Source organism: Cyprinodon tularosa, unplaced genomic scaffold (genome assembly GCF_016077235.1).
Source record: "Cyprinodon tularosa strain WSP-4 unplaced genomic scaffold, ASM1607723v1 ctg331, whole genome shotgun sequence".
Taxonomy (NCBI): domain Eukaryota; kingdom Metazoa; phylum Chordata; class Actinopteri; order Cyprinodontiformes; family Cyprinodontidae; genus Cyprinodon; species Cyprinodon tularosa.
Genome location: NW_024039043.1, coordinates 941238 through 1229595, shown reverse-complemented (window position 1 = coordinate 1229595; position 288358 = coordinate 941238). Strand labels below are relative to the sequence as shown.

At 37.6% G+C, this 288358-nt stretch overlaps 10 protein-coding genes across 21 annotated transcripts; 7 read left to right on the top strand and 3 right to left on the bottom strand.

Moving 5' to 3' along the window:
• Positions 1-80561: 80561 nt before the first annotated feature.
• On the bottom strand, positions 80562-156221 carry ccser2a (coiled-coil serine-rich protein 2a). Of its 6 annotated transcripts, XM_038293864.1 has the most exons (13): positions 156001-156221; positions 155669-155737; positions 139000-140440; positions 138701-138909; positions 116094-116187; positions 111965-112073; positions 111697-111877; positions 109293-109358; positions 109038-109160; positions 104940-105083; positions 92310-92394; positions 89251-89290; positions 84768-84974 (listed from the first exon to the last, which is right to left on the bottom strand). In XM_038293864.1, the coding sequence occupies exons 3-13, from the start codon at positions 140396-140398 to the stop codon at positions 84914-84916; spliced, it is 2511 nt and encodes an 836-aa protein (XP_038149792.1). In that variant the 5' UTR covers positions 140399-140440; positions 155669-155737; positions 156001-156221; the 3' UTR covers positions 84768-84913. The 6 variants fall into 6 exon arrangements, with proteins under 6 accessions (XP_038149791.1, XP_038149793.1, XP_038149792.1 ...); XM_038293865.1 differs by lacking the exon at positions 89251-89290 and having other exon boundaries at positions 84747-84974; XM_038293867.1 differs by lacking the exon at positions 92310-92394 and having other exon boundaries at positions 84836-84974.
• LOC119789098 (E3 SUMO-protein ligase ZBED1-like) lies at positions 116642-120639 on the top strand. Its single transcript, XM_038293869.1, has 3 exons — positions 116642-117699; positions 118749-119368; positions 119530-120639. Exons 1-3 carry the CDS (start codon positions 116853-116855, stop codon positions 119926-119928), a joined length of 1866 nt encoding a protein of 621 aa, XP_038149797.1. The 5' UTR covers positions 116642-116852; the 3' UTR covers positions 119929-120639.
• On the top strand, positions 154949-167918 carry LOC119789099 (SPARC). The gene is made up of 10 exons (XM_038293870.1): positions 154949-155089; positions 159211-159338; positions 159735-159805; positions 160215-160287; positions 161621-161732; positions 162808-162926; positions 163011-163165; positions 165257-165369; positions 166265-166359; positions 167533-167918. The coding sequence occupies exons 3-10, from the start codon at positions 159749-159751 to the stop codon at positions 167595-167597; spliced, it is 789 nt and encodes a 262-aa protein (XP_038149798.1). The 5' UTR covers positions 154949-155089; positions 159211-159338; positions 159735-159748; the 3' UTR covers positions 167598-167918.
• A 10818-nt stretch (positions 167919-178736) lies between these two features.
• On the top strand, positions 178737-192293 carry ndnfl (neuron-derived neurotrophic factor, like). Its single transcript, XM_038293910.1, has 4 exons — positions 178737-178943; positions 181207-181458; positions 185519-185643; positions 190161-192293. The coding sequence occupies exons 2-4, from the start codon at positions 181229-181231 to the stop codon at positions 191609-191611; spliced, it is 1806 nt and encodes a 601-aa protein (XP_038149838.1). The 5' UTR covers positions 178737-178943; positions 181207-181228; the 3' UTR covers positions 191612-192293.
• A 1379-nt stretch (positions 192294-193672) lies between these two features.
• Positions 193673-195951, top strand: dnajc9 (DnaJ (Hsp40) homolog, subfamily C, member 9). The gene is made up of 5 exons (XM_038293897.1): positions 193673-194006; positions 194229-194369; positions 194987-195241; positions 195483-195569; positions 195651-195951. The coding sequence occupies exons 1-5, from the start codon at positions 193833-193835 to the stop codon at positions 195759-195761; spliced, it is 768 nt and encodes a 255-aa protein (XP_038149825.1). The 5' UTR covers positions 193673-193832; the 3' UTR covers positions 195762-195951.
• On the bottom strand, positions 195322-207558 carry fam149b1 (family with sequence similarity 149 member B1). Of its 5 annotated transcripts, none has more exons than XM_038293892.1 (16): positions 207103-207557; positions 205709-205825; positions 204073-204217; positions 203373-203521; positions 203149-203292; positions 202526-202681; positions 202263-202444; positions 201925-202055; positions 200375-200443; positions 199857-199969; positions 199486-199710; positions 199053-199176; positions 197860-197985; positions 197663-197744; positions 196926-197063; positions 195322-196797 (listed from the first exon to the last, which is right to left on the bottom strand). In XM_038293892.1, exons 1-16 carry the CDS (start codon positions 207147-207149, stop codon positions 196712-196714), a joined length of 2034 nt encoding a protein of 677 aa, XP_038149820.1. In that variant the 5' UTR covers positions 207150-207557; the 3' UTR covers positions 195322-196711. The 5 variants fall into 5 exon arrangements, with proteins under 5 accessions (XP_038149820.1, XP_038149821.1, XP_038149823.1 ...); XM_038293893.1 differs by having other exon boundaries at positions 195322-196794; XM_038293895.1 differs by having other exon boundaries at positions 202526-202606.
• Positions 207559-208583: 1025 nt separating this feature from the next.
• On the top strand, positions 208584-213561 carry ecd (ecdysoneless homolog (Drosophila)). The gene is made up of 13 exons (XM_038293887.1): positions 208584-209024; positions 209413-209530; positions 209617-209704; positions 210000-210178; positions 210416-210608; positions 210696-210824; positions 210916-211041; positions 211132-211217; positions 211357-211457; positions 212369-212627; positions 212712-212779; positions 212865-213079; positions 213170-213561. Exons 1-13 carry the CDS (start codon positions 208820-208822, stop codon positions 213368-213370), a joined length of 1968 nt encoding a protein of 655 aa, XP_038149815.1. The 5' UTR covers positions 208584-208819; the 3' UTR covers positions 213371-213561.
• Positions 213562-216704: 3143 nt separating this feature from the next.
• si:ch211-248a14.8 lies at positions 216705-224530 on the bottom strand. Its single transcript, XM_038293888.1, has 5 exons — positions 224344-224530; positions 223218-223269; positions 222119-222320; positions 219375-219675; positions 216705-218155 (listed from the first exon to the last, which is right to left on the bottom strand). The coding sequence occupies exons 2-5, from the start codon at positions 223241-223243 to the stop codon at positions 217749-217751; spliced, it is 936 nt and encodes a 311-aa protein (XP_038149816.1). The 5' UTR covers positions 223244-223269; positions 224344-224530; the 3' UTR covers positions 216705-217748.
• Positions 224531-232766: 8236 nt separating this feature from the next.
• On the top strand, positions 232767-249860 carry p4ha1b (prolyl 4-hydroxylase, alpha polypeptide I b). 3 transcript variants are annotated; one of them, XM_038293883.1, is made up of 16 exons: positions 232767-233021; positions 238097-238179; positions 238316-238412; positions 239670-239821; positions 240409-240546; positions 240714-240953; positions 241052-241266; positions 241354-241530; positions 241697-241767; positions 243865-243930; positions 245260-245359; positions 245950-246003; positions 246089-246154; positions 247322-247390; positions 247733-247829; positions 248411-249860. In XM_038293883.1, the coding sequence occupies exons 1-16, from the start codon at positions 233008-233010 to the stop codon at positions 248479-248481; spliced, it is 1710 nt and encodes a 569-aa protein (XP_038149811.1). In that variant the 5' UTR covers positions 232767-233007; the 3' UTR covers positions 248482-249860. The 3 variants fall into 3 exon arrangements, with proteins under 3 accessions (XP_038149811.1, XP_038149810.1, XP_038149809.1); XM_038293882.1 differs by lacking the exon at positions 241697-241767 and having other exon boundaries at positions 232769-233021; positions 243860-243930; XM_038293881.1 differs by lacking the exon at positions 243865-243930 and having other exon boundaries at positions 232772-233021.
• A 2420-nt stretch (positions 249861-252280) lies between these two features.
• Positions 252281-287968, top strand: actn2b (actinin, alpha 2b). The gene is made up of 21 exons (XM_038293884.1): positions 252281-252589; positions 262065-262179; positions 262265-262384; positions 262710-262796; positions 263810-263897; positions 264163-264241; positions 267460-267541; positions 268768-268853; positions 269088-269180; positions 269339-269569; positions 269696-269843; positions 271110-271260; positions 275370-275478; positions 276937-277077; positions 277168-277350; positions 277617-277751; positions 278000-278179; positions 279042-279188; positions 280031-280096; positions 280185-280343; positions 286203-287968. The coding sequence occupies exons 1-21, from the start codon at positions 252464-252466 to the stop codon at positions 286359-286361; spliced, it is 2685 nt and encodes an 894-aa protein (XP_038149812.1). The 5' UTR covers positions 252281-252463; the 3' UTR covers positions 286362-287968.
• Positions 287969-288358: the final 390 nt, after the last annotated feature.

The following is a 288358-nucleotide window of genomic DNA, read 5'->3' as shown; positions in this document are numbered from 1 at the left end:
TCAGAGTTCACAGACAGGCAGTTTGGCTCAGGCTTGCTAACCGTTACTGGCAAACACTCCAGCACTGGAGTGAAGCCCTCCACCTCCTTATGTACGGATCTCCTGATGAGCAGATGAGAGACAGGTGGTGCGGTCGGCTCATGCTCCAGGAGATCTTGTGCGCCCTCTGGTGGAGAAAGTGGACAAACCTCCAGATCCCAACACGGAAAAAGTGTGAAGCAACCCAAACTTATTCTTTAAGTGCTTCCTCACCGTAGTCAGTGTGCCCCTAGGACAGGCATGTCCAAAGTTGGTCCTTGAGGGCCGCTGTCTTGCAGGTTTTTTAGGTATCTGAGCTTTAGCACAGCTGGTTCTGATGATTGCAGTTCAGCAAATGCTTGTTAACCAGCTATCAATGGAAATCAGCTGTGCTGAAGCAGGGAAATCTCAACCCTGCAGGACAACATCCCTCGAGGTCTAACTTTGGGCATGCCTATCAAAGTGGGCATTAACTATCTATTACTATGTCTTATCTGTAAATGTCAATTTTATCAAACATCTTTTTAATGATGATGGATTCCTAGCTTTTAACGACCAACAAGCAGAGAAAAACTTACAAGGGTTGACATGTTTTCTTTTAATCGTAATTGAGATCAGCCTTGGAGGCTTAAAATGTTCCACTGGGTGTACCCACTGCAGTGAGTCTCACAGCGTTTGAGAGGAGGTTGGCACTGAGATGGAACCCATCACATACTTTGTCATGGCAGCATTAGGCCAACTCTCTCCTAGATATTATATTGGAGACATTAGTAGCAAGGATGGGTTAACCTGACAACAGCCAGATGCATGTCTCACTCCGCCTAGCTCCGCTCACATACATCTGGGAACCCGCCATAGGAATTGCCTTTACTGAAGGCTGGGCCTTATCAAAACTCCTTGCATATGATTGGATAAGCCACTTGTCTGTCATCTTTATTGACGTGCTATTTCAACCACTCACACCGAAGCTAACCCTTGACGCTGTGAGAGGAGGAGCCGTTTGGTAGATCAAGCTCTTGCCAAATCCGGTCGGGAGAAGGGCGAAAACATCGTTTCCACCAACAAAAGCCTTCAAAGTCGTTCTCTGATGTTCTTTTAATGAAACAATATAAGATAGATTGGACAACACAGAAGAAATAGCAGCATCAATGCTAACGCTTGCTTCCTCAATGCGAGCCGCCATTGTTGTTGGAATCTCAGAGTCGCTTCTCCACTCCAGGACACACCCACCCTGCGTCCTGATTGGACAGACCATAAATTCGGTTGGGGAAATCACTTTCAATGAGCGGGTTCCCAGATGTATGTGAGTGGAGCTGGGCGGAGCGAGACATGCATCTGGCTGTTGTCAGGTTAAGGATGGGTATGGCCAGCCAGAAGATAATTAGAGCTTGGAATGCATCTTATCTATGATTAAGCAAAAAGGACATCACAATTTTCTATAAAATTTCTATTTTCTATTTCTGTTTACTTTGTAACTGTATGTGCCCGTTTCACCAGTTTAAGTTCATCTGAATTGTAATTTATTTCTGTTTTAAGTTCTAGGGAGGGTGAGCAGTGTTTGGTAAGTTACTGAAAAAGAGTAATCAATTACAGCTAGTTACTTCTTCAACAAAAGTAATTAAGTTAATAACTCAGTTACAGCTCAGTGAATTTAAATTATTACCAGCCAAAGTAACTAAGCAGTTACCTTGTATGTTTGTTGAAGAATTTGGAAAACTTTCTTCTTATTGGAATTTAAATAAAGCTAGACATTGAATTATGGAATATAAGATGTTTGTTATTAATACATGAATTAGGTAATTAATTTAAAGGTCTACATATCTGAAAACAAAGAAAACTAATCTGCACTATTTGAATGTGCATGGTATGACATGTGAGTTGAAATGTTATTTTGTAGAAGTGATTATATTTGTTGTTTATAATTAATATATATAATAATACAAATAAAATATATATTTTCCAATAGAATTACACAGGGGTTACACTATTTCAGTAAAAACCTAGCAGGGCTCTATGATTCCAGCATTTTTGCATGAGAAAAAGTAAACCATGCAAGTAAAATCATTATAGCCCTGATAAAGTAAAAAAAGTCACTTGATTAAAGGCAGCCACTGTTAGTTACTTAGGCAGATTAAAACCTTACAATAAATTGATCTATAAAAAGTAAATCTGAGCTATTTTCCCCTCAAATATTCAATGGACATACTACAGTAGAACATAATAGAAATCTGTCACAAATGACTTTTGGAATTGGTCAATCAGGTCAAAGCTGAGCTACAATTTTAAGAGTGAGTAAGAAAAACATTGCTTGCATATTTTTAAGTAAACATAATTAAAGCCTTTATGGTAGAGAACATTTTGCCACTTATTTTACAGAAGGTTGTCAAAAACATTACATAATCAATCTTCTTCTAGTGACAAGCTGTATAAAGGATCTCCTCATAAATTTACTGTTAAGTGAAGTTGACTCTATCCTCTCCTACAGCCATTTGATAATAACCTCCAAAGTGTTCGACTGAGACGACAAATATGTAAATTTCCCTCCCTTAACTTAACATGCTAAATGTTTAACAAAAAATAAAAGACATAGCATTTGCTATTCAAATTTCATTGCTTCATCACAATTTAAAGAAAATTTTTTGTTTAATTTCCCCAAAAGAGCTGCTAAGGGACTTCATCTAAGCTCAATTTGATGCCAAGCTCCAAATTAAATCTTGTTAGGTTAAGTGACGCTGCAGATGAAGCGGTTGCCTCTACCAATGCGGCAAAAGCAAGGGCTCTCCATCACAATCTCACACTGTTTCACCCTGTCTTGTCCTTTATTTTGTTCCTTTTTCACACATCATTGTGTTTAAATTACTGCTCTGGCTTCCCTGCTTAAAATCATGCTCCTGCTAAAGTCCAGGTGGCCAACAAGAGCCAATTTTGTGGTCCTTATGGGACTGGCAAGCCAGGAGTAAAATGTTTTCCACTTTAATTTTAATACTGCTTCACTAAAGCAATAGGACATTACATCTGGTAAACTATTGCATTTTAAATAATTGTATTATAAAGACGATTGTTATTTTTAAGAAAAGTACCCCAAGCAGGCTACTGTGATTTTATTAAAGATGAAAAAGAACTATAAGAAAGTCAGCAAAACTGCAGCTTCATGTTGTTTGAAGATTCTACATGAGCAATTAATTGTTGCTGATTAACTAATAGACAGTAATAGCTCACCGTGTGGGAGTGTTTCGCATAATTTGTCAAATAGTTATAAGCCATCCTTTTTCAGTAACAATCCATTTATATATATATATATATATATATAAAAATGTTTTCTCACCCCTCGTGGGGTGGTATGTGTCATCCTCAAGCTCGGGTCCTCTACCAGAGGCCTGGGAGTTTGAGGGTTCTGCGCAGTATCTTAGCTGTTCCTAGGACTGCACTCTTCTGGACAAAGACCTCTGATGTTTTACCTGGAATCTGCTGTAGCCACTCTCCCAGTTTGGGGGTCACAGCCCCCAGTGTTCCAATTACCACTGGCACCACTGCTGCTCTTACTTTCCACATCTTTTCTAGCTCCTCTTTCAGCCCTTGGTATTTCTCAAGCTTCTCGTGTTCTTTCTTCTTGATTTTTCTGTCGCTTGGGATTGCCACATCTATCACTACTGCCTTCTTCTGCTGTTTGTCGATCAACACAATGTCTGTTTGGTTAGCCATCACCTGTTTGTCAGTCTGGATCTTGAAGTCCCATAGGATCTTAGCTCGGTCATTCTCAACTACCTTAGGAGGTGTCTTCCATTTTGACCTTGGGACTTCCAGTCCATACTCATGGCAGATGTTTCTGTACACTATGACAGCTACCTGGTTGTGGCGTTCCATGTATGCACTTCCTGCCTGCATTTTACACCCTGCTGTTATGTGCTGTATTATTTCAGAGGCATCTTCGCACAGTCGGCATCAGGGGTCCTGCCTCATGTGGTAGACCCTGGCCTCTATTGATCTTGTACTGAGTGCCTGTTCTTGTGCTGCCATGATTAGTGCCTCTGTGCTGTCCTTCAGTCCAGCCTTTTCCAGCCACTGGTAGGATTTTTTTATATCAGCCACTTCTTCTATTTGTCTGTGGTATACGCCGTGCAGCGGCTTCTCCCTCCATGATGATTCTCCTTCCTCTTTCTTGTCCTCACTTTCGGTTTTCTCCTGCCTGAGGTATTCACCAAGCCATTTGTCTTTGGGGGCCATCTTTCTGATGTACTCCTGGGTCTTAGTTGTTTCATCCTGGACAGTGGTCTTGACACTCACTAGCCCTCGGCCTCCCTTGCTACGCTTGGTGTACAGTCTCAGAGTGCTGGATTTGGGGTGGAACCCTCCATGCATTGTGAGGAGCTTTCTCGTCTTGATGTCAGTAACCTCTATCTCCTCCTTTGGCCAGTTTATTATACCAGCGGGGTATCTGATGACTGGTATGGCATATGTGTTGATGGCTTGGATCTTGTTTTTACCATTCAGCTGACTTTTCAGGACCTGCCTTACTCTTTGTAGGTATTTAGCTGTGGCAGTCTTTCTTGCCATCTCCTCGTGGTTTCCGTTAGCCTGTGGCACCCCAAGGTATTTGTAGCTGTCCTGAACATCTGTAATGTGGCCTTCTGGTATTTCAACCCCCTCGGTTCTGATCATCTTCCCTCTCTTTGAGACCATGCGACCGCACTTGTCCAGTCCGAATGACATCCCAATGTCGTTGCTGTAGATCCTGGTAGTGTGGATCAGTGAGTCAATGTCTCGCTCACTCCTGGCATACAGCTTGATGTCATCCATGTAGAGGAGGTGACTGATGATTGTTCCACTTTGGAATTGGTATCCATAGCCAGTCTTTGTGATGATCTGGCTGAGGGGGTTCAGGCCTATGCAGAACAGCAGCGGGGATAGTGCATCACCCTGGTATATGCCGCACTTGATGGTGACTTGTGCTATTGGCTTTGCATTGGCTTCCAGACTTGTTTTCCACAGCTTCATTGAGTTCTTGATGAAGGCTATTAGAGTCCTGTTGATCTTGTACATTTCCAAGCATTCCAGTATCCATCTATGTGGCATTGAGTCATAGGCTTTCTTATAGTCAATCCAGGCAGTGCACAGATTTGTCTGCCTGGTCTTACAGTCTCGAGTGACTGCTCTATCCACTAGTAGCTGGTGCTTGGCTCCTCTGGTGTTACTGCCTATTCCCTTCTGGGAAGGGTGCATGTATTGAGCCATGTGCCTATTCATCTTAGCCGCTATGATGCCTGACAGGAGCTTCCATGTTGTACACAGGCAAGTTATTGGCCGGTAGTTGGATGGGGTTGTTCCCTTCTGGGGATCCTTCATGATCAGGATTGTCTGTCCTTGGGTTAACCATTCTGGGTGGGTCCCATCCATCAGCAGTTGGTTCATTTGTGCTGCGAGGCGTGCATGAAGTGCGGTTAGTTTTTTCAGCCAGTAGGTGTGGATCATGTCAGGGCCTGGTGCTGTCCAGCTCTTCATACCTGCCGCTCTTTCTTGGACATCTGCCATTGTAATGGTTACTGGTTCTTGTTCTGGGAGATTGCTGTGATCTGTTCTAAGATCTTCTAGCCACTGAGCATGTGGGATGCCTCCTTCTCCTATATGTTTCTCCAGTACTGTTCAGTCTCAGCCCCGGGTGGATCTGATCTTGAATTACCCTGCCACTGTGAGTACACTTTGGATGGGTTGGTGGAGAACATATATATAAATTAAAGGTGGCATATACCAAGGAAATGCACTGTCCCCACAGCTGTTCTGCAAAGGCCTGAACCTCCTCAGCCATATAATCAACAAGACTGGCTATGGATACCAACTCAGGAATGGTGCCACCATTAGTCACCTCGTCTAGAGGGATGACATCTAGCTGTATGAGGGAGAAAAAAAAAAGAATGAGGGAGACATCAACTCACTGATCCATGCTATCTGGATCTACAGCAAAGATATCGGGATGTCATTCGGACTTGAGAAGTGTGGTCAGATGGTGACTAAGAGAGGAAAGGTAATCCACACAGAGGAAGTCTCACTCCCTGAAGGAACAATAGCAGACATTGAGGATAGTTACAAGTACCTCAGTATCCGACAAGCAAATGGCAGCCTTGAAGAGGTGGCAAGCAAAGCAGGTACAGCCAAATACCTCCAATGAGTAAGGCAGTCCTAATAAGCCAGCTCAATGGCAAAAATAAGTCCCAGGCAATAAACAGCTACCAGTAATAACACACCCTGCAATAATAATAAGCTTGCTAAAGGATGAGATACAGGACACAGACGTTAGGACATAGAACCTCCTAACCATGCACAGAGGGTTCTACACCAAATCCAGCACCCTGAGACTATGCTAGCCTTAAGGAAGGAGGCCAAGGACTAGACAGTATGAGAGCAACTATCCAGGATGAAACATCCAAGATTCATAAGTACATCAAGGACAAGGCTCCAAGAGATGTTGTGCTCTGAGAACATCTCAGACCATTATGAACAGAAGATGAAGGGCTGGAGGCTCTGTCATGGGAGGAAAAGCCCCCACTTGGGATGTACCACCGAAACATAACCAAAGTGGCAGATATCAGGAAAGCCTACCAATGGCTAAACAGAGCTGGACTGAAGGACAGCAAAGAGGCATTCATCATGGCTGGACAGGAACAGGTCCTGAGCACCAGAGCAATAGAATCCCAGATCTACCACACCAAACAAGACCCCAGGTCTAGACTGTGCAAAGAGGCCCCTGAGACATTTCAGCGCATTAAAACTGCAGGGTGTAAGATGCTAGCAGGGAAAGCTTACATGGAGCGCCATAACCAAGTGGCTGGCATAGTTTACAGGAACATCTGTGCTGAGTTTGGGCTGGAAAACCCAAGGTCAAAGTGGGAAACACCTCCGAAGGTGGTAGAATATGGCCGAGCCAACATCCTGTGGGACTTTCAGATACTGACGGACAGAAAGGTTAATGTCGAATCAACTGGATATTGTTGTATTGGACAAAGAGCAGAGAAGAGCCACTGTGGTAGAACTACTGTAGCAATATCAAGTGGCCGCATCATCAGGAAAAAGAAACATGAGAAAATAGAAAAATACCAGGGGCTCAGAGAAGAGCTTGAGAAGACCTGGAAGGTCAAGGCATCTGTTGTGCCTGTGGTTGTTGGGGCACTCAGGGCAGTGACCCCCAAACTGCAGTAGTGGATACGCCAGATCCCTGGAAATACATCAGACATCTCAATCCAGAAAAGCACAGTACTAGGAAAAGCAAAGATACTGCACAGAACCCTCAAACTACCAAGACTCTGATAGAGGACTCGAGCTTGGAGGAAAAAGAGAGACCGCCCACGATGCACTGAGGTAATGCCTGTGAATATCCTGGTTGTAAGGCATTGCATGTTAATGATGATCTGTGGTAATAGAAGCAGAGATCAATAGAATGCAGTGATCCCCATAATCACCAATTGGATGACAGATGCAGCATTCACAAGATTAACTTTCCTATAGGCTCATGAAAACTCAAACCTTTCCATGATGAGGCGACCGAATGAGCGTTATCCCTGTTTGCATTCCTTAAACATTAAACAACAGTAAACATGGTTAATTTTTCTGAATAATCCGTAAGCGACTCCACAAAATTTAAAAATGGCTATGATAAATGTTAAGTGTTCGCTAAGGGATACAGACATTTCTACCTCGATTGCACTGACGGAGAGGATAAGCTGATATGCCTCTGTAAAGTGAAGGCTTCAAAACTTAACTTATCATTTAGAGTGACGAGACACCCACATGGAAGCTCACCTTATCTATGTGAGAAAGTGATGTGAAGACTTGGATTGAATGTTACGTGATAAGCAATAGCCAAAGTGAAAGCCTAAATGGCAATTCTTTTTTTTCCTTTTTTTCATCACGGTTGCAGATGTTTACCCAGCTGACGATTTTTCAATAGATCTTTTGTAGCCTGGTGAAATAAAATTAGTTAATGGATTTATTATTTATATTCATGTGAGTCCAATTAAGGAATTTTGGTTCCAGTAACTTGAGTTTTTTATTTTATTTTAAATTACCAGATAAGGAGGTAAAGTGATTAACCAGTATTTGCTTGATTGACTAGGCAAGGACAGTTTTCATGCAGTTTGACCAAAGCATTATTATTCGATTATATCTAAAATATAAGGCTAGAATTAAATAATTAAAGTCAGTGACAGTAGGAAATAACTTACTTTTGCTTTACAGCTATAATAACTTTGGTTTTTAAATTTCAGACTTACCTTAACATTGGAATGGGTTTGACAAAGCATACATTGTAATTGAAATCAAAACGGACTGAAAAACCTAGGTACTATATAAAATCAACGTTGACTCATCCATCAACAAAACAATTTGCATATTAAACCACCATGAGATAGCTTTAACAGGGAAAAAGGTTTATAAAAACCATTTGGGGACCTTTGGATCTGGAGGTGCAGTTCGAAGCTGATTTGTTGGCGTCAGAGGCAAGTGAGCCTCTGATGAATAGTCATGTAATTTAGTTTCTTGAGTTTAACTTCTGCCTAGGCTTCATATAAATCAATGGTGCTAAAATAGAAGAGGAGCCTCCACACTCATTTCAAGGTAATATAGCTGTTTTATTTGAACATATCAGATATCAGCTGAACACTCGGTTGGCGGCATAGCTGACTTAAATCATTCCACTAAGATCCGGCGACTCTGATAACGTAGATATATTTCATTTCAAACATGATATTTTTTACGTTTTCTCCGGCAACACTGTCATGTTTGGCTTAAGGTGCCTAACCCAAATGCAGAACACACTGAGGCTGGAGAAAAGTTCAAAGGTTTATTGAAGAGTTTGTACAATGAATTAACAGATCAGGGGTTTATCAGATCCAGGACTGGTCACGACTGGGTTCACTGCAGAGGGGGACAGAGGAGTTAGTGGAGATCCAGGTAATTTGCAGGATGAGAGTGTGCAGGACTGTACCTGTTCTGGAGTTTGAGCTGAGCGGCAGGGGGGGGGAACCTTGAGGGTCCAGAGGCTGTTGGCAGGCTGAGGGCTTGGCGGAGGCAGATCTTGGTTTGAGTGTTTGCAGATTACTGATTGAGTTTCCCTTCTAGTTTCTTCAGAGAGCGGGCTGGCAGGTCTTTGACAGGAATAATTCTCCAGGGTTCTTCAGAGAACTGACAGGCAGATTACCGACAGAGAAACTCTTCAGGGGTTCTGGTTTCAGGAAGGTTCAATCTAGGAAGCAGAGAGGAGAAAACAGATCAGGTTCAGGTTTTCAGGGAGTCAGAGATTCAGACAGGCTGGTTGGCTCAGGCTTGCTAACCATATCTGGCAAACACTGGCACTGGAGAGACGTCCTCTGCCTCCTTAAATACTGATCTCCTGATGAGCAGACGAGCGACAGGTGGTGCAATCAGCTCCGGCTCCAGGAGATCTAGTACGCCCTCTGGTGGAGAAAGTGGACAGACCTCCAGATCCCAACAAACACAGTCATCAGCAGAAAGCCTCAATATGAATTTTAGCTCTGAAGGTGAATTGATGACAGTATTCTCATATCTATGGGACTTCTAGTGTTAAATGAGCTGTGAAAAAGTTGACATTTCACTAAGATATTTTTTCTTAAAATCTCTGAACATTAGTCTTTCCTTGGTGGTGTGTCAGTCAATGTCCCACTGACTGCAGGCAGGTGGCAGCTGCAGCTGGGGTGCTCATTACACTACCAATGATTTGAAATTTTTATTAACCGTTTTTTGAGAAGGTAATTTTTTAACTTTCATCAGTCAGGTACGGAGAAAGTCTATCAGCAATGGTCTTGACCAGTCTTATTCAAAAACCCAGAGATGGCCCTGTCTAAGATCAAGACAATACGAGTAAAAATCCTGTCGATACCAAGAAGAAACCAAGAACCTAAAGATATGGTCTCAAGACCAAGACCTATCTTGAGTACTACAACACTATCTATTACCAATCTATATGTTAAATTGTTAATGCTGTAAAATTAAAATACTTACGACATACATGCAGAATTACATAAAGAAATCAGTAAGTTTTAATATTTAAAAAAGGCAACAAGAATCTGAAAGTGAAGAACTGCAGGAAGTCAGTTGATGTTTCTGGTTTGTCTGACGGGAGAAAATAGACTGATCACAAAGGAGTTGGTTGATAACAGCTGATGACTGATTGGTTTGCTTAAATTTAGGGTTGAAGGTGAGGTAGCATGAATGTGTAGGGATTTTAATTCAGTGTGCTTTGCACACCCAGAAGTCCAGGAGAATGTGAGGTTACTAGGCAAACACACAGGTAAGACTTTTTCAATGAAGATCGAGACAAACTGCAGTTCACTGGTCGTCTGGCACAATAAGATCAAATTCACAAGAAGACAAATTTCAAGAAGAAGGATATTCCTGGTTTAGGTATTGTTGGAATACCATGAGGGATAAAACTTAATCAGACCAGAAAAAATGGCAAAACCCCAGAGATCTTAACAAGTACATTTCAGCAGTAAGATAATTAAAAGTTAGGTACATAAAAGTAGAAATATAAAAGGAGAATAACTTTATAGCTGCATAAAGGTAATTAAATAATTAATGAACATGAATAATTAAAGAGATTAAAAATGCATACAAATAATAAGATGATTATTGTCAGGACTCTGCTGCCTCTGCCTTCTCCACAGGTGTTCCAGGTTGACTGATTGGTGCTCGCACACCTGCAGGTTGTTTCTGCAGCACCGGGGCGCTCTATAAGAACTGCGTTCAGACAGCGGGAGGACGCCTGAGTGTTACCGTAGTGGTACCCCCTTGTGTTCTGATCCTTCCTCTCGTGTCCAAGTGATCCCTCTCGTGGTGGATTCCTCTGAGTGGTTCCCCCGGTTCCTTCCGAGTCGGTTCCCCTCACTGGTCCCACCACCCTCACGGACCTCCTTCAGGTTTCCCCCGCTGTTCTGGTTCCCTGGATTTTCCCAGTGCTGCTTGGACCCTCTCTGGCTTCAGCTCTCTGGTCACCTGGACAATCGCCTTCTTCACCTCCAGGCAAGCATAGAGTCCAACCCGCCTTCTCCCCGGTTCGGCTTTCCCCGCTCTTAGGTAAGCATTCGTCCAGCTGTACATTCCTCTCTGCTCCGTCCCTGGTTAACCGCCCTTCTCATTCCCTTAGACGTTCCTTGGTTCCGGCTCCCTGTGCTGAGCTTCGGTCTGCTGATGGCAGAATCCCCTTTCGCTCTGTTTTTCAATAAAACCCTTAAAGATCTGCCTGTTTCCGAGTGTAGTCTGCATGTGGGCCAAACACTTCAAGCCAAACATGACAATTATATATAAAATATGTTATTAATAAAAAAAATGAAATAAAAATTGGGTTAACAGTTAATTTGTTTTGGTTTTTTGTTGGGTTTTTTGTTGAGGATACAGTAAGTGTAGCAGCATTCTGGACTAACTGCAGCTGTCTGGTCAACTTTTTAGGTAGGACTGTGAAGACACCATTGAACTAATGACTTCTAACAAAGATTTTGTTCTTCAATGTCCTGCTGAGACATTAAGCAGGACATTCTTGGCTATGCCGAAAGAGGGCTGCCATTAGACCTGGCTGCGGTTAGCTTTGGAGCTCTGCTGGTTGCTGCGGTCCTCTCAAGTTCGGAACATTTTCTTTTAAATTACGCATTAAATCTGTGTATGGGCCATATGGCGATGCTTAAAATTATAATGTTCTCGCCTCAAATGATCTTAAAGCGTAGTTTTATTGAACAACAGCAACAGACAAGGGAACATTTAACTTAATACTCTGCGCTCTGTGAGTTAAGAAGATGGGCCACCAACCAATGTGCATAAGTTGACTCTCTAGGACACACCCCCTCTTCATTTGCATAATGAGGCAGAAATGTATACAGAAATGTAAAAAGGGCAGGTAGAAATGTTAAAAAAAATAAGGTAAATATTACAAAGGCAAATAAATAAAGAAGCTAATTAAAAGAGTTATATACATTTATGTCTTACTGTATAATTTAATTTCTACTTAGATTTATTTGTTGATTGTATTTTTGTTGGCAATTAATTGTATGCTTATATATTTATTGAGCATTTATTTATTTATTTATTTATTTTTAAATATGGCAGAGTTGGTCCTCCATATTCATGTGGGGTCAAAACAGCAGATATTCATTTACACTGACAAGGGGCAGGATTGCTTTGCTAATTTTTCTTCTCTAATTACTGAGAGATTTCAGCTGGTGTCTTGGCTTTCCTTGACTTTTTTGCACCTCCTTTATTCACGTGTTCAATACTTTTTCCCTGTGCCATTTCACATTATTACACATAACTTAATTTCTGGGCATCTACTGTATTTGATTGATTTCTTTGTGTATGTGGATTGCAGGGATTGTTAACATTTGGTAAAATTGTCATGTAAAATCCACCTCTATCTATATATTTACTGAGAAATATGGTGGGGTCTTCAATACTTATTTCATCTGCTGTATGTTTAGTTTTGAAATTTCCTGAAAAAACACATTTTGATGCCAAGTTTATTATTTTGTTTAACCTTTATTTTACCAGGAAGTCCCTTGAGATAAAATCTCTTTTTCGAGGGAGACCTTTGTCTGTCCTATTGGCAGACATGCTGTTAGAGATGACAGAGAGATGCTGTTATTTACAAATCTTTTCCGGACCTCATTGATCAGCACAAATGTGAGGAGGGGCAGGATTTCTTTGGACAAGGAAATTCAGAAATTTCTGAAGAAGTTGAAGCCCCAATCAGCGGACCAAAAGCTGGATAGTTAGTCTCCATATGGTCCCCAGACATAAACCGGGCTGACAAATGCCATAAGCTTATCTTTGTTTATATACTATGAATCATCTTCCAAAACCCTTCATGCTTCTGTGATGGTGCAGTCCCGTATGTGACTCAGCATATCAGTATCCACTAAACAGAGAAAGGCGCTCAGGGAATCCTGGATCAGCCTCGGTGGGTATATTCTGACTTGGACATCTCCATCTGTTTCTCCATTGTTCACCTTTGTCCAAACTTTGTCATCCTTTGTCCTGTCCTCTTGAAAAGGGGAGGAGGTGACTGTGGGCTGAGTGGAATCACCCTCAGCTTATTTTGGAGCTACTACAACATTTATTAGTTGTACTTTTCTTTGTCACTATAACACTTTTTCATATCATAAAGGTGGTATCCAAATCTTGAACAAAATACACTACATTATTAGGAGATCCATAAAAGTTGTCTATAGTCAAACTTAAAACACTCTTGGGCGATTTTAGTGACCCAATTAAATATTGACATTATATGAGAACAGTAAGCCATCATTAACTAGGTGTGGCCGGTGGGTAATGAATTACCTCTGGCTGCTAGGTTGTTTGTCTTGTCTGCTGAAAAAGAGTATGGCACAAGGATGTGGGTAGTGAGCAAGAGTAATGGAGTACTATCCACCCCACCAAACAGATCCTTCAGGGGCTCTAAACTGGGTAGAGCTCATTAGGTTCAGATATCTCAGAAGCCAGGTTGGTTTGAGCTGTAGCCCATAGTGATGTTAAAGAGAGGTTAGGCTCGATTGTGACAAAGGCAGATGAATGACCGACTGTTACTGTCTTTATGTACCTCTTTAGGTTCAGGTCTGAGTCCCTTACTACTGCCAGGATTCTGATAATTGGTTTCTACACTTAGTCTTAGAGATATACACAGAGTGAATTGACTTGAGCTATGTGCTAACTTTAGAACATTCCTTTTTTGTTCCAGTTATCAAAAACAAGAATTGAAAAGTTTGCAAACCAGTAATAAACAAACAAGTACAACACAGTGAAACGTTTGGAATGACTGGTCATTTTGAACTTCTTGACATTTTTTTTTTTTTTTGTAGATTATATGCAAGTTTCCAGACCAACCAAAAGCAATGAATAGCCAGCAGCAACAAGCTTTAGGCTCTTATTTCACATTTCAAATTCAGTAATTTCATAACTAGCAACATCTATTGTGTAACTTGACCAAAGCGCTTAACACAAAATTCAGTGATTCACCCATTCACACACTGATGGAGGCAAGCTACAGAAGCTATCGGAAGCAAGGCTTCCATACACAGGTGCCACCATGCCCTCAAACCACCAGAGATACATGTAGGCAATAGAGGTATAGTGTCTTGCCCAAGGAGACAAGAATATTAAGGCTTGAACTGACAACCCTTCGGTGACAGGGTAAACTCTTGGATCCAACACTACAGTAGCCCCACTGTCTATTTGTGAAGTTAATTCAAATGAAATTGTGTCTAGGTACAGAAATAGTTTCGAACAGTCAGTTTGGTTGACAACCTTAGGAGAAGCTTGATGCTAGCTTTTTCTTCCATATTTGTTTTGAGCTGTGCCATCCTAAAATACCTACATTTCAGAAATGCTGATTGGAGGTGAAGAATAAAAAAAAAATTACAGGTAGTTCTATTAATCAAAATAAAATATATTTGTTGTAAATGTCTTGTGCTGGCAGTTTGAAACCCCAACCTACTTTTGGTACTAAATACTGTAACTGTGGCAAAGTTGCTTAGGCGATTTCATCTAATCATAAAACTAGATTTTGCATGTTTAAGTAGGCAGTTTTTATTTTAATCAAGCTTGAAGCTGTCAATTTTAACCACATACTTCTTCATTGGCCTATGCTAACATTTAAATGGCTTTACTGTGCCAGTGGTGTACTAGCTGTTATATTTGAAAGAGGGCATTATGTTTGGTGGTACCTGGGTTATTCTTCTATATTATAACCAAAATCCATTCATTTGGAGTGACAGTTGGTTCAGGTGGTTGGAACATGGATAAAAGTTAAAGCTCCTATTTCAAAAAATGTTGCTGAACAAGTTGATTTTAGGAGAAATAAAAGAGTCTACCAGTAAATCCATGTCTTCAGATCAACTGAAAGTATATCAGTTAACCTTCAAAGTTTGGTTTCTATCCAGACACAAATTTAAATTCCATCAGTTCTCCAGTCTGTTCTATCATTTGTCACAAATTGTGCCATGCGGTAATCCTCAATGGACAGATGCAGGATCCATTCATGCATCCAGACAGCCCCACATTTCCCATCTTTGTCTAAATCTCCTCTCTGTTGCTCTTTGTGCTAGACGTTCAGTTATTGTTTTCTGTTCTTAGACGGTAATGCTACATGTAATAGGTGTAGTATTTTTCTAGCTTTAGAGATGAGGGTAACAGAGCTAGAGTCCAGGGTCCGGGTCGTTGAACACCCAGGAGCTAAATCAAACCAAGTAGTCAACAGCTTGGAGCCATCAAGACTGGGTTCATGGCCATATAATGTTCCTTTAGTAGTTTCTAAGCAGCAGGTCCCAGTATAATGCAGAACATGCAGAGAATAGACCTACATCCTTAATTGCTATCCTTGAGTTGCTCTGCTCGATTGGTCCTCACCGTTTACACACTGTCTGCACATGCAACATCATATTTTCAGTTATGGTAAATATATACAAAGCTCTTTGTTTCCTAAAAAGATGAGCAAAAAAAGTGTATGATTGGTTGGTATATGTATGGCATTAGCGTAAGACCTTTGTATGCACCAAAGTGAGCTACTGGTATAGAAATTAATTCAGTCACACTACGCAACAACGCCTCTTTAATTCAAATTGCTTTTTAAAAAAAAACTTGTAGAGAAATTATCCCTTCATATTTCCTTTATAGCTGCATGTTTCTTTTAAGAATAACACCCTGTACTAGAGCCTTCTACCCAATGATTCACAGATGGAGAGACAGAAATGCAAACATGGATTCTGATCACAAATAAAATATTGTTTTGTACAAAGCAGGATGTCATAAAAATTTATGAATAATCTGGTGAAAACCACTGCTCCAGGGCACCTGTAAGGCTGAGACTGGCGGTATCCGACCGTAGAATGGGGACATTCTTTTAAATTATAGGTTATATGTAGATCATAGGAACCTATAGAAATTATTTCTATACATAGACCAACTTCAACTTGTTACAGTGGCAAGTGAGACATAGTCTTTTTTAAAAATCCTTAGTTGCAGAGTAATTCATGTCATTTTATTAGACCATTATTACGTTCACAATAATGGTGGCGCCAACACCAATACTCATTCAAACTTAGATTCCACACAGCACCAGAAGACAAAAAAGTTAATTTTGGGGAGAGTTGACCTTGCTGAGTAAAATAAAAGCTGTTGAAATTTGTATTTCTTTAACCCATTTAGCTTAAAAAATATTCAACAATACAAAATGTTGTTTTACCATATTCCTTGACTATTTTAGACAAACTTTCTGTGAGAGGAATGCCAAAAATAAATTGTTGGCAGATCTGGAGATATCTAATCCACATGAGGTAGCTTGCTGCTCTGCAGGGGCAGTGTGAAAGTTAGAAACTTGTTCCCAGACCTGATAAATCTTTCAGTTGAAGAAGTTTGCCTTATCTCTCTGCATCAGTTCACAGACCACTGTTCCTCAAACCCACATGCACACACACTCTCGTTTTAGCACAGACACAAATAGGCAAACAAGTCGTATTAAAAGGCTGCAGTCGACAGGTAACCTTTTACTCCGGCCCACTGCTGTTACACCAGCTGCTGCTGCTTTTGAGCTAGAGTTTGAGTCTGAGCCTGAGGCGAGACTTGATGAAGGGAAACTCAACAAACAATGGATTAATCAACTGTGTAATAAGAGACAATGTGAAAATGGTCACTCAGGAAAGATGTATAAACATTTTTGAAAGAGAACCACCTACTACATCAAAAAGGAGTACAAGAAGTACAAGTAATTAAGAATCTTTATAAAGCAATATATTTCATAGTACTTAAAGTACTATTTTTTTTATACCCTCAATGACAGAGGTGGATTTTTTTTCCAGTTTTGTTTTGGGGGCCAGAGGGAGGCAAGGCTATCTGAGAAGGTACACAGACTATGAAAAATAATCTGTTGCTAAATCATTTGCGACTACCTTTTTCTAAACCTTAAATATATTTAACTTCATGTAATGCACAATGGAGAGAAGATTTTTGTAATAACAAAGCAATAACAAAAACACATATATACAAATTTAATAGAAAAATATGACAAGAAATATAAAGGTGTAAATTTGTGATGAAATATTTAAACATTCCATAAAATATTGACATATAAAATAGAATAAAATAATAAATAATGCTATTTACCTTTTTTTTCTTAAAACATTAAACTGTTAAGTGTACCACTGAATTATGGAACTCAATTACTGAATGTGCCACTAAATATTTTTATATACCTTTCTAATTATAACAATAAATACTTCAATGCAATTTTTATATTTAATTTATTTACACAGTAACTTATTATCTTACAAAAGCATTTAATTGTGGACTAGGGCAACTTCCGTAGAGACCCTGATGTCTATTTGCCTGCTTCTCACTGTAAAAGACAACACATCTTCTTTCTGGGTTCCTTTAAAGATATTGTAGAGGATTTTGGCATTTTATTTAAAAGACCCGCCCTCTCCACTAAAAGAATTGGCCCTTGCACAACCCCGTACCCGCTTCCGAGAGTAAACGCCTATTAACCCTCAGGCATTCTAAGAGGGGTCTCCCAGACCCCATCTCCACCCCACGCCTGAGAGGGGTGGCCAGACCTTGCCGCGTCCCGAGTGGTCGGAGAGGATTCCAGCTCTCACGCATTCTTCGAGGGATCCACCAGACCACGCTGCGTCCCTAGTGGCTATTTTGTTCAAATAGGGAACAAAACAAATGAAAAAGGAAAAGCAAAGCCCAGTGACAACCCCTCGCACAAGGAAACCTATGTCTTCCACACAGGGGCCTTCGCCACCACCTCTCCTCCTCGTCTGTGTCCACCAGACAAGCTTCCTGGACCTTAATTTCCTCTGCCTGAGCTAAACATGAAAGCCTCAGTATTTCTCAATTAAAGACATTTCATCCCAGCGCTGTGTGTCCCAAGCCCGTAACATCATAAATGACCCCTCACACCCCAACATGGACTTTTCTCCCTGATGCCCCCTTGCAAGAGACTTTAAAGCATCTGATGCAGGTCCAGCAGATTCCAGAATATTTTGTTCCCCACTGCCATTAGAATGCTGAATGTTATGTAAAATGAAAAAAATAATGAATATTACATCTGTAATTATACAGCCATATGTTTACATTACTGTTTTTTCATCAAAATGTTTTTTTTTTTATCACTGCTGCTTACCTTATCAAGGCTGCACTTTAAAAAATGAAATAGTCTATAGTGATGTTCTTAACGAAATCTCTTTTTGTTTACACTTGTGTATACAAAATTACAAAATAAAATCTGTCTAAGTCTATTCCATTCAGAAACTATGGGAGCAATACATGTCTTGATGTTGAATGGGCTTCCATTGGAAGGTCCAATTGGATTATGCTTTGACCGCAGTGGTCCAGGTAAAGGACATGTATGAGCACAAATAAATGAATATGTTGCGAGAGTTTACCAGAAGATTATAAATACAATAAATAACTCGGACTGGAAGTTTCAGTTATTTAATAGGTCATTCAAATCAAGGGTAAAACTATTTAGTTATTAATTAGTGTGTCTGTTCATTCGGATGCTATGAGTGAATCCAGCCTTAGTGATAAATCGTTCACTGTGTATACACTGTGTATACAATAGTACATATTAGCTACAATCACATAGTATTATATCTGATAACTATGCAAACACTAAACACTACTGAAAATAAGTACAAATAAAGAAATAAAAGGGGAAGAGGGGTTTAAAGGTCCGTTCAAAGTCTGAGGGATATTCAAAGTTTAAGGCTTAATGCATTGAAAGTGTCCTTTATAAAGCAGCACGAGATAAAATGTGAATAATCCCTGATGCAGGGATGTTAACTGCAGTCAAAACAGTGAAGTTTCATGGTGAATAATGAATAATGACTCAGGAATGCACTAAACAAAAATGAGGCAAAAAGATCCATTAGCTTAGCTGGTTCTAGGGGTTCTGGTTCTGGTCTGGTCGGGTCCAACAGAAACAAAGAAAGGGTTAGCTCCTGATATGGCTTCTATAAGGTGTTCAGCACGAGGTACAATGAGAGCTACAATGCTAGCCAGTCCACTGTAGCAGTTAGTTTCAGAAACACATGACTCATTCAGTCTATGTAGTAAACATTAGCATTCAGTTAAACTGTTAAAACCATCACCAGTTGAATCAGAAAGTTTAATTTAAATAGAACTCAAACACAACTACCTATTCTACCTAGTTCACCCAAGCAGAGCACTTATTAAGCATCAGATGGAAAAAAGGGGAGGGATGATGTTACTGTTTTGGTTCGGTGGAGGGAAGGCCTTCGTCTCGGTCCGGTTTTCTTCAGGCTCCGTCCTCAATCCAGTCCAGTCCGCTCGTCCAACAGCAGCTCAAAGAGATTTGTATAATTTTAATGCATTAATAAGAGGTGATTTTGCAAAGAGTTTGATTTTATAACTCACGGTAGCATGGGACGTCTCCCTTATAGCTACGGTGGTTAGGTTGTAGCCTCAGCCTCCAACAGCACCTCCTCTGTGCTACTCTGTCTCTGTATCACAGGCAATCATGGGTCTGGCAGCTTCTAATGCTGCGTTCACACCGGACGCAGCAGGCGCGACAGAAGCAGCAAGTTTACATGCAAAGTCAATGCTTGACGCGCGTCAAGGCGCAGCAAAATGTCCCGCAGCGCGTTTTGAGCAGCAGGCGCAGCGCGTCTGAGCAGCTGAAGCAGCGCGTCGGGCGCGTTTAGAATCTGACGCGCGTGATGCGCCGCAAACGCGTTGCTGCTCGAGATGGAAAAATTGAATTTTTGCTGCTCGACGCGCCGCGTCAACCAATCAGAAGAGCTGATCTGGGAGCTGGCAGAGAGACACAGCGCTGATGATACAGAGCTATGATCACTCCTCTGAAACAGTTTATTGACGCATAAATTAACTTAAAATGCAGAAATCTGCTGGCAGAATATGTTCGCTTTTATTATCCTGCTGCCTGCAGTTTGGATTATTTAGATGAAAAAACACATACCAGCTGCCGCGGTGACCTGCAAGGCGGCGACCCGGCCAGAGGCTGCTGATGAAGGGATTCCTACTGTCGGCGCACCGCCGGTATGTGGGGGTCTGAGCGGCTCCGACAGAAAAAATATTGGAAGGCAGGATGATAATCTGAACGAACTGACTGCACTGATTACGTTTTCAGGTGTATTTTCTCACTTAAAAACATATTAAAACTACTTTATTCCCACTGATCACAGCAAATATAGCTGCAAGGCAGAGGAAGGATAGTGAAGCTCCGCCCAACGCGCGTCAGACACACTTTTGCACCGCGCAGCCAGAGCAGCAAAGCTGCTTCAGCCGCGCGTCAGAACTAACTGGTACAAGCAGCAAAACTGAAGCAGCAGACGCGATTTTGCTGCTTTTGCTGCGTCCGGTGTGAACGTAGCATAACAGGCTTCTGGAACACTGTGTTCAACTCAGTTTGAATCACAGGAAGAATAAAACACTGCATTCAGCTCCTTCTGAATTGCAGAAAAAGGCAGTATGACTTGGTCCAGCAAGCGCACACTTCTCCAGAGGGATTTGGTCACTACTTAGCATAGCCTTCAGCTGGAGGCAACCGGTAAATTCTATCTGCACAGTCTAGACACTTATTCCAACACTAAGTGTTGGTGGCAGAGTCTGTATGGAGTGCAGCTTAAGAAAAGCCGTATATTAAATCAATCACCTTTAAGAAATATGTCTGTAACTGATTCTAATGTAGCTTGTTAGATGGCACTACATAGCAGGTGGTTTATCTCCTTTAGAATGGCTGAACAGCTCCTGACTTCTCAGTGATAACAACTCTCCAAGAAGAAAAGCCACAATTGGCTGTTCTAATTCTTTCCATATGACACATTCCACATCATCCCTTAATGTGCATATTTAGTTTTTTTTTTTTTTCAGACCATGGGAGAGAGGGCTACCAACATCAGCTAGACACATCTGATTAAAAACACTCTAAATACATTTACAACTAAAGATGAAGATTTAAAAAAAGAAACAACTGAGGTAAAACAAGAGTCTACATCAGTGCAGCCTACACTGATTGAGGACAATATTTTAGGGGGAGGGGCTTGAAAACAGACATGTAGGCTATGCCCGAACACCAGCCCTAACCCCTAATTCGTCAATCATTATGTAAGGTGGGGACTTTATGATAAAAAAGGTTAACTGACCCCTTCCGACAGATAATCACATTTCGCTCCCCATTGATAACGTGACTTCTTTCTCACCCCTAAAACAAATCCAATGATGTTTTGTGAGTAGAACTCTTGCGGAGCATTCTGGCATATCTGTCTGTGTATTGACCATGGATGTACATTACTTTTTAAGGTCCACTGTAGGTCTTTTCAAGTCAAATACTTTCACCCAATATAAAATATATAAAATGACGTAACCACTAAATGTAAATTGGTTGTCTCATTATTTTCCCTCTCTGCATTTCAGAGGCCATAGACTGTGGCTTTAAAAACAGTTAGCAGAGGCACACGGAAGTACAGTATGTATGACTGAAATGCGGGGGAGGGATTAGTAAAACATTGGAAAGAAACATTAAGTTAAATATCATATTTACATCCAGCTTTTCAATTTGTTGGGACTCAGTGGAAGCCTTGCCCATGAGTGGCTCATTTTTAATGGCTAAGCAGAGGGGAGTCACTCTTTTCTCTCTGGCCTCAGGCACAATTTGCTGTATCTGTCTCCTTAAAGCTCTTACCAGAGCTCTCCCAAAAGGCAAGTTTATTTATATAGCACATTTCAGCATCAAGATGAATGGAAGTGCTGTACATTAGAAAAAGAAAGAAAAAGAAACAAACAATGCAATTGCATGAAGGTAGAAGTACCAGATATTTTGAAAGCCTCCTTGAGTAGATATACAGCCTTACTTTCTTGCCCTGCCTGTCTGATCATGTCTTAGTCTGTTTTCAGATTTCCCCATTTTGCCTGTCCCTTACTGGATTATCTTACCTGATCTCCGATATTCTGGACAATGACCATGTTTCTGATTACCGAATACCCACCTCAAGTCTCTGCTTTTTATATTTGTTTGCCTGAATCTGCCTCAATGGTTTGGAAACCACTGCTGTTCTATGACGACCGATTCAAGCCTCATTCCAAGGTCTTTTTGCCTGTCAGTGTAACTAAATCGTCAAACCTATTTTCTGAATCTGTCCAAGGTTCAGTCACCAAAGGGTTCACATCTCCACCAGAATCCTGAGAAGTTTTCTAAAAATATCTTAACTCATCCCAGCCGCTAATCTGTCTCTCCCTACGCAGTGGTTCCTGTTGCTGATGATGAGCTGTTATCCAGAGGATCAATCTTCAAAACGTCCTTCCCTATTATTCAAAGTTCAAATTACATAAAATTTCAGAATATCAATATAGCAAAAAAAGACTTCCTCCAAACATCTAAGGATCTACTTTTTTAACCACAGTTAAATAACTGTTTAATAAATGTCTTCGCCGAACAGCAAAGAACATCCTATCACATTCACATCATCTTATAAAAAAATGGCTGCTTTGTATTAACAAACAGAAATGCCCTTTGGCAACCAGAAGAAATACCAGAAGACTTTGTAGGAGTGATGGAGGTACGATTACAAGAATACTGTCATGATTGGCTTAAGAGACTTAACCCACATGCAGAACACCACTGGAAGCAGAGTAAAAGTTTAACAGAGTTTATTGAAATGTTCACAGAGAAATCATGAACTGGTTCTGGCACAGGTTCGGGACTGGAATCACTGATGTCTGCAGAGATGGATAGTTTGATTAGCCAGGCAGTCGGATGGTTTATCGAGTGAGTTAATTCTGAATGTACCTTGAAGAGGTTCTGACAGATCCTTTGTGAGGGAGGGAACCGGTTGGGTCCAGAGACTGTAGATTCAGCAGAGAGCTCAGCAGCAGCAGCGTCTAGCTTCTGGCTTGTGAGTTTCAGACCTTGACTTGATTTTCTAGCTCTCCCTTGAGAGCAGTTGGTGAAGTCCAGACTGAAATCTTCAGGTTTGGCTTCCTAGGGCAGGCAGGCAGGTTTACAGGCAAAGCTCATCCAGAGCTTCAGACTTCAGTCGGGTTTTCAAACTTGGTCAACACTGCGGCGTTGAAGGAAGGTCTGACTGTTGCTTATGAAGGAGGTCTCCTGATGGGCTGATGATCCTCAGGTGTGCTGAGGGCTCCAGCCCAGGAGACCCACAGCGCTCTCTGCTGGAGACAGGTGGCAGATCTCCAGATCCCAACAGTACCCCCATCAACGAGGAGGTGGACGGGAGGGACTTCTCATAATTGAGGATAAAAGAGCCAGGAACCCAGGTGCGGTCCTCCGGACCGTAGCCTTCCCAGTTGACGAGGTACTGCCAGCCGCGACCTCGCCGACAGGAGTCCACGATCCGGTGAACTGTGAAGGCCGGATGGCCATCAATGTCCAGGGCGGATGGAGGGGAGTCGGAAGGTGGGCACAAAGAGCTGGTAATGACCGGTTTGAACTGTGAGACGTGGAAAGTTGGGTGGATGCGTAGGGACGTTGGCAGGTGCAGGCGGACAGCAGAGGGATTAATGATCTGGGCTATCTTGTACAGACCGATGAATCGTGGCGAGAGTTTTTTTGACATGGCCTTGAGTGGAATGTCACGTGTCGACAACCATACCTCTTGCCCAGGGGTATAGTCAGGAGCGGGGCGTTGTTTGGAGTCGGCGAATCTCTTAGAAGAGGCAGAGGTACGGTTGAGGGTGGTGATGGTGTCGTTCCAAATGCGATGACAGCGGCGGATGTGGTGGTGGACTGACCTAACCATTATCTCTCTCTCGTCTGCGGGGAAAAGTGGAGGTTGATAACCTATGGAGACTTGAAATGGAGATAAACCGGTTGCAGCAGATCTTTGTGAATTGTGTGCGTATTCGATCCATGTCAGAAACTGACTCCAGTCAGTCGGATTATTTGAGGTTAGGCAGCGGAGAGTGGACTCAAGCTGTTGATTCATCCTCTCCGTCTGCCCATTATCTGTGGATGGTGACCAGAGGTGAGGGAGAACTTGCAATTGAGAGCAGAACAAAAGGCTTTCCAGACCTGCGAGATGAACTGGGGACCAGGATCTGAGAGAATCTCTTGGGGTATGCCATGAAGACAGAAGACATGTTTCACAAGGAGTTGGGCGGTCTGGAATGCAGTGGGTAGTTTCCTGAGGGGAATCAAATGACAGGCCTTGGAGAAACAATCAACAATGGTTAGGATAGTGGACATACCTCTGGAAATTGGAAGACCGGTAACAAAATCGAAAGCGATGTGGGACCATGGACGGGTTGGAACAGGTAGAGGACGCAGCAGCCCAGAAGGTGGTTGGTGAGTGGTTTTGTTTCTGGCACAGATGGGACAAGCCAGCACATACTCCTTCACGTCCTTGTGAAGGGACGGCCACCAAAAGCGTCTTGTAATGAGTGCGATTGTTCTGCTCACACCAGGATGGGATGAGAACTTGGCTGCGTGCATCCAATGGATGAGGCGGGATCTAACAGAAGATGGAACATAGGTTTTGTTTGGAGGTCCGTTACCTGGGTCAGGTTCAGAGGCCAGGGCTAAGTTGATGAGATCAGTGATCTCCCAGGAAACGGCTCCAACCGTGCATGAGGCAGGGAGAACAGGCCCAGGTGTCTCAGGTTGATCAGAGGAGTACAGACGAGAGAGAGTCAGGGTTGACGTTTTTGGAACCGGGTCTGTAAGAGATGATGAGATTGAAGCGAGAAAAGAACAGAGACCATCTAGAGTGGCGTGGGTTGGATCTTTTTGCTGATTGAAGATAAGCCAGGTTTTTGTGGTCTGTCCAAACCAATACTGGATGCTCTGCGCCCTAGAGCCAATGTCTACATTCTTCCAAGGCGAGTTTAATGGCAAGAAGTTCTCTGTCTCCGACATCATAATTTTGTTCTGCCAGAGAGAGTCTGCGTGAAAAGAATGCACAGGGGTGAGTTTTCTGGTCGGAGTCTGATTGTTGCGATAATACAGCTCCTACACCGGAGTCAGAAGCGTCCACCTCTAAGATGAACTGCTTAGAGGGGTCGGGCTGGATCAGGATGGGTGCGCTGGAAAACAGAGTCTTAAGATTGTTAAAAGCAGTTTCAGCTTCAGGTGTCCATTGAAATGTCTTCTTCACAGAAGTCAGGACTGTGAGGGGTAGAGCTGTCTGACTATAATTTTTGATGAAGCGTCTGTAGAAATTAGCAAACCCCAGGAACCTTTGAAGCTGCTTACGGTTTTCAGGTGTCAGCCAGTCCAGAACTGCCTTTATCTTGTCTTCGGATGGCTTCACCTGCCCGCCCTCGAGCACAAACCCTAGAAATGTGACAGATGGTTGGTGAAATTCACATTTTTCAGCCTTTACAAAGAGTTTGTTTTCCAGCAGTCTCTGAAGGACCTGGACTGGAATCACTGATGTCTGCAGAGATGGATAGTTTGATTAGCCAGGCAGTCAGATGGTTTATCGAGTGAGTTAATTATGAATGTACCTTGAAGAGGTTCTGACACATCCTTTGTGAGGGAGGGAACCGGTTGGGTCCAGAGACTGTAGATTCAGCAGAGAGCTCAGCAGCAGCAGCGTCTAGCTTCTGGCTTGTGAGTTTCAGACCTTGACTTGAGTTTCTAGCTCTCCCTTGAGAGCAGTCGGGTTTTCAAACTTGATCAACACTGCGGCGTTGAAGGAAGGTCTGACTGCTGCTTATGAAGGAGGTCTCCTGATGGGCTGATGATCCTCAGGTGTGCTGAGGGCTCCAGCCCAGGAGACACACAGCGCTCTTTGCTGGAGACAGGTGGCAGATCTCCAGATCCCAACAAATACAAAAATGAACTGACAAGAGAATCCAATGAATAAGCGGAGAGCTCAGAATTAAATCTGGTTATTAGGCAATTTTCAAGTTGGGACTGGAAAGTTGACAACCAGTCAATTTCAACATCAATGCACAATGTATAGATTTAGTCTGCACAATCTGTCAAGCATTTTTTGGGGTGCAAAGCTCTTTCAACGACATCAGTGCATGACATATTTGTAGAAAATATTTCAAACACTTTATATATTCATGTTCAGCTATTGCCATCAGCTGACCACTAACATGCTGGAAGTATCCTCTCTCTCCCATCTTATTTCTTGTGGCATCTTTCTCTTCTTCATTGGCCTTACTTTTATAAATAAAAACAGTTGAGACAGCTCTTTGCAAAAGTTCAAGCTTCTTTGGTGTTCAACCTCTTGACCACAATTTTAAAGGTTTGTAATTCATCAATTTTATTGTCTTTCGCTGCTGCTTCTTATAGTTTATACAGGTTGGCAAGCAACAGGTGTGCATTAGTGCCACCAAAAACAATGTTTAGTCACTTTTGAAACAACTTGTTAAAAGTGATTTTATATTTTAATACACTTAGGCTCATTCTCAGTGTTGTGTTTAGATGATGCCAATACAAAAGAAAATAGACCTAAAGAGCTATTTAAGCAGCCAGACAGTAAGCAATATAGGACAATGATAAAAGGTTGTGTTACATTTAATCCTTTACAATTAAAAATGCACTTATACATTATATGACTTTAGGAAACACAGATATCCAGTAATAATGATGCAGGGCAGCTTGAAGGTGAAGCAGCTGGCCCTTCAGTGCTTCAGGTGATGTCTAAATAAACCAGGTGAAACTAAAATATTTGCACATGAGGAGTTCTGGATGGAGAATATTGACAGACAAAAACATTGTTTTAATCTTATATATTATATATATTGTATTTTTACAGTTTTGGTATAATTACTGATCTAAGTGGGTTGCTCTGTCGGGGAAAGGCACATTTTACATTCATATTATGTTTTAGAGTCTCTATTCTCCAGTTAATGATGAATCACTTACTAAATTAGTTGACAATTATTGAAATAATCGATTAATACGATTCATTTTTTCAGCCCCAGATAAAATACATGAAATGGGCTACACAGAGTAACTAGAGCCCAGATGTTCAACTTTTATAGTGAAATTAATATTTTAATTAATGTATTATTTTTCTGGAAACAGAGAGAGCATAGTAGGTAAAAAATATAAGAGTGGGGTTTAACTCTGCACAATTCTATATCTTCAAAAGAAAATACTGTATTTACCTTCTCACTTAGTTGTTCAATTGAAACCATTTTCAAAGTGGAAAACAGTCCTAATTCCACATTCATCAGAGCCGGCGATACTTCAAACATTGATAATCAGCATCCAATGAGTGTAGTGCTTATAAAATTTTTATTAATGTAGCAAAATGATGCTTTTCTCTTTTAACAATGAATTCCTCCTATCAGTACGGATGCTCACATCGAGCATAAAAAAGGGCATGCATATTGCATAGCACCAATGACACCCGACCAATAGTGTCCCTACCAAAGTTCAAATCAAACCTACTCCCTTGGCTTAAATCACCCCTTTGAGTGGTCCGAGACAACGTCATTAAAACTCTGCAAGTTAAAAAGTTCCTAAAAAATTTATATTTGCTTCATATTCCATTTTTTACAAGCATACATTTTAAAACTTTTCATTATGAAACCCTATTTTTGAATTTGACGTTAAACATACTTGTTATTTTATCTGCATTATTCATATTATTGTCAATGAAAGGCGTCTGTCAAGTTTTTTTTTGTCTGTGTGCTCCTGATGCTGTGTGATAAAAATGGGTGCTGAACAGATCTTTTGAGAATTTAAGCACCTGTCATATGCTTGCTTCACCACCTGTCCAGCTTTCCTCGAGGGAAATTCTCTAGACCAGCAAATGTTTCTTAGGATGCTGTAGGATACTGTGTAAGGGCAGACCAACCTTGTTATCAGGTTTAAACTTCTGAAACCTGATAACAGGCTTACTATTTTAAAAGTTGCACAATGTTTTCCAGTTTTTCTGTAAAATAAAAAAAAGCTATTATCAAATTTTATGCAAAACTTGAATTTTGTTGTTTATATTGGTTGTTAAATTTTCCCAGTTTTGGTATGTAGTCATTTGGGGTCTGCCTAAACCGAATTTTCATTTTTGTTTTTGCTTATTTGCTTTGGTTTTTTGGCATGTTGTATTGTTTCTGGTGCATACTGTTGCGTAGAATTCCAGACGTAAATTATGTTTTGTGTGCATATTTCAGTATTTTTTTATTTATTTATGGAATTTGAGTTTTACCAAAAATAATATCACTAAAACATTATCTGGTTATCTATGTATGGTTGATTTTAAAAACTGTAAAAAAAAATTGCGAATCCTGACATTTTAAAATTATTATTATTATTTTTCTGAGAGTTTACAAAAACCTTTCTATCAGTAGTTCAGTGTAAACACTATGCATTTCCTTGCAATTTTCTAATGCAGAAGAAACAACTGTGATGTAAGAAGGGCAGATAGATCAATGCAAGCCATTCTAAACTGGGCCTTGGCGGTAATGAAACTCTGCATCCCTGGAGAACACCACATAACATAGTGAGGTGAAGGAGGTCCAAATAACTTTCTCTATGCACCAACAAAGAAACTGAAGAGAACACTTTCATGGTTATAAATGCAATTCTAAAAAATCAAATAGTTCATACATCCTCCCAAAAGACAACATTTTTTTCAGGCATGCAAGATTCACAGGTTTTTTTTTTCATAGCAGAAGCATATTGTATCTTGATATTGTCTATTGTTTCTGGTATCACCTTCCAGGAGTAATAGCAATGAGGCTTAAAGGTATTAGTGCCTTTAAAATAAATGGAAAGGGATGGCATGAAAACAAAGAAAAACACAAATGACATTCCTGTAATATCATTTAAGCTGTAGGAGTCAAAGCTAGAGTATTAGTATTTAAATTATCTTTTGTGCCTTATTGTTTAACCTTCTTTTAATGGATAACTGAAAATATGCTGATTTTGTACCAACAAAACATTGTTTTAATTGAAAATTAACAATCATTACTTCAGGAGACAACAGTGTGATGGATGTACATAGACATGTGGATATATCAATCTAAAGGTATAACCTTTGCTAAAAGTACTATAGTAAAATCAGCTTCACTCCTAATATACACATTGTTAAAAAAATGGAACATGGAAGACATAAACAACACAATATAACTTAAATTAGGTCAAACTTCTGTGAATCAAACTGTCCACTTAGGAGGTAACACTGATTGACAATGAATTCCACATCCTTTTCTATAAATGGACAACAAGTGGAATTTATTGGCAATTAGCAAGACACATTCAATAAAAGAGTGGTTCTGCAAGTGGGGACCACAGATCACTTCTGAGTACCTACACTTTCTGGCTGTTGTTTTGGGTACTTTTGGAAGTTGGTGGTGCTGTCACACTCACTGTAGCTTAAGACAGACTCTACAACCCACACAAAGGGCTCAGGTAGTGCAGCTCATCCATGATGACACGTCAATGCAAGCTGTGGCAAGAAGGCTTGCTGTGTCTGTCAGTGAAGTGTCCAAAGGCTGGAGGCACAACCAGGAGACAGGCCAGTACACTAGGAGGAGGCCGTAGGAGGTCAACGACAGCAACAGAAGGATTGCTACCTCTGCCTTTGTGCAAGGAAGAACAAGAGGAACGCTGCCAGAACACTGCATGATTACCTCAAGCAGGCCACAAATGTGCATGTGGATAGTGTAAGGGACCATTATCCACAGATGGGGGTTGTGCTCATGCATTTTCCAGAGAAGACCAAGATTGGTGAATTTAGTACTGGTACCCTGCACCCTTCACAGAAGAAAGCAGGTTCACACTGAGCACATGTGACAGTCTTGACAGAGTGTGGAGACACAGTGGAGAGCGATCTGCTGCCTTCAGCATGACCAGTTTTGGTCAGTAATGTTGTGGGGTGGCATTCGTTTGGGGCATTGGACATCCCTCCTTGTTCTTGCCAGAGGTAGGATGACTGCCTTTAGGTACTGAGATGATATTCTTAGACCCCTTGTGAGTCCAAATGATGGTCTGGTTGGCCCTGGGTACCTTCTAATGAAGGGCAATGCTAGACCTTAAGTGCTGTAGTTTCAGCAGTCCCTACAAGATGAAGACATTAAAGCTGTGGATTTGCCGCTGTGTCAAGACCTAAATCAATTTAGCGAATCTTGGACATCATGTCTCAATTAATCCACCAATGTCACATCGCAGCACAGGTTGTCCATCAGTTGGCAGATGCTTTAGTCCAGGTTTGGGAGGTGATCCCTCATGAGACAATCAACCTCATCAGGAGCATTCCCGGGCATTTTAGAGAGGACATACAGGCATGTGGGGCCACACGCAATACTGAGGCTCATTTTACCTGTTTTAAGGACATCTCATCAAAGTTGGAACAGCCGGTAGTGTGTTTTCGTCTTTAACTTGGTATGTGACTCAAAAGCAATGACTCCATTGGTTAGTGTGTTTCACTAAAGTGTTTCATTGATGATTTTTGTGTGATTTTTGTTTTTGTTTTCAGCACATTCAACTTTGTACAGTAAAAAGTACTCAATGAGAATATTTCAACATTCAGATCTAGGATGTGTTATTTGATTGTTCCCTTTAGTTTTTGAATAGTGTATCACAAAATTGATTAGTTTTCCTTTGAATATATTCCATAAACTTCATTTTCTAAAATATTATCTTAAACCTTGGGTATATCATCTGTAGATATAATCTTTAGCTAATAGAATTGCTAAACTTTTAAATATACGTAATAGTGGTTTTGAAGTTTGTTTGCAGACCAAACCTTTCTGACCTAATGTGGCTTTCACCAATTCACATGTGTTATGAATTGGCGCAATATAAATAAACTGAATTGAAATTAAATTTTCCAAAGGAGTCTGTTGTGAACTAAATTAATTAGATTTGGTGGCATTGAGCATTAATTTATCTGCAATATACTACAGCATAAAAGTGACATTTATTACCTACCTTTCATTTCCAAAGCAGCAATGCTGTCATCTATTATAATATATATATATATATATATATATATATATATATATATATATATATATATATATATATATATATATATATATATATATATATATATGGGATAATCCAAACAGCAACGTTTGTGAAAGAGCTTATTTATTTTCTGTTGACTGGCTGTTTTCTATTTGTTCCAGAGCAGTTTGACAAAAATCCTCTGTATTAGTTGCACAATGATTGTTTAAAGTTCAACAAAAATTATTAATTCATTGTACTACATTGTACTACTAATACATAGTATTGCTAAAATATTTTTAAAGAAATTTCACACCGCTGACATAAAAACGTTTTTGAAAAAATGACTAAAATGTCATCAAAAAACACTGTATGTTAAGCTGCTTTATGACGGACAAATGAACCCTGTTGCATACCTAACTGCTGCTACAATACAATAGCTGATAACACAGAATTTTTTGATGGTTCTTTAGCTAGTTCATGTCAAAAAAGAACATATATCATCAGAAAGCAGACAACAATGTTTGGCTGCAGCTCCGCATATGTAGGATATGGCTCTAAGGTTGACAAACCAGGTAGTTGTTTCAGGTCTTGAAACATCTGACATGTGTTCTGCCTCTCCTCCTTGTTGCTCTGCTTTACCTGTGCTTCTTTACTGCTGTGTGGAGCTGTCAGCTCTACTGAATTTACTTAAGGTCAGAAGTTCCTATACTGTTTGACAGATGTGACACCAAGCACATCCATGTTAAATGGGTCCATCTAGCAAACATTTGAAGCGTTATATTCAAGATGGATATTTTGGACACTCAGAAGCACTGGCATTTGGCTCAACTCGGACACTAATGGCAACTTCAGATATCTGTAAAGATTCTTAGTCATCCAGGTCTCGGTCCTCAGTGCTCCCTCTCGAGTGCTCCTCAGTGCTCCCCAGCACTAGCTAGAACGGAAGATGAGGCGAAACGTCTTCTAGAAACATTAAGTCTAGTTGCCTAGACTGAACTCTTTCGAGCAAATCTTAAAGGAATAGTACACCCAAAACATGATTAGCCTTCATTTTCTACTCACCCCCATGCTGAACAAAACTCTGGAGTACTTTTTTGATATCTCAAATGCATCTGGAGATCTGGGAGGCTTCTTGCTGTCTGCTGACATTCAAATAATGGAGGTCTATGGCGCCCGAGACAGAAAGGTCCACAAAAGTCCACAAAAACTTGTCAATATTCCTCCATACTGCTTGTCCAATGTAATCCAAGTGTCCTGAGTGGGTAGCATCCAGAATTTACTCGAAACGAAGTCATTTAGAACGTTTTAGAGCCTAAACAGTAGTGTATAGGATTTCTTAATAGCGCCCCCATGCGCGCTCGCGATTCTACGGAAGCCCGCAGACCAAACCAGCGCATTCAGCTCGGCAAAGAACTCATGCTCTTCCTCAACACTGAAGTCCTCAGACATTTTTCTTTCGTTGTTTCTTTCTTTGCACAGGTAAACAGCACATTTCTTCTTCTACGCTTGCATTATCGGCAGACCAGACGCTGAATGCGCACTTTCTTCCGGTTTGGTCTGCCGGCTTCCGTAGAATCGTGAGCGCGCATGGGGGCGCTATTAGGAAATCCTATACACTACTGTTTATGCTCTAAAAACATTCTAAATGACTTCGTTTCGAGTAAATTCTGGATGCTACCCACTCAGGACACTTGGATTACATTGGACGAGCAGTATGGAGGAATATTGACACGTTTTTGTGGACTTTTATGGACCTTTCTGTCTCGGGCGCCATGGACCTCCATTATTTGAATGTCAGCAGACAGCAAGAAGCCTCCCAGATCTCCAGATGCATTTGAGATATCAAAAAAGTACTCCAGAGTGTTGTTCAGCATGGAGGTGAGTAGAAAATGAAGGCTAATCATGTTTTGGGTGTACTATTCCTTTAAACCTCTTTTTTTCAGAATCAAGGACAATAGATGCTTTCATACTGCTAATAAAGTTGTTTTTTTTTTTATCTTGGAAAGGGGCTATAATTTATGTCTATCTCCAGTTTTATATAATACAGTTTTCATTTTGTTTGGAAATGTATCCATTTAAAAAGAGGATACAGATATAACAGGTTTAACATTTGCATCAATAATTGTTATTATTGTAATTAATAAGTGCAACAGAATTTATTTTTACATTTGTCACCAACAGCTCTAATCTCCCCCTCTTCCACTCTTGTTAAAAAAAATACGGAGTTTTTTTTGTCATGGGCGCCTTGTAGCTCAAAGCTTGTTGTGGTCCCACAATCAGGAATCATTTCTGCCTATTTCAGGCTGTCATGAAAAACTTCTTGGTTCTTTTCAACCACTATATACATATTGTTAATAATTATATTGTTGTCCATAAAATCCATCCATCTTCTCCTGCTTATTCAGTCAGGATCACTTTGGGGCTGATGCCAATCTGCTGCAGTCTACGTGCAAAGGGCGGTATACAGCCAGAACAGGTCACCTGTCTGTTGCAGGGCAACACAGAGACAGAAAAAGACATACAACCATGCATGCATACTTACACCTAAGGACAATTTAGAAAAATTAAATTAACAGTCATGTTTTCGGTCTGTGGGACAAAGGTGGGTACCCTGAGAGAACCCACACATGCAGAGGGAGAACATGCAACCTCCATGCAGAAAGACCCCGGGCCTGAAATCAAATCCGAAACCTTATTGCTGCTAGGTAAAATTTCTACAAATTGTTCCACTGTGGATCCCTGCTGAGAGAATATTTTGGATAGTTGATCAATTTTTGCCATTTCTGATAACAATATTTAATATTGTCAGGACTCCTGTCAGTGTGTTTGTGTTTCTGTGTTTGTCTCCCTTCCTCCACCAGGAGGTAACTAACTCTGGACCGCCTCCTCACACACCTGCTGATGGTTTCCTCGTTAACAGAGCGTTCTTAAGCTGCTGACTGCCTCTACCTCAACGCCAGAGTGTTTGTCAGTTTTGGGTAATCTAGCCAAGCTGAGTTTTGCTGAGTCAAACTGAGTTCTAGTCAACCTGAGTTTTAACTTAGTTTTTTGTCGTTGCCTCTCGGCAGGAAGTCATCCTGCAAACTGGATTTTTGGGACCTTCTCTCCCTGGAAGGATCAACTGAGCTACAAACTGAGCTGGGATTCAAACAGGAGCTTTGGATCCACTTTCCCCAAGAGATTGTTTGAGCTTCGCACTGAGAAAGGGATTTATCTCCACTACGACCCATTCAAGTACCGCAGGAAATCTGAGTTGCAATCAGTTTCTCCGTTCACCTATAACAACCGCATTCTGGGTAAACCCTGTTCCGCCCTCCACCGAATCAGACAAACACTGGAACTACAGCATACATACTGGAGTCAAGGATTCAAGAACTTCTCTGGAAATGTGAGTCAGCAACAAAATCCTCTTCTCCAATTCACGAGTCAAATTTCCCACTAAGCCTGTGTCTTCCCCTCACTTTTCATTTCCAGTTGAGCAGTGTTCAGAGCAACACTTCTCTCTGAATTTTCTAATCAATAAAAACAGTTAAACCTTTCCCTTGGTCTCCCTGTTTGGTCTTCTGCATTTGGGTCTGAACCTTAGTAAAATAATGACAAATATATTCCAGATGTTTTTTATATTTATTTTATTCTTTATTGCGTTTTTTTGCTTATCATATTAACTTGTGTTCTCATTCTTTGTACTTTGTTTCTTGTCCTTAGCAGCTTTCCGGTAACAATTGTCATAAACCCCAAACACCAGCAGATGGAGAAAGATATCATAAATAAATTATCTACTTATGGCAATTCTATTTATAAGGTTTGAAAATATATAATTTATTAATGTGGCACTATAGTTTGCATTCATAATGGATCTGGTGATTTTTGAATAAAGGCTCAAACTGTAAACTGTATTTATGAGTTTATAACTTATTTATAGCTTTAGTTACAATATGCTTCTCTGAGTTAAGAAAATCCACATGGTTGGTGCAGATAAAAAAATATCTTCTGATTTAAATTTAGGAATTTTTCAAACTCCACCATAAACATTAACATGTCTGAGCCTTATAGATACAGCCAACAAGAACATTTTATTCTTTTCTACGCAGTTATTATTCAGCAATGCAATTTTATCACTTACTTTATATCTGAGGTTTCTGTCCACATGCACAGCCACTTCTCCACCTTTTTTGTCCACTCTATTCACATGACTAAATTCAGATCCCTCCAGCTCAAAGTCAATACCCTTTTTATGATGGATCCATGTTTCCGCTATTGTAATGAAGCTTAATGGTTATTTCAATAGATCAAGATAAAATTTTATGTTGTAAAAGTTTCCCTACAAGCTTCGAAATTTAAAATGTAAAAGAGGGCATTCATTTCTGTTTTAAATGCTCTGTAATATTGCCCTTGCAAGAATAACGCCAACTACCAATGATATCATTGAAAACCTCTGGTTATTTTAAAATTTTAATGAAAGCCCTGCTTTCCATGTTGCCTAGATTTTCCCTTGCTTTTTCAGGAAACAGGCCTTCCTGGCGGTTTCTGCATTTTTATATACAAGGCCAGTGACAGCCCACCTTAAGTTTGCCAAAAGGCAAATGCAGAATAAGGCCGAACAATTTTGCGAAAAATAAAGTGATTTGATTGCTTCTCTATCAAAGTGTGCTTTGTCTTTGGCATTAATTTTATGTCAATGGGTCACAACACCTGGAAGCTATTTATGTTTGTATGTCAAGAGTTTTTGTTAAGGTATTTATTGAAAGTCTCCCCAAAAATGCTGTGATTGACATAAGCACACTCACTGTAGCCAATGCAACAGTGTCCTGCAACTCAGAATGTTTGTAACTCAGCGGACCAAAAACGCATTGTTCCATACGAAGTCCATAAGATTCAAACTTCTCAAAAAAATAAATTACTTTAGGCACAGAAGGAAGACATTAAAATAAAGTAAAAACAACTAAATGTAAATAGGTACAGTTTCATATCCTTTACAAAGATAGCAAAGCGTAGTTTCCTCTTCATTGTTTTATTTACATTAATCTAAAAATTAGAAAAAGATTAAATTAAATTGATAAAGAAACATTATTTTATACAGCCGCTTTTGCTATGTTGTGTTTAGATGCATACCTGCTCCAACACAGTTTAATTAAATGAATGGCTCTTTACTAGCCTTTGCCAAACTTAATGGCATGCTAAAAAGGTAATTTGAATTACCCATGTTGGACCAGTTATGCATATAAAATCCGCTGGACAATAGATCTTGAAAACAAGCATTGGTGAACCCTTGTGTAAAAAGCCTTTCTTCTCTCTCTTTCCACCTTTCTACTGGTTGTGTAGTGTACCTCACCCAATGTTTTCAAAAAAAAAAACTCCCCTGGATTCTCCTTCGGCACCTCACCCGATCTCTCACCTCTGACAACCTTCTACGTTACCGACATTGGATTTGGCTTTACGCACAGGATTATCCCTCATACATTCGCTGCATGGTTCAGATCTCCTGCCTGTCCTGCAACTACTGATACATCAGCATCTGCTACTCTCTGCGCGGTGACCGTCCGCTGCATTGGCTGCAAGCCAGCTGGAACCATCCTCTATCTTTAGATTGGGACTGAACTATAAGACCAGGTTAGTGATTCACATGGTCGTGATCATTCACTTCCAGACAGTGAGAGTGTGTTGATATTCAAAATACCAAAGTAGTGGGGTTTAGGACAACTCGGAATGTCTTCAAGTAGCAAAATGAATGGCTCTGCATAGACAATTCCCAATTTCCCACCCCAACTGATAGTTTTGGAAAGAGGCAATGTAATAAAAGGAATCTTTCAAAGTCTTTAAAGACACGTATGCAAAGCTTTTTGGTGCCAAATTCATGGAGACTTGTAGTTGCAATTGTTGCTAAAGATGTTTTAAGTGCTTAGACCTGACAAGATGCTTGAGCAAAGCATTGACCAGCGGATAATAATACCTATCTACATGTGAATACTTAGTTTATTCTTATATTGTCAAAAATCTAAATATTGATATTTTTACATACTTACCCTTTGCAGATTTAAAAAGAATTGAATTTCAACCATTTGTAAAAGGCTATAACTCAACAAAATGTAGAATAAAACAATACTTCCAAGAGTATATAACACAGATTTCAGGATCTTACAAAATTAAGATACACATGAGCTGCATTCAGAAAGATTAGATTTAATAAAAATTATTTCAGTTATTTGTAAAGGTTTGTCACTTTCTCCCTGCATAAAGCAGTAGAATCTATTAAGTTTTTATTTTATTACAGACCTTAATATCTAAAAACCTAAGACTTATTCCTGGTAATCTTAGTTTCAGAGCAAACGAGGGTCAAAGCAGAAAACAAAGCACCTACACTCAATCTGAGCAATCTGCACAGCCTCCACAGAGCTTTAAGTATAGATCTTTGCAGAGATCCCGTTTGTTAAAGGGTCTCTTGTGGGCAGCAGATGTGTTTCCAGACCCCACTTAGCCAGCCACTGAGAATTGATCAATGGAAGGGAGGAAAGGCACCACTGGGGTGATGGAGATACCTGCCACTACTGCAGCACTGGCTGATCCGTTACTGACAAATACTCTCCCTAGGACATGAATCTCATCCAGATCCCTCCAACTGAGTCTGAGCAGATGAGGTGAAAAATACAGAACAGAAGATACATGAAAAGCAGAGAATTAAGAAATCCCAATCATGCCATGCTTCATCCAAAGTTTCAAGGTTGCACTTATTTTTTTGCTGGCTTATGAAAAACATAAACCAAAGCCAGAGAACAATAACAAACAGGATTCCCAGAGAGGTTTTTTTTTTTTTTTTTTTTTTTTTTAAAGCTACAGTGTGTAATTTTCAGCGACATCTAACGTCCAGACTGCAGACTGCAGCAACATGAACATCTCCCCCCCACCGCTTCTCCCCCCCAACAGTACGGCGAGCGTTACGGGACAAAATGTCTTCCACGACGTCCGCATCACCTACCTTCTCAAGTGATGAGGTTTGTTTACATAGATAATTTTACAGATAGTATTTCATTAGTCTGTGTAGGGTATAGATTTCATGTAGACTTAAGATAATAAATATACCCGTTATTTTTTCTACATCGTTGTGACGTTTTGGTGAGCTGCTTTGCATGGTGATATAAACAGACGAAGTAATTATAGTCATTAGTTTAACAGCGAGATTGTGTTCGCTGGAAGAATATATATTCCCCGTTTACAGAGTCCAAGTCATTTTGGTGGCACGGGGGTTACAAGGCGAGGAAGAGGGAGAGGGCAGGGAGGCTGTGCAGCTAGGGCCAGGCGAGGGAGGGGTGCCAGCGGGGTGAGAGCAGAGGAGGAAAGGCTTGAAGATCTCCAAAGGAGCCGGAGAGAAGTAACCGAGGTATATATCCAGAAAATTATTTTACAGAAAATTACTGAATCATTACCTATGAAACGTCAGGGACGTTGCTGAATAAGTATACTGGAGAGTAACAGCATCATCACGCAGCATGTTATTGTTTTAGACAGGTCTGAGCATCCTGTACTCCAAAAACTGCAGTGATATTAGACAATTGTGTGTGTAGGATTAATTACCTGTCCAAGAGAAAACTGACAACTTCAGCGTCACTTTGAAAACCTTTTTCCTCCATCAGTGACTTCCATCGTGTAAATGCCGTGCCAATGTTGATCCGTGTTTTTTGTCGTTTCTTGTCACGCTTGCGTTTATTCTCGTCGTGTTTCCGCTTCTTAGATGACGGGGGTTCGGTGTCCGCCGCTTTTCGTTGTGATACAGAGTAGGCAAGATCCTCCATTCGTCTGATGTTTGGCCACACAGTGCCAAACAGTTTGCAAAGTCACTCACGCCTGCCGCCTTGTTCACCTTTCTTGTTACTGATGCGCAGTATACCTGCTTCTTCTTCTTCTTTGGTTTCAGGCAGACTAAACGCTTCTCAGGCATAATACTGCCATCTACTGTTCAGTACCGTCTCAGTTAATCTCTCTCAACTTGCCGTAGTTATTTTCGAGCGTCATGGGAGATCTCGCACTCTAGTTTGTTGCCTCTGCGCTTGCCGTAGCGCAAAGATGTCAGCCTCCATGGCTGCGAGACCCGCTCCTATGTAATTATAAATAACGAATTCTAAGGCAACGCAAATATTATGGTTAAAAGGCTGAGCTCATAGGTGATGATAAACAACATAGTTATGTATAATTATTATATTACATTTCTGACTTTATATGCCTGTAATTATTACACACTGTAGCTTTAAGGGCCATATTGGTGAAAAACATTCAAAGTACAGTATGGCACATTAAAAAATAAATAAATAAATAAACAGAAAAAATAACCTATTCAATCACTGAAAAGATTTTAAATTCTCATCATTTATTCTAAATGTTAAACCAACTCTCATGTTTTGTATCAAGATAAATTAAGGTAAATATTACTGTTAAAAGATATAAACAAAAAAAGGTTGGTATATTTGTAACTTTATCTCATTTTATATTAGTTGAATGAGTGGTGACCATCAGTAACAGCGTGGGTCTAGCTGGGCCATATTCCCTAAAGGAAACATTGTATGTTGTTTTTCAGTCTGATCAACCAGGATTTTTCCATCTGTTTGGCCACTGGCTGAGTTTGTAGGTTCGTATGACTTGTTCCATTGGAAAGGACAGCCTAAATTTAGAACCAAAAAGTAAAAAACAACTCTAGTGGAAACTGCACATTCATTCCTTTTACAGTTGATGGAATAAAAGCACAGACCTCCATGGAAAACCCTCCTATTTTGTTTAGTAATCTTTTCAGCGAAGAAGCCAACTGACAACTGTTAATTACAAGTCTGACTTACAGCATATTAAAGGGAGGTTGGAAAATATATAACAAAACAAATTTTACCCAACATTCAAATATGGTTCTTAAATACACTTGAATAAAAATTCTACAACCTGTCAAAATGTTTTTATATTTGATAACTCATGTAAATGTATGTAAATCCCTTTATTGTCCCACAATGGGGAAATTCAATCTCTGCATTTAACCCATCCCCTTGTGGAGTAGTGGGCTCCCATTGTGTGGCGCCCAGGGAGCAGTGTGGGGTTTAGGGTCTTCCTCAGGGACCCAGAGTGAAGGCTGTGGGGATCAAACCTGATACTTGCAAACTTCTAAGAGCACAAGTGCGCTGCTCTAACTACTAGACCAATGTGTTGGTTTATAAAAAAACAACAACAACTTTGTAGTTTCGTAATGTTCACCTTATTTTTTTATCAAATAGACTATATTTACATCATCACAGTCTCACACAGATGCAGTAACTACCATTTTTTTTTTAAACTATACACCCATGATGCAAATCTTCAGTAAAACCAACATCCTAAAAGTGCTCTGGATTGGTCTAAATCTGGTGAATGTGGAGGCTACTGAAGTACAGTTAAATTACTGTAATATTCAAGAAACCTAAGGCAGACACGGATTTGTGATATGGTGCATTATCGTGATGGAGAGGTTTGGTTTCTTACCTTTCCTTAGCCAGATAATTCAAAACTATTTTGATATGCTGAATATAAAAGTAATGACGAGGATATTTGAAAAGAGATGCTTTTCTTTTGTGGCAAAACTTTGTTTAAACTCATAAATGTTTGACCACCGTCAATTCTTGACCTTAAGCTCACTGGATTTATTAAACATTTTATCCAAATAGGTTATGCTGCCTTTGCAACACCCCGATGACTTTTAAACAGAGGAAGAAAATGATATAAGGAGACACAAAAATTAGGCAAGAAGCGAGTTAATGCTGGTCTTCCTGACAAGAAAAAAAAAAAAAAGTCTAATTATACTTGGGCTGCGTGGTCCAAATATGAGCTGGTTGTGCAAAGCAATTTCTACCTCAGATCACTGCTCAGATACACGCAGTCCCAAAAGCATTGATTTTAATAACTTTAATAAACTTAGAGTTGGGCTAAGCAATAACAGTCTCACAGTTGAATCACAATTAAATTTATGTTGATTTTAGCAAGATGGTTTACATTTTTTTCAGTTTATCCCCAGTTCACTGTGTTTTGGAACACCTAAGACAGGTGTGCTGAAACATTTAAATATGATATGAAAGTTAATAAGAGGCTAAGGTTTTATTAACATTCCTAATGATATAGCATAGGTGTCCGTACTTGTCCACTTAAACTCCTTAGAAATTTTCATGCAGCACTGCCATAGAGATGCAGTCATGAAAATACTCTGAAATATAGGACATAAAAATTGTGATGATACTAATCTATTCCCCTCTCCATTTCAGATGAAACTGCACGCACCCATTAATTATTGCCCAAAGAGGCTACAGTACAAAAAAAAAGAAGAATGTGGTTCAGCTTTGTTAAAAATATTAAGATATTAGTTTTGCATGTTTGTCCAAGAGGTTGAGCTGACTAGATTTCCCATAATAGTACCTTGAGGCTATGTCTTTGTTTATCCTTTCATACTTTGTCACGCCGTGGTTGTGGTTTAGATGACCCAAACGCAGAGGCAGAGAGGCTGAGGTGAATTCTTGTAGTTTTAATGGTAACACAAACAATAGGGGGCAAAATCCAAAAATCCAACTTAAAATGTTACACAGACCAGAACCATGGAGACATCAGGGGAAAACAAGCACAAGGAGCCAGGGAGAGACGAGGGGAGAAGACAACAGCAACGACAGGACCAGCAACAACAAGGAAGCAACAAGGTGTGACTGCAGAGGGAGAGTTTATGTAGCTGACTGAGACAATGGCAGGGCTAACGAGCTGACAAGGAGCAGGAGACAACGAGGGAGCCAAGTGGAAAGGAACACACACAAGAGGGTAACAGAGGAAAACAACAGAAAAACCTGAGAACTAACATAAATCTAGAAACTACAACAAAATAGGAATTAAACCAATAAAACTAGGAAACATGGGGGAAAGTAAAGCACAACATAACCAAAACCATGACATACTTGTAAAAAAGAAATGAGCAGAATAGACTTATAGGTTTTATGTTGCATCATTTAGTGGAAGAGCAATAAAAAAACATCAGGCTTTTTCAGAAGAAACAGTCTTATTAACAGTAGGACTATAATTGTATGCCACTGCATGCAGTAACAGCTCTACAATATTGAAAGCTGCTCTTAAAAATAACTTTATCTTAGTCCAGTTACTTTAACTAGTGTTGAAGTAACTTTTTACATCAGTAACTAGTGTAAAAAGTCACAGCCATTAATAAAAATGTAATTGATATAACAATACAATATAGAATTTATCAGACCAAGACAAGAATTATAAATGTAAATATTTGGTATGATCAGAATTTCAAACATTAATTGGAGTTAATTACCAAGATAAAATTTCATCCACAGCAGTAGTGCAAAGGTCATTACCTCATTCTTCTAGAGTTAGTGCCCTGTAGCTTCCAGCTGTACTTCTGTTCCAACAAACCTGAATGAAAATATGGCTCATTACGAATCATCTATCTAAAATGAAGGTAATTTAGGTTTAACTCTGATCAGATGAAGAAAGAACGCTTCCAAAGGTTTCAAGACAGTAGCTCAAGGACTTGAACTTGTGAATCCTGCCATAAACTAGACAAAAATGTCTAATTTTGACCTGTGTGTGTTTAATAATAATAATTTTGGATACAATAATTTGAAAGATATACTATATGTCTCCAAAGTGTACAAGTCAATAACATTTTTAGCAGTGGTTGAAAAAGTATTCAGAAATGGTACTTACAGGTGCTGGTCATAAAATTAGAATATCATGAAAAAGTAGATTGATTTCAGTAATTCCATTTAAAAAGTGAAACTTGTATATTATATTCATACATTACATACAAACTCATATATTTCAGATGTTTATTTTGTTTAATTTTGATGATTACAAATGACAACAAATGAAAATCTCAAATTCATCATATCAGAAAATTAGAATATTGTGAAAAGGTTCAAAATTGATGGCCCCTGGTGCCACACTCTAATCAGCTAATTAACTCAAACCACCTGCAAAAGCCTTTAAATGGTCTTTCAGTCTAGTTCTATAGGCTACACAATCATGGGGAAGACTGCTGACTTGACAGTTGTCCAAAAGACGACCATCGACACCTTGCACAAGCAGGGCAAGACACAAAAGGTCATCGCTAAAGAGGCTGGCTGTTCACAGAGCTCAGTGTCCAAGCACATTAATAGAGAGGCGAAGGGAAGGAAAAGATGTGGTCGAAAAAAGTGTACAAGCAAGAGAGATAACCGCACCCTGGAGAGGATTGTGAAACAAAACCCATTCAAAAATGTGGGGGAGATTCACAAAGAGTGGACTGCAGCTGGAGTGAGTGCTTCAAGAACCACCACACACAGACGTATGAAAGACATGGGTTTCTGCTGTCGTATTCCTTGTGTCAAGCCACTCTTGAACCACAGACAGCGTCAGAAGCGTCTTGCCTGGGCTAAAGAGAAACAGGACTGGACTGCTGGTGAGTGGTCCAAAGTCATGTTCTCTGATGAAAGTAAATTTTGCATTTCCTTTGGAAATCAAGGTCCCAGAGTCTGGAGGAAAAGAAGAGAGGCACTTCATCCACGTTGCTTGAAGTCCAGTGTAAAGTTTCCACAGTCAGTGATGGTTTGGGGTGCCATGTCATCTGCTGGTGTTGGTCCATTGTGTTTTCTGAGGTCCAGGGTCAACGCAGCCACATACCAGGAAGTTTTAGAGCACTTCATGCTTCCTGCAGCTGACCAACTTTTTGGAGATGCAGATTTCATTTTCCAACAGGACTTGGCACCTGCACACAGTGCCAAAGCTACCAGTACCTGGTTGAAGGACCATGGTATCCCTGTTCTTAATTGGCCAGCAAACTCTCCTGACCTTAACCCCATAGAAAATCTATGGGGTATTGTGAAGAAGAAGATGCAATACACCAGACCCAACAATTCAGAAGAGCTAAAAGCCACTATTAGAGCAACCTGGGCTATCATAACACCTGAGCAGTGCCACAGACTGATCAACTCCATGCCACGCCGCATTGCTGCAGTAATACAGGCCAAAGGAGGCCCAACTAAATACTGAGTGCTGTACATGCTCATACTTTTCATGTTCATACTTTTCAGTTGGCCAACATTTCTATAAATCCTTTGTTTTTATTGGTCTTCAGTAATATTCTAATTTTCTGATATGATGAATTTGAGATTTTCATTTGTTGTCATTTGTAATCATCAAAATTAAACAAAATAAACATCTGAAATATATGAGTTTGTATGTAATGTATGAATATAATATACAAGTTTCACTTTTTAAATGGAATTACTGAAATCAATCTACTTTTTCATGATATTCTAATTTTATGACCAGCACCTGTAAGTACAAGTACAAATGAACAAACAAATAAATACTATAGTAAAAGTAAAAGTATCAGACTGACATTTGTAGTTAAGTAAAAGTAACAAAATACTTGCTTTTAAAAATGCTTTAAGTATTGAAAGTACGTTCTGAATGAACTGCAATGTTTCACAATGATTAAGTCTATCTACTATATGTATATTCTTTTAATACATCAATAATGTTATTTTAATTAACAATGCTGTGGATGATGCATGTTCTGTTTTGACCTTCTGCCAAAGTTCACACTTGGGAATTGTAATTTTGTAATTTCAGGAATGATCTGCTTGAAAATCTTTGAAACATCAAACATCAAACTCACTTTGACTAACAGGCACTGAACTTTTCAACTGTAATTTTTAACTCTAGTTTTATCATGAATTCCATGGTTTAACAATACTGTAAAGACAGCTTTTAATTCAGGGCTGTAAAACTTTTAATGAGGTTAAGTGTCCTGCAACTTTTATACTTGTCTCTATTTCAACCCACCAGAATCATATAATTTATAATCATTAATAGTAGTATAATAATAGATCATATTTGACTCAAAACATGATCTATATGATTTTTTTAGCTAATAGAATATTTAGCTGCTTAGTCGGACATTTTTTTTTTGCTGTTTATAGTAATCAAAGAAGCTGAACAGGGCTATTATCTAGCATCACATAATCAATTCTTGGTGTTAATTGGCAGAGGGGACACGATTTATTTTTTTAAAGGGAGTTGAATGAATTATTATGTTGTGTGGATTAAATGTATATTCAGGATTATAGAAAATTATATAAAAATAACTGAAACTGAAAGAGTTTCTTTTTCCATATGTTCAGGCAGGTTTTGCTGGAGAACGTAACATCTGCACAGCTCCCCCCACTGAAAACAGAATTTTGCTTCTCAAGTAACAAAGGGGGGAAATATGCTAGATTTGTAATTGGGTTTTTTTTTTGTTTGTTTGTTTTCTTTTGTTTTTTTTTTGTTTTTTTTTTGTTTTTTTTACTGAAGAAACTTTATTGGTGTCGACTGTTGCTAAATATAGCAACTTCTCCTATTTGGTACCAATATTGACAAGCATCGAAGCAAACACCCATGGAAAACCCAACCATTATGCATGTTTACTTCTCGCTCGTGGCTCTTTTGCAAAAGCTAGCTAAGCTGTTAAGCCTTTCACATGCAAAAAAGGTATTATTTAGCAACTTACCTCAATAGGTTTTTTTAGATTTGAGGCTGAGTTTTTGAAAGCTAGACGCTTCTGCTTCTAGCTTTCTAGAGTACAATGTTACCTGTTCACTTTGCAGTTGTTCAGTGGACCAATCCCCATCTAGCATTTGATTACTTTCAAACTCTCAAACAAAACTAAACAAACGAAAAACGCAATATGATGTGAATGTAATGTTTAATGAAAAGCATTAGAATTTGTAGTGGAGTTGAAAGTACAAGTAATTGATGTAAATTGTAGTGGAGTAAAAGTAGAAAGTATACATGATTAAATCTACTTGATGATATTTTGGAGGATCTTCACACATTTTTGAAAAGACTTCACTTTAGATTAAAAAAAATAAAAATAAAAAATGCACATGCATGATCCTCTACCCACTCCCGAGAGGGAATGTCTATGAAATGTGTGTGAGAGCATAAACAAGCTCATTTCGCTTCCTGCACACTCTGTTTAAAAGTTGTTGTTTGCATCGCTCATAAAAGCTTACTTTCCAAAAGAAGATTTGCAATATTTACACTATGTCAGACTCACCACTGGTAAGTGAAATTGGAGGCGAGCATGTAGGACGGGCTTACGTAAACATATCACCAAAATGATTGACAATTAGGAAGACCCTTGATGTTGAGGATCCACCCGGAAAAAGAACATCCTCCATTATACCTTTAAGTTAAGTACAGATACATAAAACATTTAAGTACAGTAACCCAGTACTTGTACTTTGTTATGTCCCACCACTGATTTTTAAAACCCCTAAAGAGATTATCTCTACTTGATTCCAACACTTGAGTCCATTATCCAAAAGATTAAAGAGTGGTGGAGACATGGTCCAAAATGAAATCAGAGAAAACAGTGAAAAAAATGTGGGTTAGTAATAATCAATATTTATATATATATATTTATTACATGATTCAGCATTATAAAGCAACTATATACGTTTTCATGATGACATATAGCCTTTTGTTAAAGGGGTCATAGAATGCAAGACTGAGTTTACATTGTCAAAGAATGGTTAGGTAGATGAATAACAATAGTTCAGTGGGTGAAATGGACATACAGAGAAGTTCAAACCCCATCAACACCTCCTTTCTCTGCAAATCTCACAATTCTAAAGTTCCACCATAAAACCGGTGAATCCAAACGAAGCACAGAAACGACGTCAATTCTGCGATGATGCCTTATTTGGTTCTGGCCTGTACTTTCATCACGCCCAATTGACATCAGCCCAATGGTTCATTGGCCCAAAAACATGGGCTGCTGACTGGACCCGACTGGACATTCGAAAGGAGCCATCCGCTCTGGGGGTGGTCCGGGTCAGGAGCCAGCTAGGGATGGAGCAACCGAACACGACCCGCTGACGGTATGCTCCCCCCCGCCTGCCTTAGTGGGCACTGGGCCGCTGCTTTCCCCCGTTCCCAGACCAGCCCCGGATCTGAGAGATTGGTTCTGCTCCACTTTAGTTGACCAAAATCCCGGACGATTTTGAAATTCCCCCCAGAAAATTTTGAGGCATGAAAAGTAGGACATGTCCGGAAAAAAGTGGACGTCTGGTTACTCTATCATATCAACAACTGGATGTTTCAGTGAGTGAGTGCTTGTTGCTATGATGCATCTTTACTCAGCAGCTTTGCTCGTTGTAAACCAACCAAGCAGCGCACAGCTCATCTAAATATTCATGAGCATACCAGAAAAGGGAGAAAACCTGTTGTTTCATTCATAACTATACTTGCGTTAGGGCTCATAGCACAGCAAGTATGCCATTTTTAGCCCAACCAATGTTACACACCCTGTACTGTTCTCTCTATGTGTTTTGCCCTTGCGTGAACACAGATAAACAGCCAGCCAAACTCCTTATTCAAGAGCCAGGAAGTGAGCGGCTTGCTCCTTTATTGTCTTCTTACAAATTTAGTCAGCATTTCTGACTGCAATGAATTCGGTGTAAAACTAGAAAAGAAAGATACAAAAAAATTTCTTAAACAGCCATGTAAATATCAGTATTAACGTATCAAAGTATTAGCTGCTTAATATTAACTCAACAGGTATTCTCACAACAGGCTAGCACAGCAGCAAATTAGCAAGTAAACACAACACACACTGCTGTCACACAAAATATCAATAAAAGATATCAACACTTCTTATCGAATCTATAAACAAGGAGTAACACTTACAACCATTGCTTTCTGAGAGATTAGCTGCATTTTTGCGGTCCTGAGACGATGTATACACGTTTTTTCTCCTGCTAACGTTTTTACTTCCTACTTCCGGTTCGGCAGATTTTTAAAATAAAAGCACCCGAAAATACATAGAAAAATAAAGAACAGTATATTAACATTTCGAAGTTGTTTTTAAGTGTCTTTTAAACATATTAAACATATTCAGGGCAGAACACTCCCCGTCTGGCATTTATTGATGCCACTTAAGATTTAAATGTCCCGATTTGACCTCTGGCTTTCCTTTGCCAGGAGTAAGACCACCTCAGTAACAGGCCTTAAGAATGTCTTTACTTTATCCTGTGATGTTGTCCTAACCTCAACTTTGCGGACTCTCCCATCACCGCTTGGGCTCGTAGATGTGACCAGACCCATTGGCCACTCGTTGCGGGGGGAATCACTCTGTTTAAGTAGCACAATGTCTCCGACTTCCAAGTTGCGACATGCTGTGTGCCACTTACGCCTTGGTTGAAGGGTATGGAGGTATTCAGCTCTCCATCGTCTCCAAAACTCATTAGCAAGTGCCTGCACCTGTCTCCACTGACACTTGAAAAGATCCTTTTCGTCGAAACTGCCGTGTGGAGGAGACACACCTGGTTTTTGGGTCAGCAGCATAGCAGGGGTCAGCAGCATTGGAGAGGAGGGATCGGAGGAGACCGGGACTAATGGTCTGGCGTTGATTATAGCGCACACCTCTGCCATTAAAGTACAGAGCACATCATGAGTCAGGTGAGTATGCTTGGTTCTCAGCAGCATGGAATCGAGTATCCTCCGGGTCACGCCAATCATGCGTTCCCACACCCCTCCCATATGGGATGCATGTGGGGGGTTGAATTCCCATGTGCAACCATTCTCATTTAAGTACTTTGAAATGCTGGTTTGCTTTGGATCGTCCGGTCCCATGCCCCGTTCGGAGCTGGCTCCAATAAAGTTTGTGCCCCGATCTGATCTCAGCTGCTTCGCTGGCCCTCTTAAAGCGAAAAACCTTCGGAGGGCGTTAATGCAGCTGGCTGTATCCATCGACTCTATGACTTCCACATGCACAGCTCTGGTGCTCATGCATGTAAAAAGTATGGCCCAGCGCTTGCTCTGAGCTGCGCCACCTCTGGTGCGTCGGGTGAGGACTTCCCAGGGGCCAAAAACGTCTAATCCTACATAGGTGAATGGCGCTGAAGAGCTCAGACGCTCGGGAGGGAGGTCAGCCATCTTTTGGACCTCAAGTCTTCCCCTCAGCTTGCGGCAGGTGACACAACGATGAAGGACTGAACTTATTAACCTTTTGCCAGCCACAATCCACAGGCCTGCAGCCCTGATTGCACCCTCTGTGAATTGTCGCCCTTGGTGTTCGTGGTGTTTGCCTTGGGAGAATGATTGGATTTCTCACCTCTGGACTGATTGATGCATGTCTCAGACGTCCTCCGATCCGTAAGAGGTCATCGTTCATGAAAGGATCGAGGTTCAGGATTGCGCTTGTTCTTGAAATTGCTCTGTCTTCTTGCAGTGCAGTGTACTCTTCTGGGTAAGCCTCCCTTTGAACAGACTTGAGTATGACCCGCTTCGCTGCTGTCGACTCTTCTGGAGTACGAAGTCTGCTGCATCGATGCCATCCTTTACATGTAGCTGATGAGTCAGATCTGAATGAACGAGTTTGATGGATCAAAAAGGAAACTGCCCTCAGCAAAGACCCCCAAGTGGAGAAACGTTGGAAACGTCCTGAGGTGAGTTCACATTCATTAATGCAGGTAGCAAGGGTGGTCAGTTGAGGTCTTACATCTGGATCTGTTTCGGGATCCACCAACTTAAAGGTCTCTTGTGCTTCAGCCAGGAATGGTTTGTGAAGGAACTCTGGCCCTGTAAACCACATGCTGTTGGTAAGTTGAGATGCTGGAACAGATCTGGTGACCAGATCAGCTGGATTTTGACCTGTAGGCACATAATGCCACTGTTGAGGGGAAGTTGTCTTGCGTATGCGGTGAACACGGTTGTGTACATACACAAAGAATCGCTTTGTTTCATTGCATATATAACCAAGGACAACTTTACTGTCACAATAAAACCTCACTGCATCTGGTTTGTGGTCAAGCTCGTCAAGGATCAGTTCAGCCATCTCGACGGCCAGCACAGCTCCACACAGTTCGAGGCGAGGGATGGTGGGTTCGGGTTGAAGAGCCAGCTTAGCCTTTCCGAGCACAAAGCTAACTCGACACTGCCCATCTGTCATGACAACTCTGAGGTAAACTTATGCCCCTATTGCCCAGTTTGAAGCGTCAGAAAAAAAACATAACTCTGTATATGTGGCACTGGAGAGTGACCGTTGTATGTAGGAGCGAGGTAGATGGAGGTCACTCAGGTCCTTTAACGATTCTTTCCATGTTTCCCATTTGTTTAACTTGTCTGCAGGAAGTTCAGTGTCCCACTCGTGAATGTCAGCAGAAAGTTCTCTGAGCAAAGCTCGTCCTTTGATGGTCACAGGCCCAACCAAGCCTAATGGGTCGAAGACGCTATTAACGGTGGATAGCACTCCACGACGGGTGAACGGCTTGTCGTTGACTGCCACTTTAAATGTGAAGGTGTCAGAGTCTATGTTCCAGCACAAACCGAGACTTCTTTGCACTGGAGAACTTCTTTGTCAAGGCCCAGGTCTCTCAGGCCTGCAGCCAGGTCTTCAGGTTTGAAGGCTTGCATCACTGTGATGCTGTTAGAGGCGATTTTATGCAGTTTCAGATTTGATTCTGCCAGCGAAGCTTGAGTACGCTTGAGCAGATCAATAGCTTCAGTCTCTGACGGGAGGGAGATGAGCCCATCATCCACATAAAAGTGTCTTTCAACGAAGTGGCGCGAGTCAGAGCCATACTTTTGTTCACCTTCTTGGGCAGCTCTCCGGAGGCCGTATATAGCAACTGCCGGCGAAGGGCTGTTCCCGAACACATGTACTCGCATTCTGAGCTCCATCACTTCCTTAGTCAGATCATTATCTTTGTGCCAGAGGAATCTTAAGAAGTCTCTGTGGTCTTCTCTCACCAAGAATCCATAGAACATTTGTTGGATGTCGGCAGTCAGTGCAACAAGCTCCTTTCTGAATCTAAGCAGCACTCCCAGGAGTGAGTTATTTAAGTCAGGGCCTGAAAGCAGGACGTTGTTAAGAGAGATGCCACATTCTTGTGCGCTCGAGTCAAATACAACTCGTATCTGACCCGGCTTCTGGGGGTGGTACACTCCGAAAATGGGTAAGTACCAACACTCTGCATTCTCAGGAATAGGGGGAGCTTCTTCAGCATGTCCGTTTAAAAAAAGCCTCTCCATAAAGGCAACAAACTGTTCTTTCATTTCAGGATTTTTGTTCAGTGTACGTCGCAAGGAGTGGAGACGGGAGAGGGCTTGAGCACGATTATTTGGAAGGCGTGGCCTGGGGAACCTGAAAGGTAGGGGAGCAGTCCAGCTGTTCTTTTCATCTCTGTGGAACTCCTTTTCCATGACCTCCAGAAACTTTTCGTCCTCGAAAGATAAGGCCGGTTTGTCATCATTCTCTGTTCTCACGAACACACAGCATCCAAGCTTGTCCTGAGATGCTATGCCGTTGCCAGAACAGCTGGAGAGATGAGTAGAGGTGCCAGGTCTGTGCTCCCCGCCGTAGCTCACCTTTTCTTTGACGCTGATGTGTTCCTGACAGGGCGTCAGATAGGATGGACGTCCGTTCTGCAGGATGTTGGTCTTATAGACAGCCACAGTGGGTTTGTGAGCACTATCAATGCAGACTTCCCCCACTATCACCCACCCCAAATCCAAACGCTGGGCAAAAGGTGCTTCGTGGGGCCCATTGATTTGCTGTCTCACCTTATGGACACGTATGAGGTCTCTCCCCAGTAAGATCAGGATCTGCGCCTCAGGATCAGGCTCTGGGATGTAAGGCGCAACAGGTCTCAAGTGAGCGTGGGAAAGAGCGACCTCCGGTGAGGGGATTTCTGATCGATTGCTCATGATCTCATTACATTCAATGAGTGATGGTAAGTCCAAACACAATTCACTATTTACTGCTTGTACCTGAAAGCCGACTGCCTTCCTTCCAGTCATTTCAACAGTGCCGGCACAAGTTCTCATCAGGTAGGGTGAAGGGTTGCCTTGGACACCAAAAAGCTGGAAAAACTCAGTTCTAGCCAGCGAACGATTGCTTTGGTCATCAAGGATGGCGTACATCTTGACTGAGCGTTCTTTCTGTCCTTGTGGGAAAACTTGAACCAAGCATATCTTTGCACAAGATCGTGCTGGGAGGCCTTCTCCGCAGACCTCAGTGCACCTTGATGTAATCTCTGAAGGCGTGTGGTTTTGCTGTTCTGTGTCTGGCTCAGCCATAGATGACACTGCTGGTGAGAGGTGTATATCTGGATGCATGGCTGTGCAGTGTCGATCACTTTCACATTCTTAGCATTTCAGCTCCACAGAACAGTCTTTAGCCATGTGAGTAGCAGAGCAGCACCTAAAACATCCTCTGTGATCTCTTAGCAATCCTTTTCGTTCTGTTAGCGGTTTCATTTTAAAGGCTCTGCACTTTTCCAGAGGATGTGTCACCACTGTTTTTCTTCTCCATCTCTGCTCTATACATTGAGTTCAAACCTGCAGCCGCTGACAAGTCTGTCTTATGGACGGCTATAGTCGTTCTCACACCGTCATGCTTTCCTATGGGCCTCTCATTACGGCAATAAGGGAGGCTGTTGTTTGTCAAGACAAAGCTGGGGTCATTTCTAGCTTTTGCTTCACTATTGACAAAGTCAGCAAAGAAGGAAAACGGGGGATAACTTACAGCATACTGTTCTTTGTATCTTGATCCAGTAGACAGCCATTTTTCTTGCAGGTTTATTGGCAGCTTTTCAACAATGGGGTTAATGCCCCGAGGTGTGTCAAGGTAGCTGAGTCCAGGTAAGTATCCATCATCTTTGGCTGAGAGCAGCTCCATGAGCAGGTCGCTAAGTTCTCTTAGTTTGATGTTCTCCCTTGAAGTGAGACGAGGAAAACTGTCCAACCGTTTGAATAGAGCACTCTCTATCACTTCGGGGGTGGCGTAGCACTCTCTGAGCCTTGTCCAAGACATATGAAGAGCAGCTTCAGGGTTAGTGACATGTACTGCTCGAATTCTTTTAATGTGTTCAGATGATTCCTTTCCTAGCCATTTTACCAGGAGATCTAACTCTTCACTAGCTGTTAGGTGTAAGTCTTGAGTGGCGTTAAGGAACGAGGACTGCCACGCTCTGAAGCTCTCAGGCTGATCATCAAACTTGGTAAGACCTGTCGTTACTAACTCTCTGCGTGCCAGATATTTAGCAAAGTCCATCATGTTAGCAGCTGGATTAATAGCAGAAGCCCTTGTGTGTCTTGGTGTGGTGGGAGAACCAACATGGCGGTAGTTGGGGCTTAATTCAGGGACCTCCTGCCTTGTCATTGGCTGTGTCTCTTTTATATGGGGAGGGGACAGTGTGTCTGAGGCAGGTGTGTCAGGACTGAACCTGGTCTGAGCTTGATGGTTCAGATATGCCTCCGTTCGCCGTTGAACTACCTGTGGTGAGACGTCACTCCTGATGACACTGCCTATGTCCTCATATTCTGATCGGGCTGCAGCTTCTAAAATCTCAGCCTCTGCATTAGCAGCAGCAGCATCTTTTTCAAGTTCTAGTGCTTCTAGGTCTGCTTCTAGTGTAGCTTTTTCCAAATCTAATTTGGCTCTCTGTTTTTTCAATTCCAACTCTTTTTGACCATATGTGACCCTGGTGCGTGCAGCTTCAGCTGCGGCTCTGGCCTTAGCAGCAGCGCTAGCCACTGAATGCTTGGAGGAAGACGTGCGCTTTGAGCTGGCTACTGACGCTGCCGTTTCATCCTTTTGCGTTGTCTGGGCTTCCATAACTGCAGCAGGCAAATCCCTCTGATGAAATGGTTTTTTACTGTACTGTTCTCTCTATGTGTTTTGCCCTTGCGTGAACACAGATAAACAGCCAGCCAAACTCCTTATTCAAGAGCCAGGAAGTGAGCGGCTTGCTCCTTTATTGTCTTCTTACAAATTTAGTCAGCATTTCTGACTGCAATGAATTCGGTGTAAAACTAGAAAAGAAAGATACAAAAAAATGTCTTAAACAGCCATGTAAATATCAGTATTAACGTATCAAAGTATTAGCTGCTTAATATTAACTCAACAGGTATTCTCACAACAGGCTAGCACAGCAGCAAATTAGCAAGTAAACACAACACACACTGCTGTCACACAAAATATCAATAAAAGATATCAACACTTCTTATCGAATCTATAAACAAGGAGTAACACTTACAACCATTGCTTTCTGAGAGATTAGCTGCATTTTTGCGGTCCTGAGACGATGTGTACACGTTTTTTCTCCTGCTAACGTTTTTACTTCCTACTTCCGGTTCGGCAGATTTTTAAAATAAAAGCACCCGAAAATACATAGAAAAATAAAGAACAGTATATTAACATTTCAAAGTTGTTTTTAAGTGTCTTTTAAACATATTAAACATATTCAGGGCAGAACACACCATATTCAGAGACCTTAGGGACCAGCACCAAATACCCTATATAATCATTCTGTGACCCCTTTAAAGCTGAAAACTTTGGATATAGTGTGATGCTTCTCTCATCAAGTCCCTGTTTTTATCTAACACTGTTTATATATTTTTTATATTTAGATAGGCACAAATGGAATTTAGCTTAAAAATGTAACCCCATCCAAAACAATAAATAATTGAACACAGAGTGGCTCAGCAGGAAAGAAAATTAGAGTATCCTAAATCATACTTATTCTTTGCAAAATAGCAAAAATTGAGTCAGAATATACATACATCTTCTGGCCCATTGACCTTCACAGCATGCCCCCCTCTTTCCTGCCAGCCTACTTCCAAGTAAGTAAAGGCCAGTGCCAAAATAAAAAAAGGAAACAGGTTGTCTGAATTTGGAAGGAAATTCCAACAAATCATACATTTAAAGCTACAACTGTGCCCTGTGATGTTCTGGCCAAAAAATTTAACTGAAGTTTCTTCTCATGAGTGCTTCTTCTCTATTATATTTGTGATATATCTTTGAAGATTCTCTGTCGCCCGGGTCATGATCATGATTTATATGTTCAGTTTCGACAACTTGATGTTAAGTTTTCTAGAAGACGTCTCTCATCTAAGAGGCTTCTTCAGTTTTAACTAGTGGTGAAGACCACAGAGATTAATATAGTATAGGGGTAAAAAAGAATTAGGAGGGTCAAGTGAAGTGTTTCGGGGAGCAGTATTTTCTGGAGTTAGTGTCAGTGTTTGGAGAAAAAACTGGTTTAACCCAAAGATACAACACCCAGAAACAAGGTCAACAATGTGGTTCCCGCTGTTCAGTGCAGTGAAGACTGCACAGACCTGTACATTAGAGAGACCAAGCAACTACAGTACTACAGAGGCGCATGGCTTAACACAGGAGGGCCAACTCCTCAGGATAGGAATTAGCGGTTCACCTACAACTGAAGACCAAAGGACACTTGTTTGAGGACAACAACGTCAATATTCTTGCCAAAGAAGAAAGATGGTTTGAGCGAGGGGTTAATGAAAGCCATCTTTGTTAACCTGGAAAAACCATCTCTCAACAGAGGAGTTGGTCTTAGATATAACCTTTCACCTACTTACAAAGCACTATTATGAACAACACCCAGAAGATTCAACTCCCACCTGCCCTCACCTGGCTCACACTTTAATGAGGGATATGACCGAAATCAATCTGACAAGGGAGTTAACAACCCATCTGAACCCCCTTACCTATGACCATTGACAGCCCCATGTGACCTTAGCCAATCCAGTAGGAGGGATGAAAGACACCTACAACTACAGTATATAAATCTCGGTGCTCCCCACCACTAGTTAGAACTGAGGACGCCTCCCGCATGAGAGGCGAATCATCTTCAAAAAAACTTCACATCCAATTGCCTAAACTGAACCCTTTAAGCTATTTTTGTAATGTCCCCTTAAAACACAACTCTTGAGAAACACTTGATTTCTTTGTCTGCAAATATATTTGGGTTGTCTATTACTGCATCGCAAAGAAAGCTCTCCTTCCTGAACCTGACAGCTTATGTGGCCAAGCATCACATTTTAAGATGTAGGTAACTCTTTCAATATCCATTTATTTACATTTTCTTTTCTTTTTTGTAACCAACCCACAAAGAAAGATCAGATATGTTTTGCAGTCTTTATAATGCACATCAGTTGGTGTAAATTAGCAATTAATTTTCACCCTTGACCTAACTTAATCATACTAGAGGGACTATATCTCTTGCTAGGCGTTGAACCACCTCAGGTTTCCTCAACCAATTTGGAGGAGGAGTCTGCAGAGAGGGAAGTCTGAGAGTCTCTGCCGAGACTGCTTTCCCAGCGACCCAATCCTGGATAAAGGGGGAGACGACAAATAGCAGCTCCTGGCCTAATAACACTGCTTTCAGATGATTGCCCTGAAGTCTATTTAGTGATTTTGTAATTCTTATAGTTAAGTTGGTAGGCCATTTGTATTTTTTCACTGCTTCATAATTATACACAATTATGCCCTACTTTGCATTGATCTGTCATATGCAATCCATATACATTTCTTGTTACAACGTGACAAAATGCAATAAAGCTCAACAGTTAGAATAGTTCTGCAAGACAGTGTTTTATATGTTCTTTCATTGCTGCCATATAAATAGGGAGCTGTTCAACCCTAGCAACAATGGAAATTCACAGAATAGCTGTTAAACAACAAGCATAATGCTAGTGCCTAACTTTACAAGTTTTCCACCGCCATTTTATCCACAAAACCAAGATGTTTTAGGAACCTTAATCAACTCTTAGGGATTTCAGTTTAGGTATAGAAAAAATATTGTGAAATCGACACATCTGTAATGAACTATAATTTACATATAATTTATAATTTAATTTCTAAGAGCAAATATTTAACTAATACAGGAAGGTTTACTTCTTTCTTTTTTGTAACGCCATAGAAAAAAGGGTGACTTAGGATCAATTAAAGGGGATTTAGGCAATACATTCAAACTAAGTGGCTGAGGTACACATAGCAATTAGCTGCCACAGGGAATTAAAACATTTTAATTTGACTGTTGTCCAGTAGTAGACAAGTCAAACAGCAGTCAGGGGATCCAATTATGCACACATTGCTCTCCCAAACATCCAAATCTTGTAACAACCCCTTGACGTCGCCCATTCACAAACTACCTTCAGACTACATTTAAGTTAAGCCTCGTCGCCTGCAGCATTTGTGAATATTTGAAAGTACTGCCTCAGGAAAAGAGCAAGGTTGTCATTTCTCCTTCAACAGTGTCACAGTCTCTGCTTGGAAACACTGAATAAAAAATATTAAATATAAAGAGGCATGCTGTGTTTCTACCACTGCTTCAATGTTGAGAAACCTCTCACAGGTCCATCTCAAAATATTAGAATTATGTAAAGAAAATGTATATATATATATATATATATATATATATATATATATATATATATATATATATATATATATATATATATATATATATATATATATATATATATATATATATATATATATATATATATATATATATATATAAGGAAATTTATTTTCTGGTTTGAAAGTATTCATTTCTTTGTAATCAACACTTATTTAAGCCCCCTTTTGCCTGAATTACTGCATCAATGCAGCATGGCATAAAGGCGATCAGCTTGTGGTTTTGTAGAGCTGTAACCACAGCCAAAGTTGCTTTGCAGCTTTTAGGTTATCTGCATTGTTGGGTCTGATCTCTCATCTTTCTATTGAGATATGCGTATATCAACTGTGAATGAAAAGAAGTAAAAAACTCTGCTAAGGAAGTTAAGTTGTGGTTAATATTTGTTGTTGTTTTTTTGGTTAGCAGGATTACGTGTAAACTAATTAATTTTAAAGCATGGATTAAATTTCACATTTTACCACATGTTTGCCTCATGACAGGGAAAATCCCCTCAAGTTTGGTGATGATGCAGATCATAATATGAATGCACGAATCTTTGAAAGGATTCTTTAACATTGTGAGATAGGAATATTTCACAGAACAAACAATTCCCCTCTGAATCACAGGGTAGCAGCAGTGACTACTGACGACCTCAGCATCGGACTCAACAACTCTGGAAGTAATATACTGAAGACAAAAACACAAGGACCATTAACATTTTTGTTTTTTTAGCAGAATCACTTGAACAGTTATGAATATATTTTAATAAAATGCATAAAGGTGCATCTCATGTCAAGGAACAATTAATTACAATTTCATAATTATCTAGATCATGGAAGTTTTAGCTATAGGTGTGAGTTGCAATACGGGCAAAATCTGATGCCTGGCAGAGGTTTGGGCTCTGCAAGATCTTTTTGGTTGGCAAGATGTTTTTAGGTTTTGAGGAAATGTTTGCAGATCTGACAACTCTAGACTGGTTTCTGATTCCATTATTTGATTGGGTTGAATGAGATGGATAATTGAGAGAAGGTAGAACATATTGGAACAATAGTTGTTCTTTGAGGTAGACTTCATTGTTTGAATTGTATGGTCAGAGCATCATTGAGTAAGGTTCTTTAATAACAAGGGGGAATAATAGCAATTTTGAAAGTTTGAGCAGTGAATTTATGTATTCAGAAGTAAGCATACTGTTATTGCTGAGGATATTACAGTGATGCTAAATGTGTTTTGGTCTAACACCTTTATGACTGGTTTCACTGTGGTCTCACTGACCTGAGACCAACCGAAAACAATGCATATTATGGGGAAAAAATTACAGCAATAAAAAGCAAAGATGCTGCAAATAACTTTTTGTCTTATATTTTAATGACTTATATACTTTGTTTTTAAACCCCAGAGTGAGGTTTAGGTGGACTCTTAAGGACTTAATTTCATTTACAAAATGTATTTTTCCCCTAATATGAATATTGGGTATGTTAAGGTTTGCTGGTCTTAAATTCATCATTTGGTTTTTGACAGGAAGAATGCAGCAAATAAGATATTTAATCTATCATAATAGAAATATTATTAACAAGAGGATTTATGTCCCTTCCATGATTCTTTATATAAAGCAAAACAATTTGCAACCAACTAACCATCACAATATGCCAACCTTAATTTATGGATTATTTACATAGCTATTTTGAATTTCACTCTGTGTATACAAAATGACAATAAAAATAGTCTGGCTCTAATTTGTCATATTATGAAGAATTGCTGAACTGCAATCATATGAATCAAGTGTATTTAAGAAAAGAACATCTAGAAAAATGCAGGGCGTAATCTACCTGCATATGAAGAAAAGGTGAACAACATGTAAAACTCCTCAACTTAGGCATATCTGAATTATTTTTGGATTTTTTTATTTGTGTATAAAGTGAAGAAAAGCAAAGAGGTCTACACTATCACTCTTTAGGCATTTAGTATTTGAATAACTACTATCTGAAAAAAACAGATACAAGGATAAAAAAATTAAAACCCAAAGTTATATTGCATTGCCTGCTTTGCTTCTTGTCATTCAGTGTTGTTGCTTGTTTGCCATAACAATGAAAAAAGAATAACTAGTAATACTTCATAATGATATGAACGAGGTCATATTAATTCTTTATAAATTAGAGCCACAGAGTGCCAGCTGTCAGCTTCAGCCTTAGTAAAAACATCCTGCTACATGATGGAGTACATTATGGAACAGCTCATTTAGCAGAATCTTCTACATTAACCCTAATACAGCAGTCCAGGGATTAAAATTACATTCAGACCCAAACATCATTAAAAGTTCCCCCTTTAGATTTTATGCAACACTGCAAGATTCTGTACCAAACACCACCCAGTCCTTTGCAAAATAGCAACCTTACATTCAGGTTCACATTCAGGATAAGTCAGATATTCTTTATCATGTTAAATGTAAATAGCATGATTTCTCATATGTGAATGTTAAAGAGAATATACCAAACTTAATCTGTGTGCCGTTTATTACCGATCTCTCCAAGAATTCCATTAGAAAAATGAATCACAACATTTGGAGATTGCCTACTCGGCTTTCCAGCCTGCACCATGAAGGTAAGAAGTTTATCGGGAGATTAGCCTACCTAGTGGACAAGTCTACCTGGTGGATGTAGATATGACACCCCCTCTCAGTAAAGTAAAACCACTGATTTATTAGCAGCTAAACTCAAACTGAATATGGGGCCCAGCATAAGACTGGAAAGATTTAACTAACAAAAATAAAGATAACAAACATTTTGTCAACCACACATGACAGGGACACTTTTAGGCTGCATTCAGTCTAAAACATTCATATCAATATATAAATGCACACACGCCAACACCACAAAAACGTTAGCAAAATAGCTAATGGGGATCAGGAAAATTTCCTCATTTTACAACAACTAGTCCTTTTTTTGACTGAAATTGGAAAAAAAAATGTTTTTCACTCTGATGCCAACACAGAGCACAAGATTTTGTATTACACCCCCACAAATGGTAAAATATTGATATAATTATAAACATTGAGCTCAGACTTGGTCGTGAAAAATTCACTCTTGGCCTTGGGCCTAACCCTAGGGTTGGAAGATTTCTTGAATCCACCACTTCTGCACATGCTTCACATTTTAAGTATGATGATAGGTAAGGTTATATTAATATCTGATAATATTTATGGCGGGAAAAAAATTAATAAATCACAGCCATTTAGTCTCCTAGAATATGGAGAGAGGTTTTGCCTGGTCTCTTGAATAGGTACAAAATAAGCTTGAGTATAAAGCTATAACTGACTCTGTCTAATTGCCGTTCGGCAGTCAATAGATTAACTTGTTAGATAGGAAGATTACTAAAGCGACAATTTCATATTTCCATTTGGAAAAGAAAAACTTATGGATTCATTACATACAGTACTGAGTAAGATATCTTATGTGTTTGTGTCTCTTTATTTTGATGTATACAGTAAGTCTCTATCGCTATTATGGCCCTTGGTCTTATGATTTGGCTAATTGGTTTGTATGCCTACCCCGTTTGCTCCTCCTCTGTCCAGGTAAATTAAACCACCATTGGAGATATAAAGCACCAACTTTCCGGCTCTCAGCTGCTGCTTGCTCTCTCTCTTGCTTTGGCTGGCTCGGAACTCTTCATGCCTCCCTGATGGATGTGCTTCCCTGCTACTGGGCCTCATTTTCTCTTCATTATGCATATTTAAGTTTTTTCTTCTTTTTTGTTTAGCATGAAATCATTTAGCCTTCATTTTTATTTTTCTTTGCTTCATTCTAATTTCACATTTTGTTATAAAACATTTACTTTCGGCATGGTCTCCCATTTTTCTTGTCGCATTGAACTTGTAAGAACACCAAAGAAACCCTTAAAAAAACAGTACTTGAAAAAAATATTTCATCAGTACTATTAAAGATAGGGGGAGGAGCTTGGCCATATGTTAGAGACTTAGGGCCGGATTTATCAAGATCCAATTTTGCGTGCAGTAATTTGCGCTCGCAAACTGGAATTTTGCGCGAGGGGCTGAACCATGGTTTGCGGGTGATTTAACAAGAGTGATTGCGTAACTGATGGCAGGTGCAAAACTGTTGGAGACACCCTATTTAAATGATGGTTTTGCGCGTTTTGTGGTTTGCGGCAAAGTAGTTTGTAGTTTGTACAAACTAGTGCATTAAGAAATTTAAATCTTACAGTCACACCCCCACCCCTTCCAAAAAAAAAAAAAAATATATAGGCTATATATATATATATATATATATATATATATATATATATATATATATATATATATATATATATATATATAAACTTAGGCAACCTTTATTCCCTAAGGTGGTATGTGGCTGAATTTCTACTTCACTGCAGTAAAAAAACAAAAAAACAAACTGGTGTTTTGTATAGGCCTGTAGAAAAATGCACATACCAAATGGCTCACAAGAAGTGACTGTGGATGAGATTACTGCGCGTACGCATCCCCGCAGCATTTGCATGTTGCTCCACAGGCGCAGGGGGGAGGTCGGGGTTCTCCAGTAGGGTGTCAGGGCGACATGGCATTTAGTACGTCGGACAGCACTTCTGAAAAACGAGATTGGGAGATCCCAGCTATCGCTGCAACCGTAGGCTGGAATGACCCAGATGCAAAAAAGTTTAATGTTGCAAGGAGTTTTGTGATATCTGGTATTGCTTGGGTCCTCCTTGTGGCTGGCTCCAAATCCATTCGGAGTTCCCCCAACAGCTCCAAAATGGCAATGCTGGATAAACGATATGTTTTGATGATCGTTTCCTCGTCCATTCCAAAAATATTCACACGGAGTAAAAAAATGCGTTCTCTGCGTCTCCTTGCTTCAATTCAATGTCTCCTTCTTGCAACAATAACCGCTGCCATGTGTGCGCAATTACGCATACAGACCATTTGCACCTTCTTTTGAAACATGTTAAATATAGAGTCAGATACCGTTAGCAAAATTGCTTTCAGGTTTGATAAATCACTTTGCGAGTGCTAAATTAATATATTTACATGTTCTCCTCCCACAAGACGCACTTTTGCATGTAAACGCCCCATATTGCATATTCATTGCAGAAAAAGTACTAAATGGATAAGAGGCGCTATTTAGCACGTTTTAAAGACCAAATCCTTCTGGCACACTGTTGATAGATCAGTTTGTACATTTTTTAGCGTGCACAGTGAAATAGCTCACGTTTTTATACATGCAAACCTTTGATAGATCCGGCCCTTAGAGTAGAGCCGCTTGTCCTCCACATCTAGATAGTCGCTCCAATAGAAGACATGTCATACAATTGTATATGTTTTCTTACCACCTCTGCAAGATGATCCTATAACTATCCATTACACAATAGATCACTGTGCGAATTTTTCCCCTTGAAATAAAGTCCACCCCAAACATAAAAGGAGGAAAATAATCTCTAATTTTTTTAATAAAAGGGACAATGTGTAAAAATATGTCTTGCCTTAAGACTTTATCTTTATTTGCTTTTATTCAGCTTTTATTTTACTTATATTTTATTGTTTAATTCATCTTAAGCACTTTGAATTTCCATGTTCTGAATTGTGCTGCACAAATGAACTTGCCTTGCCTTACCTCCTCTATTAATCTGACACATTTTCATAAGCAAATAATTTAAGGCTTAAGGCTTAATTAAGGCTAGTCACTTGTTTCCAAAATTGCATGAAAGTATTCCATCTTGAAGGTACTGTACAAATGCCAGCAGAGATAGAATAGAGTGAGGAATAACAAAATGTTTTCCCTTAATGGTAGTTCAGTGTAATTAAGAGGCGGGGGTGAAGATCATTTGGGGACTATAGCACAAGGCAGGACCATACATGTGCACCAGCAGCACAAGAAATGGGTTCACAAAGAAAGCTAAAAAAAAAAAGAGAACTTAAAGGACAACCAACCCGGAGAAAAAAAATAAATAAATAAATAAATAAATAAATCAGCCTTCTCCAACTTGGAGGAGCTAATGTAGGAGAATATTTTTAAAAGGGATACTGAATTTGCCAAGTTTCTCCTCAACAACAACAGTAAATGAACTGTACTGCCTAAATTAGTGTAAAAAAGCTAACCTTTTCTGTTCATGTTAACGCATCTGTTTAGGGGGAATTTATGTCAGTCAGGAGAGTTACTATTCTGATGGATCTGATTGTCCACACGGCACAGATGGACAGACAGCCAGCACAGATAGATGTGGCGATAGAAAGAGGGGCTGGTAGAAGAAGTAGTGCAGTTGTTTGCGCCGGAAGAGATAGAAAAGCACAGTTGGTCGAGCTGATGATGACTGACCTGTTGATACTGATGATGAAGATGCCAATGGTGATTTGTTTTATGTAATAGATGATGAGTGTTGAATGACTGATGATACGCAGAATGAGTTTGCTTTGGTACGTGGATATTCAAAGAAATCGAAATGAAGTGCTTAACGACTGAAAGTTCGTAAGCGTGTGAAAGTACACTGGTAGATGGAGGCTAGGCCAGAAGCTGGATGAAAGGGATCTTGACAGATATTTGGCTTCAGAGGAGATACCATCCCTGCATTTATTGGCTGAAGCTAAAGTAAGGAATATCGCACATGGTCTAAGTGAGGCTGATAAAAGTCTTCCAGATTGAATTTTTGCTTAAGCTTCTTTTCACTGCTGTGTCTGAGTTGTTCCATTTTTTTTTTTCTTTTTAAAATCTTTGTATTTTATTATTTTTATTTATTTATTGGGGAGGCTACAGCAGCATTGATTAGCAACAGCATGAAACTCAGAGGTATCTCTGACAGCTGAAGTAGACTAATAAAATACAATAAAAATTGCAATGTTTAAGAAATCACAAACCTCTTCATCTAAGTTAAAACTCCATGAGTTATGGGATGACATGGTTAGATCTGCGTTGTGAAGGCTTTTATCATGCATTAACTGCAATTGCCACAATACACCGCCGTGCCTCTCTATTGTACTATATACTTTAACTTGCACATCACCCTAAAAAACGATGAGAACATATAATCTCCCAGCTCTGTGCAGACAGTAACAGGACAGGAGTAATGAGCTTATGAGCATGTGGTGCAGCAGACAGATTGAGCTCAAGGCTGAGTTGACAAATGCAGCAGCTGTAAACAGTAATCAGCAGTTCCACGCGAGAAATTACAGGATAAAGAACAGCATAGCGAGCTGTAACATTAAACCTGATGATATGAGCAGAACCATTGTTTCTGCAACCCCAGCTATATTTACATTTTCCATAAAACCAAGACCATGAGAAATTGTTATTTTTATCACTTAGTTGTGTCCTCTACAGTTTTCGGTTTGGCTTCCAATGAAGCAACGTTAAAAAGCCTGTCCCAAAACAGAAAAAAATAAATAAATAGGAAACCAAAGGATATGACTCCAAACTACTTTCGAAAGGGATTAGGAAACCAAGATCAACACAAACATTGTACATGGTGAATCCAACTATTTTAAAGCAGAAAAAGCCTTCAAATCATTGCCAAGCATAATACACCTCAGCTGATTCAGAACAGCAGAAGCTCATCTTGATGAGGGAAGCTGTTGTTTCATATTTTGGTCCCAGCTGCGGAGCAGGAAACTCTGCTTCCAGGTCGATGTGCCGTTAGAGGCCTCAGCTGCTTCAATTAGACTCCAACTTAGAGCGGGGCTCTCAAATATCATAATTCCTCTAACCAAGTCCCTGTAGAGCTTCATGTTGGCTTGAAAGTCATGAATATCAGTAGCAAGTGTTTAGGAAAAACTTCATAAATGAAATAAAATAAACTATTGAGAAAGAGCCGTCTTGCCGAGAAGGGAAAGACACACACATTACCGGCCTTCCCAAATGATTTGCTGGACAATTAAATGTTTGTTTTGTGTGCTTCCCAGGTAACAGGCATTTGCAGTAAAACTGGCTTTGTTCCAGAATGAGAGACTGCTGCAATTAATAACATAATTAATGACCCACAAAGGACAGTTGAGCACTACAAGGAGGTCGACTGTCTGCAAAGTCAGTCCACCTGTGTTTCTCTAACCGTTACAGTGATGTTTTTTTGTATTATTCCAAAGATAATTCAGACTTTCTGAAAGGCTATTTTCAATCCAACAATTGCATCTAAGAATCTAGTGCAATTTATTGTCAAAAGTTGATGCAGAATTTCAAGTAGAAAACACAATAACAGCAGTCAGGTATAAAGGTATGTTTACATTTTATTTTTAAGTGATGTTTTCGATAGAAATGAATGGAAAACAATCAAATATCCGACACAGGACCCTTAAGATACATCATCCTCCGTGTGGGTGGTTCCAGCTAATGGCTCTTTGCAAATCCACTCCTTTTTTGCTAAGGTGCTACTTTATTTCTGTGTTTTTAGTTGTAACAGTCACATATTTACCTTGACTGTATTGAAAACTTTTACACCAGGGATAATTTTGCACTGTTTTATTTTATTCATAGTAGCTTTGAAGGTAAAATCCATCTACTGTACTTGCAAAAGGCAATAGTTATATGACTATCCCTTATCCCTAGCTAGAGCTAGTCCCATTTTACCATCTTAACAAACCATCAGATAAAAGCAACACTGTGTAGCTTTTGACAGAGGTAAAAGTTTAATTTAAGATATATTTCATGATTTTTATGGTCAATATAGTGCACTATGCACATATCGATGCGCCTTGGGGGCTGCCCTTCTCCAAAACCACCCATGTAACCTAAAAGGGTGGGATCTGTCACTAAATTAGTCATGTGACCTAAAGTACCACTTTACGCCAGTCGGAGTGCCCCTCACACATGAGAGCTAATCTAAAAGTAATTTTAAGGCAACAAAACAGACATGACACTTAACTGACTAGACATTTTTGGCTCTCTGAGTTGCGATTCCATATAGTGGCATGAACGTGGCCTTTAAATTTAGAATCGTGACTTGTCAATCTGTTGGTACAAAATAGTCTGCTATCAAATTTCAAAACATGGAGGGAGACTGTTTAAATCTGTGACAGTGCTTTATGGGGCTCTAAACCTGAAAGTAACAAGCCAGACCCCTCTGGTAGTTAAAAAGACATAATAAAATTAGATATTGAAAAAGACATAAACATTTTTAGTTCAGAAACTGAAGTGTTGGCCAAAGTTCTGAACACTTTATGTACACATAATCACTGGACTGTACACTACTTGAAGTAATAAAGAGTAAAGCACATTTTGAATGCATCTTAAAAGAGAAAATAATAAAAAGGATTGTCAAAGATAAATCCCTTGGGAGCCTGCAATTAGGATTTTGCCATGACCAATCAAGGATATTGTCCCATGCCATGTAGTTCCAGACCAATATAAATAAACGCCATACATTAATGCAGTAAGTTTACAATCCAATACATTTCTTAGAAATCAGATTGAAAATAAAAATGTGAAAAATTAAATCAAAGGTTTTTAAGGACATCTTGTACATTTACAAAACACAAAAAAGGGGGCATACCACCTTTCACAGTGCTGCAAGCTAAACTGACCTAGAAACTTGCCATGCACAGATATTAAGAGTTCATATACAGATGTCTTTTATATATAAACAATGAAATAAATAATAAAAAGATTTTTCAGTTTTACCTAATTGTATTTTTAAAATCCATGTCCAGGATCTTTTCTAACTACCTTTCTTTGCCATTTAGTTTGCACTTTAAGTTACCTTCACGGTAAATTATGCTCTTTAGTTCTTTGAGGGACAATGGTAGATGTGAACTCAGGATGAAATGTGGTGCAAAAAAGATTGGTCTATCATTTCTGCCATTTTCACCTACTGCAATTGTCTACAGAGAGCTGCTAAGTCTTTCTTTAACAAATGGGAGGTGCAAAAAAAACAGATTATATTTAGTTTTCGGTGCAGTTTTTTTCTCCACGAGATAATAATAAGAAAGTGAGTAAAAGATAATAGACAAAAATATATTTTCTTAACTGTGTCAGCTTAAACCATTTTAAGGGGATTTGTTGCAACCAATAATGCTATAATGGTAATATCATAACATAATAATAGTAAAAATGTTAGAATCTTGATATATTTTAATGTAAAAAAAAAAAAAAAAGCTGCTGTTATACTGATATAATTTATTGATCATATAAGCAATTATTGCACTAGAAAAATTTGAAAATGTAATAATGATAGCAAAAATAGAAAAATACACATCTGGAACTTATTTTAGTTTTTGTGGATATTCTTTCAACAAATTAGAATGTATTTTCTCTCATTAACTATATCAAAACAGTTATTGAAGATTATGGTTTATTTGATTATACAATTATACATTATTGCTATTTTTGTGTACATGTGTAGGTAAAAGGGAAATTTGTACTTTATCCTTGCTGTTTCAAATAACCTTTCAAAGCTCATTTTATTGTTTGTGTTTATTTTCACTTTTGTTTTGGTCTTCAGAGCATCACAAAACACTGTAGAAACTTATTCTTATATTCACAACAAAGTAATAAAGTAATCTATCTTTTAAATTACAGTAAAGATTTCCATATTTTGCCATGAGGACACAATATTCAATTCAATTCGAATCAGTTTATTTATATGCGCCAAATTCACAAGACATGTCATCTCAAGGCACTTTACAGTTCAACCAGATCATACAGTCAAATTGATTCAGTGTTTTATCAAAGGAAAACCAGTTGATTGCATTGACTCATTGACTCAAATACAATCCCTCACATTAAGCATGCTTGTAGCGACAGTGTGAGGGGTTAAAAAACATATCAGATGAGGTTTCCTACAGTATAATGTTATTAAATTTGAATTGTTTTAATAAGTCAACAAGACATGTTTTCTATTTTTTTTTTTTTTTTGTTCTTAAATCAGAGTCTACTGTATAAAGATGGGTATCTGACCACTTTGACCTTTCAAAATATAGGTTCTCCCATTTGCACCATCCTAGTATTCTTTTCCAAAAATTACCCTTCTGAACTGTCACTTTTGAGGCAACCTGCCGCTCAGAAATTACAGCTAAAGAGGTTTTCAACACTTTTGACAGTCCATGAGAAAGACTTCACATCCCCTTTCAAAAGAAACACGTTCCCTCTCAATCTCCTACTTTTTCAGTTAATGACAGTGTCACTCTGCTCCCTGAGCTTGGCAAATTGTTACCCACCCATCATATCTGAGTGAACTTCATTATTAAATGGACTACATGCAAGGTGTAAAGAGCTGCTTGGACTGTGATGAAAAGGGATGAGTCATACTACTTAGTTTAATTTGACCTGTCAACATAAAAGTAACAGTAATAATGTTATATGTGAACCCTTCTGCTTGCCCCAGCTTTATGTTATCTCTAAATGATGGCTCCCTTTTTTTTAAATAGAGGCTACCAATCCTTATCAGACCTGGAAATATCTGTCTGAGCAGCAGGATGAATTCATTTAACCCCTTCACACATAATGGTGACAGGAGTTGAATAAGTGACAGGGGTTAAGAAATCAAGATTGAGTTTTCTTGTTATTATAGTTATACTTAACAGTATATGAATAAAACTAAATATTAAATATTTCATATAATATTAGTTTCCACCTAAAGTGATATTTTATATTAAAAATCTGAATTCACGGGGGGCGCTAGTGAGCCAAGATGGAGTAAAGTCGGGTATTTCAGAGCTCCTGCAGGCATATCAACATTTTCGTTTAAAAAACCACAACTTCTCACTAATTGTGACCTAAATTGGTTTAATAGTGACCCTGGACTATAAAGAATTCCGTTCCGGTGGACGCTACTCGATAAATGGCAGATAAACTTCGCAAATTCAAATACGACGGTAGCACGGCAAAGCTAACTGCTAACACCAGATCCACGAAGCTGCGCACTCTAGAGGACGAAAACCCGCAACCCAAGAGCCCTGGTATGTGTGAAGAGCTGAAAGCCGATATCCTAACCTCCTTACGGGGGGAAATCTCCAAAATCATAAGGGAGGAAATGAGAAGCGCTCTGTCTGAGGAGTTCACCGCTCTCAGAGCTGATCTCAATGCAGTGAGGGCCGAAATTGCTAGTAATTCCACCGCCACCCGTGCAGAAATCACCTCAATTAAATCAGACGTTGAAGATGTGAAAAGTGGACTGTCTACATGGTCTGATGAGGTGAACTCACTGCAGACTATAGTTACCGACCTTCAAAGCGAGCTGGTTAAGATACGAGACAGGTGCGAAGACATGGAGGGGAGGATGAGGCGCGGAAATATTCGTATAGTTGGGGTCGAAGAATATCCCAACTCCGCCAATCCTAAGGAGGTCTCAAAAATCATCAGAGAAGTGCTTCAGATGGACCGGGATGTAAAAGTCGATCGCTCACACCGAACAGCTGCGCTGACGAAACCGGGCGGCGGAGAAAGACCCCGTGTGATCATCGCTAAGCTGCACTATGATGGAGACGCCGCTGACATCCTGAGAAGAGCCAGGGACAAGGCCCCGCTGACTTACCAGGGTAAAAGAATCGCAATCTTCACGGATTACACCACCAGTGTGGCCAAAGCACGCGCAGCCTTCTCTGATGCACGGAAAGTATTACGGGGGCGAAGCGATGTGCGCTTTGGATTACTTTATCCAGCAAGACTCAAAATAACATATAAAGAGGACAGTAAGGAGTTTCGAGATCCTGTGAAGGCCATGGACTACATACGGAAGACCATCCCTGCTGCAATAACTGGATCTGAAACTGCTTAAATACCAACTGTGACTGTGTTTGGTAATGTCACTAAACTGGTATGTTTAAAGGGTGTGTAACACTGTCACTTCTAACTTGGTTAAATACTATAAAGTCATAATTAGTCATAATTTAGTTACATTCATAATACCAGTAGGTTCTACACTGTGGTTAAAGTACATATATTTATTTCCCCTGCGGGAGCCTGGACTTCCACATTTTTGATCTCTCTTGTTTTTGTTGTTTTTGCACACATCCGTCTCTTTCGGTTGTGTTTGTTGCTGCTCTTATAGTGGCTAGGGTCTTAAACCCACTACTTTGCATTATGTTAGTTATGCACTTTTTTAATTGTGTTTTCTGCGTTTTGATCCCTCTGTTCCCCGAGGATCTTATTGCATTTAAAAAAACAGAGCTTCTGAATCTTAGTCTTGACAATTTTGTACAGCAAAGCCTCACTACTTTTATTTTATTGCATCATCTTGGTTTTCAGCGTTCATGTTATTCAAATGCTTGGTCCCACCAGTCAAATGGCCGTCTCTGCCTCCAATACAATACTATCACATATATATTTTAAATTAAATTAATTATGAGTACACTAACTGTAACAAGTTATAACGTGAGGGGTTTGCATAGTCCAATCAAAAGAAAAAAAGTTTTGCTGCAACTCAGACAATCAAAATGTCACGTAGCACTGTTACAAGAAACACACCTATCAGATATGGAGCATATAAAATTAAATAGGTCTTGGGCTGATAAAGTTTACTACTCGTCACATTGCTCTGGTAGAAAAAGGGGTGTTGCTATATTAATACATAGGCAAATAAATTTCACTGAAACGTTGGTACATAAAGACAAAGAGGGTAGATTTATATTGGTAAATGGGATAATTGATGGAACAGCTGTATCCTTTATAAATGTATATGCCCCTAATGAAGATGTACCAGGGTTTATTCAGTCAGTTTTCAATATGATTGCAGAATACAGTTCTGGTCTGCTGATCGTCGGAGGGGATTTTAATTGTGTAATGTCAAATCTAGATAGACAACCACTCTCTCGGACACCCATATCTAAGATGGGTAAAATGCTTAAAAATATGTCTGTGGAAGCCGGATTAGTGGATGTATGGCGATCCAAATTCCCAAAAAATAGAAATTTTACATTTTACTCAAATGGACATGCATCTTACTCACGAATAGATTACTTTTTTACCACCAAGGCCGAACTACACAGAGTTGAGGATATCATAATATCGCCCATCACAATCTCTGACCATGCACCCGTTACCCTCGAGTGGAATATAGGATTGACACCATCATTTAAGCAATGGAGACTTAATGCCTCCCTTCTTAATGACCAAGAATTCATAAATTTTGTTAAATTAGATCTCAAAAATTATTTGGACATAAACAATACCCCTGAAACATCTCCTATTATGTTGTGGGACTGTGCAAAGGCTTATTTAAGAGGTAGTATCATCTCCTATAGAACAGCAAAAAAAAGACAAAAGGCAGCCAAACAGCAATACTTAGAAGATAGAATCCAAGATCTGGATCTTCAACATAAAAAGACTAGAGCATCCGGGATCCTGAATGATTTGAACACTGCACGGAAAGAGCTCCAAGATTTGCTATCGGAAAAGATAGAAGGTAACCTTCGTTTTGCCAAGCAGCAGTATTATGAAAATGGAAATAGAGCGAGCAGACTCTTGGCCTTCCGACTTAAAAAACAACAGTCCTCAAACGTAGTTTTAAAGCTGAAATCGGGCAATAAATCCATCTTAAAACCAAAAGATATTGCTGTAACATTTGCGGAATTTTATAAGGTTTTATACCGAGACACGGACACTTGTGACGATGAGAATAAAATAGCAGACTACTTACAAAATATAAATATTTCAGAATTATCTGATACTGTAGCTAAACAATTAGATCAGCCAATTCAAGAAGAAGAAATAAAAAATGTTGTCTCTTCCCTTAAAAATAACAAAAGTCCTGGTCCTGATGGTTTCATAAATGAATTCTATAAGTGTTTCATAGACATCGTTAGTCCACTATTATTAGAAGCATATCGCTTTTCTTCAGAAACTAAAACAATGGCGCCATCTTGGTCTGATGCCACAATAGTTGTATTACATAAAGAAGGTAAGGACCCTACTGACTGTGGGTCATATAGGCCATTATCAATGCTTAACGTGGACGTACGCATTCTAACTGGTATTCTGGCAAGACGATTAAATGTCATAATAAATAAAATCATACATCCAGATCAAACCGGATTCATTGTCGGGAGGCATTATGGAAATAATTTACGGCGTTTATTAAATATTATCTCTCACCAAAAAGAAAATAAAGCTATGACAGCTGTAGTGTCTTTAGATGCCCAAAAGGCCTTTGACCGCGTATCATGGAGATACCTTATTCAAACATTAAAGAGATTTAAATTTGGGCCGAAATTCATAGATTGGATACATACATTATATTCATCCCCACAAGCGGCTGTAAGAGTTAATGGTTTCAGGTCGGCGAGTTTCAAATTGGAGCGCGGATGCAGGCAGGGGTGTCCTCTGTCACCTCTTTTGTTTGCAATTAGCATTGAACCACTGGCCCAGCTCATTAGAGACACTGATGAAATTAAAGGGATTTTGATTGGCACAGAGGAACATAAAATATCCCTTTACGCAGATGATGTACTTCTATATATGGCTGATCCGACATCCTCAATTCAACGTCTGAAGGAAATGATTTCTGTTTATGGCAATTTTTCTGGTTATAAAATAAATGTTGATAAAACAGAAGCAATAGATATCAATAGAAATATTCCACTGGAGGTCAAACAACAGAGCGGCTTTAGGTGGCCAAAGGAGGGCATTAAATACCTAGGCATCAACATTCCTCTTTCATTAAAAGATTTGTATCATGTCAATTACAGTAAAATATTGACTACAATTAAAAATGACCTGGAGAGGTGGTCAGCACTGCCCTTGTCCCTCCTCGGTCGCATTGAAACCATTCACATGAATTTGTTACCTAGATTACTGTATTTGTTCCAGATGTTACCGGTTAGCATACCTAGGGCCACATTCATTGAATTGGATAAAAGTATATCAAAATTCATTTGGCAAAGCAAGCGCCCTCGCATAAAATATAAAACACTACAAAGAAGTAAGACAGAGGGCGGTCTTAAGCTTCCTGTTTTAAAATATTATTTCTGGGCAGCTCAGTTAAAACCTTTAATTTCATGGATCCAACAGGATTCTCAAACAAGATGGCTGAGCATTGAGCAAGCAAAGTGCTCAGTACCATTAAAAGTTTTGCCATTTTTAGATATTCCAGTAAAGGAGCTGCCATTGTGGACTAAAACCACTTTTGACATTTGGAATAAAGTGCGAATTTCTTTCAAGCTACCAAGAGGCTTATCAACTTTATCAAGCATTGGACATATTCAATCCTTCACACCCAATTTATTGGACAAAACGTTTTCTAAATGGGCTGAACAGGGGCTTACATTTCTTCATTAGTTGATCCACAAGAACAACCTTATGTCATTTGAAGAGCTATGCAGGAATTTTCATCTCCAGAAAAGTGATTTCTTTAGATATTTACAGCTGCGCTCATTTCTAGTTGCACACAGGGACTGGGAAAGAGTGCTTAACTCCTCACCAATTGAAAAACTCCTAATTCATTTTCAGAAAGGGGGAGGAGATAAAAAAATTGATAGCAAAGTTATACAGTGTATTTCTGTCAATGAACCTCAACGATCCCACTAGGACAAAACAAAGATGGGAGGCAGAGACAGCCAGAATAATCTCTGATGAAACATGGGAGGGAGTCTGGACTGAGGCACATCGAGTTACAAACTCCAATATGTGGCGGGAATATAAATGGAAAATCATAAGTAGATATTTTAGGACCCCGGATGTTGTTGCCAAGATGGATCCTAGAGTACCAAGCTTGTGTTGGAGAAACTGTGGCCCAGCGGTCCCCAATCATACACACATTTTCTGGTCATGTCCCAAACTACTAAACTTTTGGGATGAGGTGTACAGGACTATGAACCAGATCTTCACAGAGGTTATACCGAGGGATGCTACTGTTGCGGTACTTGGTATTATACCGGAGGGTTTGCAAGGACGGGCCAAAACTTATCTGTTGAATGTTCTTTTTACAGCAGCCCTGAAATGCATTACAATCAGGTGGATGCAGTTGGAGCCTCTTTCCTATGATTTATGGGTACAAAAAGTAAGAGAGTTGTACACAATGGAAAAGATAACCTACTCATTAAGACTTCAAAAAACCACCTTTAGCCTCCGCTGGGGGCCAGCAGAAGCTATGTTGATGTAAATAAGCTTAACAAGTTTGTTTCTTGCATATGGTGTTGAGCTATTCCATCCAAAGTGTATGCTTATGCTGGGGTCTCAGGATGATGTGCCTACAAATTCGAGGCTGTGATTATAAGGCATCAAGCTAAGATGTTCATTTTTGTTTTTTTTGTGGAAAACTGTATATTTTCAACTTTTGTGTTATGTACCATTGATGCGTGGCTGTACAATTGCTCTGTAAAAAATAATAAAAGTATAAGTTCTAAAAAAAAAAATCTGAATTCACGAGTAGATGTAAAAATCTCAGATAAGTAAGGTGCAATTTTAATTTGACAAGAAACTAAAGCCTGTAAAACATGATTTTACATCCTTAATTTATTTAAATCAATTAAATGTAATTCAACAATACCTTATCAATTCCAAGGCTAAATTAAATGTTACAGTTTTTTTTTTCTTAACCAGTTGTTGTAGGTGTTGATAGCTGCAGGTAGGATGGATCTGTACCGGTCTGTCTTGCACCGTATCTGGAGAAGCCTCTTACCTTGGAACTCTGTTGGTGTTCAACAGTCTTCTAAGGGGGATGTTCACTATTGTCTATAATGTTCTTCACTCGTGAAGAACTCTTTAGAAATTAAGAAATCATTTCCAGGGTTTCTAGAGGAGTTCTTAGAACAGAGTCTGTTTTCTTTTTTTAGCTTGTTGAGCTTTAAGTCATCTGTTACGCTGTTATCTCAGCAAATGATGGTAGGAGAGATCAGACTCTCCATTACAGACTTAAAGAAGATATGTAGCATCTTCCTGGAACCACTGAAGTAACTAGGCTTCTGTATGAGGTACAGTCTGCCCTGTCCATTCTTTAAAGCAATGTCTCCAGTTAGTGTTGTTTTACAGGTGTACACCAAGGTATTGTTTTTTCTTGTTTTTTTCTGAAAGCTACAATCATCCCCCTTTTTTTGTTCACATTTTGGGTCCGATGATTGTATCCTATTCATGCCATAAAGTGGTTCAACAGTAGCCTGACGTAGTCCGACTCAATTCTAGTCAGAATATGAGTCTGATACTGCTCCATAGAGCTGTGATTATGGGGCGTGTTTCGAATGAACCAGGAAAAAAAATGCCTCTGCACTCAATTGGTAGATCTACAACCAATAAGAGCAACGGAGTGCGTGACGTATGTTAAGCGAGGCATAGTTGTTGTCCACAAAAATCAAAGCGTGCAGTTTCACGCCTAGAATAAGAAGATGAGCCTTGATCACGCTTCTCTGTTCCTCTTTTAAAATTAATTTGCTGTCGATATCTTCTAGAACAGACCTAATAGCAGAATCTACTCACCTAAACTCTCCAGCGGCAGCCATTATTGTTGTGACCCAAGCGCGCTTTGGTCACGTGGTTGATTACGTTACTCTTGATCATCTGTCCATCATCGTATAAAGCCCGCCCTGACAATTTGATTGGATCGCCTGACAGTGGGCGATAATACTCGCGCTACTATGGAGCAGAGCCAGATCGAACTTCCCCGAACTCAAACCTTGTGGGCGGGACTAAGTTCGGACTGGCACCCAGGCTAGTTCACCAGCACACTGTTTTAAGCTTCTTGTCCATCTCTGATGCACCCAATAATTGCAGTCATTGGATAATTTCTGCAGACGTGCCTTATATTGGAGGAGGTGCTTGTAGTAAAAAGGAATAGTGAGAGTACAATCCCTTGTGGTGCTATTGTGCTGCTGACTACTTGATTAAACATTTGATCTTCAAGTCTCACAAACGGCACACTTCTTGTCAGGTAATCTTTGAACCAGGCAATTGTTGATGCTTCCACTTGAATCTTCTAAAGTTTCTCACAAAGTAAATCAGGTTGAAGTGTGTCAATTTCACTGGAGAAATCAAAGAAAATCATCCTGTCTGCCTTGTCTAAATGCCAGTAGGTTTGTAAAGCAGATGTATAGAGGTACCTTTAACTTCAGGCCAGTAAGCAAATTGCAAGGGACCCTGATAGTTGCTTGTTTGCTTACTGAGGTGAACCAACAGAAGTCTCTCAGGGACCCTCATGATTTGGAATGTCAGGGCAACACGTCTACAATCATGCAGGAGGTGTTCCAGAACACTGGAACCTTTGTCAGGTTAAGGTTGAAGAGATGCTGTAGAATCCCACAGAGATGCTCTGAACAGGCCTTCAGCCTCTGAGGCTGTCACCATCTGGATCTGGTGACTTAGTGCAATCCAGTCTCTAAGCTTCCTCTTCACTTGACTTCCAGAGGCAGACAGGTGAAAGGCAAAGGCTGCAACACAATCGTCCGATTTGGCTAAGCAGAGGGGTCAATGGCAGAGGAGGATTAACATTTTGAGGTGGGATAAAGAAGCTTCGGGTCAAATGAGAACAGGATATCCATTTGACAGTAGAAACAGATGCTGAGCTAGCTCCTCAACTGAACCTATTGAAGAATTTATTCAATTCACTGTCTCTGCAGTGACTTTGTCGTGTTGGGAGTTTGCTTTCAAGCTTTTTTCCCTATTCTCTTCTTGCTTTCTCTTAACTTTACCTTAGGTTGCCTTTGTATACTACTCAATAATTTCATGTCTCCCTTTCTGAATTTTTTTTTTCCTTGTTGGGCACTTTTTTTACTGGGGAAGGATTTCACTATTCTGGTGGGAGCAGTGTTTTTTACACAGATATGTATGTAGTCAGACAGTCACATGCTGAGTAATTGCATTGATGCTCTCTTCATGTGGCTGACAGTCCATCTCAGTCTGTAGCCTCAAAACAACCTTGCCAGGTGACCTATTCATGAAGGTTTTATCCTACAAAATCAAATGCTATTGGATAGGTTTCAATACATTACTGCAAACAGAAATTGATAAAGAAAACAATTTGAACCATGACTGTTACAAAAAACCTTTATTTTTGCAGAAATACTAGAAGCAGACTGCAAAAAACGACAAAACAAATGTGGCTTCTTGCGATCAGCAGCTTTTATTTTTCTTTAAATTGAATGACTTGTGTGCATTCACCTGTGGTGTCTTGCTGATCCGGCAGCATCGCATTTATTTTTACTCACTTCATAGTGAAAACAGCAGCACAATTTCTCATTAATAAAACATTGATTTTTTTAAGACAAAATTGCATTTTGAAGAAAAATAAGATGACAAGTGGGAAGAGGGAGTAAAAAACTTATTGCTTCTAACTCACACACGCAAAAAAATATTTTGCAATCAAAGAAAACACACTAAAATAAATAAGTAGCTCCATGGAAATCTATATGGTTAATTTGCGCTGTACAACTAGTGCAATTCAAAGTGCTTTAGATAATTTTTAAAAGCTTTTTATGTTTTATTTTTTCTATTTACATAAACCTCTCCTAGAAATCTAGCGTAAGATTCCTCCATCTTCTTTTGAGAATGTATTTCACTATACACTGGAGATTAGAGACTACTTATAATAGCTAAGGGCAGCTGATATATTATATAATGTACAGCAACCTTGTACAGTGTAGGTTAAAATGGAAACTGCTTTACAATGCAGCATTATCTGTTAACACTGCAAAACGTCTAGTTAGTGATTCAGCTCTTTAGAACATGACAAGACAGTCCTTTGAGTAATGAATTTCATGAATTAAAAGTTATAGCAAATTATTCAAAGCCTCCTGCAGCAAGCGAACACAAGCTATGTGTTTGTATATTTCCAGTGCCAAGCTTCAAGTTTATCACTAGTCTTTAGTGTAAAATGTAAAAAGCACACTACCTTTAGATATTTATATATTTTTTTCACTGATTAGATTTTTTTAGATGGTATATATATCTGTTTATTTTATTATTGTTCCCCTTTTGCATATTTTTAAGTAAAGATACTTCTTTAAAGATATTTGCATGTGTTCTGCCAAGATGTTGCAAAATATTACAGAATACTGCATGAATTAAAAGATTGATTTGGCAAAAAACACATGGGAGCATTTTGTGAATAGGGCCAGAGCAGACTCGATAGGCCAGATTTCATTTTCAACTATTTTAAAACCAAATAAGAGAAATTCAAACAGGAATATAAACTGATTAGACGAACATAGCTGTGGTCACATTTGCTTTAATTTTACATTCCATATGAGTATCCATCATAGCTTGGGAGCCAGACACCCTAGTTTAAACAAGTAATGCTGCATCTTTAAAACCTAAAATTAAAAGCTATGCTTCAAATCTCAGATTTAAAAAAAAATATTTTAGACATAATTTGTCTGCTGTTACATTTACAAAAGTCAGCAAATAGCATGATTCTTTTTGCCTATTGTAATGTAAAATATGATAATACACACAAATCTTAATTTGCATCTTGTACTGATACAATTAAACTTTAAAAAATATGACACTATAGATTTATGACCCACTTATATATATATTTTTTTATAATTAGGCACTGCTCCTGTAAGTTTTACAAAATAATCAAGTGTTCTTGACAAGCTATGAAACAGCCTCTTAAAGCCGTAGAAACCATTAAACTGCTTTACTTTTTCTCCTTGCCACAGGTATCAGTTTTTTAGAAATCTTCAGGCTAAAAAAGTGAAATAAAATGCCATTATTTTCCATAGCAAAAACTCTTGTTTTATTCAGACATATTGCAGCATTTGTTTTTTTTTGACTGGTGATATAATTAATACTAATAGGCTGTAAAATCATATCAAAAAGTCAAAAGCTATTACTATCAAATAATATTGTAAAGCTTAAGTAAATGGCTTGAAGTATAAGTGTGACCAATATCTTGACCCATCTTTAACATACTGAAAAGACAATAAAACTTGCCTCTCCTTTATATTCTTTCCATTTTCTCTGCTGGGAGTTCAAAATATCCACTGACTCTCTATTTAGAAATTAAGAAAAGTTTCTCAGTTGGTTTATATTATTGCATGACAAGAAAGCATCTTAAGAGATGGATAAAGGCTCACAATAAAAAAATAAATAGTGCACTCTTTTTTCATTAAGTGCAGTGCTGCAAAACTTTGTTGCTCAGCAGCTTTGTTGGCCCTAGGACCGCATCCCATATTCTAATTAATCAAATTTGGTGCAGCGACTTTCTAGCTGTTGTGCTTTTGTTACAGCTTAGCTAGCGAGACTGATTGGCCTGATCTCTGAATTGAGCAGCATCATTGATTTGAAGATTGGGGAAACAGCACAACGCCATTTTACTTGGCATGGATAAGCCTTGGAAAACACATCTCACTCCCTCTCATGGACACATGCTAATATTGGCAGCCAGAGGTGTCTAGAGATGCATATATGTGCGCATGATCTCCTACTTGGCATCACTGAGTGACCCAGCTGAGGGGATCAGGCTACTCTCTGGATCACAATGTGAATGCTATTTTGAGCATTTTGTTTACTTTCCAAAAACATTTAGCCTATCAAGATCATTATCCCTTTCAGCATTTCATATCGTCTGCTCTTTTCTTCTGCTCCATTTCGTTGTCTCCTAGTGTGCATTTTCTTTTTTTGTGCTCCATGTGTATCTTTCCATCTCTATGATTTAATTGAATTTTTTTCTTTCCTTGGCTTCAAATAGCGCTGTTGACTGCTTGGCTGGTTTGGCACAATATTGAGCCTCCCAACAGGTAAACATGCTTTGTCTGCAATAAAAAAATCCTCACACTAACACACACAAGTCTCTACCCTACCCAGAATAAAATAGAGAAATACCTGTTTAAATCTGCAGCACAACCTGTTTTTGTGTTTATCAGGTAATATCTTGCAAAAGTATTTATATGCCTTGAACCTTTTGGACTTTTCTCAGAAATAGAAACACAATCCACTATAAATGAGAAGCCAAGCAAAGAGAGCATACAATCAGGGAGGAACCCAAGAGCTACAAGGTTAATCTGAGGGAGCTGCAGAGATCCACAGCCAAGGTGATAAGCTCTGTTAACAGGAGAACTATTAATTGTGCCCTTCACAAAACTGATGTTTATCAGAGTAGCATAAAGACAATCTATTAAGAGAAAGGAATACAGAGTGATGTTCGCAAATAGACAGAATAGTATTCTGATCAGATGATATCCAAACTTAATCTCCTGTCCTGAATGCAAAAGAATGTCCGGGAGAAAACTCCTCAAGCACACAAACCTCACCATGGAACATATTGGTTGGGGCATCTCTACCAGGCAGAAAAGGAGGACTTATCAGAGTTGATGTGAATATAGAAATAGATAACCACAAGGTAGGTGGTGGAAGAAAATCTGTTAGAAGGTTGCAAAAAATTAAGGCCAACACAGCCTCCACCACTGACACATGGCTGGAGTTTCAATTGAATGGTTTTCTCACACTATCTTCATATGTTAGACCTATGCAGCAAAGTCCTGAGCTAAATACAAATTAGAAACATCCAGTCTAACTCAGCCTGAGCTTTTTTTTTTTACAAAAAAAAAAAAATGGGGAAAAAATGTATTTTCTCTGGAAGGGCAAAGCTGCTGGAGACATCTCAAAAAGACTAGCTATACAGAGTTACAGGGACTACAAACATGTCACATTGCTCAGATTTCCAATGCTGTGCCACTTTGTGCTAATCCATCACAAAAACTCCCACTAAGGTACATTGAAGTTGGTGCCTGCATCACTGAAATTGTGAAGAAAGTTCCAGGGCTACGGTTACTTTTGTGATGCACTATGTGAAAGCTGTGTGAGATGATGCGTGTGTTTTCTCAGACTTTCATCTGTCCTTCAGTTTAGTACAACTTCCTGTACACGTGAATTTCTTCATCTTGCTAACAGCGCACACCCTTGTTGGATGTGTGTGTATGTGGGTCTCTCTCACTTTGTCTGCACAGGGTGCATTATTGGATGCAGTAGACCGGACACCGCCAGAGGCGTACACTGAGCGGTCACGCGGCGTGACAGAGAAGAGAGCAGAGTCGCTGTCAGAAGACCTTTTTAACACACTGCTGCTCTCCATTCGGGGACATTGCAGGAGCGGTTGACTGCAAAAGGATTCTGCGAAGGGATGATAAACACAGTTCTCCAAAAACACCCGCAGAGAGACCACTGAAGCCCCAGAGGCTCCCTACCTGAAAACACATCGCTAATACCTTTGATCTATCCAAAGAGATGTGCGAAGTGGGGAAAAAAATGGGAAAGAACAGTTTGGATACTCAAGCGGATGCAACGTTAAAGTGAGACAGCAGTAACACATTTTTGATAAATCCCTTTTAAACGGGTGTTAGAGTTGGTAGAATTTAACTTTATTAGGTTTTATTCTTGTTCTTTAACTAGTCTGTGCATGTAGCTAAAACTAAGTTGATCTTATTTTCTTCCATCCAATCATGTTGTCCTGAATGAGAAAATATTTGGTTTTGACCTGTAGTTGTCTTTCTTTTTATTAAGACCACTCACCGTTTTTCAGCATCTGAAATGTTAGTCCAAATGAAATACCTTGAAGAATGCAATTAACTTTCACATCCTTAAAGGTCAGCTTTAAGTTATCAGCTACTCCCAAACACTAGCTGTAAATAAGTAGTGTTAGAAATGTTCTGAGAGTTATCCTAATTTTTTTAAAATAGTTTTCAAAGAATAGATAGATGTTAGGGAAACACACAGTTATGACTTAATTTATGTTAAGTGATTTAGATGTTGTGCCTAAAAGCATTTCATTTAATTTTCTCAATCACAACATTGTCCTCTCCCCTGTTGGTGAGCTTTAGCATATTGGTCATTAAAATCTAAGATAGCTGAGGGCAACTTTATACATAAATTAACTAGCAAAATACTGCATCCAAGCAGCTTCTGCCATTGCAGCTTTTCTCATAAAGTTGCAAAGATAGTTGAAATTAAAAATGTGCAGCTCTCTACATAAGACAAAAAAATATATAGATAAGGAAACTAAATGTTTAATTTTCTTTCATGAGTACTACTCGCTCCTGCAGGGTTTGAAAAGTGAAGGAGAATAGCAGTCAACAAGAGAACATTCATACACAGTTTGTAATTTAGCACAGTAGAAGGCCAATTCATGTAGCTTGGGAAAAAAAAAGCAAACAGAAGAGGAGGAGTGGACAATCTGCATGTAGCGTACCTTTAGAGAACCTTGTTTCAGTAAAAAACACATGGCACGTTTTGCTTGTTTGATGCTGTGATTTTTGTCTCTCTATTAACAGCACCCATGATGCCAGGACGTTAATCTTGTGATGTTACCCTTTTTGCAAAAGAAAATCTGGGGTGATGATTAAAAAAAAAAAAAAAAAATCTGTTTTTACCATTAAAAAAACAAAAACAAATTGGTAAAATGTGGGTTTGCTCCAGGTCAGTTCTCCCCTTCACATTTATATTACCTGCTAGCCCACCATATAATCTTTACTTCCTACTTCCCTTTTGTTCCCATGTACAACCACATACATTAGATCATTCTAAGTTTAGTTAGGCATTTCAGTGAATTATGCTGGAAAATTATAATCAACAGTAATATTTTACTTCTATTTTTAATCCTAATCTTGATTTATCTCTCAGTTTAGAGCCAATAAACAGCAATAAAATATGTCAGTTTTCAACCCCAGCTCAAACTAAAGTTTAACAGATGATTCCAAGTGGACGACATTTATGGTAGTCACATAACCCAACAAGCTTAAAGCAGACTTTGAGTAAAATGTAAAAAAAAATAAAACTTTAAATCATAAGTCTTCATGTACCTCTGGCAGTTACTGATTGATTCGGTCAGTATGAAGACAAATTATTTGGCTGAAAAAGATGATATACGAACTATACTCGCAAAGTGCACAAAGTTACAACATAAACTATTCATGGAGACGATGATAAAGACAAACTGTATTAATTCTATATAAGCGTGTCCTTTGTTATAAAGTCGCTTGAGATTACTCTTGCTTGAAATCCTGTATTTAAACTAAACTGATTTAGAATCTTTGAAAAAGAGGAACAAATTGTTTCGAGGTTATTTGCAAAACTGTGACAAGAAGTTATGACTTTCATTTAATCAATATCTATAGCTGTATATCTAACATCTGTATCAATATTAACAGATGCCACCCTGTTTTCTGCCATGTCTAACAGTTTCTGAGGCTTGGATATTAAAAAATGATTTTTCATGCAGTGATTCGGTTCTAATCAAACTTACTTCTCTCTGCTTTTATTTATTCTAAAATTGCACAAATGAAAGTATTAGACTTGCTGTGTTTTTTTGTGGTATTTAGTACTTTTGCTCGCCCACATGCCTGAAAGCTTTATTATACTGCTCAGTTCTGATATTATCACTATTTTTGCTATCGCTTCACCAACAGTGGAGTATTATGTTCTCTGTCACCTAAACATCCATCATAGACCATTTCAGCGCAGGGTCGATTATCCTTTTTACTAATATTTACAGAGAAGGTTATTTACCCAAAATATTAGCACAGTATGGTGAAATGAGCTTAAATAATGCACACAGCTATGGTGGGGAAAGCAGTTTTTTTCTTTGTTCCTCAAAGCCCTTTTAGCTCAGCGTTTTAACACCCCAACACACACTCTCGTTTACACATGCACATATTTTCTGTCCAGAAGTGACAAGCTTCAGAGCACTTTGACAAATTAGCTTTTCAGTCTGCTGCAATGCTTTTCACTTTTCCTTTCACCCCCTTTTTTTTTATATTCAGTCCCACTGGCTGTTTTTGCTCCCAATTCCCTCTGGGCCTTCTGAAGCACAGCAGAGGTCACAATCACATCTCCTCCGTGGTTAAAAGCCAAATGCACCTGTGTGTCAAAGGGCAGAGCTGTTTGAGAACAACCAGTCCCAGAATTCAAAACTGGATATTAGCTAGAGGGCTGTTACAAAAGAAAATGAAACGTGGTATTTAAGTGCAAAGTGTGAAAAGAGTTTTTCTTCCATTCTTAGTATTCACAAACACCTCGAAAACAAATGAAACTGACTTGTAATATAAAATCATTTTCAAATCTGACATTGGCTACATCCTGATGAAGGATAAAATATGCAATGTTGAACATGTTGGGAATCTAGTATAAAAATTTTACCAATTAGTAGTAAAAAAAACAAAATGACTGTCATTTATTTAACAAGAAAGATAGAAGTAAAAATAAAATAAAATAAAATCCACAACTTGTGTGGCCTGGGGGGAGGAAAGGAGAAATTTCTGTGACAAATCTTTGGGGCTCCTTGGGAAATCTTTGGGTTAGGTTGACATAGGTGCCTTTTCATGACACCTTTTCCACACCCCACTGTAAATCTCAGTGAGGCTGTGAAGTTCTGAGAGGCTGAAGGTGTGAGGATTGACAGGATTTCTGAGCCTGCACCTGGGGTTCAGCGTTAAAGCAGGGAAGGCCTCTCGTCGGAGGAGGCAGCTGCTTTGTCTGGTAAGCCGGAGGCCCTAAAGAACTACCTAATTTCAGAGAGGCAAAGCCACCAGTACCTCCTGAATTGCACGCAGGGAGAGATATTTGCTTGTTGATGCGAGGAGACTGCAGCATGCGAGGGCGAGCCGATCGAGCTGATCTTGGAGCGTCAGAGTTCTGCGCTGTCACAGCAGGAGCTCTCCTCCCAAGCTGTGAAGAGGACTGAGGTGCTGACGCTCGACCGTCTATGCCAGTTATTCCCTGTAGAGCGCCGGAGCGGAGGCTGCGCAGGTTGGTCCTGGGCAGATGACTCAGCTTGTCAGAGCCTGCCGCCCCTGACATATCTACTTTAGTAGCTTCAAGAGGACGGTCATTATCTATGCAAGTGGCTTCCTCTGATCTGTTCCATGTGAGCTTACTGTGGCCCTCGGTGGGGGGAATTTTTATTAGTCTTTCCTGGTCCGGCTGCTCGTTGAGATTGGGGTTGAAAGGCTGAAGCGTTCGAGGCTGCAGAAGAAAAATGAAAAGGATTAAAACAGAATAGTCATTGTTTTCAGAGGTGGTGTGGTTTTGATCCCCATGGTAACCATGCTGCTGTAAATGAATTTTCACATCAAAAAGCATACAAACATTCTGCCTTTTCCCACCTGCTTGTTTACTCTTTAAAACTGAAGGTTTTTTTTCTTTGACAAGCTCTGAACTATTCCCGATGTGTGGATCAAAGAAGCACAGAGGAAGTGTTAAAAAACAAAAATAACTTTTTCATGTGTGGGGTTCTTCTGATTTGCGTCCTGTTGAACCATTTTGTGGATATGGTAACAATCTAACTGAGGGGTATAAAGCCTGCAGACTGTATATAGTATTGGACCACCTGACATTTAAACTAGAAATATGTTGAACAAAAGACATATTGACCTCACAAACAACCATCAGGTGTCCAGCAGTGCAAAAACCCTATATTATGAATTTGTTAGGGAGGTACTAAACAGAGTAAACTGAAAAAAAATCCTCTATTGAAGCATTATTAGTATGAATATGATAATGCAGATAGTTCATACAGTAGGTAGAGCAGAATCTATGCCATGATCTATATTCAGCTCAGTTTAAATGGGGTTGGATTTAGAACAGTATTTGGTTCCAGTTAGTCGCTTTCAGCTGGAAATTGATAACTTTATACTTAGCTTGTTGTGTTATCATTGTACTTCTTCATGCTACTTCCTTCTTTTCTTATTAGATTTATATATTTTTTGTTTGAAATTTCCTTATAAAAAACATCAAACAAATCTGTGAGTTAGGCTTGCTTCCTTTAGATCAAAGAATATTTATTAATGTGTTAGGTGAGGCAAGATCCTCGACTTCACTAGATTTAGTTCAGAGACTTCTAGTTGAAACCTGACTAAGCATCAGCTATTTTGCCATGAATATTGGTTTGAATAAAACACCCTAAATGTGTATTTCTGGTGGAGATGTACACAGGTAGGGTTGTGGAATAGAAATTCAACTTCCATTTTTCTGGTTTTTAATTAGAAAAGTAATGCAAGTTACTCTTAATATTATAATGTTGAAGACATCTGCTGTGATTTCTTCAGAACTTTAGTTATAACCAAGTGGTTGAAAAAGTTAACATCTGGATGCCATCACGTGTAAACCTGTTTCAATATTAAGCAGCTCAGAACATCAATAAAGATCCTTTTTGTTGTTTCTAACATTAGCCATTTGGTTCCATAGATATTTTTGAATTCTATCGATGGTTGTTAGATTCTGCCTCTGGATACCTGAGCAGCTGGTCCTTTGGGATTTTTGTGCCTTGGCAAGACCTCCAATATTCAGCCCACCTGAAACCATACACAGCTACTAATGAGCCTGAATCCTGTTTTAGCACAACTATCCTCATCTGAGTGGGAAGCAAGATGATCTCAAAAGATGTGCACATATCTATATAGCTGCACTGGTCAGGTTTTCTGTCTATACTATTTTTCTACCACCTGACATTTTGTGCTGTGAGTTGAGGCTACACAGCTCCATCTCCTGGTCCCCTATCACACTGCAGCTTAAATGTGGATCAATTCTCCCAAGTACAGTTGTTGTTTTCTTGTCAAAAATGTACAACTCAAAGTGTTTCATGAATAAATATCTGAGGTGCATCTTATATGAGAGCTCATTATTTTGTCTTTCTAGTATGTTATTAGTTTGCTTTTTGTTTTCAGTGCCAGAGAGAAAGAAATCACATTAGCAGATGTCATTATGCCCCCCCTCAAAAAAAAAATAAAAAATGAAAATAAGTATAGTCAACATAAATTATAAGTTTTATACCATTTAATATTTTACTCTTGTCTGCATTCGTGTTGGGGAATTATAAATGCAGACTTTGCCCATGCAAGTATGTCAGGAACCTGGCACCTTTAATTGTAAGGCTTGTCATTAGCCCACATGGTATAGTGTATTTATACCTTCTCCTAGCTGGGAAAGGACAGTGTGTGATGGCAACATGACATGTCTAAAGGCTTGCAGCCAGTAATTATTTGAATTCACATCTGACTGCTTGAGATACTAATAATTTGCAGCAATCATTCTGAGCTCTCTGCTGCGCTGTCGTGCAAGTAAATATCTCAGCTTCTAATGATAGCTATCACATTAACAGAACTTCACCTAAGTGCCAATTTATGGCACCTGGCAGATGTCATGGCAAACTCTGATCCATTTTGTGTACAGCCTCGATCAGCACAAGGGACAGCAGATGACTGGAAGCAGCATGCACACAAAGGAATATGTATATAAGAAAAACGTGTTTGCTGAGGGACATATGATTGTTAAAAAATGGCTGGATGAGATAGTCTGAAGGCTATATTCAAGTTAGAACAGAATTTTTTTCATATTCAACCTCTTCAGAGGAGTACATGTGTGAAATAGAAAGGAAAAAAGAAATGTGATTGCCCTTTATACCTGAAATGGTAATTCTAAAAAAAAAAGCATGCACAAAAGTTTTTACAGACTTACTTTGATTAAAAAAAAATGCAATAACATAAAAAAAAAATACAAAAAAAAAAACAAAACGAGATGTTTGGGGATTTAGAAAAAACACAAAGCGGTGCATAACTCTGAGATGAAAGTAAAAAGGAAAAGGTTTTCAAATTTATGTGTATCTCTACCATATTTTCTAGAATCCCCTTTGGTCCCATACTGCTGGGGGTATTTCTCTATTTCGCTACTAGCCTTCTACATCAACAGACTGAAGTTTCTCCTTATGCTTCTTTGTAACGACGGTATCACTCAGACGAGATAAAGAGAGCATCTGTGTACAACAGCTTTTAAGCCTTGGCATAGATTCCCAGTCAGATTCAAGTCTAGCTTCTAGCCCATTCCAGCACATGGATATGCTTTGATCTAATTTGTTCCAATGAAGCACTGGCTGGAATTTCTGGGTCGCAGTCATCCTGGAGGAACAATCTTAACCCCAGTCTAAAGTCTTTTGTAATCTAATAGATTTCCATGCTGCATTTCCCTGACTTTAACTCCATCCATTCTGCCTTCATAAATAATAACATTCCTTCTACCTACTACAGGAACGCATCCCCACATTATGATGCTGCCACCATTATGGGGAGCACATTCCTCTGTGTTTTTGCTGTTCCCTACATGGCTTGAAACCAAAAACAGGACTTATCTTAGCTTTCTTTGGACAGTTTTCCCACATAATCATAAAGGCCAGATTTGTGGTGTGGTGGGACAATTTAGATTTCCCTTCACTCATATATTTAGTTATGCTATTTATCCAGTGAAAAATGTTTTTACTCTGTTTGTTTCACCTGTAAGGCTGAGAAAATGTCTGAGTGAGGGGTGGTTGTAGACAAAACATACTTATTCCCATGACAAGCCAAATTGTTTCTCAAGGTTTGCTAAAGTGCGTGTCATTTTTTTTTTTTTTTTTTTACTCTGACACAGCCTTCACAGTGTTTTCATCAACATAAGTAAGGGAGGCAAACTGTCTATTCAGAACAGGGCAGACCATTGTGCTGTTGAGACGTTGTGAATGTCTTGTTCTCAATTTACTTTGCAAAGTAAATAAAGTGCTGACTGAGTAAAATCCATAGATCTCTGTTAATTTAACTGAACTGTTTGGTTGAATACTTTTTTCCCCACTACAGTGTAGTGAAGACTAAAAGTTGACAGGTGAACAGAACTAAACACCTGAGTTAAGGATTTCTACACATCTTATTAAAAATGACCATAAGTAACATTCTGGGTGCTCTACAGATAAATACTTTTCATGTTTCTATTGTTCACAGATGCTCTTCCTTTTCTTTTTCTGAGGCTTTTAAAGATCAGGTGACTATATCCTAAGATTTAATTACATATTGATCCGATTTACTATTCAAGTGAATTGTGGCAGCGATTGGTGTACCTGGATCTTATTCAGGGTTGTTAGAAGCTGGACGAAATGCAGCTAAACCTTTTTAAGATTTTTTTTGTAAAAGTTCAAATTAATAATGATTCTCTCATAGCTATGCACTACTTTATGTTGATATATATATATATAAAAAATAAAGGAAATCCATAAATATTTCTGGTTTTTATGTTACAAGATGCCTGAAACGTTCTGCGTGACACCGCAGCACTTCTCACTTGCATTCACTGATCCATGGAGAATTATGCAAAATGAAAACTGAAATTAAAAGCAAATCATGCCAACAGATGTAGGAAGGCATGCTTCTGTCATGCCATGTGAAGCCAGACTCCAGTCTGAGACAGCAACATCTTCACATTAAAGAAAGGGTTACTGTACCACGCTGTGTCAGTGAAGTACTGCACTAGATGCTCCACTTCTAGCCAAAGGCGTTTTGCAGTGAGGAGGCAAAGGCAGAGAAGAAAGAATGAGGGAGGTTCAATCACATTCAGATTTTTTTTTTTTTTTTGAGAGAAGAGAGTAGACTTTAGGATAGAATAGGTTTAGAAGACAGCGTGGATAAAAATAGCTGCAGGTTAAAAGCAACAGACCACAAAAAACACATTTTTATTGGGCTGGATATGTTTTGATCCAGAAGTAAAAGAAAGCTGGTTTCAAAAAAAGGTCACATGTTAGGTGAAAAAACAAACTTACAAAGTTGTGTGTAGTTAAGATTATTGTAATCAATTTTAATGTCTTCTTCTTAAGTATGAAAAAGCTCTTTTGGTGAAATTCCTTTCTAATTTGTTCAGAAAAGGAGATGAAGCCAGTGTTTTCCATTATCCACCTTTCACTGTGCAATATTTGTTTATTTTACCAGCTACACTATAAGGCCTGATTACACTGCAGCTAAATGCATTTACTAAAGACTGAGCTACATCCATATATGAAAAAAATAATCATAGGAGCATCTGACATTGAAAAAACCCAAAATGTACTAAAATAAATGTACCTTGGCTACATTTTTCCCCTCATTCTCTATTATCCAAGGCTGAGTCCTGGTGAGATGTGTAAAAAGAAAGCAGCGTGGGCTCTTTTATTTGTTTCTTTCTTTACTCTGTTTTTCACTCAGATGTGTGAATTTTCAGAGGGCTATTCAGCCATTCTTATTGTTCTTTACCTACCTTGTCTACCCACTAACACATCTGCTCTGCAGACAGAAAAGCTTTGTTCTTATACTACAGAAGTTGAAGTGGTTTTGACAACAATTCCAACGTTTCTTCTGTCTTGTCATTTCTAATAAAGTCAAAGTGTTTCACTTTGAAGATTTTAGATTTATATCCAAAGCAAACTCTATGTTATGTATGTATTACTCTTCAAGTATTCAAAACTGTATACATGGCCTGATGCTAAGATGGTATTTTATTCTTGAATTGAAAGTATCCCTGCTGTAAATACAGGCCTCATGCTGCGTGCAGACCGAACACATTTCAGGTGTCAAAATTGCGTCAAACACCTCGGCTTGGACACTTGCACGCTTTGAAGTCAGATAGGTGTCAAGAGCGTTGTTAAAGCATTTAACCATGTCAAGCAAAGTGTGTACAAAGTTGCCTGATGTGCGCTTGGAGGAGTTGTGCTGTTCCTTTTCTTTGCCAGTTTCTTGTGTACAATGGCAGATGCAATCGAGAGAGGGGCTTGAATGTACTTGCTGTAATGAGTTGGAAAAGGGTATTTTTAATTTTTTTCTTTTTTTGAAGCAAGAGAAAGCAACTCAAAAATCATCCGTGCTGTTAGTTTTTTCTTATGATCCTACTTTAAATATTGTTTTAGTTGTTCTGAGTGGCAGAGCCCCACAAACACAAACCTCCAAACCAGCCAGGCTATCTTGGATTTCCCGCTCTTGTTTGTAGCGGCTGAAAGGAGATCAGCTCTATAGGAGGAGAGTATGCGGCTTGGATGCAGTGACTTTGTTTCGATACAATTGCGCAGTTTGCATGGCCACATACTGTCGTTTGCTAACATCTCTTTGCACAGCACACATTGTTGCAGAGGTTTAAAATTATCAGGGTCGTATTTCCTCCTTTTCTGCTGACTTTTGTTGTAGCATCAGAAAACGAGGCATTTTATTAGGCCTACTTATTCAGAGACGCAAGCACAAACGATTAGCTTTCTGCAGATGTTTACAGAAACAGTTCTTTTTCTTTGTGCCTGCCCCTCCTCTTTGGCGCCCCCCAGGCGCGGCACGCCTCACCTATTGAAAACTTCTGCATTAAACCATACATACACCTCTGACGTTTGATGTAGAGCACCCTCAGTCTGAATGCAGTATTAGAAGCCATCATTTCATGTACATTATTTGTTTTCTTTTTTCTCTGTATTTATTTACCACCTTTTCTAGTCTACATTTTCACATGTTTTAATAGAATATTAGTATTATTATTCCAAAAAAGTAAAAAAAAAAAACAAAACAAAAAAACACACAATCCACTGGTTTTTTTTTCCAAAGTATAAAGAAGTTTCGTTTCTCTTCCAGGAAGCTTATTCATTTCAAAATTTCAGTTTTTTTTTTTTATTGAAAAAGCTATGACTATGACCTGGATGACTGAAAATCTTCACCAGCATATAGTATTATTGTATAAGTATTTTAACAATTTAAGATGATATGCTCTAACTTTCAGGTTTGTGCATAATTTGCCTCCTTCCTCTCTAGGAATTGTGCATTCTGTCATAAGGCAACATGACCAATAATAGTCCAAAATGTTTTTGAATATGAAGGTTATAAAAAAAGTTTAAAATAACCAATTTATATAATTTTTTTTTTTTAAGCTTTTCTATCGTCACTACACTGTCACAAGTAGAGAACAACGAAATGAAACAAACTCTCTGCATTTAACTCATCCCCTTGGGGAGCATTGGTATGCCATTTTGCGGCGCCCGGGGAGCAGTGTGGAGTTAAGGGTCTTGCTCAAGGAGCCAGAATGGCAGTCTGTGGGAGTGGAGCTTGAACTCAGAACCTCTAGATTCCAAGCACAATGCCTTAACCACTAGGCCACGCACCCCTGCATGGCTTTATGCTCGCTTTATTTGTGTAGTAAATTTTTTTTAGCATGTCTACATAGAATTTATGCAGATTTCTTAGTTTTTATTCCACTAATATTTATCTTTGTTTTGACGCCACTGTAGCTCTATTTGCATAACAATGCTTTAAATAATAAAAAAAATAATCCCTAGAAAAGAACAAGAATGAGACAATTACTATAACATTAAAATTTCAAACAATGCTTGACAAAAATGTATCCAACCGTTGACATGAAAATATCCTCTAGGTGTAAAAATGCATGTTTATGCCCAAGATAAAGATGTAATTAAATTGAAATATGGTTATTCTTTTTCAGTAAGCTTAGCCCATTTTTTGCTCCATGTTAGAAAAGAGGCAGCAAGGAATGTTAGTGACTCACTGGGTCTGCGCTGGGGCATGCTGGTACGGATCAAGCCCTGGTGCTGTGCCTGCCAAGGGGACAGCGAGGGGGTGGGCAGCACACCCTATGCAGAGCAAAGACACAAAGGACAAAAGGTATGACACTCCCATGCACATACTTACAGACACACAGAAAGTCCTGCTCACAGAAATACAGGGATTAGGGCATTGTTAGTAAAAAAACAACCAGTTAAATTAGCACACTACACAAAAGCAAATGGGAGTACATGCAAACCTTCGTCCATGCAAACAATGATATGTCATGTTGGTCCACATTAAAACAGTTTAAACTAAACACCCCAATATAAACTTACTTGTTATTTATTTAACACTTCTGTTTTCTTTAGTTATTCTCCTGAAATGGTATTATCTGATATTAAGTCAAAATATACAAGGTCGGCTGCAGAGTGACTGAAGGCTTTTACTGGCAGCGTGGTTACTTTTCTTTAAAGTTTAGGCTTGGCTTAGATCAGAAAATCCTTTTTATGTTGTGAATGACTTTGCTATTGGCATCCAAGCCTGGAGTTTGATAATATTTAATGGAGAAAAAAAATATAATTTTTCAACGGAAGAAATGCCTGTATGGAATTGACATTTCAAAAAGATCTCAGCAAGACTTCACTTCAAGCTACATCTGCATTGTCTTACTTTATGTTGGACAATTGTTCATTTACTCAAAGAAGGGTTTTAAAGACATCAGAGTCAAAAAAAAACAACTTAAATATGAATATAGTTTTATTGCTCTGGTAGTTTTTCAAGCTGAAGTACCACAGTCATTAAAGGAAAACTATGAATTTTAGTCCAATAAAGCATAATTTTATGGCCAGCTTTGGATCCAGCTGTGAATCAATGAAGCATGAACTCTATAGACCCCTGAAAGTGTGCTGTGGTACAATGCACCATTATACTAGTAACATACTGTATTCTTTTAGCCCTGAAAGTTACTAGATGGAACTTCAATGGATCTAAAACGTTTTTAGGGCTTATCCTTGCATTAGTATTGTACAGCTTATTTGCTTTCCTGTTCCATACAAGAAATGCATGAAAACCAATGGATAAATGTCAAACAGTACAAACCTTTAAAGGAGATGACAAATTAGATCAAAGTAACAAGAACCAACATATCTGATGGAACAAAAATAAAGAAACAACAAAAATCAGGGTAATGTTATTAACATCCACTTAACAGGGTGATGTCTCCCCTATTAATGCCGAAATGAGGCTCTTACAGAAAACAAAAGGTATGGTTCTGTCAAAATGCTGTTAGCAGCAGAGAGAAATGACAGGGTATAACCAAAGCAGCAGGGCCGCCATAAAATTGACTGAATTTTCCACCATACAGGTTGCCAAATTGACAGAATAATGACCATCTAGGCGCTATGTGGGTGGCCCCAGCATTAAATGGGTGCTTCCTCACTATTGATGCGTGTTTTTGCAGGTTATTTTAACATATACAATATGTATATATATATATATATATATATATGTATATATATATATATATATGTATATATATATATATATATATATATATATATATATATATATATATATATATATATATATATATATATATATATATATATATATATATCCATGTTGGTGACATCAATGTACAAATACAGAAAGAACAGTTTTCAGCTCTCTAGCAGCTATAGCCGACACCATTTTGGAGCCCTCCCAGTGTGATATGTGAAGGGAAAGTGCTCTCCATGTCCTTTATTGAACACCAACAACAGTTTCAGCAGGAGGTCCCGTTACAAACTTCAAACTTTCCTTTAAGGCTTCATTTTCAGACAACCAGGCAAGTAGAACAAAAAAGTAAGTATGAGGGCTTGTGAACAATTCTGACAGGATCTGGCAGCTTTATTGGAGCTGTGCAGCAGCTCAGACTGACATTTTTTTTTTTCGTTTTTTGTACTTCCTATCATTGTAAATGCTCCCAAGTGAAGAGCTGATAGAGCATCTCGAATGTCTGGTGACAGAAAGTGAAGGTTTGAAGTTATTCTTTTAATATAAAATTTGTAATATCTAATAGAACTTGTGTGTTGTTGGCTGGGCCTCCACACCCAATATGAACCATGGCATTGGCACAATGAAGGTGGGCTAAATAAATGCACCTCCTTCTAAGTCACCTAATAAGTGTTTAATAAGGTCAAGGTCAAATATCTGTGTGAGACACTAAGTTTGTTTTTTTTCTGCAGCCATGAAGTAAATTTTAAAATGCATTGGTTTGGTTATATGAGCTTATGACAATACAGCATACCATTTCCACTGCAAGGCATAGTAGAGGCATCATAATGCTTAGGGGGTTATTTTCTTAAGAAGGCACATGGAAGGTGAGCATTGATAAATGGAGCTAAATATAGTATAACCATGTTAGTAACCCAGAGGGTAACGAAACAACTGCGGGAGGGAAAAAGAAAGTGTTTAAATTCCTCTTTTGGCAGGTTTATGACCCATACAAACAACATAGAAACAACACAAAGCCATTTAAATGAAAATTTTATAACTTAATAAATGCTGTCATTGATAAATGATTAACAAATATTCTATGAAATAAATACATGTCAACATGAAGTATAACAAAAAAAGCTTTGAAGACATTCGATCTTATTTGGTTTTAATTCATTACAAGATGTACTTATTCATTTGATAATAGAGTTAAATCTCTTTTGACACTTATTTTGCAAAGCTGCTTTACCTATTTCAGTGACTTTTATTTTTAACCCTTTTTTTAAGTTGCAGCTCTTTTTATTTCATGTTCTTATGTTTAGATCAGGGAGCAGAGTTTTATCTGAGTGGCGGCTTGTGTTGCCGGCACTGATCTCTATTTATTCACTGGATTGCTGATAGGCCGTTGGTAGTACATGGTGCAGTGAAGTCCCCAGCCACCATATTGGTACTCCCCAGTTGAACTGGTCAGAATGTAAACAAGACGTGTGCTACAGCATCGAACAACAATGATGTTCTCATTTTCAGGGGGGCTTCAGACTTTTAAAACAAAGATAAAATCATCATTTTTGACACACACTTGCCGTTTCATAGCACCAGTAGATTACTGTAACTTAAGGTAAAAAATAGGTACATCACATAGCATACTCAGTATGAGTCTTAAAATCTATAAAACATGTAATATAACACATACTAATCTATTACAACCAAATTATTTATTTAATGGATCATAATAATACTGCAGTCAAATATTAAGAATATTACACACACTCACAAACGCACACACACTATCGGATGATGTGCCAAAAGTGCTAAATTGATGACGTACATGCAATATAAATGTATTGATTTAATTGGCAAGGTAATTACATTTTTATGGCATGTCTCTGTGAGAGTGGGGAGTACCAAGATTGCGGCAGGTGACTTCAGTTTGTTTGTCCTATCGGTGATTAAATAGAGATCAGAGGTTGCAGGTTACAGACAGACCCCTCCTGAAGCGGCTCGGTCAGGCTCAGCAGCAATAGCTGGGAAAATTGTGAGAAACAATATCCCTTTCTAAGTCAGAGAATAAACTTTTAATATTATTTGATTCTTGAGTGTGTGTTAGTTAGATTCAAATGTCTACTCTATTCATGAACATCCCTGCTAATTAAAGAAAGTGGTTTGGGTTCCTCAGCACCAGATCATCTTCCCTCCTACCCCCAGAGAAGGCGCCTGATTGCATTTTTGGCTTATTTAAGACTTATTTGTTGTTTGGTATCTTTTCTGAAATTTAAAATAAAATTGGAATGAGATAAATGTTCGACTTTACAGAATGTGAGATTGGTAGTTACTGTAGCTCATCTTCTCACTTGCAGCCACGGTACAGTTGATGCAGTTCCTCAAATATTAAATACACAAAACCAGAGCAAATAGGATTCAACCAAACCAATTTCTTTTTTTTGAAGAATCTATTTTTTTTCTTCAGCCCTTTGAAAATCATCAAAACACTAAATAATGAAGGCTTGTCCCGTTTTTTAACATCTCCAGTGTCCTGCACAGACATTTTTGGGGGCAGGGAAAACAGCAACTTATACTTCGCATTGAGCCGCCAACAGCCAAGCACTGCCTGATGCTGAAGTTTAACAATCTTCTGCAGTCCATAGGTAGCAATGCAACATTGTCTTATCTAATTTCAAATAAAGTAAATAATATGTAGTATTGTTATTTCGAGGTTAAAAACTCTCATTCCACTGACAGATCATCTTATTTCCCTTTTCAGATTAGGGGTGAATCCAGCTATTTTGAGAAAGATTTACATATTTTTAGGTAATTTTTTGCAGTACAAGATGTCAGTCAATAAACACAGAACTCAAAAATTTAGCTTAATCTAGGCAGCCCAATTTAACTGAATAGAACTTTATTAAAGTTATTTTTACTAATTGGGATAATTTGGCCTTATGTTTGTTTTCTAATGAAATGTTTAATGAACAAAAGGTAACTTGTGTGCTGTTGTCATGAAAACTTCAAATAGATGTCATCAGGAGGTCCCTGACAGGGACCATTACAGCAAATCAATAACTACTCTATAAAATGTGTTGAGTTAAATTTCTTTCTAATTAATTAAGAGTTGCATTGTAAACATTTTATTGCCGCCTGGTAGAGGCCAGTAAAGATGTTCTGCTATGAACTAACCGGTTGGTGAAGGAGGTAAATATGCTTGTTTAGTTACCTGGACGGTTTGCTGGTCCTTCACCAGGCAAAGACTGTATCGTGGTGGTTCTATATGTCATGGGGCAAAATTACAAAAATCTAGACTCTTGGTTTGATAGGCTTTTTAATTCATAAATGGTATTTTGGGCCATAGACTAAGAAAAGTAAAACAAAAAATTATTTTAGCAGGGCTTTTTTTATCAAGGGAAAGGGAACGAGCTCTAGCACCAACTACTGTTTATCTGTGCTTGTGCCTGAACATCACCCATTAAAAAATAATGCAATATAGCATTTATTGCGCTTATTATTTTTCTGTAAGACCAGTCATAACAATGATGTCATATCAATTTGTATTTTATAAGATTTGCGCTTGCCTTGGATAAATAATATGCATATCAGTATAACTTATGTTTAAAAAAAAATCACGATCAGATTTCATAGGTTTGAGCTTCCTGCTGTCACGGTTGCTAGGGAACCGAAGCTACGCTGTGGTGAGAGCCCAAGTCTGCCAATGAAGGCTTAACAGTCCCAATTCACAGCTTCTAAGTTATGGCCTTTGTCGTTTTGAAGGACTTGGACCATGGGTCCTTTGAAGGCTAAAGCTCCTAAATTTGGACACAGCCTGAAAAAAGTTGAATAAATGTAGAAAGATTCTGCAAAAGGCCAAAAAAAAAAAAAAAAAATCAATTATTTTTTTCTTCTTCTGTTCATTGCTTTGCTAGGTCCCGTTTCCTCTACATCACTGACCAGCGCCTCCACAAACACATGAAACCCCGCCCCTCATTTGAATGAACATGAAATAAAAAGAGCTGAAAACGAAAACAAGAGTTGAAAAATAAGTCACTGAAATATGCTAAATAGATTTACAAAATAAGCGCCAAAAGCATAAATCTCTACTATGAAATAAAAAATTAAGAAATATGATAAAAAAATGTCAAAATATCTAATAAGTTTTACTTCAAGATGACATTGATTTATTTAATAAAATATTCATCAATATCTTTTCAATAGCATCCTTCATTTACAGTATTTATCCATGTATTTATTTATACGTTTCTTTACTATTTAATTTTGAACAAAATGCCTCTCGATAATAAACAACGTGGACTGGGAATTCCTGACACATAAATGTTCTCCTAAAAATCTCTGAATTTGAGATGTTGTAAACTTTGAGGTTTTTGACACTGAGGTTAGTTTTGGACACAATGTGAAAAGGTTAATGAATTATCAGCCATTTTAAAATGTATTGTACAATTTCATTTTAATAAATATTTACTCATTAATAATGGTCTGCTAGATGAAATGGTATATGAAATTATCTGAATGTAAAATAGCTTTAATAGACTAAAATCAGTTTGGGAGTCAAATGCAACTTCTGCTTTTAATAGTTAATGCCATCCTATGGTAAGTCTATATAGTAACACAATGGAGAAAAAAAAGAAGTGTGAAAACTTTCCCTACTGTTCAGTTTCTTCTCATACAAGCATTACACAAGAGAAAAGACAAAACCTAAACACACAAAGACTGCCACCTCCGGTGTATAATCTATGCTTCACCAGATTGTTGGCTTAGTGTTCTGGACCTTTTACTCTTCCTCTTAAGATGTGTTAGTCAGCCTCTTATGTTCCTTAAGCGGATAGTGTGAAAGTAGGACAAGATTTTAAAAGCCATGTTAAAGTTCCCATGGATGATCCGCAATATACTTACTTTCTTGACAATATGGTGGCTCTAACAGTCTTATTCTGCTTGTTTGGCTGCTCTAATCCATCCAGCTTTACCGTATCAAGCTATTGTTAATACCCAGGTCTGACCACAGTGACTCACTCCACTGACTTTAGCAATTAAATCCTCACCTATCAAACACCAAGTCTGTATAAAGCTGGGTGCATATGTGTCGGCCTGTCTGCAAACGTGAGAGCAGAAATAACAACAGGATATGGGAGGGGAGAACCTTCCACCTACAGCTAAACACTGATCATTTTCTGCACATTTCTTACTGTCAGTGACAGTAAATTGATCCAATTACAGTAAAAGTGAACATTGGAGAAGTGAGACAATCTCAATCTCAAAAGAAAAAAGAGAGGGACAGACACAGCAAGAACAAAGACCACTGAAGCGCAGGCAAGCCAGAGAGAAGGAGCAGAAGTGATAAAAACAGACACCAAGAGAGCTTTGGGAAAAGAAGTAAAGAGCATGTTTGAGAGGCAAAGAGGGAGTAGGAGGGTGGCTGTAATTATCCTCTCTGTCTGACACTGATGTAACACTGCTTATTCTGCTGCCTTTTGTTTCATTGCGGCTGCTCATCTGCATCTTTGTTTATCTGGGTTATAAGCAAGGTCGGCTCTCCAGTCCTCATTCGGCTGAACTCATTGTTCAGTCACATTCACCGAGCGTGCTCCCCACTCAAGCACAAGAGATACGTGTGGCATTCCCTGCTCTCCCACTTACACACAGGCCACAGAAACACAGACAGAAAAACACAAAGCTGCGCTGCTTTCTATTGTGGTAAATGACTAAAATGATACCACCTAGGTTTTAGTTGCTGCAGAAGAAAGCGACAACGGAAACGGCATTTGTGCTGCCGTGATTCCTCTGGGGAGCTGCTCACAAAGATTATTGCTCTACAAGTGATATTTAAGTGGCTTCTAATGTGATGCATGGTGTGCGACGAGCAGCAGCAAGCCTGACCAATATTGTATGCATTTTCTATATCGACATACAACCTATTCCGCTGTCATAGATTAATTTAGCTTCTCTGAAATGTTGCTGGAAACTAACTTTGGATTGCGTTTAGAGTAAAATGAAATGCTGCATTAAATGTTTCCTAATGTAGTTGTTTAAGATATGCTGTCACATCTCTCATACAGAATCGGAATGCCACATGGAATATTTCCCAACCTTCCTCCTCTTTTCACATTACAGTACGTTAAAATTGACATTTCATTTTGATATCCAGGAGCCAGTGTCTGGAGGAACCCCGGAGAGTCGCAGAATCCAAGCAGCTTAAGGTGCAGAGAGAAGTTTTAATGGTGAGGGGCAATTCCAGCAGCCATGCCAAGCCAAGCCACGTCTCCGTGTGTTTGTAAAAAGCTTTTTGTTGAAAACATCATATATGCACTACCAACATGGCTGTTTTTTAATAGTCCCTTTAAAGCCTTTAGCTTTAAAGGGACTATTAAAGGTTTCCTTTCTCCTATATCGTCTACATTCTTGATCACTGCTACACTTTATAAATGGTAATGTTCATTTCATTTCACTGTTTTAAGTTGCTCATTCACTGTCATATGCTGTATGCATCGAAATTTGATTTTGTATACACTCTGTTTGTTGTTCTTTTTTTAAATACATCTTAATGTCTAAATTGATTAATTGGTATATTAATTGATAACTGACTCACTGCCTTCTAGGCTAAAATTGCTATGAATATGCAGTAGTTTGACATATTTATAGACGTTATTAGAAGCCTAATGTGGACCAGTTTCAGCTGGAACTTTCAAGGATAGGATATAAACAGAATGAGCTGGACTCAAACCCATTTAATTATTACACATGGTGTCTACAGGATGAGCTAAACAACTTCATAATTCATGATGCAAAAATAGCAGCCAAGTACAGGATTTTTTTCTCTTGTTATTGTTGTAAGAGAATTTTAATTATTCTTTTTCAGGTACAAATTAAACTCCTCTCCTCATCTACTTCTGAGATATTCTGTCAGTCCAACATCTTTTCTGCAAGAAACTGTCGCAGTGGTAAAATGTGGCAAAATGTGTAGATGTATGTGTAAAACTGTTATGTTCCTTTTAGTGAAAAAAATGAACTTTGGGGTGATATCAAGAAAGTCCCTTGTCAATGTGCAGCCACCTACAGCTCAGATGATCGAAATAAAAGAAATAAGAATTAGTACCCACTCTAAGAAAACTCCAGTTTACTTTTCAGCTAACCTAAAACCAACACCAGGTAACCTTGTCCTGGATGTCAAAATACAGCCTTCAGCACCTAACATCTTTTTTCATGTATTTACATGGCTGTTACATTGACATTTCCCTATCACCAAATTACTGTTTCCCTGACAGAAGCAAACACCTCTCTAGGGAAGCAGTGGACCCTGTGAAAAATCGTTTAAGAAGAGTCAACAAAGTGTGAGGTGTGAGGCTAGCCTCTAAATTCTCCCGATAACCATTGGGCCTTGATAATATCAACAAAAGGCAAGCACGATTTACAAACACAAGATACAGAGCCCAATAGCTTTACTGGTTCAATTCAGGGTGTGATTCCAGAACTCTCTATGTACATTTTAATCTCTGAAACCCAGATAAGGCTGATACAAACACGCAAAAAATTGCTTTTGGTTATGTATACACATTTAATTAAAAAAATGTAGAAAAAATATAACCTTTAATTTTGGTGCATTTATGTAAAATCTTTGTTGACATGTATTCTCACCAATGCTGTTAATAGCTGGTACAACCTAATTAATCCAAAAATAGACACAATCCTCTCCTTTAACATGTTTACAAGCCTATAGAGAAAGGGATCTTTAACGGTTCTTCGTACAACGTACAAATTTGCATCATTGATCTTCCATCATACTTAATTGTGAGCATGAGGTTATTAGCTACATATTCATGCCTTATTTCTCACCGAACCCAGCTAATGTTTGTTACTAAAAAGGTCGATCTTTTTTCCTAACCAAAGCACACAGCTCTACTGTAGATACTCTGTGCCATTCTATCAAACAGATCAGTGTGTGGATGCAAAACAACTTCCTCCAGTTAAATACAGATAAAACTGAGGGAATTCTCTTTGGATCACAAAAACCTAGAGAACCTATCATTGGTCATCTTAAGAGTCTTTCATTAGAAGTAAAAAATCAAGTTATAAATCTCAGAGTACTCAGACCTGAATTTCAAAAGTTATATTAAGTCCATTACATCAATGGCCTATTACCATCTAAAAAACATTACTAAAATAAAAGTGTCTAAATCAGACTTGGAGAGATTAAGCCATGTACTTGTCTCCTCCAGGTTAGACTATTGAAAAGACCTGTTCACTGGCCTTTCCAAGCAATCTGTTAGACAACTGCAGTTTATCCAAAATTCTACAGCTTAAGTCCTCGCCAGAACCAGGAAATATGACCATATTCTACTTTGTAAAACCGAAGGTCTGGAACAGCCTCAGTGAGGATCTAAAACAAGCCCCAACCCCGACTCTGTCCCCATTTACACTATCACTTCATTTATTTAATTTATATATATATTTACTTTTTTTTTTAGCCGGTGTATTGTTATGTTAATGTGTGTTTGTCTTTATTAAAATGGAAAAATAACCAATAAACATATGTATAAAAAAAAAAAATATAAATATAACAAAAGTGTTTCTAAAATAAATTCACTGAAAAAAAAAAAAAAAAAAAAAAAGCTAGCATGGTTCCTTGCCTCCTATAGGCGGTCCATGACACTACAGCTCTCAAGGCGGGAATTACCCAAACAAAAATGGTGACGCCCTTGACATTCAGCAACTTACAGTATTTGTCTGGGTTGTGTCTTCCACCCAAATTTCAATGAGAGCCTCGGTCTTTGCATCATCCCAGGTTGCACTAGGCTCTTGTGATGCCATGTATTGTTAATAGGCTGGGAACAAGTTGGTGTTGTGAACAGTTGAAGAGATCGGTGAATTACAAAGCCGGACATGCCGTACAACCGGCGAACTGAGTCAGCTGACTGTAAATAGGAGATGACGCGGTCTGCTCATGCGCTCTTCGTCATCAGAGAACTGAGCCACAACTGAACTGTGCCAAGCCCTACTGTTGAAATAGTACTAGATTTAGCACGATTCGGTTGTATCTGGCATTGTCCAGTTCAGTTCCGTTCCATTTACACTCAACAGTTATCTCAATTACTGTGCACAGACCGTTCCAGGCATGGTTTCAAAAGGGTAGTATAAATAGGGCTGCTGTTTAAGTCCTGATTAAAAACATGCCTATTTAGGGTTACCTATGGTGATTGTGTATTTTAACTACTTTTAATCTATAATATATATATTCTTTATATATTTGTATTGATTGAATTTGTTTTATTGTGTTTCTATTGTTGGCGTTGCTGTGAGGCACATTGAGTTGCCTTGTACATGAAATGTGCTGTATAAATAAAGTTGCCTTGCCATGCTTACTTCAAATCACAGCTCCTTTTAACAATCTTCACAAGTTTACACTTGATAAGTACAAACAGAAAATGCTTTCCCTCTGCTCCCTCAAAAACACTTGAAATTAAGTCTGAAGATATATAAATATATTTCTTTACCTCATTTCCAAACCTGCATGTAGTGAAATAACTCAGAAATGTACTTTTGTGTCACACCATATTAACAACTACACGAAACAGGAAGTTACAGATTTTTTAATTCTCTCCTACTATTTATTTTGATCAAATAAAAAATGGTTTAATCAAATTAAAACACTACAGTTTAGTTATAATTACCTTAAAATTGATTGTAATTGTTACAAATAATTTTACCAGAGGTTATTCTATTAAAATCTGTTGTTTTTCAACACCCACTGAATCAATTTACTAACGTCAAGGTTTAGAAGAGTGTGAGATTCTACTAAATCCATTAAAGTTAATTAAATTCTAGGTCTGTCTACTTCTTTGAGTCCCAATGATTTGGTCTGAGTTTTTAAAAAAATTGAAAATGGGATTAAAGATATTAGCAGCTGGTCTTTATCTTGTCTGATTTTTTTAGATTAGCCTTCAAAATTATAAAGGAGCAAAAACAACAAGAGGATATTCAACTTAAAATTTACAGAAGGAACACTGATGCAAAGCTTGCTTGTCATGTTTGTCTAAAACATTGATCTTCAGAGGATAATACATTTCTGCTTTTTTTATAATCAGTTTTCTCTTCTCTTTTTACTTGTCACAATGTAGCAAAGGCTCACAGAGACCCTTTCAAAGCAATAGTAAGCTTAGACAAAGAGAGCGCTGAATACGTTTTGAGTTTTACTGAGTTATTCTCTGCCAGGTACAACAGGTCAAACACAGATGCTCTCACTACAGAGATGAAGCCCATCAAGCATAGACCCTACTTTAATAGTTGCCATGGAAACTAATAAACCATAAACTGCCCCTGCAATCAGGATTACTTTGTAATGTAGATAGTAATCTTGCTTGTGGGTGTGTAAAAACAAAAAACAAAACAAATATTTCCCCACTGTAGATAATAATTATAGCAATACACTGCAATAAAACAGAGAAATTAAGCATTTTTTTATGACTGTCTTTTGTAAACAAAACATAACATGCCTGTGTGTGTTTGTTACCCTTATAGCTGAGAGCAGATCAATTAGTGTACTGTTTGGTAAGCATGCTGCCTGTGGCACTGCTGCTATGAAATCAATAACTGGCTGAAACCCTGCGTGCCACTGAAGCATGATACTGCAAACAGAAAACACACTCAACTCTATTTCTTTGTCCCTTATTCTATTCCTCAGTTTCCCTTTGTCTTCCTTTATCACCCCAACATTAACACTATACTCCAAGTTAAATAGCTCCTGAGTGATTTTCTTAACTAAACCACAATGTGACAGGCCCACAGACAGTCTAATATACTGATTCCTATTGCTAGGTGGTTGCGGGGTAAATATAATGATATACCCCCCCTGCATGGTCTTTCCTGGGGTGGATGAATGACTTGAGAGGCACTCAACTGATTAACTCACTGTATTGTTGTAGTCACTCACCAGTCTGCCCCTGTATAAATTGGAGGGGAGATAGCAAAACCAAGACATGCTTTATTTTACATGTTGACCTTTTAATTTGCTCACTAAATTAAAGCAGACAATCTAAATATATTCTGAAAAGGGGACTTACATGAGTTTTTTTCCACACAGTGTTTTGATTTTATTGTTTAATGCAAATGGAACTCTCCGAAATTATAAAATATTAGAATTAGCAATGTTTGGACTTACAGGATGGCTGGGTGTTCTCCAATATGTCTGGGTAGCCTTATCATAGAGCTGCGTCCGTTTGTCCATCTGTCTTTCTTTCATTTGTAGTGAAGATGAAGCCATCTGCTGTTGGCACTGACATCTAACCTGCCGTCCTTCGTAGGCCTAAAATACAAGTAGGGTAAATAAAAAAACATGGTTTTTAAATAGTGAAAAGAGTGATTCAAGAAGCACAAGACAGGCATATTTGTTGTTATCTACATATTTAATATTATACATCAAGGCTCTAACATACGACTACATAGCAGCTAATACTTGGATAAATACGTTCCATACACACATTTACAGTGAGTAGGATTACTGATTAATGTTCTCTACCCATATCAAATCTCACTTTTTAGAGAAAACAAGTTTGAACCTTTTTCCTAAACGTTGTCATACCTTACAGTAACTTTACTTAAACTAAAAACAAAGTTTGTACCATTCTTTCCCACCATTTATGAAAATGCAGATCATTTTCATTTTTTTGAGCCCATACGATTTTACATTATCTCTGTAATCATACCCTCAGTCTATCTCAGCAAGTTTTTGTATGGTCATGTTGTTTGTATGTTCATGTCTTTCTAGCAGTACATTATACAGTAATTGTAAGGTTTGAAATTCTAAAAGACAATTTAAACAAGTAGGAATTAATGAATAAAGGATTGGTGTAATTTTACTGAATTGTCTGAAATTATAGTAATTTATTTGTTCATTCATATTTACCTTCAGAAAGTAGTTTGTATTTATCAATGAAGTCCTCCAGTCTGCTACTAAAGGTTTTCTTTCGAAAATCTCGAAAAACCGTGAAAGTAATAAAACAGGCCTATAGTGAATTGGTGTCTACCTCCAGTTTAATAAAAATGGTATCATTTTTGCCATTTTCATCTGTTTGGAAATTAACCAATTTGGAAAGAAAGCCTATATAGATATACGTCAGGGTTTTAGAAACTGCACCAATTATACAAGTTTTTTTAATGCTTAACTTGACTTGGTTTATATCCCGTTCCAACTTTAATGTTTAAAGTAAAACAGAAATATTTTTGCATTGTCCACTAGTGGTAATATTTAGTTGTGTGAGCATCAGAGAATATTGTGGGTGTTAAATTAATAACTTTTTATGACTAATCTATAATTAATAAATAAGAGATGTGCTATTATTATTTTTTTTTTTGCAACCTGTCTGGCGTATATTAAAAAACAAACAACAACATTGATTTAGTTTATGTTTTTTATAATGTATCAATATGCATGTGGTGTGATGAGATGATATACCTGACCTCAGATACTGCACCAGTTTAATGTGAAGAAAGCCAGGAGAGCGTACATGATCTAAACTTTGATTAAAATTTGCAAGACATGATTGGAAATTCAAAAAAAGCTATAACCGCTTCAGAGAAACAATATTACATGATAATGTAGACATAATGTCTTAGAGAGTGGCAGAACTACAGGCTAAACCTGAGGCTGCTTTGGTCAAGTAGGACTTTAATAACAATTTTCACTTTCTAATAGCTCTGCTTTTCTCTCAGATTTTTCAATCTCAGCCCTCCACACACATATAGATCAGAGGAAGACATTTTGCAGCAACACACACCTCCATTTGTTTTCTTTCTCCATTATGTTGCATTCACTCAGCTGTTACCGACTTTAGCTTCCAAACAGCTTCTAACACCATAACAATTTCAGGAACAAACACCAAGACTTAAACTTTCTAATTCAAGTCGACCAAGCACTCTCCCTGGGCAAAAAAAAGCTCCTGCTGAAATTGGTTGTTTCTCTCAGCTAACCCAGACATTAAAACCCACCCTACTCCCCCCAGTTACTCCCCAAGTATTTTCCTACATATAAGGAAATCAGAGAATGAAAGCACACCATTTTCTGATTTTCTTTGTTGAATTTCCTCAGATAGCCTCAACACCAAAAAGTAATTTTTCTTTTCTTTTTCTCTTTGTCCTGACAAGTTCACTCTTACAACCTTTACACTCATTATGTTACTCCACAGAACAAAAACCCAGGTTTTTTTTTTTTGATTATTGGGAGTTAAGGTTGTGACAATACTGTGCAGCCTGAAGAGCTGTGGGTGGGTGTTGATTTTAATTGGCCACATAGCATGTCACTGATAAGCTGGTGGATAGGTCCTGCGTTGACATTTTGGTATTTCTCAGTATGGCAGTTATTTGAATAATGTCAGCCACACATATGATTTTTTTTCTGTTTTTAAGCCAACCAGAAAACACTAATAAATGTTAGGGGTGGAAATGAAACCAGTCAAAATCAGAGAAAATAAATATTGCTTGTAGTGTTGCCACACACAATGAGCAGTGTCTCTGCATGTCTACTGCTGCTATTAGGCAGCTGAGCAGCAGTCCTGCCATAATAGGCTCACATAATCATTGTATTCTCATTAATATTCTCCTTCTATACAATAAAACCAGAATTCCAGAAAGACACTGAATTTATGAAAAGTAATATAAAACCACCCATGTAAAGATAATTAAGATTTTTTCTTAAAGGTATAGTGGAATATGATCTTTTCCAGGTGGATCACCAAAATAAGTGGTCTTTCTTATTTTCAATTATTTTGGTGATATGTTTACATAAGGCCATCTTACGTGTTCGTCCCTATTTGCACGTACCGCTGGTGAATCTGACAAAGTTGAAAATTTGCAAATCTTCTTTTGTAAAGTAAGCTTTTATGAGCGATGCAAACAGGGACTTTTAAACAGAGCATGCACGAGGAGAAATGGGCTCGAGCATGCGTCTATTAGGCGTTCCTTCTTGGGAGCGGGTACAGGGTTGTGCATGCGCATTTTATTTTTTAATCGTCCACTATACCTTTAAATTGCATGTTTACATGATCATCATCATAGCATCATGATGACCAAAAAAAACAGCAGACATGTAAGATATAAAGTTGTGGAGAATTTTTAAGCTGTGCTAGAAAATAATAATAATGTTCTAAGTTTTCACAATCTCACAAAGCATTTCTCAATCCACCATTCAAAATTGAACTGAGAATTGGACAGCTGCAAATTTACCAAACCACAGCCATTCACCCAAATTGGCCAGGCAGGTGATAGGAAATTCTGCAGAGGTTCATAACTCAGGTGGATAAGTATCTTTAAAGAACATTAACTATACACTCTCCAAATCTCATCTATATGAAAAGGTAGAAGAAAATAATTTGCTGAACGAATTGCACAACAAGGATTGGGCTGGACTACATCCAGGTCAAAACATTACCACACTGCAGCATGGTGAAGGTGGGATCATATTCAGGAACTAAAATACCATCTTTAAACTGTTAACATAAGCTCCTCTCTGATTCTGTGTCTTTTTTATGTAAAATTGTGTGTTGTGGTGTTGGGCTTCATTTAAAACCTGATGGAAAATGTGGAGTGAAGGGTTTTTGTTTTTTCACTGTAAGCGCAACGGGAAAATCCCACAAGGGCATGCTCTCCTTAAAGTGAAATTTTGTTCCTCCTTCTGTATTGACGTCAATCATGGAAGAATGCCAACATTACTCTGTCTTGCTATCATCACTTACATATCTATTCCACTAAAAGGGCAGCTTCCTTCAACGTGCTAAGACAAAAAAGGGATTCAAATGAACTCTAACTTATTTATTTGATCTTATAATTATTAAAAAGTTATTTGAAGACAATATCAGAAGGATTATATATGTAAAATGCCAGGTTTTGACTCCACTAACAAAAATACAAACTGTAAGGTGAGCTCTGCAGACTGTTTACAACCGAGTCTTGGTAGAAGGTTAAAAATGTGCCCACGAAGGCATGCACAAAACAGTGACTCTTTCCCCATCTCATCTCCAAATAAATAGAGTCATTCAGGCATTAAATTTCTATTAGATTTGATAGCTAACCTGTGTATAATTTTCTCATACACTCTAGCTATTCATTTAATATAATTCTAATCTAAAAAAGGCTTAACTCTAATTTCTTTATTCAAGATATGCAGAACAACAGCGTCTCCCTGCAGTCTACTGAATACATGGCATGAATATTAATCATTTAGTGTGACTTTTTACTTGAATTAGTCCTGTTGATACCAACTCACCATTTGTTCTCGCTGATGATGCTGTTGTAGTTGTTGGCACTGCACAGTGAGCAGAGCTATCGTCTTTTCTCTGCTTCTCAGCTCCTCCCTGAGGACCTGCACTTCCTTAATCAGGGCCTCAATCTGAAAGCATAAACATACAGCATGTTACACTAATAGGAGACAAGATCATACGGGGGAATATCGGGGATATTTGCTCAATGCATACACGGTATTAGGTGTAAATCTTTGCTAAACCCAAGAAAAGTTTCTTACCTGTGAGGCAGCCGTATTGTCTTCCGTCTGGTCACAAACATCTGCTGGAGACCCTGTTTCTTCAAGCTTAAAACAGAAAAAAAAACACACGCACAGAGGGGGGCAAACAAACAGATGCAGGGAACAAAGTGAGCTGAATCAATTGCCTAAGGCATGCCTCAAAAGCAATATTTCATAACCGTGAAAGCATCTCACTCTTCCGTACAGATTCTTCTATGACCCTGAACTGCTAGGCACCAGTGCCGCATACTGGAGGCACAGTATGGGATTGAATATTCTATATATTTTGATTTTCTGAGACCAAAAACTGTCCTCCCCTAAGCAGGCTTATATAAGAACAGCCGATTTTCAGTCTGTTCCTTCTGACAACAAGCCAAGACTTTTTTTTTTGTCTTTGGTTTGACAGTTTTCACTCCAATAGCAATTCTTTTTTTTTTCTTGTCAAAATTAGGAATGGGTTGTCAAAAGTTTTAGAAAAATATCCGTTATTTTCATTCAAAGTCAACATGTACGGTTTAAAAGGGCATACTTTATGTTGCTGGAAGTCACAAATAGGTATTCAGTTTTTCATTTTGACACTTAGCTGAGAAAAACTTTACTCCAACACCCCGTTGAACCTGATGCTCATTAAAGTTACACTGGAATTATGGAGCAAAGTCTTGCAGAAGTGAAAAGAACTCTGAAATTCAGAAAAATGTGCCAGAGATAAATTTAGATTAAGCTAAAGAGGGTTTCTGGCAAACTGCATGCCTGGAGCTTAATGTAGTATAAAAACAAAAACAAATGGGAAGACGTTATGCTGTGGGCTAAGAAAATATTTCCCATCAATTGAATGGTTTGAAAATGAAAATTTAAACCAACGAAAGAGAAATATTCAAAACAAAATGCAAATATCAATGTTTAAGATATTCAGACAAGATCCTGCGAACACTGAAAGCGCTGTATTTTTGGCATAATAAACACTAATTTGATCTGGAAGGTGTAACTAACAAAAGGAAGCTCAAAGTCTACATTTTCGAATATCAACAGGTTTTTTAACAATTATGTAAATGAGGCACAGAGATGCAAAAGGCTATATAGTTGGAATTTTCTGTTGCGATATCGTAAGCCATGCCTGCAGTCAATTAGGGCTGCAAGAGAGCGAGAGACTTAAAGGAAGTAAGAAGGCTGAAAAGATTAAAATATTGTTGCTTTACTTTATCCTTCTGTTTGTCATGCAACATGTTAGGTTTGGAAATATGGCATCCATTGAAGTCACATTGACTTAAGGATAGAAACAAAAATGTACTACTAACCATGCTACTCTTTTCTATGAGATTCTAAAGACAGCTTGAATTGCAAATTCTTTTTTTTTTTGCTTTTAATAATAGTGTTGCACCAATACGAATACCAGTATCGGGCAGGGCCTCGATCAAGCACTAAAACGGGGGTATCGGTGAGTACCGACAAATAGGGCACCGATACCGTTTTGAGAGCCAAATGTTTGTTCAACTATTGTCACCCATTCCAGGTATGCAATAGAAAGTTCTACTGGATTCACTTTGTATTAGTCTATTTCCTGCTTCACAAAGGTAGGCAGCAGCTTGACAAAGCCATGATGGCAATTATTTTACATTTAGTATGCAGTTTGTCATATATACACACACATCAATTTCAAACAGATGGTATCAGTATGGTATCGGCCGATACTGCGAAGCCAGGTGTCGGGGCCAAAAAATTGCATTGGCGCAACACTATTAAATAACAGACAAAAAACTCTTATCTTCACTCTTACAGTCTGCTCCCATAGAGCTATATTTCTCAGAGTTGGGAGTGGAAAGGATAATTTCCTTGCAGACCTGATTTCAGTCCTATAACACAATTGTGGGAGTAGCTGTGGGTGGCCAAGCTAGTGGTCAAAAGCTAACGCTTGCCATTAGTTTTTCATATACCACTGAAGCCCCTGTTTGTTACTTGAATAAATTGTTTCTATAAACTTTAATCATTCAATCAAATGGCACTAAACAAGAGTTAATAGCAGGACAAGGCATTTACAAAGAGGATTTGGCAGGCCTTCCTTGGGTGCAACCCAAACGCATTTCACCTACAAATGTGGGACCAGGCTTTCTGACAATATGATGACTGCCAAACAGCATAATTAGCACATTTTTTTAATTTAGACAAAGATTAAGTCTGTTATCTTTTGGTATTTGGTTATTATGAGAGTTTTATTTATCATGTTTTATCTTGGTTTTAAAGTAATGTCCATCCATCCATCCATCCATCCATCCATCCATCCATCCATCCATCCATCCATCCATCCATCCATCAGCGTTTAAAGAGTGACAGAAAATGTAAACTGAGAACTTTTATCATGCTGAAAATGTAATAATGTTATAAGGAAGGTTGCAAATGTGGGTCCAACCTGCAGTAACGTTTTCAGCATGAGCAGTTGATTCTTCAGCATGCTGCAGTCCTCTGCCATGTGTTGAAGAGCAGGTTCATCCAGCATTGGTCTGTAGACTGGCTGCTTGCATTCAGACCGGACCGGGTGAGAGGGAAGCCTCAGATTCTTCTGACCGTCATAATTATTTAGGAAATGAAGCCTGAAAGAAAAAAAGAAGTAGGAGTTGGTGTAATTTTTCTACTGCTGTCATTTTACTGTTCACTTTGGTTATGGAAGCTTAACCAACCTGCTGTCATGGAAGAAGTGATCTGGACCACTCCAGCGGTGCTGCTTACGTCTCTGCCCCTGCCGGCTACCTCTGTCTGAGCGCTCCATGAGAGACATACTGTCAAAGTCTGTAGGGAAGGAATTTAGAGCAAAGGTAAGAAAGCAGCAATGAGCGTAAAGGTTTCTTAAACTTTATGCAGAGCAGAAAAAATTAGATGCAAAAATTATAGGCGAATCATATTTGGAAAAAAAGCAAAAGTTGGCAGCACATATGTAGCCGTTTCTTAAGCTATGACTTGAACAGAACTGACAACTAAACATGGTTACAAGGACATCAAAATGACTACAGCTTTTTCTAAGAGACACTGAAAAAAGAAAAAAAAAACTGGAAGCAGATAAAGTCTAAACCTTATTCAAATGAATTCAGCAGCCGTGTTTAACATACTTTACCCAGAGCGTCACTAAATAGCACAAGAGCAGACAACCGGTCTGATATGTAGCCGTTACATTCCTGGGAACTAAAGAGCCTCCAATGACTCTTTTCAGCTCAGATAAAGTCCTTTAGAAAGAAATACAAACCGAATAGAAATAGTCCATGAATTTAGATAAAGTCAGCAACAGACTGGAGAGAATCGACGCCCTGCCTAGTTAGATGATTTGTTAAAAGCTGGGGAAAAGCCAGCGCAGGTCCTGGGCTGTCTGACCCTGTCTTTGTTGACAGCCTTGTTTTTCTGGAAACTCCCTAGGAGCTGGAACTGGTGGAGGAGAGGAGAGTGAGGGGTCTGTGGTGGGTTCTGGTGAGAGCAAGGGAGGTGACTGGTTTGTGTCCAAGCAAGGAAGTTGCCAGCTGGGAGAGCAAAGCTGTGGCCTCTCTCCCTTCAAAGGGCCTGACAGCTGGATGAAAACATAAAGCAAACTTCTTTCTCCTATTCTCTCTATTTTTCCTCTTCCTGTTTTGTGTCAGTATTACTCTCTTTCCGTTGCCACATCTCAGGGGCTGCCCTGTGGGCTGGATTCAACTGAACTCCTCAATGTGTGTTACTGTTACTTCGCCTCTTGTGACACAAATTCTAGAAGTGACACACAGAGCTATAAATATGGCTGCTACCCGAATAGGAGTAGGAAGAGATGACGCTCCAAATGACATTCCTGCAGAGTGAACATTCCCTTCCCTCTAACCATCTCCTGTTCTCCCCAAGGAAATTACTGTTTACGTGCACTATATATGTGCTTTCAAGTTGTTTAGATATATTCTAGATGGTTATTTAAGCTATTATAGTTTAATCCAAGTTATACAAATTTTTGGTCAGCATTACGTATCTAACTTTTCTAGTTTAGCTATGGTAAAGAAGTTGAAAGATACTTCTGTTGGAACCAAAAGGAAAAAAATAAGCCTTGTTGTTACATAACAAAGAAAGAACCCTGTAACTTCAAGTCCTACATAATATATTCTAACGATAAATATAAATAAAGTCAGTTTTATGGGATTAAATAGTATCTGATATATGTGCAAGGTTCACAAAGGGTTCAGAACCAGACACTGCAGATTATGCAATGAAATTAATAATTTGTGCATCAATTTTTAACAGTCAAACATCAAAACAGATTACTCTTTTTTATATAAAGTTGATAGTATTTTTTTCTTTTTTTTAATGGTTAAGTTCCTGCAGTTTAATTGTTCAACTGTTAAAAATGTTGACGAGGGAAGGGACTTCCTAGAGAACCAAAGGTGGGCCTGAAGAAGAGTTTGGGAACCACTGCCATAAATTTCAACTTGATTTTCATATAAGCAGGAAAGCTTCTTACACAAGTTTGCTGTGTCTCTTACAATGCTTATGGCAAACTCTACACAGGCCTTATATATTATTTTGAGCAATGTTTTTTTTTCCTCACCTTTCCTGAACAATGATTATATTTTAAAGTGTTTGGGGTTCCATTATTGTCAAATATGTGTCTATGTTTATGTGTATATATTCTTGTGTATGTGTTATGTGCTTATTTCTTAGTAAGGTATATATGTCAGGTAATAATACTAGGTTTATGTTAGCTGCTCATGTTAGGTGCATATTTGATCCGACAAGCTTAGCTTGCCAATCTATAGGTAGTGTCTCATATTTTCTTTGCAGTACATCTCAAGCTCCATCAGGTTGGATGTTAGATGTACGTCTGCCATTTTCAGAGATATGCTTCACACTCCAGTCTGGACTCAGGATTAACCACTCCAGGAGATTTATATATGGGCTCTGATTCACTCCTTTGAGATCTTAGCACATAAAATGTACACCTAGCAGAGAAATAGACATATTTTTGGCACTAATGGAACCCCATAACGGAGTGCACAGATTATAGTTGTCTTGCCAATAGATTTCACCATAGCAGCAGTGCACCTATAATATTCTGAAAGTCCTGCAGAGTAACTGATACAACTTAGGGGTTTGTCTTGGTAGGTTTGCCACTGTGCCCTACTCTGTATTTGTATAGTATGTATATATGAACAGAGATTATGCAGCTTGAGATAATCTATTACCAAACCCTGCTTTAAACTTTATCCATCCACATTATATAATTTCCCAACTGATGTTCTCTAAAAAACCTTGAGAGCTCTTTATGTCTGAAATTAGATTCCCCGTATATATTATTAATATTAATATTAATCACACTAATTATTAATAAGGTTATTACTAAAGCCAGTTCGAATTTACCTTTTGTTATTTAAGAGTATTACACTTAGGGGTCTGAAAGGCAAATGAAAACCACACATTTTAACATCTTAACCAAAAAACAAACAAACATATTTTACATTTTGTGTTGGTCTATCATATAAAATAACACCAAAACAAGTTAAAATGAGTGTTTGTAATGTGAAATGATGTTCAAGTTGAAGGAAACTTAAATGGACATACAGATCACAAAAATAAAGGATCAGTTGTGATTTAGCACATTTTTAAAGCAGCTTTTTATGAAAGCTTGGCATTTCTACATAATAAAACAGGTTTTAAGACATGAAGCACCAACATAAGACCAAGTTATTATTCCCAAAAGTTTTTCTAATAAGCAGCAAATGGTGTCCTGATGCCCCTTTACACATTTATACTGCATGTACACACAACAGTATATATACTCAGTAGATTGAATTTCATACATTTCATGGCCCCTAAAGGAAGCCCTGTTTGTTAAAAAAAAAACCCTGCCAGAGTCATCCACAGTGAACTAGTGCATTAAACCCATTAGCAATGAATCGTCTGGCTTCAAGACTGACAAGAAATAAGTAATTTTCCTAGAATTCATTATATTTCATGACAGGAAAAGGTCAATCCATGACCCTTCTTTTTACTCAACCGACAATATAATGCAACAGAGCCTGAAAGGGGTGTAACGATGTCAGCATTGTTATTATGTAGTAATACTATGACCTGATTGCCTTTAATGCCGACAAAGAAACCATTTATTTAGTCTTAATGAGACTGCTGTCTACATGTTTGTATCCAAAAATTGGAAATAAAAAAAAACGTATGAAACTTTGACAGAGATGATATCAAAGTAGAAGTTTGTGATGTAAGATGTGGCTATCGAGATATTAAAGTAATCACGCCAACATCACACTGCTGTTATTAAGGGAAACATATGTTTGAGCTGCTTCCATACAAATGCACTGTGGTTTTCTTGCAACAGTGATTGTCAATTATGCACATCCATGTGCATCTGTTCATAAAAACAAAAGCCCGACAGCTGGATAAAAACACTGCTCCAAGTTAGCTGATGAACATTCAGTCAAAGTCTGGAGTTGTTGCTTAATAGTTCTTTAAAAAAAAAAGACAAATATTAAAAGAGTGACAGGACACATGACACAACAAGGCATCTATTAAACTACTTTAATGGATGTTGCTATGGCAAATATGCACCCAAGGCAAAGCAGGATTCAATTTATTCAAACCATTATATCCCTCAAAAGAATTCTACTGGAAATGGAAAGCAGAAGCCTTGGCAGTGCATTCATTTACATTTATGATAGGACAGTTTTGCTGGAGGTATCCGCTTATACAAAAATAATGGACAACCTCCAGCAACAGGAACTTAAGTATTCATCATGGCCTTATGCGGAGTAATCACAATAACACCAGCAAATGTATTCGTATGTGTATGCTGACCGTGCAAGCCATCCTCTGGGAGGTCCGCATCCAGCATGAGATCATTATCGTCCAAATCTCCCGTTCCCAGAGGGTCCAGGTTGTTTAGGATGTCCTGCGAATTACAAAATTGTAGGTAACACCTCATTATAACACATCACACAGCACAGTGGAGACACTGTGAATACATTAGAGTCATATTCTGAAAAGGAAACTGAAGGAAAGGTAAAATGACAAATGGCAGAAAAGAAAATAGAAAAAACAACAGGGTTTGGCTGCGTCGAATAAAGGTTTGTCAGCATGTACTGGCTGCATTCTTAAGGGAATTTTGAAACATACTGTAAAAAAAAGCATCACACAGTTGTTAATTTGTCATCTGTCCATCAATGATGCAAATCTCATGTCCAACCACATCCCAGAAGTTATCTGATGAATTAAGTTTTAAAAGTTATAGAGGCCACTAGAATTCACGGTCAATATGGATATACTACAGTAATAATGGGAGGACACTAGGGCTGAACGATCTATCGTTTTCGACCGAAAACCGCGATCTCAAGCAACGCGATTTTAGGAATGTCAAAGCTGCGGTTTTTCTTGGTGCATATTAGCCCAATAATTCCTCAATAATTCCAATGCATGCTCATGTAGAAAGGCTCTGTGTCGGCTATTACCAATCAGAAAAGGCTCTGTGTCGGCCAGAACCAATCAGAAAGCTGAAAGGCTGCGCGTGACCAGATGACGTTTTCAGTGTAGCTCGTAAGCTCGAGATTCAATTTCAAGATGGCTGAAGCGGGAGCAGACGCGGAGCCGACAAAATTAATACCAAAGAAAAACAGCACGTCGGTCATTTGGCAGTATTTTGGATTTGAGGCCACTGATGAGCACCAGAAACAGGTGATTTGCCAAACATGTCGTGGGAAAGTGGCTACATCGGCTGGCAATACCACCAATTTACATCGTCACTTGAGAGTCCACCACCTTAACTTGTATGAGGATTGTATGGCGAAAAAGAGCCTTGAAACATCAAGTAGCAGTGATACTTCAGCAAAACAGCCAACCATAACTTCATCCTTTGCCAGTTTGACGCCTTATGAAAGAACTAGCCGAAGACACAAGGAGATTACCACTGCCGTAACGAATTACATATCGAAGGATATGGTGTCTGTAAACACAGTAACCAAAGACGCTTTTAAAAGTTTGCTACGCACAATGGACAAGAGGTATGTTCTACCCTCCCGCACCTACTTTAACCGAGTCGCCATCCCACAGCTGTACGGAGAATGCAGGGCCAAAGTTCTAAATGAGCTGGAAAACATGGAGTTTTACGCGTCAACTACGGATCTGTGGTCAAGTAGAACGACCGAGCCATACATGAGTTTGACGGTGCATTTCGTGAATGCAAACTTTGAGTTGAGAAGCCGCTGCCTGCAGACAGCATACTTCCCCACTGACCATACGGGGGAGAACATTGCAACTGGGCTTAAAGAGTGCTTGGCAAACTGGGGCCTAAAAGAAGAGGCCCAGACCTGCATCACAACAGACAACGCCACGAACATGGTCAAAGCGATGGAGCTCAATCAGTGGACCAGACTGCAGTGCTTCGGGCACCGGCTGCATCTTGCAATTGGTAAGTGTGTGTGTGTGTGTGTGTGTGTCCAAATTTACTGTGTAAGAATTAGTGTTATCATAGTCTCTCAAACACAGTTAGGGCGGGGGAGGGGGACAAAGCGACCCTATGTTTGTTTTCACGCTTTTGTTAGCTGACCAACTGTTAGCGCAATGCTACCGTTTCTCCTACCTATAAAAATAAACGCTTTCATGAGTAAACTTTGAAACCTCCCAATAAGCTACTGCTTGCTTCTGTTTAGCTACGGAATGCCAAGGAACAGAGAGATACAAATGCCGTTTCCCCTAAGCAGGAGGTCTTCAACAGGGTTGTGCGCGACCCCTAGGGGGTCTACGGAGGTACTGCATGGGGGTCGCGAAAGTTTTGGTTGATTAGACTTTTTTATATATTCCCCCCTGCAACTTTTTTCATTAATTGAGATGTCTTTAAATACACATTAACATGAATTAACACAGATAAATGGAGGCAGAAGATGTCTTTCAGTCATCAATGCTCACATTCAGTGACACAGCTCTTTCAAGACAATATTTCATTCACAGCACCTGTCCCATCAAGCAGGAATCAGAATCAGAAATACTTTAATAATCCCAGGGAGTAATTATTTTGTTAAATCACTCCATCTGTAATAGAGTGACTATAGGAGCAGTTTTATATAACACAATTTCATACAATATATATAATTATGGGGTCCCTGCTCCATCTCGCCATCAGTTTGGGTTCCTTGGCCAGGAAAATGTTGAAGACCCCTGCCCTAAGCTTATTTTTGACACACTTTAGTAAACAAAAAAATAATAAATAAAAAAAAAAAAAAAGCAAATGACGCCAATGGTATTTTGTAGCAGATATGAGGATGGCTGATGCCACTTTATTACAGATTGAAAGGTTTGTTGTGTTTTAGTGGATTGTCGAATAAACATATTGCTGCAAATTAATCACCAGTTACAAATTAATGTATGGCGAATTACTTAATGTGATAGCACCACCTGATGTCTGCTGTTAAAAAAAGTTATGAAGTAGGCTTATCTGACTGTATGTAATGTTTTTCCCAGAAAATGCAGTCAAAGATGACCAACGCATCAAACGGGCCACAGGACTGTGCAAGCAGCTGGTAGCAGTCTTCAGCCACAGCTGGAAGAAAAAGGCGGCGCTAAAACAGGCACAGGAAGACCTGAATCTTCCTCAGCAGTCAATGGTCACCGAATGTCCGACACGATGGGGCTCCCGGCAGAAAATGATTGAGAGGGTGTTGGGACAGAGCAAGGCACTGTGCCAAGTTCTGTCTGAAGACAGGAAGACGCGGCACCTGGTCCCGACTTGGCAAGACACTGATGTGCTTGAATCTGTAAACAATGCTCTCGGTCCTCTTCAGGAGTTCACAGACGCCCTCTCAGGTGAGGACTATGTGAGCGTATCCTACCTAAAGCCAGTGCTCCACCTGCTGAGAACAGCAACACTTGCTGTAACTGACCAAGACACAGATCTCACAAAGGAGATAAAGTCAAAAGCTCTCCACTACATTGAAGAGAAATACAGTGACCCAGCGACCCAGGAACTCCTGGACATTGCATCTTTCCTCGACCCAAGATTTAAGACCAACTACATTAGTGAGGAGAATGTCCAATTCATGAAAGACAGAGTGAAGATGGAAATGGAGCAGTTGGCACTAAAGGTAAGCTGTCCTTTTTCTTCACTCTTTCAAAATAAAACAAAAAGCTGTGTTTTTTCTATATATGTTTTTGAATTATACTGTAAGACCAAGGCAACATTTCAACATCAATGTCAGTAATCACAACTAATTGCAAAACATTATGCCTCTACTGTGTGTTGCAGGAGCAGAGGGCTTGTGTCAAAACCCATCCCATGCCACTCAGTACAGAAGAAGAACCACCATCCACCTCTACAAAGCGAAAGCGGTCACTGGGCAGCTTTTTCAAGGCGGTCCCTGCTTCCTCTACTATGCAGTTGGAGGATACCATTAAAGCAGAACTGGACAACTACCTCATAACTCCTAGCATTGATGGAGAGCAAGATCCACTGGCCTGGTGGAGAGTGCACAATGTCAACTTCCCCTGGCTTAGCAGGTTGGCTCGTAAGTACCTTTGCATACCAGCAACAAGTGCACCATCAGAGAGACTGTTCAGTGCCAGTGGTAATATTGTCACATGTCAGCGTGCAAGTCTGAAGCCAGCAAGGGTTGACATGTTGGTTTTCCTGGCCAAAAATCTCTAAAGAGATGTAGCGATGAAGGGGAACATTGTTTTTTCATCTTATCCTGAAATCCCTTACTTGCACTTACCGGGACATAACTTTGTTCATCTTTTTTACTTATCTTTTGTTTACTGACTATGTAAAATAATTTAACCATTCTGGCATCATTTGTTGTGAGGAAAATATAGGATAATTTAAACTTTAATACTATTATTGTACTGTTATTTTTTACTACCTTTTATGTTTCAATTCCTCTTGCCACTTTATTTGAAGAAGCACAGGTTTCTAAGTACAGGGGTTGTATTTCTGTAACTGCTCTGTTTATGTTCATAAGCTAGCTCCTTTGAGCCATTTTGCACTTCTTTTAAGGTAAGACTTCATTTTTGCTCAACTTTGTTGTTATATGTTATATTTTTTATGAAGCTTATGTTATTTTACAAAGTGCAATTGTTTTGATGCTGCTGAGCCATTAATATTTTTTTAATGAAAAGTGTAAAAGAAGCAAAAGTTTACTTAAGAGGGCTCCCGTCCCTTTGTAATTTTTATGTAGCCTACGTTATTTTACAAAAGTGCAATTATTTTGATGCTGATGAGCCATTGATGCTTGATATTTTTTGTTAATGAATGTAAAAGAAGCAAAAGTTTACAAAGGAGGGTTCTCATTTTATTTGACTTTTTTGGATAATATAATTTGTTTCTTAGGTGCTTGAATAAACAGTCTTGCATTTGAAATATGTTGCCACCAGTTTTCATTCTTGCATTATCTTAATTGAATTCATTGGTTATATAATTATTAAATATATATTAATTTGTACTGAAATTTGATAAAAAAATAAATCGTGGTTGAAATCGAAACCGCAATCTCTGCCAGAAAAATCGCAATTTCAATTTTTTCTTAAAATCGTTCAGCCCTAGAGGACACCATAACAAACTGTCGTTGGCCAGGTCATGAACGTTATGGACACAGGCTCTTACTATTTTTCTGCCTGTTCGACTACCGGTCATGGCTGACACAAGGAAAAAGTTTAAACCTTCTGAGGAGGCTAAAAACAGAGAACGTGAAAGGGATCCTGCGCAAAGGAAAACAGGAGTCGATCTTGAAAAGGATTGTTTTGTTTCTGTTTTTTCAACTTTATTATTAGACTGGTAAGATAACAGCAGGGAAAGGTAGCAGGCTACAAACAATAGCTAACAGAGACCCAGTTGCTGTTGAGCTCTCCAGAGAGCAGCAGTGTTTCTCACAGCCTCTGAGTCGAACCCAGACGCCCAGCTCAATCCCCAATCAAAAGACAAGGGAGGCTGACTGGCTGACTGTTTGTTGACCTCTGCAACAGTGCTCCGGAAGTTGTGGTCACTGAGGCGCTAGATGTGAGAGTTAAAAGTTTAGCACCCCTAGTGGCCTAAAGTTATACAGTGCCCCTTTAAGTTGAGACCAATCAGAATGGGCAATATTTTTCAAATGAGTCATTTTGTATATTTTTTTTTTTGAGGTTGTGTGAAATTTAACCCAAGTTTCCGGTTTGTATTTAACAAAAGTGCTATCCTTTAATGTTTGACATATTGTTTGTTCAGAAATGGTATTCTACATACATGGTTTCAACAAAGGGTTCGCTCTGTAACATCAAACTTTTGCCCAGTGTGCTTCAGCTAGAGCCATCGACAAGCATTTGCACATACTCATCTTCCACTCAAGGTTGGACTTTCCCTGCAAACCAGACTGTGCATGAAAATCACAGATAGCCATCTCTGAAAAAACTCAAAGTTCTACATCTGGCTCCAAAAATATTACGACATGTTCTAAGTGCTCTGTTTCTAATTCTGAAACTCAGTTTAAACATGAGCAGGTTACATATATGCAATTAGTTACTGACTTGCAACTGTCTGACCCATGCTTTGGGTGAACAGGAAACTAAAATAGTGCACCTGATAAGTGGCTGGTAGGTAGGTTAGTGAATTTCACTTTTGAAGGTCTGTAGATCACTATTTCTGTCTTCAAACAAGGATAGCCGTAAATAACTTCACAACTTAAATAATTAGTTATCTGAAAACAACACTAGTCTTTCCTGAATTATTTTTGCTATTTAGAAAAGAAACTGCATTTGGTTTCAAAATTCTGCGTTTCTTCAAATAGTATTCCATTTTTCAAACATCACAATATGAATAAGAAAACAGGCTTTTCAAAATGCTATCACCCAATTATGAAGGATAATGCACTTCACTTGGAAAAGCTAACAAAAACACTCATATCAGCATCAAATTATTCAGAAATCTGACTTGCACAGTAACAAATATTTCAGAGCATCTCAAAAAGTAGAGAGAAAAAAATCAATAGTTCAAAGCTTTATTTTTTTCAGGCATTTTTTTCTGCTCTAAAAAAATAATAGTCAGGGCTTTGACAAGAATACACAAGTGCAAAATGTGTCATTATTGAATAATCTCAGGCATGTCACAATGGCTGACTGCTGCTGAGTCCTAAGACATAATCATGAAAGATCAATTAAGGTAACAGACTAAAAAAAGAAAATGCTTTGCAGCCTCCCAAATAGTGTCAGAGGAGACGTGGGTGGAATCTGTGTTTCTAAACAGTCAGTGTAGAAACCAACCTGTCTCATCATTTTTACTCCCTTCAGAGGTTTTTCCTGTGATTTATGTATTTCCCTTGACTTTAACCCTGTTGCTACTGTTGCCATGTAAATATATAGAGCTTTCATCTCGTGAAGACAGATTTTTGAATAAAGAAAAAAACTAAAATCACAAAAAGGTCACTTGAGAATGCATTTCAAGCATGCAATTCAATTTTCTCACAATAAAACTGCAGAGAAACGGAGATTATGTGCATCTTTCATATATATTTTAGACATTTTTGTTATATTTTGATGATTTTGTTGTCTGACTATAAATACAGCTTGGTATTGGTTTTTAAATGTAGGGTAATACAAATAAACAAATACGGAAGCAAAGGGCTTTTGACATTGTCTTTGCGGGTATTTTTAAGTCCTGGTTAGGAATAAATTACGACACCCCCCATGTATTCCTCTATCAAATTAATAAATATGAAACAGTGTATAATAATATGTGATAATCACAACAACATAATTCCTCAACAATTCGAAGGAGCTTTAGTGCCTTTAAACATAAAGTTGAGTTTGGTACTCAATAAAACCTAATTATATATTATGAGTCTGGTAAAAAATTCTGTTAATCTGTTAAAATTAAATTGAAATCAGTCAATTAACTAGAAAATATATGGTGTCAAAAGACACCATATATTGTCAATTATTTTTTTTTCAATGAATCAATTAATAATCGGATAGCAGGTTCCTAAAAGAAGACTTTTTGTGAAATTAAACCAGGTGAAACTTAAACTTTTCCACTTGAGGAGCTCTGGATAGAACATAATGACAGACAAAAAAGTTTTTATCTTAAATGCAAAATGTTTACTTTTGTTTTTTCACATTCCTGGTATAATTACTGCTCCAAGTGGGTTGCTCAATCAGTTAAAGGCACATTTCACAGCCCCTATACACCATTTAACGATAAATCTATTACTAAATTAGTTGACGATTCTTTCAATAATCAATTAATCACGATTAATCCGATTAATTGTTTCAGCTGTAGTCTAGTTGATGCCTTGATCGTGATCTTACTGATATACCGGGTGAAAAGGTGTAAAGAGACTAAATAAGAAAAAAAAGAGTAATCACTTTAATTATCTCAATTTAAGAGGATAACACTACCTAATGTTATTACCCTATGTAGTAGATAAATAAATGATTAAACATAAAAATGAAATAAGACATATAACATATAAAGATTGGTAAAAAAGAAAAGAACTGAATAATAAAAACTGTGTTCACATTTATTCCCATGACTCTACATAAATAAACATAAGGCAGCATGAGATTCTCATAGTGTGGTAACTTAGTTTAAACTTGGTAATAACTTTATGGTATGACTGGATTTAGACAAAACTTTTTAAACAGAAATGTATATGATGATTTATTTACTCCAAAAAGAGAACTGTTCCAATGCTGATAAAATACAAATCAAATTCTGCAGTTATAAAACTTTGACATTTAGCTTTAAATACAGAAAATTAGGGGAACAGGTCTTTATTTATGACAACCTGTAATTAACAAATTAACAAATGTGCTGTTTTTCTTTTTTGAAATTTTATATCAAGCCTCTTTGATATACATCTTGCTGAGTGGATGTGTGCAATAACAAAAAGAATAGGGAGAAAAGCTGTCTTGCTTTACTCTAACATTTAATCAGTTCTAACAAAAAGATGAATATCAACCATAAGAAAATATTTTTTGTTTATTTACCTATATAAATATTTTCTGAATGTGTTGTTGTTGAATTCTTGAGATGCCAGATAATGGTGCCCTTTTCATTTAAATCTGCTTTAGTAACTAATAAAGCATAAACACTAAAGATTTTAAATATTGAATAATGAACATAAAGGTTTCTGGTCAGGTTAATCGTATGTAGGCTTTAAAAAAATGCACTTGCTTATTTAAATTAATTTTAGTTTTCAGAGCATGCTAGAAGATATCCATGGAAACGAAGGTGGCCGTAATGTCATGTAATTTGGCAACACTGATATGCTGTAGGCTCCTGTTATATATGATAAAAATGGCACACCATATTTTAACTTTGTAATCCTTATAAAATGAAATAAACTGACAAATTGTTTGAAGTTACAAGAAACAAGACCCATTGAAGGAACCAGCTCTGCAACACTAAAAACTCAGTCAAACTGGAAGCTACCTCTGTATGCTACTAATCCTGCTGTTTAGCTCAGGCTTCTGACATTGTGTGAGCACTGCAGAATGCAGCATAATGCATATCCGTTTCAAATATGTCAAATTTCAGTGCATGAGGCACAAAGACGGGTTCCATTTGTGCAGAGAGCTCAGCAGATAAATTCAATGCATAACCAGGTCTTATGTGAAGATTATTCTAAAAATCATCTTACCGCATGTTGTAACAGACACACAGAGGTGCAGCAGTAAAAAAGGGTATGTTTTGTATAAAAGTTAAAGCCTTGGTTTTAACAGGAATTAAAAGGTGAGGTCAAACTAATTTGACACCAACATCACAACTGAAATGCGGTTCTTGATGAAAGTTTTAGACAAGTTTGGAGAATTTCATTTCAAAGGTCTTCAGGGTTGACACTGAACACACAAAAGTCCAAGCACAAAAGCATCCACTGGAGAAATGTATCTGGTAAGATATCCAGGAGAAGATTTTTATCCCAAAAGGGTATGTTAGATTTGAGGAATCCATTAATGTAAACAAAAATACCCCAGTTTTCAACCTAACTAAAGAGCAAAGTTAAACTTAGGTTGTATGTCTACAATCAATATACACAAACAACTCCTGTTTGCTATGGTTTGGGATGAATGATTTATTTTTTTTTCTGTATAACAACCACTGAAGAAATTTCAGTCAGGTCATAAACAGCATATATATACAAAAGATAAGCACTTTTCACAGTGACATTGTTTTGTTGATTGGTGTTTATCTAAATTAAGATCTTAAAAATAGTATATTTAAATCGTTTGACATAGAAACAGACACTGCAGTTGCTGCGATTTTGCATGGAGACAGTGTTAAAAATAAAATATTGATCATGGATCATTTGCGAAGTTTTAGCAGTCTTTTCTTCTCTTCATACTTAGAATTACTGGTGGTCTTGGTGCAGAGCGAGTACTCTGCTTTAGACCTCTTTTCATGTCTCTCTAATCCACTTATCAAGCCAATTATGCAGAACAAAACAACCATTTTATGCATATAAAGACACTGTCGAGCAACAATGATGTAGCCCACTTAAAGTTATCCAAAGTCCAATTCTATGCATAGATAAGCAGAAATGTTTTCTTATCTGCTATGACCTACTGTGCATTGTGAATTTTCAAATTCCCTATATAAGAATTAATATTATTTATCATAAACGATTATCCATAAAACTTATGTTGAGTTTTTTTTTTTTCTTTTCTTAGCTGGTTGTCAGACTCAGACAGCACAAATGCTAATTAGGATTTCCTTTACCATCACACCTATTTTAAGGTCCTGGTAAAATTCTCTGTTAGTGGCTGTGAGCCACCTGCACCCCACAGAGAAATAAACTTTATCTTCAGCCTATTTTTCCCCGCCAGCTAGACAGCCCCATTCCCCTCACATACAGTATATTCTGCTTTTTCTACCTCTTAGGAAGTGATTATGCCCACCATCAATTTAAATGAGGAGGAGAATAAAAGAAGAGAATCAAAACATTTTTTGACAAATGCGAAAGTTAAATATATTTTGAAATTGTTCAGACCACCCACAAAACGGAAGCCCTATACAACACTGCAAAAATTCAAGCATTAATTCAACAAGATGTTTATTATTTCTAAGACCTAAGGATAGCTCAACTATTGTTTCATCAGGTTCAAAGGTATTAATTATTAAAATCAGAGGAAAATGTGAAGCAATTGCCCATTTTATTAGGCTACATCATCATATATTATGCAACTCTGCAATTATTAATCATTTTTATTCGTTGATTACAGAACTGCCTGTCACTACACCTATAGCTGGCATGCTGGTATCAAGTAGCCTGACGTAGTCCGACTCAATTCTAGTCAGAATATGAGTCTGATACTGCTCCATAGAGCTGTGATTATGGGGCGTGTTTCGAACGAACCAGGAAAAAAAATGCCTCTGCACTCAATTGGATAGACCTACAACCAATAAGAGCAACGGAGTGCGTGACGTATGTTAAGCGAGGCATAGTTGTTGTCCACAAAAATCAAAGCGTGCAGTTTCACGCCTAGAATAAGAAGATGAGCCTTGATCGCGTTTCTCTGTTCCTCTTTTAAAATAAATTTGCTGTCGATATCTTCTAGAACAGACCTAATAGCAGAATCTACTCACCCAAACTCTCCAGCAGCAGCCATTGTTGTTGTCACCCATGCGCGCTTTGGTCACGTGGTTGATTACGTTACTCTTGATCATCTGTCCATCATCGTATAAAGCCCGCCCTGACAATTTGATTGGATCGCCTGACAGTGGGCGATAATACTCGCGCTACTATGGAGCAGAGCCAGACCGAACTTCCCCGAACTCAAACCTTGTGGGCGGGACTAAGTTCGGACTGGCACCCAGGCTAGGTATCAAGGGGACACTGCATTAATTTGTTGTATTTTCATTACAAGAAAGAACAGTCTGTGAGCTCTCTGTGGGATCAAGCTTCTATTGAAATATAATTTTGAACAGAAAAAAGTTTAGATAGAGGTACAGCAACATGTTGCTGCTTGAATCTCTTAAGTGTAACTGGATTCATTTCACTTCATACAGTAATGCAATGTCTTGGCTTTGTCATTAAACATAATGTAGAATGCTTGGGTCTTGGTCTGTCTTTTGCTAGACATGTTTTTGACACCATTTTCAGATAAAATGTTTCTTCTTTTTATTATTCATTTTTGTTTTACTTTCTTTTTACTTCTCTAACACTGCAGCCATGTCATTTACAGCTCTTGTATTTTATTTTACTTCTTGGCCCTACTGGTCTTTTAACTCTGCTGCTCAGCCCTCGGTCAGCAGAACCTCGCTCTCTAAACTGGTGAAGTCTTTTCTACGTCTTCAATGCTATTTCTGTGATGGAACACTGTCTCACAAGCGCTGGATATCATAGACTTATATGGAAATATCAGGCCCATAATCATGCAGATGTGCAATTTTCATGAATTCAAACACACTTAAATTATTATTTAGCATTAATTTACTAAAGTTAAGAACATCTGTTGAATCTGATGTGGCATACCCCACATTAGGATAAAAAGAGAAATTCATGACACGAATACAAACATTTTGTTGCATGAGGACCATTATTCAAAAACCTTTACATTCTAAAACTGGAAAATTATCTCAGATTAATACATTATATCTATACTGTACATATAGCCATGAGAGCATAAATAATGAAAAGCAGTCAAATAAAAACAAAGTACTCAAAGAAGGAGAAACAATCTATATTATAGACAAGTAAATCAATTAGTTCATGAAAAATCATTTACACCAGAAATATACTTGTTTTTCATTGATCTAATGGTAACTTTTACTTACCTACTTAAGTCAAATTCTGCAGCATTCACTGATCACTAGCATTGAACAAGAGTTGGACTAAACTGTGAAAGGATTTAATCAAGAAGGCTTGGCAGATAGAAAAAGAAGCTCAGTATCACATAAATGCTTATATGTTTGTCTGTATATCATGCTGGGATATGAATTTTCAAAAACAATAACATTTCGTTTGGTTTAATGTTTTTGTTTGTGCGGTGCAGAGGCAAACATTCAGGGACAGACACAGGCGATGTAGAGGAAGCATACTGAGCCAAACTGTTAAATGAATGATGGCAGCTGCAGCAGGGAATTTATTAGACTTAGAAAACCATTGAGTATGCTGTATGTTTTTCCACAATTTATCCATCTTCCACCTTTTCTTTCATTTTCTTGACAGAATAAAAACATGCTGTTTGGCTACAGAGAAAACAGTGTATGAGCATACTGAACTGTCACATATGTACTTTTTTCTGATAGTAATAAAATGTTCATCACAAATAGACTGACCTTTAGATATATAAAAAAAAAAAATGAAGTGTCCCTGAGCAGGAAGCAGGAGGGAGACACATCACATCATTCAAGTGTCTGAAATTTTTATGTTGCCTTTTATCAATCAAAAAATTTTTTTTGCTTAATTGTCTGGGGCTGTTTTTACAAACATTTTTGCAAGAATGAGTCACTCTCAAAAGCTCAATGAATTCCAGTATGGAACTATGATAGATACCACCTGTGCAACAAATCCATTGGTGAAACTCTTAGCAGTATCACAAGAAAATGGAAGTGCTAAGGAACAACAGCAACTCAGCGAGGAAGAAGTAGGCAATGTGCACTGACCTATGCTACAGCGCATAATGCCGAGGTTGGCAACTCTCTGCAGAGTCAATTGCTGCACACCTGCAAACTTCATGTGGCCTTCAGATTAGCTCAAGAACAGTGAGCAGAGAGCTTAATGAAATGGGTTTCCATGGTCGAGCAGCTGCATCCAAGCCATACGTCACCAAGTGCAATGCATAGTGTCCGATACATTGTTTTAAAGCAGCCGCCACTAGACTCCAGAGCAGTGGAGAGACAAATTGCGCTTCTGTTTCTGGTCTGTGTTTGTCAGCTGCTAGAAGAATGATACTACCGTAGTATGACTGAATTAGTCAAAGAGTAAAGCTTGTTGGAGGAGGGATTATGGTGTGGGGTTGTTTTTAAGGAGCTGGACTCCTTAGTCCCAGTGAAAGAACTCTGATTGCTTCAGCATACCAAGACCCTTTCGACAATTCCATCTTCCCAACTTTTTGGGAACAGTTTGAAGCTGGCCTCCTCCTCTTCCAGCCTAACTTTACACCGGAGCACAAATCAATGTCCATAAAGGCATTAATGGCAGACTCTGGTGTGGATGAACCTGACTGGCCTGCAGAGAGTACTGACCTCAACCCGATAAAACACCTTTGCAATGACTTCAAGCGGAGACTGAGAGGCTATCCTTCTATTTCAACTTTAGTATGTGACCTCATAAATGCACTTCTGGAAGAACTGTCAGAAGTTCCCACAAACACACTCCTAAACATCTCCAAAAAGAGTTGAAGCTGTTCCAGGAAGCTTAGGGTGGATTGACAAATGTTGAACCCCTAAGGATTAAGAATAGGATGTCAATCAAGCTCATATATCAGTCAAGGCAGGTGAGCAAATAGTTTTGGCAATATAATGTATGCACAACATATCGTGCAAAGCTTACTCTTCCGCAGGTTTATTTTGATACATGAATGATAGGAAAATTAGAAGAAAAAAAAAAGAATGGTAAATTGTACCTCCAAATTGAAATTAAATTACACCCATTTTTCATCTAGCAATCATTTTCTAGTTAATCTAAGAGCAATTTTGATGTATGTTCAATATGTTCTATGTCCTGACAAGCCTTCCTAAAATCAGAAATATTGATGAAAGAGGAAAAGTATCCTTGAATAGCAATAGAATAGCACCATGAAATGTAATGAGACTGCTACATTTTGAATAAGACAGAAAAAATACAGCATAATGATGTGCCAAAATGGAAATAATTGCAGTAATAGCTACACTATCTGCAAATGCTTGTATAGGACTGCATTTTTTTCCTCTTCAGTCCCTATTTGCCTCTTTGTTTGAATCAAAACGGTGTATTAAATAACATTTACAGCTGTGAAAAAAATGAAGGAACATCACTTGTAGCTTTACTTTTTTTTTTTTTTTTTTTACACATATTCATATTTTCACATTGCCTCTGACCACATTTCTTTAATTGCTATTCTTTTCTAAAAAAACAAAACAAAAAAGCAATAAATGAAGCTAGCCTACTATTACCTTCTCTAACATAGAGAGCATTTATGGATCATTGCTTCTATGTTTGCTTCGGTCTCTGCCTCCCCATACTCCCAGCCAAATTATGCATAAGGCTACTCACACTGAGCCTGCTTCTGCTGGATGCTTGTTCCTGTTAAACTGGAGTTATCCTTCTCCACCATCTCTATATGCATGCTCGGTATGAATGATTGCTGCAAAATCAATGACATCATGCAAACGACCTTGCTGTCAGGACACGCTCAACCAGGAGGAATGAATTTTGCAAAGTCAATGAAATCAGCTGGGTTTCCTTAAAAAGAACTTTTACTAATAGTTCTTGATAATAAAATAAAAGATAATAAAATGCCTTGGGATAACAGCACTTTAACATTCCCTCCAGAATTTCCAGCCAAGGGTGTCTTTTGCATAGAGTTTGCATGTTCTCCCTGTGCATGCGCGGGTTCAATGTGCTTCCTACACTGGCTTCCTCCCACAGTCCAGAAACATTACTGTTAGGTTAGTTTGTATCTCTAAATTGTCCTTAGGTGTGAATGTGTGTGTGTGGTTGTATGTCTGCCCTGCAACAGACTGGCGGACCTGTCCAGGGTATATCCCGCCTTTCGCCCATAGACTGCTGGGGATTGAGACCACTGTGACCCTTCACATAAGTGGAAGTAGATGGATGTATGAAGTAGAATCAGGTCTTACACGTAATACATCAGAACAGTTAAAAAGTCATTTCAGTTTTGTTATTCAAAGAAGTAAAATTTGAAGATATATTTCCCATACGGAGCTATCATAGAAGTGTTTATGTGATTTTGCATTTTTTCTGAGGTTTATAGTTGGCCTATTCTCTCAGTCAAAATGATTAAAGCTGGTATTTGTAAGGAGAACTTAGAGAAGACAATCAACCTAACAGTCATGTTTTTGGACTGTTGGAGGAAGACGGGATACCTGAAAAAAACCCACACATGCACAGGGAGAACATATAAAAACTCCTGGGCTGGGAATCAAACCCTTAACATTCTTGCTGCAAGGCAGCAGTGCTCGCCACTGCATCACTGAGCAGCCCAGCTTTAAAGTCAGCTTTAAAAAAAAAAAAAAAACGGCACCTCCCTGATCAAGCTAGTCAGCAGAGGAGAGCATAAGATGCTGGAAAATCCCCTGGAAAATAAAAATATTTTGAGCTGGTGCAGCAGAGCACTACCAGAAGATAACATGGTTCCCTAAATGATCAATGCCTGTAGTAACTTCATACTGAACTAAATTAATAGGTGTTTGCCAAACAACTCTTGGATTAGTAATCCCTAATTGCTTATGCATCATTTTGTAGCATATATTTTCATTCCAACAAACTTTCTGTTTATGTGTAGTTTAAACACTGAATGTGTTTTGTAGCTTGATCTCCTCTTGGACAGTTGACACACATGATGGTAGCAAGCAGTCCTCCCCAAGTAGAATCATCATGGTGAGAAGTGATCATGACATTGGTCATATAACATTTCTGTGTTGAAAAATTCTTATTTTTCTCTTAATCTTAGATGATATGGTCATATTCTTAGAAACTGAGTAAAAGTTTTTTATTATGTTTTATCTAAAGGCGATTTAGAGGATCCCCACATTTGGAATTAGTCTATTTGACAAATGATTTTCAAATTCTGAAGTGAATGTCTAAGATCAATGGACATTTTTTAATGCTTATTAATGTGTGTGAGTGAATGCAGTCACTGAACTACTGCTGGAACTGATTTGATTGAGCATGACACTGTAACAAGATGACAGTTATTAACCTCCCCTGTTAGTTCTTCTACATCCCTCTGGTTGGCGTGTGTGCATTCATCATCTATACTAATCATGTCATTTTTCCAAAAACAACGTTTTTAGTAAGATTAAGCTTAAGCAAGCACACTCTGTAGTCATATACTGGAAACTGAAAACCTCATGGTCAGTCAGAGGATGTATTACATTTCTATCCAATAAAAGCTGATTGTAGAATAGAATATAGCAGATACCCTTTATCCTCCCAATGGAAATTCAGGTGTACCAGCAACTAAGTGATAGGCCTTTTGATGCTGTATTTGGAGTCTGCTGGTAGCAGTGTGGAGGACATTGCAGGCTGCTGCAGCATTGGCAGAGGTGACACTGTTAACACACTGATAACATATGTAAACTCTCATGGAGGATAATATGCAATATGGCCTCATACTAACAGCCAGCAGCTCAGTATCTGTGCTGCAGAGTGTTTCTTTGACAGTTAAATATGTAGAGTTACACTACCATTATCATGATAGCAGTAATATCATTTACACAGCCAGACCTCTTTCTCTATTCTTGCTCTCCTTGGTTCCGTCGCCTCGGAGAAAATGAAAATTGTCTGTATTTGTATAAATGTCTGGAGTTTGTGTTGTTAGGACATCTGGGTAAGAATAATAATGCCGCTACTGCTGTCGCCTCTCTGATACAAGGTGAGGACCCACAGTTTGTCCACTTTGTTGGATAGGGATTTCACTTTCCACAAAGTGAAAAAGTGTGAATGGGAGGGCAATTCTATACCTTACCCACTGGCAATACCCAAAGCTGGTGGATGTCCTGGGTCATCTCCTAGCTTGTGGGGAATATCTGGTTGCTCTGTGGGAGGTGGCAAAGCAGAGCTACCTAGAGCTAAAAGCTTTTCTCTGATGTAAAGAATGCAGCATTGACGTTACTGCAGACACTGAACACAAGTCCTTTAAAAAAATTGATTAAAAAGTGATTCAAAAAATGATCAGCTCCATTGTGTTTGCTATTATGATGAAAAAACAGGAAAAGAAACCCAAAGCAAATTAAAAACTAGACTAAAGGATAAATTCACGGTTGAGTGGGAGCTGCTGAAACAGGTTGCCTGCTTGTGCAGAGCCTGAAGCATTTTTTTTTTTTTTTTTATCTAAACTACTTGAATTGGTCAGCGAAAGTAGTTTCATGCTTATCTTGGCAATGTGCTGCTATTTTATGTTCTGCTTCTTTACATTAGCACAAGAAATAGCCACTTAAACGACCATCACAAAGACTGGGCACGATTAAAGCCAAACTTTCTCATAACTAGCTGCACTCGTCATTTAACAAAGCAAACGGAAGCAGTCAAGCCTTAAGCCTCATCATTGTAACAGTGAAGCTGGCACAATGGCAGCTTGTTTGCTGAATGACTAGGAATTCTTCAGAAAAAAACAAAGGTTAGGAAACTTTCTTCTAATGAACAATAATGACTAAACTTGTCTCAACCTTGGGATACAAAAGCCAAACTTTAGGTGAATAAAAAAAGTGTTTGTATAAGATAAAAGGAAGCCAGAATGTTTTCTAATTGCTGTATGTCTTTTGTTTAGTTTTTCCTGTACTTGATCTTTTACCTAGAGTTTACAGTAGCAGAAAAGGGATAAAAGAGGCAGAAACAGAAAATCCTCAGCCAAGCAACAGGCATTTAAAGGCTGCTATGAAAATGATTACTAAAAAAAAAACTTTGTGAATAATAACACTAGCGTAAAAATGTATTACAATGTGATAACAGGTAAAAACATAACATTTAAAACAACAAATAAGTGAGAAGATAGTAAATATTCACTTATCAATCAGCATTTTATTTGATCAGCTATGTAAGGTCATATTTTTCTACAAGAAAACAAATTGTTTTCTTTTAATTTACCATATCCAAGGCACCCACTATTTTCTGTCTTTTTCAAATAACCTGAAAATGGTTATTGGTTGGTGGAACTTATAAAGGTTAGGCATCTTAATAAAATATCTTGCAGCTTCTGTCCATCTGATGCATACCTTGTTTTATGTGTGATTTGTAGCAATATAAATAAAGCAATCCTATTACATTTGAAGCATCTTAAAGCTTAGCTTTATATTCTGTCTGGACCTGCAGATGTTGCTGATAGATTGAGCTAATGGTTGGAAACCACTTAGCAAATGTGAGATGTAGCTTTCCGTTTCAGCTGCCATTTTGCAATGCTGGAATATTGCTCTTCTGCATGCTACGTCATAGGAATCTCATTATAAGCTCCGGGAGCCCACTCCTTAATTTTGCACAGAGCTTTATGAATGCAGATACAACCACAAATCAACACAAAAAAGGATGGCAGACACAAAGCAAATAGTAGAAAATCTTTTGAGCATAACCACATTGTTTATGGTTTATGGATGCACAGTGCCTCCAAGTGGGCTGAACAAGCCACTGCAGACTGTATGGAGGGTGACGTGTGTCAAACCCATTGTCCCTCTCATAAGAAACAAAGTTAGGAACAATTTAGAAATATAGAAGTGTCATTCAGCCAAGCCTTTAACCTGTTCCTATACTTTCCAGCATCATATTCAGACCAAGAAGGATGAAGCAATGATCCACTCTATAATACATTTTATATGCCTTGACCTAAAATTACTTATGAAACCATAACAGTAGGATAAATCTTCAAAAACTTAGTCCAATTTGTGTCGCAAACACCGGTTTGTTACAAATTTATACATGCTGCCTTCTTTAGTTCATTGCAGCCAACTATTTACTCAGTGAACAAGGGAATGATGAGGGGTGAGATTCAAACAGATGGAGAGGAAATGGCAAAAAGGGTGGGGATAAGAGGAGCTCAGTGCATCCAATTACAGTAAGTGGATTCATTTCCTCTAATCAAATAGCTTGGTTAAATATCTCAAAGGCAGATTCCCCATAGAGCCAATCTTCACACATCAGCAATCAGCCACTACATCTGCTCCTTTTCTGCTTTTGCCCTTTTCCTTTTTTCTACTTGTTTTTCACCTCTAAGATTCCTCTCACTCATCAGACCTTCAACAGCCCTACAGCAAGGACCGAATCATTCTACGGCTTTCTTCTTTAAACAGGGAAGAAGGTTATCAAAACCACATGAATGCATTAAGTGAGTTCTCTACTCGTTTTTTTTTTTACATGTTAGATTACATGGCCCACCAAAGGGTTTAAATGAACATTACCCCTGATGAAGGATCAACCTGTTGTCAGTTCAACATTATATTGAACTTCTGATTGTTACAAATACCTTGAAAGTAGATGTTTAAATACAACATGTACTGATACAAAAGTGTATTTTAATCTTGTATTCTGACATCAAACATAATGAAAAAAAATTTTTTTGTGGGGGGGGAGGGGGGGTCAGTTAGGATTATTACAATTATTTATTTTTGCTAGATACAAGAATAATCCAAGGGAATATTTGTACAGATTTTTGCATTCTTCAAAACCAACATTTACATATGCTAATATGGTAGGAGATTGAGAGCTTTAAAAAAACATCATCCCAAATATGAAGTACAGAGGTGGCAGCATTTTATTTATTCATTTTTTCATCGCTCATGCTTTTCATTTTCAGCATTTCAGAAAAATGATTGAAAAATATTGAAATTACTTTGTCCTGACATCATCCATAAAGTTTAGGGCAAATAGGGCAAAGACCTTAAGAATGCAAACAAATTAGTCTGGAATTGGTTTGATGACAACTAAGGCAATGTTTTGATGAGTCAATCACAAAGCCCTGATCTGAGGTCTGTCAAAATTGTGACCAGACCAAACAGGAATTGTGCAAAAATGATTTAGCCAATAGAAATAATTAAACTCTTTTTTTGGTGACCTAAAAGTTAAAAACATTAGAAGATGTGGCAAAAAGAGAATGAGAAAAAAAAATCATTTTCTTTGTTATATAGAATATGTAAATAGTCAGATTCTAATTTATATCTCTTCTATCCAGCACCACACCTTGTTTTTAATTCAAGTTACAAACAAATCTGAACAAAATTGTGATGATACGGGGCTTTTCCAATACTGCAGTCCTGTAATCAGTGTAATGCACTTTTTATTGACTACTTAGAAACCTCTACAAGAGCGCACTACTGCCTTAACAGTGACATTATGTAAACATTTGTGCTAAATTGTTATTCAAAGTGGTTAAATTAGTTTAGAAATACTTCAAGACGGCAGCCACCAGTTGTTTTCTTAGACACTGTCTTCATTATACTTTAAATGTAAACAAGCTCTTTATTTTACCCCAAGCTATAAGCACGCTGAAAACAGAACAAGCACATTAGCCACAAACACACATCTTATGGCATGGTGTGTAATTGCTTAATCGAAAAATGCATGGCAAAGGCACGTGTCTGTTCATTAACAAGAAAAGTGAGGAAATACAGAGAGAGCACAAAAATATACTACAAACATATAAAATCCTCTTATGGCTTTTGTGGTAACTACAGGTATATTGTTTGTCCAATAGCCTAAATGCATAAAAAATGCATAAAAAAATGAAAACATGAAAGTAGTTAACATCCCAAAGCCTATTATATAATTTGAATTCCGGCTCATTTTAAGCTCTTTATTCATTACTGAGGTCAGATACCCCTGGTACAGGGATATAGACAAAGCAGATTAGCATTACCTACCAAGATAGCAAGAGGCCTTGGCATCAAAAATAATGAAAACTTGCAGCAGAGAATTATTCCTTTTTGCTCTACTTCAGTGTTTTTTACATTTTTTTTCCACTGTTACTTTTTACATAATTGATGTAAATTGGGTCTAAATGGATTAATGGATCGCAGCATAGTCAAACTGTGTAATTTAAAAGATTTAAGATGTAACATATAACTGCAAAACATAATTAAGGCATAATCCTGAACTTTCATAATGAGTTGAAAAATGATCCTACAGTGCTTGCAAATCCAAGGCTATTTGGATTCATTTAAATACATGGACGTGAATATTGTGGTAAAATACGTTATCAGATTCATTAAAAAGTATGCTTACCTTCGAGGGATTTTAAATATAAAACTTTCTTCATGTTCTATTTAGTTTCTAAGCATAAAATATCGAATATGTTAAATGTATGAAAGAAAAAACTAGGTGCCTCAAACTTCAAATTTCTTTTAGCTCTTCTCTTTTTTTTTAAAAAAGGGGAAAAAAACAACTTTTTTGGAAATTAAATCAGTTCTCTACTTAAGGCTTTAGGTATTGAACATCAGAGGTAGGTAGTGGTTAGACATTCAATTAGTTATATTTACCTAAGCATCTAATAAAAAAAGAGGTCATTCTGAGAGAAGCTTCAGTGTAATTTTTACATTTGTTTATGTAAATTTTGAAACGCCAATGTATTGATTTGAGTCCTGCCCATTCTACACCTCTGGTTACATCTCTGAAGATAGATGTCTTCACCAAAAATGAAACAATAAAACTCCTAGTTTGTAAACAAGCTTTATTGTTCTGTTTTTTCTATTCACCAAATGTGTTGTACTTGATACATGATATTGGATTTTAACCGTCACTAAATATGCTGATATTTTATAATTAACAGGTCGATAACCTATAACGGTATTTTTTTTATCCTAAGTTCTACAAATATACTCTTTGTAGTTTTATCCCTTCTGTCTTGTGTGTAATTGGCAATAGCAGTATGGCTATTTGTTTCTGAAACTACAAAAAAATATCAATACCATCAACATTGACTGTGACAGACTCATGCAAGAGTTGGGTAAATGTGACACACTGGATCAGGCAAAATCCTCCTGTTTTTCTCACTATAAAAATGCCTGATAAATGAATGAATTATGTTGGTGGAATGGCTGATGTGTAATATTTAGTTTTAAAATGAATATTGACCAGTGAATATATGGTGAACAGCAAATATTTTCAATGAATTTACTTTGTATATTTCTAGTGTGTATAATTTACCTATAAGTATAGGTTTAACATTTTTTGTTTTTGAAAACTGAAATATGCCCAGTTTTATTTTTGCATTGATGTGGGTTGTTTATACTTGTGATATATTTATTCATAGTTTTTTTTATTCGTGTTCATAATTTTATACTGTTGTCAATATAACTACATGCTTTTCACAAATTAAAGCAGAATACACAGTTCTACTCAAGTAAGTACTTGAGATGATTTTTTAATCAGATACATTTGATTCATTTCATGATCAACGGCTGTTAACTTCTACTTGAGTAAAAATATTTTGAAGCAGTATTCCTCTTCCTTGAGTGTACAGTAATTGCAATTTTAGTACACCTTTACTAAAACCACTGCAATACCTATCCTGTACCAGCAGGTGCAGACATGGCGGACATTAATTCAAAATATATTGCAAAAATGATACCAAACACAAAGCACTGCTAGGATTTAGAAAAAAAAATATCTGAGTATTCTTAGAGAATATTTACTATCAATTCAAATATTAATATCTTAAGAGTACATCTGAAGTTTAATTAAATCAGACTCTGGAAAACACGGTGAAAATGCATTCATTTTTAAATAATCATGCTTATGGCATCAGACTATAAATTTCTAAATAATAATAATATTAATCAGTACAACAGAATTTATGGGGCTCACCATGCTGTTGATTTCTGAATCCTCATAACTTTCTAATGGAGACTTGGGCTCCCCAAGAGGCTCAAGACCTTCTTCATCCCACATATAGGTCCCACCAGAGCTATTGGAGGGTGACAGCTCGACTGAAGAACCCTGAGGAGCATCACTCTGCACAGGAGACAGCAACGATTCCTCAATAGATTCCTGCATTGGGGTCTCTTCCTTATTTTCTATGAAAAGAAGACAAACATTGGTTTAAGAAACTTTATAAGTGTTACAAATATAAAGAAAGCAAAAATATTTACTTGTTCTTCTTGTACCTGTCAGATCTGTACGTTCCCAGGTAGTATTTTCATTGGGAAAACTCTGCAAGAGGGTTTGAGTAGTGTCGCCAGGCATGTCTCCATCACTGAAAACATCTCCTGCAGAGTCCAAATCATCAAGAAACTCTTCACTGGTGTCAACTCTTTCCAACGATGAGGCAGAAGATAAAGACATATCCTCCATAGTCTCAGTAGCCATCTGGATAGAGCTTTGGTCATGGCCATTTTCCATTCCATTTCCAGCTCCAGAGCTTCCACCACTCTCACTGGCAGACCCTGCTTTCGCCCTCTCATCAGCTGCTTCAGAACCTTTTGATATCTTCAAAAGTTCACCACAATCTGATGAGACTAATTCTCTAATACCCTCTTTTAGGCCATCTGGGGGAGACTTCTGCTGTTTACCCAGAGTTGTTGCAGCTGATCTGTAGCCTAAAGACCCCACACTGTTGGTCATAGACTTAGTCAGAACGGAACTTGGTAGTAAAGGCTTTCTCAGGCCTCGGGGAGTAGTGGGCACTGCAGGAATAGATGTGACAGGCAGGGAGGGGTCAACTGGAAGGCTTTTACTGTACTGAAACCCTGCAACTCCAAGGTTATTGCTAAGTCCTAAACACAATCTACCATTGCTGACCCTTGGAGGTTTGAGAAGACTACTACGAGAGGGCTGAAGCTGAGTGTTGGCCAGAGGCTTGGCCAACTCCACTGCTCGATTAAAGGAAAAGGACCGTGCCATTGGCTCACAGGAGGGTGAGGGAATCTGTTTAAAGTGAGTGAAACTGTTTGATCGAACCATGTGATCCAACGTTAAGATCCTATGATTCTCATTGGATTGTGCTAGGCTATCCTGAGAAATGCTCCTGGGAGAGCTGGTGCCTAACATTGGCCGTAAAAGTCGTGACTCCGACCCTGCTCGAGCAGGAATCCCTGAAGCACTACAGGCAATTTTAGAAACTCCATTCAGTTGGTTTTGACCAACTTTTGTCACTTTGGGACTTATCTTTGTCAGTTGCTTTGGGACAGATTTGGGGCTGGAGGCAGCCACCATCAAAGAACCAGACCTACGCATCTTAGGGGTTGACGGAGAGCTATTCTTCACCTCTGGCAGTGAGGGCACATGGTTCTGTGCCTTCTCTTCATTTCCCTCCCATGGAATAGTCGCTGCGATATGGTTAGAGGAGCTTATACTTTCATCTTTCTTCCATTTTAGGTATGGTGGAGAAGGCCGGATTAGACCATTTGTGCGTGTTCCAGGTGAATTGGTCTTGCCATCTTGCACAGATGTAGGTGACTGTGTGAAACCATTGCCCAAGGGGCCATTCCCCGCAGCTGAGGGACGTCCTCCAAACTTTGGCAATCTGGAAACCATGGCAGGTCCAGTTAAAGCTTTTTCCTCCATTAGATTATGAAAAAGGCATTTATGGACTTAAAATATGCATATCTGTGAAGAGAATAAAGATAAAAAGAAAAGAATGTTAAAATTGAAACATTTAATTAACAAGATGTTTATCTTATAAAAAAATTCTTTCAAACTAGAAGAAATAACCCCCAGCAAATTCAGTATCGGCATCAGTACATATTAGGGATGCAAAACAAATAATTGACTTATGATTAATTGTCAGTTAATTGTTCATTAGATTAAAAGTTGTTCCATCCGATTATTTGGCAACATTTGCTCAAAATGAATTTCTTCTTTAGGCAGTTAATACACTTCATACGGCTCAATTTTAACATTCCACTGAGAGCAATCAGAACAGCCTGATCTAAAGCACTGCTGGAAGCACAAACTCTTTCCCTGCACTGAATACTGAATTACACAAAGAATAATATCACAGATAGTGTCCACCGCACTGAAACAAAGTGCAAAACAGTCTGACAATATGTCAGAGCGACATACCGTTTTTGTTTAGGGGGGTAAATTGGGAAGAATTTGACTATACAATACATCTCACAACATGTTTTACAATACGATTTAACCCTGATATACACACACAATTAAATTAATTTGATATTTTGTGATTTAACCTCACAAGATCTTGTTGCTCTGGTGTAGCTGATACATAGCAGCTGAATAATAGGACGAATAGCAGTGAGTAGCCAACTAGTGGCTTCGGATTTAAGGGTTTTATAAAAGTAAGACAGTGACATGGATGTTTGCCTATAAATATTTTTTACATTTAAGATCCATTCAGTTTTATTTTTGAATCATTACCAATGTCATCTGTAGATTTGTTTTTAATTTTTCATTCAGTAACCTAATTATAAGATCCTATTGATACAAGTGAAATCTCAATTTTTATGAAAATATTGCTTATAAATTAATCAGGGGTTCAATAAGATCAAGCAACTTTAGATAAATTAATTAATAACTTCCATTTATAATATAGATACTCTAGATACAGTTCGCTTTGATATTCAGAGTCAGAGGCTATAGGCACTGATCCTTTCCAAATCACAGTCTTTTGCTCAGGGTTGCTGAAGTTCACAGTTTGGCTGATTTCATTGTGAGAGATAAGGTTACAGTATAACCACACAATAACAAACTGTATTAATATTTAAATACATACTGGTAAAGGAAAGGATGTTACACATACATTACAGGCATTTATATTTTAATTTCAAATGCAACTTATCATACAAGTGCATAGTTGTAAATGCATTCTCATTTGTAAATCCATTATCTTGAGAGAAAAAAAATTTCAATGAAAAAACATAGCAGCCTAAAACTTTTCATTTTTCAGTTTTCCTTAATAATTAATGCCACCAGAAACCACACTGAATATAATTCTTAACAGTTTTCAAAGCAGACTGAAAAGGAAAGGGCCATTAGGATTATTGGCCATTTTTCAGATCACTTTGTATCAGCTAATGCAGGATCTGAAAAATAATAAATTACATTTCTTTCTGATCATTATTATTTAAGACATGATGAAACCTGTTGTCAGGCCCGATTTTGTGTAGATTTGAAGATAAAAGACCTGGCTTACTAACAAATGAGGGTGAACAGATAGAGAGTCCCTACGAGACAAGAGGATGCTGGGAAGGTGGCCAGGATGCTGTGAACAGCGACTGGAGGATGTGCATTATGTAAAGCCAGTGAAGGGAAAAAACAAGGTTGTTTCCTCCCACTCGTTTGGACTAATTCATTTCCAATCAGCCAAGTGACAAGCGTACATGTGTTTGCAGTGCACCTGCATGTTGCATCCATCTGGCCATTTCTGGAATATCATGAATAAAACAGTTGCTTGTTTCTAGGAAGGTGCTTTGGTTAGCAGAAAGTAAGCCCATGGCATGAGTAAGCAAAGTGTGACTACAAGAGTTTTTTGCCCACACCAGAAAATAACCTATTGTTGGTGCATGTCCTCACAGAAGCTGTTAATCCTTTAAGGGTAAATTTTGTTAAAAAATAGCTCAAAAACAACAAAAAACTCAACTTCTCTAGAGATAAATCTGATTTTCTTCTTTAAAAGATGGAGGATGGGTGATGTGTAGAGCAATGTGATCTCGTATTCTAACAAAAAAAAGAGAAAGAAAAACAACTCCCAGTGCCCTACATCTCCACTCAGAGGCACCGATTCTGCAGTCAAAGAGACTCACCCACTCCACCATCCTAATCTTTTTCATGCACACACTAACGGATATAAACACAAAAACACACGTACGCAAACTAAATCAGGTCAACATGCATTGACTGGGTTACCAAAGCCTCTTTGCCCCTAAGGAGGGGTTAGTGACTGGGTTTGTTTTTTAATGGGAAGATTGGGGGTTTTCACAATTGTTAGTCTCTCTACAACCTTTCAAGATTCATTCATATCCAGAGTAGCAGAGCACTGTTGCATAGCAGCAAACTGATGCTGTGGTAAACAATCATCTATTACTTTAATCACGCCTTCAGCAGACAAAATAAGAAGAAATACAATATTGCTGATTTATTTACTTACAGTTTATTGTTCATATTCTATCTTTTTAAAAATCAAAAGGCAGCTTCTATTCAGGTTATACTGCAGTTTTACATAATTGATCATCTTTGACAACTGAACAACAACTGAAAAGCAGTTATTGAAAGAGTCTAGCCTTTTTACTTTAGATATTTGTCGTAATGGTGGGCAAACAATACCTATATATTTAAGGCCAGTCAATACAACATGAACATACACCAAAGATTTAATAAACTTTATGGTTCCAAATTTGCTGACACTTCCTGTTATGTTGTTGCACATGTTTAATATCCTTTAGAGATATCAGAGAGAGTGGCTAAGGGACAAATCCTCTCCATCGGCTACATGGTATACAATAGACTAAGGTACTGTTACTCCCACCTCATCTGTTACTTCAGGTTTCTGTCCAGGTGGTAGAAAGAGGAAACCTGCATTTCACCCTTTATTTCACAAAGATCCAGTATCAACTACTTATACTTGTTTCACTTAAAAAAATAACAGAATAGACAAGGATCAAATCTCCAACTGTCAATGGACGAGAGGCGGGGTACACCCTCGACAGGTCACCAGTCTATCGTAGGGCAAGAGAGACAAACAGAAAAGAAAAAAAAATTCACACAAATATTACCAACTAAGGAGAATTTAGAGAAGCCAATTAAAATAAAAGTTATGTTTTGGACTTCAGGAGGAAGCCGGAGTACCCAGAGAGAACCCATGCATGCACAGGGAGAACATGCAAACTCCATGCAGAAAGAGTCAGGACCAAGAATCTGAAACAGTGCTATCCACTGCATCATTGTGCAGCCCTTGGCCGATAGCATAATTATTTTTATTTTATACGGTTATTTTATATTTCAGAATGTTAGGAAAGGCTTGATCAATTATTATGAAAACAACTGGCACATGTAAAACTAACCAATGAGTTACAGAAACTAAACAGAGGCAGATTATTTCTATCCGCATTAAAATATGGGAAATTTTAGGTCATTTTAGTTTTTGGCCAATAACGGACTGATATTCATTTCTAATATCCGATAAGGAACTTTTTGCTTAAATTGTTACAAAGTCCGAAAAAAATACAAATACATTTTATAGATCAAGTTGTTATAACTGTAACAATCAGTATGTTTTTTGTCATCAATAGGAAGGATTGTTGTTTTTTCAGCTACAAAAATAAGAGCAAGCACATCATGACAGATATATTCGTCTTTCAAATGCTTGTGAATATAACACCAGGAAACTGCTATTTCCATGTAACATATCAAATAATCTCACTTTAAACACAATATTCTTTAACTTTCCATTTACAAAGTAAATTAACAATAACTAAAAGCTGCATTTTAACCAAGTAAGCTGAACTGTGCCTTAGGTAAAACTCCACCACCTACTGTATATTATTTGTCGTAAAATTTACCAACATGACACAAAGAAGACTGTTAATGTTAACAAATAATACAATAAAAAAGATCCTAAGTGTAAGAAATGTATTCAGGGGTAAAGAGGTAAACACCACAGGCCATCTGTTCTTACAAATGTCATTTGCATTTACAGATACACCCCTCCCCCTAAATAAAAACACGATCCTTGAGATTTACTAAAACTAAATATGCTACCTAATAAAACCCATGTTTACAACACAATGTCATTAATGCTAGGGATAAAAAAAACACCAAAAAAAAAAAAAAAACACTGCCATGATTGTAAGGTTTGTCTGTTTGATGAAAACATTATTACAAGAAGAGCACATTAGGTCAGACTGCTAAAATATTCAGGATGAATTTATTTTACTCTATATTTGCACAGATCGTCAGAACTGATGCAGGGTTAGAAGGAAAAAAAAATCTTGAGGGATATGGATTAATCCTTTCTAAAAAAGCTTAGCACAGAAAAATAAAAATTATATAAAAAAAAAAAAGTGAAAACAATAGTGGGAAATGAACAGCTAAATGATAAGAAGGAATACCTCAAATGGAAAAAGTATGTCAGTGAAAAAGTTACCAGATTAACGGCAACAATGACACACTTCTGACTTAAAGAAACCAAAAGTTGTAACTTTAAGAGGTAATGAAAAGTGGAGGAAAATAGAGGAATGGACAAAAAAAAAGATAAAATAGATGGATGAAGAAAAGCAGATACAAGACTCTGGACAGTCTTTTCCGTCAGAGAAAGGTTTCAACCCCTGAAGCTCAGCATATCACCAGTGAGCACAGTTCATGAAATGAACCATAAAGTGAGATTACATCTTTTTTTACTCAGTGGTATAAAGTACATGGGAATAGAGCTCTATTTTTATCTGACTGAACATGTTTCAGCTCTACCTCATACTAAAGGGGGAGAAAACCTGACTCTCTGACCTATATAAGTATAGTTGTGTGTTTTCCTTTACAAAAAAGCTTCTACAATTGATCTGCAAATGCTCATCAACTATGGGAGCTCAGGAGTGATGCAAATGGGATTCAAAACCCTGAGGGAGATGATTTATTAGGTCACTGGGGCTACGCATGAATGAATGTGCTCCATGAGATCCAGCAAACCCCCATTCATGCTGTTTATCCCCATTACTCAGTTCAGTTCTATATGTGAGCGATCAGAGTTCTCTAAAATATATTCAAAACATGGAGAGTAGCATATTCATTTATTAAAACTGCATTACTCATCAGATATATGCAGATGTTAGGATTTTATTTTCAGTGAAAGAACAAGCCACACAATGCAGACCTTCAAACTATCATAGGAACTAACTAACAAATGCTTATCTCTGCTATTATCAAAACTGTGAGCGTGTGTTCCCTTTAGTATGTGTTAATTGAGACCCATTCCAGATGAAAGACTGTCAGGGAAAATGTTGATTGCATAAGTTAAAATATTTAGGTTAACTAATAATAACAAAACGTACATTAAAACCTTTTTTTAAAAGTTTCAATGACAAAAACCCTGTTTATCATATCGCATAACTTCTCCACAGGTGCTCGCAACCTGGAAGACCACTACAATGAATAAAAATGGAGTGTACGCTATAAACAGGTTTTGAAAATGATGAATAAACATAAAAACTTTACTGTAATGCTATGAAAAGTGTACAGTATGATTCCCCCCCATCACAAATTTTCGTTTAACTTTTTACCAGACAAAGAAAACCAATAAGCCAATTGAAAAGAATCAATGAACCTATTAAGTAGTAATTTTTGTCTCCAAAATTAACAAAATGTTTTGGGGGTTTTTTTCTGTTTCTTTCTTTCTTTCTTTAGGGGCTATACATTTCCAAACACACTTAATTTTTAATGATTTTTGTCTCTTAATGAATAACTACTTAAAAAAAAAATGTATTGTGTATTTGTTAATCAGAATGTCTTTTTCTCAACTAAATATCTAATGTTTTGAGTGACAAGAAAAAAGAAGAGACATCTGTAAGGGGACAAAGAGAAGAGGAGAAAATAATGGACTGTATTTAAAAAAAGATGAAGTAACTAAAGTAAAACCAAAATAGATTCAAGTTAAAGCTATCCTTAATTAAAGTAATGTTAAAATAAACAAATCGCTACAACATTTTGTATGCGTATTTTCTTTTAATAAAATGTTCAATATAGAAAAAAAAAACACCACAATGAGTTAAATTAATACTGAAACTAATTTAAGATCTCTTTTCTTTTTGGATTCTAATGGTTTCCAGAACAAGGGGGTCAGTTGATTGGATAAGCCACAGTAATAATAATTAAAAAAAAATCATACATGAAATATTAACAAATAGCAAAGGACATTTTTAAATCCAAAGAGACTGTTACTGAAAAAAAAAACAATTTAACAATTCAGCAGTTGCGTTTAAAAACAGTGTAATTTGTTTAGCCTTTGGAGAGCTTTACACTGGATATTACCTGTGTAAAGCAATTTTCAACTTGCAGTCAAATTTGCAGGATTTCTTTATAGACACAATAACCAGGTTAGGAAATGAATAACATAAAAACAGAAATGGGCTTAAGCAATTTCCTTCCCTAGAGCACTGTAATGAATAGTTTTGTGGGAATATGAAATACAAACGTACATGCAGAACAACAAAGAAAGAAGTGATGAAACAAATAAAAAAGATTAAAAGCCTCTTGTATTAAGCATCTGTTTCTCAGGTCATTTTAAATTTTCTTTAAGTAATCCTTCTTTCATGCTATAGAATCAATAAACAAGAATTTCTCTTGAATAATCAATCTTTTAGAGACTCCCCAATCATCCAATTTCACAAAGTAAAAAAAGAATTACAATGTATCCACTTGGGGCGTTCCAGGTTGGTTATCAAAGACCAGCAGATACACCTAACCAAGATTAAAAACAGGCAAACTAAATGCTTTTTTAAATTCCAAATTAATTTGAATGCAATATATCCTCAATATAACACAATCTAAATGACTTTATATCAAAAGCCAGTAAAACTGAAATGCAGCCTCATGCTCTGAGGAAGCCAGATGAGGCAGAAAGGTAAAAACTAGGCCAGTCATCTGGGCAGGGTTGTAGTGGGACATCTCCCTCTCCCCGAACAGATAATCAGAGTGCCATTAGAGCTGGCTAATAGAATGAGACAGGGAAGATGCTAGATAAATGTGGCAAGTAAAGCAGTGTTGAATGGAGCTGTCCTGATGCTAAACGATGCAAACCCAATGAGACAGCATAAATGCTTGTGTAATGTTGTATACAGAGAGTGCTGGATCAAATGACAGACGGCCTACGATGGACACAATGAGTAGGCAGAAGGAGAGAAAAGGGTTTGGTAAAGGTGTGGCAACCTGCTCTGCCAGGGATACATTACAGGGTTTACTGTCCTGGAGCTGGGCATTAAAGAAGCTAACATTTTGTGAAAGAGAAAATACAAAAAAAAACTTTACTAAAAGTATTTATATTTTACAAATACTCAAAACATATCCTAAACAATTGTGTATGAAAATGTTACCTTAATAAGTGAAGTTCGGAAGACTTGAAACAGAAAGCTAAATCTGATCAGTCTGCAATTTGTTTCCTCTACCATCCAAACTAGATGTTGCCACCGTGACGGAAGGTAGCGCACAGGAAAAGGAAGAGACCTCAGATGTTGAGCTGTCTGCTTCGAGCCTCACGTGTGTGCAAACATAACTTCAGTTATGTGTAGTTCTCCACAGAGGGGTGAGTGGGTGGAGAGAGAGCAAAGCCTTCAAGAGTGTATGAATATTTGATGAGGGTGTCCTTAAGAAGCAACGAGACGAAAAAATGTCTTGGAGAAAATATTCATCAAAAGAATTTAGAATGAGAAACTGATTATTTGCAGCCTAAAATTTAAGAAAGTCGATAAGATGAAGCTAAATATAGTTTACCAAAAAAGCAGCAACACTGACAGTATTTTTTTTCTCATATAATGAAACCACGAAATGGGACAATGAAAGAAACAGATCTTGCCAAGCCCTTAGCTGAGCATAAAAATACTATTTGTTGTGCTTCTAACAAAGATCCGGAGTAAATTTCATTTCTCCCATCATTATTTCACGGTTGACAGCCTACTGGTTCCACTCTGTCAACTATTTTCTGCTAAGGCAGTGAAGTCGTGTGAGCAGTGCCAGCTATTCAAGGACTCCAGTTATGTCTGAGACATCAGTTACCTCCATGAATCACAGCAAGACGTCTAAAGCAGAACTTGCTCTATCAGCTGCTGAACTTCAGGTTAAAAAAAAGATTTAAAGTGACAGATTAGAGTTGAAGGTTTTATTTAATGATCTCCCAACATGACTCAGTCAAGACTGGTGCTCTATATAAATACAATTGTACAGCAAAGTTAAATCTATAATGATTATTTTTTGTTTTTGGGGGGCGTTGTTATATGTCTATACCCTAAAAATATACTTAAGGTATTAAAGCTATATCCTGTCACAAAAATGAGTCACACTGTAGTTTAGCATCATATGGTTAATAAAGTTTTCATAACCTGCCCTGACTCATCCATTAATAGGCCTCCCCTGAGCCTTTTCTGAGGTGTGGAGTCCTGCAAGTCTTGGCAGAGCTTCTGCAAATCTAATTAGAGACTCAGATGTCAGGTTTCCCCATAACGACCATCATGATAATACTGTTAGTGGTTCGGCTCCCTGAGTAGAAGTGTGAAAATTTGCCATATTTCTTTTACCAACTCAGACCTTCACTAACCAGACATGTTTGATTTCACAATTTCACAGGCCATAAGGACAAACAATGGTGTTCCAGTGCCAAAAAATAATTATGAAATACAAATGGAACAGCTTTATCCAAAAGGTAATTTCGGGGCATTTCATCAAGGCTTTCAAAGTATTCAGAGATTGCTTTGCAATTTAATTATTTTTAAATACAGGGAAAACAATCACTTGGATTCTTCTCTGTAGTGTAATTGTTTTAAGTAAAGATAATAATAATTGATTTGATCAATTAGTCAGATTTAGTTTAGGGCACATCTAGATTTAATATCGGTATCCAGCTTATTTGTTGTTATTTTCAATCATTTTTTCTACTAGTTTCTTTCTCACATTATCATAATTTGGTTAAAGTTATAGTTTAAGAAGGTGCAACATATTACAAGGACCTCTACAATGGATGCAAATATTCTTAAAGCTTTAAGACTTGTTTTGTCTAGTTTCAAGAATATCTCTAAATCAAAATGCCATATGAACTTTTTAAACCTAATAGCCAACTTTAAAACAGATTTTGTTCTTTTTCTCTTTTCATGCTTTCTGTGCTCTTGAATGCTAATAAATAGCATTTAAATCATATATCAAATAATTATATGTTATTATATTTATAAATTGAAATATGAGCTGTCAAACCCCCCCTGCCCCTATTTGTGAGAAAAAATAAATAAATCACTGCCTTCTGGCTTAATAGGCATCAAGTATTTGCTGGTAATAAATCTTTTCCTGTGGAGAAATGTTGGCCCCATAACCTTAACATTTTGTTTGATTTATTTATTCATTTATCTATTTGCCAAACCGTGTGTAAGCATTTATGCCCTGATTTAAGTTCTGCCACTGCATTGAGCCCAGAGTATTAACTATTCAGACTTTTTAGCCTGCTCTCTAACCTTTTTTAGAGGAGTAGAGGAGGATTCACTGGTGACCTTATAACCAAAGCCTGAAGGAGGGATATTCTCCTTCAGAGGCCAAATAAGAAAATTTACAGTTCCAATAATTTAATCGTAGATCTTCACACCACAACTGGCCTGTTTAACTGTAGGGATGATGTCCTTTAAAACACAACTTCAAGTAAATCCCCCTGTGGTCTCACCAGTAAACAGTATTCGACTACTATTATAGTTTTTCGCGATCTTTCTTAATGAGTTGGCATTGCACCTTGATTTTTTTTTTTTTTTTTTTTTTTCATAGGCAGGACCCTCCTGGGAAGTTTAACTGTTCCATGTGTCAGTAACAACTCTGATTGGTTTGCTGGAGCATCGGAACCTTAGAAATGGGTTTGTAGCCATTCCATATATATTCTAATGACTGATTCTTATACTTTATTGCCTTATTGAATTCAAGCTGTAATTTTTTTTTTCTATTTTTGTATACTTTTCTTAAAATTGTCCGACAGGTTCTCTTGAAGTAATACATTGAATATGAAGATCAGGTTGTGATACTGAATTATAATCAAAGACAACTTAACTAACAAGGAGGTAGTTAGATTTCCACCTGTGGCTAGGTTTGTTTGGATATCCCTTTTTTTATTCAACATTTGTTATCATCGTCTGAAAACAGCTTTTTTCTTTTCCCTCTGGTTATCTTAGACATAAAATACATAGTGAGGACATACAGTTTCCAGTTAACACAGATTTAAAAAAATAAAGTAAATTCAATAAAATAAATCACAGCCTGACTAGCACTTTGTACATGGCCCCTGGCTGATATTATATTATTTGTGGGTAAATGCTATACAATTACATCAACTTCCCATTTGGTCCCATTTTCCTGCAGCTCCTTGTTTTCCAATCAATCTTCTTATGGCTTTTAATACCAAGTATGTCTTGCAGCACAAGATCTTTTTCTTAAATGCAAACAGTTCCTTGTGTAGCTAAAGGGTAGCAGGGGGGGCGCCACATGAAATGAAGTCCCTCTGTATCTTTGTTCTTAGCTCTTAGGCTGGAATGGTTAATATCAAAAGTGTAGCCATTTTTATTTGCGTTCAATAATTATGTGACTTATTGTTTTGTAAATCTATTTGCGTTTGAAGAACAATGACAAAAAGGATTAAATAAAATGCATCAGGCACCAATGGCAGTCAAGGTTGCTGTTAATCTGCCATGCAAACACACTATTTGAATATCACAGTGATGCTGGTGTAAGTGAATGAATGCACTTAGGGAAGCATTTGATTTTGCCCTTGACAACAGGAACATTAATTAAAAAGTTGCCACACAATATTTTCTCAAACATCAAATCCATCAGTTGGAAAACTAAGCGTTACAGTGATAACAAATGAGTCAAATTATTGCAACACCTCAGCAGTACGATTTTTATTATACGATATTATTTAAGGCATCAGAGCAATATTTTTACCTGAGAAATAAATTACTGATGTAAACAGATGAAGAAAATAAACTGAAAATAATTTCAAATTAAAGCAGGTCCCACAGTGGGCCCTTTCAATGGCTCATTAGATTTCCAGCAAAGAAGTGCAATCCAAAATACACATATTAGAGCAGAAAGTCTTATGAACTTTTTCAGTGAGTGACCTAATGGACATAAAGACCAGATCACATGACACAAAGTGTTAAAGGATTATACAGTGAGACTTAATGATCTTAACCTGCCCCCACCTCCCAACTACAGAAATAAAAAAGAGCTTATTGTTGTTGATGCTAAGGTGGAAGCAAAATGAAGCAAATAGGGAAATAATATTAAATTGGGCTTATAAATGTGAAATAAAATGATGCAGATGGCATTTATGTGGCTTTGAGTCGCTTTGGGGTAAGTAATCTTGCTCCTCTCCTTATTCAAAGTAAAGTATGGAACTGTAGCTGTTGTAACAACTATTTTCAAATGTACTTAAGGTGTTCTCAAGGAATGAATGTTGAATTCACTAAAGCATCAAAGGAAGGGTTGCACGAATTGGCCAATGACGATGCAAGAAAAAAACCCTAACATTGGTCTACCGATGTATCAGTTAATCTTTCTGCTTAATAAATTTTTTTTTATTTTTGATTGTCTTTGTTTATATAGCACCAATTCATAACACATGTTATCTCAAAAAACTCTACAGAGAATTTAATTAGATCATACAGTCTGGTTGGTAAAAAGTTTTCGATCTAAAGAAAACCATCTGAATGCACGGAGTCATTGACTTGCAGGACATGCCCCTCCAAGATGGAATGAAATTCCACTTCAGTAGATTTCTTAGAATATATATGGGATTAACCATCCTGAAAAAAGGTTGAACACAGCTCTCTGCTTTCCCCAATATGCTTGATTAATGCAATTAGCCACCTCTGCATTTACAGTCTTCTTTAGTTCTTTAGGGAAGATGATTTTCCTGTAAAGTGCTAGACATAAAAAGAACAGGTTCTACCTAACATGCATGCAGGTTGGTGCTCAAAAAATTACAAATCCATGCTTCCAATTCTTGAACTGTGAAATCTTTAAAGTTTTATCCTCTAGTGCAGTGGTTCTCAACCTTTTCAAGTAGCAATCTATGTAAATACATTGCAATCTGTAAGGTCTGATCAGATCGATCAGGGCGTCCTGTGGCTCTGGTGACCAGTGATGCATGGTGAAGGTGGTGAAAGAATGACCTATCAAGTAACTAGTTATACTTTTCTGGCCTGTCTTCATTTGGGGAATACTTATTAAAACTTTCTAGCAGGCTCTGAGGTGAGAGGCAATACTTCATTTCATAGTTTGAATGGTTATGTCATAACTCTCCATAAAGACCTAAAGCTCCAGGAACATTTCAACATTTAACCCTCATCCACTCGCATAGCCCACCACTCAAGCTTTCTCTTAAATGCTGCAACCTTACTGGACAAGTTTGTTGCTGTTGTTTTGGTGAAGCCTAATAATGATTTACAGTAACTGGTTTTGAAAATACCCGTTTGAGACCAACGTCTTCTACTGTCCACTCAGTACCTACATTCATTTTGCACATTTATATTTTGCCAAGATAATTTGCTGACCCCCAGAAATCATCTCACGACCCCAACTGGTTGAGAATGTCTCCTTCCAAGTATTCATAAGCAGCATATTTTTAGACAAAAGAAAACAATAACATTTCTATTATTCTTGTTATGAGTAAATGCAGTGACTGATCTGCTGTATTGAAGACCTGCTGTATGTTCACTTGGAGTATTTACCTCTAGAGAACAAGGAAATGAAAACTTATATGATGGTGGAAAATTATCCATCTTTGTTTTTTTTCTTTGTCTTTTCTTAATCTTTTATTCACAGGTAAATAAATATACAAGTATCAAACAGATAGAAAATTAACAAAGTGTATCTCTGTGTGGATTATTGTGATTCAGTTTGCCAAAAAAACTATAAATAAAAATTATATTCAGCTTAGGCTTTAAAGATTATTCCATTCATGTAAAGGTGAGAGCTTAACCAAACAATTAAGAGTTTGTCCACTCTTAAATCTGCCATTGAAATGGACCCATTGTGGCAGTCCGTGGGAGTGCAATGCGCAATGCCCTAAACCAGAGGTCTTCAACGTTTTCCAGGCCAAGGACCCCCAAACCAATGGCGAGATGGAGCGGGGACCCCCTTATTATGTATATGGTATGAAATTGGGTTATATCAAACTAGTCCTAATGTAACGAAAGTAATTTCTCCCTGGGATTATTAAAATATTTCTGATTGTGATTCCTGGTTGATGGGACAGGTGTTGTGAATGAAACTATGCCCAGCTTGAAAGATCTCCTGTGTGTCGTTGAATGTGTGCATTGATGACTGAAAGACATCTTCTGCCTCCATTTATCTGTTTACTACAGTGTGTTGAATTCGTGTAAATGTGTTTAAAGACATTTTAATTAGTGGAAAAAAATTGCAGGGGGGAATATAAAAAAAAAATTAATTGGAATCAACCAAAACTTTAGCGACCCCCATGCAGTACCTCCGTGGACCCCCTAGGGGTCGCGGACCCCCTCTTGAAGACCTCCGCCCTAAACAATAGGCCGCCACTTCCCAAATCTTACCTCAAGAATCAACTAGGCCACCAAAAATATAAAAGTTAAATCCTTGCTTCACTTTTCCAAACAAGGGTTTTAAAATACTGCCCATCTGTCACATTGATTTTTTTTTTTATTCCAGGGGAATTTCCAAATCTCTGCAGATCACACTTGCTCCAAATGTCTGTCAGTTTCAGACCTCGTGTCTCTGTTTCACACTGTGTGTAGGGAACTATTCCAAGGATTTAAACATCTGTGGTCTTACCAAGGGAAAGACGGTGCTGATAAGCGTGGCTAAGTATAGCTCTAATGATAGGACACATGCAGCGACGGGCAAGGAGGATAAGAGAAAAGTCAAAGTCAAGTAGCTTGAGTCGACAGCATCACAGTGACAGAGGCAAACCTATATGACCAGACATCAATGGAAGGATATCCACTATGCTTTTCATTTGTCTTGTTGTGCATCTCTAAACAATTTCACCAATAACATTAGAGAAACATAGAAGTACATGAAGGAAGTTGGATGTTTGCATGTAGCTAATTGTGTGGGATGCTGTTGAATCTTCACCTTGATCTATGGTGAATGTCAAACAAGTGACTTCACACATCTGCATGCTGTAAATAGCCCCTCTTAGCATGATGAAAGCACATTTTAACTTCCCATCAGCCTCAGGGGAGCCCCTCCTGGGCACCATGCTGTCTTGGAATGACTGCAATGCACAGAGTAATGAGAAGTGTGTGATTTCACACGTGGTCATGTCGCAGAGATACAGACCATTAAGGGCACTGTACAGAAAAATAAACACAGCTTCTGAATGGCTATTTGGGTGGTCTTTTATAGTCGTTGTGGATGTTCAGCTGCTGTTGATGCAATTCGTCTGTAAACACACACTCAGCCAAGGTGGTGCACCATGGCTTTTGCCAACTGGTGCCTGAGGAAAACACATGGATTTGCATGTAGGAGCACGTGAGCATCACCGCCCTAATACCAGACAAACCACAGGTGTCCTTCTCAATTACTGACACTGTGAGTAAATCAGTCCCGCCTTATCCTGGACAACTAGTGCACTGAAGCCATGGTGCTTTACACCGTCTGGGCTGTACATATCACAGCTTTAAATGGAACACACATATGCATGCTTAGACATCATGGTAGAGCCTCGACTGGCCAGCTGCAGTGTAAAAATATTATCATATGGCATCAAGAGCCCTGGTTAAAAGCTAACTTCTGTCAGCTGAAACTTTATGATTGTGTGAGTCATTATCACTTGCCCTTCAATAATGTGACGTACACTGAGCATACAGCTGCTCTACAAAAAACTACCAAAAAGTAGATTATATTTTCACTTTTCTTTTTCTTTTACAAGTATTAATCTGGAAACATGCGTTGGGGATTTGTATTGAGCCAATACTCCTCCAACTCCAATCAGGTAATAGTAACTTTATGTTATTAGTACAGGGGTGATCACACAAGAAAACATAGGACCTTTTTGAACATCCTGGAAGATAACCACTTAAAAAATAATATGGTAAAAAATAAAATAAAATAAAGATAATAATAATAATACAATGTCACATTTTCTGAATGGTTTAGATCAAGGCTTACCTTAACCACGCCACTATAAAATCAAAGAAATAGTGAGCAAGCAGTCCACTTGTTTTCTTTGCAAATAACCTGTAGAGCAAAATAATAAAGATTTAGAGCAATGAAACCTGATGTCTGACTGTTTAAAACATCCAAAGATGCAGTAAAGAAGCTGGACTCGCCTGCAGAATCAAATAAACCCAGATAAGGGCAGTCACAATGAAAGTTTCAAACTGTTACACTAAGCGTGTTTTCATATTTTCAATCTAATCTTTCTCTTGTAATCTTTGTTTAAAAACACGACGTCACTAATGTTTACGATCCGTCAGATATCAGCTGATAGATGGACTTACAACAGAGGTCCTGAGAGCGGAGCAGGAGGGACAGTCCTAAAACAAAGATAGGTAAACTCCAAGAGGAAACAGCACAGCGGTTTGATTATAAACTAGAAAGGCGACAGAGAGCAGCATTGGTCTTTTCCCCCCAGCAGCAGCTCAGTTTCTCATTCCGACATCCGCCCTCCTCTTTCTTTCCCCTGCGAGGCGGAGCTTGGAGCTGCAGCCGTGGTCTGCAGTGACGGGGCGCTTTAATCTGACAGCTTTGGTTCAGAGAGGCTTCTACCCAGGGGCGGAGCAAGATGGGGGGCCAGAGGTGGCCATAGCCAATCATTGGCCACCCCTACCATTTCCCCACGCTCTTTAATACGGTTGGTGGCAGCAGTAATACTCTCAAGGGGAATGTTCAAACTTATTAAACATTTACATTTTTCATTTATTACAAATTACTTGACAACTAAAACACAGTGGTTAATTATACACATCAAAATACTAACATTAAAGTTGATATATATAGAATTTATGCTCTCTTCAGAACTAAATTTTGTGTTATACAAGAGAAAATTATGTGTCTCTTCAAGTCATCTAGGAGTCTTTAGTGAAATCATAGATATTAAAAACTTAATGTAGATATTATTCCATGTAAATATACATTTTATGAATAACAATTATGCATAAAAAGTAATGACAATGGAAAAGATGTTCAACCTAGAAATTTTGTCCATTAAACCTTTTATTTAGACAGAATGGATGTTTAAATATATGCGTCTATTTGTTAGATAAGGTGGTAGGAAAGCATAGTTAGTCATATTTAGAAAATATGGATGTTGTGCTCCTTCCAGTTAAGACTGATCCTGAGGTTCTGGCGCCTATCCGTTTTCGGCCACCCCTCAGTGTACATTGGTTTTTTACTGGCCATCCCTATTAAAATTTTCTGGCTATGTCTCTGCTTCTACCTTGTTATATATAATTTTATTTTATTTTTTAGCTTCTGAGAGCTAGTAAACCTAAATGCTTTTTGTTGGCTTTAAAATTTTCTGGTTTTATATTTTTTTTACTTTAATATAAATAACAATTTAAAAAGTCTAAATCTCACCAAGGAGAACCTGTCGTTTGGTTTATAAAGAATAGTCACTATCACAGTGTTTATTGATAATAATTACTTGCATACAAGAGTGTAACTTTGTGATGAAGGTTGGTGGGGACACAAAGCAAAATCCATCAAGAAATAACTAAATAAATTCTTAAATTAAGTGTATTTACCCTTAATTTGAGTACGTAAATGAGATAGTTTGCCTATGGAATGAGTATTTTTACTCTTAAAATAAGATATTTAGATAATATGCACTTGAAATGAGACAATGCAATTATCTTTTCGTATTTTAAATGTAAATTGTCTTATTCCATTGGCAAAATGGCTATTTTACCTTCTCAATCCAAGAACAAATGCACTTATTTTAAGAAAAATGACTTATCTAGATTTTTATTTTTTCCAGTGCACTCTAACGGTGGTGGCTGATGGACTTACAGTTACTTGACACAAACTTTTTCAATAGGGCTTATGTTTTCCAAAAATGAGCTCAAACATATATTTATTGAATGCTTTCCTATTGTTGAGATCACAGAAGAAAAAAAATACACTGATGTTTATATCTAGTCTATAGTTAGAGATTAATGCATGAAAAAAAGAATGAATAAAAGCCGATTCTGATGCCATCAGCAATATAACATGCCCCCCTAGTATGTACACAAATTTTGTTTCATTCAATCCTCCATCCAGAAAAATGTAGATTGATTGATTGATGGATGTTTTCCCTTTCAGCTTCATCATTGATTATCCTCCTTCTAAAGCAGCAAAATCTAATTTAGAAAATTGTTCCACATATTGTTGAGAGCCAAAGTCTATATACTGAAATTATTGCTGGTGACATGTCCGCACCAGTCCTTCAGAAAGTTACGCCTGTGCTTGAATAATACATTAACTTTACACAAACTGATAGTTTATATTATTTTTCCATCTATTATTTCTAAAGCATACCGGTACCTATTTCAGCCAAAGAATCAGGCATCCTAATTATTTTTTTATTTTTCAATTCTTTTACTGTTGGTGTTAAATATTTTCACATAAAAAAAAAGAAAAAGAAAAGAAAAAAACATATATTTCTCTATATTTTTGTGTATTTCACATGACCGGATTAGCTAATAAATAAAGCACATTAATAAAAATCAAAAGAAAATACATTTTTGAAGGAAACTTAAAATTTTTCCATTCAGCAAAAAATGCACTTTTTGTTCAATTGCTTAATTATTATGTTGATGATATGATAAGTTTTAATTTTTGCTTAGATTTGTTCTGTTTTCAACACTTACCAGAAATGTTTGTGGTAACAGAGATTTTCTCCCAGAGGAACTTTTGTTTCTTAACACAAATGGAAAACAAATCTTTGCTAAACAGCTAAGATTAACACGATGTTGGCGTAGCTGTATTAATACTTGAAAGATTATATAACACAACCGTACACAAAGCCTAAAAATAGGTTACCTTTGTGGAAAAAGTTTAATCTCTAATTTAAAAAATATTATTAATATTAAAATTTTAAGAGATACGTAGTGTTCTGTGTGTGAGTCTGACATACAACCTTAGAGTAACCTCCAAATAAAGAGCCTGAAAAAAAATATATTTTGAAACCAATTGAAAAATACTTTTAACATAGACATGAGCTGTTTAGTGTTTTGTGCTTATGGTCAATTTAAACAATCAGTGCCTTCAGTGCACGGAAAGGCAGTTTTTTTTTTTATTTCATTGAATTCTTAGGAGAAATCTGGATAAAAAAAACAAAGAATAAAGAAAAAAGAACTTACATTTTAGAATGAAAGCAAAATAACAGATTTTTTTCCTTTTCATCGTTTAACTGTTATTTATAAGAATAACCACTAGAGTGCAGCATTGTAACTTTATTTACCATTCATCTAATACTTTTACCATAATATTGCATACTTTAGTGCCGTGTTTTATGCATGGAGAGCATACTAATTGTGTTTGCAAGTTTTCATAGATGCATAAGTCCCAGTGTGGACCAATCCCAACTTTAGTTAATGCCATCTTCATTCTAAAGAAGACTGTCCTCTTTATCTCTCTCTGGAGTTGTATTGGCAAAATGAAGCAGTGAAAAGTTCAGTTGAAGCAAAATGTAATGTGTTCTTTTTGTTCTTTTTTATTCTTTGAAGGATCTAATAGAAAAGAAAGAAAAGTTTAAGCACAGCCTGAAAGGAGGAGGGGAGGCACAAAGAAAAGGGAAGTACCTTGGGGCAAGGTGAAGAAGATCAGCAAAAGAACAGTGGAACAGAAGGTGCCGGTAAGTTTCTCTGTTATCAAAGGAGTATATTGAGAAGGAAATACAAGAAGCTGAGAATGCTCTTAGGATAAGTTGTTGATTTTATTCCTTTTTGATAGAAAATGTACGGTGTGTGGGGGGTGGGTGTGGGAGGTATGGTTTTCTGAAGCCTCTGTGTGCCATATTGTTCCATATTGTTCCATCTTATCAGATTGATGTCATTATCAGTAAATTAATCCATAACAAACATTAGGACAAACCTTAATAGATTCACCTTACCAAACTGTTGTATTTACACATTATTTGATCAGATGCCTTTTCTATCAGGTTTTACAAAAGTTAAAATAGAGGAAACCAAGTCTGGATTTCTCATAATTTTATTGATGTATTTACTTAATCTGTCCCTTTTTATTGCAGTGGAATGCTCCACCATGAAGCTGAACTTCATGCTTGCCTTGATTCTCCTCATTTACCCATTCAGAGCCATCGTAAGTCTTTCTGAAAATGATTATCCAGCATATGATTGAAAATTATGCTACATTTTTGACTTTTCTACAGCTTTGAGTATAAGCTTAAGCTTCTTTTGATCATAATGTTAGTATTTCTTCTACAAAAGGTGTTTGTTCTAGGTTTCAGAATAGAAATCTCAGTTAAAGAAGCCTGGCTCATACACTCAACCACCTGTGATACATATGATCCGAGAAACTTTTGGGATGCAGATGTTGCTCTGGCATAAACTTCAAAGAATCTTGATATTCATATAAAGGAGATAGAATACATATCTTTTCATTCTTTTGGAGGCATACAACTGGTTTCCAACGCCACTTAAATGAAACAAACACTTATGATCCCAATTTTCTCTATAAATAACTTTAAAATACTGCCTTTGTGGTTCAGGGAGGGAGAGCTCAGCGCAGGCAGAGACAGGCTGAGGAGAGGCTAGCTCCATACATTGGCAGAGTGAACCCAGGTAAGACTAATTTACGACTGAAATTCATTTTTGAAAAAACGGTGACAAAGAATTTTGCAAAAAAAATAAACTAAGAAACAAAAAAAACTTGGTCTTTATACTGTAATAAATAAGTAGAACCAGAAAACATTGTATTGAAAGGTATTGTCCCCCATAAAGCTTTGCTGACACAAAATATTCCAAATAATCAGACTTAATTCTGGAACAAACTGAAACATAACAGGAGTTATCCCAAAAACTGCTTTAACTCTCTATTTCAATTATTCAATAGAAAGGCTTTGTAACCTGGCCCTGAGCAATAAGGCACTTTGCGTTCTACTCATTCTACCTAAGTTAGGCCTCTATGGAGAGCAACAACTGCACTGGCAATACAGGTAGGTGGCAATTAATATTGCTTTGGACAAACTTCGTACTACCTTTCCTTAGAAAGTCTTTTAATTAACTTTATTTTAAGGACTTTCAGGAATTATTAGAATGTTAAAATTCACATCACAATCTTTAAACCAGATGTAACCCTTTACAAAGATCTACTTTTGTGTTTTAAGTGGACATTTGGCTTTCCCAGTGGTCTCGGTTATCATAATCTTAATTTCTGCAAAATTTGAAATGATCCTTTGTTTTATTTTTTTCAGCAGAGATTTTTATATTGGTGCTAACTTGACTTTTCTGTGACCTCCAGGAGGAGATATTTATGTGTGCTTGGAATAAAGCTTTTTACTGTTCTATGATTCCCAAAGCCTTAGAACTGCCTTTAATACCTTATTCACTCTGACAGACGGCAGCAACATTGTTTTTTTTATCTGTTTTTTAATTCCCTTATGTCAGGGCATGAACTTTGCGTCTGTGATGTTTTAGCGCTCCTTTAGCTGTCAGACAATACAGCTCTTCCCTTAATAGATCAAATGATTTGTGGAAAACTGCTGTCTGTATTTACTCAATCTTTTTCAGTTTTTGACTGTTGTTCTAATTGATTCAGGTGCAAAAAAGGGAAAATGAATACATATGAGAAAAATACTCTTTCTCAGCACTCATCGTATTCTCCCACTATCTACAGCTGATTGTTATACTTTATACCAATGACTGCTTATATTCGCTGTAGTACATATTAATTCAGGTTATACTAATTCATTGTGAGCATTTACTACTGTCTTCAGTTAAGTGTCAGGAGCATAATTTAATGATAAAACGTTCAATTGACGTTTTTCTTCTTTCATTTACATTACATGATTCCTTTAAAAATCTTGATATATTTTGCTCAAGTCTTCCTTATAGGGAATCAACACCGAAAGCGAATAAATCATGAATAACGATATATATCTTTTTATTGTTTCAGAAAAGCTTTGTGAGCTGCTCAAATGCCACAGTCCTGTGGGATCCTGGTGCCAGGTGGTTCAGGAAAAAGGAATTCTTAAACCGAAGTGTGTTTGTCCACAGTTGTGCCCACGGTAAACTTCATGTGACTTTTTAACAATGAAGTATCACAAATAATAATTTTACTGACCCTCCTTCATAACTGGCAAAAACACTCTTGCAAAAGTATTTATACAACTTGAACTTTTCAGATTTTTCTCTTGGATCTACCAATAAATGTTTGCAAACCAGTAGAAAGTATTAAAAAGTGATGACGTAGAAGACATAGGAAATATATTTTGAAAGTATGTTATTTTAAATCTTTGGTATCGGCTTCATTTGAATCCTGAAGCCAATACTTTTTAGTATAGCCTTTTACTGTAATTTGAGATGCAACTCTTTTGGATTATCCCTTTACAAGTATACACTTCTCGGGCATTTTATCATGCTTTTTATATGACTTGTTTGGTCTATCAATATATTCTCACTGACGTTTGTCTGGACATATATTTTTTTATCCTAACACTTCATATATATTTTGATCTAAACCATTCCTCTGGTTCTTACAACCCCATATTCATCGGATTGTGTCTTTAGGGACAGAGGCCTAGACGAAGGGGAATCTCTGCTCAAGCTTATCTATCTCTTATCTCTATCAATCATCTAATAAACTCTGACCTATTTCCCCTTTCCCACTAAAGAATGGCATTCTCAAAGCAGGATTCTTTCAACACTGCTTTACTGTTGTTATGTCATGTTCAGTGTTTAGTGAACGGTACTATTAAGCTCTCTGCGGACTTCAAAGAATATTTGCTTTTAAACTTAGATAAAATTACACATATAATGACTTTATTTGTTAGCTGACTTCTATTAATAGTTTGAGGGACTGGCTTAAATATAAAGGTCTTGTTTTAAATGGGAGTCATAACTAATAAAACATGCCTTAATTTTCATCTTATTGGAAAATCATATATCTTTTCCTTTCCCTTCTTTGTGCTCGTCTATTACATTAGATTGTTATCATGAACTAAAATGTATAAAAGGATGAATACTTATGCAAGACACTCAAAACAAAGGGTTAGCAATTGTAGGAGAACTTAAAATTTCTTAAACTACGAAGTTTGATCTCCACACTCTGTGATCCACATGGACACTGACTTGTTCAAGCAGGCAGAGGGCACCAGTCTGCAGTGTTCTTGGAAAGACCTACAGGAATGAGTGCTTGCTTCACAAAGAAGCCTGTAGGAAGAGGAAACGCACTGGGGTGGCTCATACAGGACCCTGTCTTGGTAAACACAAACAATCAATATGTCACAGAAATTACACAGTGCTATCCAGCTTTTTTAATCAGCTTTCTTATTCCCCTTTATCAGTCCCCAAAAGCAAATGTACTGAGGAAGAGTTAGGCCAGTTTCCATACCGTCTCCTGGACTGGTTTCTTCTCCTGAGGCGAATGGGGCAGTCCTCTACACCCACAGCTCTGCCACAAACCTGTCTCAGCCATGCCCAGAGGACTCAACTGGCAAAGGTAAAGCTTTGTGTTTGAGGTGACCAAAAGCTGGTAAAGTATGGGGTCTTTGTTAAAAGAATAAACATGATCTATTGTCATAACATCAGCCAATGTGACGACACAATGCAAATCAATGTCCACCACAAATTGGATTGCTCCAAAAGCTTAAACAGGAAGAACAACATGCTACGTGATCGCTTTCCCTCCCAGTGTAACACTAAGCCAAACACAAAGTTGTTTTTTTTACAACACACACCACCACTATATTGGTACCCTTTATGCAGTGTCAGGTGGCTGATTGATGTTAATAACCCAACTCTAAGTGAAAAGCTCTTCTGCTGCTTGTGGCCTGGTTGCCCACAAAGAGATAGGGGAACTCAGAAACACATTGTATAAATAGGGTTTAGTCAATATTCACTGAATTATTCAGTAAGATGATGAAAGAGGGATAACTTAAGAACCTCTCTTTGGCAACCTTGACCTCCAGACTTAAAATGTATGGAACTGATGTGTGATATAAAACAACAGGAGTATTTAAAACTTTATAAAAGCTGCAAATATGTTCATTATAGACTTACATGAAGACATGGTTAGATCTGAGGTGATATCTTCAAATTATTTCAAACTACACAGCCTAATAGTATTCTTACATTTTGGTGTTTTGTGTTGTTGTTTTTTTTAATTTGGCACATTACCTTATATTTATTTTAAGGGGGTGTTATGGACCAACACAAAAGAGTGCATAATTGGAAAGTGAGCGGGAAAAAAAATAAAAGACTTAAAAGTGGTGACTTAAAACTGGGGGAGCTGTTTCCTATTTTTGAGCAGTTGTGCAATGCCTTAAATGTCTATATAACTTTCATAATGTTCTTTCATACATCTAGGACCTTCACCCAACATTTGTACACTTAAATGTGTAATTTAACACACAAGTTGACTCTACAAAGTATGTAAGAATATGCATGTTCTCCCTGTGAGTGCTTAAGTTCTCTCCAGGTATTCTGAGTTCCTCCAACAGTCCAAAGGCACGACTGTAGGGTTATTTTTGATCAAAATTACCCATAGGTATGAGTATGTGTCTATGCAGGATGTCCCCGTCTTACAGCAATACACCGCTGGATATGGGCAGCAGGTCAACATGACTGTGATGGACAAGCAACAGAGGATGGATGGATGGATGGATGGATGGATGGATGGATGGATGGATGGATGGATGGATGGATGGATGGATGGATGGATGGATGGATGGATGGATAGACATTTATTTAAAGAAGGAAGGAAGGAAGGAAGGAAGGAAGGAAGGAAGGAAGGAAGGAAGGAAGGAAGGAAGGAAGGAAGGAAGGAAGGAAGGAAGGAAGGAAGGAAGGAAGGAAGGAAGGAAGGAAGGAAGGAAGGAAGGAAAATCATTTTCAATTCACTTTACTGTTATGCATTACTCTGTGTTGGTCAATCAGATAAAAATACAACGATATACATTTTATTGTGGGGCTGTAAAATGACCACATGTACCATCAGTAATCACAAGAGAACCTTACACAATAATAGCTTGGTGATAGCCCTCTCCAGGCAGCTGTAATAGGAAAATTATTCGGGACAGTGAGTAAAACGGCTAACTATGTGCTTAAGCAGCCTGAGCTGCTGACAGGTGGAAGCAGCACTGTGAGCTTCTTGTTTAGGATCTCTGGTTTTATGGTATTGAAGCCTGAGACAAAGTCTGCAAAACTTCCAAATATAGGCCCACTTCATTTTTATGAAACCAGACACATCAGATGGTAGATTTAAATGAATATATAGAGAAATGTATGGCTGGAGCACTTTGCAAAGTGCCATTGTAAATGCAAACACAGGATGTAAGTTTGAAATCTTTTTAAACATGCATTTTCTTATGATTTCATTCTTAGTTCAAATGATTAGTGAAATTATCAGATGGTTCAACATATTGGGCCATTATTTAATGACCAATCATCTCAGAAGGTAATTGTTTTAGAAATTGCTACCTTCTATATGAACTTACAGTATTTATGTAGCTGCAATGATGAAGCATTAAAATGCAGCCAACAATGACAAGCTTCTAATTTCTACATACCGTATCTTATTTCCCTGTTTTAGGAAAGGTTTACGTTACTGGACAAGAACAAGGATGGAAAATTGAGCTGGAGGGACTTAAAGAAGCTATATTACAAGAAGATGCCTTTGGAACACTGTGCTACACCCTTTTTCATGTCAGTCCCATCTACACCCATTTACAGATATGTTGATACATATTGCTAATAACAATTTAAGTGTATAACTTTTTTTATAGGTTCAGTTATTTTTTTAATCAACCAGCTAAAATCACTGCAAAAAGTATCTAATTTGGATTTATTTTTTATAAAATAGCCCTTAGGTCATCTAATTTTGCTCATATGTTCATGTTGCTTTGGCCTCATGTCACACAGAGGTTCATGTAGAAAACCTTCTGTCTCTTGCAGTATGTTTTTTAGCCTTCCATCCATCCATCCATCCATCCATCCATCCATCCATCCATCCATCCATCCATCCATCCATCCATCCATCCATCCATCCATCCATCCATCCATCCTATCTTTGTTTCCTATCTTGTCATCCCTGCTGATTCCATATAACCACATAATTTCTCCATTAGCTTTCTCTTTCTTTAACATTTCCTCTCCCCATTTCCCCATCTAACCTGTTTCCCTTTTAACTCACACATTTATTCTCTTCCTATGTCAATCTGCCCTTCATTTTATCTTCTGTCATCTTGCCATGCGCTATTTTTCCCTACAATCCACTCGTCTATCCTCCCCCACCCCCAGCTCTCTATGCCAGTCTTCAGTGACAGTTTTTTGTGGCAGTGGGGCTGTCTGAGTCAATGTCAAGCTATTCCCAGCAATGATAATGTTTATTACCCATTGTGTCCCCTGCTGCTCATGGATTAACACAAATTGAAGGAGTACCCTTCAGAGATAACAGCGAAATCTAAGACAATGACAACTGTGTTTCCCACATCTGCAAAATCATGCAAATTTGGGTATCTGTGTTTCAAATACAATTACATTGCTGAAATAAGTCGAAAGTGCAATATTATGAAGTCATCATCATCTTTTGTGCTTGCAGGTCTTGTGATCGCAACAACAACAAGAGGGTAACTGTGAGAGAGTGGACATCTTGTCTGGTGGATCGTTCTGAGACTTGGTTTTATCATTTCATGTGTTAGTAACTCATTTTGGTCAGTTAACTCTTGTCATTTTCTCTCTTAAATTCATCCTTATAAGAATTGCAAGCTGGTCTTTATTGTGAGGGGTGACTGTGGACAGAGACAGTACAGTTTTGGAGATGCCGTCAATGTCTCGACGACATTATTGTAGAATCTAATTCTTGGTCTTATCAATTTATAATTTGTTAAAATACTGAAATGCAGAAATGAATGATCTGATATGCAAAAATAATGTGTAGGCATTTGTTACTGGTATGAAATAAAATTAGGTAATGGAGAAATGGCAATGGATATGATAGGATGGCAGTGGCAATTTTTTACAATGAACAGTATTGGCAGTTACCCGGGCAGAAATAGAAAGGGACTGTATCGGCCTCAATTAAAGAAAAAAAACATTTTCTTATTCTTTACCGAGTAAGAGAACCTGTAAATTATGGTTTCCCGTAAGCTAAGGTGTAAAACCAGTCAATTAACTAACATTTTACAGTCTGTGAACATTTGTATAAATGTCGTAGACACAGAAAAGAAGACTGACCTGTTGCTAGTGGTCAGTCTCTAGTTTAGTGAAGCTTAGGCTGCAGCAGAAACACATCTTACATCATTTAGGGTGTGTGAAAGAGGCTACACAATAACATTAAGTGATTTTTTTAATTTTGTGATACATTAGGTGAGCTTGTCAAGGTTTTGATGATTAATGGTAAATGGCCTGTACTTATATAGCTCTTTTTTTTACACTATATTCAGCTATTCACCCATTCACTCACACACTGATGATGGCAAACTACATTGTAGCGACAGCGGCCCTGGGGCTCACAGACAGCAGCGAGGCTGCCGCACCATCAGTGGGTGAAGTGTCTTGGCCGGGGCTTGAACCATCAACCTTTCCATTTCAGGGCAAACTTCTACATCCGACGCCCCTTTTGTCCATAGATTAAGTAGAACAAAGCCAAAGTTGGGCAGGAGTAAATAGCCAGTTGAAATCCGAGTGGTAATTTTGCAGTAAATTTATTTACTTCCATATCGGACTTTCTTTAAATGCTCTTGAAAACTCTAGCAAAATGTTATTCGTTCCAATAATATCCTCTCTACTCCAGATGTTTGGCTAAAACATAAAATATTTGTTTTTATTATTCACAATGATGATATTTCTTTTATATCTTGTCCACAGCTATGAAAATGGGGTCCCACCTGCTGTGTCCTACAGTCAAACACGAACTCCTGCATCGCTTTTGAACTTGCATCATTACAGCTAGAAACAACGGGATCTCCACAAACAATGCTCACTTATCCCTTTCTCTGCTTGTCATATGGTGATTCATCACAAAAACATTATTTGCTGTCAGCTCATGGCATGTATGGCCTAAATTCCCAAACATGCCTTCTCTGCCAATTACATTTACTGCTAATTGATTTTGCTGACATTTGCACAATTGTGTTGTAAAAGAGAGAAGACAATGGGTACCAATGAAACCAAATGAACACGGCATGCTTTGAATAACCAATTACAAGGAGGGGCGGCTGCACAAAAAGACATGCAAAGCTAGATGGAAGATGAAGATACACTATATTGCCAAAAGTATTTGCTCACCTCCCTTGACTCACATATGAGCTTAAGTGACATCCCGTTCCTAATCCATAGGGTTCAATATGACGTCGGTCCACCCTTTGCAGCTAGAACAGCTTCAACTCTTCTGGGAAGGCTGTCCACAAGGTTTAGGAGTGTGTTTATGGGAATTTTTGACCATTCTTCCAGAAGCGCATTTGTGAGGTCGCACACTGATGTTGGACGAGAAGGCCTGGCTCTCAGTCTCCGCTCTAATTCATCCCAAAGGTGTTCTATCGGGTTGAGGTCAGGACTCTGTGCAGGCCAGTCAAGTTCATCCACACCAGACTCTGTCATCCATGTCTTTATGGACCTTGCTTTGTGCACTGGTGCACAGTCATGTTGGAAGAGGAAGGGGCCAGCTCCAAACTGTTCCCACAAAGTTGGGAGCATGGAATTGTCCAAAATGTCTTGGTATGCTGAAGCATTCAGAGTTCCTTTCACTGGAACTAAGGGGCCAAGCCCAGCTCCTGAAAAACAACCTCACACCATAATCCCCCCTCCACCAAACTTTACACTTGGCACAATGCAGTCAGACAAGTACCGTTCTCCTGGCAACCGCCAAACCCAGACCCGTCCATCAGATTGCCAGATGGAGAAGCGCGATTCGTCACTCCAGAGAACGCGTCTCCACTGCTCTAGAGTCCAGTGGCGGCGTGCTTTACACCACCGCATCCGACGCTTTGCATTGCACTTGGTGATGTATGGCTTGGATGCAGCTGCTCGACCATGGAAACCCATTCCATGAAGCTCTCTGCGCACTGTTCTTGAGCTAATCTGAAGGCCACATGAAGTTTGGAGGTCTGTAGTGATTGACTCTGCAGAAAGTTGGCGACCTCTTCGCACTATGCGCGTCAGCATCCGCTGACCCCGCTCCGTCAGTTTACGTGGCCTACCACTTCGTGGCTGAGTTGCTGTCGTTCCCAAACACTTCCATTTTCTTATAATACAGCTGACAGTTGACTGTGGAATATTTAGGAGCGAGGAAATTTCACGACTGGATTTGTTGCACAGGTGGCATCCTATCACAGTTCCACGCTGGAATTCACTGAGCTCCTGAGAGCGACCCATTCTTTCACAAATGTTTGTAAAAACAGTCTGCATGCCTAGGTGCTTGAATTTATACACCTGTGGCCATGGAAGTGATTGGAACACCTGATTCCAATAATTTGGATGGGTGAGCAAATACTTTTGGCAATATAGTGTATATGTTGGAGAAATCCTTGGTGTGAGGTGATGTGACCGGAGAAAATAAACAGATTTAAAAAGAAGGTTACGCAGAGAAACAATGAAAAGTGTTATAGTACATCAGAGGAAGGTGAGGGAACAATGAGAAGGACAAAAAGAAGAGAGAAAGTGTGTTTGTGAAAGATGGGAGGAGGTAATGCACTGTAAACGGGAGTGAGAGTAATGGAGTAATGCATAAAAAATGGATCAGAAATGAGGAAAACACTGTGAACAGAGAGTGAGAGAGATGGTGGTTGTAAAGAAAGGAAGAAAGGAAGGGGATTAATGCAAGTAAGAGATGGAGATAGGAACATTTTAAGTCTTTTGGAGCCTGATGCAAAGTATCTTAAACTATTAACCCCTATCAAAATAAAATTGTTGTCTTTTACACTTTATTTAAGCTTACTAACCTTTTATATGTGTGTTCACCATTAAAACAGTGCTTTCAAAACTCTCATTGTAACTTCATTACAGCTTGAATTGTATATGTCCTGTGAGGCTGAGATGGTTAAGAAAGTGTGTGGCCTGAAGTGGACTTCTCAATAAGACTAGTTTCTCTGGACTACGGTAATTAGCATTAGAAGGTTCCCTGCCTGTAGGATGAGGGAATGGAAGAGAGACTGTGGGAGGAAAGATTTCAGTAATCAGTTTGAGCTGCAGATTCAGCCCAGACATAAGGCTAATGCTGGCTAAGGATTTCTCTGGAAATGTGTGCCAAACACATTTAGTTGATAATTACGAATGGAGTGATGTAATTTGTATTGGAATACAAAGGCAATAGTAGCTGTGTTTCCGTTACAAATTTGCACCATACTTTGTTCGTACATATTCTGCTGTGTCAAAAAAACTAACATTCTCTATAATAAAGAAATGCTATTCAATTTCCCTTTGGGATTAATAAAGTATTGAGTTGAATTGAATAAGTTTGTTCTTACGATACTGTCACTCATTATCTCCTACTATTTCCTGCTGTAATCCTTGTCTTTCTGCCACTAGTAATTTCTGCTTGTTTTGACTTTTGTGAGGAAGGCAAAAAAAGCTGTTAATATTGCAGTTTTACAAAATTTTCAATACGGTCAGAAAGCCACCTCATCGTAGTGCAAAAAGCTTTCATCAAAACACATACGCTTTCTTCTTTTTTTTTTTTTTTTATTGCCACATTTCCATTAACCACATCATTTTGGGAATTACAATTTGCACAATTTAATGGTCACTGGAAACACAGCTAGTGTTGCAGGAACAAGACAAGAGCAGGATGCAGGTAGGATAATTATGTAAAGAACAGGTGTTATAAACAATGATTTAAGTCTGCAGAGAAAATAATTTCATGTGAGGGGAGTTAAGACCCCATTATGATAGCAATAGATAGGATAGATGAGGGGAACAAAAGGATAAAACATGGAAGAGTAGATCAAATCCAAGAGCTTTAACTTGGAGCAATGGTTAAAAGAGTAAGGAACAGGTGGATGTAATGAAAAAAAATGATGGAACATGAACTGAGGCTCAGAACAAATGGTTGGAAATACCACAAGGGAACTAAGGACAATATAAGCGACCATCATATATATGCTCATGGAAACACAAGGAAAAATGCAACAGATTAAAAAAAAAAAAGAAAAAAAAAATAATCAATACAATTCATTAAAGCCTGAAGTCAGACCAAACTAAACTGAAAGCCTGCATTTTAATATTGCTTAAGTTATAGACTTTTGAATAAAAAATATTGGTCTGGCTGAATTTTGTTAATCTTGCCCTTCACAAATCATGAAACAACACAATGAAAAAGTTGGCTTCTGATTTGGCAGTATGCTAAAGAACCTTAGATCAGCTATTTACAAACTTAAACCTGAGTCACATTCTGTGCGATCCTGGATGGTATCTATCTGAAATCATAGCTATACTCCACAAGAATAGAGCAAAATGTTTCTTATTCCCACAGCATGAACAACAAAACAACATTTTGCTCTTTCAGCCATGTCTTCGGGGTTTTCTCTACTTGTTCTCCGCATGTCGTCTGGGAAGAACTTTTGTTCTTGCAGTGTGTTCACAAACAGGGGTTTGACCTGTATGAATTTGGATTGGCATTGTAAAATAGGACAACTGGAGAGGGATTTTTGGGGTTGGAAATTTTCCACCTTAGGTGCATAGTAACTGTCGGAGGTCAGCTGGACAAGATGAGAAAATATTAACATTTTTATCATATGTCTTCTAAGTAATGTAAAGCATTTTGCTTTCCTCTACATCAGGCATCCCCAAAGTCGGTCCTCGATGGCCACTGTCCTGCAGGTTTTAGAGGTTTCCCTGCTTTAGCACAGCTGATTATGATGACTCAAGTTAAGCAACAGCCTATTAATCAGCTTTCAATTAAAATCAGCTGTGTTGGAGCAGGGAAACCTCTAAAACCTGCAAGACAGCCGCCCTCGAGGACTGACTTTGGGGATGTCTGCTCTACATTATCAATCAGATAAATTCCCCCTTTGCCTTTTTTGTTGTTTTCTTTTGTGGGGGTGATATGTGAGCTACAGGCTACATGGTTTCGCAGAAATACTTGATGATGCTGCTCCATCCTCTAGTTCTGGGTATTGATGTAGACTTGAGCCATAGGGCCTTGGTTATCTAAGAGCAGACAGAGGTTTTAAAAGAGGAGGCCATGGCCCCCTAGGGAGCCACCAGACGGCGCTGTTTGGTGTGATTGTACCATTAGTCTTTTATTTTATTTTTTTTTTCATTGTGCATCCTTCCTTTCAGTATTATTATTATTTATCATTTGATAACTATCTCGAGTCTATTTGAATATCCAGATATACAATAAAATATAATCTGGGATAAGTAGAGGATTTCTCATTCAGACTAAATGTTTAAAAAGATTATAGAACAGTTTGTTGTTTGTATTTAATCACCTCATAACTTCTGCCACATATTTAGCCAGACGTGCATGTGCACGTGCCCAAACACCCCCAGACCTTCCTGGAGCTAGTCCTCCCTCCCTGATTACTTCCACTGGTAAATATCTCTCTGAAATCACTCCCACCTTCTGCAGGAACTCATTTTATTCAGACAGAAATAAATAAGATGAGTTATTGGGGCCACCCCTGGAACTCCATCATCACATTACCCCCTTTATGTGTACTCATAGCCCTTCTCCCTCCTCCATTCTAACAGATTCCCTCTCATCCACCTTCTCCACCCCCTTTCCAACCCCCATCTAAACACAGAGAGGGCAGCTACAGATCGACCCAACTAATCTCAATAAGCCACAGACACACAGCAGCTCACCTTGGATATTAGATGAGCCAGATATCTGTGTGCCACCCACCTCTCTAACCTTGTCCTCTCCCCTGCTCCTCATTTGGGTGCTCATCGCTGATGTGATCTGTGATGGGACTGCATACATCTTTTCCTCTCTCATCCCTCACACACACACACACACACACACACATGCACACATACATCCCTTCATGTTCCCAAGGGACTGTGACAGCACATGAGCAGATGGGCGGCTAGTGATGACATGTTGTTAAAAATAAAGATTCCTGTTAACCCGTTGTCAGCTAGTACACCTTCCCTCCCTCGTGTCCCCTCACCTCATCTCATCTCTGCCTGTCAATCTCTTCTCATCGTCTTCTTACACCACCAGTCCCTTCTTGCTTTTAGTCTGCAACACTACCCGTGTAGGCTGTTATTCAGACACTATGAAATCAACTAACCAAACCACTTAATGCTTGCAGACCCAACCCCCCAACGTCCTCCACAGGATACTTAATACAAGGCTTCTCGGACATATGGAGCCTTGCATTACATTTGCTTGTAAGAATATTATGATAGATATAGAAGCCAGGTTTGCTGTGTTTTTTTTAACTCTTCACATTAACCCAATTATGTTTTTTAAGCTCCCTTTCTTTGGATTTTATTTTCCCCAGTTTTTATTTCTTAATTATTAATATATAACACAGGAGGAGGGGTTTGATCAAAAGAAATATTTAGCCATGTTTTTTGTCAATCTGAACTTGAAATACTCCAGAAAACAAAAACGCAGGTGTGATTCACTAGTACACCTGAAAACAGCAGAAATATTAGGATGTGTAGCTTCAGATAAGTTTATCCATTTCCAATTGTACCCTGACTTTCTATTTATGCTTTACCAGTTTGTTTGCCATTTGATGGAACCCGATAGTATTTTTCATAGAATAGGTACAACAAGTTGTTGAAAACATTCTTAGAGGTTTTATTCCATGTGGACATAATAGAGGAGATCCGTCAGCTCCACCTCAATAAAAGGCTCAGATAATCTGATTGCAGGGATCTCATTATCATCCTTAGCAAACCAGTTTGAGCTGGAAACTCATCCTGCTGGAAGAAGCCAATGATTGAATGCATTAATTTGAATTTTTAACTTCAGGAATTTTGTGTTTTGGTCTTTCCTTAGCCTGTTGTTGGTTTTGTTGTATAAGTTTGTTTTTCCACATTCATACTGGTTTGGGATTTATACATGCTTTCTGGATTGTTTTTAGTCCCTTTTCTCTAAATTGATCTTAATTTCATGTCAGGTTTTATTTGTGAGACTCTTCTGGTAGTTTGTGTCAAGGTCAGTTATGGCTTTGTTTTCTGTGTAAGTGTAAAGAGACTGATCACATTCAGCTGCTGTTCTTCTCTTTTTTTCTTTCATTGCCATTAATCATCCAACACCGTTCACCTATGACCAGATTTGTCCTGTAATTATATTCCTGTCAGTTTTCTTTCATCTTTCACAGGTGGATCCTGGTTCCATAGCTCAATTCTCTGTATTGGTACCATTGTTTTTCTAATTTTTTCAGCCACACCACACTATTCCACACCCCACCCTTTGATGCTCTGCCATAATATGGATGTTAGCTGTCTCTCATAAAAAAATAAAATAAATAAACTATAAGCTCACCTCTTTGCCTCTCAGCATATAGATCCACCCAAGCTCCACAGATTGTAACAAGTGAGATTGCATTGATATGATGCTTCATGATTGGCTGATTCACAATCTGTATAAACAAGCAATTTGTTTTTAGCTGGTTAAATCATAATAGCATAATTACTTTGTTATACAGTATGGTGGTATTTTACTTAAAGAAGTATTGGAAAATACTTTGAATCAAGAGCTGTCAAATCGCACATGGAAAGCAGCCAATGTAAAGAAAAATCTATGAAGAACTGGTTCAAAATCTTCAGTGTAGCACAGATCCTTTTCAATGCCTTCAAATTATGAAACCTCTTTTCCAGACCCTCAAATTATGATACAACTAAAACCATGAAAGTACAAAATGATGAAGGGGGAAAAAGGCCAGCACCCTAGGTAGCTACCTCTCCATCATTCATCAAGGCTAAAAAAACACAAGCCATATCTTGCTCAGCCAGACTGTAAGCTTTTAAAACTTCTTAAACTAAAAAAAGTAGGGCACAAAAAACTGAGCAATACTGTAAAGGACTGGTGGCTTTGTAGCACCAAAAGTTCCTCACCCCCCCAAAAAAGGCAGCTGAAGCGATACATTTATTAATAGTGCTCATGTGCCACATTTTTTATTCTTCTTTGAAGTGGTGGTGCAGGCAGAGAGAGAGAGAGGAGGCCTCGCAGATTCTAGTCTGTGGTCAGACAATATTCCCTCTGGGTGGAGTGGGTCCCATTCAGACCGACCTCAATAGCCCTACACTCAAGTGCAAAGTAAAAGAGTGAGAAAAGGACCCATCACAAAATGCAAAAAGGGGGAGTTAGCTCACAGTTCTTTTCCTGATGGTATTTCTGCTCAGCAGAAAGAGATGGACGCATGAGGCCCACAACTGTGTGAAGATGAAAGGCCTGGGTGGGGCTGGAGAGCCACTGTTAGGTATGTCTCAAGTCCTTCAAGATTTGCACTTGACCTTCTGGGTGGAGGGCTATAGGTCTACTATGTAGTTACTCTGTTCACAGACTTTTAACGTCTCTCCTTGAAGGTTATTTGTTCACTACATTAGATTAAAGTAGTTTATCACTTTGATTTACCTACATGAGTTTCATTATCTTTCTCCAATTCACAGCTAAATAAGAAAAAGATGTATTGGATGAGAACTATATCCATAACAATTTAATTTACCCCAAAGAAGTTATTGGGAAATTTCTTATCAGTCATTTTAACAATGAAATGCGATTGAAATACATATTCATGATGTTAGCATGGTTCTAATATGAGAAGCTTGCTTGGCATTGTACTTTAAGCTTTAGCTTGAAATACTCCACTAACAAAAGTTTGTATTATTTTTGCTCTTTTTTGTTTTGTTTTTTTAAATGGTCAACCTTAATATGTTCTAGCTTTTAATGGCATGACTGAATAAGATTCTATATGCACTGCCAAAAGATAATCCAAAAATAGAAACCAGAACTGTCTAAGTACGGTGGCCACTACATTTTACGGTACTATAACCAGCATTTCTAACTGAACAGGGGAAAAAAAGACAATGAACATGTAAATTGAGGGAAATAATAGGCAACAAAAAATAGAATAATCAGCATAGATATAAAACATGGCAGAAAAAAACCCAAATAACTTTTAGCCAGACCCACTTTTTCTATAATTATTTGAATACATTTGTCTTTTTTAACCCTCACAGTTCTTGTTGTATCTCAGTAAACATCTTGGGGTTTGTGCAAAGAGCAAAATAAGTAGCTGAAACAGGAAGTTCAACAACTAGGGAACTCTTAAGTGCCTTTATTGGGAGTCGGGGGGAGTCTATTTAGGACAGGACAAGTCGAATGACTTTTGCGGATTATATTGTTGGGTTTTTTTTATTTTCTTTAGGAGGCATTTCTGAAAGTAGACTGATTTGCTTAACTTACTGAGACTGCTTAAATTTATGTATAGAAAATTGGGTCCAACAAATACAAATATTGAAATAGTATTTCAGCGTAATCGGAAAGTAATTACACTTTCCAAACAATTGTTGCTTTGAATTTCATTAATCACTGAAGTGTCAAGAAGAATAAAAAAAACAACCTTATGGTGTCTATGAAATGTAACAACAATAATTATCCAATTATAGATCAGACACCACACATAGATAGCGTTTTATTATGTGCATAACCAGTCCTTTCAAGTTTACAGCCCTTTAAAGAGAGAACAAATGTCTCGGTTCCTGTGAGGTATTTAATGCCCTAGGTAATGATTAAGTAGGTGGTGATTTTCCAAGTAACTGTCATCACAGAGAGATTGACTGGTTATTTATACAGAACCTGTCAAATATTGGAAATAGCTTTATTGATTTTACCACTGCTTGGTTGTTATTTTCCAAGGAAAGACTCATTAATGATGGACATCGGTGGCAATCAGTGGTCTACATATACACCCAACTAGTGCAAACATGATCATGATAGTTTAAAAGTTTATAAAATAGTGTATGCATACCCTAAATATTTATCGTATTTATACAAAGCAGGCTCTTTTAAGAGCTTAGAGTTGTGCTTTTCTTTCTTTTTTTTTTGTCCCTCTCGGATGGGCCAAAAAAATTCAATGTCTGAAATCAACTAATCTGGATTAATAGAGGCAAGATAGATTTTGTTATATTTCTCTTATCAAATATTACCTTCTTATAGCCTTTTGTCACCTCCAAATCCAATCATTTGTTTTGTAGTTAAAAAAAATAAAAACATTTCTTATAATCGAAAATGCAATAAGTAATAGTAATATCAAACCTAAATCAAATTCATACATGTAGTTACATTTTCTTCTGTATGAACCAAGACATCCAGAAAAGAGATGCACTTGAAAATAAAATGCTGGAAGCAAAAGGATTAAACACCTCCTTTAAATATAGTTATGGGTTTTAATGACTTGGATGGCATTCAGCTTTGAGTGGGTGCTGCAGTCTATTTAAAGCACAATTTAAAACACAATGGGCCTTTATGCATCATAAAATGTTTGTAAAGAAGACTCAGATGGTATCAAGCTTCAATATTTAAAGCCTAGCTTAGTCCTACCCCCAAGAGATCTGGATTTAAAGTAATATTTTTATTTGAGAAACATGAGGTAACATCTATGTTTTGTTGTTACCTAATTTATATCAAGAGAAATCTCTAAATAGAACTGAAGTTTAGAGTGATAGGAACAAGGCCTTTAAGCATCAAGAAATCCAAGCTAATCTAGTCAAAATACACGTGCAAAATATTGGTCAGCAATTAAATCATTTAAGTAATTCTGATTTTGATTTTAAGGAAAATAGCAATTCTTGAAAGTAGAATAAAACTATCTGTTTTATCTAAAGTTTTTTACCATTGCTTTACTTCACTAGTGTTATTTTTTTATGACAACAACTATAACTTCTTGGGTTGATTGTAAATCAATTTTATTCTAAATCTGTCAGGTTTTTGAAGATCCATGAATACATTTTAGGATAAGCGGATTAACCTAAAATAAATACATAGTTAGACTTTTATTTTTCACCTATGAAATAAATAAATAGATCGTGATTGAGCAGTTGTTAACAGTTGTACTTTTCAGCAGGAAGGACCTCAGTCTTAATTTTATTTTTTATTTATATTTATTAACTCATTTATTTATTTATATGTTCAGTACATTACTGCAGTGCAAGTGCAATAATCCAAGTCAACTACTGTGTGGTCTTTCCTTAGCTTTTTGCTGTGCAAATATTTTTATATCTAAAGGAAAAATATTCCAGGACATTACAACTTTTCTTATCATAATATCTTTTGTACTATATACACTCTTTTTATATTGTCTGTACTCTATATAAACTACTGGAACCAGAATTTCCCTGAAAGAGTGATCGCAAGGGATAAATAAAGTTGAGCCTAAGTCTAATCCCAGTCCTTTCTATGAGGAGTTCACAGCTTCTTCCTGTAAATGTGTGGGATCCTATATATTCTAAAATATATTCTAAATAATAGACGTTATCCCTCTGCCATAAGAGATTTTGGGTTTAATGACTTTTCAAAGTATCCCCTAAGAGTGAGTCTTTGCAGTTTCTCATTTTCACTGTTCAGTTGCATTATTTCAACACGCCTGTCACCTATTTAGTTCCCCAGTCGGACAAAAAAACAAAATATTGAGTCGTCAGAAACTGGCAGGGCAATAAATGTCAACAAAAAGCCACTTAGCGTTCACATCATCACATCATCTTGATGTTTCTTAAGGCTGGATCTGACAATATTTGCTCTCCATTTCTTCTCATCACCGACCCCTAATCACCAATCTCCCCATCAGCCCCAACAAATTCATGCACTTTTTCCCTCGCTCTCAGATTACACATTTTCAGAAGCACAAATACACACATGGTCGCACATAAAGCCCATTTGAATTGCAAGTGAGCCATGTTCACAAACTGGAGGAGGTGGGAACAAGTGGAAAAACAACAGGAGGGAGGGAAGAGGCAGAGAGGATGGAGGCCTTGCCGACCGGGTGACATTCACACAGCGTTTAGCAGGATGAGCCTCCATAAATGAAGGACTAAGAGAAGATGAGGAGAGAGAGAGATAGAAGGGCTTCTGAGATGGCCCTGAAGGGACACCTGAGCTGTGAAAAGACACCTTCTGAACTACAGTGATGAAAAAGAGCCTCACAGGAGAAGGAGTCGGTGGAACTTCCCCGACAGCAACCTGCTGTTGCTCCTCCTCTCCTCGCAACCAGCTCTCATCCCCACCCCTCTCTTCCTCCTCCTCTATCCTCGCTCCGTCTCTCATTTGATCCCATCCCTCACTCCCTGCACCACAGAGGAAGAGCGGGAGCTGAGAGAAGGTAAGGGGGATGAATGCATGCATGTATGTACATTGTTCTCACTGAACGTGTCTCAGCTTCTCATTTCCACTGATTTACACTTAATAAGTTGTTCAGGAACTTGGCTCCCTCAGCCTTTTTTTTGCATTGAATAAGTAGTGTTTTTTTTTTTTTTTTTTTTTTTTTGATGATTGGGAAAAACACTGAACATGATTTAAGGTACTTTTAGTATTTGGCAATGGTCAATGTATGTGCACGATTCCCAGTGTGAGGTAATTTAAAGGTTGTAAAATCTCTAAGCACAATATCAAAAATCTATAAATGCTTTGCAAAGTTTGTAAAAGTAAGACAAGATGTGCAGTTGTAAACTGCGTGGACAATGAGAAACAGGATTAATTCATTCAAACATGCTTGCAGGAAGGTATAAAATCAGCCGTGAAATCCTATCAAGTTCCATAGTAATTGCTTGTTCCCTCGCCATCATTTCTTCAACCCCCACAGTGAATCAGAGGCCAGTCCCTTTGCCCGTTGTAGTTTGTTGAGGTTGTGGTGTTGGGGGGAGAACAACGGATCCTGCAGGGACCACCCCATGCCATTTAATCTGTCCCTGCTCAAAGATAACACAAGGCATATGGTCCCTGTGGAGTCCAGGAAGATAGAAGATCACTAATACATTGTGCAGACAGATAAACCTTTCCCTCTGAAACTGAGCCTGCATCAACTTTCAAAACAAGAAGGATGGAAAAGCAGACAGAGAAGTGCCACTGGTTCTGGGGGCCAAACAGAGCAGAGTGGGAGTTAATTAAAACCCAAACAGTATCCAGAATAAAAGCAGTCATTCGAGAGTCTGGGATAAACATAATGGAGAGAGGGGAACTGAGGAAAAAAAGAAGAGCTGAGCTGTGAGTGAGCAGGACCATCAAAGCACCATCAGGAGCGCCTGCGTTTAAAGTGGAGTGTGTATTTATTTATAGAGGGCGGTAGTTAAGTTCACTAAGCTCCCTCTCTTAAAGCAAATAGACCCAGACTTTTTCCCTTTTTTTTTCAGCCTTATGAAAATTCACTTGGCCATAATTTGCAGAGAAGACGTATGCATATTTCATCAGCAGGCGCGTTTTGAAGAAATGGGCTTTTTCTGCATCTTCATCCGTATCAACATTGAATGAGGGGGAGTGTGTGAGCGGGGCTGCAAGGTTGTGAAGCCATCTGAGGATGTGTTGCACACTGGACATTCAAAATTGGTGTTAAGTAAACACCAGTGGGCTTCATATGACTGCTACACTGTCTTGCTATTACATTGTATGATTCACAGTGTCACTTTCCCCCACTTTGGCCATCTCTGTCTTCTTCCCTCTAATTACTACATCTTCTACTTGTTCTCCATTTCCACATCCCTCCCTCTCTCAGCCTCCACGTCCTCTCAGTCTCTCTTTCCCCCTCTCGGTTAAAGCTTTATGGGTCGTTCACTCCCTTCTTACTGTGAAATAATGAGCAGGCGGTTCTGAGCGACTTTGTAGCTGTGCGACTGTTTTGTGAGTTTGGATGTGGTAGCATCCCGGGGCCCAGAAGCCTCTGATGTACTTTCTGTAGCTGCCTCCGTGATTCCGCAGCGATTGTCTTCTTATCTACGGGGGGCAAAACACTGATATAATCCACCTTGTTAAGTGACGGCAGGGAGGTTGTTTTGTGAAAACTGTGTGACTTTCAACAAATGTGCTTTTCTAGAGAAAAGGGAAATACTCTGAGACCTGCAATTATCTGCCATCACTGAACAACACACTAATATGTCAGAGTACATAGAAAATAAGGCTGATAGACGGATAGAAAGTGAGCAAAAACAAAGAAAACATAAAAAGACAAAGCACCCCCTGGTGGTGTTCGCGTAACCCTTGTAATGCCTATATTGAAAGATGTTTAAAGAGTAGATCTGATTTGAATCCACAAACTAAAAATAGAAGTAGAGCTATAAAGGCATCAACTTCGAGCAATATTAACCACTTCACACTTTGAGAAGTGTTGGAGATATATATATATATATTTTACAGCAAGTGCCAGTCTGTGCAACACACATATCCCAGAGTAATAAAACCCAGCAATTTCTGAACCCCAACATGAATAATTCTGTATGAACAGGATGGGATGTTTTTTTTCATATCAGTGAATCATCAGCCAGTGCAGCTCTTTAGAGTCTGACTAAATGAGTGTAGAAGTTTAACTAATAACATTGCTATGTGTGTTTGTTGGCTATTGAATCTGATTGATAGTCCTGACCTTTCTGTTGCAGACTTTTACAGCCTGGGAGACATATGCACAGCGCAGACGGTGAGAAAATACAAAGGGTCAAAGAGGATAGACAGAAATCAATGATGGCACCCCACCTGTGCCTCTGGGCAACTTTGATGCTGGTTTGGGGTTCTTTGGTGCCCCCGGTTCATTCGGCACTGGCACCAGAGAATGAAGTACCACTTCGCCCAACTACATGGTTACCAGAAGGAAAGATCACCTCAGTAACTCTTCCTAAAGGGAGACTTCGAAGGTAACAAAATAAAATGCAAATCTAAGAGGAAATGCACTTACATTTAAATCAATCCACAGCTATGAGCTCAGTGCCAAAAATGACACAGAGGAGGTGGGGGTTTTGGTATACAGTAGATCAGTAGACCAGCATCTGACACATTGCTGAAAACACTTATTGCAAAATAGCCAATATTTGGCAAGTCACAGAAACACCGGGTAACATCCTGGTAACAACCTGGTTCTATCCTGTATCTGATCTGCTATTATTTTATTTTTCAAGCAGTTGCTTATCTTAGTTATCCTAATCTAAATTTTCATAACTAGCAAAAAAAATCCTTGAGGTGTATTAAAGGTTTGAGGTCCTGTAACATTAGGGGTGATGGTGGCTCAGAAAGTAGGGTCCAAGCCCCCGCTCTCTCTGTCTGTGTTGATGTGTCCTTGGGCAGGGTGCCTCACCTGCCTTGACTGATGCTGGTGGCCAGAGGCAAGGCCTTTGGTGCTAATTGTATACCCCGTATGAGGTGATGGAGGAGTTCCTCCATCTTTTCTGAACTTGCAGGTGTTTTTCTTACTTAAATGAATTTTTGCCTGTATTTTGTGTGTGTTGACATGATTGACATGTTTGCAGCTGGTTTTGTTTCGCAGCAGTTTTATGTACTTGCACTGCGCTCATCTAATATCAACACATGATTGATTAATTTAGATTTCAATTCTGTTACGGTCATTTTAATTGAACATACTTACAAGACAATTAATCTCAAAGCCCTTTACAATGTCAATTCTATCACATCATACAGATAGTTGATTTAAAGTTTTCCATCTAATTAAATCCAGCAGACAGCATTAAGCCACTGACTTTCAGCATTAACTCCAGTTGGATAAGCATGCAGAGACAGTAGACAGTTCATTTTATTGTGTTATCTACTTTGCAGCAATTACTTATAAAAAGAATTCAAGTAGCAACCGGAGGAGGGGGGGACTTTTAACAGGAAGAAACCTGCTGAAATTTAATTACAAAATCAATAGTAATCAATAAACAAACATTAACATTAAAAACTGTTCATCTTTAGTTTGAGGCAAAGGAATGCCAAAGGTTTATATAAGATCCTCCCCAGTTTCCTTAAAAGCCACTACTGTGACCAGTTTCCTTTGTCACTGGTGAAAAGGTGCCTCAACACAAGGTGGAACCAATTATTCAAAAATATGTGTTCATTAAACAGCAAACAAATTGTATTTAATAAGCTTGAAGAACAGAACAAAATTTGCTTAACTTGAGTTGCACGTATGTACCCCCTTCCAAAGTGACCATTGTCCATTCTGGCACATAAAAAAAAAAGGACTCTTCTGTTAGAAAATGTTATATAAAAGTGAGATCAAATCTTTTTTGGTGTTTCAAACCACCATTTTAAAGCCAAAAATATCTTGAATATATGATAAAGTTTTGCAAATTTTGTACAACCTTTGACAAGATTTTCTTAATCCCCTTTAGTTAGATACAAACCAAAAATACTGCTTAAGAATAAAGCTCAAAAAAAAAAAGCAAGACTTTTGCACATGAAAAATATGTTTGAAAATCAAAAGACAAGATGTATAAACTCACAAAAATGTCTGAACCACAACATGTCAATGCAGTGTGGAATCACAAAATTGAACATATAAAATCATTAAGGTCTATAGGTCAGCTACCGCATACAGTATGTTGATAGCAATGTTTGTTGACTTAAACTTTCATGATGCACACGTCACTGTGGCAAATTATACAGATGTGCTGTTATGTCTCAAGGAAAAAAAAAAAGCTATAAAAGTCTGGTAAATACTTTTACTCATTGTTAACATTGCTTTTAAATCCCACTGCAACATTTTCAAACATTTCCTATTTTTTATTTTTTTAACCTTTATTTTACCAGGAAGTCCCTTGAGATAAAATCTCTTTTTCGAGGGAGACCTGGCCAAGAGGCAGCAGTACAGTAAGACATATAAAAACACAGGACAACATAATAAAATCAATCATAAACTAGACTCTTGCATAATGATAAGTGTTCAATCAAATTGAAGCCAGAAACTAGTTGGGGCTTGGGACAATTAATTCAGCAGGTCATCTTTGAAATAACTTTAACATCTATCTGGCTTACTTTTAGTTCAGAGTATTAGGATGCTCTTACAGGAAGTTTCAAATTTTTTATGAAGTCACCTACAGTTAAACACAAAATATGAGTGTGGGACATAACAACATGCTTCTTAAGATGCAAACAAGCACTTCTGGAATAGATTAAACAGATTTATCTATTTTAAAAAGAATGATGTTGAAAATAAGGCTCCTGTAAACCCAAATTTGTATCTATTACTAACAAGCAAATCTCGCTCATTTGGACATCAGTTTTAGTTTTTCTTATAACAAGATAAATAAAGGAAAAAACATTAGTAAAAAAAAAAGAGCAAAAACCAGAAAAAGATAAATGAAATGTTTACAAAACCTAATATAACCTTAGAATCACATTTAATGAATAATTAGACCATGCTTCCATTGAGGTTCAAGTGTTGTTTAAAGTACTTCTTGAATAAAACTATTTTTAAGCTGTTATTAATTTTGGTCAGCCTCACATTTGTATTTAAAAAGATGTGCTGTTTTTTTTTTTTTTTTTGCCTAATGTAATATTCCAATCTTAAATGTTGTCTTAAAATAATCAAAATCAACAGAAATAAAAAGCTTGAAAATGTAATTTTTTGTGATAAAACTATTCCGTTTATTTCACTTATCAAACTAGTTGTCAAAGAAAAGGAACTTTTAAATAATATATTAGTTTTATTGAATGTCTGCTAAAAATCTTTGTAAATTCAGACCTTATTAAGCAATACCTTAACCAAATATGTAAAGAGGGGAAATAGTTTGGGTTCGTAAAATAATTTTTTTCAGAATATTATCTTCAAGCCCATAAACATTTAGTCCATGGTATAAAAGTCAAGCAACTAAGCCATACTGAAGCTCTTCGTTTTTTCTACACATTTTAATTGATCATTTTTATATATGGTTTTAATTCTCTTTTTTAATTTCAGTTTTTTCAAGTTATCAAATGTAACCCTTCCTGCCTAAATGTACCCTTTATTGTGTACACTTTTCACATATGATGTCTTTGAGGTGAATTTTCTTATTCCAAAATAATTCTGTCTGCTTTTTTTTTTTTATAGTATTCTAAAAGCTTTGTACCAAATGGATTTTTCCACATTTTTTTCTGTGTTGTTTTATTTTAGAAAGTACTTTTCAGAAACATGTCGACAACCATCCTCCTTAAAAGAAGAGAAACCACACAGAGGTGTAGCTCATTTGGTCTGAGCAATCCATAAAAGAGCCCCTGCTTTGCGTTCGGAAAGCCATGATCTAAAAATGATGTCTCCTCATGTGCTGCCGTCTGTCCACCCGAGCAGTCATGCTGAACTGCAAGGCAAATAATGGAGAGAAATTCTAATTCGGAAAGTTAATCACTGTTAAATAGGCAACTAAGTGCCCTTGAAAATGACATTGTCTCACATCTGTTTGGAAATAAGCACCATCTGTACAAGATCATAAATAATTGTGCTTCTACTTATGGAGAACAAATATTTATCAAGAATAACTGATGCAGTTATAGATTCTCATTAAGCAAAGCTAACTGCAGGAAAATTGTATAGCACCTTTTTTTTAAGTTCCAGAAGGATAAACAAAAAAAAAAAAATTGGTTTCATTTGCTGTTGAATTCATCAGTGGGAATGGATATTTATGGCTTTATATGATAATCAGTCTACACCCCCCTTTTTGGTATCACTATTGTGCATGAAGGAGAAGGAAAACAATAAAGTAGAACACTTTTGCAAATAAAGTTAAGCTTTCTTTAATTACCAAAGAATTAAAAAAAAACCCTAACCTATCTAAAAAAAAAAAAAAAAAAAAAAACATTCAGGAAAGTAAAGGAATGCTGCACACAGCCTTTACCAGGTAATATCTCGTCTTTGCAGCTGAACTGAAAGAAGATGTTATCTCTTTTGATGCTTTCTGTGAGGAATGAACTCGGGTCTCATGGGTATCTTTTGCTGTCTGATCGCAGGTTATATTTCACACTGAAGAAGAAGACCTCTGTGATGTGGGTGACCGTGAGCCCCTGTCACCTTCCTATTGAATGGAGCCTGGCTGCCCGCACCCTGAAAGACAAACCACTCAAAAACCTGCAATGTGAGTACAAAAACAGCCCCTTCCCATATCCTAAAGAGCATCACTAAACCTGACTAAGCTGAGATGATCAATTTAGATGTTATCATCACCATTTTCGGGTTTATTGAAGGACAACACGGCTAATCCTATATGAAGTTATGTTCATATGGGAAAGGTGACTTTAGGATGGAGAAGATTATTAACGATTAGAAGTATATAATTTACCAACGTTAACATCCTCGGTTTTGTTTACTGCTACTAGTGTATCAAGATATTTTTTTTATGAAGAAGCTAGGGTAGTTCTGACCTCAAATTATTCTCTATGAAGGTTTCTCTTTCCAGTTAGAGTGTTATCAGTACATCCTGGCCATTTGTTCCTGCTGAAAACAGGAGTAATGGTATATATTTTAAACCACTCTTTCACAGAGGGTGGGGGTGTACCATCAATTCTGGGTGTCACTTTGTTGTATTGGGTTTGCAGTTTTAAGGTATCATAAAACATGAAACAGTGAAAACGGCTTACATCTTTTAGATTCCTACACTTCTAGAGCAATGAAATACCACTGGGTTTCACACTGCTGCAAGATTCTGCAAAGCAAACTGGTTAAATAAGCTCAAAGGAAAGTATATAGCAGAATTCCACATCAAATTCGATCTGCAATCAAAGAATTCAAAGTACGGTACACCTAAAATAAATCTTCTTTTGGAACTAACCAGAAAGGTTCTTGGATAAAAAGAGGGACTGCTTCATTGTGTTTTCCAAGTGCTTCTTTCCTGGTTACCTGAACAAGCTTTTCCACATGTAAAAATGGCATTATGAAGTTCTAAAATGACACATAAATCATTCAGACTGTGAGCTTGTGGGTCTCCATCTCTCTATCCTGAATTATTCACTTTGATTCTGTAACATTTAGTCTCAACTGAGGAAGGATATTTCAGCTCCAGGAGACATTAACTGAAAAAAACAAGTGGTGTTTTTAGCTTTTTTCTGTTTGTTTGTCTTTTCATCTATTGCATTGTTTAAATGAAGAGCGTGCATAGACCGAAACAAAAACACTTGTCTGAATGAAAGAGAATCTATTGAAGTGGTATTTGAAATGTCATCTTTCAGTAAATTAATTAGGTGCAGAGGAGCTTTTACCATATCTGGGTTAAAAAGTTGTTGTTGTTTTTTTTTCTGGGAGATTGTGGTTAAGCCTGTGCTCATATATGCACAGCTCTTTTTAGTGTGCAGCTGCTGCTATAACTAGATAATCTTTAAAAACCTAAGTTTGAGTGTATCACCAATGAAATATGCTTTTACAGGCAATGACACAGCAACAAACGAGCATATTGTTTGTCATCATGATATAGAAGTATGCAAAAGCCTGACCTTGCATGATAGGCTGTGAATTATGTCCAATTTTAAGGTAAAGTCTAGGGATGCACGATATAATCGGCCCCCTATCGGTATCGGCCTGTATCGGCCTTAAAACTGACTATCGGATATCGGCCACCCCACCGATATTTAACTCGATATTTGATCAGCTTCTGAGTTTCTAAAGTCTAAAAAAAATAATAATACTACTTCTTCTTCTTCCTCAAAAACTTCTTTTTTACAGACTTAAAAACTTCTAAAGACGAGGGAAAAAATATTGATACATTAAAATATCACAATAACTTCATATGCTGATATATTGCCATTTAAAAACACCATATCAATCTCTTTTACTAATGAAATATTGCTATATGTACCCCGAAAATTCACGAAATTTTGCCATATTTTTATATGTTCATATATTGACGCGGTATCGATCGATTTTACTAACAAAATCTCACAAGAATTTGCAAAATATCACGAGAGTTTGTAACAGAACGATGAAGTTTCACGAGATTTTGAAAGTAAAATAGATCGATATCGCGTTTTTAAAAATCAATTTGATATCAGCATATGAAAATATATTTGACTATATTATTTTTCAAAGTGTCAGAAATGGATAACAAAACTGCTATTTTCAATGACTACTTATTTTTGTCCAGCTTTAACATTGGTATCGATATCGGTTATCGGCTACATGAGTTTTAAAATATCGACATATCAGATATTGGCCAAAATCCCAATATTGTGCATCCCTAGTAAAGTCTTTACCTCAAATTCATACACAAACAACTCTTCTGTTATGTTTTTCTTTTGAGTATTCAGTTTTACTTTGCTTCATGTATTCTAGTTTTAGTGGTTTAATTCTTATTTTGGTGTCTTCTCTGGTTATTTTTCAGTTTTCAGGTTTTTATTTGTTGCCCTCTGCTGCCCTCTTGTGTTCTCCTTGTTCCCTAGCTCCTTTCCAGTCTGCTATGTTCACACCTGCTCCCCGTCTGCTCGTTAGTCCTCTCTTTGTTCATTCTCCCATAAATACACTCCTTGTGCAGTTCCTCAGTGCTGGTTCCCCGTCTAACTTCCTCCAACTCCGTCTCTCTGAGTCTTCCTCATCGTGATTGTTTTTCCCCTGATGTTTCCATGGTTTCTGGTTTGTTTGACTTTTTTTCACGTTTAATTTTTGGATTTTTTGGATTCCTGCCTCAGTTGTCTCTAAACTGTTCATTAAATCATCAAGAAACTCACCTCTGCTTCCCAGCCTCTACATTTGTGTCCACAAACCACAACCAAATCCTGACACATGGAGTAAATTACCTGTTCAAAGTTAATTGAAAATGTTTGTTTAAATATTGAATTGATATAGATGGATGCAATGTGACTTTCTTTATATGATTACTCGATCATCAAGGTTAGAGTTTTTAAATTTCCTTGTATTAAAAGAAAAGCAAAAGTTTGACTTTATTAAAAAAAAAAGGTGAATTATCCGATAGCTATATTATTATGTATAGGAGCTTTAGCTTCCTTACTTTAGATCCAATACACAATTTCAAGGATTGCCGTTTCTTACCTTTACACAAAGATATGAGTTGAGTGATGTCTGCTGGTGCTTTTCATTTAGCCCTTTGCATTTTTGAACTTTTGCAGACATCTAAGAAAATACTAAAACTAGTTTCTAGATCAGTTTCTCAGTGAGATGCATTACATAACAATTTATTTAGTGGTCATTTTGCTCATTCACAACCTTGTATTTCTGCAGTTTAAATTTAAAAAAAAAAATTAAGTTACTAAACAAGCTATCTGACCATGTGTCAAATTCTAGTATCTTTAAGATTATTTTCCAGTTTTATAGAAATAAATTATTTTAGGTATTTCCTTTAATCCAACTTAGAGATGGGAGGTATAAATATAAAAAATCTGTATAATATTTATAAAATAAAAACAATACATATTGAAAGCAATACTTGATGCTCTTAAGGAAAGAAAGACAGTATGTAAATGGTAATTTTGACAATATCCACTACACTTTTCATTTAAGGATTGGCATAGAGTTTATCATTACTATAATAAATCGTAATTCTTGGTATAATGGCAAAAATAGCCAATTCCTAATCTACCTCCAGTATATCCTGTTGTAAAAGAAATTGACAACTTTAAAACAATATTTAATGTTTAGAGCAGAAAAAGAACAAGTATGAAGCGGCTTGTTTTTATGTATGAAATGAAAAGAGATTCAAGGGAAATGGCACCACAGGTTTGCAAGAAATGCATACCAATGGGTATAACTTTGAGGTAGTGGTTAGATAAAGACAAAAGACAAAGCTGGTAAAGCCTAAAATAAGAATGTGCTGCAGGGCTTTCTTGAAGGACATTGTGGATTATGGCAAAAGCAATATATTGTAGTTAAAAAAATGCAGAGATTGTTGCGTTAGAAGTTGTATCGCTATTTGTCTTTGCATTTTTAATTGTATTGCTTTTTTGTACTGTAGCTTTTGTATTTTGTTGAGTCTTCTGGGCCACCGTCTGTGCAATAAGAAATTCTTTTGAGGTTTCTATGAAAGATGTGAACAGTGTAGCTCAATAAAGTGTCAGGAAAAATTACATGTTTCCACATTTTCAAGGAAAAGTTTAAAAAGGATTCCCTGTATTTGTATTCAACTAATTTACCCTCACAGATCTAAAAAAATAAAGAGCAATTAAGCAAGTATGGTTATCTTGGAGGTGCACCTTGACACCCACAGTTCAGGTGGGAGAATGTTTTGATCAGGCAGCTATTAATGTTGCACTGCACAGATCTGGCCTTTACACAGAAAGAAGCAAGAATAAAGCTGTTGTTCAAACAAATCCATTAAAACTCATACCTGCAGTCTTAAACTATGCATGCAACATCAAATATTTAGAATAAGGCGTTCTACTGAGATATGACTATATTTGATGGGTTTTCTTCTACTTGCAAAACACTGCACATTAACCTGAACATACTATCCCCACTGCGATATACTGCTGTGCAACTTAAGCTAATTAATGTCATGTTTTGATTCCATAAAATTCTCACTTGTCTTAATTATTTGTTTTTTACGTGAACTGTTAACACGGTCTGCAAATGGGTTTTAAACAAGCAAAATATATATTTTGACATGAGTTAGACATTAATACAGAACTAAATACTGGTTTTCTTTCCTTTTAGGGAGCACCAAGAAAAGCATGCCTGAAATTTGGTGGCGAGGTCCTGGAACAGAAGTGAAAATCCACAGCTTCAGCGGTGATACAGCAGACACCTACAGTGGCCCTTCCCATCCCCGCGCCTCTGTCTATATACTGAGGCTGCGCTCAAAGCAGCAAACCACTAAAGCTACAGTGTTTCTCCATGAAGGCCCAGGGCCCTTAGGCATCTTTCCTCTACTGCCAGCTGACCCGCGAGTTCACACATTAGGTGTTGGTATGACCAGCGTAACCCTCAGCTGGGCACCGAGTGCCTCCATAAAAAGCCTCCCAAAAGCAAAAAACAGTTTTGAATACTGTGTTCTCACAAACTCTCTGCAAAACTACCCCAGCCTCTGTGCAGTAAATGAGAGGAAGAAAATAGAAGAAAATCCGAATCGAGGCAAGGAAGGGAAAAAGGGACAAGTGACATCATGGCCAGTCTTAAAAGAGCTGTGGTGGGAGGAGAGGGACAGTTATCCTGAATCCCAGACTCTGCCATCCACACTTACAGATGATTTGGATGATCTCCAGTGTGCATGTCAGGGGACAGAAAACGTTTGCACCGTCTCCGAGCTCCTGCCTGACACCTCATATTACTTTGATGTTTTTGTGATAGATAAGGTGAATGGGACCAGTGCAGCATACAAGGGGACATCTGCGCGGACACATGAGGAAGCACGGGCTGCAGTCGTACCACTAAGAGAAGGAGAGCTGAGGTGGGTGACCTTTCAGGACAGAGGCTCAAATTGGCAGCAGTTCTTCAGTTTCCGCCCTCGAGGGTGGCAGCAAAGTGGCCTCCTCACCTTGCAAAGCTGTGGTGGAGGTGAAAAGATAACAGTAACTGTCTCTAGCAAGGGACAGGTGTTGACCTCTCAGAAGGTGGGTGCAGATTTAATCCACATTTGGCTCCAAGGAAGTCCTTCCTATCTTATTCTCTTGCAACAAGACGAAACAACCACTAGCCAGGTAACTAAAGTTACAGACGCCGTTCAATTAGGAGGTTTAAAAGCTTCAGTTAAAATGCAGGTTTCATCTGCCTACCACCGCAGAGGGGTGCCATCTCTGCCCTCCACCTTGCAGATAAAATCTTTCAATCGGCTGCGTGGCTGCAACAGCGTCACCCTGGCCTGGATGGGAACAGAGGAGAGAAGCTTATACTGTGTGTATCGCAGAAAGCTCAGTAACTTTAATGAAGAGGCGGGGGGAGCATCCGCTCTGACTGCTCCTTGTCTGGGCCCAGAGTCTCGCTCTGACACTGAAAGGGTTCTCTGCAAGTATTTCCAAGAGCTGAATCCTCGACGGGCCGTAACCACAGCTGTGATCGGGGGCCTGGAGCCAGGAATGGCCTATGTGTTTGATGTCTATCTAATGAGACGCTGGGGGATCCCTATCAAATATGCCAGCAAGATGGTGAAGACCAGAAAGGAATGTTGAGATGCTGCCCCCTAGAGGTGGCTTACAAGTTGTCCCTATTATGGGAAAGTGCATCAACCCCGGGTATGCTGTAAAGACAGACCAAGAGCTCAAAGCCATTTGACTGTTGTCAAGAGACATTTTTGGGTAAAAAAAAAGAAAATAAAATGTTCTCTTGAAAAAACTGTGGTCAAATTCAAACCCTACTTTATCAGAACGAGTGGACGACAAGGATTTGGGAAGGATGTACACACCAGCAAAAGTGCATAAAATTTTACAAAACAACTTTTGTGCTCTTTTCATTTAGTTCCTCATCGTTGACCATCATAGTGACAAGCCAGCTGTCTGAGTGCTTTTTAATAAAAAAGTATCTGTGTAAACAAGAGGCGGGTTTGTGACGACAGAAGTAATTATTAAAACAACAAAGAAGACTGTGCCAAATTTGCACCTAAACAGATGGGGCAACAAGGAGAGGAGATCAGAGACGGAGGGATTTGCAGCATGTATATTCAGAGCTGCATATTTTACAGGCTAATAAAACAGGTGGAAACGATCTGAAGATGCTAAATTCAAAGTCTGTATTTGTCTTTTTGTTCTGCTTTTGCATGAAGCAGTGTGAAATTTCTAGTGACTTGCCTCATTGTCTTTGATGTATTCTTGTGCTGCTTCAAAGTCATCAATAAATACTAAGGTATCTGTATAATCTGGAGTGATGGATTATTGTGTATATGCCCCATGAACTGGAATCTGTCATTGAGTAGTTTATGTTAGGTTTTAACTTTAACCTACTCCTTTCCGACCTTCAATGATTTTAATTGGTCAGAAGAAATTTGCTGTAAAAGAGACGTAACATCTAAATACTCTGTTTGATGGTACGGTAAGTTTACAGTCCCAGATGTGTTTTTTGTCAGCCCTGATAAATGTTCCAAAAGCCTTCAAATAAATTAATTTTATATTGGTGTTGGATAGTCTCATTTAAATCTACTCTTTAATTTGGGCATATTTTATGGTTTTAGGGAAAATCATATTTTTGAAAAAAAATTGCTGGCAGAACTATTTGTATTTCTGTTACTAATGCTATGAACAGCCCGACTAAATCAACAGGACAATAATTTTTCTATAAAAATTCAGTGTTTCACTAAGATGGGGCACACAGAAAAAGGCATTTTTGATAATTTATATATATATATATATATATATATATATATATTTATATTAATAAAATGTACAATGCAAAATTGGTTTCCAGAAATGTTTTACCATCGCTACACTGCTTCATCTCTTCTAATTAAACGTACTCTGTTTTTCTTATGTATTTACAATCTTGTATTAAAAGGTATTGACAGCTAGACAGTACTTTTAAAATGCATAAAAATCATCAAGATAAAAATATATCTTAGCATTTTCACAAAAGTAAAAGTTTAATTTTCTTACTATTTATTCTTCGAGTAAAACAATAATGTTTTACTGTGTTTACATTTTTCTTTAAAGCTAAATTTTGGTCACAGGAGAATAAGACCAAACATTTATCTAGTTAGGTTTTGTTGGAAGATGCAATTACATATATATACAAAAAAAACAAATGTTCAATCTTATCAGGCCCACTGATTCATAACTGATTCTGATCAAGTTATGCCCAGTATGCCAGGCTAAAATGACATTTATTAGCTGGGCTGAATATTCCAGATGTCTCAAATGCATTTCTTCCTAGTCAGAATTGTAAGATATCTATCTGTACATTTCTTACTAGTAGGAATGTAGTTTTGACAGGGAAGAATCTTATTTTAGAGATCAACGAATGGAACAATAGAGAGGACAACGCTTGTAATAAATGTCAAAATAGCCTGCCATATCATGTGGGCCCGTTTTCTTAAAATGTATCTGTCTTTCTGTCTGTCTGTCTATCGTATATTTTTTTGAATATTTATAATTATGTATCATATTAATGATATTGCTTTATTATTCAGTTAATTTATTTATTAAGTATTGATGTATAGCGGTTTAGTACAAATAAAATAATTTATATAACGAATTATGCTGTCAGAACCAATCAAAGAATGCCTACAGCATTACGTAAGCACGTCTTTTCACGTACGGAAGTACATGACAGGCCAGGGCGCCAAATTGCTGTTTAGAGCTTGAGGTGCTTAGAGAAAAGGGACCGGTTACTTGAAATCGTTAAAATAATCGACTAAAGTCGCCAATAACCGGATCTTACTGACTCTTAAAACAGAAACTCACGATGGGTTTGCTCGAGCGCTGCCAGGAGCTGTTCAACACCTCCAACCTGTACGAGGTACTGGGTGTAAACAAAGAAGCGAGTGAAGCAGACATACGAAAGAGCTACTACAAAGTTTCTCTGAAGGTCCATCCAGACAGGGCACCAGAAGACCCGCGAGCCACTGAAAAGTTTCAGGTTCGCTTTTTTTATTGTCAGCTGTCCAACCGGCGCAAGCTAGGAGCTAATCTAGCTAACTGCTGCTAACCAGTGGTAATAAGGAAAACCTCGTCATAGCGATCACAGTTTTTCAATGCAGCAGTACATGCACGTTTGTTTGGTTTTTACAGAGTATTAATTTGGGCAAATGTAATTCATGTTTAATGGCTAAAATGACACATGATTAAATTTTGACTCCAGGTATTGGGGAAGCTCTATGCGGTGCTGAGTGATAAGGAGCAGAGGGCAATCTATGATGAGCAGGGGGTGGTGGATGAAGAGTCGGATGTTCTCAGTCAGGATCGCTGCTGGGAGGAGTACTGGAGGCTGCTGTTCCCTAAGGTAATAATTCCGTAAAAAAATTCCACTGGACTTGGTTTCCAAGACTTGAAGACGTTTCGCCACCTCTCCAGGAAGCTTTCTCAATTCAAATGTCTGGATCCGCAGTGAGTTTGAGTCTTATATAGACAAGGCCTTGTATCGCTTGGAAACATGCAAATGGTTATCCAAGCGATACAAGGCTTTGTCTATATAACAGACAGGGGTTTTAACCAGCTGTTTCAATAGCTTGCGGTGTGAACGTAGCGTCAAACCAAATCTGTGCATCAAGGGTTGCTGGTTCTCATCTCCTAAAGGATCCATTTAGTTTTTAATCAGTTTTTGTTGTTTCACAAAAAAATATTTAGTTTTACTACTTTGGTTTTGCTATAAATTCTATGGACTTTAAGTATGTTTATCTCTGATTAAAATCGCAGGCTTAACCTCATACAAATCTTTCTGTTACATTTTCTTAACAATTTTCACAATAGTAAAATTAGTTTTTGAGCTTGTCTTAACAACTTTTGCAGCCAAAATCATAAAAGTCATGTAATACTCTGTCCTCTTCCAAGACTGATGCCCTGCATCGATGCAAAATGTGAATACTAGAGACCTTGCTACTGTTTTTATCTCTTTCCTAGATCACGGTGCAGGATATTCTTGAGTTTGAGAAGAAATACAAGGGCTCTGATGAAGAGCGTGAGGATGTCATCCGGCTCTACATGCAACATGAGGGGGACATGGACGCCATCACTGCTTCGGTTCTCTGCAGCTCTCAGGAAGACGAGCCCAGGCTGTGCAGCATCATCCAGGAAGCTATCAAGAGTGGACAAGTGGAGGCCTTCCCTGCTTTCACCAAGGAAAGTAAAGCAAAGAAGAGGGCTCGCAGGAAAAGGGTGAGAACTATACAGAAGTAAAAAATAAAAATATGCAATAAAATGAAAAAGATCCTCAAGCTTAGGTATTGTTTTATTGGTTTTTCCATTGTGATTTTTTTTTTTATGGCCAAAGTTTTCTGGTAAACAATAGAAAAAAAAGTTCTAATACATACCTCTTTCTGGTATCATGCAACGACTGCACATAAACAGGTAAACCTGTGTATCTTTACTAACAGTGTGCTTGGAACTGATCTTTCAGGCTGACCAGGAGCAACAAGAAGCAGAGGAAATGAAGAAAGAGATGGGCCTTAATGATGAGGATGAGAGTCTTGTCATGATGCTAAAGGTATTACCTCCTTACACATAGGGACTAACGCAACGCTTTCTCCTAATTACGTCTTACTTTTATCTCTTCCTTCTTTTGCAGCAAAAGCAGCAGTCCAGAGAGAAGAATTTTAACAGTTTCCTCTCAGATCTGGAAGCAAAGTACTCCAAACAAAGCACCAAACCACAAAAAGGAAAAAAAGCCAAAAAGTAAATGTTAGAAAAAGCTAAATAAATTAAGTATTTTTTTTTTTTTTTGTAGTTCATATAAAATCATAAATGTATTCAGGATAACTAAAACTGTTTCTGCCTCCTAGTTCCCAATGTAACACAAATATGTAAGTGTTGTTAATTCTTGTAACGTGCTGTAAAGTTTCTATAAATAAATGCAATTGTTTAAATCATTTGTATTTAAGTTTGTAAAACACAGGCAATTGTATGTTATTTCTTATTATCCCTTGTAAGAAATAAGTAAAGAAACTACTATTTATGCACTAACCCTGATGTGACTTGTCAGAGTACGACCAGTTGGCTTTGCTCAAATAAAGAGCAAAAGATGACATTAAATACACCATTTTGTACAGACATGAATAATTTCTTATTTACACATATTCTGTATGATTCCTACATTGTAGGATGATTTCAGCAGAAGCACCTAGTTGGTAAAGATCCTCCCTGTTTTTACAACAGATGGTTGGATTTTGTAACCTGACAACAGCCAGATGCATGTCTAGCGCTAGACATGCATCTGGCTGTTGTCAGGTTATGGATTTTGCACCCAACAGGTTTTCTGTTTTTGTTTCGAAGGTAATACAGTACAAAGCTCCCTGACATCAGAGAGGGCGGAAAAGGTGCTTTTTTTTTTTCATCCTATAACTTTTTATTCTGCATAGTCATTCACCCTTAACAGCAACACAGTTGGGCATGTTATACCGCATTTTCACATAAAGAAATACTCATTTTTCTCATGCATAGCCACATATACAACCCATACTAAACAAAAAGTGATAGTTTTTCTGTTTGGCAGGCCCATAAGGTGATTTCTGAAGTACAAAAATAGGCCTTCAAATATAATTCAGTCATATATATATATTAATAAAAAAAAACTTCAAAACAATGCAGGCAAAGATTGATAACGGGTAGGTTGTGGAGATCAGTGGCAAACTATAAGCCAGGCCTGCTGGATCTGGATGAGAGGCCGCCTCTGGTATAGGAGCGGGGTGGAATAGACAAAGGAACAGAAGCAGCTGCTGGAGAGGAGAGATATATAACAATAAAATTAGTTGCTGGCAAACCTTAACCATTATGCTGCTCATAAAATTTACTAGCAACTGTCTGGAATAATTAAACTGAAATCCAGCCAAGTTATTTTACTGACATGTGACAGGGGCCTGAGACTCGGGCTCTTCTTCGTCTTTTATGGGCGACTGCCCCAGCGGGTGGTGAGGAAAGGAATCCAAAAAAGATGAGCTGCTGATTCCAAGACTGATACCAGTCACACCAATTCCCAGAGAGTCTGTTGATAAGAAGGAATAAATAAATACATAAGTCAGTAACTACAAGACGAAAAAAAAATTAATCCAGGATAAATCAAGCTCCAACAAGGGCTGAGGGTTAAAAGCAAAAATAAAAAATATCAACCTCAGGGTAATGCTATTTATAGTTAAAAATGTATGTGTTTTTCATTTTGTATAATTGACCTACAATAAGTGACTTACAGCTAAGCAACCCCCCAAAATTCACTCTCAGAACCTAGAAATATTACATACGACCAAATAAAAGAAATGTTCCAACATCGTGGCGTTTGTTCTGGTCAACACAAGCATGGGAAAGACTGACACTAGTTTTCAGACCGTTGTTAATAATCTAAAGACACTAGCTCTTTATAGAGGGCTGCATCCAAGCATATGGTTACATTTTGATAGGAAGGAAAAAACGTGTGTGAAAAAAGTGCACCAGAAACAGAGACCATTTACTTTAGTAAATGTTCACACAACACGGACTGGCCCTGACTCATTTTGCAGCTCCACATTTGGTTGTTCAGCACAGTGAGGGAAAAGTGCATAGACACCAATAAATTCAAAGTTTTCTTTTCCTCCAGGTGGAGTTTCTGACCTGTGGCTACAGAGGCTCTGCCCGGCCGGCCCTGCCCGATGTTGTCCAGCACAGTGAAGGAACTACGGTAAGGAGTGTCGGACTAAAACACAAAATCACAGCAGACTGATATTAAAACATGCAAACACACAATGAAAGCTATAAATCATATTAAAACAATCCTGTTTCATTCTATGAGGAACGCTAAAAAAACTCACCCTGTATGTGCGAGTTGTGCTGGGTCGAGAGAGGACGTCCTGTATGTGGTGACGATCTCTCGGTATGGAGCTGCGAGCTTCATCGTGAAAAGCACTGTTGGCACGACTAGGAGGGCCTTTATGACGCTGTGAGACAGAAATAAGAAGAAACAGCTTTTTGTGTGACATCAATGCTATAAGCTTTGGTGCATTTCATCACAATTTTTATGTGAAACAATATTTGGTAAATTTCTTTATTTATAAATGATCTTCTGAAACGTATTCAGCCCCCTTTATTCTGGTATCCCTAAATAAAATGATGTGCAAACAGTTTTTTCTGATTACTGAATACAGTCTGTGTTTGATTCTCAGTATGCATATAACTGATGGTAAAGGGCCTCCAAAGTTTGCTTTGAGAACCTTAGCGAACAAAGTGCAGACAGATAAGTAATTACGTAATTTCCCTCTGGGATTATTATGTGACAATACACATTTGTCCTCTTTTTTTATGTGAACAAAAAACATAAAGACAATACAAAATCAAAACCAAACGAAAGTGCATCTGGGATTATTAAAGTATGTCTGATTCTGAGATAAGGGAAAACGCTGTAGAGAAGTTCATAGCTGGGTTAAGTTATAAAATAATATTTAAGGCTTTAAACATATCCCAGACTCTATGTAAACCATTGTCTCAACATAAAGAGTTGGACAGAACTGTTATGTTTGACAGGCTTGGCACGGAGAAGATTGACCACAAATTGAGCTTTTCTGAAACAGTAATGAGAAGAAAGCCAGCATCATGCTGTGGGGGTATTTGTCCACCAGGGACAGAGAGCCTGGTCAAATATACGAAACGCATCAGCATCAGGAAAATGAAGTTAGACAGCCAGCCAGGGCTGCTATTATATAGTTTGGATCAGGACTTGAAATTTGCTGTTAAAAGATGCTCTACATTTGATCCTACTGTCTCTGGGCTGTGAGAAGATTACAGATATAACCCAAAATGATTGCAAATGTTATTGCAGCCCACACAAATCACCATCAAGAAGTTATGCAGAAATGTAAAATGGTCTAAAATCCTGATAAAACAAGTTTTTATCCAGTGAGACGACAAAATGCATAAAAGGGTAGGAATAGTTTTGAAGCAGCATACGGTAAATGACTGTTTTAGGGTAACTGATACCAGCCATACTGGTTCTGGTGGTAATCTATACCTGTGTGAGCTTTGACTGCACTCCTCCATGAGACGACTCAGAATCTCCGGTTCCAATGGGGGGAAGGGGGGTGTTGCGGCTCAAGGGCAGCAGTGGAGATGTCAGTCGGTCACTGACTGTGGTTCTGATGGAGAGAAAGTGGATCGCTTTCAGAAGCAAACAATTTATTCGTTTTTTAATTTGTCACCTTACAGTTTAACTTTTATTTGACTGCATCTAACTTTAAAGTATGAAATGTTTTAACCCCTTCTGATGAAAAGTACTTGGTTCATGGATTATCATTTGGCAAATGGATCCAAGTTAGTTTAAACCAAAGTTTGGGTCAAATTCTCAAAGGTTGAGATGATCTACTGCAATAACTCTAGTTGTCATGTTTACCAAGATATACAAGAAGGAAAAGGCTTTAGTAGGGTTAATGCCATGTCTAACTCACAGACGTGTCCCGCGGATAACCTCATCCAGGTGTCCCCCTGTGCCAGAGTGACTTGAGTTAGGAACAAGGGGCAGTAGGTTTCGGGGAGGAGGGTTTCGGCAGTGAGCTGATTGCAGTGGACGAGACAGCGAGGAGGAGCTCTGCACCAGGGCCCTACGAGGACGAGGTTTACTGGAAGGGACAGCGCTAGAGACGGGCCTGTGAGATGCACGCTCGTTCGGCTCCCTGCATGGAGACAGAGAAAGATGCAGAGCTGCTGATTGGTTCAGCGCCGGGTGTTTTAAGCCACAAACAAAACAGTATCTGATCAAGGCTTTGCATCTTTTCTTTTGCCAAAATCTGATGGTAAGAATGGTAAAATGTTTCCATACTGGCTTCTCTCCAGCACAGCCAAGTTTCTCTGCTGCAGGGGAATGCTGTGAATCACGATGAGGTCGTTCAGGTTGTGCTGCGCTGATGCCACCCCTACAGGCGCTCTACCAGCCTGAAGGTGGAAGAAGAGGAGTGAGAGGAAAAAACATGATAGATGGATCAAACAACATTTTTTGAAACCAGAGTAAAGAACAGCTAGTGAAGAGGAGACAAAAAGAAAGGATTCCCTGGAGGAATGTGGTTAGTTATTTCAAAATACAAAAAAATGAATCAGCAATCATACAGCTAAGGTCCCAATTAGAATAAAACCCTCTGATCTTGTTATAGGTAACTAGAGAGAAACATTATTCAAAATAAAAACTAAATAAAACAAGCTTTGCATCTCTGCAATGTTTTGAAGATGATTAAACACAGTCAAATGGGATGCTTGAGTGTTAATCAACAGGAACGAGCACAGATATTCAGAATAATGAGCCTCTACAGATGGCTTGATGCTTTAAGCAGGAGAGTTACATACAGCGGAAGGCCTTTTCTGCTTTTTGGATTTCCACCTGGAATTGTTCTTTGAGCCGCTTGACTTTGTGTTATTTAGAAAAGGGAGAGGGGATAGCCACGACCAAAGAAAGACAGAGGATAGAGGGAAAGAGGGACGGGAAAGTAGAGAGGACAGAAAAGTAGAGTCATAAAAATTTAAGAAAAGCAAAATATACAAAAACAGCAGGTTCAAAAAAAACATTTCAAATATAAGGTAGAATGAGAAGGGATGGAGACAGTTGGAGGTGAAAAGTTACAGGCAGGAATGAAAAGCCTCAAATACTGAACTATCCACACTAACTGGAAAACTCTGACAAAAATGTTTAAATAAGGTTTTATGATCATAATCTTTAACAGAAAATTTGTCAAAAAACAAGCATTTAATTTAATTTATTAAGTAGGGAATTAAAGATACTCATGGTCAAATATTTTGGTAAAACCAATAAATTTTACTGTGTAAGAATCCACCTTAAAATAAAAAAAAAGGGCACCTGGTATTTTCAATTATCTTTGTCCCTTTGGAAAATCTTTCTGGATCATCCAGGGGCGGCTGCTTCTTTCCTCTCTTCATCTAAATAACTGGTTTATTATCCTGCTTATGGACTCTGTGACGGGTCATATTCTGTTTCCTGGACAGATTTTAACTCGGCGTCTGAGATTTCAAACAGTTAGTAAAAATACCGTTAAAGTCTCACAAAGTGTACAAACTGGGCTGCCATTGTGCGGTGCCCAGGGAGCAGTAATAAGAGACAGCATCTTAGATCCTCCACCAATCAACAGGGGTCAAAAAGTTCTTCACCACAAAGGAACCAATCGGAGTGTTTGTGGCAATAAAACATCATCTTATTCCCACCTGATGGTTAAAGTGAAAAGTTCCAGGAGAGCTTGTTACATGCCTGTTTGCATATAACATCTCCAATGAGTGCTATGATACTTTCATGCAGCCCCTTAAATATCTTACCATTCTTATGCTCATTACATAAACTGGGGCAAATGTTTAAATGTAATGAGCCAGAGAGAAATAGGTCTCTGTGCCCTGTCAAATTTATAACCTCATGAGAAAGGAAGTCATAGATTAATAATCAAAAGCAAAAACTCTGAGTGACCTAAAAAAATATAGAACATCTAAAAAGCGTCAGTGACATACATTTGATGATTTTGAGTAAGCAAAGGTGATTTTAATACATAAAAAAACGTATTTTATGACTAGGATTTTATGTCCCTCCTCAATAAATTCGGTCAAATTATAGAATGGACTAACTAATCTGTGTAATATTATGCCTCTTCGATAAGGGAAAGCTTTAACACATCGTTATCTGGAGTTATAGTCATTTTCTTATATTGTCAATTAGTTTTCATGAGATAGGCTGAGATCAGTCACTAATGAAAAAGGTTTTTATGGGATGTTAAAAGAAAAGAAAGCTCAGAATAAATTATCTGATCTACAAAGACTGATATTTATTCAATGAAATCCCAAATTTCATTTTTTCCCCCATAAGCAGTCTCTTGTCTAGTCCCCCTTAAACCACTGACCTGGAGCTGTGGTCCAGCTGCGAGCGGCGGCACCCGACTTTGACCGAGTTTTGGAAGCATGGGAGGCAGCATAAAAGGATTCTCAATCTCTGGGTGGAAAGGGCTCAGTTTCCCAGAAATCGTCTCTTCACCTGTTAATTAGACAAAAACATTCCAATCTCCTCTCCAATATTAATATATATAATTATTTAAAGTAACTACAGATGTTTTTTCATTCATTCATTCATTCATTCATTAATTCATGAAGGAAGTAAGGAAGGAATTTTTATTTAGGTTTAATGAACCGTTTTCAAAATAGCCTAGCTTAATGTGTGCAAAGCAGATAAATTCTGTATTACTGGAGGTGCAGCACTCCCAGTGACGTTGAACCAACTCTTTCATCCAACCGACCAGCTCCTGCCAGACATCATCGAAAAGCAAGTCAAGAACAGCCTGACGCCGACAGCGGTACGGTGAGACGGGGGGCAGACGGTGATGCCTCTGCACCGACTCCAGACTTTCCTCATAGCTCTCCTCATTCCTTTTAGAGACACAAATCACAACCAGAATTAACATCGGTCCAGCTGGAATCGACAAGTATTTATAAATGTGAGCTACTCACAGGTCTCTGCTATCATAAGCCAGGTACTCCTCCATCTCACCATCTACTTCAATCTCTCTCGTCTGGTCATGGCTGCTGGAGCTGTTGGTAAGAGGGCCATCAAACTCCGAAATTGAGGATTTTATCAGGGCAGCTTTCTTTCCTTGAACATTCAACCTTTTTTTGCCCAAAAAGAAAACACTGTTATTCAGAGATCAATTAGTCCTAAAACAGGTTTTAAAAAGTGCTTTTAGTCAGACAGTATAACTGCCTTGTGTACGTCATCTGGAGACTCAACTATCCAACACGCATTTAACCCAAATACTTAATGAAACAGTATGTAGGTTACAGAACTATAACTCCTTTATAACTGCAGAAATCAGAAAATGCGTCCAAAAACCACTCAGTACAAAACATTCTAGTATTTATCTGACGGAATATGTTGTCAAAAAGACATATATAGAGAGATATCATTCAATCAAACGTATTTAGCCACAAACGACAACTAAACACCATGTGCCATTCTCATGAGGGATTCAATTTTTTAATTTGCTCTACAGAACCGGATGTAACCACCAGTAAAATTACATTTTCACATCAAAGAGTGAGAAGAGTGAGTGGGTTTGTGTTTTTTTACAACCTACTCTGCACCCCCCTTCTCTTTGCCTTGGCACTTCACAGCCGTTTTTCTGCCTGTTGATGGACTGCTGGCAGGGCTGGCACTCCCTGGAGTCGCGTACCACTGGAAGCCCTCATCTGTGGGACACATAAGCTGAGTCCCCACAATCCTGAGAAACACACACATAAAGATAAAAGTTAGTATTACAAAATAAAAGCAGAAGCTTGAGGAAAACAGTGACAAACTTACCGAAGATGTGGAAACCGCGAGGTCCACTGCTGACATTCGTCCTGTAGCCCCTGGAGTATTCCCTCCCCGCTGCCTCTCCCTTCGTACAGCTCTGTGTCGATCTCATCAAACATTTGCTGCACTTGCCGCGATGCCGCCTTATCGAATTCCTGTGGGACAGTAAAAATAAAAACACATTTCAGGAATATTCGTCTGTTCTTACACTGAATCTACAGCTGAAGGTTGCTGCTTTGCATTCAAGTCCTTTTTATAAAAAAGCTACTGTTGGATACTCTAGTTTCCAATCCAACAGAGAAGTTCATTTGAAATAAAAACTGAGGGAAAACAATGAGAGCCATGAGTTTGTTTTTCTTTTAACTAATAGGGGGGAATATAATTTATCAACCAGCTGAGTTAAGAAATACAGTATTCTAGCAAATCCACTGGAATGAGGCTTTTGCATGAAGCAACCTGCATGCAAATTAGCCATCTGGTATTCTACACAGATACTGTCTGTTTCCCACACATTTTCCAAAAGGTGATAAATGTTGGTTAGACTTAATGAGAATGTGGCAGGATGCTGGTGTAGAAGCAGAGCAAACAGTAGAGAATGCTCTGAATGCAAAATATAAATAAATAAATTCTCCTTTAACAACTGACTGGGACAGGTTGGCTTTTTTCACATCATAATAAAATCTCTTTCTGAAGAAAAGCAGCTTACATCGTATCCCCAGGAGAAAACAGAGCTCCTCTCTGTGGAGATACCGGTTCCTGTGGAGCTGGGAATAGCAGACCAGGGCTGGCTGGATGATACTGAGATAACCGTCTCACAGTCCGATTGGTCTGAAGCGACAGATGTCTGAGAACTAAATGGAAAATACAGCGATCTTTGAATACATCTTATATAAATATAAAGATTAAACAGCAAACAGAAAATTCATTTCTATGTCACAAACACAAACCTGGAGGAATCCAAGTAAGATTTTGGGTGATAGGCCAAAAACAAATAAAGCATAATTATGAGAAGAAAAATAATATTTTTAAAATAGTTAACAAATAAAATTAAAAATAGACCCTTTTTGCTTTGTTTATTTGTGTTGTTTCAGCTGTTTTCATAATCAGAAGTCACCAAAGCAAGTCATTATGGCTTTTTTACAGACAGTTTTTAGTCCAGACACCGTTCCTGACCCAAAAGAGTTTTAAACCGCATTGCAGTGCAATACATATAATATCTAATAAACAGTTCATCAGTAAGCATTTTATCCTCAGTACAGATACAGCTGCTCTGTAAGGGCAGCAGCTGGTTTGTTAGAAAACATTTGTCAATATAAAGCAACATGATGCTGAACGAACCCAGAAACCTTCCAAGACATCACTATCTACCTAACCTCAGGGGCCTGAGAAGATGAGATTTAACCAAAGAAGCAGCAAATAGCCTGGTGGATCTCAACGTTTGAGAGTCTAGATTTCACAGAGGGGTGGAAGAAGAAGGATATAAAATGTGGTTTGCCACGAGCCAAGCAGGGATCCAACTGAATATATAGAAGCAGGGGCTCTGTTAAAAACAAAACCGATCTGTTTAGCTCACATGCAGAATGTTATGTATTTTGTGAAGGCTTCATCATCTAGGGGGAATCCTTTTCTTCATGCAGGGGCAGGGAAACGGGAGGAAGACTTGGAAAAAGATTGAGCATCTGCTCCAGCAATAAGCACTGACGTAAGAACAATCTCCTTTTTTTAATGCAACCAAAAGGTATTAATGAAACATTATTAAAAAAAGCAACAAAAAACAGACTAAATCAGAGACAGGAAACCATGGTATCAGAAAGGCCCTTCAAAGTCTAGATCTAAAATAAATAAATATTAAAAATATTTTTTCTCTAAAATCCCTGTAACATGTATTCAGGTTTGAGGCTATAATGTAACATGATCTACAAATTTTCAAGAGGTATGAGCATCACATAGAAAACCATTTCTTTCCTGATTTCACATGAATAACAAAACATGTCCAATATCTATTTAAATGTGGCAGAAATGTATTTTGTAGGATTACAGAAACACAATTAGTGGCGGCTGCTGATAGAATCAGTGGAAACAAGGAGCAAATGTCAACTTGCTAGAATATTCTAACAGGCTGCCTAATTATTCATCCTTTTGACTGCACATCTGAAGAAGGCAATGTGATATTAATTAATCCGCTGCTTCTTGGTGTCACATAACAAGAGCCCTGAGAATCAGCTGTCTGCTTAAGACGGTGTGCAATTACAAAACATGTAGAGTATCTGTGTGTGTGTGTATATTTAGTATAGTCCCTTGTTCTACATCATGGTCCTTCTTGCCTATAGGCCCTCAGCTACCTGTTGTGTGTAGAGACAGCCTCCTGTAGGTCATGGAGGTAACGCGGAGGGGTTTGGGTATCGTCTACTTCCTCTGGGAGAGGGTGGTGATCGAGGCTGCTTCGAGACAAACCACGACTGCATAAAGAGATAATAAGGAATGATTAACAAACTAGCATGATGAAAAATGATATATTGTTTTTCTCTCTTACTGGAACAGCAGTTAATCCTGACACAAAAAGATTTACACACTGTATTTAAAGAGTTTGCAGTAGGCATGGGTCAGCTTATGAATGCTAGAGAATTGCACAAATGTTCTAAGCGTGAAATATACACTGGCTAACTGCTTTTATTTAAATACTGAGGCAAAATTATTTCACCTTTGCTGGTGCCTATCGAAGATTTGGACTTTATTATGATTTTTAGGAGAATTGGCGGGAAAAACAAAGTATACTCTTTTGCATTTGTGGAAGAGGAGCAGCAGCAGAGGAATAGTACTGTCTGCTTGGGATTAAGTAAAATAGAAAATATGTAATAGAAAAATGATATGAAAATAAAAACACAAAACCTATTGGAATAAAAATATTCAGCTTGTTTATATAGTAACAGATAGTAGAAACAGACATGGGGATCACTAGTACGTACTAAGAATAAAGTGCTATGAACTGATTAGTAGTATTAAAGCATCAAACTGTTTTTAAAATATATGGTTTCACAAATGCCAAAATATTTCCACATGCATTCTTGTGGGGTGTTTTTTTTCTTATAATAATATGCAGTTAAAGGCGCCACTCTAGCCAAAGTACTATGGAAAGAGAGGCCATCACTGCCCACTACCCTCCTGTTGCTGCACACTGTCTGTCAGCTGGATAATGGAACATGTCTGATAAATCGTTTTCAAACTAGAGGAGCCTCATCTATCCGTCTTATTTACAAGGTACTACAAGCTTTTCATAAAATCCAGTGAAAAAAAATAATATCCTGCACTTTAAAGGTTCTTATATATTTACATGGTGTCTATCCTACTTATGTGTCAATGTAGGAAAATTGGCAATATTATTGATCCTATTATAATTATAGGTGTTAATGCATTGGCTTATCTTTGGTAGGACAAGTGTTGCCTCTTTTACATCATGTTAAGCATAGTAATGTTAAACATACACTGATACACTGAAATCCTAATATTTTTACTTACCGGTAAGTAAAATCTCACTAGCCATACTTGTAAAATTCAGAATATTTCAGGCCTCTTTCAATTACAAGACAGATCAGATGAGATGTAAATGTGTTTAACAAGTCACTAAAGCATTAAGCTTTTTTTTCCTTTTTTTTTTTACCAGAGGTTTGAGTCGTAAGGAACAGTTTTAAACCTTGTCGCCTGGTTTTACAATGTAGCTGTAACGCTTAGTACTCACATCTCAAGTTTGTGCGATACTTGTTTCCTGTTGTAGCGTGAAATCATCCTCTTTTATCTCCGTTTCAAAGGCTCAAGCCCACGTCTCTCATCCCTGCCTCCTCTCCCTGGATTCTCTGCGAACAGGGAGGGAGCGCCAACATCTCCTCCAGTGCCCCTCTCTCGGTCCCCACCAAGAAAAACCTGAATCTGGAGGACTGCGGATCACTGTAAAGGGGGAGGCTATGCTTGTAAATTAGCTAACTAGCGCTGGATAAACGGTTATATAAAAAAGGTGAAGGTGGCTCCGCATCGCTTCTAAATCATGGTGCATATCGTCGCATCAAACATTGATCGCATACAATCAAGTACTATCCATTCAGCCTTTCTAAATGCTCAAACTCCTCGGACATATGCGATGCTAATGTTAGCATAACCGACGACAACAATAGCATGGCTGTCATGGAGACACGACGTCATAACCGCGCGGATATCTGGGAAATGTATTCCAAAAGCAAAACAAAGGAAAATTAGCAGAAGTGCCTACTAAAACATTTAAAAATAGAACTACTTTGTAAAAAAGTAAAGTAAATTTTTTTGGAGAAAAGTTACTCAAGCAGGCTATTGAGCAACTAATCATAATTTATCTGATTTACTTTTAAACATGACGTAAAAATAGACTAAGATTAAAGCCTAAAGTTGTTTAAAAATGAACGTACATTTAAAAAAAACTAAAATAAAGGCAACACTAAAAATAAATCAAGCAAATTAAAACCCTTTTATAATAAATAAATAAATAATTCATTTTCAACATATAACCTATTAAACCAATCCTTACAATATGTAATGCATAACTGTAAGAACAATTTAAAGTTCCTCCAGTGACGGTGTCTGTCATTCACCGTTTTTTAGGCAAATGTTTACTCAGTATGCCTAATAATAGCAAAACTTCAAAATAATATAATTCTACTAAAAATGCAGCAAAGTAAAACAGCTCCTAAAAGTATTATTATTATTTTTTTTTTTTGTCAAAATGTACTCAGGTTAATGTAACTGACTAAATGTTACTAGTTACCACCAAAATCACAGGTATTATCACGATACAATGTATCAATCTGTTTGGGTTACAATGAAATCTGTGATCATTTTTTGTTTTGTTTTGCATTAATATTGATCGATATATTCTACTGTGATCCCCTATTAGATATCAGTATTAAAAAAAACCAACTAGAATAGTAAATATTTAACCATTCTTTACATTGTGTTCACTAGAAATTCCAGCAAAGATCACTTATGATACAGGCGTGCACTAATGATAAATTATGTTTAATAAAAACAACACGTGTTGTTTCTGATATAATAACGTCCGTGAAAAATACTGGGGAAAAAATCACAAATGCATTTTTATTTATAAATGACTTTTATTTAATTTTAGTAAAGCTCTCCTTTTACCTAGACACAATTTTAAATTAAAGATTTGGTAGGGCGGAACCTTCGAACAAACACTAAGGTGAAGCCGGCTGGAAATTAGGGAAGGACTTAAACATTGACAGTTGGCGTGATCCGCATCCTCTTTAAGTAGGGTTCTGTCTAAACCGACTACATTTTACATTTTCAAAGCGATGCTGTGTGAGTGTATCTTCCTCCGTGGTTAACTGTTTCCAGCTGCTAGCGATGGACTAAACACCTTCGATGGGTTCTGGTTTCCTGTTGTTCCATCAGTCGTAAAGAAAATCCCAATGGACGCCTTGCAGAGGAGGAGGATTCCGGAAGATCTGGTCCAGTATAAACTTTTCTTGGTCCATGCAGAGAGTTCATCTCCCCAGCAGACTGAAGAACGCCTCAAACACCTGACAGAGGAGATTTTGGCTAAAGTAGCCAAACTTCTGGTCCAATACATCTGGCAGGATCAACCATTCAATCTGAAATACCATCCAGAAATAGGTATTGGTGTAGCTTTTTTCTTTCTTTTTACAACTAGATACGCAGACCTGGACGCATTTGGTGGCACCTCTGGTAAAATTGTTTAAAATAGTCCTAAAAATAATGTTTTTTTTTTATTATTTCTGTAGCTTAACTTCCTAGCAATTTAAGTCATATCCAAAGTCTGATTTAAGAGCATTGAGATAACTAATGTTCACTGTAAATCCTAGCACAAGGTTAGTATATTTATTCAGTTTCAGTGCAGTATGCACCTAAACAAAGCTGAACCTAGTTTTTTTTTTTTTACTTACATGTTTCATAGATAGGTTGGCAGCATTTGTTCTCATCTGCCTACTTTAAAAAGCAAAAAACATATCAGATACACCTAAACGTTTCTGTTTGTTGACAGGAGATGTTCCTGCTCACATTGGAGGCAGCACTTGCTTCGGAGACAACATTGAGGATGAGTGGTTTATTGTTTACCTCCTGCAGCAGATCACAGAATTGTTCCCAGAACTTGCAGCCAGGTTATACAACATACTATATAAGTGTATTTCTTTCTTTTTTGACCTTTGCCTGCTTCTTAAACTTTTTAAAAACTGTTTGTGTGCAGAATTGAAGACAATGATGGGGACTTTCTTCTGATCGAAGCAGCTGATTTTCTTCCTAAGTGGCTGAACCCAGACACAAGTGAAAACAGGGTAAGTCGTTTGGATTTTTATGTAGGCTACCTAACTTTTCATTTGAGGATCCCACTCAGTAAGTTGGTCTCTAAAAAATAGGCCGGTTGGATTTTGAATCACTCTATGCTAATATTGAATGAAGAAAAACTGTATTTTCAACACATCCATCAACAGCTAACTAAAACTACCTCCAAAATAACATATTTAAGAAGATTGAATCAGTTGCTGGTGGAAATGAATGAGATCTGAGTTAAAATAATGCCCCAGTCCTCCATTTGATGCTAAAAGTATCTCTGCTTTATTTCCTTTGCAGGTCTTCATCTACAGGGGAGAGCTGCACATCCTTCCTCGCCCATCCAAATCCAGTTCAGTCGGCTTCTCACTCGATGTGGTCCCCAGTTTGGCACAAGCTCTCACACTGCTCTCTGCTCACCCTGAAGCATGTCAGGCGAACCCAAAAATTCTTTCATCTTTAAAGAAAAGACTAGAAGGGTGAGGTTTCATAGAATCAAAGTTGTTGTTTGACTTTTTATAATCATCATATGAGAACGGCAATTGCAACATCTTCTGTGCGTGGCTGCTAAAGTTAGAAATGGAAAAACATTACATTTGTTTTTCTAACCAACGTCATTCTGGCTCCATAAAACGTCAAAATGCAGGAATCCAAATCATATTTTTGAGAGGTGTGTAAATGAAAAACAATTGAAAAACAATGCTGTTAACCTGTAGGTATCCAGAGAAGATTAAGGATAATCTCCACCGGGCTAAGTGCTTCATCCCAGCTGGCATTGCTTCTGTTCTGGCACAGCGTCCAGACTTGGTGGCCCCTGCAGTCTCTGCCTTCTACCTGCGGGATCCTTTGGACTTACGGGCTTGTCGGACCTTCAAGACATTTCCTCCTGATACAAGAGTGCTCACCTTGGTAAAAATCATGCAATTTAACAACACATAATTGTGGTTCTCTTTCAGCTCTCATTAAATAGAACCCTTATTCTGCATATATCTCCAGGTTAAATTCACCCGCTGCCTGTATGCCCAGCTTCAGCAGCAGCAGTTCACTCCAGATCGGAGGAGCGGCTACGACCTGCCTCCTCGCTCTCATCCATTGTACAAAGCTCATGAGCTTGGAATGAAACTGGTGAGCCATCGTTTTAGGTTTTCTTTTGTGTTCATGCAAGTCTGTAACGCTCTCAATGAAAGTTTGTCTAATTTTTTTATCCTATTCTTAGGCCCACGGCTTTGAGATCCTGTGCTCTAGGTGCAGAACGCCGTCATCTGAGCCCGATGCTCCGATAGGCTGCAACCCTCAGTGGAAAAGCTTCATGGAGAGTCTAAAAAAGAATGGCTACTTCAGAGTGAGATACACTTTCTTTCAATGTCATTGCCAGCATTGACAACATTTCTCCTATTAAAGTCCTTTTTAATGTCCATGTTTTTAAACGCAGGACCAGCTGGAAGGTTCGTCTTTGTATAAAGAACTCCTAAGGTCTGCAGAAATATTCTTCAAACAATCAGTTATGTCACAGCCAAGGTGAGGATGCTAACTGTTACTGCCAGGATTCATGCAGGGAGTCTCATCAGTGAATCAACTGTTTGAATTGTCTAGTCTAACACAACTTTCATTTTCTAATTCAGCCTGCTGTGAATGTTATTATTTTTTTTTTTTTCAGCTCCCGCTCTGCAGGAGAGGAGGTTCTCCAGCTGCTTCAGAGCAGTCCTTTCAACTTGGAAGAGTTAAAAAAACTTGAGCCACAACTCCCCCAAGAAGACAGTGAGTGAATATTTTAAGGACAACAAATCACATCACTTTTCTGCTATAAAATATTGTTTCTGGGTTTTGTTTTTGGTTTAAATTTCTAAAAGAAAATTGTCATCTGTATATGCAATTATATATAGAAGCAGGAAACATTACAGACGTCAGCTTCAAGCGGCCATCAGATACTTCTTATTTTGTTTAATATTTAGATTTAAAATGAATTTGTGCTTTTATTTTTTTCTCGTGTCTTACTGTCAGGACAAACGGGTTTTATTGGGAGTTTACTCCTTTATATTCTTAATTATTGTTTTGTAACAATTTTTTAATTAAGTTATGGGCCAGTTTTTTATTTAATTTAAAACAGAATAGCAACACATTGCTGCTGTAGCTGAACTATCACAGCTGTTTTAAGCTGTCAGCTCTATGGAGTTTTTAACAAATTTTGATTCATAGTCTATAGTAAAAATATGAAACAAACAAAATCATACTGTAATTTTTAAGGGCTTTTTGTTTCTTATCTCTTCTCGTTTATGTTTCAGAATAAAAATGACCAATGACCACTTTACTTTCCAAAACTAGCTTGGACCCCATATGTTAAGAAAAAAAAAGAACAATACAACTGTCTGTCTTTTAGCAGCGTTTTTGTTAGTAAAGTGGAGCAAAGACATGCAGCAGCTTTTAACTCAAAAGTACAACTGGGTATTGTAAAATATTAAAATTCAGTAAATGCAGGTGATTAAAAAAAAAAAAAAAAAAAACATTTTTAATTTTTGTTTTACTTGATTGATTTAGGAATACGGTTCCCTTGTTTTTATGAAATGCAAATAAAAGTGCTCATAACATACGTGTGCATGTTGCCCATATCAATCTTTTCCTACATTCCCAGTTGCCTACAAATAATTTTGTTTCTTTTTGCCTATCTCAAGGTGACAGCTGGTTGGATATCACTGCTCAAGATTTAGAGCAATTGCTGCAAGAGAGAAGCGGCAGGATCGCTGATGTAGGCAGAGAAGGCTTCAGCCCTGCCAAACAGAAACTACATGTTAAAGATGCAGCAGAGAGGAGGAATGAGGCTGAGGAGGAGATGAAGGAGGAAGAAGCAGGTTACAGTCTTGTAGCTGTCAGCAAAGGGATGAAGGACTTCCTCAATGCCATGTCGTCCCATGAAGGGGCTGAACTGCCCTGGTGAGGCAGATTACTGCACTTATACCTTTTCTTTTTTTTACTGTAGTTAGATTGTTTTTTCAAGTGTGTTTAATTGTTTTCCAGGAGCGGTCAAACTCAGCCTTTTGATTTTGACCCAAACTCCGTGGCTAATGCTCTTGATAAATTATTAGGTATGTAAAACCAATGGGAGGTTAATTCTAAATAACAATGAAAAAAAAGTCAATATTTTATTTGATAATTTTTTATTTGTTTTAGGAAGCAAAGAGGAAGAGTTGGATTCGGATGATCTGGATGATGATGATGATGATGATGAGGATGATGATGAGGAGGAAGTAGATGAGTCGGAGGAAGGCCAAACTGATCCCATGGAAATGAATGGCACAGCAAGTCTGGATAGCCTTAAAAGATATATGGACCAAATGGATCAGGAGCTGAAAACCACTAATGTAGGACAAAGCTTCTCTCAAATGGTAAATTGTCTTTTTTTTTTTTTTTTAAGATAAGAACTATATTATCAGGAAATACACCCAGGTCCATTATGAAAATGTGATTTTTCACAGGCTCACACGGACAGCAGCTCAGGGGACGGGCATCCATCAGCGGAAGGGGGAGTTGAGGAAATCCAGCCTTTGGACATTGACATTAACTTGGTTGCTAATTTGTTGGAGTCTCTGAGCAGTCAGGAGGGATTAGCTGGACCTGCTTCAAATCTACTGCAGAGCCTGGGAATACAACTACCACCCAACTCTGACCCCTCATAGAGAGGAGGAGGAAAAAAAGGACTGAAATCAGGAACTGTTGAAAGAGAAGCTATGAATGAACAGATGGAAAAAGTCTGGCTTCTTAATGTCAAAGAGTTTTATGGTTGAAATGCTTTGTGTTTGTTAAATCTGCAATAAACCTGACCTAACTAAAAAATAGGTGCAAATAAAGATTTCATGTTTATTTACCACTTCTGTTCGGCCCTCAACCATAAATAAATCCAGATGTTTCTCAATTTTTCAAACAAAAAACAGAAAAGACTGTCACGTTTTCCTGCATTTGATGAAACGATAGTAAAAAGAAGTAAAAGACATGCAGTTGAGACCTTAAAGATGCAATAACTTAACCATCAGCATCACATTTATTTAAAAACACTTAAAAACAAAAGGAACCTGGGATATTGTGGACTTCTACCACATCCTCCTATATTTACTATTGTGATCCATTACAAAAAAAATGGATGGATGATGAGGTGTATCTGTTTTTTTATCTATATGTTACAGCAAAATGTTTTTTAGTAGTTTATTACAGTATTTAATTCTGAGAAGGCTGTAAAACATTTACCGTGCTACGGGGTAAATTCTTCCCTTAAAGGAATAGTACACCCAAAACATGATTAGCCTTCATTTTCTACTCACCCCCATGCTGAACAACACTCTGGAGTACTTTTTTGATATCTCAAATGCATCTGGAGATCTGGGAGGCTTCTTGCTGTCTGCTGACATTCAAATAATGGAGGTCTATGGCGCCCGAGACAGAAAGGTCCATAAAAGTCCACAAAAACGTGTCAATATTCCTCCATACTGCTCGTCCAATGTAATCCAAGTGTCCTGAGTGGGTAGCATCCAGAATTTACTCGAAACGAAGTCATTTAGAACGTTTTAGAGCCTAAACAGTAGTGTATAGGATTTCCTAATAGCGCCCCCATGCGCGCTCACGATTCTACGGAAGCCGGCAGACCAAACCAGCGCATTCAGCTCGGCAAAGAACTCATGCTCTTCCTCAACACTGAAGTCCTCAGACATTTTTCTTTCGTTGTTTCTTTCTTTGCACAGGTAAACAGCACATTTCTTCTTCTACGCTTGCATTATCGGCAGAGCAGACGCTGAATGCGCACTTTCTTCCGGTTTGGTCTGCCGGCTTCCGTAGAATCGTGAGTGCGCATGGGGGCGCTATTAGGAAATCCTATACACTACTGTTTAGGCTCTAAAACGTTCTAAATGACTTCGTTTCGAGTAAATTCTGGATGCTACCCACTCAGGACACTTGGATTACATTGGACGAGCAGTATGGAGGAATATTGACATGTTTTTGTGGACTTTTATGGACCTTTCTGTCTCGGGCACCATAGACCTCCATTATTTAAATGTCAGCAGACAGCAAGAAGCCTCCCAGATCTCCAGATGCATTTGAGATATCAAAAAAGTACTCCAGAGTTTTGTTCAGCATGGGGGTGAGTAGAAAATGAAGGCTAATCATGTTTTGGGTGTACTATTCCTTTAAAACCTTGTGACGAGAGTCCACCTGTGGTAAATTCAGTTGATTGCACATGATAAGGAGAGTAACACATCTCTGTAAAGTTGACAGAGTGCATCAAAGCTGGATCTAAGCACTAAGGTCAAAAGTATTGTATGACCTTGAAATAAAAAAGTAGTTTATCACCTGACTGGTGAAGAAAAAAAAAAAAAAAACTTGGTTATGTGTCAATCTGTGTCTTCCAACATGACAGTGATCCAAAGTACATAGCAAGAGAACAAAACTAGGGATAGATTAATCTAAAACTGTCGACTAATGTCCATTTTTGTCTGAGTGAGCTTCAAACTAAACCAAAAAGAAATTTTGAAGACATTACAGGCATAATAAACACCTAAGGCTGGGATTGCTGCTGAAGGGGCTTCAAAATTTTTTTTAAATTATGGGTATAAATTCCAAAAAATTTAAACAAACCACTGGACTTTGTTTTTTTAATGTTTGACTTTGTATTGAAAACTCCCTTTTCAGAGGCATAGGCCAGTACCGGGTATTGCAGGCCAACAACGAGGGGTGGACCTGTTTTTTACGGTTCAATTTGCCTGTTTTCTAAGCCACAACAAGGCTTTGCTGCGCTGCACAATAAAGCCTGGAACTCGAAGAAAACTTCCTGGATGGGAAGCGAAACATCTTCGAACTTGAAAAACAAAGTCCAATGGTTTGTTTTCTAACTTTTTTGGAATAACTATGACCTGGATGTCTGGCTTTGAATGTTTTTGACACTTTGGATTTAGAAACTTTTTGTAACAAAGAATATGCACATCATTGTTAATGACTTCGTATTTCCATATTGTCATTAATGCAGTGGTTCCCAAAGTGTGGGGCGCGCCCCCTAAGGGGGGCGCAATGCCATTGCAGGGGGGGCGCGGGAAGCGGTGTGGATGAATGAAGAAAAAAAAAAAAAAAAAAAAGCATAATGAGCAGTTGTGACACTGCAACCCAGATTTGAGAAGATCTACAGCAAAAAGCAGGCTCACTACAGCCACTGAAAAGATGGGAGGATTAAAGTACAAAGAAAAAACTCTCTGGGAGCTGTTCAATGTTTTCGCTCCATTTTGCACAGAGACTTTTTTAATGTATAGATTATAGCAAAGTTAAATATTGTTACAAATAAAAAAAAAAGAAATATGTTTAAAATAACACAGACAACAAAGAATCCTCTTCTAATCTACATTATAGAACTATGAAAAAATACAGTTACACAAAAGTGTTCCACTGTAAAGATGGTGTAGTTTGTTTTGTTGCAACCTGAAGTGTGAAATAAACTTCAGTGGAGTTTGAAAACAAAATATGTGTTTAGGTTTATTATATCTGGTTGAACGACGTGTGTGCCCAGTTTCTTCTTCTTTTTTTTTTTTTTTTGGGGGGGGGGTCGGGGTGATGGGGGGGCGTGGAAATTTTATTGTAATCCAAAGGGGGGCCCAGAAGAAAATCTTTGGGAACCACTGCATTAATGTGTGCAGATCTAAGGAAAAAAAGCTCTTAAAAATGTAGAAAGAGCAAATTTGCAGTAACTCATTTCAGCATTCCATACTTCTAATATAATTTATTTTCAGACTTTTGAAATGTCTACCAATTTTTGCCATTCTGCTATGAGCCTTATTAGCTCTTAAGACCTCATCAAAGAGCTCTTCTTATTGCCATTTTCAGCTTTACAGTATTCTGTGCTTATTTGCTTTTGCCTTTAAACATCGGACACAATATTTTAAACTATTATCTTTGCTTGGATTTAAACGTCATTGAATGGCGTATGTAATGCTGCAATCATTTTCTGTGCATCTTCAAATGAAACCGTGGAAGGAATCAACTTTTTAGCGAAGTTAAACTCTCCCCTTTATTGCATTTACACAGTATTAACCCAATTAATGAATTTCTTTCAGTTTTATTAAGCATGCACATTTTACAACAGAAAGGCTTGAACATTGAACAGTTTATTTTAAAACATTCATATGTACATTTAAATAAGCTGCAATGTCTTAAATTATGTCAAAATATATATATTTGTTTTAATGGAGATGATTTTAAGACAACAAAAAGTATCAGTATGATTAATGATAGCAGCTTGCTGGTGCTGTGCCCTTTTATCTGAGCACATTAAAAAACATCTGATTTAAGATTCATTAGCTAAAAGGTTTGAGTTTAAATATTTTTAACACTGATTCCTCTACATTCTGTTTCATCTGAAAGTTTTTCAGAGTCATTCACAGTGAACCTCCTCAGAGGTAAAGTTAAACCTCGTTCAGTGGAGGAAAAAAGTGGGATATTAATCCCTTAAATACTGCACAAATATGTTATTGTTAAACAAGAAAAAAAACACTTTCTAAAGCTATGCGATCAAAAAATAATTAAATAATAATAAAAAAAATTAGTTATATATAGCCTAAAAAAACTCTCTTGCTTTATCTTAATGATGTAAATGATGGAAATATTTATTGACAAACTAAAGCCAATAAAGATCAAAACAATGGTTTAGATTAAAAATCAGCGGTCAGTTTAGATAAATTTAATAATTTAACTTTATGTAATCAAATAATGTGAATGAATCATGTTGCTTTAACAGGTTACAGGTTCTTAGTTTTAGCTCACTTCTACAGGACATCCAATTTTGGGGGGCTTCTAATTTGCGTCCTGTGGTCCTAACAATTTCTTGGTTTTTCTTTCAGTATTAAGTAAAATACCTAAATTTAAATTTGATTTACTTTTTTGACCTGAAGCTAATATTTTGTCATTTTTTCTTCCAATCCCCTTTTCAATCCAATAAAAATATCTAAATACAACTTCAAGACTTGATAGTGGTGATAGCTTATCGACCCTGCAGCATTGGTTTTTCTGTAGTGTTCAGGGAAACTACAGAAACTGAAAAAAAGGTGCTACTATGTACCTCGCCGAGTAAAGCAGCGCAGCGGCAAGTGGGGAGACACAAAGAGCTGAAATTAAGACCAGGAAGTTGAGCACCATTCCTAGCAGGACGATGGCGAGCAGGTAACCGTGGAAGAGCAGATGGCGCCAGGTGCTCAGCCTCAACACTTCCACAGGATTGTCTGGATGCAGAAGCCACAGGAGGCCCAGCACACCAATCTGGTTGACCAGTTGGACATAGTAGATGTCAAAAACAGTGGCTTGGGTGTTGGAAGGCTGGCGGCCCTCTGCCTCAGAAACTTTGGCCAAGCTGATCAGGGAAAGACTCTGAAGAATCAAGGCAAGAGGTGCATACAGGTATTCCAGCGGCTCAACTACAAGATCCCCCTCGGCTGCTGAAGAGAAGAAGAAAAAAAGAGTCTGATAAAAGACAAAGAATTCTCTGTTTTAATTTCACATGACATTTAGTGCTTTGGAAAAGTATTCATAACCCTTGAACATTTTTGCTGTTTGGTCTTTTTGTTCTCCTGTTTTTTTATATGTAATCAGCTTCCTGTGAACTCTAAATAACATTCAGAGGAAGCAGCTGTTTTGAGCAATCACCCAATCAGAGTATGGTAGAACTAAAAGCCTATAAAAACTTGGTCCATCATTGTCCGCTAAGACTAACAGGTCTGTTAAAGTCTTAGATGCAGCTGAGAGGTGCGTGGAGTCTGGAGGAGTTGCAGAAATCCACAGCATAGGTGGAAGAATCGTTTAAAAATGAAGCCATAATCCCACTATTCTAAAAGGGGATTGCTTTTTTTACAGCAATGACAGAGAAGTTCATCAGTAGTGGAATATAAGGTATCCCTATAAGGCACCGTTTTTTTTCCACTTTGGATTATCTTTAAAATTTCTGGAATGTGTATATGTTAGTAAATGTGAATTTCTTTCCTTTTGTGAAGAATATTCTTCTTTAGCTCCATAAAAAAAGGACAAACGGGAAAAACAGGTAGAAGACAAGCAGTGACATAAGCAAAGATGTGCAAGTTCATCACATAACATCTTGCCTCTGCTGAAGAAAAAAGCATCCCCACATTATGATGTCAGCAAACTCCCCTGTTATCATGCTATATTTACAGTAATGTGCAGTTGCCAGATTATATACAGTCTTCCATGTTTTGTAAATAGGTTCATTCTTGTCTCCTCTGAAAAACCAGTGGATCCTAAACTTTTATGAAAGTTTTTACACCTCTGCCAAGGAATCTTTTTGACAGATGTACGAAGAAAAAATAATTGCAGTAAACCATATTGCAATGAAACAATCTCACAAAACTTCCAACCTCAGTGAATTTTAACTGGTTAACTATGTAAAAGATTTCATCACTGGCATCAATATTTATTTTTCCATATTGCTTTTCAGAATTGGTCCTTTATTCAATTTATGTCTAGTATGACCTTCCTAAAATTTCACTAAGCGCCACACTGTGGGAACCACCAGGACAAACCATGTTTATATCTACGTCAATGTGTTTGGCAAACTATAAAATCCTCTTAAACACTATCTGGTTTATGGCTTAGAGCTTCAAGGTGCACGGAATGCTTTGGGAGAAATATGTATAAAAAGTTTACCTTTGCTGACGACAAACATCCCACTCATGATAGAGATCAACACCAATGAGTGGTAAGATGGTGGAGACTTCACCCTCAGGGCAAAACTGAAACCCACGGTGAGCAGAGGCAGCAGAGGTACGGTGAAGAGGAAGAGGCTCGCATACAAGCTGCTGGCTTTGGCCCATGTCACAAGCACAGAGTGAACGCTGCTGCAGATGGAAGGCAGCAGCAGCCTCTCTCCCAGCAATCTGGAGTAAGATTTGAGTGGCACCAAACCGAGGGCATGGAGCAGGTTTATGAAGACAATAGAAACCAAAACCTAAGAAACAGTGTAAACAGAAACAGCACTGTGAGAGGTCAAAGAAAGCAGAAATAGCCTATGTACTACATATGTGACCTACCGGTAATCATTTTAAAGATTTACAGACACCATAAATAATTAACAGCTTACTTCTTAACAGTTATAACAGGCTGTATATCATCTTTGACACAGCGTTTAGTTTTGGCCATGCATTTATACAATAAAGTCACTAAACAAAAAGTAAAATTTCATTCAGTAAACAAATGAGTAAGCAAAAGTTGATGTTATGTTTATGCGCATTTTTTTAGCATACTTTTCTGTTCAAAACACAACAGTGCAACTTGCAAAGATTATAGCTCAAATCATTTACTAAGAAAGTACAGTAAAGCTGTAAAAACAAGCAACAGACCCATCGGTTACCACATGGGTGCTGCTGAGTCAATGTCAATTAATAATTAATTGTAAGGTGAAACATTTTAAATAACAATAGTACATTTTCCAAGAGCTGCCCTAATTAAACAGCCTCTCTCTGAAACTTTGGATGAAATGGTTTCAGAAGGAAAGTGCATTTTAAAAAACACAAGCATGTTTCAATGCATAATAAATGATAGGCTGCTGATGAAAACTGACTCAGTACTTGGAAATGTAATCCTAGACCTCATATAAAGATATAGAAATCTCCCTCTCTTAATGGCGGACTCAGCCGATGATCAACTCCCAGGTGATCAAAGGTCTTAACCCAGACTACGTTAAAGGTTATAAGACACCTATAATATTTGGTGACTAGCCACCAGCAGGATGCCCTGCTGGAGCTCCATTGTGAGGAAAAAATGATGCACAGAAGAAATAACTGGTTGCCAATGAGCATTTGAAAAAAGTAGTGGAAGAGTAAATTTTTTTGAGGACCTCAGAAAGTTTCTCAAACAATTATTTCAAGCAGTACACTTTAAACTATTTAGGGCTCAAGGCACTATTCTACAATGACGCACCAATCAAGTGCATTTTGTAGATAGGAGTACATTAAAATCTTCAAAGGGTTCATGTTCCCTCATTTTAAAGGTGTAAAACAATTAAAATGGGTGATTTATCAAGAAAACAACCTCAGGCACACCCATCATGGTTAGGATCAACAAAATTAATGTTTTACAGTCCTTAGCTCAGTCTCGGGACCTTCAACCAGCAGGGTGAAAAAGAACAATTTATTTCTGCACCTAAATCCAGAGACAGAGATGTACTTTGGAATACAGATAAACCATCCATTGGTAACCTTTCTATGTGCTCAGAAAGGAGGATAACATTGCATCATCATTACTTTATTTGAGTTTTAGTCAGTTCAATACCTAAAATGTCAATCTTAAGGGCTACCTCTGTTATTCCCCGTCGGTCTCATGGTCAACCTTTGAACAGGGTCACATTCTTATGTCAATTCACTACATGGCCATTTGGTTAAACATCTATCAGGTGTTCACCTAAACTTAACACCCCTACCTTAACATTATCTCTGTCCTGTCCTTCAAATCCAACAAACATAGACCAAATGTGGGAAAAGCCCACATACTAGATATTACTCTAGCAATAATAAAGTAGTATGTTAATGATTATTGGTTGAACTATCACAGTTCTTTGCAATAGTAACCAAATGTCTAGAAACTTTCTCCATTTGCTATTACATTTGCAGGCCTTATTGTTTTTGTTAGTTAAGTATGATAAAAAAACATAAAGAACTGCATCATTTTAAAGTGTAAGAAAAATGGATGCATTGTTTCCAGTATTGAGCCAAAATCTGAAAATATTGCACGAGAAACAGATGACAGTTTGAACTATCATCTGAAAGTAGAAAGACTGCAGCACAGCTGAAGTTCTACTAAGACACAGAGGACTCATGGTAACTCTGAGCCTCACAGTGGAGAGTAATATTTTTTTTCTTTTGTCATTAAGGTCTGACAAGTCGTTCAGAGTTTATGGGAAAGTGGGGCAGCTAAATACAGGACAAATATGGAAATAACTGGGTTAAAAGCTGCCAAAGACTTGAGACTTTCGACAGGTCAACAAACAAAGACAGTCAGCCAGGTATGCAAATTAATGATTCAGCTGGATGCATATCTATGTGTTAGCATGGTCCAAAGTTTATACCTGTTCTATACCAAGCTAAAGCTGTTCTATTAAGTCGCAAGTCGTCATTTTCAGTATTTGAAAAATCCTTAAAAGATACATTAAAATTTGGTCTTATAAAAAATACATTGTGCAAGGGATTGTATTTAGGCCAAGTGATGAATATATATATAAAAAAAATGCAAATACCATAAATGTTACTATAGCATAAGCAAATTGTCAGGAAACAAATGACTCTCAAATCAACCAGTATGCAAAATCTTGCATGTTGTGCTCCCCTTATCTGTCACAATGTTCTTCAATTTATAAAAGCACAATCCATGGTTAAAGCCGAGGTGTATTTACCAACCTGGGTAAAGCAGAGGGCAACAGGGAAAGGGTAGCGGTACTGTGGGATGAAAACACCAGCCACGAAGTTCCTCAGTTTGTCAGCTTGGCCATATAAGATGACCACCAAAAGGCAGAAGGTGGGAATGAGGGGCTTCAGAGCATGATTTGATGACAGATTCTTCAGTGCTGTGACATGCCATCCTGTCCTCCATCTGGCTAAGCTGCAAATATTTATATGCAGTGTATATTTTGGTTAGCAACATTAGTAAAAATTAAAAATAAACTTCTTGTACATTCAGGGGTTTGCTTAGATTTTGATAAAACTACCTTTAAACTGTATGACTTTTGGAGTGTGTTTTGGATATTCGTACTCAGGCTCTGTTAAGTTTTAAATTCCTGTGCTGTGCCTTTGTTCAAGGCAGAGCTGATGTACTTTAATTCTACTAAGGTTTGTTGGCCACTTTGTTTATGCAAACCTTTTCATGATCCATTCATTTTCTCAGAAAATGCCTTTATTATAGCCTCTCAAAAACATTTATGTTGTTGTATTTAAGCCAGTTAATAGCTAATTTGAGGGTATCATTAGGTCGATTTGGAAGACCTTTCTTTTTGATAGAGACTATAAAACGTGCCATTTGCTGAAAGAACAACCAACCAAGAGCTAAATTTTAGCCAAAACTATAAAAAAATATAAAAACAAGCATTACAGATGAGAAACCTTTTGTGATTTAAAATATGCTTTTTCTTTAACTCCTCAAGTGGTGCTTCTTAGCACTGGATTTATTTATTTATGTTTTGGCCGGCTTTAGTTCTTTAAAATGCATAAAAATGTGCACTTTTTATTTAGGTACAATCATTTCCTGAGAGCCTGTATTTTTAAAATGAACTAATTATAAAAAAAATTTAAAAAGTGATATCACACAAATAAGTGTTTAATGTGTTGCCTGAACGTACAGCCAGTAACTTGCCTGTATTTGATTTTATATATATATATATATATATATACACACACACATATATATACCTAATTGCTTATAAATTAGCCTATATGTCTTTTTTATATGGTGGATGTACACGTAGTGAAAGTATATGGTGGTGAAAGAAAAGATGATCTTTACCTTTTACGTAAAAGACATACTACCATTCTGTGCCGAGGTTGCTTTCAGATATCTATAGGGAAAAGGCAGAGTGGATCAATGAGGAATGTGCACCATATAATAATCGGAAAGCAATACCGTCACAATGCAGAGGTGGAGCCAGATGGGGGCCAGGGGTGCCCATGGCTCCCATTAGCCAATCATTGGCCATTTTTTCCCTTCTAGTACAGATGTCAAAACATTCATACATTAACAATTACTTGACAACAAAAACACTGTTGTTAATTATGCACATCAATGTGCTAATATTAAAGACAATAAGTACAGAATTCATGCTCTTTTCAGAACTAGATTTTGTGTTATCTGGGGTAAAGAGAAAATGATGCGTCTCTGCAAATGATCTAGGAGTCTTCAGTGAAATCATAGATAACTATTATAGTAAAAACATATTAAATAATAATTTTATGTAGATATTAGTACTTGTAAATGTCAATTTTATACATATTGATTATTGATCAAGGTAGGTAAGTAATGACAATGGAAAAGATGTTCATCCCAGAAATCTAACCTGAAAGAATTGTTTCCACTATACCTTTAATCTAGAAAGCACGGGTGTTGAAATATATTCATCTATTTGTTAGAAAAAGGCTGTAGGAAAGTGTAGTTAGTCTTTATATAGCGAATATGGACATTGTGCTTGTTTTTTTTCCTGTAGGAACAGAGTAGATTGACCCTGAAGTTCTAGCGCCTAAACACTTTCAGGCACCCCTCAGTGTACATTGGTTAAGGCCTGGCCACCCTTATAAAAAATGTTCTAGCTACGCCTCTGTCACAAAGGAACAGCCAAGAAAAACCACCAACTAACAGTTAGATAATTAGAATCAGCTGCTCAGTCTGTTTCTATAGGAACATACTGTCGTTGGCCTGAAGGGCAACATGATAGCTCCAACCATATTGATCATGCAGAGGTGCATTGGTAGAAATAAAAAAGAATAGATAACTCTACAATACAGGAATACTGATATATATCTAAACGTGTTTCTTTCTATGATGTTTAGCGACGTCATGTACAGCCACGTCAATAGAAAATGAAGTAATAAACTATTTAAAAACATAACAAACTGCAAGCGACGCATATTTTACTCACCATCTATATCTCCATCGATAAATTAATAATTCCGTGATTTGGATGCGCCGGTAGATACTATTGATAATAAGGTGATGAAAGTAGAAGCTTTTATCTCCGCTACTGTTTCCGCATCTTGGCACCGGTGAGTCCCTGTGGAGAGCGCCAACCTGCTGCGCTCTAGGCTGCAGGCATTCATCCCAACCCTTTTATCAACAGTCCAGTTGAACTTTGCACCTGCTCTGTTTGTCTGAGCGTAATTAAAGGGGCCATCAGTTGGACCTAATTCAAAAGTCCCCTTCCATAAAAACAGATTAGATGTTTGAGGGGGAAAAAAGAGGAACTGATAATGAGAATATGTTGAGATATTTGCTGACACAAATTTTTACACCGAAAAAAAGTGTCACTGAAAAAAATGCAACTGCTTTTGGCATTTACTTTATTATATTTAGTTACTTTAACACAAATGTTTTATGTCCTACCCTGCTAACATGAAACAGTTGTGTTAAAGTAATTATATATGATTAAGTAAATGCTAAAAACGGTTGAAGTGAATCAATAAAGTTAAATTTTGACATTTTTATCAACAATAATTGATTAAATGAAAAATACAATGTAAATCTTTCATTTGACACCAGTTTGAATCTGTTTGGATCGCTCGTCCTATGATTAGGTTAACACAGATACATGAGGACGACCTGACTGTGTAACATAAAGCTATGGCAAACACATCAGTAACATTAGGGGCCCCCATATTGCAGCAAAGTGCTATAGCAACCAGCTGCAAAGAAATATCAGTTATCTCTGTAGGGGATAAGGGATGTTGGTTGTGGCCACTTCGCTCTGAGTTGACATGAGAAATGTAATAAAGTATTTTTGTTTTGTTTGCTGCAGACTGTCAAAATAAAACTCACTGGAATAGCAGGGGCTTTAATACCTGATTGTATACTATTTATAGGGTACTGTAACGGCATATTGACAGTGAGAATGCATATAAATTAATAATAAGTATCATTCCATACACCTTACTATTTAAGATTCAGCTACTTCACATACATAAGGAAATAAGGAAAATTAAATATGTTTTGTATAATATTCATAACTACACAGATGGTTACAATAGGTACCTATACCAAAAAAATTAACATTAAAGTTTGCTCCACCTTGACATTGACAAAGGAATAAATCGATAACCTCATCTTTAAAAGGCTGCCTTATTCATGAAATAGCTTGTAACTCTCTTAATATGGAAACAGGGATTCAATCTAGATATGCCAAGCCAATAAGCTATGTTTAAAATATTTCTAGTTTCTCCTTTCTTTCTGTTTTTAGCCTGAATGTAGTAAATACTTGCTTTATATGTTATAAGTCACTTTTATTGCATTTTAGTTTGACACATGCAACAGTCAATTGGAAGCCTTCAAAAGAAGGTACAAATAAGCGCTGAAAATTTTAATTAAGTAAACTAGAAAGAAACTTTACAATTACAAAAGGTTTTAAATGGAAAAAGGAAGAAATTATTATGTATCAATAAATAGATTAGCAAAAGCAAACCTTATAAATATGTTACAGAAATTACAAGAAAAAGACCACATTTTTTGTATTTAATAACTTTATATCCTCTATCAATCCTTATTCATACAGTGCTTTGTATACAGAAAATGTGTAACACATTTGCTGTGGTGAAAAAATAACTTGACATAATTTATATAACATAAGGACAAACACACTTAGCAAGCAAACACAAAATTAGGAAGACTAATTGCGCAGAATACGGAACACCAAAAAACATATCCTTTAACAATAGAAACACAAGAATAATAAATATAGATATATTTGTGGTAAGAACAAAAAATATATATATATTCCAAATACATTATAATCAAACAGAGAAGAATGTATTGTATTTGGGATATTTCTTTGTTCTTACAGAGAAGAATATATTATATTCACTAAAATTGTTAATGGATAAAACCGGCTGTTTACGTTGCTCAGTAATTGAGCAGGTTGTCCTGGATGCAGCTGCCCTAGCTTTAATTTCCAACCTTGGAAACTTTCCTGCATGTCTTACTCTTTCATTACCTTCCTTTCTTTAAATTTAAGTACTGTATAAATAAAAGCAACTAGCACAATAAAATCTTTATAAAATTACCAACTATACATATAATTGACTTTAATACATTCATAGGTTTTTTATGTATATATATTTACAGTTATTCTATGTATTCACTATGATGTATTTTGCATCACAATCAAGTCTTTTTCTCACAATTAAATAATTAATGCAATATTTTCCTACATTTCTTTTATTTGTCAACCTTTATGGTATCTGTTTTGTGATATAAAACAAACTCCTTCTCACTACTGGATTAATAAACTAATTTGGCTGTTTACACAAATAACGGCTGATTTATGTCATTTTATCTCTACAACCTTTATTGTTCAATATCAAGGCAAACAGTGGCTGCAGAGAGGGCTACTGTAGCCTCCAAAGTTAAATTAGGTAATAAAAGTTAAAGGGAAATAATTTAAAAAACACATTAGCTATTCAAACAATATACCATGTAAAGGCCCTGTGAGCACAATATAACAAGTTTACTGAACAGTATGTCTGTCAAAGGACAATGGCAGGCAAAGAAAAATGACCAACCAGGATGAGTTTAATTATATTGATTTAGCTGGAATATGGTCATGTAATGGTAAAACATACAGACCCACTGGAAACTAGATTAAGAGATGTTAATGATGTTCAGGCTACAAACCAAAAAATTAGATTTTTGTTTTTGTTAATCACACCCTAACATCGAGGAGCATCTGTAATAGACCCAATGCAGACTATTAATAATTCTTCATCAGAACTATTAGGATAATTTTGTGAGAAACAAAGAAATCTGTCTACTATACAGTCTATTTTCTAAAAGAGCAGAAAAAGAAGATATTTGACTTAGATGCCCAAAGGGCTGCCTGTGTAATTATGTTTTTAATCCTTAGAAAAAAAATATTTATGCTGTAGCTAGTCCCTTTACTATTTCTCCTCTGCCTTATTGTGGGAATACACATTTTAATAAAATGACCTGACATCCTGCTTGGGTGACTATAAAGTAAATGTACTTAAAAATGGGTGGTACATCTTTATTGTTATATCTATTAGACATTGTAAAAGGAGCTCTATAAAATGCAATGCAAGTATATTATATATAGCACAAATCTAGAACAAGATAATTAAATAAGCCTTACAAAAAAAAAGCACCAGGGCTTTGTGCCAAAGCTTTTGAAATAGACAATCATTGCCCTACTCATCAAATATGTGATCGGTGCACTACTAACCCTTGATGCCTATTCTAAAGGATGTGGCTTATATCAACACCAGATCCTGGAAAGCAGGGGGTAGATCCTCCTTTCAGATATCCACCAAGTCTCAACGATGGCATCTAGTGGTGGCTGAATGAAAAGAGTGAAAGCAGTTTTAAAAAAAATAAAATCAAGATAATTGCTAAATATCTTTTTTTTTTTATAATGAAATGTGCAAAACCAACTCAACAGTAAATACAACTTTAATGGTTTAAAAAGAGACTGTAAAAAGAACTAAATGAATCTTCATCTGGCTCCATTCATCAGAGCAATAATGGCTTTCAGTTTACATTTTTAGAACAGTTTTGCTGGTGATCGGTGATAAAACATGAGATTGAGTACGATGATGATAATCTGCAGCTTGGAGGCTGTGTCAGTATTTTATCTGTGATCCTTTGTACCAGCTCTCTGCTAACACAAAAGATTTCAGACAGCTTGTCCCTGTGGCTGCCTTCTCTCGTTGTTGATTACACAGGAAACAGACTTTGACTTTGAACCCAAGTTGTAGGATTTGCAAGCAAATATGAGACTTATACTAAATTCTTCCCTGTGCTGTGCGGAATAAGAGGATGATTTCAAGCTGGAGGAGCTATGTTGGGGTCTTCATGACATCACAGGGAGAACTGAACCATGAAGCAGGATTACTGACTTAGCAAGACAACTTCAGGTTTAATCCTGACTTTCCAGCACCACAAAGCTGGATTCATTGTTAGAAAGGCTATTGAACTTAAAAACAAAATGTGTTCTTTACAAATTAAATAGTTTTCAAAAATATATATATTTTTTCTTTTTGACAAACCAACTTTTTACCAATTTTTTCTTATATAATGTCTTTATACACCCCTGGCATTCACTTGTTTCTTGTATAAATTATATATAAGCTAAAAAATAAAAAGATCAGAGAGGAAATTGTGAGAAGATCCTTTGGATCATGGTGACAAATACTTATATGAGTGATAAAGGTTTTCATGGGCTTCTGGACTCCAGAACCTGGAGCTGTGTGTGACCTGCAGGAGTGTGGCCCTCACTGTATCACAGACTCTATGTATGGCTATGGGATATTACCAAACCCAGCTTGGGTATTCAGTATCTCTCGAGGCCACTTGCACCATATAAGAGAGGGATTTCTATGCTATTGCAGGCAAGTCAATACCTGGATTTCTGTGAAATTTCATATTCACCGCATTATGAAAATGAGGCTGTTAGATATACAATTTGGCCAGTATTCTATTCTTTTGTTGTTTGAATATGATGAGAAGGGTAGATGTTACACTGAAACTGCCTCGATGGGGGATTAATGGAAAAATAGAGGGTAGGAAATAATAAAACAATGCTGTAACCCTACAAAAAAAAAAATAAGGATGATTTCACACAGATAAACCACTTCTAGTAATATGATGCAATTGTGACATCAGCTTCCAGCTTTATTGAAGTCCATACATTCTCTGACTTGGGAGCTGGTTCGGAGCTCGTCTGCCTGGTTGTGTGTTTCCTGGATGGGGTCCTCTGTGGAGCTTGTTGACAGTTACCTTTTGTATCTTTGCTCCCTTCTGTATCCCTGCTTCTGTCTCTTTGAACCCCAGTCGCCCTCAGCAGATGCCTGCTCACACAGAGCCTGGTTCTGCTGGAGGGTTCTTCCTGTTAAACGTGAGTTTTTCCTCTCCACTGTCGCTGCAAGCATGCTTGGTGTCAGGGATTGCATTTGAGTCAATGAGTTGATGCAATCAACTGGTTTTCCTAGATAGAAACCTTTGAATTAATCGGAATTTATGATCTGGTCGAGTTGTCTCTGTAAAGTGCCTTGAGATGACATGTGTTGTGAATTGAAATAAAGTCCAACAAACCTGATGGAATGATTTTTTTTATTTTTTTTTCCTGCTCCGGTGTCCTCTTCACTTTTGGTGAGGGCTACATCTGGGGGATCAGATTCAGTTAATATGCAGCACAGTGATTGGGAGACATTGCTGTGTCCTTAAACATTGACACAGTCAGCAATCCTGTGCTACACTATTTGTCACCTTTTTGCATCTTATTTCTCTAAGATGCGTTTTTGTTCCTCACAGGAGAAAAAAATAGTACTCTTCCTTCTACGCTCATTATTGTGACTGGTCTATTACCTTTAACCCGCCCCTTCATATGTGAGCATTCACAGATTTGTTATCAGTTATAGCTAATTTGAGTTGGCGAGTTAAGCTCCCAGAGATCCTCCAGTTGCACATACTGTCTGCAAACACAGGGTTTTTTCAGTCTGTGGTGCTGTGCATCATTCATATTTCATATTCCATTCCATGTTTGTATTTATCTCATGGCACACCATCCTTCTACTCTAATAGCAACATGCTACAATATAACAGTGTAACCAAAGTGTGAAATGTTATTAGATTACTGATTTTTTTAAATAAGCGAATTATTACTATTACTTGTTTTATTCAACCAGGTTAGTAAGTGACACATTTGGCATTCTACTTTTAATGGTATCTACCTCCACCCACATTTCAGCAGTGTTTGGTTTATCCTCTTTTCAGACCTGTATGATAACCTGTTGTCTTTGCCGTTCTCACTACCTTGCCACCAATGACCAACTTCCTTCCCCCTGCAGATGCACAAAGACCAGTTTACTGAACTATGCAGGATTTTATTTCCCAATGGTATACAGGTTTGGAATGGGCAAGGAGCTGGTTGTGTGTGAGAATAGGTGGAACAAGGGATAAGCAATCCAAACAAACAGGATAGTCCCTAAACCAACAGCAAGCCCCAGGGAAAAATTCCCTCACAAGTCAGTCTAATGAGTAGAATATCTTGTGCAAGTAAGATCTTGATGGTAATTATGCAGAAAAACTAATTGATTATCAACATGTTGCATGCACATCATTGTATTTAGACAGTAAAAACTTTTTTGGTAATATAAGTACATTATTAATCAAACTGTGGTGCCTTGTGTTAATTGGAGGATACCTATGAATCTAGTGCTGTTTTGGTTCTCTGAACAACCTTGGTAATTTCTCCATGTGGAGCATAATAGGGAGGGTGCTGACTCAGTAACCATGAGAGCTCCGGTGTTAGGGGAAAGCAGGAAACTGTGAATTATGAATATATAATCTTTGCTATGAGAGAGAAAATATAGAAAGCTCCTGCAAACACCTTTACAAGAGCCCTTTAAAAAGGCAGTTACCTAGAAATACATTGGAATTAAAAGAAAGAAATACAAACTTCAAAAAAACTTAGGTAGCCGGTGGAGAAAGCAAAGCTCTTCCAGTTAAACCGCAAAAAATTGAAATCTAAATTAGCCAGTTTTTCCTAAATTAAGGGATTTTTTTTTTCTTGAATTGAGGAGGTAAGTGAGATGCTTTACAAATGGAACAAGAAAATGTACATTTAAAATAAGAAAAAACAATTGCATTGTCTTATTTGAAAAGCATACAAAACATGCTATCTTATTGTCTTATTTTTAAGAATAAATATACTCACTCAGTTGGAAAATCATCTTATTTATCTACTGAATTTAAGGGAAAATACACTTAATTTAAGATTTTGTTATTATTTCTAGATCGTTTTTGCAGTGTACGAGCATGTGCTTCTAAACATGGTTTCAAAGTTTCTTTTAAGGGCCTTTTATATAGTTTGTATAATTTTATTTATTTATTTATCTGTTTGCTTTAAAAGTAATACCTAAAGAAAGAAACAGTACCTCTTGCTTTTTTAAAATAAAAAATAACAAAAAAGCAAACAGTTACCCGGAAAAGCTGAATCAGGATCTGAATCAGAAAACTTTATTAATCCCTTTTCTTTTGTTGCAGTGCAACTGTTTACAAAAGAGAAATGGAACCTAGGTGGAAGTTCAACTGAAGAAACTCATTGCTTTCCTAAATCCACCTGCGACACAGCCAATCAGCTTTGAGCCATACCTCCACGAAAGCCAATCGGCATCCAAAGTTCATCTTTAAAGGCCTCTGATACGCACCTGTCTGCTCCTGTGCGCAGGCGGCGGATGCGCTGTGCGATTTCATTCAGATGACACCATTTCAACCCACCTCCAGCCCCTCCTCCACCATTGTAGCTAAAGCTTAATCAGAGTGTCATTCCTCCCGGACTCTTACTGCGTTCCCTGTCTCATCTTAACCGGTCCGGCAGAAGATCCCCATGTTGAGCCTGGTTCTGCCAGAGGTTTCTTCCCAACGGGGAGTTTTTCCTCTCCACTGTCGCTTCATGCTTGCTCTTCATGGACAGGTTCTCTCAACCTGTTATCCAAATGGACTTCCATCTTCCAGTTCCCTGAGTGAAGCTCTAGTATCAGCTCACGCAGTCCACTGGATCTCCCCATAAAGCTCAGCATACCGTCTCGCTAATCAGCAGTCTACAGACTGACCAACTTCATCTATCTCCACTCTACTACCAGTTTAAGGCCTGGGGGAGAAACAGAGCCCCTGTTCATGCATATCTATCAAAATTCAGCGCTATGTTTCCTGCCGAGGTCTGAGCGCCAATGACAAAGTAAATGTATCAATAAATTCCTCCTAATTGTCTTTTCTCTTCATGTGAGTTTTTCAGATTTAAATAGTTCTCAGGGAGAACCTGGAAAACAGACATTGGCAAGAAATCAAACATCCACTCTTCCTTAGCCATGAAAATTCTCTTTAGGGAGGACCTTGCTCTAGACACCTCCCCTGCAAAATGTTTATAGGCTGCATTTCTTCTAGTCTAAAAGAAGTAAAACACTGCACTAAGAAACTGCAGTAAACAGTCCAGCTGCTCTTGGCTCCTCCCTGCTGAATCTAAGCAGCATTCCAGAAACCCTTTGAAACTGGAACGAATGTCCTGCTATGAATGAGGGAAGCAGAGATTGCAGGTGAAATATGGGGGGATTTGTTCAAGTCACTTGAAACCTTACAGCCTGTATACAAAACAACAACAAAAACACATTGTGTCCTGCTGATTAGGTTATAAGGGTGTCTAATCCTTATTTTGTCATCATTCATGATTTCCCTGATTGTAGGGAAGGTCTTAATACGTGGCAGAAGCGTGGCGTTACTTTGTTTCGGGGGATCTATTCAACAAAACGGTTGCTGCGTAGCTACGCACAAAAAAAAATCCCCCATCGATTTACAGGACAGCACCCCCTTCAGATCCGCACCAAACTGAAGGCATGTGCGCCTGCACGTAGCATTCAGACAGAGAAAATCCAGCCCAGACCTCCGCATAGCCAACAGTTCACCGAAACATCACAGGAGAGGAGGAGGATCCTCTGCCCGTTTATTCAAGTCTTCACCGAGGAAGTCAGACTTTTACATTAGAGGACACATCGGCTGAGGACGCGGGGATTCTGCTTCCCACAGGATGCTTTGGAAAAGGTAAATACAGCCTCATGGATCAGATGAGACATAAATCAGGACTGAATACTCATCTGATTGTTTTCCTCCCAATTAACTGTTAAGGGCTTTGCTGTTTAGCGTAAGAACTGAGAATCATGGGTTTATATTAGTGACCGGAAGGAAGGATGACGTAGGTTAAAAAGTAGCAAAATGCAAAAACAACAGGAGACAAAAGAAAAATGTGGTTCTGCCCACGTTGTTGGCGGAGTTATGGCATTCCTATGCAAAGTAGGAGTGTAGGATGAAACTGCTTTAAAGTTGCACCTATTTATAAAACAGCAACAAAAACAATACTCAAATACACATAGAAATATAAATACAGTGTAAAAAAACCCTTCTGCACTTTTCTAAGGGGTTTTATTTAATAGAAAATACTACAAGAGATGAATCTTGCCTTGCAAATAATGTCTACAGCAAAGATTGAGCGTAAATAGAACATATCTAGTTTAGAGGAGCTGAAGGATCCCTAAATCTGGTTAGTTTTAAATTTAACTTTAAGGGATGTCAGCCTCATGAGTTTCCATGGAGGGGAGGGGCGAAGACGTGGCAGTCTTATCCATTTCCTCTGCGTTTCATTGCATGGCTATGCTTACACTAAAAGTTAAGTTAGACGCTTCTGTGCCAGGAGGCTTTACAAAAGTGTATAAAAACAAATAAAATAAAAATAAGATTAGTATTGTGTGTTAATATGGTTAATGGATAAGGCTTATCAATTATTAGCTATTTAAAAGTATGCTTTTTTTGTGTAGTGTTAAATACACAAAATAGAAATACACCTATTATGGCCTTTTGTTGTAGAACATTAAGTAATATTGTAAACCAAATGCCCAAATTAATAGCAGCTTTTTTATTCAGTCTGCAAAATGTTTTATTAAATGCTTTTTGTTGATCAACCTTTTTTACTGATGAGATTAAAAAATAATTGATTGATCCTTTATGTTGATATTGTAGCTAAGAACAAACACCGTAGGAGCCGTTTTTCCACAATAGGCTGTGTTTTCAGGCAAAAAGAGGAGGATCTGTTGGAAAGCATAAAAAAGATGCCCCCTGGTTTGTGGCTTATCAAAGTTGAAATGGCAATGGCCTTGGCTGTTACAATTGATGCAGAGCAACAATGAGGCTGGCTCTTGGGTTTGGTATAAAACATGTAAAAAGTTTTTTCTTGTATAATGAGCAGTTTTAATCCGGGCGTTACACTTGGATTTATACAACACAGTATCTGGGAGGCTGTAGTCGTTACCCTGTTATTACATTGATTACAGTAATTAAATTCCTTTATGTTTTAGCTTTTTTTCTGGTGTTTCGTGATGAAGAGCTTTCAGTGATCATTTGTTATGCATACTGTCAGTTTAGGTTGATTTTGATTGAATGGTAGGTGTTCAAATATATTTGAACTTGTTGTGGCAGCATGCTGATGACCTACATTAAAAACCAGAGGGCGAAGTCAGAGCTTGTCTAAACCTGTAGTCTGATGATAGTTTGATGCACTCGGGAGAGCTGCTGCACAAAAACATATTTTTTTTGGATGAATTTCTTTTAACCTGTGGGTAAGGCTGTTGAGTTGGCTACCATTGTTTTAACCATTTATCCTCCCATTTTAACCAGTTTTGCATATATTTTTTTCTGGGATCTCTTAGCTGGCTCAGTGGTTGTTTGAGCCATTGCCTCTAAACAAATTTCCAATGCAAATCTCCACTGTGAGTTCTCATTTGCTCATTTCCCCTCACAAAATGTGCCTATTTACTTTGTTTAAATAGACCATAAGTGTAAGTGTACATTGTGTGTGTTTGTCTTTGCTCTGGCAATAGACTGCTCTACTCATCTTACTCGACTGAAGCATCTAAAGACGTTTGTTGGGTTTAAATTTTGATCCACCATGGGCTCAGTTACTGATCTTATTTCAAGATTCTCATGTAACTTTGATTTTCTGCCCCATACTGCCCAGAAATACTGACATGCCTTTCAGGATTTAAGGCTTATTGAAAAATTAGAGCTGAACCATGCATGTTGACATCAAACACAGACTTAGTTTTTTGTTTCTGACATGGTTGCGTGGCTGGATGAACTCCCCGTGGCTTTTACTTACACACATTCTTCCTTTTCTTTCATTGTGTGTATTGTATTCTTTTATATTATCTGTATAATATCCATTGTATGTATATATATATATATATATATATATATATATATATATATATATATATATATATATATATATATATATATATATATATATATATATATATATATAGGGTGACCATATTTTCATTTTGAAAAACCAGGACACCTTGGAGCGGGGGGGCGGCGGCGGGGGATCTCTGTTCCCATGCATAGGCCTAGGTAATCCTACAATAACATGATATTAACAGTTGATTTATTAAAAATGCTTTTCAGTAAAAATCAACAGCAATAACTCCAATAACAAATGATAATTTTATTCAAAATGTATTTATTAAAAATGTTTACCAATTCCTGTAATGAATGAATAGCACAATGAAAGGACGTGAAATACGAACATGTCCTGGGAAATATCAAACGTCCGTATTTCCCAGGACATGTTCGTATTTCACGTCCGGTCCTGGGCGTCCCGGGTTTTTTTTAGAAAGTGAGGAAATGTCCTGTTTTTTTAAATTACCTTCATTGGACCATTAAATTTATATATATATATAATTTATATATATATATATATATATATATATATATATATATATATATATATATATATATATATATATATATATATTTCCAGGCAAAAAAAAAAAACTGGAATGCCTGGAAATGTACAAGATCATCAGGACTCTAATAGCCTTCATCAAGAACTCAATGAAGCTGTGGAAAACAAGTCTGGAAGCCAATGCAAAGCCAATAGCACAAGTCACCATCAAGTGCGGCATATACCAAGGCGATGCACTATCCCCGCTGCTGTTCTGCATAGGCCTGAACCCCCTCAGCCAGATCATCACAAAGGCTGGCTACGGATACCAATTCCGAAGCGGAACAATCATCAGTCACCTCCTCTACATGGATGACATCAAGCTGTATGCCAGGAGTGAACGAGACATCGACTCACTGATCCACACTACCAGGATCCACAGCAACGACATTGGGATGTCATTCGGACCGGACAAGTGCGGTCGCATGGTCTCAAAGAGAGGGAAGATGATCAGAACCGAGGGGGTTGAACTACCAGAAGGCCACATTACAGATGTTCAGGACAGCTACAAATACCTTGGGGTGCCACAGGCTAACGGAAACCACGAGGAGATGGCAAGAAAGACTGCCACAGCTAAATACCTACAAAGAGTAAGGCAGGTCCTGAAAAGTCAGCTGAATGGGAAAAACAAGATCCAAGCCATCAACACATATGCCCTACCAGTCATCAGATACCCCGCTGGTATAATAAACTGGCCAAAGGAGGAGATAGAGGCTACTGACATCAAGACGAGAAAGCTCCTCACAATGCATGGAGGGTTCCACCCCAAATCCAGCACTCTGAGACTGTACACCAAGCGTAGCGAGGGAGGCCGAGGGCTAGTGAGTGTCAAGACCACTGTCCAGGATGAAACAACTAAGATCCAGGAGTACATCAGAAAGATGGCCCCCAAAGACAAATGGCTTGGTGAGTACCTCAGGCAGGAGAAAACCGAAAGTGAGGACAAGAAAGAGGAAGGAGAACCATCATGGAGGGACAAGCCGCTGCACGGCGTATACCACAGACAAATAGAAGAAGTGGCTGATATCAAAAAATCCTACCAGTGGCTGGAAAAGGCTGGACTGAAGGACAGCACAGAGGCACTAATCATGGCAGCACAAGAACAGGCACTCAGTACAAGATCAATAGAGGCCAGGTTCTACCACACCAGGCAGGACCCCCGATGCAGACTGTGCAAAGATGCCTCTGAAACAATACAGCACATAACAGCAGGGTGTAAAATGCAGGCAGGAAGTGCATACATGGAACGCCACAACCAGGTAGCTGTCATAGTGTACAGGAACATCTGCCATGAGTATGGGCTGGAAGTCCCAAGGTCAAAATGGAAGACACCTCCTAAGGTAGTTGAGAATGACCGAGCTAAGATCCTATGGGACTTCAAGATCCAGACTGACAAACAGGTGATGGCTAACCAACCAGACATCGTGTTGATCGACAAACAGCAGAAGAAGGCAGTAGTGATAGATGTGGCAATCCCAAGCGACAGCAACATCAAGAAGAAAGAACACGAGAAGCTTGAGAAATACCAAGGACTAAAGGAGGAGCTAGAGCAGCAGTGGTGCCAGTGGTAATTGGAGCACTGGGGGCTGTGACCCCCAAACTGGGAGAGTGGCTACAGCAGATTCCAGGTAAAACATCAGAGGTCTCTGTCCAGAAGAGCGCAGTCCTAGGAACAGCTAAGATACTGCGCAGAACCCTCAAACTCCCAGGCCTCTGGTAGAGGACCCGAGCTTGAGGATGACACATACCACCCCACGAGGGGTGAGAAAACAGTTTGTTTTTTTTTTATATATATTCCAACTTGTTGAAATAAATAGGTGAAATAAATAGGTGAAACTTTATCAACATCAAAAAGAAGAAATAACAAAAACAACTGATACTGAAAAACCATGCAAAGGTGCAAATGCATGAATCTGTACCCATGCAAGTAGGCTCATGTTTTTTCCTCTGTGAATAAGAGATGTTAGTTTGCCTTTTAAGGAATAGGATCCTGTTACAAAATCTATTAGATATAGCCTTCATAGAAAGGTTGTTTATACAGCCTAAGAGACAGCCCTCCTATTGCAACCTATCAGAGGAGAGGGAAAGGAAAGAGAATACTTGGGCCAAAAACTGTAAGTAAATCAGTCTTGATAATAATCTGAAACGAAACAAGTTCAGTTTTTGGTGCCTTATTATAACGAGAATGCTGATTCTGCACATTAGGAGTCTAAAACCTGATAAATAATCCCTCTATTATTAGGTTTTGAGGAAGTGAAAAAAGTTGCGCATTGCATTATGGGAGAAAAACTGGAGCTGATTCTAATGAATTTACAGAAGGATTTCACTTAATCTCTTTCAGAATGGAGCTTCCATGTTGCTTTTTAGTGCTTCTGAGCTGCCTGCAGTCGCTCTCAGCCCACAATGATTTCTTCACCTCCATAGGTAATATTCACATTGTAAAACCAACCCTTCTGACTGTTCATTTGACTACAGCAAACACCTGCAAATCATAAAAAATGATTAGATTGTTAATGCATTATTCAATTCATGCATCTGTGTTTGGTTTGTTACTCCGCAGGCCAGATGACAGATCTGCTGTACACTGAAAAAGACCTCGTCACATCTCTGAAGGATTACATCAGAGCAGAGGAAAACAAACTGGAGCGGGTCAAACGGTAAGTCTATGCAAAGAAGCTAGCACACATGAAGAATAGCTTAGCTTTTTGTCAGTCACTTTCATCATCATACAGTCAGCTTCCAATTACTATTCTTAACTATTAAAAGGAATAAATGTTTTGAGTTGCAGAGACAAAGACTCCATCTTTGGACATTGAAGTTTAATCTGAAATGTGTCTTTTGTAATACTCATATGAGTCACATTTTATGTCAAAACAGTGTTATTAAAAAAAACATTGGCTCCTCACACACGTCGACTTCCGCTATATCTGGACCGGGTTGCAGGGGAGGAAGTCTATGAAAAAGATGTCGGAGCCACCTCAGCTGACTCCTCTCGGCGTGGAGCAGAAGCGGCTCTATTGCTGTGGCTCTCCAGAATAACCAATTTTCTCACCCTATCTCTAAGGCCCCTGTAACCCTCAGGAGCGAGCTAATTTCACCCGCTTGTATCGGGGATCTCGTTCTTTCGGTCATGATCCAGATTTCATGACCATAGATGAGGCTAGGAACGTAGACTGACCGGTTAATCGAGAGCTTTGCCTCTCCCCCAGCTCTATATTCACCTCAACAGACTGGAGCAGTGTCTGCATTATAGCAGCAGCCACACAGATCTGTTTATATCGGTCTCCCACTCCTTTCTACCCTCACTCGTGAACAAGACCCCAAGATTCTTAAACTCCTCCACTTGAAACAGGAACTTTCCTCCAACCTGAAAGGGACAAGGCACCTTTTTCTGGTTGAGAGCCATGGCCTCTGACTAGGAGGAGTGGATTCTCATCCCGGGCAACTTCACTGCATGCGCATGCTGTAGGTCTTGGCAGGAGGAAGTCAGCAGAATCTTGTCATTTGCAAAAAGCAGGGATCCAGACATTGGCTGCACCTAGTGGAGTCTAGTGACTTCTTGGTAAAAAAAAAAAAAACAGATTAAATTGAACACACATAGGCTTCGTATGAAAAAAGACAAGAGGATACCAGACATAAAATATGTTTTTAGCGCATGAGGAGATTCCAGTGAATCATAAAAAAAGAAAAACGTACCCCAAGAGGGTAGCATTTATATCATTCTGAGGATTTTTAGCTCTGTTATGAGTTACACTGTGATGTTATTGCCGGTACTACAGAGTTCAGACACAAGTGAGCATTTTTAGATTACAGCTGTAGTGCTGAAGTCAATCATCATTGGGTATCAGTCACGTTTGGCCAACATGTTTGCATTATAATGCTAATCAACACACTTGTAACCATTTTCCTGACAGGTGGGCGGACAAGTTGGATTCCCTGACAGCAACAGCCACGCAGGACCCTGAAGGGTTTTTAGGCCACCCTGTCAATGCTTTCAAACTGATGAAGAGGCTGAACACAGAGTGGGGGGACCTGGAGAGTCTGGTACTTAGTGACACCACTGATGGTATGGATGACTGAGGATGTCTTAAATAATTTAAACCAGTTCTGTCAAATAGCTAATAATACCTATTAGTACAACAATTAAAGTAGTAATAAAGTCATAGCAGCATTATCATTTTGAACTGTATAATCACTTGAACTTTGTCAATCAAGATTTTGGAGGGTTTAAGTTTTTCTTCTCAGTGTGACAATGTGAAGGGTGATAAAGAAGCTAAATAAACTCAAATGCTTCCATAACAAGTATTTATCTTAGGGATTTTTACTCATCTTTAGTTCAGATAATAGTTTATATTTCTCCAAGTTAAGAAATGGTAAATATATCTTTATTACTGTATCTATTTCTGCTAGGAAATATCAATGTTTTGTGATTCACTTTTTTTTAGAACAAGCTCCTTTTTAAAGCTGATTCTAGTTTAACACTGTTTTAATTGTGTGTGTGTATCCGTTGTTTTATTTTATTTGCTTTTTACATCAAAATTTTTCCCTTTTAAATATATAAAGTCATTAGATTGATTGCTCTTCAAACTGTGTTTATATCCTTACAGGGAAATGTGTTTCCTTATCTTTTTTTGTCATGTTCTTTTCTACCAGGATTTATCTCCAACCTAACCATCCAAAGACAGTACTTTCCCACTGAGGAGGACCAAACTGGGGCTGCTAAAGCTTTGCTTCGGTTACAGGACACCTATAAACTTGATGCCAACACCATTTCAACAGGAAACCTTCCTGGTAAAACCTAACAAAGCCATTGTCATTTTAAAATAGTGTACAAAAATGACTATTTTTCCTGGTTGTCATGTTTTTAAGCTTTTGTGTAAAAAGCAGCCACCTGTGGTGTGATGGATTTTTATCTTTTTAATAATGTTTGACCTTCCTGTTTGCTTTCTGCTCACCAGGAGTAAAGCACAAGAGCCAGATGACAGTGGAGGACTGTTACGAGCTGGGGAAAATATCCTACTCAGATGCTGATTACTACCACACAGAGCTGTGGATGGCCCAGGCCCTGAAACAGCTCGACGAGGGAGAGGAGTCCACCATAGACAAGGTGACGGTGCTGGACTACCTCAGTTACTCCATCTACCAGCAGGGGGAGATTAAGCGAGCGCTAGAGTACACCTTGAAGCTGCTTCAACTCGGTAACCTTCCTTTAACTATTTCAGAGAATTGAATGCTTTGATTTCCTCCTTATGGTGACATCATCAGCATTACTAGTATTTGTTTTCCACCTTTTCAGACCCAGAGCATCAGCGTGCCAAAGGCAATGTGAAGTACTTTGAGTATCAGCTGGAGAAGCAGAAAAAAGAGGCAGAGGAAAAGGCCCAGAAACCAGAGGAGGGAGAAAAAGAGGAGACACCCAAAAAAAAGAAACAGTCCTCAAAGAAATCCTTCTCTCTGATCCCAGAGAGGAAGAAGTACGAAATGCTTTGTCGAGGGGAGGGGCTTAGGATGGTAAGGAAGAAAAGAGGACTATAATGTCTGAGTTAACCCTACTTCTATCTACAACACAGTTTTTTTATTTTGCTATCTCACCATCAGACCCCCCGCAGAGAGAGCAGGCTGTTTTGTCGATACTATGACAACAACCGCCACCCCAGGTATGTGCTGGCACCTATCAAACAGCAAGATGAGTGGGACCGCCCCTACATCGTTCGTTACCTTGACATTATCTCTGATGAAGAAATCGAGAAAATCAAGCAACTGGCGAAACCACGAGTAAGTAATTAGGAGCAGTAGGATTGTGTGCAGTGGCTTGGATGTGATTCAACATGTTGAGTTGTGGTAGGTGGAAGCCTTGAGGCTGGTTTGGTGGGTTAGACAATCACACAGACATGCACCTGTGCCTCAGTGTGGGGGTTAAATCATGTTCCTGGCTTCACAGCTGCGCAGGGCAACCATCTCCAACCCTGTCACTGGAGTACTGGAAACAGCTTCTTACAGGATCAGCAAAAGGTAAGATAGAGGTTATGGGGGAGATTTTGGAGGGCATTATCCTCCACCCCTTAAAAACACTTCTAGTTCCCTCTTTGGACTCCCGTCAGTCCAAAACTCCACTTTGCTGCCCCTCCAAAGCTTCAAGGCTCCTGAGCGAAATACAGATTAAGAAAACATTTATAAGGCATATTTAGTTCCTTAAAGCCAAATTTCTCCATGTATTAAATTGGGTTTCTATGTGATAGACCAGCAAATAATGGTAAATTGGAACAAAAATGACACAAGCCTCTTAGTAGTTTTAACCAATAAAAGCCTTTTGGGGACGTGACTCGACCAGCTCTGCTCATCTACAAGGTTTTTTATTTCATTTGTAAAGTAGGATACATTTATTCAAGTTGAATAGGGAGACTCTTTCAATTTATAAATTTTCTATTGAGTTTAGATCTGGCTGGAACATTTTAACACATGAATATACCGAACCTCAAAGTACAGAATATAATTACAGCTCTAGCTCCATTTTTAAGTCTAGTCTTAATTCCTTTAAAGCCTCTGACATGTTGTTTTCCAGGAGGGATCTGTAATATCAGTAACTCTGGCTAGCTTATGTTAGTGCTGAAGTTGGTTTTCCCCACAGTATAATGCTGCCACCACTATGGGGATGGTTTGTTTCTGTGATGGAAGGTGTTTTCCTGTATTTACACTGGTTACTTCCCCAGTCCGCTCAACTCGGTACTTTTCTTCCAGTCGTTTCATTTCCATTTTCAAACTACATGCTCTGCTCCGCTGTGAAGCCCGGATGTGCTCAGAGAATTATGAGTTTACTCATTAACAGTCAGATCAAAAAAAGACATAAAACAACAGATTTTTTTCAGCATTTTCCTCCAGAAAAGCTATATTTGTGCTTTCTTTTTATTCTTTTTATTCATCAGGTGTGCATTTAATTTCTGTACCATGCATAGCCATAAATGGTAAATTTAGATATGTATAAATGCATGTATTTATTTAGTAAGCAAGACAATCTAGTCTTTCTTATCTGAATTATTTAAATATGGTTGTTGTGCTTGTTTGTTTGGTCTGGTAGATAGACTCAGAATTGGTTCCAGCATCAGTCAGAAACAGAATGTAAATGCTCTGATTGATTATATTGGTTGTGTATTTACTGCAGAGTTCACACCAAAGTACTGATGCAAGCAGATTTCGGGTGCTAGTTTGTTGCATATAAAGATTTTTGTCCCACCTGACCATAGCACCCTATTTTATGCGTTTGCCTTGTACCTATAGCTTTATGCAATGATATATCTGTTTTAAGTTTTACTAAAAATGACTATTTTTTATAGCTGTGAGTATTTGTTATAGCTGTGTTTTACAGAACAGCTGTATTATATGACATTATATACAAGTCAACCTGAGAAAAGATTGCAAAATGTTTACACAATTTTATTTAGGGATTCAGAGTAAAGGGGGCTGAATACTACACTCATATTTCATTGTTTTCCTTTTTTTAAAGCTGGAAAACAACGTATCATATTTGTCTGACACACAGGCTCTATTTTGTGTTGGTTTATCACATAAAATTCCAAATATTTACCTAGAAGTTTTTCTTTTTAATGTGGGAAAGTACAAGAGGTGTTGATACTAGTTTAAAGTTATATTAGACTCATCAATAGATTATCATTAAAGGAAATAGAGATATACTAGGCTGTATAAACTCTATTATTTTACAACTTACTTTGGTATGGGTAAAAAAGTAGCATATTTTAAATTATCGAGACGATCTGCTGCTCAGGAGTCTGTTACACAAAGGTAACAACAAGCTGAAGGGGGACATTTTTGACTTTTTTCTGCTAGTTAATAATAACAGTTTCTTCGTCTCCCGTTTAGTGTATCAGAGGCAGCTGATGCATTAATAACGAAAGCTAATATTCTGAAACATGTAGAGGTCCAGTATTGCTTCATACAGCGCTCTGCTTTTTCTTATTAATAACGCCACCAACCACTGACCTCATCTTCTCTCTCCCTCTTTCCATCTCCTATTCCGTCTGTCCTCTTCTTGTTTTTCTTCCTATTCTTTTCTCTCCTTATTTCCTGTATCTTCTAAAAACTACCATAGCTAAGACGGGCCACGGTGCATGACCCTCAAACTGGGAAACTTACCACAGCCCAGTACAGAGTCTCCAAGAGGTAAGGGGTCACAGGTCAACAGGTCTTAATCCAGCTTCATCTCTGTCAGCCTCCTGGCTTTGTTTGACCTTGCACAGAGAAAAAAAAAATTAAATGTAAAACTAACAATTTATGGGGTTTAATTATTATTGATGCAAACAGTTTGTTTAAACCAAGATAATTAAACCCCTAATTCCTTCTACTGGATGATCTATAGAACATTTTATTAAACTCATTCATTTTCTTTCAGCCATTTTCCCTACAGGAATGAATATCTCCATAAGGACTGCTGTGTGCAATTCCATATATTTAGATCTTTTTCCTATTGTATTACGGTAATAGCAGCAGATTTATATTTTTTTATATCATTACATTAATTGTAGTATTAAATACTCAGAATTTAACTGCAAACATAAATGCTAGTTATCTATTTTAAAGCATCCATCTGAACACCATCATAAAAATAGCACGCTAACTCAAACCCCCACATCTTTCTGGTTTTACTGCTCCTGGTCATTAATGTCAGTGTGCAAGGATGTTAGGGTGTGGTGTCCTTTTGGTGTGTTTTTTTTTCCCAGTTTGTATGTGTGAGTCAGGATGTTGTTTTAGATTTAGTGAGCATAAGTATATGATGAGCTGGAGAAACAGTTCTTTGAACTGGCTTTAAGATACTTGCTCTGCTGGCTCATGTTTGACCTGAAAATATAACTCGGCGTTGCATAAAAATACAATTAATATCAAATCTAGTTACCTCTTATATTTACCTATCTACCTCAAAGTGAGGGTTCATACATTTAAACCCTTAGGCAGTTGAGCTGTTTTTTTAACTTGCTGTTTCATTTCTAAAAAGATCTTTTTAAAGTTTTGGAATTTATTATGATCCTTAAAATGGAAACAGTTTTTAGTGGTATGACTGGTTTGATGTGGATATTGTGGGTTTTTACTGCTTCTTCCATAACAAGGACAATTTAAATAGTGTATTTTAGACCCTGAAAGGAACAAAAGCACACATTTTTCTAGAATAGTGAAAGCTAAGATTTTTTTTTTCTATTTGTTGCTCAATCAGACTATAAAAGTGCACAAACCTGTACCCTAAGCTGCTTTGGAGATCACTGGGCTCTTTCCGGTTTTCTAATTTCTTCACACTTTTTCTTAATTTTTTAAAGATTTCCAAAAAAAAAAAAAAAATTAACAATATATTTTCTTAATCCTTTTCAGCATGTTCTGAGCATGGCATGGCTTTGTTCTCTTCACCAAAGAGCTATATACTGCCATCTAGTGAACAGATTGGTATTTTAAGAAAAATGAATGAATATCTTAGCCTCTGTGTTGTGCCTTTCTTTACTGCAGCGCTTGGCTCACCAGTTATGAAGATCCAGTGATTGAAAAGATCAATGAGAGGATTGAGGCCATCACAGGTCTGGAAATGGACACAGCAGAAGAACTTCAGGTAGACTTTTAATTAATTATTCTAGACAAAGACATAAAAATGCGTTCACTGTTAAAAACTGTATTTTTTTCTAACATACTTAGAAGTTTTATATCAACATGATTACTGTGCTTAGGATAAACAATAAAGAAAATATATTTTTAAGGTTCAAATTCTGTAAAAATAAATAAATAAATAAAAATACAACTTTTGTAAAATATAAATTTGGACAACCTCACTCCCTAATCACATATTTGAGTTTTACATCATACAAGATTACAGAACTGCTGCTTGTGGCTGTTGAAATAGGAGTCAACTTCTGGAAAAAATGGAGCTCTCTGATGTCTTTGGGAAGAAGATTAGAGCAACATACTGAATGTAGTCTGTTAGTGGAAGACATGTAAAACATCTACCTGTGTGCCTCAGTCTGTCTGCTGAAGACACCCCTGAAACTAGAGAGCAAGCTGTTAAAGAAATAATTTAAATATAAATATCAACTAAAGATCAACATCGAGACTTTGATCTCATTTAGTCGCAGCAGACTGATAAATATCCACCAGAAGCTTCTCACTGAGTGAATTTAAACAAAATGTGTTTGTTTGATGTTGAAGGTTGCCAACTATGGTGTTGGAGGGCAGTATGAACCTCACTTTGACTTTGGAAGGGTAAGCTTTTAATAATTTGATTTCTGATGTCAAGCTGTGACTTTATATGATATGACAGTCTATGTGGTGTCTGATATTTTTACAGAAAGATGAACCAGATGCCTTTAAAGAGCTGGGAACTGGAAATCGTATTGCGACTTGGCTATTTTATGTGAGTAAACACATGCTAATAACAGGTTGCTTTGAATGGCATTTGATTGTTACTTAGATGGGTTTTTTCACATCTAATGTGTCAAAATGATTATGATGATTCTTTTCAGTCTAAGGTGTTGGAATATGATGTAAAAATAATTGTTTGTAAACAACAGTTTTAGAAAAATAAACTGATTTTGAGATGACGTTAATTTGCTAAATGCTTCCTGCTGAAAACTTGTGTATAAACATAAAATGTCCATGCTTAAACAGGTACACTGAAAAAATAATGCAACCACGTTTGGCATTTACTTAATCATATTTAGTTACTTTAACACAATTTTTAATGTCCTACACTGCCAACATGAAACAATTGGGTTAAAGTAACTAAATATGATTAAATAAATGCTAGAAATGGTTGCATAATTTTTTTATGGAAAAATTTTAGAAAAGTGTCTGCTAAAAAAAAAAAGCAACACTAAGGAATCATTTCCTATTTTTAATGAAAAGAAATCACTTTATAAATATGAAAAATACAGTATATTATTTATATATTTAAGACATAAAAGGTTCACTTACTAAAATAAACTAACTATTGAATAAGAAGAGGGACGATCTTCCTTCCTCTTCTGCTGTTTTTTTTCCCCCAGACACCAGTCATTTGTGTCTGTTGTGTTTACCCCTTCTTTGTTACTTTCCTCTTGCTGCACATGCACACTTCTAGTGTTGATATATCCAGTGGAATCTGAAGCTTTAACAATTTGATTAAATAAAACCTTTTTTCCTTTTTTTTTATGTACCAAGGCTCATGAGCAAAACAGTAATAAAAAATGGTTTTTAATGCATGCTGTAATTAATAAGGTTCCATGCAAGTTCATTTTAGCTTTTATTATATTTCTACTTTTTTGTTGCAAATAGCTGAGAGAAACAAAACAGCTAAATGTATTCCCCAGTATTAGTAGTGCTACTCATTCTCTGTTATTGACTGTATAGTAACTTATAAATAATGTATATGAATAAGATAGAATGGAGCTGACCTTAAATCTATGAATATAAATAATTAATAAACATTGCATCGACTATTGTGTTTCAGAAGCAGCTTAGGATCGTAAAGAGCGACTAAGGTTTGATGTTAGCCCAACAAGCCTGTTAATACCTTTTCTTTTCCTTGCTTTATCTGCTGCAGATGAGTGACGTGACTGCAGGGGGAGCCACAGTATTCCCTGATGTAGGTGCAGCAGTTTGGCCTAAAAAGGTAACCAAGCACTAACACCTAGAATTTACTAATATATTAATTTTGCTACATTATATTAGAACAAATGCAAAATTCAAATATCTGATCTTATTTTAAAAAAAAAATCTATTTTTTTAAATCTTTTATACACTAAATGGTTTTGTGATTCATAGCATCCATATATTACTGACGTAAAAAAAAAGATATCTTTCTGATTCAGATAGCATAGTTTAAAATAATACATTTACATAAAAATTATAGCAGTTTTTTTAAAAAATAGAAATTGGAAGTGAATGTTTGAGATTAATGCATGCTAACAGTTTAATAGAGAGAGCTGCTGCTTACCTCTGTCGCTGATTTCAGGGTACGGCTGTGTTCTGGTACAATCTGTTTGCCAGCGGGGAAGGAGACTACAGCACCCGGCATGCAGCCTGTCCAGTGTTAGTGGGCAACAAGTGGGGTGAGTTCCTCTTTTGAGTATCAGACTTTCAATTTAACTTTCATTTATGTTTGGAGGTTTTTATGAGAGGTATAAATAAAGTAATGGTAACATTTGAATCAGAAAGCGCAGATACAAGCATTTTGTGGTATACGTCTTGCTTTCTGTAAAAAGTTTCAGCTCAGTTCAGGTGGATAGATAGCTTCCCTAAACAGCAGTTTTTAAGCTTTGATTGCTAGTTTGATTTAAAGCTGGGCGTTAAATCTAATTCTAAGCATAAATGTGCATTGCTCTGAACTCTGTCGTTGAAAACATGCCTATATATATACCTTTTGGTATATTTATACTTTTATCTATTAACTCTGTGGTCCAACCTCCTCCCAGTTTAAGGCAAAGCCTTCCCATGTTTTTCATAAGGGAGATGATGTGTTCAGGGGGATTGGCAGTGTTAGCTTTGTCCTCTTCTCACAAGATATTTGTGAGCAGGACATAAGAAAATGTAAAAAGTGAAAGGATTATTCATTTGTTTTCAAGACACTATATGTGTAAAGACATGATCTAGATTATTCTTAAGATCAAGTTTTTTTTCCTCTTTCTTTTAGTATCAAACAAGTGGATCCATGAACGGGGTCAGGAGTGGCGGCGACCCTGCGGCTTGAATGAAACTGAATGATGTAAAGAGAGAACAACAACCTTTCCTATCTAATCCCTTATCCCAGTCCTCTTTTTAACCACAGAGGATCAGAGAACACTGCAGCACACCACAGATGATCCATGGGGTCCAAATGGCTCCCCCCCCTCCTCCCCCGTCCTCCCTCCTGAGTGATCCATTTTTCTCCCCACCTGTTTTCTGTCTGTGAGCCCAGAGATTGTTTTGATAATATCGAGCTCCCCCGGACAGCATCCGCGTCGCTGTGACAGATAACTTGTTCTTGGGATTGTCGGAGAGTATTTGAGAAAGACCCGAGCTTTGTTCACTCCCTTGAGTCAGCCTTTGCACTCTGAATGAACTCCTGCTCTGTGGCGAGGTTATCCCTCAGTTGTGACTGCAGGGATCCGCTTCCCCTTTTTCTAAAGTGAACATCAGAGGGTTTTTTTTCCCACATTTTTATTTGTTTAATTGCTTTCCTTACATTGGCCCTTGGAGTTTTGTTTGTTATTTTTGGAAAAGTTTAACATTTTAATAAGAGAAAAAATGTCATCAATGTTTCACATTGACTAGCTGATGCTTTATCGGCTAGATATGACTGTGACACTGCGTTAGACTCACCGAATATGGGAAATCTTTCTTTTTCTCAACCAGATTTGACCTGAAAACCTTTTGTGCATGAACAAACCAACATTTTTTTTAAAGCTATCAAAGGGGGAATTCAGAGCAAGGTTTTTATTTCTTGCTAATCTATGCAATACTTTATCACCCATTGCACATCATGTGATTTGCTACACTTTACTTCCAATGTTTACACTCTGACATCGCTCTAAAAATTGGATCATTTTTAAACCAAAGTTGTTTTTAAAGTCATATAAGATCCCATCTAATTAGGCTCCATTTTCAGTGTATGGAAGTTTCAGTTGGCGTTTAGGTACCCTTTACATTTGTTTTTTTTGGCAGTGATAAATGGTAGTAAGTGTGAAAATATTTGGATTTTTCCAGAGATGTGTTTTATTTATATGTCCCAAGTTAACTTTTAAATGTCTTCTTTTATAATAAAGACCTTTTATTGACAGAAAAAAAATAATTGTATAACTGTATTGTGTTTCATAGTTTGGGTGGGATGATGTTCAAGTAAAGTTAGAGTAAAATGAAATTACCATGTGGCACAAATTTAGTTTAGTAATATTTTCCTTGGGCTCAGAAGGCACAGTTGTAAGTTGCTGTGAAAACAAGTAAATTTTTTCCTGCATATTTAGAGGGCAGGAATCTTCTCCTCTGTAGTGAGAACATTATACTGTGTTAAACAGCATTGTGTTATACTTTAGAACACAATACAACTATATACCTTTGATCGCTAACAGCTAAAGAAGATGTGATAAATTAAAGGCCTTATTCTATTTTTGTTGTTTTTTGTTGATCTGACTCTGTGCTTCACTTGATCATACCTGCTGGAACATCATGTACCAAAAGACAATCAGAGATTTAGGAAGCTTTTATTCCATAAGTGAAAAAACACAAAAAAATAATAAGAAATGGGGAACTCATACAAATAGCTTGAAATTATAAATACTTCTGGCAGGCCTGGATTTAAATTGATTTATATTTAAATCAGAAGTGTGTTTCTGAGAGGAAATTAGAAAGATATCTTTTAAAAATTGGCTACTTTTGGTATGAAAACAATAACCCTAATCTAATAATTGCTGCCAAGTTTTTAAAATAATTATATTGGTATATTGAGGAATTTAGCTTTGGTATTAATTCAGTCTTTAAGGTGAAATGCCTCCTTGCCATCCCTTCCAAAATCTTAAGAGTTAAGTTGGGTTTGGCTGAGCCCAGGGCCTTACGCCAGACCCAAAAAACTACTGAGGACAAAAGTTCAGGGATAAAAGTGAGTTTGATGACATGCTCCCTCTGCTTTTAATTCCATCATTTAAATCTGGCCATTTTCAGTCTTAAGGATCCATCATGATTACTTCTGAAAAGGCTAGGCTGAGAATTTCTTTGTTCCTCCCCTGTCTCCCCTGCCAGACATTATAAACTTGATTTTTATGTCATCTTTCTTTTGGTGATTCTATCTACAATAGCTTGGAATGTGTCACAAATCATATTGCGATATAATTGAAATAAGTTGCTTCACATTTACTATTATTACAGTATTATGTAGAGGATGGAGCCTGATAAGTTCACTCTTGTTAAGGCAAGCCAACGTTTGGACACATTTCTACTATAATCTTACACAATACTTCAATCATCATGCATTAGGACTGGCTTTTACAGCGTATACAGTTCTGGCACAGTATCTTCCTTTTCTAGTACCTGCTCTCCCTCTATCTTTCTCCTCACTGCTCCTGTTGCTCATTGGCCCTTTAAGGAGCTTGGTTTGGCTCAGTCTTTTCCTCCCTATCCTGTTTTCCATTTAGTGAAGAATATCAACACAGGCAAAAGTTAAACCGATACAAATGAAAACGATATGCCATTTCAACCACATATTTCAAGGAGTTTTATTTGTTATTTCAACACGTTAACATGAAATGAAACAAAATTAGTTTCCCTGGTCCCAGAGCAGACCAATGTCAAAGTATAAAATAGTAAAATTATTTTATATTGTGCAGTGCTGGATTGTGTGGGACTTCCTGTCCAGCACAGTAAGCTGCCTTGCTGCGTTGAGCTCCGGTATTCGGCAGAAATATAAAACAGGTTCAGCATCCAACACTGAGAAACCATCGCTGAATAAACGTAAATTTTCAGTCAAGACGTCGCTAACATATCCATCACATAATGACTGTTGATTAAACCATAGGAAATTCACTGATAACTGTTACTGACAGAGTTAATTAAACTTTGGTTCGATGATGATGCTGTCTGGGTAGTATCAATCAAAATATTTCCTCTATTCTATCAAACAGTCAAACTACTCTTGGCTCTTTAAATATAAAACAGCTCACTGTAAGCGACACCAAGATCACTGTCACTGTGGGGCGACAGTGGCGTTGGATGTAGGAGTTTGCCCTGAAATCAAAGGGTTGACGGTTCAAGCCCCGACTCTGACTTTTAGTGTCGTTGTGTCCTTGGGCAAGACACTTCACCTGCATTGTCTACTGATGGTGGTCAGAGGGCCTGGTGGCGCCAGTGTACGGCAGCCCTGCTTCTGTCAGTGAGCCCCAGGGCAGCTGTGGCTACAATGTAGCTTGCCACCATCAGTGTGTGAGTGTGTGCTTGAATAGGTGAATGAATGTAGTGTAAAGCGCTTTGGTCAAGTCTCCTAACTTGAATAAAGGCGCTATATAAGTACATGCCATTTACAATTTAGGTAGTTTCAGGTTAATATATTTTAGTTTATATAGTTTATGAATAATTAGCTTTATAATTTAGTTGTAATTCATTATTTGAGACATTTACCCTTTTATTTTTGGATGACATTATAAACTCCACTTTATTGTTTCTGTATTGGAATTTGTTTTCGAATACCATCACAAAAATATACCATTTAAAACACACAAACACTGAAAACAGATCAAATGAAACTGATTAAAGCTTACATGTAATGACAATCCAAGATCCAAGTTTGGCACATTTTAAAAACAGAAAGTATTGTGTTATGGTCTAAAAATATAGGGAGGACAACTGACCAGTTCCACAAAATGGACTTTGCTTCACAATTCTCTCAAAGCTCTGGGTATCTCTGCTCTGCACTTTTATCTGACACATATTTTCCGTCATAGAAAAATGCAGGCATGTGTGGGGGCCTTAAGAGGGAGGGGCTCGCCCGAAGGGGCCATTCATGCAAGGACCGCCCCTGGTGCAGTACTAATCTCAGAGTCATTTGCTCATCCAGCCTTCTGTGAGGTTGGACGGACAAGGCCAAGGCACAGAGAGAGAGGGGCAACAGCAGCTCTTAGTAGAGAGATACCGGTCCACAGATTTACCTTAAATCAACGTCAATTCAAGGATAAACAAAAAAGTTACAGCTTTGCAAAAAAAGACAAAGTGCCGGGACAAGATGATGACCCAGATAGAGACAACGGTGCACTATGACAACGGGTACGAGGATGAATATATGCTCCAGGAGGAGGAATGGGACAGAGACATGCTGCTTGACCCTGCCTGGGAGCAACAGCAGAGGAAAGTATGTCTTTTTAGTTAATACTGAAAATAAATCAGGTATTCTATGCTCATTTACAAAAAGTGGCAAAACTATTTTAATCTTGTTTTTATTCATATTAACCTAGAGTTAAAGTTTAAAATCAAATTTTACATTTTTAAATGAAAATCAAACATCTAACAGCAAAGTTTGCTGCAGAACTTATGGAGAACCTGAAGAGCAAAGGATTCATCTGGTCAACCTCTTCAAAATAAAACACCTGGCAAAATCCATAGAGTCAAAATTGCTAAAAAATAATCATAGCTTTCCTTCTTTTGTCTTTTTATTATTTGCAACAGGAAAAATACACAAATTATGTGGAAAATATAGGCTGTAATACATATCTCAACACATGTATTACAAAAACAGTATATCATTATTTCACATTGTATTTTCTCATTTCATGATTTACACTGCAGCACTTTTATTTCCATGTAACGTAATTTTGTCATTCTCAACCTCCAAAGTCACTGCTCTTAAAGAAAATATCCCTTAAGTGGACCTACAGGGAAGTTAGCCAGTTTATTTGATGAGATACAGTGACAGTTTGAAGTACAGCCTATTCACCTTTATTTATATATGGCAATGTCATCGAGACATGCAGTCTTATTCTTCAAGAGCAACCTGTTTAAAACAGAGGAGAGAAATGTTTTAGAGCAAACTATAGTTACTGAAATTCATTCAACTTAAAAAAAAAAAAAAAAACACCCAGTAACAATAACACATAAGGAACATGAGTACATATTCATTGCTGTCCTTTTCATTGTCTCTTGAATTTGATTTGGAGTTTTCTCTAAACAGAAGTTGTTAGTAAATATCTTATTATTCTTTCATCCTTAGCCTATATATTGAGGAAGTCCTGAAAGTAGAAAGAGCGTGGAATGTGCTCTTTAGGGTAAAAATGGGAACGCAATACTAGTAACTGATTTGTGATAAAATTATATCAATGTTAGGAGTAGTGCTCTGGGATAAGAAGCGCCCAACGTTTGAGGAGCCAAAAGTTAATGCATATAATCTCACTTATACGAGTGGTTAGAAGGTTCCTGCAATTATTCATCAAATTATTGACAAATTTATTGTGTATGTAGATGGGAAAAACACTATAAAAGTCACTATACACAAAATTTTATATATCTTCATATATATATATCTAAATATTATCAATGTAGAGTGAGTCAAGAGTAAAATAGGTCTTGGTTGTATTTTGAAGGACAGCTTAGACTTTTCCGGTGCAGTTGACGTCAGATCGACGGGGACCAAATTGTGCGGCTTTGACGGACGGATGCGGCGGGTACCACAGTGTCTAACAATAGCCGTGCCCCTGCCTCTCCACTGATACGTGTGGAATGCAAGCTGTCAACAGATGCTCCCAGCACATGATGACGCTCTCCGGATCAGAATGGACGCAGCGTCTAATTTTAAACCCTAGGACCAAAAGGCATTATAGTGGGGTTAATCCAGCGTCCTTGGGTGGTGGAATCCTTTTGTTTATAGAAACCAGGCAGATATATATTGGAGTTTACCAGCAGCAGCTCAACTCGTTATAGCTTTGGCCTCCCATACTGCCAGTTGGGGGTTTTCAGGGCTTTAAGAGTTGGCTTGAGCCTTGAAACTGCAGCTCCAACAGCACTATGCCCTCTATAACCCCTCTCTGGCCCTCATGGAAATGATGACAAGATGTGTATTTTTAGGAATACAAGTTGATCGTAAAGTTTCTTATACTTCTTTGTTTTAAGCAAGAGTAAAGTCCCAAAAAGCATTCAAAACAATATAACAGTATTAAAACTTCTATGGCTTTACAGAGCTGTGCAAAAGAAGCACAGGTTTTACTTTTTTTTTAATGAGCCTGTCTCAGGTCTTTAAAACAATGAAAGAAATTGAACGTGGATGAAGAAGTAATACCTAACTCAATTTTTAATAAAGCTCAGTTTAATTTCTCTAGTCCGATCTATGTCTATTTTTCTCCAGATGTCCAGAATCAAGAAATAACTTTCATAGGACCTTTCTAAAAACATGAAATGCACACAAATAAAAAAAAAAACAATAAATAAAGTAATTCGTTTGGAAATGACTATAAAGACATTTTTATTGCTAAAAGGTATAGTGGAGGATGTTCCTTTTCCTGGTGGATCATCAAAATAAGTGGTCCTCCTAATTGTCAATTATTCTGGGAATATGTTTCCATAAGGTCGTCCTACGTGCTTATTCCCATTTTCACTTACTGGTGGTGAGTCTGACATAGTGGAAAATTTTTTAAATCTTTTGGAAACTAAACTTGTATGAGCAATGCAAACAGCAACTTTTAAACAGAGCGTGCACAAGGAGAAATGGGCTCGTGCATGCTCTCACCCGTCTTTAATAGATGTTCCCTCTTGGGAGCGGGTACAGGGTTGTGCATGTGCATCTTTTTTTAAAGTGGAGAGGGCGGATCTTTTCAAAAACTGAAAGTCCTACGCTATACCTTTAAGGTCCTACAAACCTCAGAGAGACATTAGTAACAATGAGAAAATACAGCATGGTGGTGAGCTTTCCCAGGAGGCTTCCAGGCTATACCTAAATTACTCAAAGAGAGTATTGATGAATCATCTTTAGGGTCACAAAAGCACTGAAGACCTCACCTGACTTCGGCAGCTGACCAGAACGTAAATGTCTGTCTAGCTGAAAAGCATCTTGATAACTTCTAGTTATCATTTGGACTTCCAATATGTGGGCATTTTTGGACAAAATCTTACATTTAAAATTTTTTTTGTTCTAATCCAAAAAGTCTTGAGAGAATGTCCAACAGTCAGTTTGTTAACCTAAACTCAGGCAGACTTTTCAAAATCTGCAGTTAAATCTGATCGATTTGCAGATGTCTACATTAAACACGAGGTTCCTACCGAAATACTTCTCACTGATTCTTGGGAATTTGGATAAAACAGGTTTTAATTTTGAAAATAAAAAGTTAGTTGGATTACAAAATCTGAAGGTATATTGTTATAGACCAAGGTCTTGGCTGTTCAGCAGTGTACAGGTGCAACCTCCTCATTTTGTATTTCTTTCATAAAATAGGCATTTTTCCAGTTATTACTTTGTTTTTGTCAACACCATCAGACACAATAAAAAGCTAATTATTTTTTATTTATTTGGTCTAATAAGTATTTAGAGTTTTTAAATCTTTATCTGGCATTGTTAGCACACATTTATGCTGTTAAATGTTGAATAATAATTTTTGTTAATTTTTTTTAACTGTATCATGTGTAGTCCTTTAAAATATCTAACATCAGATAACGTTTACTTTAAGCCTAAATAGAAAAAGTCATGTTTTTTTATTTAACAAACATATTTTTGTATTAAAAGAGACCATTACTTTAATGAGAGAACAGCACTGAAGAAACATATTGCAAGCATATTAATTTAAAACGAATAAAAAGCCCTCTGACGGTGGTGACTTTAGAACTGACGGTGGTGACAGTGGCCTCATTTCAACATACAATTCCAAACTGTATACAATTCAAGTCAATGGTTTCTTGCTTATTAACTTTATTTAACTATTTGGTCCAAAAAATAACAATCATGAGCACTGTGACAAATATTTTTCAAGGAATATAAGGTACAATTAAGAAATATCATTATCAGTCAGAATCATTCTCTGATGCTTTATTTTCTTGCGTGTGATTGTGTCCTGTTTGTCAGTTGTCATTCGTGCTGCATTATGGTAGAAATTTTGAACCTTCTGAGTAATTGCTTGAATATATGTAGGTTTTTTGTCAGTAGGCCTTCACACTTCTTTTGATATTCCCTGTTTCTTTTCCTTCTTTCCTTCACAGATAGCTGCTTCCTAGCCATAACTTCCTAAAATACATAAAGTCAAAGTTGAGTGTAATGACTATGAAATTGGGGGGAATTACAGTAAATGTTAGATTTGGTTAAATGCTGCCCTGCCATAGCTTACAAGGAATATTGTATACTATGTGCTATGTAGGTAGGTAGTAGGTGCACTATGTACATCCCAAATGATGTAAACCAAATGAACATGGCATAATAGTGAATTGAGAGACAGGGAAGGCACACCCCATCCCCTAGGGTTATACAATATGTAAGAAATCTAGGCGGAATTACATAAATAAAAATATAAAAGAGGTTAATGAAACATTACAGATCAACAATTATTTTCTAGCCTCCATTGAGAACCATTTGTAGTTTTTTGTCACCACCGTCAGACTGTGCGTCACCACCGTCAGATTTTCTGTCTGATGGTGGTGACAAAATCCTACTCTTTCACATGATATGCATGAGTTGTTCACATTAGCCATCTTGTTTCCCCTCTGTTGCTAGCTACTTTAGACCTCTTCTTAAAAAGTAAACATTTATGTCATAATCTAATCTAATATTTTTTATACAAAAGAGACGGTGTTGACATGTTATGGTTGTGACATTAGCAGTGTCCAAAAAATATGAACAAGTTTAAGAGAAAATAGCAAACCTACAGGAGCTTGAGTGACCTTAAGGCATCCAGTAGAGCTGAAGATTTGAAAATGGGGTCCTCAGGCATGTAGTTGACCTTTTAGTTGCCTGATTTTATTGCTTTTTATAAATATCTGACGGTGGTGACAAATATGTGGGACACATTTTGAACAATCACAAAATAATGGTTATTATTGTTCAAAACTCACTGTTTGTAGTTTTAAATACATATTAAAATGTACCCTTTCATTTGGTAAAGATATTATTCAATTCAATTATTACTTTTTGTTTTTTTAATCAAGTTGAAATGATTATCTCCTATCCAAGGACAACTGATTTTATAGGCAATGGGCCAGCATATAATCATTAAATTAACAATAAAATAAAAAAACTTTAAAAGAACCTTGCATTTGTGCAAAGGACCCCCTGATTATAACCTTGATTGTTTTTATTCATGAAAATTTTATTTCTTTCCAACAGAATTAGCACTATTCTTAGTGGGACATGTTTTTGCCAAAGTTTCAAGAATCAGTGTTCTAATATGGCTGAATTAGAACAGTTGTTCATGACAGAGTGAACACAGAAAGTGACAGAAAATACTGATCAACAAGAATTTGAAGTTTTGGCCATAAGGCTAACATAACCAGTTACTTGGTTAATGTGGTAATTATATTTTCAGAGAAGGGCCAGATTAGTATGAAACTATTTTCTTTCAATAAATCTCAATAAACATAATGCTGAGTTACTCTAGGCTCCTTAGAGCTGAAATAACTAGAAAACACTAACTATTCTTGTGTCTCGCTGAAAGAATGTCAAACTGCAGGAATACATGAAGCAATTAGTATGTATTTTTGACTGGTAACAGTTTTGTTTGTACTTGTTATTCATTTTCTCTGTTTTGCATCTATTTAAAGAGCCAGAGTTGAACAGAATCCCTACAGGTTCCATATATTAACCCCTGTCACTGGGCATCCTTCTTATCATCACAGTGCTTCAGAAGGGAAAGTGTATTATGTATTTAATTCAATCAGCAAAAAATGTGTAAGGCAACATTTCCTCTTTTTTTGTCTTTCATGCAGTCAACAAAGGCATCATTTAATCATTGGGTGTAATTCAGTGATATTTTTAGCAGTAATCGTCACTGGGTAGTGCTTTGGGGGTGATGAATCGGGCTTGTGAAGTGGGCAGCAGTGTTCTGGAACTGTGAATGATTTCCGTTTGAAGGACTATCAAGCAATTTTATTTTTCTACTACCGTAGAATGTCCCACACACCAGGAGGTTGAAGCTTGGGACCGGCTGGACTTGCATACGGTACTACTGGGAGCAGGCTCCCAGGTTAAAGTACTCTTAATTAAACACAACCTTGTTGTTGGAACAAATTCTACTCTGAAATCACACCAATTTAATGCTGAAAAATAAGTATGCTTTTTTTTATTGACGGATTCAAGTGTTTTTGGTAATCAAGCTAAAACTGAAAAGAAAAATAAAGTCAGATTCAGCAAAATTGATAAATACAGAACTAGATAAAACTTGAACTACCCATCATATTACATTCAGCAAGATTTGCATGCATTCCTCTGACTTCACCTGCACATCAAATTGTAAAGTATTTGTTAGGGCTTGTAGTTGTTTGGAAGGTGAGTGGTTAATAAAATAGAATAACAGTACACTATATGAATAGAAAGTAAAGCCCATAAAACAAGGATAATCTAGGTACCTAACAGCTGGGCAAGGCAAAATATAAAGAATAAGCAAAAGTGGGATATAACAATAGAAGTAGAAATTTAATTCTCATAAAGTTAATAAAGACTGAAAAAACAGAAATGCTATAATCAGAAGAAAACTCTCTAATTCTTTTCAGGCTTAATCTGCTGATTCTGACGCATTTTAACTAAAACAGAGCACATGAATTAGAGTTAGAACTGAGTAGAACAAGTAATTTAAACCAAAACCAGTATAGATTTTGGATATGTCCTTAACTTTAACATGCTTTTGTTGTCTTAACTTAGAAACATGATATCAGTGCACAAGCTGTTTTTATTTTTTCTATAGGCTGAAAATGATGGGAGATCTATTGGGGATGCATTCGATTGTAAACGTAGAGTAAATATGGAGTGCTGCTTTCAAATGATTAGGTTTATGTATTTTTGTTTTCATATAGGACCTGCTTGTCATCTTTGATTTCATCACAGGCCAGTTAATTAAAAAAGGCCAGCCTATTTAAAAAAAAAGGGCATTTTAACCAATCTCTTGTCTAAGCTTTATGAACAGCTAAACATAATCTTGATCACTTTTACTTTTTAACATGGATTTTAGATCATCCCAAAGATGATGGCTGGTTGATCCAAGCTCAATTCAAGGTATCTTTACAGTCAGGGGGTCCCATAAACACACACACTGACAAAATGACAGGGCCAGTATTATCAAAAATTAATAAAAAAAAATCGTATTTGGAACTGAGTGCACAAACAGATAAGAACTTCAAAGACTTCAGGACTTGAACTGTTTTGATTAATACCAGCCAAAATACATTACAGTAAATACTGTGGGGACTCTTAATCTCGATCAACATATAGAGCATTACAATAGTTCACACAAGAGAGAGTTTAATTATGAAGAATTTGAAGTCTTTAAAAAGGAGGGTAAATCTTCACATAACTAATAACTTTCAACTTTTCTCCGTCTCTACAAGAGCTGATGAGTAATACGCTTGTGTTCTTTACAGCAGAGTAACCAAAAAGATATGAAAAACTGAGGAAATTCACAAAGTTCTAATTTTCCCAGGTGTTGATTTGAGCTCAACTGACAGATTGGCTGCAAATTAAAAAGATATTTTCCCCAATTATACCGCGCAAAGGTAAAACAAAAGATAAATGGCATATGAACCAATATAGTGCCCTGTGGCATCCCAAAACTGAAGAGAAATAGTCCATTGAGAGGTCAGGAAAAAAATCTCCCTTTTAAGATATCTCTTTTAAACAAAGACAAATCTTTAGATTTTAACAGCCATAACAAACAGAAAAGGCCACTAAGGATGCATAGTTACCTCAGGTCACAGCTAATGTAAAGCTATTAAATGCTATTCATAAATTGACATTGACTGCTTTGAAAAGTATTTGATAACTTAAAGATTTATTCTGTTTTTGCTTTTTTGTCACTCTTAAATTTTTCAGTTCATGCAACTTATTTTAATATGAAGCAAAAAAGAGCATGATTAAAGAGAATAAATTTAGGTTTAAAATAAATATTAACAAAAGAAAAAGGTTTATCCCAACAAAAATGACCCTATGTGAAAAATAACTGCCCTTTAGATAACAAGATGTGCCATACTCAGTAGTAACAGCTACCATTAATCCACTGGGATAACTGGGAATCAGTCTTTGACATAACTTGAAATGGTTTTAAGCATACAGGGGACTGCTTCATATCATTATATCAAGGCATCCTAATTAGATTTTAGTTCCAGAATTTGACTTGGATACTTAAAAACCTGGAGCAGGTATTCAGAGGTCGACGTTCTTATTGACTTTGGATCAGTTTCTCTCTGCATACCCATTGTACCTGCGCTTAAGTTGTCAAAATTGCAGCAATACGTTTTTTTTTTTTATTCTTTATTTGTAACTCCATAGTTTACTTTTGTTCTATCAGTCCGCAGAATATTAGGGAACCCAAAGGGGTGTTATGATTTAGTTTGTCCTTTTGTGTCTTGCAATGGGTTTTAACATTGGGACTCACTCATGGATGCTGTTTTCCCCATTATCAGGTACACTGACCTGAACTGTGGCAGTGTGGCCTTAAAAGGGTTCCTGGATGAATAATGAGTAAGGCTTTTTTGTTCTTTTAGTAATTTGGTAGGCCTATTGATTCTGGTCAGGGGCTTCAGACTTTCATTTTCTTACAGTTGTAAATAATGGTTCTGATCATGTTTGGAGGACTCTCAGAACATAAAAAAATGGCTTTAAAACTTTTTCCTCTCATGGATGTCAGTTACTTTTCCCCCCACATCTATTCCTGAATTTCTTTAGCTCAGTTTCTAATGTGTCTCTTTTTAAAATGTTTAGGGTGACTTCCTGATTGTACAGGTAATCAGGCCTGAAAGTCTAGCCTTAATTGTGATCAGTTAATTTTTCACAGGTCAGGACTAGGGTCAAATAATTAAGTTTTTGTCTTGAGAGTCATATTTTTGTATTAAATTCTATGCCATAAATAAAACACCTTTTATTTTATTTTACTGCAGGCTATGCCACTAGTTTTTGAAAAGGAAATCACAAATTAAACTTTAGTAGATCTAAGTTTGCTGTTGTAATGTTATATTTTTCTTTCTTGTAAGACATCTTCTGGTTCATTCTGTTTTGTAGCACATTCTTGAAATCATGTTAAATATTTTTCAATCTTTCCTCCATTTGTTTTAACTCTCTTTATCTCAAGTGACATTTATCTGTTGTATTAACAAAAACAACGGACTAAATAAATCACGACAAAAGGTGATGGAAGGGGAACATTAATTTTGTTCTTGTGTGATTTGTGATACATGTTGAGAGAGACAGACATTTTTATTTTTTTTTGTCCCTTTTCTGTCTCTTATCACGAGTCCCAGCAGGGTGGTCTAAATTTAACACCTGTATCAGCTGGAATGCCCTCTGGCCTGTTCCCCAGCTTTCATCTATACAGTACTGAGAACTCTGCTTCCTGATCATGGACAGACTTTATAAAAATAGAAGAAAGAGGATGATCTTGTCTTAGCTTGATTTACAGTATTTAAGACTCTAAATACATAACAAGTCTTCTCAATAGTCTTTGCAGAGTGTCTATTGTAGAGAAAGATTGAATTGGCTGCTGTCCCATTGATGGATAACATGGAGATTATTGTCTTCATATGTTTAATATGCCTAAAATATAAAAATATAATTAGACTTTTACTTATTTTCCATTGTTTATCTGGCAGTAAGTGTTAAGTAAAGACTAAGTATTAAATGACTTGTTTCAGCTGACTTGGGCAACCTTTTTTATTAGACCTTCACAGCGTGGTGTAATTCTCATCTGAGGAAGGCTGGGACCCAAATTGAAAACATTGAGGAGGACTTCAGAAATGGATTAAAACTCATGCTGCTCCTGGAAGTCATCTCAGGTTTGAGCACCTCATGAAAGATTCTTTTCCTCAGAGTGTGATTTTCCGATACCAGTATTTTTCTTTCATCATGTTCTGCCCGTAGGAGAGAGGTTACCTAAGCCAGATAGAGGGAAAATGCGATTTCACAAGATTGCTAATGTCAACAAAGCATTGGACTTCATCACAAGTAAAGGAGTTAAACTGGTCTCCATTGGAGCTGAAGGTACCTTCATACTTATTTCTGTGCTTTACTTCATTGTGATGCAGGTTACAGCATGCAGTTTACCATATGGAGCTACTGTGTGATTAAATGGGAAGAAATTATGTGCCTAGTGTGAAAGACTCAGTCTTGATTATATGCTGTGAGTGTGATGATGGATCATGTTTAAAATTTTTTCAGATTTATTGATTCCTTGTAAATGTTGAGCTGAAAGCTCAATGTATATACCAAACCTAGGATTGCCTCTAAGTGGTCAATAAAACTTTTAACTGAAATAGTAAGAAAACAAGTTCAATTTAAGGAAATTTGTTTCGTTTTTCAATTGTAGAGATTGTGGATGGGAATGTAAAGATGACTCTTGGAATGATCTGGACCATCATTCTCCGCTTTGCCATTCAGGACATATCTGTGGAAGGTAGGATCATCAGTCAAAAAAGGGCAAATTTAACATTTGAGGCCATACGGATCCGACAGGTTTAAAGGTCAATGCAAAGACACCGAATTTGTTCAACAATGTTCTTCTAAGGTTTTTTAATTGTAGCCAGTCCCTGGTTTACAGCTAAGAAGTACTGAGATCTAGAGAGAACATGAAAATAACTGTTTATTATCATGTTATCAGTGTAGAATTTATTTGAAAATAAGATTTCTTGTCAGTATCTTGTCTCAGTATTTTTGACAGACTGGACCATTTTGAGGATTTTCTTTTTCCATAAATAATTATTTTATATTTATTTTCCTTTATTAACAATATTAGTAATACTGTTATTTAAAAAAAAAGAAAAAAAAATCTTTGGTACTTGAGCAGGTTCTCCTGGTACCATATTAGAATGGGTTTGATCATATGAAAATTACGTTTTGACCAAAGCACAAAACAGTGTAAAAGGCTAAATACTTTTACAGTGTAAGTTGGTTTGTTTGAACATCAATAGTGGGAACTTAGTGTTCCTTGTTTATTTTGAAAAAAGGTAAATTTTTTATCTCATTAATTTCTTACTTACCGTCCTTAGGTAGTGTTGATCAAATAAAAAATACACAAAGAGGTGATTAAATAACACTTATCAGAAAATGATGTACAACTCTAATGGATGCCAGGCCATTGTAATTGTGGTTTCTGACACGTTATCTTGCGAATCAGAAGCCTTTAGTCTGGGAAGCACAGGCCTTGTCATATTAGAGAAGACATTAAAACAACACTTCAAATATACCTAACTTAAACAAACCAAAAAAAAAGTACATTAAATTTGAGCTGTTAAAATTTCAGAACTATTATCTACTCGGACGTGATTTTGCAATGTTAGCAACAGTGAAAATAGCAGCACCTCTGTAGTTTAGAGGTCCTTTTACCTTGTTATACTGATAAAAATAATCTAGCTGTAATGTGAGTAATGAAAAAATTTCTTTAATTTTGAAATTATTTTGTATCATTAGAAACCTCTGCAAAGGAAGGCCTGCTCTTGTGGTGTCAGAGAAAGACTGCCCCCTACAGGAATGTAAATGTTCAAAACTTCCATGTCAGGTGAGTTTTAAAGATTGAAATCCTGAGTTTTGTTAATGTTTTGGTTAAAGTGTTATTTTATCTTATGTATTAAATACATTAAAATATCTGTTTAACAGTTTAAATAAAATATGAGCACTAGAAATTTATTTTGAAATTGACTTTGTAATGAACTTTAAAACTAAGGCATAGCATTAATAAAAAGCAGCCAAGCCGAGCTGCTGCATCATTAGAGGCTTACATCTGAACTGACTTGTTGGTTTTCTCTGCCTGTTGGCTTCTGAAGCTGGAAGGATGGCCTGGCTTTCTGCGCCCTGATTCATAGACACAGACCAGATCTCCTCGACTTCTCTAAGCTCAACAAGGTTCAGTGTGTTTTCCCTTGTAGTCAGGGTGTTTTGGCTGAATTCCAACTAACACACAGAGTTCCATTAAATTAACCTGTTTTACATTGTGTGAGCTGATAAAAGAAATGCAATGATGGAGGCTCAGGATTTGAGGTGTGTATCATATCTTGAATCCATTCCCTTTGCCCCTGAGCATAGAGACGCACCTTCCTGCTTAGTGGACTGTTATTACTTTGCTGTTAAAAGTTTAGTTTTACAAATAATAACAAGCAGCCTACAACCTATAATAACTTGAGGTACTACAATTCAAATAATTAATATATCATGCATGCTGTTTGGCTAATAGTTTTGATGAACCCTTGTTTAATGGATGCCTCACCTTCACACAGAACGTGTTCATCCTTCATCTCACCTCAGGCCTCATTATCCTTCCTTCCCGAGTAGCATGAAGTCAAACCGTGCTGTAAATCTGTTTACCCGACCAGTTGTTGCCTTCTTGTTAGGAGCTTTTATGGCTATCAGCCTAAGAGATGTACATTTACGAGAAAGAGTCTCGTTAAGTCTGTGAAGAATTAATGTATACTCTTTGGAGAGGATTGTATTTTTACTGAACTAAGTTTTGTTTGTGTTATAATAGATGGAAGTATTCAACTTTAAGACTGATGTTAAAAGGACTACATAGCACGTACATACTTCAACTTTTTCTATCTATAATGTTCAAATGAAAACTTTCAATGTATTTCATTAGAGTTTTATTTGCACAAATATTCTCATTATCAGTTCGTATGAAATCGTACGAAAAGTTATGCACACTATTTCGTACGTTTTGGACGTTTTTTCTCAAAAAACCACATCAGTGCGCATGCGCTGGCAGACAGAAAAAAAAAGCAGATCCGCGGACGGACGTAAAACTGGGAAAAACAGTGCAATAATCACTTATTCATGTCTCTATGTTGCTTGCTGTTTTATGTCTTAGGGTTAGGGTCAGGGTTAGGGCTAATTGTAATTTATATTCTATGTTCTTGAATTGTGCGTAAGATGCACATGCGCACACGACGAAAAAAACGTCCAAAACATACGAAATTACGGTGCATAACTTTTCGTACGATTTCATGCGAACTCATAATGAGAATAGGTTGATTTGCAAAACAAAGTAGTGGATGACTGCGAGGTGGAAGCAGAATTATATTGTAATTTTCTTACAAAAAAATTGAAAAGTGGGCCTTGTATCATGTACTTTCGTTTTCCTGACTTCACTAAGTAAAATCCAGTTAGCATTAGATTCTACAATGTATGTGCAAATTCATCGCATTATAAAGGAAGCTGTCTTGTAGAGAATAAGAGTGGATAAACAGCATTTAGCTTTTCTTTAGTAGGGATAGATAGGCTGTCTGAGTGGATAGAAAGGTAGACAAATGGGATTCCCGAAGGGAACCTGTTAGAGGCAGCAACAGAGTTGAGACTGAGTCATTGGCTAAGCTTTCAACATGATAATGACCCTAAAAATACAGCCAAAGCCACAGTGAAAATAGTTTAGATCAAAGCAGATTCTTGTGTTAAAATGGGTCTTATCAATGTCTAGACCTAAATCCAAACAAGACTCTGTGGCAAGACCTAGAAAATAATTTTTACAGACCCTCCTAATCCATTATTCAACTATTTAGCAGAGACAAAATGTAGCTAACTTCCCTCTCTAAATGTGCAAAGCTAGTAAAAAAACAAAGTAGTTTTTTTTTCCTTTAACAATAATGCAGATTTGCGTTGGTTTGTCACCTAAAGTCCCAATAAAATGCACTGAATTTGTAGCTGTGAAGAGGTAATGTGAAAAGGGTATAAATATATATGCAAAGGTTATCAGGAGCTACATTCACTGAAATAGAGTAACTTCTCATTCTCTAAAGGAGCACATAATTACTCTTCTATTCTTTTAATTTCATTAAGTTTTTTTTCTCGCATTTTTGAAAATATGAAATGTGAAACAACTTTTATGAGTAAAAAAGTCAAATTCACTGCTGTTCAAGCACCAATGATTAAATTTCCCAGTGCCTAAAACAAACAGGATCTTATGCTCAGGAAAGTCTGCATACACAACTTCAAATAGCAACATTCACTTTACCCAGGCGAAGAGCGTCCTCAAATGTAAAACAGGGGAACCCCAAAGCTAGAAACCAAGAGTGGCAATTTCATTTGTTCTGGAAACAGAGGCACACGGTTTTCAGCACTCAGCTCAGTGTCGTGACATGGAGTCAATGCTAAGCATTCCCAGAAACATGAGCCATGGCGCTTGCAAAGATCAAACCGAGATTTACCTTTGGTATTGCACATGTCGTCATGCAATCTTGCCCTGTGCCAGTCCTTAAAAAGGTCACGAACGTGTTTGCTGAATAAACCATTTTGACAATAATTAGTCGAATCTTACGTAATTATAAAAGACAAAGAGAATACCCTTAATTGGGTTGTTCAGTTTCTGCTGTTTAAATGTACTCTGTCACATTTATGCCTGTCAGTAGTGCTCATGCTGCCAGGAGACAGTTACTTTGTGAGCCATGCAGCTGTTGAGTCTGGCTCTGTGGGAACATGTTCATTAAGCTTCATTCAGCTTACTGATACAGCCCTGGTCAGACACTGACACACACAAGAAGCTCAGGGTATATCCTTTTGTCTGTTCATCTGCCTGTCCATCCCTCCATGCCACCAGTCTACCACTTTCCCTTCCAGCCGTCTTTCCGTTTTGCACTTGAATCGGTGAGCAGCTGGCTTTGTCATGTAATGTACCTCAGACCATCTGTTACCTTTAAAAAAAACAGTGACAATAGCAACAGGATGATGGCATGATCTCTTTACCCCACTCCACTCTCCCCTTTGGCCCACTTACCAGCAAAGACTTTCATGTTATGGACCAGCTTAGTTATTAACTGTATAATACAGCCGAACATTGTTTAGCGGCCCTATTTGAGAAACTTCTAAATCCCTCTCTTCTACAGCATAACGCATCAAAGTTGTTATCTCATCAAAAGCTTTTAGGGCTCCAAAAAAAGAAATTTAAAAACAATCCACTGGACTCGTTTTCCAAGTTTGAAGACGTTTTGCTTCCCATCCAGGAAGCTTTTTCAATTCAAAATGTCAGGAATAGGGTTGAGTTGTAGGGCTCCTAAAAGCTGCTCACATTGCTCACTCTATCTCCTTAATTCTTACACATGTGTGTAACAATGTAGAATTTTGTTTGCTATTTTTAGGATGATCCTCTGGGGAACCTGAACCTGGCTTTTGACATAGCCGAAAAACACCTGGACATTCCTAAAATGCTGGACGCAGAAGGTAATGTTCTCTGGAAGTGCCAACAATAAAATCCTATAACCTCTTTTTACTTAAGATCGGCTGGTCAGGGGTTTTTTTGCCAATTTTTTTTGCAGCAGTTGCTCACAGGCAAATTCCTCTCCACAAGTATGTTCACGTCTGATCACTATAGCTACACAGGGTCAGGCTTAGTTTGTACATACATGTTGGAATTCCAGTCACCTGTTTTACTTTGCTGATTTTAGTGCATTCTGATTTCTCTCAAGGAATTACGATTGACAGATTTTACATTTTTTACAATCTTTCCGCTGCAGGCAGCTATTAACTATTTTAATTTGATTCAAAAACAGTGTCAAACAGTGTGAGATAGCAGCCGTTCAGGGTTTTGCCATTTTAAACAGAGACATTACATTAGAAAAAAAATAGCAAGGTGGTGACTTATTTAAACACCCTAATGTTTGCTTCATCAGAAACAAAAAAAAACTTCTAGTACAAACACAAGGGAATAATGGTACAGTACACTAGAGGGTGAAACAATGTCTCAGTTGTTTGCACACTAGCAGAGTCAAGCTAGTGTGTCCTCTAACTTTATATTATTACACAAGTTCTCGAGTCATTTAATACCTCCAATAGCTCTTTGTGGTAACAGGTTAATGACCTCCTCCTGTGATAGATCAGCAGAACAACATTGGCTGGTTGACTAAACCTCTCTTTCTTATTGGGACACATTTCATTGTACACAAATGCTGAATAAAGGCATAGGAGGCAAATCCTAAAGGGCTTTGTGATGAAGGTTTACAAATTAAATAGCATCACTGTTTTTATGAATAGTTGTCCTGGGTGAAAAGGCTAACCACTATTAGAAATGAAGGCTTGTGACAGTATACGGTATGTCTTTTCCTCCTGCACTTTTTAAACACCTTTGTTACGGAACTTGTATAGGCTTGACTTTATATTAAGTGATGCATAGTTCATTAGAGTTTGAGAAATGATTTATTTAAAAAAAAATCAATACTGCACTAAATTTCTTTTTTTCTCATTTGCAAAAAGAAAACAACATTTTTTTTAAAAACTCAAAATTTTAAAGTAGCGGTTCCTTCCTTCCTTCCTTTCTTCCTTCCTTCCTTCCTTGTCCGCACTATACTAACATATATAGTTACTGCGTATTTATGTGAGTGTCTTATTTGTGTTGTCTTTGTTGTGTTTTCCAGTTGCTTATCTTTTTCTATGCCACTATTATGCCTCAGATATCATCAATACCCCCAAGCCTGATGAGAGGGCCATCATGACCTACGTGTCATGCTTTTACCACGCATTTGCTGGAGCTGAACAGGTAACAGAGGACAAACTGTCCTGTTACCACACTGTCCTTTAACATTATCCTTACAAAGACATTCCGAGAACACAGATGGGTGCACAAAAAAGCTGACAGGGCTTCCCGATCAGCTATAAAGCTGTGTGAGAAATGCTTATGTAATGTTTTTATAATCATAGATCAATGGGGGAGATGTCCTACTGCTTTAATTTGCAGGTTTTAATAAATTATGGTTATGGTTTGCCCACCCAGGCAGAGACAGCAGCCAACAGGATCTGCAAGGTCCTTGGTGTTAACCAAGAGAATGAGAAACTGATGGAGGAATATGAGAGACTGGCAAGTGAGGTAAAGTTTTAAAAGGATAATATGATCTTGTTTTGTACCGAGAACGTTAATGTTTCCATAAAAGTAATCTGAAATAAAAGAATGTGGTTTAAGATAAGAAATAATAAACTTTTTTCCTACCTCTATGTTTATTGCTTTTTTGTTATTGTCTCTCATAGCTGCTGGAGTGGATCCGCCGCACCACTCCCTGGCTGGAGAACCGGACCCCTGAAAAAACCATGGCAGAGATGCAGCGGAAACTAGAGGACTTTAGGGACTACAGGCGACAACACAAACCTCCCAAAGTTCAGGAGAAGTGTCAGCTGGAGATCAACTTCAACACCCTGCAGACCAAGCTGCGCATCAGCAATCGTCCTGCTTTTATGCCTTCTGAAGGGAAGATGGTTTCTGTAAGTCACACACTCCTTCCCTGCAACATGAAGCTAATACACTCTACCAAACAAGTGTAATTTAAACAATTTTATTTTAAATAAAAAGAAGAACAAAAAATCTTCTAAACCTTGATGTGTTTTCAGGATATAGCCAGTGCCTGGCAGGGCCTGGAGCAGGCAGAGAAAGGCTTTGAGGAGTGGCTTCTGACTGAAATACGACGACTTGAGAGACTAGATCATCTCGCTGAAAAATTTCGCCAAAAAGCCACCAACCATGAGAATTGGGCTTGTGGTTAGTTCTACTTCTACTTAGTTTTTAAACTGGGTTTAAGTTTGATTTTAAGCTTCAATTTGACATGTCCATGCACCTCCTCGGGGAAAAAATACTATCAAATATAAACTCAATTCCTGAGGGATCCTCAGTTAGTTCCTTTGCTTTTAAATAAAATAAACTACAAATATCGAACGCAAACTTATAGCAACGGGAAATTATTGCTCTAAAAACATGCCTTATATGTGATTAAATGATAAATAGTATTTATATTTTTAAGACGGCAAAGTTTCCCAAGTAATTACCTGTCTAATTGTGGAAATCAGTCTGCAGTTAAAAGGGGAGCTTGAAGATCTGCCTGACAAATGAGTACTTAAGAAAGAGTGGCACTTTAAATGGTAACAAAGTTTAAAACTCTATAAAGGTTAGTACGTTGGTTCTGTACAGCTAGCTGTGTCCAACACCTGGTGCAGAGGCAAGCCAAATTTCAAGTCAAAACTTTTAGGTGGAAGGAAACAGTGTGTCAGAAGTCAAAGCAAAATGCACAAAAAGATAAAAAATGCAGAACAGAATGAGTGTAGTTGCAATCACAACGAACTTATTTAACACCTAAAAAGAGTGGTAAGGAATATTGCTTTTGCATCTGTGAATTTTGCATCGGTCTTAAAAACAACCAGAAAAAAGAAAAGATTGGGAATAACAAGCAATGGTTAGAAGTAATACTTAAGGGCTTAGAGGGTTTATGAGTCTTTGATTTTTTTCTGCCAATCATCATTTAAGGGTCTACAGGTTTAAAGGTAGACTTTGCAGACTTAGATCATGCTGCTCTGTTTTTCTTTTGGAGATGCATTATTATATATTTTTCATCAAAAGTGAGGTATTCCATATTTTTTCCTGTTATATTATCCAAAAGAAGACATAAATGATAAAAGACTAACTCATTTTATGATATGTCGTGTGGATGTCCGGTTTTAAAATATTTTTTTGGGATATTTGTAGTTTTATTGTTAAACAGTTGACTGAACATTCTCCAAGAATATTTTCCAGGCTTTGTAGCTCTAAAAGTTTATCCCTTCAACCTACTATATACAAGATCTTTGTATCTCTTCCACGGTCATAATGATCTAAATTCGACCATGTTTCTTTATTTACTTATTGTTGCTCCTAATGAGATTTTGTTAAAGATATAAGACTGCACGTCAGTTGTGACATATCATGTTCTCCATCTAAATTTTTTAACATTTGCCCATGTTAATATCAAACACATTGATTTGCTGGCTTCTTTAGGTAAAGAGCTGATCCTCACCCAGAAGGACTATGAGACTGCCACCTTGACAGAAGTCAGAGCGTTGCTTCGCAAACATGAGGCCTTTGAGAGTGATCTGGCAGCCCACCAAGACCGAGTGGAGCAGATTGCTGCCATTGCACAGGAACTGAAGTATGAAATCCCCACAGCACATGTTTGCACTGACAAAAGCAAAAAAAAAAAAATAATAATAACAAAAAACAATAGCATTTAATACACAAAATTCTAATTATGCATACAAATGAGGCAGTAATTGCACAGTGTCATCCTACATACCCATTCATAATATTTATGGGTTATTGGCTATAAAACCTATGGTATTTTCAAATTTTATTCACCGCAACATGAAAAAAGATTTTATAGGGTATACAATTATAGGTTTTTCTTATCAGAAGCATTAACCAGTCAGGCAACAAAAAAACACTAAGAAAAACCATGAAAAAAATAGTGATAATAATAAAACAACTACCGTAGTCTTTTTGTTATGACCTAGAACTGAGGAAATTAAGTCAGAAATAAAGAACCAAAAGAGACAAATATAAAGAAAACTTTATTGAAATAATTAAAATAATAACTTTAAATGCTTTATTACCCAGTATATATATATTTTTTTTGATGTATGAGGAATTAGTTTTTATTTTGATTAAGGTGCTACACACAGAAAAAACAATATGCAGTTGACATAAATCAATTTTTATTAGAAAATAGCTGAATGGTGCAACAGCCAGCGCCATTCAACTATAGATATTAAAAATAAACAACAAATATACAGTAAATTTTTTTTTTAATTGTAGAATTTAAAACAGTGGCAAAAAAACTGAAAAGGATACATTATACTAATTACTAAGATCAAATTAAAATGCAATAAATTAAACTGTAGATAACTCTAACATATGGATACAATGAAATTAGTCACAATAAAGCTAAGCTTAACACAGTTTAAAGGTAGGCCTATAGTGGAGCATTTTGGCAAATTTTTGAAAAGACGCTCTGATTAAAAGTTGCTTATTGCATCACTCATACAAGCTTACTTTCCAAAAGAAGGTAAGTAAAATGGGGACGAGCAAGTAGGATGGCCTTACGTAAACCTATCACCAGAATTACTGACAATTAGGAGGACTACTAATTTATTTTCAGTAAAATTAGGTCTATTAACATAATGTTTGTATTTTAATCAACAGTCCAAACGAATTCAAAATATATCACTACGATAGATTATATATATCACTGCTTTTGTCAAAACCTCATCAAGGCTTAATTAAGCCAGGATATGGTGAAGATCCCAGTTTAATCCACTATCTTAGTTTTGTTAAAAATCTCTGGTCGCTCTGTGGGGCTTGCAAAGTAAATGCATTTCAAAACCACAAAAAAACAACTCCACAGATAAACCGGTGCAGACTTTAAAAACAGTTTGATGTATGCTTGCTTTTTGCTTCTTGCCAGCATGCTATAAGAACTATGAAACAATGATTTCTTCATAAGCTCTTAAACCCTGAAGTAGTGATGGGTGCAGCAACACAGACGCATCATTGCATGCGTCAAGCTCATAGAGAACAATCATGTGTCGGTGCCTTTATTGTGTCAAGAATGTCATGTGAAGATACAGGAGCTGTTTTACACTGACTAAAGCACTAAACTGTTTATAAGTGTATCTATCAATGGGATATATTTGCAAAATCTGTGGAAAATCATTATTAAATTTATTAGGAAATATGGAGCAGCCTCAAGGCAGAAGAAATTTTTCAGCCATGTGGGACCGTTTTGATCTCATATTGTTTTAATTTTTCTTTTGTATTTCTGTTGCTCTCAAGTTATCACTTGAGTCATCTGAATTTAAATTAAATTCAAATTGACTATTAACTTAATGTATTTATTGGTTTAATAGAAAGAAAAAAATCCTCCTTCACAAACATCCTCATTCAGGTGTTTACCTACATTTTCATGTTATGATATATGTTCCGATTATTTATTGACTGCATCCAAAAATATCAGAGATATTTTCAAAAGAAGATATGAAATAATACAATCAAAAATGGAATGACTTCAATTATATTATTGTACTAAGTCATTGAATCAGTGTCAGTTTATTTTGTCAGATAGGATGCATGTAGGGATTTTAAAGGTCCAGCACACAGTATCAACTCAATATAAATTCCCTTTGGCAATGTGCTGAAACGCTTCACAACGTCTCATAAACCCATCATTACCCTGAAGTAAACAATTCTTACTGAAGATGTTAGAGTATAGTTTGTCATTGAATCTAGTCGAGCAAGCACCTTTCTCACAGCCCTTTGAGGATTTCAATCAGCAGCGAATGACAGACACCTGAGTGTTGTTGAGCTCTCAGTCTGAGGTTGGCTACTGAGTGTCTGTGCTGATTATTTAAGTGGTGTCCAGACAAAGGAAGGGAAAAGGTTCAACAGACAAGATAAATGGCCTCCTGGAAATTTCCAAGGTTTGTGGACAGTTTTGTAACCTGAATAATTTTTTTATTCTTTTTTAAAAAGCTGTGTTATTCTGAATCATTTTAAGGTTTTGACTGTGTATTTTACCTGTTCTAGCCAGTTGTTCCTGGTTGTTTTATTTAGCTGGAGTGTTGGGGCTCTCCCTACTCAATCTGGTGAGTTTCATTTAACTTCTAAATGTAGTATTTTTCTTTCTCAATCTTTTAACATGTCTTCTCTAAACAGGATGGAATGCAGAGGTGAACCCTGGATCCCAAAATACTAAGGCTGAAGGCTTGACTCAAACTGTCCAGGGTCCAGCTAAATCTTCTGTATCTTGGATAGTTGCTAGACCAAAAAGCAAAAACCCAGTTGTGCAACATTCTATTAAAGCACGCCCTTCACTCACACAGGCTAACTCTCCCCTGAACCCAGAAGGGCCTTCTGTTCTATGGGCAGCTAAAACTTCAGAAGGGCTTCCTGAAAATTCTAGGACGTCATGGGAAGTTGGTTCCCAGATTAAGCTCTTTCCCACTCCGAGCCCAGATGACCATGTTGGCTTCCCAGAAGCTTTTTCTCTCCCCCAAGACCCAGAAGACTTGGCAGCCTTACCAGTGGCTGGCACAGAACAAAGTCTTCCTCCACCACCTTCAAACCCAGATGGTCCTGCAGTCTCATGGTTGGTTGACCCTGATGTGGGACTCTATTTCCCTTCCAATCCAGAAATGCCTTCTCTGTCCTGGAGAGTTGGCCTTCGCAAAAAGTTTCCCCCAACTCCTCCTGTTTCAGAAAAATCAGCAGACAAATGGTTGGCTGGCTTAATTAAAAATGTTCCAGAAATGGAGCAGGTGGATAAGCCGTCAAACTCTGAGGATGCTAATGCAAAATGGATGGTTCGGCCTCCAAAAAGAGAACTGCTTGAAAGTCCCCAAGGTCCTGCTGCTGCTTCTGTAGGAGTCAACATGGAAGAACAGAAGGTCGATCCATCCAGCTCTGTTGTTGATCCTTTCAGTGCTTCACCTATGGAAGGATTTTCATTCACCCCTGATCTTAACTTTTTACTTGAGTCTGAAGAACCTTTGACTGAACAGGAAGGCCTGGAGCTAGGTGTCACAAAGGGTGAAACTGAGCCTTTAGAAAAGGAGCCCCTACCCCTTGAATATCCAGAATCCTTTTATCTAGGTGGTGAGTTGAGTAACTTGGCCTCGATCTATGAAGATGGAAACTCTGAACAGGAAATCAAAGATTTTAGCCTTGTTCCAAGTTACCCCCTCAGTGCAGAAAGGGATTATTTGGGTGTTATGCCACTGCCATACGGCAGACCGGTTGTTCCAAACCTATTTTACTTATTCTTGACTGGGCAGCTTCCTCATGGGACACTGTCTCATATCCAGACAGACTACGAGGTTGGTGGAGACCATGCAACTCATGTTGGCTACGAGAGCTTCCCCTCGACTGAGGGCACTGGTACCGACCACCAAATGAAGGCTTCCACCTAGCAGTTGCAGGAAAGCTGAATCAACAAAGTCCTGAACTGTCTCAAACAATTAAGGCTGAAGGCAGTCATGGAAATTCCTGAACTTTTTTCTAGTCTTGGCTTGATCCTGTCTAAAACTCTCAATAAAGAAACTAAATAAATTTGGCCTTTGTGGTGTTTTTTTTTTTTTTATTCCCCCCTAGTTTATGGAACTAAAATGGTTTGACGGTGAACTTGAAGTGCAACTGCTTTTTTTTTTTTTTTTTTTTTGTTAGACCATAAACCTTTAACTTGAGTTTTTATTTTTCCTAAACCCGTAGTGAGCTGGATTACCATGACATTGCCTCTGTAAACCAGCGTTGCCAGGGCATCTGTGACTTGTGGGATAAATTGGGAACCTTGACTCAGAAGAGGAGGGAGGCACTAGAGGTGAGAATACAATCTCTCTAAACCTTTCTGTTTGTGGCTACAAAGCAGACAACCACTTTGTCTGTCACCACCAGAGGGTGCTGATGTTTTAAAGATGGATTTGTACATAGAAACTAATGTTAATATGGTTTAAAAGTAAAAAGCTTTACTTTGGTACTCGGGTCTAAATCTCATTGTCTACTTAATAGCTGTCAGAGTCCCTCTAGCCACTTCCTCTTATGACATGCTTTGAAACTTTGTCCCTTTTAAACCAAAAATTGTTTTCAACAGTATCCTGGTATTAGGTTTTTTTGATGGACCAACAGAGCGTATTTGTGGAAAATTATACAATTCTTTGACCAGTTGCCATGTATTTGGATGTAGTCCTCAGTTGTGCTTTGTACAACCAGTTTCCTGTAAAATTGCTTAAGCCAGAGCAAGCTTTAAAAATATAGAATCTCTTAGGGAATTGGGATTCTGGCTGCATTGTTTCAATATATACCGGTATATGAATACTAATTAAAAATTTTGTAGCTTTAAGTTTTTGCGTTATACTCATTGAAATGGAACTGCTGCCTGGGAGTTAAGTCGTAACCAATGTAACATTTTTGTTGTGGATCTGAATTTTATTCCATAGATCTGTTTCTAGTAGCTTATTCTGTTCAAGTAATCCCCACGGCATGATTCCGCCATGGATTGTGTATTAGGGTATGTCTAGTTTCAACCATATATAGTTTTGCATTTTGGCCAAAAAGCTATTTCTCTCGTATCTTAGCACCTAGATCAGTACATTAGTTGTTTTGCTGAATGGCTTCTATCATATTTCAGTCTGACCTTTTTTTTTATTTTTATTTTTTATTTATTTATTTTTTTTAACTAAAAGCTGCTCCCATTTGTTCACTAATGATCCCTAACCTTCAGACAACCTTTAATTATACCACAGTTGGATTAAAGACTGATGCACTATAAAAATACTCTGAAAATGAGTAAAAATTTCTTAAAATAAGTATATTAACCCTTAATTTGAGTTGGAAAATATCTGCCAATGAAATGCACTTGAAATAAGAGAACGCAGTTTTTTCTTTTTATTTTAAAATGTATTTATACTTATTTCAAGAAAGATTTACTTACTCAGATTTGCATTATTTTGCAGTCTGTACTCAAGTTCCTGAATAGGTTACTTCTGACATTCATTAGTGGTTGTACAAAATGTTTTCATCTGTTACAAAATGCTAAAAACATATAATCATTCTGTTCGACTTCATAATCATACAGAACCTTATAGCATTCCCTAAACATACATTGTGCTTATTGTTTTAATGTGATTAAAGTATAAAGAAGGGTTTTATGTATTTTTTGCAAGACACTGTAAGAGAACTTGGATAGCTTCTCTTATGCCAAGTCGTTTTTTTTTTTTTACATTATGAATGTGTATGTAAAGTAGACAAACACCTATACTTTGTCTTGTATTTCTCTCAGCGCACAGAGAAGTTGTTGGAAACTATTGACCAGTTGTTCCTTGAGTTTGCCAAAAGGTCAGCTCCTTTTAACAACTGGATGGAAGGAGCTATGGAGGATCTGCAGGACATGTTCATAGTTCACACTATTGAGGAGGTCCAGGTACAGCCCCCTTCCACCCCATTGTGAGAACCACGTTTTACCTTCACTGATAAAGTCCGATCCTGCCTAACATCAATATATCTTTTCCAGAGTCTAATTGCTGCTCATGAGCAGTTCAAAGCAACTCTGCCTGAGGCAGACACAGAGAGACAGGCCATTTTAGGAATCCACAACGAGGTGCAAAAGATTTCCCAAAGCTATGGGATTAAGGCAAACCTCATCAACCCTTACAGCACCATTTCAACAGAGGAGCTTCTTAACAAGTGGGAGAAGGTGATTTTGGTTATAAAACCTATGCATAAATGCGTTATCTTTAAATATAGGCATTCAGCTGGTGGTTATTCCCCCATTTTAAAATGACAAAAAAAAAATAGGAGAGCTGCGTAAGCATTAGTTTTTTTTTTTTGATGCATGGAATAGTTCTATTAATTTTTGATCATAGTTAGGATATATTCTGTATAGTCACATACATATTTATATTAAATAATTTTCTGGTGGAGAGGTTGATTAATTTTTTTACAAATATGTGTGTTTCATAGGTAAAGAAGCTGGTTCCTCAGAGAGATGGTTCTCTCCAGGAGGAGATGGCACGCCAGCATGCCCATGAAAGACTGAGACGCCAGTTTGCTGCTCAGGCCAATCTGATTGGACCATGGATTCAAACCAGGATGGAGGTTACAAAAGCTTTGAAATAAAATTTTTGAATAAGGCTATGCGCAACAAATATAAAGTTAGTCTAGGTTTTTAAAGTTGATAATAGAAATATCTTAACTACATTTTTATAATATGAGACCTAGAAAAATTCTCTAAAAATGTTCACAAAACTCAGGCAGGTTAATTGCCACCGAGGGTTTCTATGGTCAAGCCCTATGCGATGCTAAAATTAATCGACCTCGTTGCACCCTGTGTTTCTTATGTACAGGAAATTGGGCGTTGCTCCCTGGAGATTGGAGGCACGCTGGAGGACCAGATGACCCAGCTAAAGCAAATGGAGCATGTGATCATTGCATACAAGCCAAACATTGACAAGTTGGAAGGAGACCACCAACTTATCCAAGAGTCACTCATTTTTGACAACAAACACACCAATTACACCATGGAGGTACGGCAAAAATGAATCATAAAACATAAGCACATTTATAGAATGTCTGAATTGTATTTAAATGTATTTATTAGAACATTTATAGACTTTTTCTATTTCTTTGCAAAAGTGATTACAGATTATTCTTGTTATATTTTGTTACACTTTAACTAGAAAATAAACTTTAATTTTATTAGGATGTTTTAGGGGTCGGCCAACTCAATGTTCACTCAAATTCATTTATAAAGTGCCAATTCACAACACATGTCATCCTAAGGCACTTTATAGAGACAATTCAACCAGATTATACAGTCAGATTCTAAGGTAAAAAGGCTTCTATAAAAGTGGTGCTTATAATTGTAAAAACGGAGGAAAAGTTAGTTTTGAGTTTCAAAAACACGAAATTTTCAATTGACTTTGAAAACATTTTTAAAAGTTATTTCTAAATTTAAAATGACAAAAAGATGCTTTCAACAATATTATTTACAGATAATCTTATAAGAATATAATTTCAATCTTAATAAACTATAGAACTTCAATCTGCAAGTTTGCTGCCAGTATTTTAGGATATGCCTCTGAACACCTTTGCAGGTCTCATGTATATACTCTACCTGTGGCCCTGAACCCTGGTGACAGGAAGCACACGAGTAAGGATGGAGAGATTTGAGTCAGCAACCACGTTTATTTGGAAAAACATGTTAAAAGGCAGTACTGCTGGCCATATTAGTCATGAAATCTCAGTTATATTTTAAGTGGTTGTAACATGAAAAAACAGTTTTATGGTTGTAAACATTTTTTTTTTTTTTTTTTTAGGAACACACATCTGTTGAGTTTCTCCAGACATACCCTCCTCCTGCTAACATATCTACTATCACTTTCACAGCACATCCGAGTGGGATGGGAGCTGCTCCTCACCACCATCGCTCGAACCATTAATGAGATGGAGACCCAGATCCTGACACGGGATGCCAAGGGCATCAGCCAGCAGCAGATGAATGAGTTCAGATCTTCTTTCAATCACTTTGACAGGGTACATCCTTTTACTATTTACACTTCAGGGGCCATATTGTGTCTCTCTGAGTTGTTAATGAAAAGCTGTGGCAACAATACATGGAAGGTAAAAGGTTACTCCAGCATCCAAAAGAAGCCCTGTCCCTGAGGGCAACACCTCCAAAGACTTTTCTTTTGTGTTGTTTCCTAAAATCTCAACCAGCTCTTTGATCAATGTTCTGCAACATTGTACAAATCCTTTCTGATGTAGGTTATTGAACATTTATCAACATTTCTTACACTTTCAGTTAATCAATTTCAAAACACTAGCTGCTACTGGTTGGTGCATTAGAGTCCGATTCACTGAGATTAAAACTGTTGATGCTGGAATACTTTTTTTTTTTTTTTTTAACCCAGTCCCTGCTTCACTTTGTGGTCACAGACTAAAGAAACATTTAAAAAAGCTAAAATCAACAACAAAAAAATGGCGCTAATCAAATAACAATCTGCCTGATTATTCCACCTCTTTGTGATAATATATGTTGAACATACTATATTTATATGAAACATGTCCAATGTTACGAATATTTTTTGTTATACCGCAGACCCTTTACGATACAATGAACCCACTATGATCTTATAATAGGTACAAGGTAGATTAAGAGTGTGATTATGTATTAAGGATTATTCCTGGTGTCTCTAGACTTTACATTTCACCACTAATGATGACAAACAAAAATAATCAGTTTAAGATGTGTGAGAAATGTTGGTTATGCCCATAGAGTTGAGCTTATTGCTAAAATGTTTGATTTGGGTAAATGTTTTGGACTTTATTTCACCTCACTCCTCTATTCTTCTTGCATTTGACTGGTCGTTCTATAGAAGAAGAATGGAGCAATGGAAACGGATGACTTCAGAGCCTGTCTCATCTCAATGGGTTATGACTTGGTATGGTGCCTCTTTTATCAGCTGTTTCTCTTCTCACCTACTGCATATGAATCCTTGTATGCTTACCCAGAAATCATGCCTGCTTTAGGGAGAGGTGGAGTTCGCTCGCATAATGATGCTGGTGGATCCAAATGCAACTGGGATTGTCTCCTTCCAGTCTTTCATTGACTTCATGACCAGAGAGACGGCTGATACAGACACTGCCGAGCAGGTTGTGGCATCCTTCCGGATCTTGGCAGCTGATAAGGTGTGTGGGTTGGAGCTGCTGTGTTTTCCTGGTGCAGGGAAACATATCTGAAACTTTTCTGTTCCAGACATTGTTACTATGCATTTTCTTTGCCTAATAGCTAATTTTGCATCTATGAACTTAGTTTGGAAAAGGTAGAAGTAAAAACAGCGACAGTCTAATTTATTTTCTAATTAAAAGTAGTTAGAAGTAAAATAATATTTTTTTTTATTTGCATAATATGACACTAAACAACACCGAAAAAGGCTAATCTTACAGTTAATTATATTTATTTTCATTAGGAGAAAATTTCCAAGTTAAATAATTATTGTTCTTAATTTAATCACAGTTAGCTTAATTATTTGTGGCTCTCACAGCATCTTTAAAATAAATGCAATCAATATTTTTTATTCAAATTTTACTAGTTTCTAGAAACCTCCAATAATCATTGTGTTTGCCTTAGGTGAATAATGGAATGAGATTTCAATGTTAATTAGTTTTATTTTAGACAAGAAACATTATCGTTTTCTGTCATTAAGCAAAATGGCATTGGGGTAAAAGGAAATCTCTAAAGCCAATTGTTGGAGAACTGCAGCAAAGACTGGCATCTGGGGATCAGTAACTGTTTATGGAGCAGATAGATCCAAAGACATGAAAACTGGTCGCTTTTACTCTGATGCCAGAAGGAAGATTTTACTCTCTTACTGTTACAAATGTTATTCTGTGAAATCTGCAGAAAACGTCTGTTTTTGTTTTTTGTTTTTTGTGCTGGGTATAGCTTAATTTTGTAAATCTAGATTAAAATAACTTATTTGAATTCTGCCAAAGAAATTCATGATATACAGGTGCTGGTCATAAAATTAGAATATCATGAAAAAGTAGATTGATTTCAGTAATTCCATTTAAAAAGTGAAACTTGTATATTATATTCATACATTACATACAAACTCATATATTTCAGATGTTTATTTTGTTTAATTTTGATGATTACAAATGACAACAAATGAAAATCTCAAATTCATCATATCAGAAAATTAGAATATTACTGAAGACCAATAAAAACAAAGGATTTATAGAAATGTTGGCCAACTGAAAAGTATGAACATGAAAAGTATGAGCATGTACAGCACTCAGTATTTAGTTGGGCCTCCTTTGGCCTGTATTACTGCAGCAATGCGGCGTGGCATGGAGTCGATCAGTCTGTGGCACTGCTCAGGTGTTATGATAGCCCAGGTTGCTCTAATAGTGGCTTTTAGCTCTTGTGAATTGTTGGGTCTGGTGTATTGCATCTTCTTCTTCACAATACCCCATAGATTTTCTATGGGGTTAAGGTCAGGAGAGTTTGCTGGCCAATTAAGAACAGGGATACCATGGTCCTTCAACCAGGTACTGGTAGCTTTGGCACTGTGTGCAGGTGCCAAGTCCTGTTGGAAAATGAAATCTGCATCTCCAAAAAGTTGGTCAGCTGCAGGAAGCATGAAGTGCTCTAAAACTTCCTGGTATGTGGCTGCGTTGACCCTGGACCTCAGAAAACACAATGGACCAACACCAGCAGATGACATGGCACCCCAAACCATCACTGACTGTGGAAACTTTACACTGGACTTCAAGCAACGTGGATGAAGTGCCTCTCTTCTTTTCCTCCAGACTCTGGGACCTTGATTTCCAAAGGAAATGCAAAATTTACTTTCATCAGAGAACATGAATTTGGACCACTCACCAGCAGTCCAGTCCTGTTTCTCTTTAGACGCTTCTGACGCTGTCTGTGGTTCAAGAGTGGCTTGAAACAAGGAATGCGACAGCAGAAACCCATGTCTTTCATACGTCTGTGTGTGGTGGTTCTTGAAGCACTCACTCCAGCTGCAGTCCACTCTTTGTGAATCTCCCCCACATTTTTGAAGGGGTTTTGTTTCACAATCCTCTCCAGGGTGCGGTTATCTCTCTTGCTTGTACACTTTTTTCGACCACATCTTTTCCTTCCCTTCGCCTCTCTATTAATGTGCTTGGACACTGAGCTCTGTGAACAGCCAGCCTCTTTAGCGATGACCTTTTGTGTCTTGCCCTCCTTGTGCAAGGTGTCGATGGTCGTCTTTTGGACAACTGTCAAGTCAGCAGTCTTCCCCATGATTGTGTAGCCTATAGAACTAGACTGAAAGACCATTTAAAGGCTTTTGCAGGTGGTTTGAGTTAATTAGCTGATTAGAGTGTGGCACCAGGGGCCATCAATTTTGAACCTTTTCACAATATTCTAATTTTCTGATATGATGAATTTGAGATTTTCATTTGTTGTCATTTGTAATCATCAAAATTAAACAAAATAAACATCTGAAATATATGAGTTTGTATGTAATGTATGAATATAATATACAAGTTTCACTTTTTAAATGGAATTACTGAAATCAATCTACTTTTTCATGATATTCTAATTTTATGACCAGCACCTGTATTTGTGCTACCTAAACAATAAGTAAAAGTAAGTCAGTGCTTTTTCCTTGAAGAAAACCTGGCGTCTTTATAGCTGCATCCATGATTGACATGTTCTTGGACGCAGGTGGAGTTTCAGGGTCAGACAGCATTAGTGATCACACAGATCACTTTACTTTTGAAAACGTCCATTAACAAACATCCTTCTTGCCACAATACTTTTCCAAAATCAACTACTTTGCTTTCTGTGGTGATCGATCGTTTCTCTGAAGCACAGCAGAGCTTTCATTGATAAACTCAATCAGCTTATTTTACTCATGGTCTGTTGGCTGCTTTCTTTTTTCGTCTGTGGGTGATCGGCTGGATACCCCAACTTTACGCTTTTCTTTAAGTCATCAGTTTTGTTCTTCTACTTGTTACGGCTACTCTTGCAAGTTCCCAAAAAAAAAAAAATATTCCAGAGTAGTGCTTTTCATTCAAAAATGAAAAGCACTCGCTGAGAGTTTTCTGGTTTCAGAAGGTGTTTTCTTTACTTATAAAAATAACAGAAATAATATACAAGTTGACTTACAACCATTATTGGTGGTAGAAAATTTGTTTCAGTCCTTCCCCAAACAATCAGATCAACCACAGCAGCTGCTTCTGCTTGTTAATCACAGCAGGAGGCAGCCTGAATAGGAGGAGGGTCAAATAAGATAAATTACAATAGATCTAACATTCAGATAACCTTAGATCTGTAACATTAATAATTTAGCACAAAAAAAATGAATCTGATTCTTAGGAGCCTCCAGTGCGTCACTTTCGATGTGGTAATTTCAATGTACGTCTATACAGGTTGGAAGACTGATTCATTCTCACCCTCACATATACAGGTGCTGGTCATAAAATTAGAATATCATGAAAAAGTAGATTGATTTCAGTAATTCCATTTAAAAAGTGAAACTTGTATATTATATTCATACATTACATACAAACTCATATATTTCAGATGTTTATTTTGTTTAATTTTGATGATTACAAATGACAACAAATGAAAATCTCAAATTCATCATATCAGAAAATTAGAATATTACTGAAGACCAATAAAAACAAAGGATTTATAGAAATGTTGGCCAACTGAAAAGTATGAACATGAAAAGTATGAGCATGTACAGCACTCAGTATTTAGTTGGGCCTCCTTTGGCCTGTATTACTGCAGCAATGCGGCGTGGCATGGAGTCGATCAGTCTGTGGCACTGCTCAGGTGTTATGATAGCCCAGGTTGCTCTAATAGTGGCTTTTAGCTCTTGTGAATTGTTGGGTCTGGTGTATTGCATCTTCTTCTTCACAATACCCCATAGATTTTCTATGGGGTTAAGGTCAGGAGAGTTTGCTGGCCAATTAAGAACAGGGATACCATGGTCCTTCAACCAGGTACTGGTAGCTTTGGCACTGTGTGCAGGTGCCAAGTCCTGTTGGAAAATGAAATCTGCATCTCCAAAAAGTTGGTCAGCTGCAGGAAGCATGAAGTGCTCTAAAACTTCCTGGTATGTGGCTGCGTTGACCCTGCACCTCAGAAAACACAATGGACCAACACCAGCAGATGACATGGCACCCCAAACCATCACTGACTGTGGAAACTTTACACTGGACTTCAAGCAACGTGGATGAAGTGCCTCTCTTCTTTTCCTCTAGGCTCTGGGACCTTGATTTCCAAAGGAAATGCAAAATTTACTTTCATCAGAGAACATGACTTTGGACCACTCACCAGTCCTGTTTCTCTTTAGCCCAGGCAAGACGCTTCTGACGCTGTCTGTGGTTCAAGAGTGGCTTGACACAAGGACTGCGACAGCAGAAACCCATGTCTTTCATACGTCTGTGTGTGGTGGTTCTTGAAGCACTCACTCCAGCTGCAGTCCACTCTTTGTGAATCTCCCCCACATTTTTGAATGGGTTTTGTTTCACAATCCTCTCCAGGGTGCGGTTATCTCTCTTGCTTGTACACTTTTTTCGACCACATCTTTTCCTTCCCTTCGCCTCTCTATTAATGTGCTTGGACACTGAGCTCTGTGAACAGCCAGCCTCTTTAGCGATGACCTTTTGTGTCTTGCCCTCCTTGTGCAAGGTGTCGATGGTCGTCTTTTGGACAACTGTCAAGTCAGCAGTCTTCCCCATGATTGTGTAGCCTATAGAACTAGACTGAAAGACCATTTAAAGGCTTTTGCAGGTGGTTTGAGTTAATTAGCTGATTAGAGTGTGGCACCAGGGGCCATCAATTTTGAACCTTTTCACAATATTCTAATTTTCTGATATGATGAATTTGAGATTTTCATTTGTTGTCATTTGTAATCATCAAAATTAAACAAAATAAACATCTGAAATATATGAGTTTGTATGTAATGTATGAATATAATATACAAGTTTCACTTTTTAAATGGAATTACTGAAATCAATCTACTTTTTCATGATATTCTAATTTTATGACCAGCACCTGTAAATCCGCGATAAAATAGCAAGATGAAAGTCATCATTAGTATGGACCCAGCTCCCAACCCAACTGTGAGAATTGTTTTTATCCCCCGATAACAGCACACCACTAGTTTTTTTTTTTTTTTTTTTTTTTTTTTTTTTTTTTTTTTTTCAGCATCAAGCTTCCAATGATGCTTTGGATGACGGTATTGTTTTTGGAGAATCATTGTGTTGCCACTGTTGAGTAAGGTGATGCTGAGGGCCTGTTTTTCATGTTGAGATTCTGGGAACCTTTTTATCCCTCATTGGGTTTTCCATCAGGACAAAAAAAAAAAAGATACATATGGCCAGATCTTCATAGAAAAAGTTCAGCTGGTACAAAATCAATTCATTTTTTTTTTTTTTCTTTAGTTGCAAGACCAAAATCCTCTCATAATTCTGTAGGTTGAGCTAAAAATAAAACTCTAAAAGAGAAAACCTTGGATTTAGTATGGTCAAGAGAAGTGCTTCCCAGACCCCTTAATCAGGATTTTGTGAGCCCTGCACCACACACACCTATGTGTTGGTTATTTTTTCAGAAAAGCAAAAAAAAAGGTTAGGGTTGTTTTTTTTTTTCTCACTTCATAGTTCTTTTCAGTCAGCAGCTTTCAAAAATATCTAATTTCCTTCCGTGTGGTCTGTTTGCAGACAGTCGGTTTTAATAATAATAAAAAAAAAAGTTAAGCCAACTTTTAATACTGATGTTGAGAGTCGACTGTCTTACTGGTATTAAATCCCAGGCTCTCCAAGGTGATTTTATTGAAAGAAAAAAAGAATACTAGTCTTTAAGATTATCCTACAAATCCCAACTGCCACTGAACAAATATGCTCAAATGAAAGCTGGAATGTTTAAAAAGTTTTAATTGTGCAAGATTTTCCCTTGACAAGCTATTTAACATGAGGGCTGAGGACTACTGTGGCAGAGTGTCTCTTCTTAATTAACATTCCTTTTGCTTTCTGCTCAAACAGCCCTACATCCTCGTGGATGAGCTCAGGAGAGAACTTCCTCCCGAACAGGCGGAGTATTGCATCATGAGGATGCCGCCTTACAAAGGGCCCGGAGCTCCACCTGGAGCGCTAGACTACACCGCCTTCTCCACCGCCCTTTATGGAGAAAGTGACCTTTAACTTGAGAAGACGACCTTTCATTGGGTCATTTTCCCTCACTCTTCCCACTCTGTATCATTTAACAAAATGAACCACATGTTTAGTTAGATAAAAGCTTTGTCAAGACTTGGATGCACCACTCACCTGTGCTTTTTTTTTTTTTTCTAAGAAAAAAAAAGAAATATCAAAATACCTTTTTTTTTCCCTTTTTTTTTTTAAAGAAAAGTACAACAAATTGAGGAGAAAAAATAATTCAGTACTGTTTTAGAGTAAAATTTTCATCTGGAAAATCAATAAAATCTTTCATAATGATGTCCGTATGAGGAACTCTAAGATTTGGATAGACATAGTTTCATCTGATACTTTAAAACAACCCTTTCTATTTTAAAAAGATAATATGACAACATGCAGATACTGTACGCATCACAAGCCCAGACCTCAAACAAAACATGTTGTTTCCTTTGAAAGGTTAGTCTCAAAAATGACCAGACACTATTGAAAAAGACTCAAATTATAAAATCAGAAAAGGCTAATTAAGCATAAACTGGCAGTTGCTTTTGCACCATTTGTAAACATCAATTAATTACTTGTTATTCCACATCAAATGAAGCCCAAAACTTTGGAATTTGTGTCTTTAAAATTCAGGGATTCTGAAGTTGACTTGTGAGGATTTCAAAGAAGATTCACCTAAATTAGAAGGTAAGGCAAAACTCATAACCAATATAGTGTTTACCAGGAAATCAGTGCTATAATTTGTCCTATTTCTGTTTCCAATTGTTTTCATGTATCATCACAGTGGCTCTGTTTTGACAATTTTCTTTGATGATACACGATTTTAAACTGTCTACAATGAATTATAGTTTGGAAAAAGCAATTTCAGACCCACTGATATCCATCAATAAACAAAAGGTTCCCAAATGGCTAGAAATATGCATCACCAAACGGAGTGGAAAATTGAAAACCGCATGAATGGGAAAGTAAATATTTACAAAGGCTTGGTGCTTTACAGAAAACACAGAAGATTAAATATGCAGTATTCATTTTTGGGTGTACTGTTGGATAAAACATTATTTGGCAGCAGCAGACTAATTTGTTCACACAGAAATGCAAAATAGCTGCTTAGAAAAGCACTTAGTTTTGCAATAAAATTACAAGTTTTTTTTTTATTTCTACATTAGCTTATAAACATTTGTGGAAATCACCAAAACAGTAATAGTATCTCTACCTCTATGTAGTTTTCTGTTCATGATCAAACCTGCTGAATAAAAATAACTGCCTGTGCAGCATTAGAAAGGCTACCTTTGCTTTGCATGCATTTAAAATTGGTTTCCATAAATAAAGTAAACTATTTTACCAGTTGACTATGAGTATGGCCTTATAATACCATATGAGATCATTGATTGAAGTTTTTTATTTTACTATTTTTAATGTCTTTTATTGGCTTTAACATTTTTATAATGTTCCATAAGTTTTTTTTTTTTTTGTCAAAAACATATACAAGTCAAGGTACATGTTGGGACTCGTAGATTCCCCTGAAATGAAAATATTTTACCCTGTTATCATAAACCATTTGTACATCATATTAATGAATAACTTCAATAAAGCATTGTTGCCAAATTAAACTTTTATTTGAGCCTGGGGAATTATTGCTTAATGTTTTTATAATGTAATTTGTGAGTATACTGATAAAGAAAAATGTGAATTATCTAGACAAAACCTCCACCGTCAAATTTGAATCAACATGTTTTATAGCTGAAGGTTATTTTTCACAGAGATGAATAGGTTTGTACTCACTTATATATGGGTGGTAAACATCTCTCAAGCTATTGAATGTCTATTTGAAATGCCAAGGTTTGCCTTGTATCTTATAAATTTCAATCTTTTTAGAGTTAAAAAAAGGCCTTTATTGATATACATTCTCAGGAAATCAGTTGAGCATGTTGGGCTTTAAGTCCCCGAAGAGCATTTTCCTTCTGATGTACCCAGAAAGCACAATTAAAGAACTCTACAAGGACTCT

What these genes read in the sequence shown, in the direction of transcription:
- LOC119789098 (XM_038293869.1), top strand. Translation starts at nt 116,853, where the DNA reads ATGGCTGAAGCGGGAGCAGACGCGGAGCCGACAAAATTAATACCAAAG. An exon ending in CCGGCTGCATCTTGCAATTG is followed by an intron (nt 117,700 to 118,748) that starts GTAAGTGTGTGT and finishes TGTTTTTCCCAG; the next exon opens with AAAATGCAGTCAAAGATGAC. An exon ending in TGGAGCAGTTGGCACTAAAG is followed by an intron (nt 119,369 to 119,529) that starts GTAAGCTGTCCT and finishes TGTGTGTTGCAG; the next exon opens with GAGCAGAGGGCTTGTGTCAA.
- ccser2a (XM_038293863.1), bottom strand. Translation starts at nt 140,398, where the DNA reads ATGGAGGAAAAAGCTTTAACTGGACCTGCCATGGTTTCCAGATTGCCA. An exon ending in GGAACGTACAGATCTGACAG is followed by an intron (nt 138,910 to 138,999) that starts GTACAAGAAGAA and finishes TTCTTTTCATAG; the next exon opens with AAAATAAGGAAGAGACCCCA. An exon ending in ACAATACGGCTGCCTCACAG is followed by an intron (nt 109,161 to 109,292) that starts GTAAGAAACTTT and finishes TTATGCTTTCAG; the next exon opens with ATTGAGGCCCTGATTAAGGA.
- LOC119789099 (XM_038293870.1), top strand. Translation starts at nt 159,749, where the DNA reads ATGAAGCTGAACTTCATGCTTGCCTTGATTCTCCTCATTTACCCATTC. An exon ending in CATTGGCAGAGTGAACCCAG is followed by an intron (nt 160,288 to 161,620) that starts GTAAGACTAATT and finishes TTATTGTTTCAG; the next exon opens with AAAAGCTTTGTGAGCTGCTC. An exon ending in TGTGCTACACCCTTTTTCAT is followed by an intron (nt 165,370 to 166,264) that starts GTCAGTCCCATC and finishes TTGTGCTTGCAG; the next exon opens with GTCTTGTGATCGCAACAACA.
- ndnfl (XM_038293910.1), top strand. Translation starts at nt 181,229, where the DNA reads ATGCACAGCGCAGACGGTGAGAAAATACAAAGGGTCAAAGAGGATAGA. An exon ending in CCTAAAGGGAGACTTCGAAG is followed by an intron (nt 181,459 to 185,518) that starts GTAACAAAATAA and finishes GTCTGATCGCAG; the next exon opens with GTTATATTTCACACTGAAGA. An exon ending in ACCACTCAAAAACCTGCAAT is followed by an intron (nt 185,644 to 190,160) that starts GTGAGTACAAAA and finishes CTTTCCTTTTAG; the next exon opens with GGAGCACCAAGAAAAGCATG.
- dnajc9 (XM_038293897.1), top strand. Translation starts at nt 193,833, where the DNA reads ATGGGTTTGCTCGAGCGCTGCCAGGAGCTGTTCAACACCTCCAACCTG. An exon ending in AGAGGGCTCGCAGGAAAAGG is followed by an intron (nt 195,242 to 195,482) that starts GTGAGAACTATA and finishes CTGATCTTTCAG; the next exon opens with GCTGACCAGGAGCAACAAGA. An exon ending in GTCTTGTCATGATGCTAAAG is followed by an intron (nt 195,570 to 195,650) that starts GTATTACCTCCT and finishes CTTCTTTTGCAG; the next exon opens with CAAAAGCAGCAGTCCAGAGA.
- fam149b1 (XM_038293892.1), bottom strand. Translation starts at nt 207,149, where the DNA reads ATGATTTCACGCTACAACAGGAAACAAGTATCGCACAAACTTGAGAT. An exon ending in GTATCGCACAAACTTGAGAT is followed by an intron (nt 205,826 to 207,102) that starts GTGAGTACTAAG and finishes CTCTTTATGCAG; the next exon opens with TCGTGGTTTGTCTCGAAGCA. An exon ending in GCACAACTCGCACATACAGG is followed by an intron (nt 197,745 to 197,859) that starts GTGAGTTTTTTT and finishes TTTGTGTTTTAG; the next exon opens with TCCGACACTCCTTACCGTAG.
- ecd (XM_038293887.1), top strand. Translation starts at nt 208,820, where the DNA reads ATGGACGCCTTGCAGAGGAGGAGGATTCCGGAAGATCTGGTCCAGTAT. An exon ending in ACAACTCCCCCAAGAAGACA is followed by an intron (nt 211,458 to 212,368) that starts GTGAGTGAATAT and finishes GCCTATCTCAAG; the next exon opens with GTGACAGCTGGTTGGATATC. An exon ending in GAAGGGGCTGAACTGCCCTG is followed by an intron (nt 212,628 to 212,711) that starts GTGAGGCAGATT and finishes ATTGTTTTCCAG; the next exon opens with GAGCGGTCAAACTCAGCCTT.
- si:ch211-248a14.8 (XM_038293888.1), bottom strand. Translation starts at nt 223,243, where the DNA reads ATGGTAGTATGTCTTTTACGTAAAAG. An exon ending in GTATGTCTTTTACGTAAAAG is followed by an intron (nt 222,321 to 223,217) that starts GTAAAGATCATC and finishes AAATATTTGCAG; the next exon opens with CTTAGCCAGATGGAGGACAG. An exon ending in GATGTTTGTCGTCAGCAAAG is followed by an intron (nt 218,156 to 219,374) that starts GTAAACTTTTTA and finishes TCTTCTCTTCAG; the next exon opens with CAGCCGAGGGGGATCTTGTA.
- p4ha1b (XM_038293883.1), top strand. An exon ending in TGATTTCTTCACCTCCATAG is followed by an intron (nt 238,180 to 238,315) that starts GTAATATTCACA and finishes GTTACTCCGCAG; the next exon opens with GCCAGATGACAGATCTGCTG. An exon ending in CAGCAGTTTGGCCTAAAAAG is followed by an intron (nt 247,391 to 247,732) that starts GTAACCAAGCAC and finishes CGCTGATTTCAG; the next exon opens with GGTACGGCTGTGTTCTGGTA.
- actn2b (XM_038293884.1), top strand. Translation starts at nt 252,464, where the DNA reads ATGATGACCCAGATAGAGACAACGGTGCACTATGACAACGGGTACGAG. An exon ending in TAAAATGCTGGACGCAGAAG is followed by an intron (nt 267,542 to 268,767) that starts GTAATGTTCTCT and finishes ATTATGCCTCAG; the next exon opens with ATATCATCAATACCCCCAAG. An exon ending in CTGAAGGGAAGATGGTTTCT is followed by an intron (nt 269,570 to 269,695) that starts GTAAGTCACACA and finishes ATGTGTTTTCAG; the next exon opens with GATATAGCCAGTGCCTGGCA.